General features: G+C 40.8%; 1 protein-coding gene and 1 pseudogene across 3 annotated transcripts; both read right to left on the bottom strand.

Moving 5' to 3' along the window:
• Positions 1-15,301: 15,301 nt before the first annotated feature.
• Positions 15,302-168,711, bottom strand: SMAD4 (SMAD family member 4). Of its 3 annotated transcripts, none has more exons than XM_053701113.1 (10): positions 168,516-168,711; positions 132,353-132,684; positions 104,144-104,318; positions 81,474-81,503; positions 50,429-50,641; positions 33,209-33,328; positions 32,639-32,752; positions 30,972-31,022; positions 17,332-17,515; positions 15,303-15,746 (listed from the first exon to the last, which is right to left on the bottom strand). In XM_053701113.1, the coding sequence occupies exons 2-10, from the start codon at positions 132,590-132,592 to the stop codon at positions 15,542-15,544; spliced, it is 1,332 nt and encodes a 443-aa protein (XP_053557088.1). In that variant the 5' UTR covers positions 132,593-132,684; positions 168,516-168,711; the 3' UTR covers positions 15,303-15,541. The 3 variants fall into 3 exon arrangements, with proteins under 3 accessions (XP_053557089.1, XP_053557088.1, XP_053557087.1); XM_053701112.1 differs by having other exon boundaries at positions 168,521-168,711; XM_053701114.1 differs by lacking the exon at positions 168,516-168,711 and having other exon boundaries at positions 15,302-15,746; positions 132,353-132,624.
• On the bottom strand, positions 128,899-129,017 carry LOC128651106 (uncharacterized; annotated as a pseudogene).
• Positions 168,712-213,217: the final 44,506 nt, after the last annotated feature.

Raw genomic sequence — 213,217 nt, 5'->3', positions numbered from 1 at the left:
TTCCCCCAGTGATGTCTGAAATAATCTCTTTCAAGTCAGGGCCAAACAGTGTTTTACCCTTGAAAGGGATGTTAAGCAAAAGCGCTCTGCGCGCCACGATAGCAAACCCTGAATTATTCGCCGCTAATCTAGCTAATTGCAAAGCGGCATCTAAAATAAAAGAGTTAGCCAATTTAAGAGCTTGAACTCTGTCCAAAACCTCCTCGTACGAAGATTCTTTATTGAGCGACTTTTCTAGTTCTTCGAACCAGAAACACGCAGCTGTAGTGACAGGAACAATGCATGAAATTGGTTGTAGAAGGTAACCTTGCTGAACAAACATATTTTTAAGCAAACCCTCTAACCTTTAATCCATAGGATCTTGAAAGCACAACTATCTTCTATAGGAATAGAAGTGCGTTTGTTTAGAGTAGAAACCGCCCCCTCGACCTTGGGGACTGTATGCTATAAGTCCTTTCTGGGGTCGACTATAGGAAATAATTTCTTAAATATAGGGGGAGGACAAAAGGTATGCCGGGCCTTTCCCACTCCTTATTTACTATGTCCGCCACCCGCTTGGGTATAGGAAAAACATCGGGGGGCACCGGAACCTCTAGGAACTTGTCCATCTTACCTAATTTCTCTGGAATGACCAAATTGTCACAATCATCCAGAGTAGATAATACCTCCTTAAGTAGTGCGTGGAGATGTTGTAATTTAAATTTAAAAGTTACAATATCAGGTTCTGCTTGTTGAGAAATTTTCCCTGAATCTGAAATTTCTCCCTCAGACAAAACCTCCCTCCTGGCCCCTTCAGATAGGTGTGAGGGTATGTCAGAACAGATATCATCAGCGTCCTCTTGCTCTTCAGTGTTTAAAACAGAGCAATCACGCTTTCTCTGATAAGTAGGCATTTTGGAAAAAAACAGAATTTATGTTTACCTGATAAATTACTTTCTCCAACGGTGTGTCCGGTCCACGGCGTCATCCTTACTTGTGGGATATTCTCTTCCCCAACAGGAAATGGCAAAGAGCCCAGCAAAGCTGGTCACATGATCCCTCCTAGGCTCCGCCTACCCCAGTCATTCGACCGACGTTAAGGAGGAATATTTGCATAGGAGAAACCATATGTTACCGTGGTGACTGTAGTTAAAGAAAATAAATTATCAGACCTGATTAAAAAAACCAGGGCGGGCCGTGGACCGGACACACCGTTGGAGAAAGTAATTTATCAGGTAAACATAAATTCTGTTTTCTCCAACATAGGTGTGTCCGGTCCACGGCGTCATCCTTACTTGTGGGAACCAATACCAAAGCTTTAGGACACGGATGAAGGGAGGGAGCAAATCAGGTCACCTAAATGGAAGGCACCACGGCTTGCAAAACCTTTCTCCCAAAAATAGCCTCAGAAGAAGCAAAAGTATCAAATTTGTAAAATTTAGAAAAAGTGTGCAGTGAAGACCAAGTCGCTGCCTTACATATCTGATCAACAGAAGCCTCGTTCTTGAAGGCCCATGTGGAAGCCACAGCCCTAGTGGAGTGAGCTGTGATTCTTTCAGGAGGCTGCCGTCCGGCAGTCTCATAAGCCAATCGGATAATGCTTTTAATCCAGAAGGAGAGAAAGGTAGAAGTTGCTTTTTGACCTCTCCGTTTACCAGAATAAACAACAAACAAAGACAAAGTTTGTCTGAAATCCTTAGTAGCTGCTAAGTAAAATTTGAGAGCACGAACTACATCCAAGTTGTGCAACAAACGTTCCTTCTTTGAAACTGGATTAGGACACAAAGAAGGCACAACTATCTCCTGGTTAATGTTTTTGTTAGAAACAACTTTTGGAAGAAAACCAGGTTTAGTACGCAAAACCACCTTATCTGCATGGAACACCAGATAAGGAGAAGAACACTGCAGAGCAGATAATTCTGAAACTCTTCTAGCAGAAGAAATTGCAACCAAAAACAAAACTTTCCAAGATAATAACTTAATATCAACGGAATGTAAGGGTTCAAACGGAACCCCCTGAAGAACTGAAAGAACTAGGTTGAGACTCCAAGGAGGAGTCAAAATTTTGTAAACAGGCTTGATTCTAACCAGAGCCTGAACAAAGGCTAGAACATCTGGCACAGCTGCCAGCTTTTTGTGAAGTAACACAGACAAGGCAGAAATCTGTCCCATCAAGGAACTTGCAGATAATCCTTTTTCCGATCCTTCTCGAAGGAAGGATAGACTCTTAGGAATCTAAACCTTGTCCCAAGGGAATCCTGCAGATTCACACCAACAGATATACCAAATTATGTGGTAATTTTTCTGGTTACAGGCTTTCAGGCCTGAACAAGAGTATTAATAACAGAATCTGAGAATCAAGCGTTCAATCTCCAAGCAGTCAGCTGGAGTGGGTCGAACGGACCTAGAACAAGAAGGTCTCTCAAAGGTAGCTTCCATGGTGGAGCCGATGACATATTCACCAGATCTGCATACCAAGTCCTGCGTGGCCACGCAGGAGCTATCAAAATCACCGACGCCCTCTCCTGATTGATCCTGGCTACCAGCCTGGGGATGAGAGGAAACGGCAGGAACACATAAGCTAGTTTGAAGGTCCAAGGTGCTACTAGTGCATCCACTAGAGCCGCCTTGGGATCCCTGGATCTGTACCCGTAGTAAGGAACTCTGAAGTTCTGACGAGAGGCCATCAGATCCATGTCTGGAATGCCCCACGGTTGAGTGACTTGGGCAAAGATTTCCGGATGGAGTTCCCACTCCCCCGGATGCAATGTCTGACGACTCAGAAAATCCGCTTCCCAATTTTCCACTCCTGGGATGTGGATAGCAGACAGGTGGCAGGAGTGAGACTCCGCCCATAGAATGATTTTGGTCACTTCTGCCATCGCTAGGGAACTCCTTGTTCCCCCCTGATGGTTGATGTATGAACTTGGCCCTCGCTAGCTGAGGCCAAGCTTTGAGAGCATTGAATATCGCTCTCAGTTCCAGAATATTTATCGGTAGAAGAGATTCTACCCGAGACCAAAGACCCTGAGCTTTCAGGGATCCCCAGACCGCGCCCCAGCCCATCAGACTGGCGTCGGTCGTGACAATGACCCACTCTGGTCTGCGGAAGGTCATCCCTTGTGACAGGTTGTCCAGGGACAGCCACCAACGGAATGAGTCTCTGGTCCTCTGATTTACTTGTATCTTCGGAGACAAGTCTGAATAGTCCCCATTCCACTGACTGAGCATGAACAGTTGTAATGGTCTTAGATGAATGCGCACAAAAGGAACTATGTCCATTGCCGCTACCATCAAACCTATCACTTCCATGCACTGCGCTATGGAAGGAAGAGGAACGGAATGAAGTATCCGACAAGAGTCTAGAAGTTTTGTTTTTCTGGCTTCTGTCAGAAAAATCCTCATTTCTAAGGAATCTATTATAGTTCCCAAGAAGGGAACCCTCGTTGACGGAGATAGAGAACTCTTTTCCACGTTCACTTTCCATCCGTGAGATCTGAGAAAGGCCAGGACAATGTCCGTGTGAGCCTTTACTTGAGGAAGGGACGACGCTCGAATCAGAATGTCGTCCAAGTAAGGTACTACAGCAATGCCCCTTGGTCTTAGCACCGCCAGAAGGGACCCTAGTACCTATGAGAAAATCCTAGGAGCAGTGGCTAATCCGAAAGAAAATGCCACGAACTGGAAATGCTTGTCCAGGAATGCAAACCTTAGGAACCGATGATGTTCCTTGTGGATAGGAATATGTAGATACGCATCCTTGAAATCCACCTTGGTCATGAATTGACCTTCCTGGATGGAAGGAAGAAGTGTTCGAATGGTTTCCATCTTGAACGATGGAACCTTGAGAAACTTGTTCAAGATCTTGAGATCTAAGATTGGTCTGAACGTTCCCTCTTTTTTGGGAACTATGAACAGATTGGAGTAGAACCCCATCCCTTGTTCTCCTAATGGAACAGGATGAATCACTCCCATTTTTAGCAGGTCTTCTACCCAATGTAAGAATGCCTGTCTTCTTATGTGGTCTGAAGACAACTGAGACCTGTGGAACCTCCCCCTTGGAGGAAGCCCCTTGAACTCCAGAGAATAACCTTGGGAGACTATTTCTAGCGCCCAAGGATCCAGAACATCTCTTTCCCAAGCCTGAGCGAAGAGAGAGAGTCTGCCCCCCACCAGATCCGGTCCCGGATCGGGGGCCCGCATTTCATGCTGTCTTGGTAGCAGTGGCAGGTTTCCTGGCCTGCTTTCCTTTGCTCCAGCCTTGCATAGGTCTCCAGGCTGGATTGGCTTGAGAAGTATTACCTTCCTGCTTAGAGGACGTAGCCCTTGGGGCTGATCCGTTTCTGCGAAAGGGACGAAACTTAGGTTTATTTTTGGTCTTGAAAAGACCTATCCTGAGGAAGGGCGTGGCCCTTGCCCCCAGTGATATCAGAGATAATCTCTTTCAAGTCAGGGCCAAAGAGTGTTTTCCCCTTGAAAGGAATGTCAAGCAATTTGTTCTTGGAAGACGCATCCGCTGCCCAAGATTTTAACCAAAGCGCTCTGCGCCACAATAGCAAACCCAGAATTTTTCCGCCGCTAACCTAGCCAATTGCAAGGTGGCGTCTAGGGTGAAAGAATTAGCCAATTTAAGAGTACGAATTCTGTCCATAATCTCCTCATAAGAAGAAGAATTACTAATAATCGCCTTTCCTAGCTCATCAAACTAGAAACACGCGGCTGCAGTGACAGGGACAATGCATGCAATTGGTTGTAGAAGGGAACCTTGCTGAACAAACATCTTTAGCAGACCTTCTAATTTTTTATCCATAGGATCTTGGAAAGCACAACTATCTTCTATGGGTATAGTGGCGCGCTTGTGTAGAGTAGAAACCGCCCCCTCGACCTTGGGGACTGTCTGCCATCAGTCCTTTCTGGGGTCGACTATAGGAAAACAATTTTATAAATATGGGGGGAGGTACTAAAGGTATACCGGGCCTGTCCCATTCTTTACTAACAATGTACGCCACCCGCTTGGATATAGGAAAAGCTTCGGGGGGCCCCTGGGCCTCCAAGAACTTTTCCATTTTACATAGTGGTTCTGGAATGACCAGATAATCACAATCATCCAAATTGGATAACACCTCCTTAAGCAGAGCGCGGAGATGTTCCAACTTAAATTTAAAAGTAATCACATCAGGTTCAGCTTGTTGAGAAATGTTTCCTGAATCTGAAATTTCTCCCTCAGACAAAACCTCCCTGGCCCCCTCAGACTGGTGTAGGGGCCCTTCGGAAACCATATCATCAGCGCTCTCATGCTCTACAGAATTTTCTAAAACAGAGCAGTCGCGCTTTCGCTGATAAGTGGGCATATTGGCTAAAATGTTTTTGATAGAATTATCCATTACAGCCGTTAAATGTTGCATAGTAAGGAGTATTGGCGCACTAGATGTACTAGGGGCCTCCTGTATGGGCAAGACTGGTGTAGACGAAGGAGGGGATGATGCAGTACCATGCTTACTCCCCTCACTTGAGGAATCATCTTGGGCATCATTTTTACTAAATTTTTTTATGACATAAAAAACATATAGTTAAATGAGAAGGAACCTTGGTTTCCCCACAGTCAGAACACAATCTATCTGGTAGTTCAGACATGTTAAACAGGCATAAACTTGATAACAAAGCACAAAAAACGTTTTAAAATAAAACCGTTACTGTCACTTTAAATTTTAAACTAAACACACTTTATTATTGCAATTGCGAAAAAGTATGAAGGAATTGTTCAAAATTCACCAAAATTTCACCACAGTGTCTTAAAGCCTTAAAAGTATTGCACACCAAATTTGGAAGCTTTAACCCTTAAAATAACGGAACCGGAGCCGTTTTTATATTTAACCCCTTTACAGTCCCTGGAATCTGCTTTGCTGAGACCCAACCAAGCCCAAAGGGGAATACGATACCAAATGATGCCTTCAGAAAGACTTTTCTATGTATCAGAGCTCCACACACATGCAGCTGCATGCCATGCTGTCCTCAAAAACAAGTGCGCCATACCGGCGCGAAAATGAGGCTCTGACTATGATTAGGGAAAGCCCCTAAAGAATAAGGTGTCTAAAACAGTGCCTGCCGATATAATCATATCAAAGTACCCAGAATAAATGATTCCTCAAGGCTAAATATGTGTTAATAATGAATCGATTTAGCCCAGAAAAAGTCTACAGTCTTAATAAGCCCTTGTGAAGCCCTTATTTACTATCTTAATAAACATGGCTTACCGGATCCCATAGGGAAAATGACAGCTTCCAGCATTACATCGTCTTGTTAGAATGTGTCATACCTCAAGCAGTAAGAGACTGCACACTGTTCCCCCAACTGAAGTTAATTGCTCTCAACAGTCCTGTGTGGAACAGCCATGGATTTTAGTTACGGTGCTAAAATCATTTTCCTCATACAAACAGAAATCTTCATCTCTTTTCTGTTTCTGAGTAAATAGTACATACCAGCACTATTTTAAAATAACAAACTCTTGATTGAATAATAAAAACTACAGTTAAACACTAAAAAACTCTAAGCCATCTCCGTGGAGATGTTGCCTGTACAACGGCAAAGAGAATGACTGGGGTAGGCGGAGCCTAGGAGGGATCATGTGACCAGCTTTGCTGGGCTCTTTGCCATTTCCTGTTGGGGAAGAGAATATCCCACAAGTAAGGATGACGCCGTGGACCGGACACACCTATGTTGGAGAAATGCATGCAATAGAATTATCCATTACAGCCATTAATTGTTGTATGGTAATAAGTATTGGCGCACTAGATGTACTAGGGGCCTCTTGTGTGGGCAAAACTGGTGTAGACACAGAAGGGGATGATGCAGTACCATGCTTACTCCCCTCATTAGAGGAATCATCTTGGGCAATATCATATCTATGGCATTATTATCCCTACTTTGTTTGGACATTATGACACAAATATATCACATATATTTAAATGGGGAGACACATTGGCTTTCATACATATAGAACATCGTTATCTGATGGTTCAGACATGTTAAACAGGCTTAAACTTGTCAACAAAGCACAAAAAAACGTTTTACAATAAAACCGTTACTGTCCCTTTAAATTTTAAACTGAACACACTTTATTACTGAATATGTGAAAAAGTATGAAGGAATTGTTCAAAATTCACCAAAATTTCACCACAGTAACTTAAAGCCTTAAAAGTATTGCACACCAAATTTGAAAGCTTTAACCCTTAAAATAACGAAACATTTAACCCCAATACAGTCCCAGGTATCTGCTTTGCTGAGACCCAACCAAGCCCAGAGGGGAATACGATACCAAATGATGCCTTCTATAAGCTTTTTCAGTGGTTCTTAGCTCCTCACACATGCATCTGCATGCCATGCTTTCCAAAAACAACTGCGCATTAGAGGCGCGAAAATGAGGCTCTGTCTATGACTAGAAAAGGCCCCCAGTGAAAAAGGTGTCCAATACAGTGCCTGCCGTTTTTATTAAAACAATCCCCAAGATTTAACAACTATTAAAAGTAATAATCTGCCAAATATACTTAGTAAAGTAATCGTTTTAGCCCAGAAAAATGTCTACCAGTTTTTTAAGCCCTAATGAAGCCCTTTATTCTTTTACTTAAACTAAGAAAATGGCTTACCGGTTCCCATAGGGAAAATGACAGCTTCCAGCATTACCGAGTCTTGTTAGAAATGTGTCATACCTCAAGCAGCAAAGTCTGCCCACTGTTTCCCCCAACTGAAGTTACTTCATCTCAACAGTCCTGTGTGGAAACAGCTATCGATTTTAGTAACGGTTGCTAAAATCATTTTCCTCTTACAAACAGAAATCTTCATCTCTTTTCTGTTTCAGAGTAAATAGTACATACCAGCACTATTTTAAAATAACAAACTCTTGATTGAAGAACAAAAACTACATTTAAACACCAAAAAACTCTAAGCCATCTCCGTGGAGATGTTGCCTGTGCAACGGCAAAGAGAATGACTGGGGTAGGCGGAGCCTAGGAGGGACTATATGGCCAGCTTTGCTGGGCTCTTTGCCATTTCCTGTTGGGGAGGAGAATATCCCACAAGTAAGGATGACGCCGTGGACCGGACACACCTATGTTGGAGAAAAAGACTATAACCAAGGAGAGAAATAAATTTTCCTAAAAAAATGCATTTCCCAGATATGAAACTGACAGTCTGCCAAAGGAAATATAATGAAAACCTGAATCATGGCAAATATACGTACAAAAAAATAGAGATGGGCCCAGCACTCACCATCCAATTTGGGGTGCACGCTACAGGGGTTTCTGCACTAACCCCCGAAGTAGACAAATTGTAGAAAAGAGCAGCAGCACCACACTTTATGAACTTTTAACTGCTTTTAATGATGAAACATACAGGAAAGCAACAACGTTTCGGTCATCAACTGACCTTAATCATGTTGTATACAAAAGTAACTAAACACACTACTTAAATAGCTATATAGGGAGGGGTCACAGATACCTGTGTGGGTGTGAACCCATATAGTTAACACTTTCATACATCAAACATAGTATTGTTCTCAAGCTCCCACTAGTGGATAGAGGTACTTCATTTTAAGCTTCTATAGTGACCTATAAGACAAGATATAAATATATATATATTATACAAATATCAATTCAAGATATTCTGACTTCTCAAAAATCAAATATTACAAAAACAAAATATGTACATAGTTACCACACTTATAACAATATATCCAGATAACACCTTAATGTAATATATTCACAGTGTTACTTGCCAATCTATTTCCTTATTCATTCCTAGAGGGGCAAGAGTTTGTAATGTATAAATCCAAAATGTCTCTCTGCTTTTGAGAATAGATTGCCTGTCTCCACCTCTCCTAGGCCTCTTAATCTGTTCTATGACCTGGAATCTCAGTTGAGAGATAGTGTGGCCTGCCTGTAAGAAATGGTTAGAGACTGGAGCGTCCCTATTCCCACATCTTATGTTGGATTTGTGTTCAACAATCCTATCCCTTATCCTACGTGTAGACTCACCTATATAAATCTTTGAGCATGGACATTTGATTAAATAAATCACATACTCTGAGTTACATGTAAAGTAACCAGGGATTTTATATTTCTTACCGGTCAGGGGATGTAGGAAACAGTCACCTCTAATCACATTATTGCAATTACAACACCCTAAGCATGGGAAACAACCGAATTTTGGTTTAGATATATATGTTTGTGTCTGTTTTTTACCAGAGCCTAAATCTGCTTTTACTAGTTTATCCCTTAGGTTTTTACACCTTCTATAAGCTGGCATAGGTGGTAATTCGAATTCTTTAATTTGAGGGTTAAGATCTTTAATAACAGACCAGTGTTTCCTAATAATGTTGTTAATATTTTTGCTAAGTGGGTTGTATTGTGAGACAAAGACCATACGTTTATTATCTTTTTTCTGCCTCATTGTATTGCCTCTCAGGATAGAATGTCTAGGAATTTCACTGACTTCTATCTGTTTCTGGATAAGTTGTTTAGGAAACCCTCTCTCAATAAATAGTTTACCCATTTCAAGTAATCTGGTATGTGCTATACTGTCATCTGAGACAATTTTCTTGACCCTCAGGAGTTGGCTTCTAGGAAGGCTATTAATCAAATGAGGGGGGGTGGGCACTTTCATACCTCAGAAGACTATTTCTGTCACTCTCTTTCCTATATAGGTCAATTTTTAATGTCCTCCCATCTTTGATTACCTTAGTATCTAGAAAAACCACTGACTCTTCACTGAAGGTCAACTTAAATTTGATGTGTCTAGTAGACACGTTCAAATCAGCCACAAATTCCTGTAGGGAGTCAATGTTGCCCCCCCATATATGCCAAACACATCATCGATATATCTGAACCAACATAGTCCATATTGTTGAAACAACTGTTTAGTGTATACAAATCTCTCCTCATATACATTCATAAAAATGTTGGCATATGTGGGGGCGACATTTGACCCCATAGCGGTACCTTGACATTGTAGGTAAAATTGATCCTGAAAAAGGAAAAAATTGCAGTAGAGGATGAGTTGTAATAATCCTAAAATAAATTCACAATGAATGTTAGAAAATCTATCATTACTCTGAATAGCCTGTCCAATAGCCCCTAAGCCACTTGTATGTGTAATGGATGTGTAAAGACTATTCACATCAAGGGTAAAAAGGATAAATTTCTCACTTGACACACTTAATTCCTCTAATTTCACAAGGAAGTCACCTGTGTCCTTAATATAGGACATAGATTCCATAGCTAATGGTCTAAGTAGCTTGTCAAGGTATTTGGATACATTTGTCATGATCGAGTTAGTACTGGCAACAATTGGACGGCCAGGGGGGGCCTCTCTATTCTTGTGTATTTTGGGTAATGTATAAAATACAGGTGTAACAAATTCTTCAATCAACAGAAATTTTTGTTCTTTTTCAGTTATCACCCCATTACACATTGCTTTATTAATATATTTAGCCAACTCACGTTGTACCTCAAATGTTGGGTCTCTGTCTAGTAATTTATACACAGTTTTATCTTGTAATTGGCCCCTAATCTCTTGAATATAGTATTTCTTATCAAGAATGACGGTGGCTCCGCCCTTATCTGCTGGCTTGCAAATAATCTCACTATTGTTTTTCAAACTTAATAGTGCATCGTTTTCAGATCTAGAGAAATTACTCTGTAGGGTTTTCCTGTCCAATCTATTCTCAAAAGCAGAGAGACATTTTGGATTTATACATTACAAACTCTTGCCCCTCTAGGAATGAATAAGGAAATAGATTGGCAAATAACACTGTGAATATATTACATTAAGGTGTTATCTGGATATATTGTTATAAGTGTGGTAACTATGTACATATTTTGTTTTTGTAATATTTGATTTTTGAGAAGTCAGAATATCTTGAATTGATATTTGTATAATATATATATATTTATATCTTGTCTTATAGGTCACTATAGAAGCTTAAAATGAAGTACCTCTATCCACTAGTGGGAGCTTGAGAACAATACTATGTTTGATGTATGAAAGTGTTAACTATATGGGTTCACACCCACACAGGTATCTGTGACCCCTCCCCATATAGCTATTTAAGTAGTGTGTTTAGTTACTTTTGTATACAACATGATTAAGGTCAGTTGATGACCGAAACGTCGTTGCTTTCCTGTATGTTTTATCATTAAAAGCAGTTAAAAGTTCATAAAGTGTGGTGCTGCTGCTCTTTTCTACAATTTAAATATACGTACAATACATATATTTAGAACTTTATATAAATACATAACGTGCCAAACCAAAGCTGAGAGTGTCTTAACTAATGAAAACATACTTACCAAAAGACACCCATCCACATATAGCTGATAGCCAAACCAGTACTGAAACGGTTATCAGAGGTAATGGAATATGAGAGTATATCGTCGATCTGAAAAGGGAGGTAGGCGATTAATCTCTACGACCGATAACAGAGAACCTATGAAGTAGATCTCCAGTGAGGAAATCCATTGCATTCAATAGGTGATACTCCCTTCACATCCCTCTGACATTCACTGTACTCAGAGAGGAATCTGGCTTTAAAATGCAGAGAAGCGCATATCAACGTAGAAATCTTAGCACAAACTTACTTCACCACCTCCATAGGAGGCAAAGTTTGTAAAACTGAATTGTGGGTGTGGTGAGGGGTGTATTTATAGGCATTTTGAGGTTTAGGAAACTTTACCCCTCCTGGTAGGATTGTATATCCCATACGTCACTAGCTCATGGACTCTTGCCAATTACATGAAAGTAACATCTTTTTAAATATAGGAGAGGGAGAAAAAGGTATACTCTGTCTCTCCCACCCCTTAGCAATGATCTCAGAAGCTCAGTCTGGTACAGGAAAAACCTCCATCGAGGAAGGTACCTCAAAATATTTGCATAAATAGAAAGAGAGAAGCGCTCAACCTGGAAACGAACAATAGCATAATAGCTTGTTCTATGGCTAGTTACCACCCAAGAAGCAGCCTCTTTTTGCTCAACATGTGCCTTTCGGGGCTGGACTGTACTGTGAAGTCAGGATCAGACTGATATGCTACAGGAAAGTTCTTCTCTGTGAAAGGCACATATTGAGCAAAAAGAGGCTGCTTCTAGGGTGGTAACTAGCCATAGAACAAGCTATTATGCTATTGTTCGTTCCCAGATTGAGCGCTTCTCTCTTTTTATTTATGCAAATTATGACACTTAGGGAAGTCTCCCTAAGTGTGATGCGGTAATCCAGACGTGGACCCGTTGCTCAGTGTGCCTAGAGAGATACTGCTGCACCTCACTGACGAGGCCCACAATAGGCCGAAACGTACGTCTGGGGTTTTGCTGTTTCTCTTGTTCAGAGAGGGATTGCCTGGTATTTCGGGGCTGGACTGTACTGTGAAGTCAGGATCAGACTGATATGCTACAGGAAAGTTCTTCTCTGTGAAAGGCACATATTGAGCAAAAAGAGGCTGCTTCTAGGGTGGTAACTAGCCATAGAACAAGCTATTATGCTATTGTTCGTTCCCAGGTTGAGCGCTTCTCTCTTGTTATTTATGCAAATTATGACACTTAGGGAAGTCTCCCTAAGTGTGATGCGGTAATCCAGACGTGGACCCGTTGCTCAGTGTGCCTAGAGAGATACTGCTGCACCTCACTGACGAGGCCCACAATAGGCCGAAACGTACGTCTGGGGTTTTGCTGTTTCTCTTGTTCAGAGAGGGATTGCCTGGTATTTCGGGGCTGGACTGTACTGTGAAGTCAGGATCAGACTGATATGCTACAGGAAAGTTCTTCTCTGTGAAAGGCACATATTGAGCAAAAAGAGGCTGCTTCTAGGGTGGTAACTAGCCATAGAACAAGCTATTATGCTATTGTTCGTTCCCAGGTTGAGCGCTTCTCTCTTTTTATTTACCTCAAAATATTTGTTCAGTGGATTTCTTAGGATTAACAATGACCGTGGAGTCGCTGTCGTCCAATGTAGCTAAAACCTCCTTAAAGGGACAGTATACTGTAAAATAGTTTTTCCCTTCATGTGTTTGCAATTTCTTTTTTTACCAACTGCAGAGTAAAAAAAAAATATGAAAATTAGCTTTTTAAGGTTTATTTGTGTATATTAAAGCTCTGATTTTGTGTTTTGAAGCCACAACCTAATAAAATGGGTTGAGCTTGTAGGTATAATCAGATTCATTACTTTATCACATTGTGCACATATAAATGCTTCTTTATTTTATATCTGTCCATAAAACAATCACCAGTACTTGGAGAGAACAATGGAAAATCAACATTGTATTACCTTATCTCTGCTATATCCCACTGGGAGTGTAATTTCTTCTGCTGGCTGTGTTTACAAAGCTTATCTATAGCTTGGACCTGCGGCCACAAACTTTCAGAATAGGTGGGGATACCACATGCTAAATCAACTATTTCAAATGCCAATATAAGGGTAAAGAAGCTACTTGTAAACAATTTAATACACTCCAGCAGGTCAAGTGGATCATTGGGAACAAATTAAAGGGGAGAAATATTTTGAGTAAACTGTCCCTTTAAGTAACAGACGGAGGTGCTCTAGCTTAAACCTGAAGGATACAACTTCAGTATCAGCAAGAGGAATTACACTGTCAGAATCTGAAATTTCACCTTCAGATGCTACTACGTTATCCTCCTCCTCAGGCTTCTGTGAGGAGATATCTGAAATAGCAACAACTGCGTCAGAAACCTTGCTTACTGAATGTCTGATTTTCCTCTTACGCTTTCCCTGTAACATTGGGAAAGCAGACAACACATCTGAAACTGCAGAAGACATGAGAGAATCGAAGTTTAGCGGGAACTAGAGAGGAAGCGCAGGGCACTGCATGTGAGGGCGGTAAAATTTGGGACGCTTGAGGAGAAAGCTGCAGCATATATTGAACATTGTCATTAGATTCCTTAACAGCACCCTCTTTAGAAAATGTTGGCTCAGAAAAAAGTCTATCCTTGTAGCTTAAAGGAAAAAGAGCGCTTCCTGGAGTACCCCCCATCGTGGGCGTGTCAATGAGGAATCTCCCGGTCGGTTATTAAAGTTATAGATGTGGAACCACCACTATTATTAGAACCAGCCCTGCTTCTAAGCTGCCTAAAATGTCCCCTATGCTCCTAGGAGAATCTATGATTTGTTAACAATGAGGTCTGTCCCATTTAATAATAAAGTGCCCAACCTTTTTCCGAGTCCTATTCTTATCCCCCAGAAAGAAAGCCAGCACTTACCTCATAATCTGCCTGACAGCAAGGCAGTTCAAAGGTTTTATAGGTCCTCTCCCTCACATGGACCTGTGAAATAAAAAAGTCCTGAGTAAGTATCCCTCAGTTTTTCAGGGGTAGGGCAGCATCAATATATGGGAGGCGCAGTGAGAATTATGTCCCACAAGTTCCCATTGCTCTAAAGCCACCACTACTCTACTGAAGAGACTGATATGGACTACGGCTACACCCTAGGACAAAGCAGCACAATCTTTAAAAATAATAAACTCTTGATTGAAGAATCTTTTCTAACACCACTTTACCACCTCCTTGCTCTTAACGTAGGCAAAGAGAATGACTGGGTTGGGAGGGAAGTGATATTTAACAACTTTGCTGTGGTGCTCTTTGCCGCCTCCTGCTGGGCAGGAGTGATATTCCCAATAGTAGTTAAGATGATCCGTGGACTCATTGTGTCATTAAAAAGAAACCTAATTTATGCTTACCTGATAAATTAATTTCTTTCATGGTGGTGAGAGTCCAAAAGACCCCATCCCTGTTTTGATCTTGGTGGTTGTTTTCCTTTTTTTGTGCACATCTTTTTTCCCTGCTCCTTTTATGTCTCACTATGCTTGGCTATATGTTAGACTGAGGTATGTGTGAGGGGTTTTATAGGGCACTGTGGGTTTAGGAATCTTAGCTTCCACCTAGTGGTAAGGAAGAGTAATTCCCAGAAGTAATGGATCGTGGACTCTCACCACATGTATGAAAGAAACTGCACTATTTCCTAAATACTTGCTTCCCAAGTTATTTTTTTATCACATCCTATCAGAAAATATTTTGAAAGACTATAACTATATATATTTTTCCTAAGAGTGGAGAATATCTCTCTACATGAGAAAGTTCATTCATGTATATGTTCAGGTATGATTTAAAGGGATAGAAAGGTCAAAAATGAAATGTACATAGGTGCATTTAAATTTGAAATAGAAGCATTTTTGCAATATACTTCCATTAGCAAAAATATTTCTAGTAAGAGGTATTACTGTTTTTCTGTGGCATACGCACATATCTTGTGAGGGCCCATTAATCAGTATTCAAAAACCATAGCTGCTCAGGTAGCTCATAGTGGTGTGTATTGCTTCTGAAGATGTAATTTGTGTCATACATGCCACAAAAATAAATCCTGCTCTGAAAATAGCCGCTGGCGGCCGTCATCTTCAAATACACATGAGTGACATACCCCCGAGTGATATATTTTTGGGTCAGTAATTCCTCAGCACTGATAGTATCTTGTATGTTGTAATTTGTGAATCAAGTAATTTGTAAATAAAGTGTACTAGATGAAACAAATGTGTGTGTGAGACTTAAGTACCTTGATATATGCACTTGGATAAATCTTGTGTACGGCATCTCCAGGAGCACGGCCTGCTTCTCTGTCCAAATAGTAACTCTGAACAAAGACTGCATGGTCACTGAGACAACGAACCCAAACATCTCCTTCACCTTTGCATTCCAACTGGACACCTTTTCCTATATGTAACCTGGATAACAATGGAACACAATGAATAACCAGTATTAGACCATAAATGCAGGGCAAAATAAAACAGTTGAATATAATACAACTGTTCCCAAGTCGTAAAGGGAAGATTCTAGCAAAAATATTCCACTGACACCCCAAACATACACCACGGGCAAATAATCCACCAAAACACACAAATGAAAAATAAATTTTCAAAAAAAAAAAAAAAAAAAAGGTGATAAAACTGCAATTCTAAATCAGCTTTATATTAAAGTGTCAGTAAACATTGTTTCATATGTTACATCATTCATCACTATGTTCAGAATTATGTAACAGTGTTCCACCATGGACAAAAAACAGCCGACAGCTTTACCTAGCACAGGAGCGCGCTAAATGCAGTTGAATGGCGCCATGGAGCTCGCTGTGATCATTAGAAATTGATCCGTAACAGTGTAGTTTGAAAAAACTGTTGCCCAAAAGTGGACGGCTTCGGACAGGAGGAAAGTATCGTTTCAGGTGCAAAATTAATAATTTACAAGAGCACATTATAAAAAAAGGCCATCAGTATGTTACATAATAATGCACTATGCAACATAAAAAAGGTTTATTCTCCCTTTAGCATTTTTTTTATATATTTCCTGTGGGATTATCTGTTCTTAGTTATACCAACATGGTTCTATCAGTGTACAGGGATATGCCTCTACAAGCATAAAAACAAAATAATTTTACTCAAGACAGGAAGATCCTTTTAAAAATGAATAAATACATATCAAAGTAATCTTCTATCAGATGCAATAAAGCAAAACATTACTTTAATATAAGTCTAAATGAAAAGCTGCAATCCTCTTGTCACTGCACCACATAATAAATGCCCTCACAATTGGAGTTATTTATTTAATACATTATTGTTAGCGTGCTATAATGTTATTCATTTTGAAAGATTTGCATAATAAAACTGAACTTACTAAGGTTTTGCAAACATAAAAATGTAACTTATGAGTTTGAATTGAACTGTATTGATTATAATAGTAACTTCCCTTAAATCTCCTAAAAGAAAAGATTGAAAAGGAAGTGCAAGAAAATTACGTTTCCATGGGCTTGGTCAGAGCAGTGCTTGATGTATAAGCTCCCATATAAGTGCTTTATCTAATCTGCTATGGGAATCCAGGGACCTAGAGTAAGCCGTCTTTCCTCATTGCAATGCCGACCTGCATATTAGACTTGTGTAAATACTTCATCACCTACATGCAACGCAGTATTTTCTGCAAACACTGATGTAACAGTGGATTCCAATTAAAAGGTTAATTATTCAAAGTAGCAGCATATTCACAGAACTCACTGCTACACTGAACTCCAGATAAATGATAATATTCAAGAATTTCATTTAGAAAGGAGAAAAAAAAGTAAAGTGTAGACAGTAGTTTTTTTATTCCATATTTATATTGTGAAAAAGTTTTATTTTCTGTTTAGCGCTCTGTAAAAATACAGGTACTTTAAACTTCCATTCAAAATACAAATTGTATTGGCAGCAGTTATAACACGCAGGAATTATAGCAGTAATGAAGTGAATAAAATGCAAATGACTTCCATTTACACGTTCCAAATACCTTGCTCTCTCAATTGCTTCTGTTCTGTGAACATTGGAGAGTTGGCCTAAGCAAAATCGGTCACCCCCTGATGGATCTACGTAACCATCGACTGTAACAATGGGACAGTTTGAAGGAACTTTAAATGTCTCACCCACTTGAACATCCATTTCAAAATAAGCAATTGAGCACCAATACTCAGGAGCTGTAGGTAAATTAAACATTAAGAAAAAAAGGATTATAGATTAACAATTCACAACCAACCTCTCCCAATCTTAAACAAACCCTAACACTGCCGAGTTAGTGAAATTATTAAAAAGTCAATTATTAGTATTACAGCAACTTGCAATAGTTAAAAAAAAAAAAAAAAAAAAAAAAAAAAGAAAGAAAATGTAAAGGACAACATCTGTACAAAAATTGAAAAGATTTAATTTTTTTTTTTATTTGTTAAATTTTGGAAACTTATGTGTTTTTGAAGCAGAGCTAATTTTAATATAAAAAAACATAATTTATGTAAGAACTTACCTGATAAATTCATTTCTTTCATATTAGCAAGAGTCCATGAGCTAGTGACGTATGGGATATACATTCCTACCAGGAGGAGCAAAGTTTCCCAAACCTCAAAATGCCTATAAATACACCCCTCACCACACCCACAATTCAGTTTAACGAATAGCCAAGAAGTGGGGTGATAAAAAAGTGCGAAAGCATATAAAATAAGGAATTGGAATAATTGTGCTTTATACAAAATCATAACCACCACAAAAAAAGGGCGGGCCTCATGGACTCTTGCTAATATGAAAGAAATGAATTTATCAGGTAAGTTCTTACATAAATTATGTTTTCTTTCATGTAATTAGCAAGAGTCCATGAGCTAGTGACGTATGGGATAATGATTACCCAAGATGTGGATCTTTCCACACAAGAGTCACTAGAGAGGGAGGGATAAAATAAAGACAGCCAATTCCTGCTGAAAATAATCCACACCCAAAATAAAGTTTAATGAAAAACATAAGCAGAAGATTCAAACTGAAACCGCTGCCTGAAGTACTTTTCTACCAAAAACTGCTTCAGAAGAAGAAAATACATCAAAATGGTAGAATTTAGTAAAAGTATGCAAAGAGGACCAAGTTGCTGCTTTGCAAATCTGATCAACCGAAGCTTCATTCCTAAACGCCCAGGAAGTAGAAACTGACCTAGTAGAATGAGCTGTAATCCTCTGAGGCGGAGTTTTACCCGACTCAACATAGGCAAGATGAATTAAAGATTTCAACCAAGATGCCAAAGAAATGGCAGAAGCTTTCTGGCCTTTTCTAGCACCGGAAAAAATAAATAGACTAGAAGTCTTTCGGAAAGACTTAGTAGCTTCAACATAATATTTCAAAGCTCTAACAACATCCAAAGAATGCAACGATTTCTCCTTAGAATTCTTAGGATTAGGACATAATGAAGGAACCACAATTTCTCTACTAATGTTGTTGGAATTCACAACTTTAGGTAAAAATTCAAAAGAAGTTCGCAACACCGCCTTATCCTGATGAAAAATCAGAAAAGGAGACTCACAAGAAAGAGCAGATAATTCAGAAACTCTTCTGGCAGAAGAGATGGCTAAAAGGAACAAAACTTTCCAAGAAAGTAATTTAATGTCCAATGAATGCATAGGTTCAAACGGAGGAGCTTGAAGAGCTCCCAGAACCAAATTCAAACTCCAAGGAGGAGAAATTGACTGAATGACAGGTTTTATACGAACCAAAGCTTGTACAAAACAATGAATATCAGGAAGATTAGCAATCTTTCTGTGAAAAAGAACAGAAAGAGCAGAGATTTGACCTTTCAAGGAACTTGCGGACAAAACCATCCTGAAGAAACTGTAAAATTCTCGGAATTCTAAAAGAATGCCAAGAAAAATGATGAGAAAGACACCAAGAAATATAAGTCTTCCAGACTCTATAATATATCTCTCTAGATACAGATTTACGAGCCTGTAACATAGTATTAATCACAGAGTCAGAGAAACCTCTTTGACCAAGAATCAAGCGTTCAATCTCCATACCTTTAAATTTAAGGATTTCAGATCCTGATGGAAAAAAGGACCTTGAGACAGAAGGTCTGGTCTTAACGGAAGAGTCCACGGTTGGCAAGAGGCCATCCGGACAAGATCCGCATACCAAAACCTGTGAGGCCATGCCGGAGCTACCAGCAGAACAAACGAGCATTCCTTCAGAATCTTGGAGATTACTCTTGGAAGAAGAACTAGAGGCGGAAAGATATAAGCAGGATGATACTTCCAAGGAAGTGATAATGCATCCACTGCCTCCGCCTGAGGATCCCGGGATCTGGACAGATACCTGGGAAGTTTCTTGTTTAGATGAGACGCCATCAGATCTATTTCTGGAAGTTCCCACATTTGAACAATCTGAAGAAATACCTCTGGGTGAAGAGACCATTCGCCCGGATGCAACGTTTGGCGACTGAGATAATCCGCTTCCCAATTGTCTATACCTGGGATATGAACCGCAGAGATTAGACAGGAGCTGGATTCCGCCCAAACCAAAATTCGAGATACTTCTTTCATAGCCAGAGGACTGTGAGTCCCTCCTTGATGATTGATGTATGCCACAGTTGTGACATTGTCTGTTTGAAAACAAATGAACGATTCTCTCTTCAGAAGAGGCCAAAACTGAAGAGCTCTGAAAATTGCACGGAGTTCCAAAATATTGATCGGTAATCTCACCTCCTGAGATTCCCAAACTCCTTGTGCCGTCAGAGATCCCCACACAGCTCCCCAACCTGTGAGACTTGCAACTTGTTGAAATTACAGTCCAGGTCGGAAGCACAAAAGAAGCCCCCTGAATTAAACGATGGTGATCTGTCCACCACGTTAGAGAGTGTCGAACAATCGGTTTTAAAGATATTAATTGAGATATCTTTGTGTAATCCTTGCACCATTGATTCAGCATACAGAGCTGAAGAGGTCGCATGTGAAAACGAGCAAAGGGGATCGCGTCCGATGCAGCAGTCATAAGACCTAGAATTTCCATGCATAAGGCTACCGAAGGGAATGATTGTGACTGAAGGTTTCGACAAGCTGAAATCAATTTTAGACGTCTCTTGTCTGTTAAAGACAGAGTCATGGATACTGAATCTATCTGGAAACCCAGAAAAGTTACCCTTGTCTGAGGAATCAATGAACTTTTTGGTAAATTGATCCTCCAACCATGATCTTGAAGAAACAACACAAGTCGATTCGTATGAGATTCTGCTAAACGTAAAGACTGAGCAAGTACCAAGATATCGTCCAAATAAGGAAATACCACAATACCCTGTTCTCTGATTACAGACAGAAGGGCACCGAGAACCTTTGTAAAAATTCTTGGAGCTGTAGCTAGGCCAAACGGCAGAGCCACAAACTGGTAATGCTTGTCCAAAAAAGAGAATCTCAGGAACTGATAATGATCTGGATGAATCGGAATATGCAGATATGCATCCTGTAAATCTATTGTGGACATATAATGCCCTTGCTGAACAAAAGGCAAGATAGTCCTTACAGTTACCATCTTGAACGTTGGTATCCTTACATAACGATTCAATATTTTTAGATCCAGAACTGGTCTGAAGGAATTCTCCTTCTTTGGTACAATGAAGAGATTTGAATAAAACCCCATCCCCTGTTCCGGAACTGGAACTGGCATAATTACTCCAGCCAACTCTAGATCTGAAACACAATTCAGAAATGCTTGAGCTTTCACTGGATTTACTGGGACACGGGAAAGAAAAAATCTCTTTGCAGGAGGTCTCATCTTGAAACCAATTCTGTACCCTTCTGAAACAATGTTCTGAATCCAAAGATTGTGAACAGAATTGATCCAAATTTCTTTGAAAAAACGTAACCTGCCCCCTTACCAGCTGAGCTGGAATGAGGGCCGCACCTTCATGTGGACTTAGAAGCAGGCTTTGCCTTTCTAGCAGGCTTGGATTTATTCCAGACCGGAGATGGTTTCCAAACTGAAACTGCTCCTGAGGATGAAGGATTAGGCTTTTGTTCTTTGTTGAAACGAAAGGAACGAAAACGATTATTAGCCCTGTTTTTACCCTTAGATTTTTTATCCTGTGGTAAAAAAGTTCCTTTCCCACCAGTAACAGTTGAGATAATAGAATCCAACTGAGAACCAAATAATTTGTTACCCTGGAAAGAAATGGAAAGTAGAGTTGATTTAGAAGCCATATCAGCATTCCAAGTCTTAAGCCATAAAGCTCTTCTAGCTAAAATAGCTAGAGACATAAACCTGACATCAACTCTGATAATATCAAAAATGGCATCACAGATAAAATTATTAGCATGCTGAAGAAGAATAATAATATCATGAGAATCATGATCTGTTACTTGTTGTGCTAAAGTTTCCAACCAAAAAGTTGAAGCTGCAGCAACATCAGCCAATGATATAGCAGGTCTAAGAAGATTACCTGAACACAGATAAGCTTTTCTTAGAAAGGATTCAATTTTCCTATCTAAAGGATCCTTAAACGAAGTACCATCTGACGTAGGAATAGTAGTACGTTTAGCAAGGGTAGAAATAGCCCCATCAACTTTAGGGATTTTGTCCCAAAATTCTAATCTGTCAGACGGCACAGGATATAATTGCTTAAAACGTTTAGAAGGAGTAAATGAATTACCCAATTTATCCCATTCTTTGGAAATTACTGCAGAAATAGCATTAGGAACAGGAAAAACTTCTGGAATAACCACAGGAGCTTTAAATACCTTATCTAAACGTTTAGAATTAGTATCAAGAGGACCAGAATCCTCTATTTCTAAAGCAATTAGTACTTCTTTAAGTAAAGAACGAATAAATTCCATTTTAAATAAATATGAAGATTTATCAGCATCAATCTCTGAGACAGAATCCTCTGAACCAGAAGAGTCATCAGAATCAGAATGATGATGTTCATTTAAAAATTCATCTGTAGGGAGAGAAGTTTTAAAAGATTTTTTACGTTTACTAGAAGGAGAAATAACAGACATAGCCTTCTTTATGGATTCAGAAACAAAATCTCTTATGTTATCAGGAACATTCTGCACCTTAGATGTTGAAGGAACTGCAACAGGCAATGGTACTTTACTAAAGGAAATATTATCTGCATTAACAAGTTTGTCATGACAATTAATACAAACAACAGCCGGAGGAATAGCTACCAAAAGTTTACAGCAGATACACTTAGCTTTGGTAGATCCAGCACTAGACAGCGATTTTCCTGTAGTATCTTCTGACTCAGATGCAACGTGAGACATCTTGCAATATGTAAGAGAAAAAACAACATATAAAGCAAAATTGATCAAATTCCTTAAATGACAGTTTCAGGAATGGGAAAAAATGCCAAAGAACAAGCTTCTAGCAACCAGAAGCAATGAAAAAAATGAGACTGAAATAATGTGGAGACAAAAGCGACGCCCATATTTTTTAGCGCCAAATCAGACGCCCACATTATTTGGCGCCTAAATGCTTTTGGCGGCAAAAATGACGCCACATCCGGAACGCCGACATTTTTTGGCGCAAAATAACGTCAAAAAAATGACGCAACTTCCGGCGACACGTATGACGCCGGAAACGGAAAATAATTTTTTGCGCCAAAAAAGTCCGCGCCAAGAATGACGCAATAAAATGAAGCATTTTCAGCCCCCGCGAGCCTAACAGCCCACAGGGAAAAAAGAGTCAAATTTTTGAAGGTAAGAAAAAAAATGATAAATTCAAGTGCATTATCCCAAATATGAAACTGACTGTCTGAAAAATAAGGAATGTTGAACATTCTGAGTCAAGGCAAATAAATGTTTGAATACATATATTTAGAACTTTATAAACAAAGTGCCCAACCATAGCTTAGAGTGTCACAGAAAATAAGATTTACTTACCCCAGGACACTCATCTACATGTTTGTAGAAAGCCAAACCAGTACTGAAACGAGAATCAGCAGAGGTAATGGTATATATAAGAGTATATCGTCGATCTGAAAAGGGAGGTAAGAGATGAATCTCTACGACCGATAACAGAGAACCTATGAAATAGACCCCGTAGAAGGAGATCACTGCATTCAAATAGGCAATACTCTCCTCACATCCCTCTGACATTCACTGCACGCTGAGAGGAAAACCGGGCTCCAACTTGCTGCGGAGCGCATATCAACGTAGAATCTAGCACAAACTACTTCACCACCTCCATCGGAGGCAAAGTTTGTAAAACTGAATTGTGGGTGTGGTGAGGGGTGTATTTATAGGCATTTTGAGGTTTGGGAAACTTTACCCCTCCTGGTAGGAATGTATATCCCATACGTCACTAGCTCATGGACTCTTGCTAATTACATGAAAGAAAAGAACACACTCGCAGAAACAGGAATCAACTGGTCTGATTATTCCTGTGCTCACAATGTATTACTGGTTTTGAATGGAACAGGACTGACTATGGGTATAACAATTTTGCAGGGGTGAAACATTGTCAAATTAATTTATTTAAAGGAGAGTGTGCACCAATTACTATATAACTGCATGCAATAGACACTACTATAAACAAGAATATGCACAGATAGTTACTAATCTTAAAATCCAGTATAAAACATTTTAAAAACCCTCTTAGGCTGGGACACCCAGTGAAAGGAGCTGAGAAAGCAGAACAAGCATACATTCCCCCTCCCCGGCATATGAAAAGACAGATTACACAAACAATAGCAGCAAGAATCTGTAGATCTGGGTCTACATCTGATAATTTGGGGCTTGGTTTGGAGACTGAAAATCAGCAAATGTTATTAAAAAATAAAAAACACTCCTAGATGGGCTATATAAATGGATCATCTTCAAAATATTTAGGCAAAGAAAAATCTAGTTTACAATATCCCTTTAAAGATTAAATGCTTTCATAAAATACAGCATGTTATTTTTACACGTGAACAAATTCTCTTTTAGGGATTTTCACCAATTAGGCTGCTTTTTTACTCTGACACTGTTTATCTGGTCAAGTATGGCCAAAACTTAAAATATACATTAGCTGCACATAATATATAAGCATGATAAGCGTCTGAAATAAAATCTTAATAGCTTTCTTAAATAAGAAGTTCAATAACTCACACTATAATCAACCTCTGCGTTATCACAATCTGAATACTTTTATGCTACCGAAAAATCTAACAATTTTAACAATTTGAAACGTTGTATATGTGTATCTGTATATACACATTTTTTTGCAAATAACCATAGTTGATTGTAGCAGAGTTAACCGGCTGACCACAAACCAGCAAAAAAACATAATTTATGCTTACCTGATAAATTCCTTTCTTCTGTTGTGTGATCAGTCCACGGGTCATCATTACTTCTGGGATATAACTCCTCCCCAACAGGAAATGCAAGAGGATTCACCCAGCAGAGCTGCATATAGCTCCTCCCCTCTACGTCAGTCCCAGTCATTCGACCAAGAATCAACGAGAAAGGAGTAACCAAGGGTGAAGTGGTGACTGGAGTATAATTTAAAAGATATTTACCTGCCTTAAAACAGGGCGGACCGTGGACTGATCACACAACAGAAGAAAGGAATTTATCAGGTAAGCATAAATTATGTTTTCTTCTGTTATGTGTGATCAGTCCACGGGTCATCATTACTTCTGGGATACCAATACCAAAGCAAAAGTACACGGATGACGGGAGGGATAGGCAGGATCATTATACAGAAGGAACCACTGCCTGAAGAACCTTTCTCCCAAAAATAGCCTCCGAAGAAGCAAAAGTGTCAAATTTGTAAAATTTGGAAAAAGTATGAAGCGAAGACCAAGTTGCAGCCTTGCAAATCTGTTCAACAGAGGCCTCATTCTTAAAGGCCCAAGTGGAAGCCACAGCTCTAGTGGAGTGAGCTGTAATTCTTTCAGGAGGCTGCTGTCCAGCAGTCTCATAGGCTAAACGTATTATGCTACGAAGCCAAAAAGAGAGAGAGGTAGCAGAAGCTTTTTGACCTCTCCTCTGTCCAGAATAAACGACAAACAGGGAAGAAGTTTGGCGAAAATCTTTAGTTGCCTGCAAGTAGAACTTGAGGGCACGAACTACATCCAGATTGTGTAGAAGACGTTCCCTTCTTTGAAGAAGGATTTGGGCACAAGGATGGAACAACAATCTCTTGATTGATGTTCCTGTTAGTGACTACCTTAGGTAAGAACCCAGGTTTAGTACGCAGAACTACCTTGTCTGAGTGAAAAATCAGATAAGGAGAATCACAATGTAAGGCTGATAACTCAGAGACTCTTCGAGCCGAGGAAATAGCCATTAAAAACAGAACTTTCCAAGATAACAATTTTATATCAATGGAATGAAGGGGTTCAAACGGAACACCCTGTAAAACGTTAAGAACTAAGTTTAAACTCCATGGCGGAGCAACAGCTTTAAACACAGGCTTGATCCTAGCTAAAGCCTGACAAAAGGCCTGGACGTCTGGATTTTCTGACAGACGCCTGTGTAACAAGATGGACAGAGCTGAAATCTGTCCCTTTAATGAACTAGCTGATAAACCCTTTTCTAAACCTTCTTGTAGAAAAGACAATATCCTAGCGATCCTAACCTTACTCCAGGAGTAACTTTTGGATTCGCACCAGTATAGGTATTTACGCCATATTTTATGGTAAATCCTTCTGGTAACAGGCTTCCTAGCCTGTATCAGGGTATCAATAACCGACTCAGAAAAACCACGTTTTGATAAAATCAAGCGTTCAATTTCCAAGCAGTCAGCTTCAGAGAAGTTAGATTTTGATGTTTGAATGGACCCTGTATCAGAAGGTCTTGTCTTAGAGGTAGAGACCAAGGCGGACAGGATGACATGTCCACTAGATCTGCATACCAAGTCCTGCGTGGCCATGCAGGCGCTATTAGAATCACTGATGCTCTCTCCTGTTTGATTTTGGCAATCAATCGAGGAAGCAGCGGGAAGGGTGGAAACACATAAGCCATCCCGAAGTTCCAAGGTGCTATCAAAGCATCTATCAGAACCGCTCCCGGATCCCTGGATCTGGACCCGTAGCGAGGAAGTTTGGCGTTCTGGCGAGACGCCATGAGATCTATCTCTGGTTTGCCCCAACGTCGAAGTATTTGGGCAAAGACCTCCGGATGAAGTTCCCACTCCCCCGGATGAAAAGTCTGGCGACTCAAGAAATCCGCCTCCCAGTTCTCCACTCCCGGGATGTGGATTGCTGACAGGTGGCAAGAGTGAGACTCTGCCCAGCGAATTATTCTTGATACTTCCATCATTGCTAGGGAGCTTCTTGTCCCTCCCTGATGGTTGATGTAAGCTACAGTCGTGATGTTGTCCGACTGAAACCTGATGAACCCCCGAGTTGTTAATTGGGGCCAAGCCAGAAGGGCATTGAGAACTGCTCTCAATTCCAGAATGTTTATTGGAAGGAGACTCTCCTCCTGATTCCATAGTCCCTGAGCCTTCAGAGAATTCCAGACAGCGCCCCAACCTAGTAGGCTGGCGTCTGTTGTTACAATTGTCCAGTCTGGTCTGCTGAATGGCATCCCCCTGGACAGGTGTGGCCGATAAAGCCACCGTAGAAGAGAATTTCTGGTCTCTTGATTCAGATTCAGAGTAGGGGACAAATCTGAGTAATCCCCATTCCACTGACTTAGCATGCACAATTGCAGCGGTCTGAGGTGTAGGCGTGCAAAAGGTACTATGTCCATTGCCGCTACCATTAAGCCGATCACCTCCATGCATTGAGCTACTGACGGGTGTTGAATGGAATGAAGGACACGGCATGCATTTTGAAGCTTTGTTAACCTGTCTTCTGTCAGGTAAATCTTCATTTCTACAGAATCTATAAGAGTCCCCAAGAATGGAACTCTTGTGAGAGGAAAAAGAGAACTCTTCTTTTCGTTCACTTTCCATCCATGCGACCTTAGAAATGCCAGAACTAGCTCTGTATGAGACTTGGCAGTTTGAAAGCTTGAAGCTTGAATTAGAATGTCGTCTAGGTACGGAGCTACCGAAATCCCTTGCGGTCTTAGTACCGCCAGAAGGGCACCCAGAACCTTTGTGAAGATTCTTGGAGCCGTAGCCAATCCGAATGGAAGAGCTACAAACTGGTAGTGCCTGTCTAAGAAGGCAAACCTTAGATACCGGTGATGATCTTTGTGGATCGGTATGTGAAGGTAAGCATCTTTTAAATCCACTGTGGTCATGTACTGACCCTTTTGGATCATGGGTAAGATTGTCCGAATAGTTTCCATTTTGAACGATGGAACTCTTAGGAATTTGTTTAGAATCTTTAAATCTAAGATTGGCCTGAAAGTTCCCTCTTTTTTGGGAACCACAAACAGGTTTGAGTAGAACCCTTGTCCTTGTTCCGACCGCGGAACCGGATGGATCACTCCCATTAATAACAGATCTTGTACACAGCGTAGAAACGCTTCTTTCTTTATCTGGTTTGTTGACAACCTTGACAGATGAAATCTCCCTCTTGGGGGAGATAATTTGAAGTCTAGAAGGTATCCCTGAGATATGATCTCTAGTGCCCAGGGATCCTGAACATCTCTTGCCCAGGCCTGGGCGAAGAGAGAAAGTCTGCCCCCCACTAGATCCGGTCCCGGATCGGGGGCTTTCGGTTCATGCTGTCTTTGGGGCAGCAGCAGGTTTCCTGGCCTGCTTGCTCTTGTTCCAGGACTGGTTAGGCTTCCAGCCTTGCCTGTAACGAGCAACAGCTCCTTCCTGTTTTGGTGCAGTGGAGGATGATGCTGCTCCTGTTTTGAAATTCCGAAAGGGACGAAAATTAGACTGTCTAGCCTTAGCTTTGGCTTTGTCTTGAGGTAGGGCGTGGCCCTTACCTCCTGTAATGTCAGCGATAATTTCTTTCAAACCGGGCCCAAATAAAGACTGCCCCTTGAAAGGTATATTAAGTAATTTGGACTTAGAAGTAACATCAGCTGACCAGGATTTTAGCCACAGCGCCCTACGTGCCTGTATGGCGAATCCTGAGTTCTTAGCCGTAAGTTTGGTTAAATGTACTACGGCCTCCGAAATGAAAGAATTAGCTAGTTTAAGGACTCTAAGTCTGTCCGTAATGTCGTCTAGCGTAGATGAACTAAGGTTCTCTTCCAGAGACTCAATCCAAAATGCTGCCGCAGCCGTAATCGGCGCGATACATGCAAGGGGTTGCAATATAAAACCTTGTTGAACAAACATTTTCTTAAGGTAACCCTCTAATTTTTTATCCATTGGATCTGAAAAAGCACAGCTATCCTCCACCGGGATAGTGGTACGCTTAGCTAAAGTAGAAACTGCTCCCTCCACCTTAGGGACCGTTTGCCATAAGTCCCGAGTGGTGGCGTCTATTGGAAACATCTTTCTAAATATTGGAGGGGGTGAGAACGGCACACCGGGTCTATCCCACTCCTTAGTAACAATTTCAGTTAGTCTCTTAGGTATAGGAAAAACGTCAGTACTCGCCGGTACCGCAAAGTATTTATCCAACCTACACAGTTTCTCTGGTATTGCAACGGTGTTACAATCATTGAGAGCTGCTAAGACCTCCCCTAGTAATACACGGAGGTTCTCCAATTTAAATTTAAAATTTGAAATATCTGAATCCAATCTGTTTGGATCAGAACCGTCACCCACAGAATGAAGCTCTCCGTCCTCATGCTCTGCAAGCTGTGACGCAGTATCAGACATGGCCCTAGTATTGTCAGCGCACTCTGTTCTCACCCCAGAGTGATCACGCTTGCCTCTTAGTTCTGGTAATTTAGACAAAACTTCAGTCATAACAATAGCCATATCTTGTAATGTTATCTGTAATGGCCGCCCAGATGTACTAGGCGCCATAATATCACGCACCTCCCGGGCGGGAGATGCAGGTACTGCCGCGTGAGGCGAGTTAGTCGGCATAACTCTCCCCTCGCTGTTTGGTGAAATTTGTTCACATTGTACAGATTGACTTTTATTTAAAGTAGCATCAATACAGTTAGTACATAAATTTCTATTGGGCTCCACCTTGGCATTGGAACAAATGACACAGATATCTTCCTCTGAGTCAGACATGTTTAACACACTAGCAATAAACTTGCAACTTGGTTATAATCTTTTTTAGCAAAAACGTACTGTGCCTCAAAGAGGTACTAAACGATTAAATGACAGTTGAAATAATGAACTGAAAAACAGTTATAGCATCAAACTTTAAAACAACACAACTTTTAGCAAAGGTTTGTTCCCATTAGTAAAATAACAATAATTAAATTTGATATAAAAATTACAGAGCAACGTTTTTATTCACAGTCAATATAAAATTCTCACAGCTCTGCTGAGAGAATATACCTCCCTCCAAAGAAGTTTGAAGACCCCTGAGATCTGTCAAAGATGAACAGGATCATGCAGGAAATATAAGAGTAGCTGACTGGAAATTTTTGATGCGTAGCAAAGAGCGCCAAAAACGGCCCCTCCCTCTCACACACAGCAGTGAAGAGAAACGAAACTGTCACAAATAAAAGCAAACAACTGCCAAGTGGAAAATAATGCCCAAATATTTATTCACTCAGTACCTCAGCAATGTAAACGATTCTACATTCCAGCAAAAACGTTTAACATGAACAATACTTATTAAAAGGATTAGTGACTTTTAACAGAGTAGTTCCGGTGAAATACCATCCCCAGAATACTGAAGTGTATACATACATGTCATTATAACGGTATGGCAGGATTTGTCATCAATTCCATTCAGAAAATAAAAACTGCTACATACCTCAATGCAGATTCATCTGCCCGCTGTCCCCTGATCTGAAGCTTTTACCTCCCTCAGATGGCCGAGAACAGCAATATGATCTTAACTACTCCGGTTAAAATCATAGTAAAAAACTCTGGCAGATTCTTCCTCAAACTCTGCCAGAGAAGTAATAACACGCTCCGGTGCTATTATAAAATAACAAACTTTTGATTGAAGTCATAAAAACTAAGTATAATCACCACAGTCCTCTCACACATCCTATCTAGTCGTTGGGTGCAAGAGAATGACTGGGACTGACGTAGAGGGGAGGAGCTATATGCAGCTCTGCTGGGTGAATCCTCTTGCATTTCCTGTTGGGGAGGAGTTATATCCCAGAAGTAATGATGACCCGTGGACTGATCACACATAACAGAAGAAAAATGTCATATTCTGCAGGGGGCTGAATAGTCATTTAACCAGTTGAAGTGTATTAAACTGTTTACAAATAACTCCTTTTCATTTATATTTACATTTTAAGTCGCTGTTGTTGCCTGTGGTATCCCTACGTACACTGAAAGTTTCTACATAGGCTAAAGAAAAACTGTGTAAACATAGCCAGCAGAAGAGGAGAGATAGGTAATAAAATGTTAATGTTCAATTGTTCTCTCAGAGTATTATGCTTTGGTATATACAGGGATAATAATATAAAGAAGCATATGTGTATGTACAGAAAGATAAGGAAATCTGATTTCCCTGAAAGCTCAACCCATTTAAATGGGTTATGTTTCAAAAAACAAAACCAGCTATTTCATAAACAATGCAATTTCTCTAACATTTTATATTCTACACCTGGTAAAACAAGTCACTAAAAACACAGGAAAAAAACAATTTTACTGTGCACGGTCCCTTTAAGAATATGAGAAAATATCGAAAGCAATACCTACCAGGATGATTAGAGATTGGTGGTTGGAATGCAAGTTCATTATGAACTGGCCCTACAATATAACAAAAATTTTATAACAATTCATTGGCACAATTTATAATAGATCTCACACACATACACAAATTCATGACTAGAAAAGTATTATCATAGTTATGGGACATAGTTACTAGTGTACTAGTCTAAAACAATGTTGTTAAAATAAAATAGGAAAACCCCTAATTTCTTACTAGTCTGGAAAATAGTGGCAATTTAAAGGTAAGTAATAAGTATTTATTTTTATATGCATATATGCAATGACATTTGAGTAAAAATAATTTTAGAATCCTTAATTAGTGTCTAAAATGGCCACTGGTAAAAGTCTCGAAAGTGGGACCTAGCAAGTAAACGACAGGACAAATTATTTAAAAAGACTTTAGACTATGTTACCCTCTCATTTTAGATAAGACACAGAAAGAGAAGATAGCTTAATCTCCCTTTAACATATACAAAATTACCAATATTAGGGTTGCACCGATACCGATACTAGTATCGGTATCGGTGCCGATACCAAGTATTTGCATGAGTACTTGTACTCATTCAAAAGCACCGATACTTAAACCGATACCTCCAATTCCTACCCATATGCCATCTTGGAACTGAGATTTAATGGCCCCAAAATATCTTTCTGACCCATGCAGTTGTGTGAAAGTGAAAGACTGTTCAGCTTAGCATCAAACGTCCTTACTGATAGCAGAAACAGACTTATAGCTGAACATGCAGAGATGCTTCTGTTACTTAATAAGAACTTGCCACTAACTGTTGAAAAATTATTCTAATTGCTAGATTGCCTGTTATACTGCTAGTTCTTGTCTTGCACAATTATGCTCAAAACATACTGTACTCTGAGGAAAATCCTTAGCCAGGGCTGGACTGGGAATAAAAAGCAGCCCTGGAAAAATATGAAGACCAGCCCAATTTTCTGTTGAGTCAGTAAAATGCACATGAACCATTTTTCTCAAAGGGGATTACTGGGATACTCCTTCCCCAATATTATTTTCAGAATTAAATTACTTTGTATTAAGTACAAATGTCAGATTGATGAGTTATATAGGCATCCTACAACCCAATTGCATCCAGTAATCACCCCTTTAAATTGTAGCTTTCCAGCCCCAGCTGCTGCAGCTGTTTTTTGTTGTTATTAATATATGTTATTGTAATATTTTTATTTATAAACTTGTTCTGTGAACTTTGTGACAACCAGCACATAAAACTGTTTTAGTATTTCAAAATGTCTTTTGAGATACAGTTCATAATTATAAAGAAGCGATCTTAAATCATTAGTCTGTATTGTGCTTGGTAAACTGTCATGGCATAAAAAAAAGTATCGGTAATTGGTATCGGTGAGTATTTGAAAAAAAAAGTATCGGTACTTGTACTCGGTCTTAAAAAAATGGTATCGGTGCAACCCTAACCAATATACTTAATATTCTCACTTTACAGGATTTAAACTTGTAGTCTAATCCAAAACTTACATTGCTGAAAAAATGTACAACTTAAATTTAAAAAAAATCTCAGGGAGCCTAAATAGCTAAACATGTGGGAAATTAAAAGAAAAATGCACAGAAGAATTTCAAAAATCAAGAAGTGAATGATTCTAGCCAATGTGATACATTTGAAATAAAAACTTACAGTAATGTCCAGGATGGGGCATGGGTGGATGATGCTGAAGATGTCCGTTCTGGTGGTGAGACATATTAGATGTATAAGGTGCTGCTCTATTTCCAGTCCAGGTTGTAGTACTGTCTATAACATCAGACAGAAGATAATTACTACACCGGCCTTTTTTTTTTTTTTTCTCTCTCTCTAACTTTGCTTTGTTAGCAATATGTCTCACAAACGGTGGGCTTTTCAAAACAAAAGGTGCTATGGAATTTCATGAAACACATGGCAAAAAAAGGACTATAAAATGTATGGCATATGTGAATCCACTGTCCAGCTACATGCATTGAAATGGCACATGAGCATTATAAAAATGATGATGCAAGATAAATGCAGGTGTTAAAAGGAGAGAAGAGGTTTGTAAAAATTGCTAAAACATGATATTTGAACATATTAAGGGACTGAGTAAGCGATCTTTTAAAAAAAAATAATTTAAAAAAAATATTGGTTTATATTTCCAACACCACACGCACACCATACAAAAGAAAAGTTAGAGGGGCGGACAATACGAATAATTTTAAAGGAGGGGGGGGGACTTACTATGATGATATGTTGCTGGCTGTGCGCTGAAGCCATTTTGTGGCGTCCCTTGGGGCGGTACTGAAGCAATCGCAAGCAATCCCTCACCATGACTTGCTGCCAATAAACTGGTGGGTTGGCCTAAGGAACAAAGGATAGAAATAAAGGCATACTGTATCCTCCAGAAAAGTAAATGTCAGTGTGTGCTTTCTTCAAGATTGTTCAGAAAGCAAAAACAAAAAAAATTGACAAATAATAATTTAAAAGTCTCTGTAATTGTCATCTGAAGGAGATAATTAAAGTTTGGTAACTCCTCTTTGGCAAGTACCAATGCTTTGAATTCATAGCAAACTATGGCATGTCATGTAAAAAGGCTTTTTCTTTAATACGTCATAGAAAATCCAAAATGTAAACCCAAGGCAAACATCCTTCTTTAAAGCCCTTATAATTGGAGTACTAAAAAATTAGCCTATAAACAGCCCACAGAATGGCACCAGGTTGACAACTTCAACAGCCTAGCAAGACACATGGCTGTATCAAAACCACTGGCAGCCATTAAGTGGCAAAAGATGGCTCAATTAAACTTGTTAAGACCCACGAGCCACAGCTCCACTTCTTGCCACAGAAAGCCTAAAGCCAGCCAAACTTTAGATGCAGGCAAGTTCTTTGAAAACCTAAAGACTTCTAGGCATGATTTAATTATAGTGAGTTATACTCACCATTTCTATTAGTACAAATATGTACAAAACATCACCTTGCAGTAGAATTGCATAATTAAAATGTGCATAATAAAAAGACAATGCAATAACACCTACTCTAAATTTCAAATAAGCAGTAGATTTATTTCAAGCAAATTTATTTTTTCTCCCATTGTCCGGCCCCCTGTATCATGTGACAGACATCAACCAATCACAGACTAGTATACATATACCCTTGTCTGTGAGCTTGAACAAATGCGCAGTATGAGCATGTTCCCCAGAAAGTGTGTATATAAAAACTGTGCAAATTGTGATAATGGAAGCAAATTGGAAAGTGTCTTAAAACTGCAGCTCTTTCTGAATCATAAGTTTGTTTTTATATGAGCATCCCTTTAAACTCAACGGGAAGAGAGAGAAAATGAGAAATATTAGAAACAAAAAGTGGAAAAGGACAAAATAGAGAAGAGAAAGCAAAAAGGAAAAAAGGAAAGGGAAAAAAATAAATAAATGAAGCAACAGGGTCCTTGCAGAAGGCAGTACTAGCTAATTCTCTAATTCTGGCTATTTCAAATGATTTCTTGAGCTGTAGTTTAAACTACTCTTCTGTGGCCAATTATTTAACTTGTGCACCATTGTGTAGTGAACACATCTTTGTGCTTAAAGGGACATAATACTCATATGCTAAATCACTTGAAAGTGATGCAGCTTAAATGTAAAAAGCAGACATGAAAATATCAACTGAACAACTTTCCAATTCTAAACAACTTTCCAATTTCCTTTGGTTATCAAATTTGCTTTGTTCTTTTGATATCGTTTATTGAAGGTAGGCTCATAAGAGCTCAGGAGTGTGCACGTGTCTTTAGTACTCTATGGCAGAAGTGTTTTGCAACATTAATAGCTTTGTTAGACAGAGTACTAAAGACACGTGCACACTCCGGAGCTCTTATGAGCCTACCTAGTTTAACTCTTCAATAAAAGATAGCAAAAGAATAAAGCAAATGTGATAACAGAAGTAAATTGGAAAGTTGTTTAAAATGGCATGCTCTATCTGAAACATGAGTTTAATTTTGACTTTACTGACCCTTTAATGTTATACATATTTGCATCTGTTGTACAGAAGGGCCTATAATAGGCTCATACATTTTTCTATAATATTCTTAGCTCATAGTCTGTACAGGACATCATGGGAGCCAGGACACATGCATAAAAGCTAAATTGTATATATGTAATATATATATATATATATATATATATATATATATATATATATATATATATATATATATATATATATATATATATATATATATACTTATGTATATACCATAAAATACAATTAATTATTCTAGTAAAGAACATTCTACCTGGCTGTAATGACTGAGGTTCATAGCTCATTGAATCTCTCTCATTGTCAATTTTGCTCAGAAACCTCCTTAGACATAGACCACAAAACATCACTCTTACCAATCCAGCCCATATCACCACTTAACCAAAAAAGTAAATTTATGCTTACCTGATAAATTAATTTCTTCTACGATATGACGAGTCCACGGATTTCATCCTTACTTGTTGGATTTATCCTCCTGCTAACAGGAAGTGGCAAAGAGCACCACAGCAGAGCTGTAGATATAGCTCCTCCCTTCCCTCCACCTCCAGTCATTCGACCAAAGTTAGGAAGAGAAATGAAAATTTCCTTTTCTTCTACAAGATATGACGAGTCCACGGATTTCATTCTTACTTGTGGGATACAATACCAAAGCTACAGGACACGGATGAAAGAGAGGGACAAGACAGAGACCTAAACGGAAGGCACAACTGCTTGAAGAACCTCTCTCCCAAAACCAGCCTCAGAAGAAGCAAAAGTATCAAATTTGTAAAATTGTGAAGAGACGACCAAGTTGCAGCCTTGCAAATCTGTTCAACAGAAGCATCGTTTTTAAAAGCCCATGAGGAAGCCACAGCCCTAGTAGAATGAGCCGTAATTCTTTCAGGAGGCTGCTGTCCAGCAGTCTCATATGCTAGACGGATGATACTCTTCAGCCAAAAAGAAAGGGAGGTAGCCGTAGCTTTCTGACCCCTACGCTTTCCAGAAAAAAACTATGAATAATGAAGATGATTGATGGAAATCCTTAGTCGTCTGCAAGTAAAACTTCAGGGAACGGACCACGTCCAAGTTATGCAACATACGCTCCTTCTTAGAAGAAGGGTTAGGACATAATGAAGCAACAACAATTTCCTGATTAATATTCTTATTTGAAACAACCTTAGGAAGGAAACCAGGTTTGGTACGTAAAACCACCTTATCAGAATGAAATATAAGATAAGGAGAATCACATTGTAGTGCTGAAAGCTCAGAAACTCTACGAGCAGAAAAAATAGCAACCAAAAACAAAACTTTCCAAGATAACTTAATATCTATGGAATGCATGGGTTCAAACGGAACCCCTTAATTCAAACTCCTGTGGAGCAATTGGTCTAAATACAGGCTTAATTCTAGTTAAAGCCTGACAAAAAGACTGAACGTCTGGAACATCTGCCAAACGTTTGTGTAGCAAAATTGACAAGGCAGAAATTTGTCCCTTTAAGGAACTCGCTTATAAACCTTTCTATAATCCTTCTTGAAGAAAAGACAGAATCCTGGGAATCCGAACTTTACTCCATGAGTAGCCCTTGGATTCACACCACAAAAGATATTTACGCCATATCTTATGATAAATCTTTCTGCTGACAGGCTTACGCGCCTGAATCAAAGTATCGATGACCGACTATGAGAAACCCCGCTTAGATAAAATCAAGCGTTCATTCTCCAAGCAGTCAGCTGCAGAGAAACTAGATGTGGATGTTGAAAAGGACCATGAATGAGAAGGTCCTGTCTCACTGGAAGTTTCCACGGAGGCAAAGAGGACATGTCCACTAGATCTGCATACCAAGTCCTGCGTGGCCACGCAGGCGCGATTAGAATTACTGAAGCCCTCTCCTGTTTGATCCGAGAAATCACTCGGGGAAGGAGGGGAAACACATAAGCTAGGTTGAACGACCAAGGCACTGCCAAGGCATTTATCAGTTCGGCCTGAGGATCCCTCGACCTGGATCCGTATCTTGGGAGCTTGGCATTCTGTCGAGACGCCATCAGATCCAATTCCGGTCTGCCCCATCGGAGAATCAGTGAGGCAAATACCTCCGGATGGAGCTCCCACTCCCCCGGATGAAAAACCTGTCGGCTTAAAAAGTCCGCTTCCCAGTTGTCCACTCCTGGGATGTAAATTGCTGACAGATAACAAGAATGGGCCTCCGCCCATCGAATTTTCTTGGATACTTCTGTCATCGCTAAGGAACTCCTCACTCCTCCCTGATGATTGATGTAAGCCACAGTCGTGATGTTGTCCGACAGTAATCTGATGAATTTGGCCGAAGCCAACTGAGGCCACGCCTTAAGCGCATTGAATATTGCTCTCAATTCCAGAATATTGATTGGAAGTAGACACTCCACCTGAGTCCATACACCCTGAGCCTTCAGGGAATTCCAGACTGCACCCCAGCCCAGTAGACTGGCGTTCGTTGTCACTATCACCCATGAAGGTCTGTGGAAACACGTCCCTTGGGACAGATGATCCGGCGACAACCACCAAAGAAGAGAGTCTCTGGTCTCCTGGTCCAGATTTATCTGAGGAGATAAATTTGCATAATATGCACAGTTGCAGTGGTCTGAGATGAAATTGAGCGAATGGAATGATGTCCATTGCCACCACCATCAATCCAATTACCTCCATGCACTGAGTCACTGACGGCTGAGGATTGGACTGAAGGGCTCGGCATGTATTTAGAATCTTTGACTTTCAGAAAAATCTTCATGGCTATAGAATCTATCAGAGTTCCCAAGAAGGGAACCTTTGTCTGTGGAACTAGTGAACTCTTTTCTAAATTCACCTTCCATCCGTGAGTTCTCAGAAATGACAACACTGTGTCTGTATGAGACTTTGTTAGATGATAAGTTGACGCATGAATCAGAATATCGCCCAGATAAGGCGCCACTGCTATGCCCCGCGGCCTGAGAACCGCCAGAAGGGACCCTAGAACCTTCGTGAAGATCCTGGGTGCTGTGGCCAACCCAAAGGGAAGAGCCATGAACTGAAAATGTTTGTCCAGGAAGGCATACCTTAGGTACTGATGATGATCCTTGTGGATAGGAATATGCAGGTATGCATCCTTCAAGTCCATGGTAGTCATATATTGACCCTCCTGGATCATTGGTAAAATGGTTCGAATAGTCTCCATCTTGAAAGATGGGACTCGGAGAAACTTGTTTAGACTCTTGAGATCTAAAATGGGTCTTTACGTTCCCTCTTTTTTGGGAACCACGAAAAGATTTGAGTAAAACCCCCGCCCCTGTTCTAGTCTTGGAACAGGACGAATTACTCCCATAGTAGAGAGGTCTTTTACACAACGTAAAAACGCCTCTTTATCTGGTCTACAGACAATCGTGAAAGAAGAAATCTCCCTCTTGGGAGAAAACTTTTGAATTCCAGTTGATTCCCGTGGGTCACGATTTCTAGTGCCCAAGGGTCCTGAACATCCGTCTACCCCCTACTAGATCCGGTCCCGGATCGGGGGCCGCCCCTTCATGCTGTCTTGGTAGCAGCAGCGGGCTTCTTGGGTTGTTTACCCTTGTTTCAAGCCTGGTTGGGTCTCCAGACGGACTTGGCCTGACAAAATTCCCTTCCTGTTTTGTGGAGGAAGAAGAGGGTACTCCTTTAAAGTTCCGAAAGGAGCGAAAATTATTTTGTTTACCCCTCATCTTAGCAGACTTATCCTGAGGTAGAAGATGACCTTTACCTCCAGTAATGTCGGAAATTATTTCCTTAAACTCAGGCCCGAATAGGGTCTTACCCTTGAAAGGAATAGCCAAGAGTTTTGACTTAGATGACACATCAGCAGACCACGATTTTAACCATAACGCTCTACGCGCTAAAATGGCGCCAGCTTAGCAATTTGAAAGGCAGCATCTGTGATAAAAGAATTAGCTAGCTTAAGAGCCTTAATTCTATCTAAAATATCCTCTAAAGGGGTCTCAATCTTAAGAGACTCTTCTAGAGCATCAAACCAGAAAGCCGCTGCAGTAGTAACTGGAACAATGCAGGCTGTCGGTTGTAAAAGGAACCCCTGATGAATAAATAATTTCTTTAGAAGACCCTCTAATTTCTTATCCAGAGGGTCTTTGAAAGCACAACTGTCCTCAATAGGAATAGTTGTACGCTTAGCCAGGGTAGATATAGCTCCCTCCACCTTAGGGACAGTTTGCCAAGAGTCCCGAATGGTGTCTGATATAGGATACATTTTCTTAAAATTAGGAGGAGAGAACGGTATACCCGGTCTGTCTCACTCCTTTATAATCTCCGAAATTCTCTTAGGAACCGGAAAAACATCAGTGTAAGCGGGAACTTCCAGATACTTGTCCATTTTACACAATTTCTCTGGTGGTACCATAATAGGGTCACAGTCATCCAGAGTTGCTAAAACCTCCTTAAGTAACAGGCGGAGGTGTTCCAGCTTAAATTTAAAGGACATGACGTCTGAATCTGTCTGAGGTAACACACCTCCCGATTCCGAAAGTTCTCCCTCAGACAAAAGTTCCCTGACCCCCAATTCAGATCCCTGTGAGGGTACATCGGAAATAGCCAACAAAGCATCAGAGGACTCAGTATTTACATTGATTCCTGTCCTACTGTGTTTACCCTGTAACACTGGTAACTTATATAATACCTCTGTAAGGGTAGTTGACATAACTGCAGCCATATCCTGCAGAGTAAAGGAATTAGACGCGGTTGAGGAACTCAGCGTCGCTTGGGTGGGCGTTAAAGGTTGTGACACTTGGGGAGAATTAGGCGGCATATCCTGATTCTCTTCAGACTGAGAATCATCCTTAGGCACACTTTCTTTACATAAAATATGATTTTTACATTGTAAGGCCGTTTCAGTACAAGAGGTACACAAAGTAAGAGGGGGTTCCACAATGGCCTCTAAACACATAGAACAAGGAGTTTCCTCAAGTTCAGACATGTTAACCCCTTAACGACTGAGGACGTGCAGGGTACGTCCTCAGAAAAAAGGCAGTTAATGCCTGAGAACGTACCCTGCACGTCCTCAGTGTGGAAAGCAGCTGGAAGCAATCCTGCTCGCTTCCAGCTGCTTTCCGGTTATTGCAGTGATGCCTCGATATGGAGGCATCCTGCAATAACCCTGCATGGCCATCCGATGCAGAGAGAGCCACTCTGTGGCCCTCTCTGCACCGGACATCGGTGGCCGGTAACGTTGGTGGGTGGGAGCTGACTTGGGAGGCGGGTGGGCGGCCATCGATGGGCCGTATAAGGTGGAGGGGGGGCGGGATCGGGGCCGGAGCTGACGGGGGCGCGCGCGCGTGCACAGAGGGTGGCGGGCGAGCGCGTGCACGGGGCGGGAGCGGGTGGGAACCGCTATACTACAGAAAATTAGATTGTAACTGTGGGGGAAAAGGGACAAATTAAAAAACAAATAAACTTTAGTAAAAGGGATCTTGGAGGGGTGGGGGGGTTGTTCTTGGGTGTGGGGGGAGCTACACTACAGAAAAAGGGATTTTTCTTAAAAAAAAAAGCACATTTTTGTTCTAAACTGGGTACTGGCAGACAGCTGCCAGTACCCAAGATGGCGCCCATTAAGGCAGAGGGGGAGGGTTAGAGAGCTGTTTGGTGGGGGATCTGTGAGGTTGGGGGCTAAGGGGGGATCCTACACAGCAGCATATGTAAATATGCTAAAAAAAAAAACTCAAAAAGGCCCAAATATACCTTTTATTTTAGTACTGGCAGAGTTTCTGCCAGTACTTAAGATGGCGGGGACATTTGTGGGGTGGGGGAGGGAAGAGAGCTATTTGGGAGGCATCAGGGGGTCTGATGTTTCAGGTGGGAGGCTGAGCTCTACACTAAAGCTAAAATTAACCCTGCAAGTTCCCTACAAGTTACATAATTAACCCCTTCACTGCTAGACATAATACACGCGTGATGCGCAGCAGCATTTAGCGGCCTTCTAATTACCAAAAAGCATCGCCAAAGCCATATATGTCTGCTATTTCTGAACAAAGGGGATCCCAGAGAAACATTTACAACCATTTGTGCCATAATTGCATAAGCTGTTTGTAAATGATTTCAGTGAGAAACCTAAAATTGTGAAAAAGTTAACGTTTTTTTTTTTATTTGATTGCATTTGGCGGTGAAATGGTGGCATGAAATATACCAAAATGGGCCTAGATCAATAGTTGGGGTTGTCTACTACACTAAAGCTAAAATTACCCCAAAATGCTCCCTACATGCTCCCTAATTAACCCCTTCATTGCTGGGCATAATACACGTGTGGTGCGCAGTGGCATTTAGCGGCCTTCTAATTACCAAAAAGCAATGCTAAAGCCATATATGTCTGCTATTTCTGAACAAAGGGGATCCCAGAGAAGAATTTACAACCATTTATGCCATAATTGCACAAGCGGTTTGCAAATAATTTCAGTGAGAAACCAAAAGTTTGTAAAAAATTTGTAAAAAAGTGAACGATTTTTTGTATTTGATCGCATTTGGCGGTAAAATGGTGGCATGAAATATACCAAAATGGGCCTAGATCAATACTTTGGGTTGTCTACTAAAAAAAAATATATACATGTCAATGGATATTCAGAGATTCCTGAAAGATATTAGTGTTCTAATGTAACTAGCACTAATTTTGAAAAAAAATGGTTTGGAAATAGCAAAGTGCTACTTGTATTTATGGCCCTATAAGTTACAAAAAAAGCAAAGAACATGTAAACATTTGGTATTTCTAAACTCAGGATAAAATTTTGAAACTATTTAGCATGGGTGTTTTTTGGTGGTTGTAGATATGTAACAGATTTTGGGGGTCAAAGTTAGAAAAAATGTGTTTTTTTCGATTTTTTCCTCATATTTTATATTTTTTTTATAGTAAATGATAAGATATGATGAAAATAATGGTATCTTTAGAAAGTCCATTTAATGGCGAGAAAAACGGTATATAATATGTGTGGGTACAGTAAATGAGTAAGAGGAAAATTACAGCTAAACACAAACACCGCAGAAATGTAAAAATAGCCTTGGTCCCAAACGGACAGAAAATGGAAAAGTGCTGTGGTCATTAAGGGGTTAAACAGACTAGCAATAGCCACAATATTCGTTAATAACCTTATTTACTGATTCAAAAAATTTTCTGAAAATTGTTTACTGCGCCTTTAAAAAATAAAAGCACAACAATTTTTCTGTTTTGCACCAAAAACGATTTTTATCACTAAAAATATATAGGAAACAGTTCAATTTTGCCAAAAATTATTGCACCCTTTAAGTAAAGGCTAAATCACCCTTTAAAGAGACTTTTTATTTCAAAAATACACTTTAACAACGAAAACAGCCCCTGCACCTCACCACAGCTCTGCTGTGGCACCTACCTGCCCCCGGGGTACTCAAGAGTGACGCGACAACGATCCAGTGACTGAAAATCAACTTTAGGCCCCACCGGAGCTAGTGCCTGTTGCCTTCTAGTCAGGAGAAAACTGAGCGCCTGAGTGCGCAAAAACATAATTTATGTAAGAACTTACCTGATAAATTCATTTCTTTCATATTAGCAAGAGTCCATGAGCTAGTGACGAATGGGATATACAATCCTACCAGGAGGGGCAAAGTTTCCCAAACCTCAAAATGCCTATAAATACACCCCTCACCACACCCACAATTCAGTTTAACGAATAGCCAAGAAGTGGGGTGATAAGAAAGGAGTGAAAGCATCAAAAATAAGGAATTGGAATAATTGTGCTTTATACAAAAAAATCATAACCACCACAAAAAAAGGGGTGGGCCTCATGGACTCTTGCTAATATGAAAGAAATGAATTTATCAGGTAAGTTCATGCAAGAGTCCATGAGCTAGTGACGTATGGGATAATGAATACCCAAGATGTGGAACTTCCACGCAAGAGTCACTAGAGAGGGAGGGATAAAATAAAGACAGCCAATTCCGCTGAAAAATAATAATAATCCACAACCCAAAACAAAAGTTTTTAATCTCAAAATAATGAAATTATAAGCAGAAGAATCAAACTGAAACAGCTGCCTGAAGTACTTTCCTACCAAAAACTGCTTCAGAAGAAGAAAACACATCAAAATGGTAGAATTTAGTAAAAGTATGCAAAGAAGACCAAGTTGCTGCTTTGCAAATCTGATCAACAGAAGCTTCATTCCTAAACGCCCAGGAAGTAGAAACTGACCTAGTAGAATGAGCCGTAATTCTTTGAGACGGGGAATTACCCGACTCTACATAAGCATGATGAATCAAAGACTTTAACCAAGACGCCAAAGAAATGGCAGAGGCCTTCTGACCTTTTCTGGACCCAGAAAAGATAACAAATAGACTAGAAGTCTTTCTAAAATCCTTAGTAGCTTCAACATAATATTTCAAAGCTCTTACTACATCCAAAGAATGTAAAGATCTCTCCTTTGAATTCTTAGGATTAGGACATAATGAAGGAACAACAATCTCTCTACTAATGTTGTTAGAATTCACAACCTTAGGTAAAAATTTAAATGAAGTTCGCAACACTGCCTTATCCTGATGAAAAATCAGAAAAGGAGATTTACAAGAAAGAGCAGATAATTCAGAAACTTTTCTAGCAGAAGAGATGGCCAAAAGGAACAGAACTTTCCAAGAAAGTAATTTAATGTCCAGAAAATGCATAGGTTCAAACGGAGGAGCTTGTAAAGCCCTCAGAACCAAAGACTCCAAGGAGGAGAAATTGACTTAATGACAGGTTTGATACGAACCAAAGCCTGTACAAAACAATGAATTATCAGGAAGAATAGCAATCTTTCTGTGAAAAAGAACAGAAAGAGCAGAGATTTGTCCTTTCAAGGAACTTGCAGACAAACCTTTATCCAAACCATCCTGAAGAAACTGTAAAATTCTAGGAATTCTGAACGAATGCCAGGAGAATTTATGAGAAGAACACCAAGAAATGTAAGTCTTCCAGACTCGATAATAAATCTTCCTAGACACAGATTTACGAACCTGTAACATAGTATTAATTACTGAGTCAGAGAAACCTCTATGACTAAGAATCAAGCGTTCAATTTCCATACCTTCAAATTTAATGATTTGAGATCCTGATGGAAAAAAGGGCCTTGAGATAGAAGGTCTGGTCTTAACGGAAGAGTCCAAGGTTGGCAACTGGCCATCCGAATGAGATCCGCATACCAAAACCTGTGAGGCCATGCTGGAGCCACCAGCAGCACAAACGAACGTTCCATTAGAATTTTGGAAATCACTTTTGGAAGAAGAACTAGAGGCGGAAAGATATAGGCAGGATGATAATTCCAAGGAAGCGACAACGCATCCACTGCCTCCGCCTGAGGGTCCCTGGATCTGGACAGATACCTGGGAAGTTTATTGCTTAGATGAGAGGCCATCAGATCTATTTCTGGAAGACCCCAGATTTGAACAATCTGAAGAAATACCTCTGGGTGAAGGGACCATTCGCCCGGATGTAACGTCTGGCGACTGAGATAATCCGCTTCCCAATTGACTACACCTGGGATGTGAACCGCAGAAATTAGACAGGAGCTGGATTCCGCCCAAACAAGTATCCGAGATACTTCTTTCATAGCCTGAGGACTGTGAGTCCCACCTTGATGATTGACATATGCCACGGTTGTGACATTGTCTGTCTGAAAGCAAATAAACGATTCTCTCTTCAGAAGAGGCCAGGACTGAAGAGCTCTGAAAATCGCACGGAGTTCCAAAATGTTGATTGGTAATCTCGCCTCCTGAGATTCCCAAACCCCCTGCGCTGTCAGAGATCCCCATACAGCTCCCCAACCTGACAGACTCGCATCTGTTGAGATCACAGTCCAGGTTGGGCGAACAAAGGAAGCCCCTTGAACTAAACGATGGTGATCTATCCACCACGTCAGAGAGTGTCGTACATTGGGATTTAAGGATATTAATTGTGATATCTTTGTATAATCCCTGCACCATTGGTTCAGCATACAAAGCTGAAGAGGTCGCATGTGAAAACGAGCAAAGGGGATCGCGTCCGATGCAGCAGTCATGAGACCTAGAATTTCCATGCACAAAGCTACCGAAGGGAATGATAGAGACTGAAGGTTTCGACAGGCTGAAACCAATTTCAGACGTCTCTTTTCTGTTAGAGACAAGGTCATGGACACTGAATCTATTTGAAAACCCAAAAAGGTTACCTTTGTCTGAGGAATCAACGAACTCTTTGGTAAATTGATCCTCCAACCATGTTTTTGAAGAAACTACACAAGTTGATTCGTGAGAGATTTTGCAGAATGTAAAGACTGAGCAAGTACCAAGATATCGTCCAAATAAGGAAATACCGCAATACCCTGTTCTCTGATTACAGAGAGAAGGGCACCGAGAACCTTTGAAAAGATCCTTGGAGCTGTTGCTAGGCCAAACGGAAGGGCCACAAACTGGTAATGCTTGTCTAGAAAAGAGAATCTCAGAAACTGAAAGTGATCTGGATGAATTGGAATATGAAGATATGCATCCTGTAAATCTATTGTGGACATATAATGCCCTTGCTGAACAAAAGGCAGAATAGTCCATATAGTTACCATTTTGAATGTTGGTATCCTTACATAACGATTCAATATCTTTAGATCCAGAACTGGTCTCAAGGAATTCTCCTTCTTTGGTACAATGAATAGATTTGAGCAAAACCCCAGACCCTGTTCCAGAACTGGAACAGGCACAATTACCCCGGCCGACTCTAGATCTGAAACACATTTCAGAAATGCCTGAGCTTTCACTGGGTTTACCTATTCTGTACCCTTGAGAAACAATGTTCTGAATCCAAAGACTGTGAATCGAATTGATCCAAATGTCTTTGAAAAATCGTAACCTGCCCCCGACCAGCTGAGCTGGAATGAGGGCCGCACCTACATGTGGACTTGGGAGCTGGTTTTGACTTTCTAAAAGGCTTGGATTTATTCCAGATTGGAGAAGGTTTCCAGACAGAAACCGTTCCTTTAGGGGAAGGGTCAGGCTTCTGTTCCTTATTCTGACGAAAGGAACGAAAACGATTAGCAGCCCTGTATTTACCTTTAGATTTTTTGTCCTGAGGCAAAAATGTTCCTTTCCCCCCAGTAACAGTTGAAATAATAGAATCCAACTGGGAACCAAATAATTTATTACCTTGGAAAGAAAGAGCAAGCAAAGTTGATTTGGAAGACATATCTGCATTCCAAGTTTTAAGCCATAAAGCTCTTCTAGCTAAAATAGCTAAAGACATATACCTGACATCAACTCTAATGATATCAAAGATGGCATCACAAATAAAGTTATTAGCATGTTGAAGAAGTTTAACAATGCTATGAGTATTATGGTCTGATACTTGTTGTGCTAAAGCCTCCAACCAAAAAGTAGAAGCGGCAGCAACAACAGCCAAAGAAATAGCAGGCCTAAGAAGATTACCTGAACATAAATAAGCTTTCCTCAGAAAGGATTCAATCTTCCTATCTAAAGGATCCTTAAAGGAAGTAGCCCCATCAACTTTAGGGATTTTGTCCCAAAACTCTAATCTATCAGATGGCACAGGATACAATTTCTTAAACCTTTGAGAAGGAGTAAATGAAGTACCCATATTATTCCATTCCCTAGAAATTACTTCAGAAATAGCATCAGGGACAGGAAAAACTTCTGGAATAACCATAGGAGGTTTAAAAACCGAATTTAAACGCTTAGTAGATTTAGTATCAAGAGGACTAGAATCCTCCATTTCTAAAGCGATTAAAACTTCTTTACGTAAAGAGCGAATAAATTCCATCTTAAATAAATATGAAGATTTATCAGTGTCAATATCTGAGACAGAATCCTCTGAACCAGAAAAATCCTCATCAGAAACAGACAAATCAGAATTATGACGGTCATTTAAAATTTCATCTGAAAAATGAGAAGTTTTAAAAGACTTTTTACGTTTATTGGAAGGAGGAATAACAGACATAGCCTTCCTAATAGATTTAGAAACAAATTCTCTTATATTAACCGGAACATCCTGAGTATTAGATGTTGAGGGAACAGCAACAGGTAATGGTATATTACTAATGGAAATACTATCTGCATTAGAAAGTTTATCATGACATTCATCACAAACTACAGCCGGAGGAACAGTTACCAAAAGTTTACAACAAATACACTTAACTTTGGTAGAACCAGCATCAGGCAGCGTCTTTCCAGAAGTAGATTCTGATCCAGGGTCAATCTGAGATATCTTGCAATATGTAATAGAAAAAACAACATATAAAGCAAAATTATCAAATTCCTTAAATGACAGTTTCAGGAATGGGAAAGAATGCCAATGAACAAGCCTCTAGCAACCAGAAGCAATGAAAAATGAGACTGAAATAATGTGAAAAAAAGGTGGAGACAAAAATGACGCCCACATTTTTTAGCGCCAAAAAAAGACGCCCACATTATTGGCGCCTAAAAAATTTTGGCGCCAAGAATGACGCCACATCCGGAACGCCGACATTTTTGGCGCAAAACGTCAAAAAAATGACAATCACGAACAACAGAAATTTTTTGCGCCAAAAATGACGCAATAAACAAGCATTTTCAGCCCCCGAGAGCCTAACAGCCCACAGGGAAAAAAGTCAATTTGAAAACAATTTTTTAAGGTAAGAAAAAAATTGAATATTCATATGCATTAACCCAAATAATGAAACTGACTGTCTGAAATAAGGAATATTGATCATCCTGAATCAAGGCAAATATAAGTTTAAAGACATATATTTAGAACTTTACATATAAAGTGCCCAACCATAGCTTAGAGTGTCACAAAAAATAAGACTTACTTACCCCAGGACACTCATCTACATATAGTAGATAGCCAAACCAGTACTGAAACGAGAATCAGTAGAGGTCATGGTATATAAGAGTATATAGTCGATCTGAAAAGGGAGGTAAGAGATGAATCTCTACGACCGATAACAGAGAACCTATGAAATAGATCCCGTAGAAGGAGACCATTGAATTCAAATAGGCAATACTCTCTTCACATCCCTCTGACATTCACTGCACTCTGAGAGGAAAACCGGGCTCCAGCCTGCTGCGAAGCGCATATCAACGAAGAATCTAGCACAAACTTACTTCACCACCTCCACGGGAGGCAAAGTTTGTAAAACTGAATTGTGGGTGTGGTGAGGGTGTATTTATAGGCATTTTGAGGTTTGGGAAACTTTGCCCCTCCTGGTAGGAATGTATATCCCATACGTCACTAGCTCATGGACTCTTGCTAATTACATGAAAGAAATAGGCCCCGCCCACCGTGGATGTCGCATTCACAGTCTCCATAGCGCATGGGAAGCGGTTTTAATAAGCCATGTGGCCCCCTTCACACACACATAACGTTATGCCATTTATTAAACATATATAAAGTGTCCCAGCTGCCTCTCCCAGTGTCAAGCCCCTATTAAATTACCTAAGCATAGTAATCAATATGTATATAACACAGTAAATTCAGTAACACCATAATCCATACAGGTCTACTGCTTACCCCTTCCCTTACAGGGAATAATGTCAGCCAGTTCTGATATAACAAGTCTCCTCAGAAACAAAAAAGACTGAACATACCTCAATGCTGCTTGTAGCATGACACCGTTCTCCACACTGAAGATTTCTCTTCCACTACCTTCAGAAGCTCTGTGGGAACCAGAATGGATCTTAACAACATCTGCTAAGATCATCAACCTCAGGGTAGAAAAAGGATCTCTTCAATCCTCTTAGGAATCCAGACTGATGATATCTCCCTGAGGAAAATAGTACTCACCGGTACCATGTTAAAATAAAAAAACTTCTTGATTGAAGAATCTAAAACTAACACCTCACTTTACCTCTTTCTATTACTAACACAGGCAAAGAGAATGACTGGGGGTGGAGGGAAGGGAGGAGCTATATATACAGCTCTGCTGTGGTGCTCTTTGCCACTTCCTGTTAGTAGGAGGATAAATCCCATAAGTAAGGATGAAATCCGTGGACTCGTCATATCTTGTAGAAGAAAATACATTTATTCCACAAGCAAAGTCTAGGTCCTGTATTGGCCTTTTACACTTTAAGTGATACTTAAGTGATTCAGCTACATGTTTGCATGTTGGACACACGCCTGTTCCATTTTACTTCACAAAGGCAGATAAATCTGGATCTTGCATCATTCGCCCACCACATCTATAATAATAGCTCATAACGGTTTGTATTTAAATGCATAAAAAACATTTTGTGAGCACATGGGTTGTTTGGCATCATGCCATACAGTCAGAGCTTACAATTTGCTGTCACAGCCACAGGCCTACTAGGCCTAGCCTGACAGACGCTTAATTACAGCCCATACTGATGCAATTATAATTTCCTCAAGCTGGCAATACAATATTTGTTATCTAAATGTTTTCCTTTATCATACTAATAGTAGTTGTTTCAACCCTCACAGAAGTTAACAGGACTAGTAAACACAAGTGCATTATAAAAGGCCAAAGTAATAATAATTTCAAATATATATTTTTTTAGAACAAATTTCAAAGTTTCCAGTATTTTCCTGTCCCCTATACCACATGACAGCCGTCTCAGATGTATATGGAGTTGTGAACTCATGCTTGGCTTCAGAAAGCATGATCATAAAGCCCACTCGTCCAATAATAAGCAGCTGTGCCTTTACAAGTGTTTGTTTGCATTAAAGAACCATTAAATACAGTAGAATTGCATAACTAATAAAAAAGACAATGCAATAACACTTAAATTTCAAATAAGCAGTAGATTTCAGACAGATTTATTTTGTCCCCATTTGCTGTCTCCCTGTATCATGTGAAGCGATCAGCAAATCATAGACTAGTATAGGTATATATTGTGAAGTTGTGCATGTGCTCAGTAGGAGCTGGTGACTTAGGTGTTTATATAAAAAGAGTGCAAAATTTGATAATGGGTTTGATAAATTGGAAAGTCTCTTCAAACAGCTGCTCTTTATGAATCATGAAAAGTTTATATTTTGACTTTAGTGTCCCTTACGTACAAAGGCTTCTGTCACAGTGCAACAACTAAACAACCAACTTTTTCAAGTGTATGAGGAAAGTTTGAAATGTGTTGAATAATATGATTTCACCCTTCCCTTTCTTACAGTAGATTTAGATATGCTCAATGTTTGCAACAATGTATATTATTGTTACAAACATTGTTGCAAGAACTTTGATATAATGCGATAGTAATGATAGTAATAGTAATGATAGTAAACCTGAAAGGTTAGCAAACATTTCACACTATCTGAATCACTAAAGTTTAACTTTGACCTTTGTGTAGGCTCTGTGCAAAAGCTTGATTGACATATACCAATCTGGGTTTAAAAAGAATGGGGACAAACACCGTCTTATTATCTACACATATAGTAGAGTGCATTACAATAGTATGCAGTTTCACTTTAACCTTTCTACACGATGATACTTAGAGAAGAGAGTGCTTACTTGTTGAAGGGACAGGAATGCTGGCAAAGGCATTGGGGGTGCTGGGCTCACTTGGAGCCAACAGAGAAGAATTGCTGTAGCTCTCATTTGATGACCTGTTACTTGAGGGGTGCTGTATTGTCTGGATTGAAAGTCCATCTGCAGTAGTTATAGTCTGTTGCGCTTCAACATAATCATGGCCATACTCATCCTTCACCAGCAAGCTAGAGGGAGCTGTAACACAAAGGTTTAGAAACATTTCAATAACATAATAACTATGGGTAGAATTCTAAAATTACTGGACCAAATGGCTTATAGGAGCAGTATATACTAAATATTTTCACCATGGATGTGAACAAGCATGTAACACATTTTTAAGGAAATTCTATTTTTAAAGTAAAACATGGAACTAGCAGGGAATACGATTGATAAAACATGCGCATTTAGTGGACGAGGACAAGATATACAAAGTCTGACAGCACAGGAACATATAGCAAATTAATGCAACAACTCTATAGCATCACTAACAATACAATGGACATTTTTTTTTCTTTGTTAGATAAAATCAAGTTTTAAATTATGGTAAAAAAAAAACAGTCTGTCTTTTATATGGACATAAAAGGGCAATAATAAAATAATGCTCTAATATAATAATGTGTTTTATTATTGCACGTTTAGAGGATAAACACAAGGTTAAAATCTGCTCCAGAAAATCAATTAACTACTAGTCCAGAGGTTAACACAAACAGCTGGGCCAATCAGAGGAAGCATGTGTGTGCTGACACCAATCAATATCCATGTGTAACTACCATTACAGCTCTGGCACAAAAGAACATTTTATTATTTCTCCTTTTGTCCATTTAAGAAACTAGGGCTAATATTACTTATACAATCATAATTCACCTGGGAAATTAGAATCCCTATAGAAATAGTTATGAATATAGTTGTTGCAGGGTGGACATTTAAATCTAAGAAAAAACAGCAGGCTTAGTTGCTATGAAAATACATAAAAAAGGTCACTAAATTTGTACCACTGAAATATTGTCTCCTGAAGCTACATTTCACCAATTTGATTCTTTTATGACAGTATAATATAATCTATAATTATCATTATTTACTAAATGATTAAAGTGCCTCCAAATATAATAGCACTGGGTACTTAAAGAGTACAATAATATTGTTTCATGGTACACAATACGGACAATTGAAAAGTAATTATAGCTGTCACTATGTGTTAATTATGTAGAATACAGGTATTATTCCCTGTGCTACCACCCCTTCAATTAGACTAACCCAAAAAGGAAAATAACTGAGGTTTAGTGCACAAATCCTACGTTAATTATGCAGTACTAATAAGACAGCTTTTAATATGAAAGAACAAAAGACTAAAAAGAGAGTCACTATAGTTTTTTTATGCCACTCCTGTATATTGTAAAGCAGGGGTGGACAAAAAGTAGATCGCGGTCTACCAGTGAATTTTGAGGTGACCGCCTGGAAGATTTCAAAAGTCTGCATAATAAGAGACACATTTCTCACACGTCTAGAGTGAAGAGCCTTTTCACCGTAGATATATGAGAAATGTTTGTTATGCAGACTTTCAAAATCGGCTACGAGTCTATGATGGCGGTATGTGTACTTCAGCATGTGCGACGCGGCTATAGCTGAACTCGCTGCTCCAGCTTTGGTTACTGCCTGTCCCAAACTCTCATACTTTTTGTTTTAAAAGCGGTCAGTCTCTTCATGCGCCAGGCTGAGATGCTGCTCGGTATCCCTGGTTTTGGCAGTTCCAGGTCCTGCTCTGTCTGATATTCTGCTGCTACTTTCTAGTTCTGTCCTCCGTTACTTGTCACCAGGCTCTGCTGGGTGAATGGTCTGGTGATGGGTTTTTTTTCCCCAGGGTCTGTTACTCCCCCTCAGGTTCTTTTACTTACTCTGTACTAGGGATGCACCGAAATGAAAATTCTGGACCGAAACCGATACCGAAAATTCAGGATGCCCCTGGCCGAAAACCGAAACGAAACCAAAATAGTTTTTTTCTTTTTTAACTACAGTGTGTGTGTGTAGTTGAGAGAGCTTGTAGGCAGGAAAGCTCCAACAAATGGACGTGGTCACTTGTACCGTAGAGCGTGATCTGCAGTGAAACTGGAGCTCTATAAGAGAGAGCGTGGTTATAGCCAGACAACAATACGAGGTGGACATGTTTTGGTTTTGGGTACAAGATGAGGAAAAAGAAAGCTCGCTTGGTCTTTAGAGTATATCCATCAATTTATTTGGATACAGGTATAGGTAAGCCAGGTACACTCATAATCTGACGCGCTTCGCGCATTCGCAAATGTGCTTCATCAGAGATGTCCGAAGCCCCAAATGGAGTCTGCATGTCACCTATCACCAGGACCACCGGACTTAACTACAACCTTACGTGCAAGGTGGTTATAGAAAGTTACTGTGCTTTTTTTGTATACACTGTCTGGTGGGTGCTAATTTGTACCAACTGTGTGCGAGCTTGGGACTTATGCATATATAGTGTGCACGCATATTTGCCTCAGGCGAATAGAATGTCTATGCACAAGAGGCTGATGTATGAGCACTGTATATAAGGCTTATAGATATTCACTGTGTGTGCTTAGGGCTGTGTCTGATAATATCGAGTGTTTATAAACATGTTACTTATCCTCCTTTGATTACTGTATTCACTATTCAGAACTTTGGTTTCCTTCTAAAAATAAAAAAATAAAACGGCTCTGCTGGTCTCAAATATCATCATGTCATGGTACTTATGTGTGTGCTCTGTGTACCATGCCAGTGCTGTGCTGCTCACCTTATGCTAAGGATAGGCATGTAACTCAATAGAACAGGGGAGGGCTGTACATTTTTTGGGCCGAAATTGGAATTGCACATTTTCAGCGGCCCACATTTTGGTGCATCGCTAGTATTATTCTTTATTTAGTTCTGTGTAACAGAATCAGATTTAACCGTTTTTGTTTTGTTACCAATTATCAAAATATAGTATAGTCCTGGAAAACTATTATTATGTGGAAAACAGTAAGTCAAGTAATGAACTCAAACAGCAGCTCTAGGCTGGCATCAAATTTGAAATATGCTACACAATAATTTTACCGAAAATGAAAGGCAAAAAAACCGAAAAACGAAATAACAAAAAATGCCATTTTCAGCCGAAACTTTCTGCGGCCGAAATTTCGGTGCATCCCTACTCTGTACCAGGCTTTGATGCTGCTCTCTGACACACTAATATTAGATATACTGTGCTAGTTTCTGCAGCTTTCTGTCTCCAGAATTTGTTGTCACCAAATTGTGCAGATCAGTACTGTTGCTGCTATTCCAGTCTCTGGTTGCCGTGTAAGGCAGTACAGTTCCTGCCGCTGTCACTGTCCCAACTATTTGCAGTAGTCTTCAGCTAGTAGTGGACGGATGGAGAGCAGCCAACAGGACCTGCCGCTAATCAACCTAACATGGCGTCCAGCCAATAAAATTACTTTATAGAATGAGTCTGTCTATGATTGGCTGAGAATAGTTCATTTTCATCGTTGTACCTGAGCTGTGGGTTTCCCATGTGTTCCTGGCTTGACTACTCCGCTAGCCCTAGACTCAAGCAATCTTGATTGTGAGACTACTTATTCATACGGCTGCACAGTAGACAGATATGGTTGCTTAATAGTCCCAGCGTGACGTAAAGAGAGAGCTCTCACAGTAAGTAAAGAGCGTGGCTGATTTTTAAAGCTGTATTTGTGGCAAAAAAAAATTCAGCCAGCAGGTCCTATTTGAGGCAAAAATACCATTTTCAGCCAGCAGGTCCTATTTGTGGCAAAAATACCATTTTCACCTAGCAGGTCCTATTTGTGGTAAAAATACAATTTTCCGCCAGTGACTGGTATATATATTTTTTTTAGTTAGGTGACCACGTCACTTGGAATAAAATTAGAGGTAGCCCTTGCCTTACAAAAGGCTGCCCACCCCTGTTGTGAAGGTTAAATATGTATATCAAAATGTCCAAAAATATGTGCAAACTAATGAGAAAATTCTCATAAAAAAACAAAAGCAAAATAACAGGTACATTAAAATGCATGGAGGGTAGCATGATTAACAGTGACAGGGAGAAGGCTGAGATACTAAACCATTTTTTTTCTTCAGTATACACAAGAGAGGAACCATTGGATGATACTTCGGAACAAAATAGAACATGGCAGCCGATACCATTAACTGGGTTATGTATAGAGGATATCAGGAAAAAATTGGATAATATGAAGGTAAATAAAACTCCTGGCCCCCGATGGTATACACCCAAGGGTGTTAAGGGAATTTAGCACTGTTATAGACAAACCTCTACTCTTAATTTTTCAAGACTCATTATCCTCAGGCATGGTACCCCAGGATTGGCATAAAGCTGATATGGTGCCACTCTTCAAAAAGGGAAGCAGGGATGATCCAGGAAGCTATAGACCAGTTAGTCTGACATCAATAGTGGGGAAGATATTTGAAGGGATTATGAGGGATTATATTGATGAGCATATTCATGTAAACAAGATTACGAGTTCTAATCAGCATGGTTTTATAAGAAATGGATCATGTCAAACTAATCTAATTAGATTCTATGAGGGAAAAAAGCAAAAATATAGATAAAGGGGAAGCAGTGGATGCGATATACTTACATTTTGCAAAGGTGTTTGATACAGTGCCACATGAGAGATTAATGCACAAAATTAAGGGACTGGGAATAGCTAAAAATGTTAGCTCATAGATAAATAACTGGATAAAAGATAGGGAGCAACGAGTAGTAGTAAATGGATCATACTCAGATTGGACAAAGGTAATTAGTGGAGTCCTCCAGGGATCAGTACGGGGCCCTGTTCTTTTTAATATTTTTATAAATGACTTGGAGCAAAGGTTAAATAGCGACATCTCTATTTTTGCAGATGATACTAAGTTAAGTAAGGTCATTAGGTCAGAGCAGGATGAACTTTCGTTGCAAAGGGACCTGCAAAAAACAGAAGAATGGGCAGGTAAATGGAAAATGAGATTTAATACGGGAAAATGGAAGGTTCTACATTTTGGAAGTAAAAATAAGCAGGCTACGTATTTTTTAAATGGGACAAGACTTAGCCAAACACAGGAGGAAAGGGATTTGGGAGTAGTAATAGATAACAAGCTAAAAGATGGGTGCACAATGCAGGGCAGCGGCTTCAAAGGCTAATAAGATACTAGCATGTATTAAAAAAGGCAGGAAAGCATAATTCTGTCACTATATAAAGCACTGGTAAGACCTCACCTTTAGTATGGAGTGCAGTTCTGGGGATCAATCGCAAAAAAAAGATATTGCAGAATTAGAAAAAGTTCAGAGAAGGGCCACAAAGCTAATAAGGGGATTGGAGAATTTAAGCAATGAGCAGAGGGTAGCCAAACTGGGTCTGTTTTCTTTAGAAGAGAGGCGCTTGAGAGGTGACGTGATTACTTTATATAAATATATTCAAGGCCCCTATACAGAGATGGCAGAATCTCTGTTTATTCCAAGAAAATTGTTTATGACAAGAAGTTACAATTTAAGGTTGGAGGAAAGGAGATTTAATCTCCTGCAACGGAAACTTTTTTCACTGTAAGAGCAATAAAATTGTGGAACTCATTACTAAAGGAGGTAGTGAATGCCAATACCCTAGATACATTTAAAAAATGTGGATACATTTCTGTCTATAAACAAAATTCATAGATATGGATTGCTAGTATTGAATGGGTCACCTTTTAGTGGGATTATTTTAAGTTTAACTGGAGCTTGTAAGTATTTTAGATTTGTATAGGTTGAACTTGATGGACTTCGGTCTTTTTTCAACCTCATCTACTATGTTACTAGGTAACAAGACAAAAAACAACAAAAAAACAAAAAATAAAATATATGTCCCAATTGTTATGTATGTGATGAATCCAATTCAGAAGGGAAAGAAGTCAGATCTAGGCCGCTCCACTGGAAAACCTGATGCTGGAGGTCATCTGTGCTGAATAGAAGAGAGAAAACAGGGGCGCCTCGTAATATGTTTCGTGTATAGTGTGCTTGGTAAGAAAAGAAGCGATACACTCACAAGATAGTTGGCACCTGTCCTAGAATAGGGGCGAAAAGGCAGGCTAACACTTAGCAGCGGTTTGCTCACTGGTGCCGATTGCTCCGTCTGGTGGTCCGTAGTTTGCATCCTATCCGGACAGCTCACTGTATCGGCCAATGTGGTCAGGTGTATCCAAAATCACTCCGTGTGGTACTGGTATCAGCCAAAAAAGGACTGTTCACTTCCCAAGGTGTGGGGAATAACGGAAAACTTCCGTAAAAGGTAAAAAGCTTTAATTTAAAAGATACTAGGTTAAAACACTGCAACGCGTTTCTCGACCGCTCAAGGGTCGTTTCTTCAGGCAGTCGGATAAAAAACTGATCTGCCTGAAGAAGTGTTAGCCTGCCTTTTCACACCCATTCTAGGACGGGTGCCAACTATCTTGTGAGTATCACTTCTTTTCTTACCAAGCACACTATACACGAAACATATTACGAGGCGACCCAGTTTTCTCTTTTCTGCTCTATAAGGCTCGATTGATCATCCACGGAAGGACAGGGGTGTGCATGTTCGCCAGGCTTCTCTATTGCACACAATTACACCTGCGCACTTGTGTTTATATCCCCGCCACCCTGCCCGCACACAGCAAATCACGCGCAGGCAGGAGCTGTCAATCTCCCCAATCAGAAGAGAACAAGGAGATTTACATTCTCCATCTAAGAGGTGGAAAACAGGGCAGGGAAGCAGCGGTCTGATGACCATTGCTTGATAAATCTTGACTGCAGGTTTGCTTTTGCTGAAGGAGAGAGATGGGCTTGAGAAATCGAGCCCATAATGACTCTTTTATATTAATAAAAGTTAAGTCTTATTAGTATGACATAAGTAACAGGATTTGAGCACTAAAACAGTCATTTTCTTTTTTGTGGTTACACAATACAAAAAAACTAAATTTATGCTTACCTGATAAATGTATTTATTTCTCGACACGATGAGTCCACGGATCATCATTAATTACTGTTGGGAATATCACTGCTGCCCAGCAGGAGGCGGCAAAGAGCACCACAGCAAAGCTGTTAAATATTACCTGCCTTCCCTCCCACCCCAGTCATTCGACCAAAGTAAAGGAGAGAAAGGAAGCAACAAGTTGAGTTTATAAAATACTAACAACCTGTCTAAATAACAAAGCATGCCACAAAGAAAGAGAAGAAGCCATAGCTTTCTGTCCCTTACGTTTAACTGAAGACTGACGAAAATCCTTAGTCGCCTGTAAATAGAATTTTAGTGCACGTACCACGTTCCGATTGTGTAGAAGCCGTTCCTCCTGAGAAGGAGGATTAGGACACAAGGAAGGAACAACAATCTCCTGATTAATGTTTCAATCTGCAACAACTTTAGGGAGAACCCCTAATTTAGTACATAAAGCCACCTTATCTGATTAAAAATAAGGTAAGGGAACTCAAACTGTAATGCCGAGAGCTTTGACACTCTACGAGCAGAAGAATAGCAACAAGAAACAAAATTTCCTAAGATAACAACTTAATATCTAAGGAATGCCTAGGCTCCAACGGAGCCCCTTAAAGAACTAAAATAAGACTCCAGGAAGGCGTAACTGGTTTGAACACAGGTCTGAGCCTGACCAAGGCCTGACAAAAAGATTGCACGTCTGGGATATCCCTAGACGCTTAAGTAACAAAATAGAGAAGGCAGATATTTGACCATTTAGGGAACTTGCCAATAAACCCTTCTCCAAACCTTCTTGGCGAAAAAAGGAAATTTATAATTACCTGATAAATTTGTTTCTTTTACGATACGATGAATCCACTGATTTCATCCTTACTTGTGGGATATCGCCTCCTGGTCAGCAGGAGGAGGCAAAGAGCACCACAGCAGAGCTGTATATATAGCTCCTCCCTTCCCTCCCACTCCAGTCATTTGACCGAAGTTAGGAAGAGAAAGGAAAAGCCAAGGTGCAGAGGTGACTGAAGTTTAACAAAAATAAATAAATGTCTCATAAAAACAGGGTGGGCCATGGACTCATCGTATCGTAAAAGAAACAAAATTTATCAGGCAAGAATAAATTTCCTTTTCTTTTACAAGATACGATGAGTCCACGGATTTCATCCTTACTTGTGGGATACAATACCAAAGCTATAGTACACGGATGAAACGGGAGGGACAAGACAGGGAACCTAAACGAAAGGCACCGCAGCTTGAAAAACTATCTTCCCAAAAAGAGCCTCAGAGGAGGCAAAAGAATCAAAATTGTAAAATATGGGAAAAAATGCGAAGAGACGACCAAGTCGTAGCCTTGCAAAACTGTTCAACAGAAGCAACATCTTCGAATGTCCAAAAGGAAGTCATCGCCCTAGTGGAATGAGCTGCAATCCATTCAGGAAACCGCTGTTCAACAGTCTCATATGCAAAGCGGATGATACACTGCAGCCAAAAAGAAAAAAGAGGTAGCCGTAGCCTTCTGACCCCTACGTGCTCCAGAAAAAAAAAAAAATATTGAAAATGAATGGCGAAAATCCTTAGTCGCCGAAAAGTAGAACTTCAAAACACGGACTATGTTCAAAGTATGTAATAGACACTCCTTCTCAAAAGAAGGATTGGAACACAAGAAAAGAACAACAATTTCCTAAATAATCTTCTCCACAGAAATAACCTGAAGAAGAAAACCAAGTATAGGCCATAACAACACCCTAGCCAAAGAAAAACAAGGCAAGGCGAATTTATATGGTAATGTCAAAAACTCAAACACCTTTTGAGCAGAAGAAACGACAAGAAAAAATAAAACTTTCCAAGATAACTGAATATCAATGGAATGCATAGGTTCAACAGAACCCCTTAGAGAATCTAAAAATTCAAATTCAAACTCCACGGAGGAGCAATTGGAGAAAAAAAACGGCCGGACTCTAATCCGAGCCTGCCAAAAGCAATGAACACCTGGGACAACTGCCAAACGCAGTGGTACCAAGTAGATAAAACAGAGATCTGACTCTAGAAGGAACTCTCCGAAAAAAAACCTTAAGGAAAAACAAAACCCTAAGAATCCTGTCTCCACGAGGAACCCTGGATTCACACCAGAAGAGACCTGCAAGCCTCATCTTATGGGAAACCATTCTAATGACAGGTTTACAAGCCTTAACAAGGTAACTTATGACGACGCTTGAACAGGATCAAGCATCCAATCTCCAAGCACATAGCCAGAGACCTGGGTGAGAGAAGGGACCCTGATAAAAGGTCCTCCCACAACAGTAGTATCCAAGAATGTATAGATGACATTCACCATAACTGAATACCAAATCCTACGCCTAATTGACGCAGCAAATAAGCGCAAACGGGGGAAATAGACATGCTAGACCGAAGGACTAAAGAACTGCCAAGGCAGGTACCAGCTCAGACTGGCGGCCCCGAACCTAGACCTGCATCTCAAATATCAGGCAGGCTGCCGAAATGCCATGAGAACCAGCTCCGGCCGACCCCAGAAGAAAATCCGGAGGGAGAAAAACTCCTGTATGGAGTTCACACTCGCCCTGATGAAATTCTGACTCTTCAGAAAATCCCCAAAATCCTCCCTAAGGATAAGGAAACCGACAGATAGCGAGAAAGAAACTGGGCCGAAACCAACTGAGGCCAGACCAGAAAAGCCTTGAAACTCGCTTGCAGTTGCAGGAAGTCTTATAAAAAGACCAGACTCCACCTGAGTCCATACTCTTCAAAATCACGTTCCCTGAGATAAGGGAAACTGAGAAGACAAGTTGACATAATCTCTGTTCCATTGTCGAAGTATGCTAAACTGCATAGGACTGAATGGAACTAACCAATGAAAATTTAAGTGACACAAGGCGCTGTACAGATTATGGACCATATAAAAATAAAAAGTTGAGTGGACCTCAACAGGGAATGAACCCTCAACCCTCAGGTCGCTACAGAGCTCAGGCTTAGAGCCTTAACATGCTAAGTCAACTGTCCGATCAATGTCCATTGTCAACGCCACTAGCCCGAACATCTCTACCCACTGGGCACTGAAGGCCGAGAGGTGGACCGAGTGACTAGACCAGAATTACCTTGATTACCTGACCTCAGCCCGCAAAATCCTCAGAGATATGGAATTCATCAAGATTCCCAAGGACGTGACCCATGTGCTCTGGACCAAGGAAAACTTACTTCCACCCGTGAGCTCACGGAAGGTAGAACACCACGTTCATGTATATCTGGCTTGCTGTAAAGATGAACCCTGAACTTAGCGATATTAGCTATATAAGGCACCATTGCCAAGCCCTGTAACTGAAGCACCATTAACAGCGATCCCCAAGTCTCCAAAAAAACCTGGGACCAAGGCAGGGCCGAAAGGAAGGACCACGAACGAAAGTGTTGACACAAAAAAGTAAACCCCAGAACTGGAGACGAGTCTCATGAACGGTACAGGAGAGTACTTGACCCTTGCACAGGTGATATAAAACAACCTTCCAGAGACCAAGGGAAAAAATGGAACAAATTAATAGTTTCCATCCTGAAGGACAACACTCTTCTGACAACATGGTCTGAAAAATCCCATTTTTGAGGAACAACAACCCAACTGGTAAATCCAATACCAGTAACAGGACTGGGCCAACCACTCCCAGGACTGAGAGGACTCCTACGCAGTGTAAGAACTTCCCTCCCGATGTCTGAGCCACAGACAATTATGAAAGCAGAAACTGCCCCTGAGAGAAAATTATTTGAGCTTGAAACTAAACAAGAGCAAACACAGAAAATCAACCCCTACAAGATCCATCCCAGACCAGGGCATGGTCTCCGTGCCGTCTATGATTCAACATCAGGGTTTGTGTCCAATAACATCCTAGTCTTAGAACACGTATCCGTAAAACAAGGATCTAACCATAAGGTTCCCAGAACTGGAACAGAGCCACCTATGCTTCCCGCTGGATAATTGGAAGGAAGCAATTGAAATAAAGGAATTAGTCAATTGAAAACTGTATCCAGTCCTGGAGTGTATCCAGAACATCTACTGACTAATAGGGACAACGTATCAAACCAAAACGCCGTCACACCAGTGACGGTAGAAAAGTACACCGTAGGTTGTCCTTGTACACCCTGGTGAGTGTCCAAAAGACTATCCTCTAAAAGGTATAGAAGTTCTCGTAGAGACCTACCCCTCAAACAAACAACTGTTTAGTGCACATTCAAGGAGCAGTAGTTGAATTCACACCACAAACTCTCTGCATTCCAGGTAGTTCAGCCGGCCATTATGCTACCAATGCTGGCCCTAAGGAATGACGTCCAGCCTCTTAGCAGATACGTCTATCTGGTAAATATAGGGAATGTCCAAGGTACTAATTCCATCTGAAACGGAGATCCTCAGGAATGTGGAGAAACCCTTCAGAATAGCACAGTCTCCCTAGTATGCTTTTATGATATGCAAAAATATAGAATGCATCACAACCCTTAGAGTAGGGTGACGGAAAACGCAGGGCACTGCATGTGACCATAGAATTGTTAGGAGAATTTTGTGGCCATTTTAACAGCCCAAACTTCCAGCGCCGCAGAGGAGTAGTGCAACGAGGAAAAAAAAATTTCACATAGGAACGATACCGTGTCTTAGAAAAATAACCCTAGTCCTGTGTGCGTTTGATTCATCCTTAGTCACAAAAGATGAACTAACGAGCAAACAGCTAAAATTAATTTATATATAAAGGTACACAGAAAAAAATGTTACTGTCTCTTTAAATCTAAAAGTAACTAATCTCTGTGTTGTTGTGTACCATCCTACGTCACAAAGGATGAAGTAACAAATAAACAGCCTTAAACCTGTAAACAAGGCTTACACAGTAAAACTGTTATTATCACTTTAAATTCTCTTATATCCTCCAATAGGACTAAATGAGAGCATTCAGTCTTTGACAAGTGGGGCAGCAGAGCGGCCCATTAGGTTACACCGGCTGGCTTTGCTTGAAATAGCCATTGCAATGTACATAAATCAACCATGTCTTGTGCCCACAATTCCATGCCAGGAACCGCAGAGCACCAGAAAAACATACTTTATGTGTGCACTTAAAAGTAGAAAACATTAAACAGCAAATACATTAAACAACTGAAATCAAATAAAAACGTTCCTGTCTCTTTAACAACAGAAAAAGAAACGTTATTTTGTATGTGAGAAAAGAGAAAAACAGGGCGCAACCCCTCTAAGTGTAATATGTAGGTTACAAAATTTATTAAAATACACACAAATTACACACTCACAAGATAAAACCTCAAACTATATGAGGTATGATAAGCGCACAGGGGAACAACTTGATGGGTCTCTCGGGCACAAATGTCTGCAGTTCTCACATACAGCTCACTCGGTCTGGAGGTATGGTGTATTAGTGTCACAACTTCCGTGTCAGAACAACCTCCTCTCACAGTCCCGGTTTAAATCATGTCCAGTGTATGAACTGTTTATATGGAACAACTAATATTTTGGGGACAAAGTCAAATGTTAAAACATATAAATACCACCACGCTCGATCCTTCAATCAGTCAGACCGCAAGTTTAAAAGCCGGCTCCTTGCGGTTTCTGTGTCGGATAGCTTGATGACGTAATGCGGTGGGTGTGGCCTTACGCGTTTCATAGGGATTCCCCCTACTTCATCTGAGCCTCTGACGAAGTAGGGGGAATCCCTACGAAACGCGAAAGGCCACGCCCAACGCATTACGTCATCACGCTATCCGACACAGAAACCGCAAGGAGCCGGCTTTTAAACTTGCGGTCTGAATTGAAGGATCGAGCGTGGTGGTATTTATATGTTTTAACATTTGACTTTGAACTGTTTATATGGAACTAATATTTTGGGGACATACACTGGACATGATTTAAACCGGGACTGTGAGAGGAGGTTGTTCTGACACGGAAGTTGTGACACTAATACACCATACCTCCAGACCGAGTGAGCTGTATGTGAGAACTGCAGACATTTGTGCCCGAGAGACCCATCAAGTTGTTCCCCTGTGTGCTTATCATACCTCATATAGTTTGAGGTTTTATCTTGTGCTTTTTAATAAATTTTGTAACCTACATATTACACTTAGAGGGGTTGCGCCCTGTTTTTCTCTTTTCTCATTTTTTTAGCTTATCCACTCACCAGAATGGTGTTACAATGGTGGCAGCAACCCTTTGAAGTTCATCCATATATGAATATTTCCCGTGAAAATTGGATGTTGATTCACACGCATATATCCTTTTTCTGCAATATTTGATGTATATTCTCACACTATTTGATATCTGATTTTTGTGAGATTTTTGGTGAGATTCATTGTATTGAGTGTGGGGCGCTTTTTAAATTGTTTGTTCATTCATATCGTTATTTTGTATGTGCTACTGTCTCTTTAATTTTCTTGTGTGTCAAAAGGAAATACTGCAGAACCCAAGCAACAGATCAACTACTAACATTTTATCTAGACAAATGTACACGTAGAGCTGCCTATTTATATCAACATTACAAAACAGGAGAGGTTATATACAGTGAACTGTTGCTTGCTACTAGTCATATATTGCACAGAATAACCAGAGCGTGATATAACCGAGAGAGCGCTCTACCCTCCGGTATCTAATGGAGGTAGGAAGCGCAATAATACACATAACTCAGCCCCCGTGGGCGTCAACATACCCTCCCGGTCGACATTGATACTAAACGACCGGGAGTAAAAGAAACAAGCTACAGGCTCATGGCACCTATGTCTAGAGCCCAGCCCATAGAACAGTGTCCCTTGCTGTCATGTGGCGATATGGATTCATCATTACACGACACTGACCACAGCAGCAGAAAAAGTGCGCAACAAACTAAAAATGACCACAAGGCTCCGCCCATCGTGGGCGTAATAACATGCAGTTCCCGGTCTCCAGCCTAATTGATTTAATAACTGCGCTACCGGGAACCGGCTGCTGCAAACAAAACTTGGGGCTAAACTTAGGTACTATTTCCCAACACTGATGTCAGTATTAATCTGAATAAAATACCACTCCCCACTGAAAGTAAAATATCGAGCTCCTTAGCCCCTCAAGTTGCTAAAAACAACGGAGCCGTCAGAAAACATGGGGACAAGTTTGTCTACTGTTTCTGCTTTTAACACTGCAAACGGTCTCATCACCTAACAGTGTACAGAGAATAATAACCAAAGTCGCAGCTGTCCGTATTCCTGTAGCCCCAGCGAAAAATATACTGCCGGAAAGGTCCCTCCTTTAAATGCAGGAGTTCTTACCATTAAGTACAGTGCTCCACTTCTCTGAGATCTAAGTCAGAATAAAAAGTCAGCACTTACCTCAAAAGCTGTGCGACAGCATGGCATCCATCAGGTTTCCAGAGGTCCTCTCCCTCTCATAGCCCTGTGGAATAAGATAAGCCTGAGTTAAAAGTGCTTAGGCGATCTGTATTTAGGGCAGGAACATGTATAGGAGGCGCAGTGAGAATTATGTCCCACCAGTTCCTATTGCTTTAAGCCACCAAATGCTTCTCTTTTTGTACTGAAGAGACTGATCTGGTCTAGGCTACACCCCAGCACAAAGCAGCACTCAGAGGCACTACTTTAAAAATAATAAAATCTTGATTGAAGAAACTAAACTAACACCTCACTTTGCCAGCTCCTATCTTACTAACACAGACAGAGAGAATGACTGGGGTGGGAGGGAAGGGAGGAGCTATATATACACAGCTCTGCTGTGGTGCTCTTTGCCTCCTCCTGCTGACCAGGAGGCGATATCCCACAAGGATGAAATCCGTGGACTCATAGTATCTTGTAAAAGAAAAACAGAATTCTAGAGTAGCCTTTGGATTCACACCGATATAGATATCTTATGGTAAATCTTTCTAGTCACAGGTTTACGTGAATCAAGGTCTCAATGACTGAGTCTGAAATCCATGCTTGGATAAATTTAAGCGTTCAATCTCTAATCAGTCAGGCTCTGAGAAACTAAATTTGTATGAAGGAAGGCCCCTTGAAATAGAAGGTCCTTCCCCAACTGAAGTCTCCAAGGTGGAAGAGATGACATTTCCACCAGGTCTGCATACCAAATCCTGCGAGGCCAAGCCGGTGCAATGAGCGTCACCGACGCCCTCTCCTGCTTGATTCGAGCAATGACTCGAGGAAAAAAAGCAAACGGAGACAATAGGTATGCGAGACTGAAATTCCAAGGTACCACTAGAGTGTCTCTCAGTACTGTACCTCGGGAGCTTGGCATTCTGCCAAATGCCATGAGATCCAATTCCGGTTGACCCCATTTGAGAATCATGCTGGAAAACACTTCCAGATGGAGCTCCCACTCCCCTGGGTGAAGGGTCTACCTGTTTAGGAAGTCCGCCACAGCAATTGTGGGTCTCTGCCCACTGAATGATCTTGGCTACCTCTATCATGGCCAAGGAACTCCTAGCTCCTCCTTGACGGTTGATGAAAACCACTGAGGCTAAAATGTCCAACTGGAACATGAAGAACCGGGCCGAAGTTAACCGAGACCAGGCCAGGAGAACATTGAAAATTGCTCTCAGTTCCAGAATGTTTATGGGAAGAACACACTCCGACCGAATACCTGTTCTCTGAGCCTTTAGAGAGCCTCCCAGAAGGTTGGCATCTGTTGTCACCATCACCCAAGAGGTTCTGCGAAAGCAGGTTCCCTGGGAAAGATGATCCAGAGACAACCACCAAAAATAGAGAATCCCTTGCCTCCTGCTCCAGCAGTAATCGCGGAGACAGATCCACATAATCTCCGTTCCACTGCCTGCGCCTTAACTGCAAAGGTCTGAGATGGAAACGGACGACCGGGATGATGTCCATTGCCGTTACGATCAGCCCGATTACCTCCGTACACTGAGCCACTAATGGCCGAGGAGAGGACTGAAGTGCTAGGCAAGAATCGAAAATCTTTGATTTCCTGACACTGTCAGAAAAAACATAATTTATGCTTACCTGATAAATTCCTTTCTTCTGTTGTGTGATCAGTCCACGGGTCATCATTACTTCTGGGATATTATCTGCTCCCCTACAGGAAGTGCAAGAGGATTCACCCAGCAGAGTTGCTATATAGCTCCTCCCCTCTACGTCACCTCCAGTCATTCGACCAAAGACCAACGAGAAAGGAGAAGCCAAGGGTGTAGTGGTGACTGAATTATAATTTAAAAAATATTTACCTGCCTTAAAAAAACAGGGCGGGCCGTGGACTGATCACACAACAGAAGAAAGGAATTTATCAGGTAAGCATAAATTATGTTTTCTTCTGTTATGTGTGATCAGTCCACGGGTCATCATTACTTCTGGGAACCAATACCAAAGCAAAAGTACACGGATGACGGGAGGGATAGGCAGGCTCATTATACAGAAGGAACCACTGCCTGAAGAACCTTTCTCCCAAAAATAGCCTCCGAAGAAGCAAAAGTGTCAAATTTGTAAAATTTGGAAAAAGTATGAAGCGAAGACCAAGTTGCAGCCTTGCAAATCTGTTCAACAGAGGCCTCATTCTTAAAGGCCCAAGTGGAAGCCACAGCTCTAGTGGAATGAGCTGTAATTCTTTCAGGAGGCTGCTGTCCAGCAGTCTCATAGGCTAAACGTATTATGCTACGAAGCCAAAAAGAGAGAGAGGTAGCAGAAGCTTTTTGACCTCTCCTCTGTCCAGAAAAAACGACAAACAAGGAAGAAGTTTGGCGAAAATCTTTAGTTGCCTGCAAGTAGAACTTGAGGGCACGAACTACATCCAGATTGTGTAGAAGACGTTCCTTCTTTGAAGAAGGATTTGGACACAAGGATGGAACAACAATCTCTTGATTGATATTCCTGTTAGAGACAACCTTAGGTAAGAACCCAGGTTTAGTACGCAGAACTACCTTGTCTGAGTGAAAGATCAGATAAGGAGAATCACAATGTAGGGCTGATAACTCAGAGACTCTTCGAGCCGAGGAAATAGCCATTAAAAATAGAACTTTCCAAGATAACAATTTTATATCAATGGAATGAAGGGGTTCAAACGGAACACCCTGTAAAACGTTAAGAACTAAGTTTAAACTCCATGGCGGAGCAACAGTTTTAAACACAGGCTTGATCCTAGCTAAAGCCTGACAAAAGGCCTGGATGTCTGAATTTTCTGACAGACGCCTGTGTAATAAGATGGACAGAGCTGAGATCTGTCCCTTTAATGAGCTAGCCGATAAACCCTTTTCTAAACCTTCTTGTAGAAAAGACAATATCCTAGGAATCCTAACCTTACTCCAGGAGTAATCTTTGGATTCACACCAGTATAGGTATTTACGCCATATTTTATGGTAAATCTTTCTGGTAACAGGCTTCCTAGCCTGTATCAGGGTATCAATAACCGACTCAGAAAAACCACGTTTTGATAAAATCAAGCGTTCAATTTCCAAGCAGTCAGCTTCAGAGAAGTTAGACTTTGATGTTTGAATGGACCCTGAATCAGAAGGTCCTGTCTTAGAGGTAGAGACCAAGGCGGACAGGATGACATGTCCACTAGATCTGCATACCAAATCCTGCGCGGCCATGCAGGCGCTATTAGAATCACTGATGCTCTCTCCTGTTTGATTTTGGCAATCAATCGAGGAAGCAGCGGGAAGGGTGGAAACACATAAGCCATCCTGAAGTTCCAAGGTGCTGTCAAAGCATCTATCAGAACCGCTCCCGGATCCCTGGATCTGGATCCGTAGCGAGGAAGTTTGGCGTTCTGGCGAGACGCCATGAGATCTATCTCTGGTTTGCCCCAACGTCGAAGTATTTGGGCAAAGACCTCCGGATGAAGTTCCCACTCCCCCGGATGAAGAGTCTGGCGACTCAAGAAATCCGCCTCCCAGTTCTCCACTCCCGGGATGTGGATTGCTGACAGGTGGCAAGAGTGAGACTCTGCCCAGCAAATTATCTTTGATACTTCTATCATTGCTAGGGAGCTTCTTGTCCCTCCCTGATGGTTGATGTAAGCTACAGTCGTGATGTTGTCCGACTGAAACCTGATGAACCCCCGAGTCTTTAACTGGGGCCAAGCTAGAAGGGCATTGAGAACTGCTCTCAATTCCAGAATGTTTATTGGCAGGAGACTTTCCTCCTGACTCCATTGTCCCTGAGCCTTCAGAGAATTCCAGACAGCGCCCCAACCTAGAAGGCTGGCGTCTGTTGTTACAATTGTCCAGTCCGGCCTGCTGAACGGCATCCCCCTGGACAGATGTGGCCGAGAAAGCCACCATAGAAGAGAGTTTCTGGTCTCTTGATCCAGATTCAGAGTGGGGGACAAATCTGAGTAATCCCCATTCCACTGACTCAGCATGCACAATTGCAGCGGTCTGAGATGTAGGCGTGCAAAGGGTACTATGTCCATTGCTGCTACCATTAAGCCGATCACCTCCATGCATTGAGCTACTGACGGGAGTTGAATGGAATGAAGGACACGGCATGCATTTAGAAGCTTTGTTAATCTGTCTTCTGTCAGATAAATCTTCATTTCTACAGAATCTATAAGAGTCCCCAAGAATGGAACTCTTGTGAGAGGCAAGAGAGAACTCTTCTTTTCGTTCACTTTCCATCCATGCGACCTTAGAAATGCCAGAACTAACTCTGTATGAGACTTGGCAGTTTGAAAGCTTGAAGCTTGTATCAGAATGTCGTCTAGGTACGGAGCTACCGAAATTCCTCGCGGTCTCAGAACCGCTAGAAGGGCACCCAGAACCTTTGTGAAGATTCTTGGAGCCGTAGCCAATCCGAATGGAAGGGCTACAAACTGGTAATGCCTGTCTAAGAAGGCAAACCTTAGATACCGGTAATGATCTTTGTGAATCGGTATGTGAAGGTAAGCATCCTTTAAATCCACTGTGGTCATGTACTGACCCTTTTGGATCATGGGTAAGATTGTCCGAATAGTTTCCATTTTGAACGATGGAACTCTTAGGAATTTGTTTAGGATCTTTAAATCCAAGATTGGCCTGAAAGTTCCCTCTTTTTTGGGAACCACAAACAGGTTTGAGTAAAACCCTTGTCCTTGTTCCGACCGCGGAACCGGATGGATCACTCCCATTAATAATAGATCTTGTACACAGCGTAGAAACGCGTCTTTCTTTATTTGGTTTGTTGACAACCTTGACAGATGAAATCTCCCTCTTGGGGGAGATAATTTGAAGTCTAGAAGGTATCCCTGAGATATGATCTCTAGCGCCCAGGGATCCTGGACATCTCTTGCCCAAGCCTGGGCGAAGAGAGAGAGTCTGCCCCCCACTAGATCCGGTCCCGGATCGGGGGCCCTCGGTTCATGCTGTCTTAGGGGCAGCAGCAGGTTTTCTGGCCTGCTTGCCCTTATTCCAGGACTGGTTAGGTTTCCAGCCTTGTCTGTAACGAGCAACAGCTCCTTCCTGTTTTGGTGCAGTGGAAGTTGATGCTGCACCTGCTTTGAAATTCCGAAAGGGACGAAAATTAGACTGTCTAGCCTTAGCTTTGGCTTTGTCTTGAGGTAGAGCGTGGTCCTTACCTCCTGTAATGTCAGCGATAATTTCTTTCAAACCGGGCCCAAATAAAGTTTGCCCCTTGAAAGGTATATTAAGTAATTTGGACTTAGAAGTTACATCAGCCGACCAGGATTTTAGCCACAGCGCCCTACGTGCCTGAATGGCGAATCCTGAATTCTTAGCCGTAAGTTTGGTTAAATGTACTACGGCCTCCGAAATGAATGAATTAGCTAGTTTAAGGACTCTAAGCCTGTCCGTAATGTCGTCCAGCGTAGCGGAACTAAGGTTCTCTTCCAGAGACTCAATCCAAAATGCTGCCGCAGCCGTAATCGGCGCGATGCATGCAAGGGGTTGCAATATAAAACCTTGTTGAACAAACATTTTCTTAAGGTAACCCTCTAATTTTTTATCCATAGGATCTGAAAAAGCACAGCTATCCTCCACCGGGATAGTGGTGCGCTTAGCTAAAGTAGAAACTGCTCCCTCCACCTTAGGGACCGTTTGCCATAAGTCCCGTGTGGTGGCGTCTATTGGAAACATCTTTCTAAATATTGGAGAGGGTGAGAACGGCACACCGGGTCTATCCCACTCCTTAGTAACAATTTCAGTTAATCTCTTAGGTATAGGAAAAACGTCAGTACTCGCCGGTACCGCAAAGTATTTATCCAACCTACACATTTTCTCTGGTATTGCAACCGTGTTACAATCGTTAAGAGCCGCTAAGACCTCCCCTAGTAATACACGGAGGTTTTCCAATTTAAATTTAAAATTTGAAATATCTGAATCCAATCTGCTTGGATCAGAACCGTCACCTACAGAATGAAGCTCTCCGTCCTCATGCTCTGCAAGCTGTGACGCAGTATCAGACATGGCCCTAGAATTATCAGCGCACTCTGTTCTCACCCCAGAGTGATCACGCTTGCCTCTTAGTTCTGGTAACTTAGACAAAACTTCAGTCATAACAGTAGCCATATCTTGTAATGTTATCTGTAATGGCTGCCCAGATGTACTAGGCGCCATAATATCACGCACCTCCCGGGCGGGAGATGCAGGTACTGACACGTGAGGCGAGTTAGACGGCATAACTCTCCCCTCGCAGTTTGGTGAAATTTGTTCAATTTGTACAGATTGGCTTTTATTTAAAGTAGCATCAATACAGTTAGTACATAAATTTCTATTGGGCTCCACCTTGGCATTGGAACAAATGACACAGGTATCTTCCTCTGAATCAGACATGTTTAACACACTAGCAATAAACATGCAACTTGGTTACAATCTTATTTAACAAAAACGTACTGTGCCTCAAAGAAGCACTAAACGATTAAATGACAGTTGAAATAATGAACTGAAAAACAGTTATAGCATCACTCTTTAAAAACAACACAAATTGTTAGCAAAGGTTTGTTCCCATTAGTAAAGTAACACTAATTAAATTTTAAACATAAAAATCACAGAGCAACGTTTTAAAACACAGTCACTACATAAGTCTCACAGCTCTGCTGAGAGAATCTACCTCCCTTCAAAGAAGTTTGAAGACCCCTGAGTTCTGTTAGAGATGAACCGGATCATGCAGAAAATACAAGAGTAACTGACTGGAAATTTTTGATGCGTAGCAAAGAGCGCCAAAAACGGCCCCTCCCCCTCACACACAGCAGTGAGAGAGAAACGAAACTGTCATAATCAAAACAAGCAAACTGCCAAGTGGAAAAATAATGCCCAAATATTTATTCACCCAGTACCTCAGAAATGCAAACGATTCTACATTCCAGCAAAAACGTTTAACATGAATTAAATACCTATTAAAAGGTTTAATGTACTTTTACAGAGTAATTCCGGTGAAATACCATCCCCAGAATACTGAAGTGTAGAGTATACATACATGTCATTATAACGGTATGGCAGGATTTTCTCATCAATTCCATTCAGAAAATAAAAACTGCTACATACCTCAATGCAGATTCAACTGCCCGCTGTCCCCTGATCTGAAGCTTTTACCTCCCTCAGATGGCCGAGAAACAGCAATATGATCTTAACTACTCCGGTTAAAATCATAAGAAAAACTCTGGTAGATTCTTCTTCAAACTCTGCCAGAGAAGTAATAACACGCTCCGGTGCTATTGTAAAATAACAAACTTTTGATTGAAGTTATAAAAACTAAGTATAATCACCATAGTCCTCTCACACCTCCTATCTAGTCTTTGGGTGCAAGAGAATGACTGGGGGTGACGTAGAGGGGAGGAGCTATATAGCAACTCTGCTGGGTGAATCCTCTTGCACTTCCTGTAGGGGAGCAGATAATATCCCAGAAGTAATGATGACCCGTGGACTGATCACACATAACAGAAGAAATCTTTATTAATAAGGAATCTATTATGGTTCCCAAGAAAAACACCTTTGTATTTGGAACTAAGGAACTCTCTTCCAAATGCACCTTCCATCCGTGAGACCGCAGGAAAGTTAACATTTCCGTGTGCGATCTTGCTTGTTGAAAGGAAGACGCCTGAACTAGAATGTCGTTCAGATAAGGTGCCACTGCAATGCCCCGCAATCGGAGCACTGCTAGCAGGGATCCCAGGACCTTTGAGGAAATTCTGGTAACTGTGGTAAGACCAAATGGAAGAGTCACAAACTGAAAGTGTTTGACTAGAAAAGCAAACATTAGAAACTTGACCATTGTCATAAATTGACCCTCCTGGACAAAAGGAAGAATGGAACAAATAGTTTCCATCTTGAAAGACGGCACTCCGAGGAATTTGTTTAGACTCTTGAGATCTAAAATCGGTCTGAATGTTCCCTTTTTTGGGAACCACGAACAGATTGAAATAGAACCCCAGACCTCGTTCCTGCATTGTAACAGGAACCATCACTCCCAGGTCGGAGAGGTCCCGAACACAGTGTAAGCACACCTCTCTCTGTGTCTGGTCTACAGATAATCTTGAAAGCAGAAAACTGCCCCTGGGAGGAAAGGTCTTGACTCTAGTTTGTATCCCTGGGACACAATGTCCACCGCCCAGGGATCCTGAACATCTCGTACCCAAGCCTGAACAAAAAATTAAAGTCTGCCCCCCACAAGATCCGGTCCCGGATTGTTTTCCTATGTTCCAAGAATGATTGGGAATCCAGGAAGGCTTGGACTGCTCCTGCTTGGAGGAGGAAGTGAAAGGATTTCCATTGAAATTTCGAAAGGAACGAAAATTACTCTGACATCCCTATTTATCTTATCCTGAAAGAGGAAAAGTCCCTTTCCTCCCGTGATGTCAGCAATTATTTCTGTCAACCCCTGCCCAAACAAAGTCTTCCCTTTGTAAGGACTCGCCAAAAGTTTAGACTTAGATGACCCATCCGCAGACCAAGATCTGCTAGCCAGTATGGCAAAAAACAAAATTTTAGCTCCCAGCTTAATAACCTGAAGGGAAGCATCCATGGTAAAGGAGTTGGCCAACTTAAGGGCCTTTATCCTAACCTAAATTTCTTCAAGGGAAGAGTGTTTTTAATAGATTCAGAAAAGGCATCAAACAGTATGCTACCGCACTAGTGACATTAGCCATACCAAGCGTGGGTTGTCATTGTAAACCCTGGTGTACATATCCTGTAACTTCTTATCCATAGGATCCTTAAAGAAGCAACTATCCTCTATAGGAATAGTAGTTCTCTTGGCTAGCGTGGAAATTCCACCTTGGATACCGTGCCAAAATTCCTTGATAGAATATGCTATAGGAAACCTTTTAAATACAGGGGATGGAGAAAAAGGGGTACCCAGTCTCTCCCATTCCTTAGCAATAATCTCAGTAGCTCAATCTGGTACAGGAAAAACTTCCACCATGGAAGGTACATCAAAATACTTATGTAGCTTACTGGACCTTTTAGGATTGACAACAACCATGGTGTCGCTGTCATCCAAACCTCCTTGAGTAACAGACGGAGGTGTTCTAGCTGAAACCTGAAGGATACAACTTCAGAATCAGTAGGAGGAATTACACTGAGTCTGAGATTTTACCTTCAGATGCTACCGAAGTATCCTCCTCCTCAGGCTTCTGGGAGGGGGCATTCAAAAAAGCAACAACAGCGTTAGCAACCTCACTTACTGAAAGTTTACCTTTCCTCTTGCGCTTTCCCTTCAGGATGGGAAAAGCAGACAACGGATCAGAGACCACAGAGGGCATGAGGGAAGAGATGTCTTGCAACGTGACTCCAGGTGGAGTCAGAGAGGAAGCGCAGGGCACTGCATGTGTGGGCGATACAAGTTGGGACGCTTGAGGAGAAAGCTGCAGCATATATTGAATATTGTCATTAAACTCCTGAACAGCATCCACCTTGGAAAATGTTGGCTCAGAAAAAAGTCTATCCCTATAATTTAAAGTTCTCTCAATACAGGAGGAACAGAAAGGGATTGGTGGTTCCACATTGGCAACAAAACAAAAACAGAATTTATGTTTACCTGATAAATTACTTTCTCCAACGGTGTGTCCGGTCCACGGCGTCATCCTTACTTGTGGGATATTCTCTTCCCCAACAGGAAATGGCAAAGAGCCCAGCAAAGCTGGTCACATGATCCCTCCTAGGCTCCGCCTACCCCAGTCATTCGACCGACGTTAAGGAGGAATATTTGCATAGGAGAAACCATATGTTACCGTGGTGACTGTAGTTAAAGAAAATAAATTATCAGACCTGATTAAAAAAAAAACCAGGGCGGGCCGTGGACCGGACACACCGTTGGAGAAAGTAATTTATCAGGTAAACATAAATTCTGTTTTCTCCAACATAGGTGTGTCCGGTCCACGGCGTCATCCTTACTTGTGGGAACCAATACCAAAGCTTTAGGACACGGATGAAGGGAGGGAGCAAATCAGGTCACCTAAATGGAAGGCACCACGGCTTGCAAAACCTTTCTCCCAAAAATAGCCTCAGAAGAAGCAAAAGTATCAAATTTGTAAAATTTAGAAAAAGTGTGCAGTGAAGACCAAGTCGCTGCCTTACATATCTGATCAACAGAAGCCTCGTTCTTGAAGGCCCATGTGGAAGCCACAGCCCTAGTGGAGTGAGCTGTGATTCTTTCAGGAGGCTGCCGTCCGGCAGTCTCATAAGCCAATCGGATAATGCTTTTAATCCAGAAGGAGAGAGAGGTAGAAGTTGCTTTTTGACCTCTCCGTTTACCAGAATAAACAACAAACAAAGACAAAGTTTGTCTGAAATCCTTAGTAGCTGCTAAGTAAAATTTGAGAGCACGAACTACATCCAAGTTGTGCAACAAACGTTCCTTCTTTGAAACTGGATTAGGACACAAAGAAGGCACAACTATCTCCTGGTTAATGTTTTTGTTAGAAACAACTTTTGGAAGAAAACCAGGTTTAGTACGCAAAACCACCTTATCTGCATGGAACACCAGATAAGGAGAAGAACACTGCAGAGCAGATAATTCTGAAACTCTTCTAGCAGAAGAAATTGCAACCAAAAACAAAACTTTCCAAGATAATAACTTAATATCAACGGAATGAAAGAACTAGGTTGAGACTCCAAGGAGGAGTCAAAATTTTGTAAACAGGCTTGATTCTAACCAGAGCCTGAACAAAGGCTAGAACATCTGGCACAGCTGCCAGCTTTTTGTGAAGTAACACAGACAAGGCAGAAATCTGTCCCATCAAGGAACTTGCAGATAATCCTTTTTCCAATCCTTCTCGAAGGAAGGATAGACTCTTAGGAATCTTAACCTTGTCCCAAGGGAATCCTGCAGATTCACACCAACAGATATACCAAATTATGTGGTAATTTTTCTGGTTACAGGCTTTCAGGCCTGAACAAGAGTATTAATAACAGAATCTGAGAACCCTCGCTTTGATAAGATCAAGCGTTCAATCTCCAAGCAGTCAGCTGGAGTGGGTCGAACGGACCTAGAACAAGAAGGTCTCGTCTCAAAGGTAGCTTCCATGGTGGAGCCGATGACATATTCACCAGATCTGCATACCAAGTCCTGCGTGGCCACGCAGGAGCTATCAAAATCACCGACGCCCTCTCCTGATTGATCCTGGCTACCAGCCTGGGGATGAGAGGAAACGGCGGGAACACATAAGCTAGTTTGAAGGTCCAAGGTGCTACTAGTGCATCCACTAGAGCCGCCTTGGGATCCCTGGATCTGTACCCGTAGTAAGGAACTCTGAAGTTCTGACGAGAGGCCATCAGATCCATGTCTGGAATGCCCCACGGTTGAGTGACTTGGGCAAAGATTTCCGGATGGAGTTCCCACTCCCCCGGATGCAATGTCTGACGACTCAGAAAATCCGCTTCCCAATTTTCCACTCCTGGGATGTGGATAGCAGACAGGTGGCAGGAGTGAGACTCCGCCCATAGAATGATTTTGGTCACTTCTTCCATCGCTAGGGAACTCCTTGTTCCCCCCTGATGGTTGATGTATGAACTTGGCCCTCGCTAGCTGAGGCCAAGCTTTGAGAGCATTGAATATCGCTCTCAGTTCCAGAATATTTATCGGTAGAAGAGATTCTACCCGAGACCAAAGACCCTGAGCTTTCAGGGATCCCCAGACCGCGCCCCAGCCCATCAGACTGGCGTCGGTCGTGACAATGACCCACTCTGGTCTGCGGAAGGTCATCCCTTGTGACAGGTTGTCCAGGGACAGCCACCAACGGAATGAGTCTCTGGTCCTCTGATTTACTTGTATCTTCGGAGACAAGTCTGAATAGTCCCCATTCCACTGACTGAGCATGAACAGTTGTAATGGTCTTAGATGAATGCGCACAAAAGGAACTATGTCCATTGCCGCTACCATCAAACCTATCACTTCCATGCACTGCGCTATGGAAGGAAGAGGAACGGAATGAAGTATCCGACAAGAGTCTAGAAGTTTTGTTTTTCTGGCTTCTGTCAGAAAAATCCTCATTTCTAAGGAGTCTATTATAGTTCCCAAGAAGGGAACCCTCGTTGACGGAGATAGAGAACTCTTTTCCACGTTCACTTTCCATCCGTGAGATCTGAGAAAGGCCAGGACAATGTCCGTGTGAGCCTTTACTTGAGGAAGGGACGACGCTCGAATCAGAATGTCGTCCAAGTAAGGTACTACAGCAATGCCCCTTGGTCTTAGCACCGCCAGAAGGGACCCTAGTACCTATGAGAAAATCCTAGGAGCAGTGGCTAATCCGAAAGAAAACGCCACGAACTGGAAATGCTTGTCCAGGAATGCAAACCTTAGGAACCGATGATGTTCCTTGTGGATAGGAATATGTAGATACGCATCCTTGAAATCCACCTTGGTCATGAATTGACCTTCCTGGATGGAAGGAAGAAGTGTTCGAATGGTTTCCATCTTGAACGATGGAACCTTGAGAAACTTGTTCAAGATCTTGAGATCTAAGATTGGTCTGAACGTTCCCTCTTTTTTGGGAACTATGAACAGATTGGAGTAGAACCCCATCCCTTGTTCTCCTAATGGAACAGGATGAATCACTCCCATTTTTAGCAGGTCTTCTACCCAATGTAAGAATGCCTGTCTTCTTATGTGGTCTGAAGACAACTGAGACCTGTGGAACCTCCCCCTTGGAGGAAGCCCCTTGAACTCCAGAGAATAACCTTGGGAGACTATTTCTAGCGCCCAAGGATCCAGAACATCTCTTGCCCAAGCCTGAGCGAAGAGAGAGAGTCTGCCCCCCACCAGATCCGGTCCCGGATCGGGGGCCCGCATTTCATGCTGTCTTGGTAGCAGTGGCAGGTTTCCTGGCCTGCTTTCCTTTGTTCCAGCCTTGCATAGGTCTCCAGGCTGGATTGGCTTGAGAAGTATTACCTTCCTGCTTAGAGGACGTAGCCCTTGGGGCTGATCCGTTTCTGCGAAAGGGACGAAACTTAGGTTTATTTTTGGTCTTGAAAAGACCTATCCTGAGGAAGGGCGTGGCCCTTGCCCCCAGTGATATCAGAGATAATCTCTTTCAAGTCAGGGCCAAAGAGTGTTTTCCCCTTGAAAGGAATGTCAAGCAATTTGTTCTTGGAAGACGCATCCGCTGCCCAAGATTTTAACCAAAGCGCTCTGCGCCACAATAGCAAACCCAGAATTTTTTCGCCGCTAACCTAGCCAATTGCAAGGTGGCGTCTAGGGTGAAAGAATTAGCCAATTTAAGAGCACGAATTCTGTCCATAATCTCCTCATAAGAAGAAGAATTACTAATAATCGCCTTTCCTAGCTCATCAAACTAGAAACACGCGGCTGCAGTGACAGGGACAATGCATGCAATTGGTTGTAGAAGGGAACCTTGCTGAACAAACATCTTTAGCAGACCTTCTAATTTTTTATCCATAGGATCTTGGAAAGCACAACTATCTTCTATGGGTATAGTGGCGCGCTTGTGTAGAGTAGAAACCGCCCCCTCGACCTTGGGGACTGTCTGCCATCAGTCCTTTCTGGGGTCGACTATAGGAAAACAATTTTATAAATATGGGGGGAGGTACTAAAGGTATACCGGGCCTGTCCCATTCTTTACTAACAATGTACGCCACCCGCTTGGATATAGGAAAAGCTTCGGGGGGCCCCGGGGCCTCTAAGAACTTTTCCATTTTACATAGTGGTTCTGGAATGACCAGATAATCACAATCATCCAAATTGGATAACACCTCCTTAAGCAGAGCGCGGAGATGTTCCAACTTAAATTTAAAAGTAATCACATCAGGTTCAGCTTGTTGAGAAATGTTTCCTGAATCTGAAATTTCTCCCTCAGACAAAACCTCCCTGGCCCCCTCAGACTGGTGTAGGGGCCCTTCAGAAACCATATCATCAGCGTTCTCATGCTCTACAGAATTTTCTAAAACAGAGCAGTCGCGCTTTCGCTGATAAGTGGGCATATTGGCTAAAATGTTTTTGATAGAATTATCCATTACAGCCGTTAAATGTTGCATAGTAAGGAGTATTGGCGCACTAGATGTACTAGGGGCCTCCTGTATGGGCAAGACTGGTGTAGACGAAGGAGGGGATGATGCAGTACCATGCTTACTCCCCTCACTTGAGGAATCATCTTGGGCATCATTTTTACTAAATTTTTTTATGACATAAAATACATATAGTTAAATGAGAAGGAACCTTGGTTTCCCCACAGTCAGAACACAATCTATCTGGTAGTTCAGACATGTTAAACAGGCATAAACTTGATAACAAAGCACAAAAAACGTTTTAAAATAAAACCGTTACTGTCACTTTAAATTTTAAACTAAACACACTTTATTACTGCAATTGCGAAAAAGTATGAAGGAATTGTTCAAAATTCACCAAAATTTCACCACAGTGTCTTAAAGCCTTAAAAGTATTGCACACCAAATTTGGAAGCTTTAACCCTTAAAATAACGGAACCGGAGCCGTTTTTATATTTAACCCCTTTACAGTCCCTGGAATCTGCTTTGCTGAGACCCAACCAAGCCCAAAGGGGAATACGATACCAAATGATGCCTTCAGAAAGACTTTCCTATGTATCAGAGCTCCACACACATGCAGCTGCATGCCATGCTGTCCTCAAAAACAAGTGCGCCATACCGGCGCGAAAATGAGGCTCTGACTATGATTAGGGAAAGCCCCTAAAGAATAAGGTGTCTAAAACAGTGCCTGCCGATATAATCATATCAAAATACCCAGAATAAATGATTCCTCAAGGCTAAATATGTGTTAATAATGAATCGATTTAGCCCAGAAAAAGTCTACAGTCTTAATAAGCCCTTGTGAAGCCCTTATTTACTATCTTAATAAACATGGCTTACCGGATCCCATAGGGAAAATGACAGCTTCCAGCATTACATCGTCTTGTTAGAATGTGTCATACCTCAAGCAGTAAGAGACTGCACACTGTTCCCCCAACTGAAGTTAATTGCTCTCAACAGTCCTGTGTGGAACAGCCATGGATTTTAGTTACGGTGCTAAAATCATTTTCCTCATACAAACAGAAATCTTCATCTCTTTTCTGTTTCTGAGTAAATAGTACATACCAGCACTATTTTAAAATAACAAACTCTTGATTGAATAATAAAAACTACAGTTAAACACTAAAAAACTCTAAGCCATCTCCGTGGAGATGTTGCCTGTACAACGGCAAAGAGAATGACTGGGGTAGGCGGAGCCTAGGAGGGATCATGTGACCAGCTTTGCTGGGCTCTTTGCCATTTCCTGTTGGGGAAGAGAATATCCCACAAGTAAGGATGACGCCGTGGACCGGACACACCTATGTTGGAGAAAAGATCATGTGACATTTTGCCAAGCCTATTGGTCCATTCTGACTCACAATGGATCAAATAATGAAATAAAAACCTTAACTTTTTAATAAAAATTAACAGAAAAAAAACGTTACTATACCTTTAAATTTTAAACCGTAACTTTTTTACTTTTGTCTGCAGAATCGGCAAATTTGCTAAATAACTATAACAGAACACCTCTACACCTCAGCTTCTTTGCTGAGGTGCCTACCTGCCCTGCTGCACCGGTACTTTGCAATCACTAGTCAAACGATCCGAAACTCAGCAGAAGATGAAGTGAGCCGTTCACCGGTCCTAGAAACGCATGATTTTAGCTAATCATGCGTTTCTAGACAGACCCTGTAGTCTCTCTCCCTCCGGCACTCTGAAGTGAAGAGAAGTGGCATGGAACACAGATTGCTGCCCCCCATAGCTCCGCCCATCGTGGGCGTTCCCAAAAAAAAAAAAAAAAAAAAAAAAGAATCTCCCGGTCGGCATTTTGTCTTAAAGTTAAGTTAAAACCGTCGGAAGTAGTGAAACCACCTGAGCCTAAATATCCTCAGCCCCAGTGCCTGCATCAAAGGCTGTCATATAAGTCCTCTATATGTACAGGAGAGTTTAAGTGTCCCTCTTTATAAAAAAAAGTGCCCTCACTCTGAGCCCCTTATATAAGTTTCCTCTGAAATAAAGTGCCCACTTTTTCTGATTTTCATTTTCCTTATTAGTCCCAAAAATAACAAAGTCAATACTTACCTCATCAATCTGCCCGACAGCAAGGCAGCTGACCAGGTTTGAGAGGTCCTCTCCCTCACATAGACCTGTGGAAAAGAAATAAAGACTGAGTAATTTTACTCAAGCTTTCAGAGTTAGGGCAGCATAAACTACATGGGAGGTGCAGTGAGAATTATGTCCCACACGTTCCCATTGCTCTAAATCCACCACTGCCCTACTGAAGAGACTGATGTGGACTACGGCTACACCCTAGGACAAAGCAGCACAATCTTGCACTACTTCTTGCTTGAAGAATCTTGCTTGAAGAATCTTTTACAAACACCTAACTTTACCACTTCCTTGCTCTAACATAGGCAAAGAGAATGACTGGGGTGGGAGGGAAGGGAGGTGATATTCAACAGCTTTGCTGTGGTGCTCTTTGCCGCCCCCTGCTGGGCAGGAGTGATATTCCTAACAGTAATTAATGATGATCCGTGGACTCATCGTGTCATTAGAAAGAAAACGTATAAGATACTATGCAAAACAAATTAACAATTAAGAGAACCGGGGCCTTGTGTCAAATCTTACAGATTAAGTGACACTTAGAATAAACACATTAAGATAATTACTTACCAGAGCTTTGTAAAGTCAATCCAGAAAGATCTTCATTAAAAAAAAAAAAAAAAAAAATTAAATTGATGACAGTAAAATCCAGATTAAATAAGAATTAGGTACAATACATACAGAAATACAAAAAGGCTGAAATAAAATTGATGTCAGTGGCACTTGTCTGCTTTTAACTAGCATAATGTGACTCTACAAAAGTGATAAAGGATATTCATAACTGAGGTAAAATAATTTATACATGACAATTAGTAGCACATAAATATTGTGGATAATGCAAAATTGCTTTAGCATTCACACCAGTGTGAAAATAATAATCAACAAAATTTATCAATTTGTAGAAGTGGGTGAGGATCGTTACCTATATTCATGGTGTTCTGACAATTTATTAAAGGGACAGTAAACACCAGAATTTTTGTTGCTTAAAAAGGTAGATAATCCCTTTATTACCCATTCCCCAGTTTTGCATAACCAGCACTGTTATATTAATACACATTTTACCTCTGATTACCTTGTATCTAAACCTCTGCAAACTGCCCCCTTATTTCAGTTCTTTTGACAGACTTGCATTTTTAGCTAATCAGTGCTGACCCCTAGGAGCTTCACGTTCCTGAGCTCAATGTTATCTATATGAAACACATGAACTAATACCCTCTAGTGGTGAAAAACTGTCAAAATGCTTTCAGATTAGAGGCGGCCTTCAAGGTCTAAGAAATTAGCATATGAACCTCCTAGGTTTAGCTTTCAACTAAGAATACCAAGAGAACAAAGAAAAATTGGTAATAAAAGTAAATTGGAAGGTTGTTTAAAATTACATGCCCTAGTTAAATCATGAAAGTTTTTTTTTTACTTGACTGTCCCTTTAATAGATCTCACCACAGCTCAGCATTTAAATCAGCAGCGGGTTTACTGCACATTAATAACCATGCATTAAAAGGGAATGTCTAGTCCAAAATAAACTTTCATGATTTAGATAGAGAATGTAATTTTAAACAATTTTCAAATTTACTTTTATCACCAATTTTGCTTTGTTCTTTTGGTATTCTTAGTTGAAAGCTAAACCTAGGAGGTTCATATGCTAATTTCTAAGCCCTTGAAGGCTGCCTCTTCTCTCAGGGCATTGACAGTGTTTCACAACTAGAGAGTGTTAGTTCACATGTGTTATAGATAACACTGTGCTCAAGCACATGGAGTTCAGGTGAGCCAGCTCTGATTGGCTAAAATAAATGTATGTCAAAAGAACTGAAATAAGTGGGCAGTTTGCAGAGGATTATATAAAAGGTAATCACAGAGGTAAAAACAAAATTTATGCTTACCTGATAAATTCATTTCTCCTGTAGTGTGGTCAGTCCACGGGTCATCATTACTTCTGGGATATTATCTCCTCCCCTACAGGAAGTGCAAGAGGATTCACCCAGCAGAGCTGCTATATAGCTCCTCCCCTCTACGTCACCTCCAGTCATTCGACCAAAGGACCAACGAGAAAGGAGAAGCCCAAGGGTGTAGTGGTGACTGGAGTATAATCCAAAAAATTTTTTAGCCTGCCATAAAAAACAGGGCGGGCCGTGGACTGACCACACTACAGGAGAAATGAATTTATCAGGTAAGCATAAATTTTGTTTTCTCCTGTTAAGTGTGGTCAGTCCACGGGTCATCATTACTTCTGGGATACCAATACCAAAGCAAAAGTACACGGATGACGGGAGGGACAGGCAGGCTCTTTATACGGAGGGAACCACTGCCTGAAGAACCTTTCTCCCAAAAACAGCCTCCGAAGAAGCAAAAGTGTCAAATTTGTAAAATTTGGAAAAAGTATGAAGAGAAGACCAAGTTGCAGCCTTGCAAATCTGTTCAACAGAAGCCTCATTCTTAAAGGCCCAAGTGGAAGCCACAGCTCTAGTAGAATGAGCTGTAATTCTTTCAGGAGGCTGCTGTCCAGCAGTCTCATAGGCTAATCGTATTATGCTACGAAGCCAAAAAGAGAGAGAGAGGTAGCCGAAGCTTTTTGACCTCTCCTCTGGCCAGAATAAACGACAAACAGGGAAGACGTTTGACGAAAATCCTTAGTTGCCTGTAGATAAAATTTCAGGGCACGGACTACATCTAGATTGTGTAGCAGACGTTCCTTCTTCGAGGAAGGATTAGGACACAAAGATGGAACAACAATCTCTTGATTGATATTCCTGTTAGTGACCACCTTAGGTAGGAACCCAGGTTTAGTACGCAGAACTACCTTGTCTGAATGAAAAATCAGATAAGGAGAATCACAATGTAAGGCAGATAACTCAGAGACTCTTCGAGCCGAGGAAATAGCCATTAAAAACAGAACTTTCCAAGATAACAACTTGATATCAATGGAATGAAGGGGTTCAAACGGAACACCCTGTAAAACATTAAGAACTAAGTTCAAACTCCATGGCGGAGCAACAGTTTTAAACACAGGCTTGATCCTAGCTAAAGCCTGACAAAAAGCTTGAACGTCCGGAACTTCTGACAGACGTTTGTGTAAAAGAATGGACAGAGCTGAAATCTGTCCCTTTAAGGAACTAGCGGATAAACCCTTTTCTAAACCTTCTTGTAGAAAAGACAATATCCTTGGAATCCTAACCTTACTCCATGAGTAACTCTTGGATTCGCACCAATATAAGTATTTACGCCATATTTTATGGTAAATCCTTCTGGTAACAGGCTTCCTAGCCTGTATTAAGGTATCAATAACTGGCTCAGAAAACCCACGTTTTGATAAAATCAAGCGTTCAATCTCCAAGCAGTCAGCTTCAGAGAAGTTAGATTTTGATGTTTGAATGGACCCTGGATCAGAAGGTCCTGTTTCAGAGGTAGAGACCAAGGCGGACAGGATGACATGTCCACTAGATCTGCATACCAAGTCCTGCGTGGCCATGCAGGTGCTATTAGAATCACTGATGCTCTCTCCTGTTTGATTCTGGCAATCAATCGAGGAAGCATCGGGAAGGGTGGAAACACATAAGCCATCTTGAAGGTCCAAGGTGCTATCAGAGCATCTATCAGAACCGCTCCCGGATCCCTGGATCTGGACCCGTAGCGAGGAAGCTTGGCGTTCTGACGAGATGCCATGAGATCTATCTCTGGTTTGCCCCAACGTCGAAGTATTTGGGCAAAGACCTCCGGATGAATTTCCCACTCCCCCGGATGAAAAGTCTGACGACTTAAGAAATCCGCCTCCCAGTTCTCCACTCCCGGGATGTGGATTGCAGACAGGTGGCAAGAGTGAGACTCTGCCCAGCGAATTATCTTTGATACTTCCATCATTGCTAGGGAGCTTCTTGTCCCTCCCTGATGGTTGATGTAAGCTACAGTCGTGATGTTGTCCGACTGAAACCTTATGAACCCCAGAGTTGTTAACTGGGGCCAAGCCAGAAGGGCATTGAGAACTGCTCTCAATTCCAGAATGTTTATTGGAAGGAGACTCTCCTCCTGATTCCATAGTCCCTGAGCATTCAGAGAATTCCAGACAGCGCCCCAACCTAGTAGGCTGGCGTCTGTTGTTACAATTGTCCAGTTTGGCCTGCTGAATGGCATCCCCCTGGACAGATGTGGCCGATAAAGCCACCATAGAAGAGAATTTCTGGTCTCTTGATTCAGATTCAGAGTGGGGGACAAATCTGAGTAATCCCCATTCCACTGACTTAGCATGCACAATTGCAGCGGTCTGAGATGTAGGCGTGCAAAGGGGACTATGTCCATTGCCGCTACCATTAATCCGATCACCTCCATGCATTGAGCTACTGACGGGTGTTGAATGGAATGAAGGACACGGCATGCATTTTGAAGCTTTGTTAACCTGTCTTCTGTCAGGTAAATCTTCATTTCCACAGAATCTATCAGAGTCCCCAAGAAGGGAACTCTTGTGAGTGGAAAGAGAGAACTCTTCTTTTCGTTCACCTTCCATCCATGCGACCTTAGAAATGCCAGTACTAACTCTGTATGAGACTTGGCAGTTTGAAAGCTTGAAGCTTGTATCAGAATGTCGTCTAGGTACGGAGCTACCGAAATTCCTCGCGGTCTTAGTACCGCCAGAAGAGTACCCAGAACCTTTGTGAAGATTCTTGGAGCCGTAGCCAATCCGAATGGAAGAGCTACAAACTGGTAATGCCTGTCTAGAAAGGCAAACCTTAGATACCGGTAATGATTTCTGTGAATCGGTATGTGAAGGTAAGCATCCTTTAAATCCACTGTGGTCATGTACTGACCCTCTTGGATCATGGGCAAAATTGTTCGAATAGTTTCCATCTTGAACGATGGAACTCTTAGGAATTTGTTTAGGATCTTTAAATCCAAGATTGGCCTGAAAGTTCCCTCTTTCTTGGGAACTACAAACAGATTTGAGTAAAACCCTTGTCCTTGTTCCGACCGCGGAACTGGATGGATCACTCCCATTAATAAAAGATCTTGTACGCAGCGTAGAAACGCTTCCTTCTTTGTTTGGTTTGTTGACAACCTTGACAGATGAAATCTCCCTCTTGGGGGAGAGGATTTGAAGTCCAGAAGGTATCCCTGAGATATGATCTCTAACGCCCAGGGATCCTGAACATCTCTTGCCCAAGCCTGGGCGAAGAGAGAAAGTCTGCCCCCCACTAGATCCGGTCCCGGATCGGGGGCCCTCGATTCATGCTGTCTTAGGGGCAGCAGCAGGTTTCCTGGCCTGCTTGCCCTTGTTCCAGGACTGGTTAGGTTTCCAGCCTTGTCTGTAGCGAGCAACAGCTCCTTCCTGTTTTGGTGCAGAGGAAGTTGATGCTGCTCCTGCTTTGAAATTACGAAAGGAACGAAAATTAGGCTGTCTAGCCTTAGCTTTGGCTTTGTCCTGAGGCAGGGCATGGCCTTTACCTCCTGTAATGTCAGCGATAATCTCTTTCAACCCGGGCCCGAATAAGGTCTGCCCTTTGAAAGGTATATTAAGCAATTTAGATTTAGAAGTAACATCAGCTGACCAGGATTTTAGCCACAGTGCTCTGCGTGCCTGAATGGCGAATCCGGAATTCTTAGCCGTAAGTTTAGTTAAATGTACTACGGCATCTGAAATAAATGAGTTAGCTAACTTAAGGGCTTTAAGTTTGTGTGTAATCTCATCTAGTGTAGATGATTCAAGTGTCTCTTCCAGAGACTCAAACCAAAATGCTGCTGCAGCCGTGACAGGCGCAATACATGCAAGAGGTTGCAATATAAAACCTTGTTGAACAAACATTTTCTTAAGGTAACCCTCTAATTTTTTATCCATTGGATCTGAAAAAGCACAGCTATCCTCCACCGGGATAGTGGTACGCTTAGCTAAAGTAGAAACTGCTCCCTCCACCTTAGGGACCGTTTGCCATAAGTCCCGTGTGGTGGCGTCTATTGGAAACATTTTTCTAAATATCGGAGGGGGTGAGAACGGCACACCGGGTCTATCCCACTCCTTAGTAACAATTTCAGTAAGTCTCTTAGGTATAGGAAAAACATCAGTACTCGCCGGTACCGCAAAATATCTATCCAACCTACACATCTTCTCTGGTATTGCAACTGTGTTACAATCATTCAGAGCCGCTAATACCTCCCCTAGTAATACACGGAGGTTTTCCAGTTTAAATTTAAAATTTGAAATATCTGAATCCAGTCTGTTTGGATCAGAACCGTCACCCACAGAATGAAGTTCTCCGTCCTCATGTTCTGCCACCTGTGACGCAGTGTCTGACATGGCCCTAATATTATCAGCGCACTCTGTTCTCACCCCAGAGTGATCACGCTTACCTCTTAGTTCTGGTAATTTAGCCAAAACTTCAGTCATAACAGTAGCCATATCCTGCAATGTGATTTGTAATGGCCGCCCAGATGTACTCGGCGCTACAATATCACGCACCTCCCGAGCGGGAGATGCAGGTACTGACACGTGAGGCGAGTTAGTCGGCATAACTCTCCCCTCGTTGTCTGGTGAAATATGTTCAATTTGTACAGATTGACTTTTATTTAAAGTAGCATCAATACAGTTAGTACATAAATTTCTATTGGGCTCCACTTTGGCATCAGCACATATAGCACATGTATCTTCCTCTGAATCAGACATGTTTAACACACTAGCAATTAACTAGCAACTTGGAAATGCTTTTTCAAGTAATTTACAATAATATGAAAACGAACTGTGCCTATAAGAAGCACAGAAAAAATTATGACAGTTAAAATAAATAAATTATAGCATCAAATCTTTGTAAGAAATATACAATTTTAGCAAAGGATTGTTCCCATTAGCAAAGGATAACTAACCCTGACAGCAGAAAAAATACACAAATAAACGTTTTTTATCACAGTCAACTACAATCTTCACAGCTCTGCTGTGAATGATTACCTCCCTCAAAACAAGCTTTGAAGATCCCTGAGTTCTGTAGAGATGAACCGGATCATGCAGGAAGAAAATGAACCTCTGACTGAGTTTTTTGATGCATAGTAAAAGCGCCAAAAATGGCCCCTCCCCCTCACACATAACAGTGAGAGAGATCAGTAAACTGTTTAAATTTAAACAAAACTATTGCCAAGTGGAAAAAAACAGTGCCCAAAACATTTTTTCACCCAGTACCTCAGAGAAATAAACGATTTTACATGCCAGCAAAAAACGTTTAACCTCAATAAATTAATTGTTATTTAAAAACCTATTGCAAGTCCCTGCAAATTAGGTTAAGTCTATGCATACAGTATAAATCCAGTGAAGTACCATTCCCCAGAATACTGAAGTGTAAAATATACATACATGACAGCCTGATACCAGATACCTCTACTGTATTTAAGGCTGAGTTTACATTATAACGGTATGGCAGGATTTTCTCATCAATTCCATGTCAGAAAATAATAAACTGCTACATACCTCTTTGCAGATTAATCTGCCCGCTGTCCCCTGATCTGAAGTTTACCTCTCCTCAGATGGCCGAGAAACAGCAATATGATCTTAACTACTCCGGCTAAAATCATAGGAAAAACTCAGGTAGATTCTTCTTCAAATTCTACCAGAGAATGAATAACACACTCCGGTGCTATTATAAAATAACAAACTTTTGATTGAAGGTAATAAACTAATTAAAATCACCACAGTCCTCTCACACATCCTATCTATTCGTTGGGTGCAAGAGAATGACTGGGGGTGACGTAGAGGGGAGGAGCTATATAGCAGCTCTGCTGGGTGAATCCTCTTGCACTTCCTGTAGGGGAGGAGATGATATCCCAGAAGTAATGATGACCCGTGGACTGACCACACTTAACAGGAGAAAAGTGTATTATTATAACTGTGTTGGTTGTGCAAAACTAGGGACTGGGTAATAAAGGGAGTATCTATCTTTTTAAACAATAACAATTCTGGTGTAGACTGTCCCTTTAATATTACTAATATGACAGTATATATCAAGTGAATTTGCATTGAAGAAAGGACATTCAGAGTCTATTACTGTGTTTTTAACCCCTTAACGACGAGGACGTGCAGGGTACGTCCTCAGAAAAAAGGCAGTTAACGCCTGAGAACATACCCTGCACGTCCTCGGTGTGGAAAGCAGCTGGAAGCGATCCTGCTCGCTTCCAGCTGCTTTCCGGTTATTGCAGTGATGCCTCGATATGGAGGCATCCTGCAATAACCTTTTACGGCCATCCGATGCAGAGAGAGCCACTCGAGGGGGCGGGCGCGTGCACGGGGAGGGAGCGGGTGGGAACGCTACGCTACAGAAAAAATGTGGGACATTAAATGTTAAAAAAAAAACCCTTAGGTGTGATTTAGGTGGTGGGCGGGGGGGGGGGGGGATTGAGCTACACAACAGAACAGAACAGAAAAACACAACACAACAGAAAAAAAACTAAAAAACAAAACAAAAAAAAAAAACATTTGATTGTTCAAACTGGGTACTGGCAGACAGCTGCCAGTACCCAAGATGGCCCCCAATAAGGCTGAGAGGGAGGCTTAGAGAGCTGTTTTGGGGGGGATCAGGGAGGTTGGGGGTTAAGGGGGGATCCTAAACACAGCATATGTAAATATGCTTTTTTTTCTTCTTAAAAAAAACAAAAAAACTTATTTTAGTACTGGCAGACTTTCTGCCAGTACTTAAGATGGCGGGGACAATTGTGGGGTGGGGGAGAGAAGGGAGCTGTTTGGGAGGGATCAGGGGGTGGGATGTGTCAGGTGGGAGGCTGATCTCTACACTAAAGCTAAAATTAACCCTGCAAGCTCCCTACAAACTACCTAATTAACCCCTTCACTGCTAGCCATAATACACGTGTGATGCGCAGCAGCATTTAGCGACTTTCTAATTACCAAAAAGCAACGCCAAAGTCATATATGTCTGCTATTTCTGAACAAAGGGCATCCCAGAGAAGCATTTACAACCATTTGTGCCATAATTGCACAAGCTGTTTGTAAATAATTTCAGTGAGAAACCTAAAATTGTGAAAAAATTTACGTTTTTTTTTTACTTTGATCGCATTTGGCGGTGAAATGGTGGCATGAAATATACCAAAATGGGCCTAGATCAATACTTGGGGTTGTCTACTACACTAAAATAAAGCTAAAATTAACCCTAGAAGCTCCCTACATGCTCCCTAATTAACCCCTTCACTGCTGGGCATAATACACGTATTGTGCGCAGTGGCATTTAGCAGCCTTCTAATTACCAAAAAGCAAAGCCAAAGCCATATATGTCTGCTATTTCTGAACAAAGGGGATCCCAGAGAAGCATTTACAACCATTTATGCTATAATTACATAAGTTGTTTGTAAATAATTTCAGTGAGAAACCTAAAGTTTGTGAAAAAATTTGTGAAAAAGTGAACAATTTTTTTTATTTGATCGCATTTGGCGGTGAAATAGTGTTATGAAATATACCAAAATGGGCCTAGATCAATACTTTGGGATGTCTTTGAAAAAAATATATATACATGTCAATGGATATTCAGGGATTCCTGAAAGATATTAGTGTCCCAATGTAACTAGCGCTAATTTTGAAAAAAAGTGGTTTGGAAATAGCAAAGTGCTACTTGTATTTATGGCCCTATAACTTGCAAAAAAAGCAAAGAAGATGTAAACATTGGGTATTTCTAAACTCAGGACAAAATGTAGAAACTATTTAGCATGGGTGTTTTTTGGTAGTTGTAGATGTGTAACAGATTTTGGGGGTCAAAGTTAGAAAAAGTGTGGTTTTTTCCATTTTTTCCTCATATTTTATAATGTTTTTTATAGTAAATTATAAGATATGATGAAAATAATGGTATCTTTTGAAAGTCCATTTAATGGCGAGAAAAACGGTATATGTGTGGGTACAGTAAATGAGTAAGAGGAAAATTACAGCTAAACACAAACACCGCAAAAATGTCAAAATAGCCTTGGTCCCAAACGGACAGAAAATGGAAAAGTGCTGCGGTCATTAAGGGGTTAATTATTAAACATGTTATCAGTATTTTAATAAAAAGTACAGTATTGTCCTCATATACAGTCAAAATATATGTTAAATAACACGGTGAGTGCTGTTTCGTGTATTCTTTCCTGTTCTTTACTTGTATCATCTTTTTTATTATTTTCAAACTTTGGTAACATAAATAAGGGTTTTTTGAAGGTGGTGCCATAGGACTACTCAGCATATTTCATAAATAGGAGGGGTACCCATACCCTCAGATTATTGTACGTTGTTTCTACTTACTCCAATAGTCAGGGCTACATACTCAACACAGATTTAGTATTACAAGTATGTGAAATAAAAATATATAGATTTGCCTTAAATCTTAATATTGGCAGACTGTCTGCCAGTACCTAAAAACAGAATTTATGTTTACCTGATAAATTACTTTCTCCAACGGTGTGTCCGGTCCACGGCGTCATCCTTACTTGTGGGATATTCTCCTCCCCAACAGGAAATGGCAAAGAGCCCAGCAAAGCTGGTCACATGATCCCTCCTAGGCTCCGCCTACCCCAGTCATTCGACCGACGTTAAGGAGGAATATTTGCATAGGAGAAACCATATGTTACCGTGGTGACTGTAGGTAAAGAAAATAAATTATCAGACCTGATTAAAAAAACCAGGGCGGGCCGTGGACCGGACACACCGTTGGAGAAAGTAATTTATCAGGTAAACATAAATTCTGTTTTCTCCAACATAGGTGTGTCCGGTCCACGGCGTCATCCTTACTTGTGGGAACCAATACCAAAGCTTTAGGACACGGATGAAGGGAGGGAGCAAATCAGGTCACCTAAATGGAAGGCACCACGGCTTGCAAAACCTTTCTCCCAAAAATAGCCTCAGAAGAAGCAAAAGTATCAAATTTGTAAAATTTAGAAAAAGTGTGCAGTGAAGACCAAGTCGCTGCCTTACATATCTGATCAACAGAAGCCTCGTTCTGAAGGCCCATGTGGAAGCCACAGCCCTAGTGGAGTGAGCTGTGATTCTTTCGGGAGGCTGCCGTCCGGCAGTCTCATAAGCCAATCGGATAATGCTTTTAATCCAGAAGGAGAGAGAGGTAGAAGTTGCTTTTTGACCTCTCCGTTTACCAGAATAAACAACAAACAAAGACAAAGTTTGTCTGAAATCCTTAGTAGCTGCTAAGTAAAATTTGAGAGCACGAACTACATCCAAGTTGTGCAACAAACGTTCCTTCTTTGAAACTGGATTAGGACACAAAGAAGGCACAACTATCTCCTGGTTAATGTTTTTGTTAGAAACAACTTTTGGAAGAAAACCAGGTTTAGTACGCAAAACCACCTTATCTGCATGGAACTCCAGATAAGGAGAAGAACACTGCAGAGCAGATAATTCTGAAACTCTTCTAGCAGAAGAAATTGCAACCAAAAACAAAACTTTCCAAGATAATAACTTAATATCAACCGAATGTAAGGGTTCAAACGGAACCCCCTGAAGAACTGAAAGAACTAGGTTGAGACTCCAAGGAGGAGTCAAAATTTTGTAAACAGGCTTGATTCTAACCAGAGCCTGAACAAAGGCTAGAACATCTGGCACAGTTGCCAGCTTTTTGTGAAGTAACACAGACAAGGCAGAAATCTGTCCCATCAAGGAACTTGCAGATAATCCTTTTTCCAATCCTTCTCGAAGGAAGGATAGACTCTTAGGAATCTTAACCTTGTCCCAAGGGAATCCTGCAGATTCACACCAACAGATATACCAAATTATGTGGTAATTTTTCTGGTTACAGGCTTTCAGGCCTGAACAAGAGTATTAATAACAGAATCTGAGAACCCTCGCTTTGATAAGATCAAGCGTTCAATCTCCAAGCAGTCAGCTGGAGTGGGTCGAACGGACCTAGAACAAGAAGGTCTCGTCTCAAAGGTAGCTTCCATGGTGGAGCCGATGACATATTCACCAGATCTGCATACCAAGTCCTGCGTGGCCACGCAGGAGCTATCAAAATCACCGACGCCCTCTCCTGATTGATCCTGGCTACCAGCCTGGGGATGAGAGGAAACGGCGGGAACACATAAGCTAGTTTGAAGGTCCAAGGTGCTACTAGTGCATCCACTAGAGCCGCCTTGGGATCCCTGGATCTGTACCCGTAGTAAGGAACTCTGAAGTTCTGACGAGAGGCCATCAGATCCATGTCTGGAATGCCCCACGGTTGAGTGACTTGGGCAAAGATTTCCGGATGGAGTTCCCACTCCCCCGGATGCAATGTCTGACGACTCAGAAAATCCGCTTCCCAATTTTCCACTCCTGGGATGTGGATAGCAGACAGGTGGCAGGAGTGAGACTCCGCCCATAGAATGATTTTGGTCACTTCTTCCATCGCTAGGGAACTCCTTGTTCCCCCCTGATGGTTGATGAATGAACTTGGCCCTCGCTAGCTGAGGCCAAGCTTTGAGAGCATTGAATATCGCTCTCAGTTCCAGAATATTTATCGGTAGAAGAGATTCTACCCGAGACCAAAGACCCTGAGCTTTCAGGGATCCCCAGACCGCGCCCCAGCCCATCAGACTGGCGTCGGTCGTGACAATGACCCACTCTGGTCTGCGGAAGGTCATCCCTTGTGACAGGTTGTCCAGGGACAGCCACCAACGGAATGAGTCTCTGGTCCTCTGATTTACTTGTATCTTCGGAGACAAGTCTGAATAGTCCCCATTCCACTGACTGAGCATGAACAGTTGTAATGGTCTTAGATGAATGCGCACAAAAGGAACTATGTCCATTGCCGCTACCATCAAACCTATCACTTCCATGCACTGCGCTATGGAAGGAAGAGGAACGGAATGAAGTATCCGACAAGAGTCTAGAAGTTTTGTTTTTCTGGCTTCTGTCAGAAAAATCCTCATTTCTAAGGAGTCTATTATAGTTCCCAAGAAGGGAACCCTCGTTGACGGAGATAGAGAACTCTTTTCCACGTTCACTTTCCATCCGTGAGATCTGAGAAAGGCCAGGACAATGTCCGTGTGAGCCTTTACTTGAGGAAGGGACGACGCTCGAATCAGAATGTCGTCCAAGTAAGGTACTACAGCAATGCCCCTTGGTCTTAGCACCGCCAGAAGGGACCCTAGTACCTATGAGAAAATCCTAGGAGCAGTGGCTAATCCGAAAGAAAACGCCACGAACTGGAAATGCTTGTCCAGGAATGCAAACCTTAGGAACCGATGATGTTCCTTGTGGATAGGACTATGTAGATACGCATCCTTGAAATCCACCTTGGTCATGAATTGACCTTTCTAGCGCCCAAGGATCCAGAACATCTCTTGCCCCAGCCTGAGCGAAGAGAGAGAGTCTGCCCCCCACCAGATCCGGTCCCGGATCGGGGGCCCGCATTTCATGCTGTCTTGGTAGCAGTGGCAGGTTTCCTGGCCTGCTTTCCTCTCCAGGCTGGATTGGCTTGAGAAGTATTACCTTCCTGCTCAGAGGACGTAGTCCTTGGGGCTGATCCGTTTCTGCGAAAGGGACGAAACTAGGTTTATTTTTGGTCTTGAAAAGACCTATCCTGAGGAAGGGCGTGGCCCTTGCCCCCAGTGATATCAGAGATAATCTCTTTCAAGTCAGGGCCAAAGAGTGTTTACCCCTTGAAAGGAATGTCAAGCAATTTGTTCTTGGAAGACGCATCCGCTGCCCAAGATTTTAACCAAAGCGCTCTGCGCCACAATAGCAAACCCAGAATTTTTTCGCCGCTAACCTAGCCAATTGCAAGGTGGCGTCTAGGGTGAAAGAATTAGCCAATTTAAGAGCACGAATTCTGTCCATAATCTCCTCATAAGAAGAAGAATTACTAATAATCGCCTTTCCTAGCTCATCAAACTAGAAACACGCGGCTGCAGTGACAGGGACAATGCATGCAAATGGTTGTAGAAGGGAACCTTGCTGAACAAACATCTTTAGCAGACCTTCTAATTTTTTATCCATAGGATCTTGGAAAGCACAACTATCTTCTATGGGTATAGTGGCGCGCTTGTGTAGAGTAGAAACCGCCCCCTCGACCTTGGGGACTGTCTGCCATCAGTCCTTTCTGGGGTCGACTATAGGAAAACAATTTTATAAATATGGGGGGAGGTACTAAAGGTATACCGGGCCTGTCCCATTCTTTACTAACAATGTACGCCACCCGCTTGGATATAGGAAAAGCTTCGGGGGGCCCCGGGGCCTCTAAGAACTTTTCCATTTTACATAGTGGTTCTGGAATGACCAGATAATCACAATCATCCAAATTGGATAACACCTCCTTAAGCAGAGCGCGGAGATGTTCCAACTTAAATTTAAAATTAATCACATCAGGTTCAGCTTGTTGAGAAATGTTTCCTGAATCTGAAATTTCTCCCTCAGACAAAACCTCCCTGGCCCCCTCAGACTGGTGTAGGGGCCCTTCAGAAACCATATCATCAGCGTTCTCATGCTCTACAGAATTTTCTAAAACAGAGCAGTCGCGCTTTCGCTGATAAGTGGGCATATTGGCTAAAATGTTTTTGATAGAATTATCCATTACAGCCGTTAAATGTTGCATAGTAAGGAGTATTGGCGCACTAGATGTACTAGGGGCCTCCTGTATGGGCAAGACTGGTGTAGACGAAGTAGGGGATGATGCAGTACCATGCTTACTCCCCTCACTTGAGGAATCATCTTGGGCATCATTTTTACTAAATTTTTTTATGACATAAAATACATATAGTTAAATGAGAAGGAACCTTGGTTTCCCCACAGTCAGAACACAATCTATCTGGTAGTTCAGACATGTTAAACAGGCATAAACTTGATAACAAAGCACAAAAAACGTTTTAAAATAAAACCGTTACTGTCACTTTAAATTTTAAACTAAACACACTTTATTACTGCAATTGCTAAAAAGTATGAAGGAATTGTTCAAAATTCACCAAAATTTCACCACAGTGTCTTAAAGCCTTAAAAGTATTGCACACCAAATTTGGAAGCTTTAACCCTTAAAATAACGGAACCGGAGCCGTTTTTATATTTAACCCCTTTACAGTCCCTGGAATCTGCTTTGCTGAGACCCAACCAAGCCCAAAGGGGAATACGATACCAAATGATGCCTTCAGAAAGACTTTTCTATGTATCAGAGCTCCACACACATGCAGCTGCATGCCATGCTGTCCTCAAAAACAAGTGCGCCATACCGGCGCGAAAATGAGGCTCTGACTATGATTAGGGAAAGCCCCTAAAGAATAAGGTGTCAAAAACAGTGCCTGCCGATATAATCATATCAAAATACCCAGAATAAATGATTCCTCAAGGCTAAATATGTGTTAATAATGAATCGATTTAGCCCAGAAAAAGTCTACAGTCTTAATAAGCCCTTGTGAAGCCCTTATTTACTATCTTAATAAAAATGGCTTACCGGATCCCATAGGGAAAATGACAGCTTCCAGCATTACATCGTCTTGTTAGAATGTGTCATACCTCAAGCAGTAAGAGACTGCACACTGTTCCCCCAACTGAAGTTAATTGCTCTCAACAGTCCTGTGTGGAACAGCCATGGATTTTAGTTACGGTGCTAAAATCATTTTCCTCATACAAACAGAAATCTTCATCTCTTTTCTGTTTCTGAGTAAATAGTACATACCAGCACTATTTTAAAATAACAAACTCTTGATTGAATAATAAAAACTACAGTTAAACACTAAAAAACTCTAAGCCATCTCCGTGGAGATGTTGCCTGTACAACGGCAAAGAGAATGACTGGGGTAGGCGGAGCCTAGGAGGGATCATGTGACCAGCTTTGCTGGGCTCTTTGCCATTTCCTGTTGGGGAGGAGAATATCCCACAAGTAAGGATGACGCCGTGGACCGGACACACCTATGTTGGAGAAATAGTAGTTACCAGTGGGGGGTGAGGGAGGGATCATGGGGTGGGAAGTGTCAGATGGGAGGGTAATCTCTACACTAAAGCTAAAATTAAGCTTACAAGCTATCTGATTAACCCCTTCACTGCCAGGAATTTTAGATATGTGGTGCAAAAGCTGCAATTAGCAGCCTCCTAAATTACCAAACACAATGGCAAAAACATGTTTGTCAGCTATTTCTAAACAAAGGGGATCCCAGAGAAGCTTTTACAACCATTTGTGCCATGATTACACAAGCAGCATGCAAATAATTGAGAAACCCAAAGTTTGTGAAAAAAGTTAAAAAAAAAAAAAAAAAAATATAAACTTTTTTGGCGGTGAAATGGTGGTATGAAATATCCCAAAATGGGCATAGATCAATACTTTGAGTTATATAAAAAACAAAGTTCTATTTATATTTAAATGGAGTGATGGCAAACATTTAAAATATTCTCTGGTATTTAGGGCAAGTTCTCTGAAAGTACCTTTAGTGAAGGGGTTAAGCCAGTGCTTTCCAAACGGTGTGTCGGGACACACTAGTGTGTCGGCAGCAGTGTGTAGGTGTGTCCCTGCCTCAGCACAATTTTTTTTAAATTTTAAAAAAAAATTTGTTTCTGACTTTCCGCCTGCCTGCTACGCATATCACATGGTTGACACGTTATTGATACCTAGGGGGTCACAGATCATCTTAACCTTTTGGCGCAGCTCAGTGGGAACTGAAACTATTCCCATTGGCGGCTTTGGTGGCACATTGGCTCCTGACTGCACGTGTAGTCTCCTTAATTGGCTCGTGACTGCATGTGCAGTCTCCTTAATTGGCTCCTGACTGCATGTGTAGTCAGTGTGTGGGACAGCAGTGTGTTTGCAGCGCGGGCAGTAGTCAATCGCACTCACCGAGCTCTGAGGGCTGCAGCTTAAACGCTGAGCTGAAGTCAGTGGGGTTTTTTTGCAGCTAGCTCCCAGTAGTGCATTGCTGTTCCTGCTCTTGATATATGGATAGGAAGGGGAAGCTTAAAAATGCGAGTGTCTAATATTCCACCAAATATTCATAAACTGTGTTCATGCCATCAACCTCATACATCCCATTAAAATAGTAAGTAGTTATTGGTGTTGTTAAACTTTGTTTTAATTCTTGCACATACATACATACTGTTACTTGTAAATACATTTCGTTATTATATAATTTATGTATGTGTCCGTAACTCTTAAAACAAGTTAGGTTAACCTCCTGTTTGCCAGTACAACTGAATTACTGTGTCGCGAAATTATGTAGGTCTAAAAAGTGTGTCACCGACATGAAAAGTTTGGAAAGCTCTGGGTTAAGCAATATTCAAAAATAATCTGGACAGTACACAAAACAGACATGTATAAACATACTTCGACAATTACAAACAAATAATGAAGTTGCTTTAAAAATATAACATTTGTGTTCAAAACCTGTACCCATATATTCAAAGTTTTGTTAACTTAACAAATTAAAGTGACATTTTCACAAATATAATGGTAACATAGGTTTAAAGTCCTTGTTCAGATTCAGGCACACACAGAAGCAACTTTATATATGTATATAATATAGTTTTAATATATACTAAAGGGAAATAGAGTGCCTTTAGTTGCAGCAATGACATAAAACACTGATTCCCTATCAGAAAACTAACTATCCAAATTAGTTGGAGCTACAGCAATATCACACCAGCTTGTTTTAGTTTACACTTAATGACATAATTTCACCCTAAATAGTTAATTCAAACTAAATGATTTACGATCTGGAGAAAAAACATAAAATTAAGCTTACCCGATAATTTCATTTCCATCATGGGGAGGAGAGTCCACGGCTTCATTCATTACTCATGGGAAGAACCTGGCCACCAGGAGGAAGCAAAGTCACCCCAGCCAAAGACTTAAATACCTTCCCCACTCCCCTCATCCCCCAGTCATTTTGCAGAGGTAACAAGGAACAGTAGGAGAAATATCAGGGTATAAATGGTGCCAGAAAAAAATATTAAATTTAGCGCCGCCCACCAGAGATACGGACAGCAGCCGTGGACTCTCCTCCCCATGATGGAAATGAAATGATCAGGTAAGCATAATTTATGTTTTCCATCTAAAGGGGAGGAGAGTCCACGGCTTCATTCATTACTTATGGGAAACATATACCCAAGCTCTAGGGAGGGTAAAGGCGGACCCTTAAACTGAGGGCACCACAGTCTGTAGAACTTTTCTCTCAAAAACAGCTTCCGCAGAAGGAAAGCCATCAAATTTGTAAAACTTTGTGAAAGTATGCAAGGAGAACCAGGTAGACGCCTTACAAATCTGCTCCATAGAAGCCTCATTTTTGAAGGACCAAGATGAAGCCACTGCTCTAGTGGAATGAGCCGTAATCCTCTGAGGGGGCTTGTGCCTGCCGTCTCATAGGCGAGGCGGATCAAGCTACTCAGCCAAAAAGACAAAGAAGTAGCAGAGGCCCGCTGACCCCTGTGATTCCCTGAATAGACTACAAAAAGAGTTAGATTGTCTGAAATCTTTAGTCGCCTGAAGCTAGAACTTCAAGGTACGAAGCAGATCCAGATTATGAAGTAGCCTCTCCTTAGAAGAAGAGGGGCTAGGACACAAAGGAGGAACAACTATTTCCTGATTGATGTTACGGTCAGACACCACCATGGGAAGAAATCCCAAGCCAGTGCGAAGAACATCCTTATCCACGTGAAACACCAGATAAGGGGGCTCAAGTTGAAAGGCCTGCCAGTTCGGAAACTCTGCGGGCCGATGCAATGGCTGACAGGAAAAGAACCTTCCAAGACACGATCTTTATGTCAAGAGAATGCATAGCCTCAAACGGAGCTCTCTGTAAAACTTTAAGAACCAAATTCAAGCACCACGGGGGAGCAGACTGCCTAAAGACAGGCCTGATTCTAGACAGGACCTGAACAAAGGATTGAATGTCAGGGAGCTCAGCGAGATTCCTATGCAACAACACTGATAGAGCCAAGAACAGTCCCTTCAATGAACTAGCGGCAAGACCCTTCTCCAAACCCTCTTTTAGAAAGGACAAAATCCTGGATACCTTCACCTTGTGCCAAGGATATCCATATCCCTCACACCAGGACAAGTAAACTCTCCACACCTTATGGTAGATGCGTCGGGTGACTGGCTTCCTCGCCTGAACTAGAGTATCAATCACGGTTTCAGAAAAACCTCTCTTGGCTAGGACTAAGCGTTCAATCTCCACGCAGTCAGCCTCAGAGAATCTAGATTCTGATGTTGAAAAGGACCCTGTTCCAGCAGATCCCTGCGACAGGGTAACCTCCACGGCGGAGAGGATGACATCTCCACCAGATCCCCAAACCACGTCCTCCGCGGCCACTAAGGAGCAATGAGAATGGACGACGCTCTCTTCTGCTTTAAGCGTGCCACTATACGAGGTAGAATTAGTAACGGAGGAAAAATGTACACTAGACTGAACCCCCAAGGTACTGCTAACGCATCTATCAGCTCCGCTTGGGGGTCCCTCGACCTCGATCCGTATCGGGAAAGTTTGCGATTTAAATCGGGACACCATGAGATCGATCTCTGCCGTCCCCCATCTGAGACAAATCTCCGCAAACATCTTGGGGTGAAGAGACCATTCCCCCGGATGAAATGTTTGTCTGCTGAGAAAATCCGCTTCCCAGTTGTCCACTCCAGGGATGTGGATCGCTGAGAGCGAACAGCTGTGGGCCTCTGCCCACTCCAGAATCCGAGACACCTCCCTCATTGCTAGGGAGCTCCTCATACCCCCCTGGTGGTTGATGTATGCCACTTAGGTAATGTTGTCTGTCTGGAACCTGATGAAGTTGCACTCCCCCAGACGGGGCCCCACGCCAGAATATTTAGCGGAAGAAGAGACTCCAGTCAAGACCATTTTCCTTGTGCCCTTCCTGGCACCCCAAACAGCTCCCCATCCCGTCAGACTCCCGTCCGTGGTCACAATTTCCCAAAATGGTCTCAAGAAGAATGTCCCCATGGATAACTGGACCGGACGGATGCACCAAGAGAGGGAAGACCGAGTCCGCACATCCATGGATATCAGCTGTGACAGATCGGAATGATCGCTGTTCCACTGCCTCAACATGCACAGTTGAAGAGGTCTGAGATGAAATCTTGCTAATGGAATGACGTCTATGCTGGAGACCATGAGCCCAATCCCCTCCATACACTGAGCCAATTAGGGACTCCCTGAGGACCAAAGGGCAAGACAGGCGGAACCTCATCCGGCGTGGCTGATCTGTGAGAAATAGCTTCATGGACACCGAGTCTAGTATGGTGCCCAGAAACTCAACCCTGGTGCTGGGAACAAGGGAACTCTTTCCGGAGTTGATCTTCCAACCGTGAGACTGAAGTAACAGAAGCAGAGGCCTTGAGTTGACTGCCAGATGAAAGGACGGCGGCGGAACCAGAATGTCATCCAGGTAGGGCGCCGCTGCAATACCCCTAGATCTGGCCACTGCAAGCAAAATTGAAAATGTTGGTCCAAAAATGCAAATCTAAGAAACCTGAAGTGGTCCTTGTGAATTAGAACATGCAGGTATGCATCCTTCAAGTCTATTGTGGTCATGAACTGCCCCTCTTGAACTAGAGGCAAAATGAACTTGATTGTTTCACTTTTGAACGATGGAACGGACAGGAACTTGTTTAAACACTTTAAATGCAGAATCGGGGGGGGAAGTGCCCTTCCTTCTTTGGAACCACAAACAGATTTGAATAGTACCCTAGACCCCTTTCTGCATGGGGTACTGATACGATAACGCCTAGAGATGAAAGATCCCTCACACACTCTAGAAAGGCCTCTCTCTTTTCCGGCCTATCCTGTAACCCTGGGCGACAACCTCCAGAACCCAAGGATCCTGAACATCCTACAACCAGGCGTCGGAGAAGAGAGACAATCTGCCCCCTACTCGGTGCGTAGACCTGTCGGGGGCCGCCCCTTCATGCCAATTTTGTCTCGGCTGGCTTCTTGTTCTGCTTAGACTTGTTCCAAGCCTAAGCAGGCTTCCAGGCTCCCTTCGGTTGGTCAGCCTTCGCGGCGGGCTGCTGGCGTTGGGCCTTGATTGTGCGAAAAGGACTAAAGTTGGAACCCTTAGGTTTAGCATTTTTATCCTGGGCAGGAAGGCGGCCCTTGCCTCCCGTAACCGTGGATATAATAGAGTCCAGGCCTGGACCAAACAAAATCTTACCTTGAAAAGGCAGGGACAGTAACCTTAGTTTAGAAGTCATGCTAAAATGGAAAACCCGACACCTTAGCGTTCAGGCGAATAATCTGCATATTGGCATCGCAAATGAAAGAATTGGCAACCTTGAGCAGCTTAATCTTTTCCTGTACCTCTTCGAAAGAGGGCTCTCGCCCACAATCATCTTCCACAGAGAATCACACCAATATGACACAGCTCCGGCAACTGCGGCGACGGCCGCTGCTGGTTGAAAAAAAAAGGAAAATATTTCAGCACATGGGATTTAACATGTTTTTCAACTTTTTATCCATGGGCTCCTTGAACGACGAGCTATCCGATAGTTGTATGCTTAGCTCCATCCACCTTGGGAACGGTTCCCCACCTTGGGAACGGTTCCCCACCTTGGGAACGTTCCCCTTGGGAACGGTCTCAAGCTGGGCCTCCAAAACGGGGAAAAGCTTCTTAAAAGTTAGAAAAAAGGGAAAAGTTAGAACCTAAATCGCTCCCATTCATTCTGTATAATATTTGCCATCTTTACAGGAACCGGGAAGGTCTGGGGCACCACCCTGACCTCATACACCTTGTCAAGCTTAGGAATGGAAGGTTCCTCCGGAAGCTTTGGCTCTGGAACCTCCAGAGTAGCAAGCACTTGCTTCAGCAAAAAGCGCAAATTCTCCATTTTAAACCTATAACCAGGCTCCTCCGCCGCCGAAGGTTTAGCTGACACGGACTCCGAACCGGAAGGGACCCCCCTCTGAAGCGTCGGAGTGGGCCTCATCGTCGTACCACTCAGCAGGAGTTTCCGACATAGAGGAATCCTGAGTCGGACCGCTCTGAAAGGCTCTATGCTTGCGCTTAGCAGAATGCGGTAAAGCAAGGATCACTTTATAGAATGCCGTTTGAAGTAGGCCCGCAAAATCTGGTGGCCAGAAAATCTCTCCCGAAGGGCTAACAGTTGGACCCTGGGGCACTGCATGTGGAATAGGGGACGCAATTAGGGAACGCACCTCAAGGGACGGTAGAGGTGGACGGCTCACTAGTACCAGACATTCTTTTATTTTTAGATGCCGTAGCTTTATCAAGGCATGTGGAACATAGTTGCGCAGGGTGGTCTACAGGAACCTCACAAACACAGGAAAAAGACAGATAAAGAGGGAGTACCCTCCAACGCGTCAGAATCCTACATAGCTTATCTTAATTAGCAAAATTAAAAACAGGTACCTTTATAACCGCCAATGGGCGGGGCACTCACCACCTCTTATGACCCGGACTAGAGAAATCGCTTTGTCTCCTCCGCCGCAGATCAGACCGGAAGTGAAGAGCCCTAACAGGAACGCCCCTGCCTAAAGGAGAAAACGCGCCAAAAAAAGGCGCACAAAACTCCCAGAAATGAACCTGTCAGTTCCACAGCATTGCCAGAGCCTCATCCCGCACATAACGCAGCAATGACACAATAAACAATATCATGTATAACCCTCCCTCTGTTCAAAAATCCCCTTAGCGGGAATATTTACCCTCGATTCTATAAAGATAAAAGGCACGACACTGTGGCCCTGTCTTCTGTGTTATCATATAATAAAAAATTCAACGATCTTACCAGAATCCACGCCATGGAACAGGAACACGGCCCTTCAAGTGCGACAGGTCGTAGCATCGCTCCTGACATGTACTTGAGAGAAGAAAGCAGTCTCTGAAACTCGTCAACGCCGATTGCTGTAGGAGCAGTTAATATGAGTCGGGATGGTGTCGCAGAGGAGAACTCTCCCTGCATCTCTGGACTCTAACTTTCACCCAGGCCCAACTGAAAGGCTCGTTAGGGCTACTTAAACTCCCGTCCCATAGAGAAGAGTAGTACTCTCCATAAGAGACCTCCGAAACTTCTGCACCTCTCTGCCATCCTCCTGTGACGAAAGGCAAAGAATGACTGGGGGATGAGGGGAGTGGGGGACGTATTTAACCCTTTGGCTGGGGTGTTTTTGCCTCCTCCTGGTGGCCAGGTTCTTAATTCCCATAAGTAATGAATGAAGCCGTGGACTCTCATCCCCTTTAGATGGAAATAATTATGCTAGGATAATTAAAACCAAATTTTATTATTTTTTTTAATTAAAAAAGAAAAGGACCAATCAATCTTGAATTGTACATTTGTTATTCTCTGTTCATATACAGTTGTCTTTGAGTAGCTTACCTATTCCAGGTGAAACAACACGTTCATAGTGATAAGGATTCACACAAACACTGTCACACTTTAAATCAAAGGCATACTGACAGTATTTTACATGCTTAAGTTCATTCTTATGAAGGTCTGGCCATCTCCAGAGGCGAGCATATATGACATGAGGGAATCCCTTTCTGCCAGCCACCTACAAACAAGAGTTACAATTACCCAAAGCTGAATTTTAAAGGGACAGTAAAGTAAAAATGAAACATTCATGATTTAGATTCAGCATGCATTTTTAAACAACTTTCCAATTTAATTATATTATCTAATAGATTTGTTCTCTGGAAATCCTTAGTTGAAGAGTAAACCTGTGTAGGCTGATAGGAGCTTCAGAGCATGCATGTGTCTTTAGCAGTCTATGGGCTCCCTTTAGCAAAGTGTAAATTTGGTAAATTTGTGCGATCTAAGTATGTCCGCCTGTACCTGTGGCAAGCAACTATTTGTGCGACGGCCAAAAGTTATTTAAAAAAAAAAAAATCAACCTTTTTAACATTCACGCCAATGCCAACGTGAGTTACAGCAGACTGTTGATAATTTAGGTAACATTGTTGGGGTGAAGCAGCTAATGTATCTATCTTGCATTCTACATTAAAACTATGCCATAGCAACCAATCTTCATGTCTTCAATGCAGACTTCATTTAAGCTAATTATTGTTTTTTGTAACAATATTTTAAATAATATATTTTAAATAGTATATGTAATATGTATTATTGTACGACATCAATCTTTAAAAACTGCACCAATTAAGAAGTATATGCATTAAAATAAAAAAGTATTCTTACCTGATAATTTTCTCTTTCTTGTTGGTGAAAGTCCACCAGGAGGAAGCAAAGACAACCCGATCAGAACATTCAAATACCCAATCTACTTCCTCTTCCCTCCCAGTAGTTCATATCAGAGGATAGGGAAAAGCAAGCGAGATAAAAGGGGTAAGAGGTGCAAACGGGAAATGCTGCCAACTGAAAAAGGAGGGGGAAAAAAAAACATAATTTATGCTTACCAGATAAATTCCTTTCCTTCCGGATAGGGAGAGTTCACGGCTTCATTCCTTACTGTTGGGAAATACAACACTTGGCCACCAGGAGGAGGCAAAGACACCCCAGCCAAAGGCTTAAAATATCCCTCCCACCTCCTCATTATCCCAGTCATTCTGCCGAGGGAACAAGAAAAAAGTAGGAGTAACATTAGGGTATAAATGGTGGCAGAAAAATAAAATAAATAGGGGACCGGCCATAGACAAGAAAAAATGGGCGGAGGCCATGGACTCTCCCTATACGGAAGGAAAGGAATTTATCTGGTAAGCATACATTATGTTTTCTTTCCTAAGATAGGGAGAGTCCACAGCTTCATTCCTTACTGTTGGGAAAACTATATCCAAGCTCCAGAGGACACTGAATGAATAACGGAAGGAAAAAAAAAGGAAGAGGCGGACCCTATTCTGAGAGCACCACAAACTGCAAAACTTTTCTCCCGAAAGCTGCTTCAGCTGAAGCAAAAACATCAAACTTGTAAAGTTTTGAAAAAGTATATAAGGAGGACCAGGTAGCCGCCTTACAAATCCGATCCATAGAGGCCTCGTTCTGAAAGGCCCAAGAGGAAGCCACTGCTCTAGTGGAATGAGCTGTTATCCTCTCAGGAGGATGATGTCCTGCTGTCTCGTAAGCTAAGCGAATAACCAAAAAGATAGGGAAGTCGAAGTTGCCTTCTGCCCCTTACGCCTCCCCAAATAGACAACAAAGAGGAAGATTGTCTAAACTCCTTAGTAGCCTGAAGATAGAACTTCAAGGCGAGAACCACATCCAAATTGTGAAGTAAGCGTTCCTTCGATAAAGAAGGGATTAGGACATAAGGAAGGAACCACAATCTCCTGATTGATCATCTGACACAACCTTAGGAAGAAAACCTAATTTAGTACGTAAAACAGCCTTATCTGCATGAAATCAGATAAGGGGGCTCACTATTGAAAACAGAGATCTATGAAACTCTGCGCACAGAGGCAATAGCCAATAAAAAGAGAACCTTCCAAGATAACAATTTAATGTCAACGGAATGCAGAGGCTCAAACGGAACCTGTTGCAAAATCCGAAGAACAAGATTTAGGCTCCAAGGAGGAGCCCCAGATCTAAACACAGGTCTGATCCTAATAAGAGCCTTAAAGGGCTGCACGTCTGGAAGCTCAGCCAGTCTCTTGTGCAATAAAACCGCAGCAGAAAGGCCCTTCTACAGCCTATCCTGGAGAAAAGATAAGATCCTGGCAACCTTAACTCTGTGCCAGGAAAAATCACACCAGAATAAGTAGGTCCTCCACACCTTGTAGTAGATACACAGAGTAACTGGTTTACGAGCTTGAATAAGAATATCAATGACACTCTGAGAACCTCTCTTGGCTAAGATTAAGCGTTCAATCTCCATGCAGTTAGCCTCAGAGAATTTAGATTTTGATGAACAAATGGACCTTGTATCAGCAGGTCTCTGCGACAAGGTAACTTCCACTAGATCCGTGAACCACATCCTTTGCGGCCACGATGGAGCAATCAGGATTACCAATACCCGCTCCTGCTTGATGCGGGCCACCACTCGAAGAAGAAGCGGTAATGAAGGGAAAAGATAGGAGTTTGAACATCTATTAGATGTGCATGGGGATCCCTCGACCCGTACCTGGGTAGCTTGGTATTGAGACGGGACGCCATGAGATTTATCTCCGGCGTCCCTCACTTGCTGCATATCTCTGCAAACACCTCGGGATGAAGAGACCATTCCCCTGGATGGAAGGATTGCCTGCTGAGAAAATCCGCCTCCTAGTTGTCCACACCCAGAACGTGGATCGCTGTCAGCGAACAGCTGTGGGCCTCCGCCTACTCCAGAATCTGGGACACTTCCTTCATCGCCAAGGAACTTCTCGTTCCCCCCCTGATAGTTGATGTAAGCCACCGAGGTTATATTGTGTGATTGGAATCTGATAAACTGGGACGAACCCAGAAGTGGAAAAGCCTTCAAGGCCTTGAAGATTGCCCGTAGTTCCAAAATATTGATCAGGAGGGAGGACTCCTCCTGAGTCCACAACCCCTGTGCCTTCCTGGCACCCCAAACAGCTCCCAATCGGATAGGCTTGAGTCCGTAGTCACAATCTCCCAGGATGATCTTAAGAAGTATGCCCCTCGGGACAGATTATCTGGACAGAGCCACCAAGAGTGATTCTCTCGACCGGCTGTCTAATACAATCTGTTGAGACAGATCTGAATGATCAGGCAACTAGTATAACTAATTGTAAAAGGATACAATTAAGTATTAAGAAACAAGCTCCACAAATTTGAGATCATCATATACTCTGCATATAATATGGTAAATTATGTATAGAAATGTTCATTAAAAGTTCCATCACATTCATACATTCTATATTGTAATACTTGGACTAGGAACACACATGCATACAATAGCTTAAGCAAAGAAAGTTTAAAAACACTTAAACCAGGTGGATTATAAATCTCACAGCTGCTGAAAAAAATATATATCCGTTTATATTTAACTAACAGCCATCAAACTAAATATTAAGCAAAGCTATACTAAGCCCTTACAATCCGAGGGCTATATTACTTTTAATTATAACAGCTAAGTTTAAGGGCTGCAAAATAGAATAAGTATGGATAAATCAGCAATTCATTAGGTAAACCTGGTAAGCAGTTAAAAATTGACAACAAGGAGAGATCTGAATGATCGCCGTTCCACTGCCTCAGCATGCACAGTTGTAAAGGTCTGAGATGGAACCTGGCAAAATTAATGATGTCCATGTAGGACACCATGAGACCAATCACCTCCATACACTGAGCCATAGAGGGACTCAAGGAGGGCAAGACATGCCGAAGTTAGCATGCAACGTCTCTGGTCTGTTAGAAATAGTCTCATGGATATGGAGTCTATTATAGTACCCAGGAATTCCACCCTGGTACTTAGGATAAGAGAACTCTTTTCCAAGTTTATCTTCTATCCATGTGATCGAAGAAGACTGAGAAGGAATTTAGAGAATTCTTCCACAAGACGAAAGGATGGTGCTTGCACCAGAATATCATCCAAGTATGGGGATGCTGCAATACCCAGAGTTCTGGCAACGGCTACCTTCGTAAAGAAAGTGCTCGTCCAGGAATGAAAATCTCATTAACTGAAAAAAAGTGTTCCCTGTGGATTGAAACATGAAGGTAAGCGTCCTTCAGATCTATAGTGGTCAAACTGATCTTCCTGAACTAAAGGAATGATGGACCTTATCGCCTCCATCTTGAAGGAAGGGACACTGAGAAATTTGTTTAAGCACTTTAGGTCCAGAATTGGGCGGAAAGTTCCCTCCTTCTTTGGGACCACGAAAAGGTTTGAACAAAACCCCAAACCTCTTTCTTCGATAGGCACCGGGACAACAACTCCTAAGGAGGATAGATCCCAAATGCACCCTAGAAAGGCATCCCTCTTTTCTGGTCTGGTAGATTTGAGAGAAGGAATCTGCTTCTTGGCGGATGAGATTTGAAGCTCATCTTATATCCCTTAGATACCACCTACAGGACCCACGGATCCTGTACGTCCTTGAACCAGGCGTCTGAAAAAAGAGGAAGGCACTCTTGCCTCCGGTAACCGTAGAAATAATGGAGTCCAGGCCTGGACCAAATAAAATCTTTCCCTTGAAGGGAAGAGAAAGGAGTCTGCACTTAGAAGTCATATCCGCAGACCAAGACTTCAACCAGAGCGCCCGGCAGGCTAGGACCGCAAAGCCAGAGGCCTTTGCCTTTAGGGGAATAATTTGCATGTTGACATCACAGATAAAAGAATTATCAATTATCAGAGCTTTAATTCTGTCTTGAATATCCTCAAGGAGAGACTCCACCTCCATGAGTTCCGACAAAGAGTAGCACCAGTAGGTAGCCGCTCCGGCAACCGCGACAACTGAAGCCGCTGGTTGAAACAAAAATCCTGTATATTGAAACATCTTTCGCAGAGAGGTTTACATTATCTTATCTATCGGCTCTCTGAACGAAGAACTATCCTCAAGAGGTAAAGTAGTACGTTTAGCAAGCGTAGAGATAGCACCATCCACCTTAGGAATGGAGCCCCACAAATCCTGTTGAGAGTCCGGAAGCGGGAACAACTTTTTAAAAGTAGACGAGGGGGAAAAGGAAGAACCAATTCTTTCCCATTTGTTCTTAATAATGTTTGCCATCTTAACCGGCATAGGAAAAGTCAAAGGAACTTTCCTGTCATCATATACTCTAATTTAGGTATCATAGGTTCTTCAGGAAGCGCGGCCTCTGGAACCTCTAACGTAGACCGAACCTCACACAAAGTAGCATAAAGATAATTAATACACTGATTAATTAACCCCAACTGTTTAATAAACCCCCTTCAGAGGATATTAACACTGATTACCATCAAGGTATATATAAAGGAGCCACACTGTGACCCTGTTATAGCTTTTTAAGTGTAAAAATGTAAACAATCTTACCTACAGGATCCATGCTGTGGAACACAGCCTCTCAAGTGTGACAGTCTTATAGCAGTGCTCCTGACATGGACTTGAGTGAGAGAAAGCAGGCAGTGAAACTCGTCAACACTGATTGCTTAGGAGCTGTTAGCAGTAGTCTGGATGGTTTCACAGAAAAACTTTCATCAATACTCTCAATGAGAGATTGACATGACTACTTAAAACTCCAGTCCTATCTCGAAGGGCATATACCCTTTTTCAGGACTATCTAAATCTTCTGACACTTCTCTGCCACCTCCTAACGTGACAAAAGGCAAAGAATGACTGAGGTAATGAGGAAGTGGGAGAGATATTTAAGCCTTTGGCTGGGTTGTATTTGCCTCCTCCTGTTGGCCAGGTGTTGTATTTCCCCAACAGTAAGGAATGAAGCCTTGGACTCTCCCTATCTTAGGAAGGAAAAGTCCACAAAATTAATTCTTACAAGTGGGAAACTATACCCAAGCTGTGGAGTCCACAAATAAAGAAGGGATGGGACTAATAGGCAAGGCAGTTACTTTGTAACCAGACACCACCACCTGAAGAGCTTTTCTGCCAAATGATGCTTCAGCAGAGGCAAAAACATAAAATCTGTAAAATTTGGTGAAAGTATGAAGAGAAGACCACGTAGCAGCCTTGCAAATCAGGTCTATAGAATCCTCATTCCTAAAGGTCCAAGAAAACAGAATTTATGTTTACCTGATAAATTACTTTCTCCAACGGTGTGTCCGGTCCACGGCGTCATCCTTACTTGTGGGATATTCTCTTCCCCAACAGGAAATGGCAAAGAGCCCAGCAAAGCTGGTCACATGATCCCTCCTAGGCTCCGCCTACCCCAGTCATTCGACCGACGAATAGGAGAAACCATATGGTACCGTGGTGACTGTAGTTAAAGAAAATAAATTATCAGACCTGATTAAAAAAACCAGGGCAGGCCGTGGACCGGACACACCGTTGGAGAAAGTAATTTATCAGGTAAACATAAATTCTGTTTTCTCCAACATAGGTGTGTCCGGTCCACGGCGTCATCCTTACTTGTGGGAACCAATACCAAAGCTTTAGGACACGGATGAAGGGAGGGAGCAAATCAGGTCACCTAAATGGAAGGCACCACGGCTTGCAAAACCTTTCTCCCAAAAATAGCCTCAGAAGAAGCAAAAGTATCAAACTTGTAAAATTTGGTAAAAGTGTGCAGTGAAGACCAAGTCGCTGCCCTACATATCTGATCAACAGAAGCCTCGTTCTTGAAGGCCCATGTGGAAGCCACAGCCCTAGTGGAATGAGCTGTGATTCTTTCGGGAGGCTGCCGTCCGGCAGTCTCGTAAGCCAATCTGATGATGCTTTTAATCCAAAAAGAGAGAGAGGTAGAAGTTGCTTTTTGACCTCTCCTTTTACCGGAATAAACAACAAACAAGGAAGATGTTTGTCTAAAATCCTTTGTAGCATCTAAATAGAATTTTAGAGCGCGAACAACATCCAAATTGTGCAACAAACGTTCCTTCTTTGAAACTAGTTTCGGACACAGAGAAGGTACGATAATCTCCTGGTTAATGTTTTTGTTAGAAACAACTTTTGGAAGAAAACCAGGTTTAGTACGTAAAACCACCTTATCTGCATGGAACACCAGATAAGGAGGAGAACACTGCAGAGCAGATAATTCTGAAACTCTTCTAGCAGAAGAAATTGCAACTAAAAACAAAACTTTCCAAGATAATAACTTAATATCAACGGAATGTAAGGGTTCAAACGGAACCCCCTGAAGAACTGAAAGAACTAAATTGAGACTCCAAGGAGGAGTCAAAGGTTTGTAAACAGGCTTAATTCTAACCAGAGCCTGAACAAAGGCTTGAACATCTGGCACAGCTGCCAGCTTTTTGTGAAGTAACACAGACAAGGCAGAAATCTGTCCCTTCAGGGAACTTGCAGATAATCCTTTTTCCAATCCTTCTTGAAGGAAGGATAGAATCTTAGGAATCTTAACCTTGTCCCAAGGGAATCCTTTAGATTCACACCAACAGATATATTTTTTCCAAATTTTGTGGTAAATCTTTCTAGTTACAGGCTTTCTGGCCTGAACAAGAGTATCGATAACAGAATCTGAGAACCCTCGCTTCGATAAGATCAAGCGTTCAATCTCCAAGCAGTCAGCTGGAGTGAAACCAGATTCGGATGTTCGAACGGACCCTGAACAAGAAGGTCTCGTCTCAAAGGTAGCTTCCAAGGTGGAGCCGATGACATATTCACCAGATCTGCATACCAAGTCCTGCGTGGCCACGCAGGAGCTATCAAGATCACCGACGCCCTCTCCTGATTGATCCTGGCTACCAGCCTGGGGATGAGAGGAAACGGCGGGAACACATAAGCTAGTTTGAAGGTCCAAGTTGCTACTAGTGCATCCACTAGAGCCGCCTTGGGATCCCTGGATCTGGACCCGTAGCAAGGAACTTTGAAGTTCTGACGAGAGGCCATCAGATCCATGTCTGGAATGCCCCACAGCTGAGTGACTTGGGCAAAGATTTCCGGATGGAGTTCCCACTCCCCCGGATGCAATGTCTGACGACTCAGAAAATCCGCTTCCCAATTTTCCACTCCTGGGATGTGGATAGCAGACAGGTGGCAGGAGTGAGACTCCGCCCATAGAATGATTTTGGTCACTTCTTCCATCGCTAGGGAACTCCTTGTTCCCCCCTGATGGTTGATGTACGCAACAGTTGTCATGTTGTCTGATTGAAACCGTATGAACTTGGCCCTCGCTAGCTGAGGCCAAGCTTTGAGAGCATTGAATATCGCTCTCAGTTCCAGAATATTTATCGGTAGAAGAGATTCTTCCCGAGACCAAAGACCCTGAGCTTTCAGGGATCCCCAGACCGCGCCCCAGCCCATCAGACTGGCGTCGGTCGTGACAATGACCCACTCTGGTCTGCGGAATGTCATCCCTTGTGACAGGTTGTCCAGGGACAGCCACCAACGGAGTGAGTCTCTGGTCCTCTGATTTACTTGTATCTTCGGAGACAAGTCTGTATAGTCCCCATTCCACTGACTGAGCATGCACAGTTGTAATGGTCTTAGATGAATGCGCGCAAAAGGAACTATGTCCATTGCCGCTACCATCAACCCGATCACTTCCATGCACTGAGCTATGGAAGGAAGAGGAACGGAATGAAGTATCCGACAAGAGTCTAGAAGTTTTGTTTTTCTGGCCTCTGTCAGAAAAATCCTCATTTCTAAGGAGTCTATTATTGTTCCCAAGAAGGGAACCCTTGTTGACGGAGATAGAGAACTCTTTTCCACGTTCACTTTCCATCCGTGAGATCTGAGAAAGGCCAGGACAATGTCCGTGTGAGCCTTTGCTTGAGGAAGGGACGACGCTTGAATCAGAATGTCGTCCAAGTAAGGTACTACAGCAATGCCCCTTGGTCTTAGCACAGCTAGAAGGGACCCTAGTACCTTTGTGAAAATCCTTGGAGCAGTGGCTAATCCGAAAGGAAGCGCCACGAACTGGTAATGCTTGTCCAGGAATGCGAACCTTAGGAACCGATGATGTTCCTTGTGGATAGGAATATGTAGATACGCATCCTTTAAATCCACCGTGGTCATGAATTGACCTTCCTGGATGGAAGGAAGAATAGTTCGAATGGTTTCCATCTTGAACGATGGAACCTTGAGAAACTTGTTTAAGATCTTGAGATCTAAGATTGGTCTGAACGTTCCCTCTTTTTTGGGAACTATGAACAGATTGGAGTAGAACCCCATCCCTTGTTCTCTTAATGGAACAGGATGAATCACTCCCATTTTTAACAGGTCTTCTACACAATGTAAGAATGCCTGTCTTTTTATGTGGTCTGAAGACAACTGAGACCTGTGGAACCTCCCCCTTGGGGGAAGCCCCTTGAATTCCAGAAGATAACCTTGGGAGACTATTTCTAGCGCCCAAGGATCCAGAACATCTCTTGCCCAAGCCTGAGCGAAGAGAGAGAGTCTGCCCCCCACCAGATCCGGTCCCGGATCGGGGGCCAACATTTCATGCTGTCTTGGTAGCAGTGGCAGGTTTCTTGGCCTGCTTTCCCTTGTTCCAGCCTTGCATTGGTCTCCAAGCTGGCTTGGCTTGAGAAGTATTACCCTCTTGCTTAGAGGACGTAGCACTTTGGGCTGGTCCGTTTCTACGAAAGGGACGAAAATTAGGTTTATTTTTTGCCTTGAAAGGCCGATCCTGAGGAAGGGCGTGGCCCTTACCCCCAGTGATATCAGAGATAATCTCTTTCAAGTCAGGGCCAAACAGCGTTTTCCCCTTGAAAGGAATGTTAAGTAGCTTGTTCTTGGAAGACGCATCAGCCGACCAAGATTTCAACCAAAGCGCTCTGCGCGCCACAATAGCAAACCCAGAATTCTTAGCCGCTAACCTAGCCAATTGCAAAGTGGCGTCTAGGGTGAAAGAATTAGCCAATTTGAGAGCATTGATTCTGTCCATAATCTCCTCATAAGGAGGAGAATCACTATCGACCGCCTTTATCAGTTCATCGAACCAGAAACATGCGGCTGTAGCGACAGGGATAATGCATGAAATTGGTTGTAGAAGGTAACCCTGCTGAACAAACATCTTTTTAAGCAAACCTTCTAATTTTTTATCCATAGGATCTTTGAAAGCACAACTATCCTCTATGGGTATAGTGGTGCGTTTGTTTAAAGTGGAAACCGCTCCCTCGACCTTGGGGACTGTCTGCCATAAGTCCTTTCTGGGGTCGACCATAGGAAACAATTTTTTAAATATGGGGGGAGGGACGAAAGGAATACCGGGCCTTTCCCATTCTTTATTAACAATGTCCGCCACCCGCTTGGGTATAGGAAAAGCTTCTGGGAGCCCCGGGACCTCTAGGAACTTGTCCATTTTACATAGTTTCTCTGGGATGACCAACTTGTCACAATCATCCAGAGTGGATAATACCTCCTTAAGCAGAATGCAGAGATGTTCCAACTTAAATTTAAACGTAATCACATCAGGTTCAGCTTGTTGAGAAATGTTCCCTGAATCAGTAATTTCTCCCTCAGACAAAACCTCCCTGGCCCCATCAGACTGGGTTAGGGGCCCTTCAGAAACATTATCAGCGTCGTCATGCTCTTCAGTATCTAAAACAGAGCAGTCGCGCTTACGCTGATAAGTGTTCATTTTGGCTAAAATGTTTTTGACAGAATTATCCATTACAGCCGTTAATTGTTGCATAGTAAGGAGTATTGGCGCGCTAGATGTACTAGGGGCCTCCTGAGTGGGCAAGACTCGTGTAGACGAAGGAGGGAATGATGCAGTACCATGCTTACTCCCCTCACTTGAGGAATCATCTTGGGCATCATTGTCATTGTCACATAAATCACATTTATTTAAATGAATAGGAATTCTGGCTTCCCCACATTCAGAACACAGTCTATCTGGTAGTTCAGACATGTTAAACAGGCATAAACTTGATAACAAAGTACAAAAAACGTTTTAAAATAAAACCGTTACTGTCACTTTAAATTTTAAACTGAACACACTTTATTACTGCAATTGCGAAAAAACATGAAGGAATTGTTCAAAATTCACCAAATTTTCACCACAGTGTCTTAAAGCCTAAAAAGTATTGCACACCAAATTTGGAAGCTTTAACCCTTAAAATAACGGAACCGGAGCCGTTTTGAACTTTAACCCCTTTACAGTCCCTGGTATCTGCTTTGCTGAGACCCAACCAAGCCCAAAGGGGAATACGATACCAAATGACGCCTTCAGAAAGTCTTTTCTAAGTATCAGAGCTCCTCTCACATGCGACTGCATGCCATGCCTCTCAAAAACAAGTGCGCAACACCGGCGCGAAAATGAGGCTCTGCCTATGATTTGGGAAAGCCCCTAAAGAATAAGGTGTCTAAAACAGTGCCTGCCGATATTATTATATCAAAATACCCAGATTAAATGATTCCTCAAGGCTAAATATGTGTTAATAATGAATCGATTTAGCCCAGAAAAAGTCTACAGTCTTAATAAGCCCTTGTGAAGCCCTTATTTACGATCTTAATAAACATGGCTTACCGGATCCCATAGGGAAAATGACAGCTTCCAGCATTACATCGTCTTGTTAGAATGTGTCATACCTCAAGCAGCAAGAGACTGCTCACTGTTCCCCCAACTGAAGTTAATTGCTCTCAACAGTCCTGTGTGGAACAGCCATGGATTTTAGTGACGGTTGCTAAAATCATTTTCCTCATACAAACAGAAATCTTCATCTCTTTTCTGTTTCTGAGTAAATAGTACATACCAGCACTATTTCAAAATAACAAACTCTTGATTGAATAATAAAAACTACAGTTAAACACTAAAAAACTCTAAGCCATCTCCGTGGAGATGTTGCCTGTACAACGGCAAAGAGAATGACTGGGGTAGGCGGAGCCTAGGAGGGATCATGTGACCAGCTTTGCTGGGCTCTTTGCCATTTCCTGTTGGGGAAGAGAATATCCCACAAGTAAGGATGACGCCGTGGACCGGACACACCTATGTTGGAGAAATAGCTAACAAATGAACGGAATGAGCAGTGATACGTGCAGGAGGCTGATGACCCACCTCCACGTAGGCCACCTGAATAAGATTCCTCAATCAAGAAGACCCTAACCACATATATATTATGCAACAATCTCTCCTTAGAAGAACAGGGATTAGGACATAAGGACGGCACTACAATGTCCTAATTTATGTTGTCAGACAAGACCACCTTAGGCAGGAAACCAAGTTTAGTTTGCAAAACCTCCTTAGCCTGGTGAAAGACCAAGCAAGGAGGATCACACCCGCGAGACAATAACTCAGACTCTACGGGCCGAGGAAATCACAAATAAGAATACTACTTTCCAGGAAAGTAACTTTGTTTAAAGAATGCAAAGGTTCAAATGGAATATGTTGCAAATCTTTGAGAACAAGATTAAGACTCCAAGGAAGAGCAATATTCTTGAAAACTGGCCTAATTCTAACCAAAGCCTGAACAAAGGATTGAACCTTAGGCCAACTTTTTATGCAATAGAACAGAAAGGGCTGAAATCTGGCCTTTTATAAAACTAGACAAATGATCTTTGTCAAGTCCTTCCTGAAGGAACTGAAGAATACATACAATTCTTATCTTGTGCCAAGAAAACTCACGATCAGCACACCAGGACAGGTAAACCTTCCAGACCATTTTATGATAAATATGCCTGGTAACAGGTTTACGTGCCTGGACAAGAAAGTGTCAAAGATTTAGAGAAACCCCTCTGATCCAGAATTAACCCTTCAATCTCCATGCAGTCAGCCTCAGAGAATCTACGTTTTGATAAAAGAACGGACCTTGAGCTAAAGGTCCGCTCTCTGAGAAGGACAATGAGGAGCAGACAGCATTGGCATAAGATCTGTACGCAGGAGTAATCAAAATTGTGTGGCCATGCAGGAGCTATCAAGATTGCCGACTCTCTTGCTTGATCCTCGCTACAACCCGAGAAAAAACTATTGAAGTGAAAATATAAACCAGACGGTAATCCCAAGGAACTGCAAAAGTATCTACCACCTCCGTGAGTGGATCAATTGATAGCTTGAAATTTAGGCAAGATGCCATGAGATCCATCTCCAGACAACCCCATAGAGACAATCTGATTGAATATCGCCTGATTGAGAGACAATTCATCTGAGTGGAGAACTTGTCGACTTAGAAAGTCTGCTTCCCAGTTCTCCACTCCCAGAATGTGAATTGCAGAGATGAGACATTGGTGACTTTCCGCCCAAGTCAAAATACGGGATACCTCCTTCATTGCTAGAGAACTGCGTGTCCCCCACCAAATCTATAATCACTCCCAGGAAGCTTACTTTTGTCTGCGGAACAAGAATTCTATTACAGATTCACTTTCCAACCATGACTCTGAAGATACCATAGTAACTTTGCAGTGTAAGAGGCCGCTAATGGAGAAGATGGAGCTTGAACCAAGATAGTGTCCAAGTAACGGGCCACAGCAATGCCTTTAAGTCTGACCACTGCCAAAAGAGATCTCAACACCTTTGTGAAAGCCCTCTGAGCCGTAGCCAGGCCAAAAGGAAGAGTCGTGAACTGGAAATGTTTGTCCATAAATACAAATCTGAGCTACTGATGATCTCGAGGGACTGGAATGTGAAGGTACGCATCCATCAAATCCACCGCAGTCATAAATTAACCCCGGAGCACAAGCAAGAGAATAGATTTGATTGTTTCCATCTTGAAGGAGGGTACCCTCAAACTTATTTAGATTTTAAAATCTAGAATAAGAAAAGTTCCCTCCTTCTTTTGGACAATAAAGAAGTTTGAATAAAACTATTTGCCCCTTTCTCCTGGAGGAACTGGGACGATTTCCCCCATCTTTTGAAGGTCTGAAACACATTGAAGAAAGGCCACCTTCTTTTCTGGCTTTCCTAAGAACAAATTTCCTGCACCCAAGGATCCTGGATAGACTGAGCCCAGACCCTCTGAAACAGGTGTATAATGCCCCGAACCGAAAAAGACACCGGTGTAGGGGTAGGGGTATGCGGATTTAAGAGTCTGTAGTGGACTTTTTGGTTTGTTTGTTCTTATACCATATTGGGTTCAGCAGCCAAGTACTTCTGGGGGGTTCTGGTTTACTTGAGGGAAGAATTTCTCTCCTGTTTATTCTGTCAAAAGGAATGAAAACAACCCATTGACCGTCCCCTTCGACCTGGCTTTCCTACCCTAAGGAAGGAAAGTTCCCTTACCTCCAGTAACGGTTGAAATAAAGACTTTCCTTTAAAGGCCAAGGACAACAATCTGTACTTTGATATCACATCCGCTGACCAGGATTTCAACTAAAATGGCCCTTATGGCTAATACCGCCAAACCTGTATTTTTGGCATTAATGCAGAGAATCGGAATAATAGCATCACAGATGAAAGAATTAGCCCTCTTAAGGACCTGTATGCGATCTTCAATCTCTTCCAAGGGCGATTCAACAGAAACCAAATCAGCTAAAGAATTACACCAAAAAGCTGTAGTACCTGCCACGGTGGCAATGCTAACAACCGGTTGAAAAAGAAGACCCCCTTGAAGGAAAGCCTTCTGCAGATAACCTTCAATCTTTCTATCCATCGGGCCTTTAAAGTTAGTACAATCCTCTATACCAGTGTTTCCCAACCGCGGTTCTCAAGTACCCCCCAACAGTCCTGGCTTTCATTATAGCTGAACTAGAGCAAAGGTCAAATAATTATCTGATAGATAAGAGCAGGTTAGATTACTGATCAGATGATTACTTGACCTATGCACTGGTTCAGCTATAATAAAATTCCAAAGATGGATGGCAACAATAAAGTGGAATATAAGATTTATTCAGCACAAACATAGCACCGTTTCGGGAATTGCTTCCCTTAATCATGCAATAAAAATGCTGATACAAAGTACCCTTATATACCCAATCACCACAAGGGGGCAGTATAGGATATTCACAAAATTAACTCTCTTTCACAACCAATATTGTGTGTGTGTATATATATATATATATATATATATATATATATACACACACACACACATACATATACACATACACACACACACCTAGCATACCCGGATCACACTGCAACAAACAAGGTCGTATGATTGGTGATATCTGGCTAACTGATGTTTGAGGACGCTTTTACCTCGGTACTGTCAGTTCCGACCAGTTGTGTTTAATGCCTTATTAGTGACTTAGAGACTCTAAGGAATCATACAACATCAAGTCTTTTCATCAGGACTTTCAAATAAGACGTTACAAATCATCGGTGTTCTCAGTCACAATTTGTTGGCATTATCCTTATACTGTTGAATATTAATGTATCTTAGGAATTTCATAGCTCATGTAATATCTATCAGTATTTGTACTAATATACATACTGTAGTTAGTCTATCCACTGCAGTGGGGCTCTATATGTGTTGTGGCAATTGCATGCATGCTTTGTTTTATTGTAAGGAATAAATATCATGGCTTTTTGAGTTAACCGAGGTGTGTCAGTTGTTTTTGTCTCTGGATTCAAATGTTTCAGCCTTTAATCTGCATATCAGATCAATCAGGAGTATATTCGTGCTGAGTGCTGTATTCTGCTACTTTATACATAGTATACTCATATAGCTCTGCTATGTAAAATATTTTTCTCTTTAAAAATATACTGAATATATATATATATATATATATATATATATATATATATATATATATATATATATATATATATATATATATATATATATATATATATATATATATATATATATATATATATATGTAGATAGAGAGCACTCTCACTTTCCAAACTTAATGCCAGGGTGCCAGCAGATGAATATGCACAGTAAAGGAAGGCACTCACTGGTCTTTTTCTTCAAATTAACTTTAATAATCGTGACGTTTCGGGGGGACACTCCCCTTCCTCAGACAAAGACAAACTAAAAGTGACTGGACTTATAAAGCCAAACAAACCCCTCCCAGTGAAAATTGCGCCAAAACGGTTACCATGGTGATCCTCAAAAACATTATAGTCATGTGATGAGTGTTACTCCTGTGAATTAGTGCTGTTCAACAAACTGTACAATGTTCACACATATGTATATTGCAACATATATAAATATTCAAAAATTACATTAAGATGTGTGAAAAACAAACTGATATAAAAAGCATACTGTACCAATAACCACATAAAGTGAACATATATTATGGTAAAAAGTATCGTGGGAATAAACTATACATTTTCCTGCTCTCAAAGTGAATGAAATGAATGAATATCTAAGTGTCCCTTAACATATCTTGTGTCCCTGAATCAGTGTAACAGTGTCTATATCAAAGTGTATGTGAACTATGTTATATACATAATACCAGCCTTCTGGATGTTCTAAATAAAAATTCTGATTGCCAAACCTAATCAGAAAATCTGAGTAAATATCTAAACATTAATTTAAGAAAATGTTAATTTAAGAAAATGTTGTAAGCAGCGTTAGAGGATCAAAAGTACTGGTCATTTCAAAAATAATAGAATAGCCAGTTACAGCAGATAATACATCCTATATCGTATCACACAAACCTGATATGGCAATGCGGTTATGAGACCAACTATCGGCTCGTTTGTTCAATGCATTCTAACGTAGCCCTTACTTCTTATTAGCTCTAGGGAATCTTACCAGTTCCTTCTCTGTCTTGTATACCCACAGAATCACCGTAAATACAACGGATCTGAGAGAACAGCGTGACCCCGCGATGAATATCTGCGACGCACACAGCCGGCTGGTGTACTGACGTCATGCAGCTGCGCGCTGTGTTGTGTATCAGGTAGTCATGGTGATGGTACACGCTGTAGGGAAGATCTCGTAGTGGGAATGCTCTTCCTTGAATTACTCACATACTGTGTGGTCCAGCATTATCAAATATATAATTTGAATTAAGTCTACAGGACTCAGAGTAACCAATTGACTACGTGTGGTTGTATGTGTGGTACTGGACTCTAATCATTGTGTCTATAAACTATAGAGTGATTCAACAGCCCTACATATTCAACATATCTAATCAATCGGAGTGTGCCAAACATCAATGTTGCCAGTGATACACAATAAGCCAGACCTATATGATAAAATATATAATAAAGAAAGAAAGAAAGAAAAAATAATAAATAAAGAAAGAAAGAAAAAATATTAACGATAAAATACAAAAATGAAATAAAATAAGATAGGATAAATACAAATGAAAAAATGAAAAAATAGAAAAAATGAAAATAAATGAAATTAAATGAAAATAAATGGACATATATGTGTGAATAAACATAAATGTAGATAGAAGTGCACCGAATCCCAAAAGATATAAAGAGAGTGAGAGAACCAAACAAAGAAGTGCATAGAAAACCCAGAACATCCCATAAGGATATAGATAAGGAAACCCCAAAGACATACAATAAAATAAACATAAGGAAGAAGAAAAAATAATAAACCCCATAGTGGAAAAACAAAATAGAGGGTTGAGAGTGAAGATGAATGGATCGTCAACTCTCATAAGAAGAATTCAAAAGATTAAGTCATACAGTCCGTCTTCTACTCTAACATCTTCATAGATGTCCACTGCAAATCCATAGGAGTCCCCAATAGTTCAAAGGAAACAGTGCCAGTCCAGGTTCACGTTCAGCCCCTTCGGGTGTATGGTATTGAGACGGAAGGTCCACTTGGATTCGATTTGTAGTAATTTGTTGTCCCGGTCCCCACCCCTAGAGGGCACAGGGACATGGTCTATGAGCTTGAATCTGAGATCCTGTACACTGTGTCCACTGATAGCAAAGTGGTGTGCCACCGGTTGTTCACTGCCATGATTTTTAATGGCTGTTCTAATGGCCGATCGATGGTTCGCCATGCGGGTGCGGATGTCATCCACTGTTTTCCCTACATAGAATAAACCGCATGGGCAGTTAATTAAGTAAACCACATATGTCGTGGTACAGGTCAAGTAGTGTTGTATCTTGAAAGTTACATTTGTGTACGGATGATGGAAGGTCGCCCCCGGAATCATCGCATGGCAGGTAGTGCAACCACTGCAACGATAGGATAAATACAAGAAAGGATGCTATCTTATTTTATTTCATTTTTGTATTTTATCGTTAATATTTTTTCTTTCTTTCTTTATTTATTATTTTTTCTTTCTTTCTTTCTTATATATTTTATCATATAGGTCTGGCTTATTGTGTATCACTGGCAACATTGATGTTTGGCACACTCCGATTGATTAGATATGTTGAATATGTAGGGCTGTTGAATCACTCTATAGTTTATAGACACAATGATTAGAGTCCAGTACCACACATACAACCACACGTAGTCAATTGGTTACTCTGAGTCCTGTAGACTTAATTCAAATTATATATTTGATAATGCTGGACCACACAGTATGTGAGTAATTCAAGGAAGAGCATTCCCACTACGAGATCTTCCCTACAGCGTGTACCGTCGCCATGACTACCTGATACACAACACAGCGCGCAGCTGCATGACGTCAGTACACCAGCCGGCTGTGTGCGTCGCAGATATTCATCGCGGGGTCACGCTGTTCTCTCAGATCCGTTGTATTTACGGTGATTCTGTGGGTATACAAGACAGAGAAGGAACTGGTAAGATTCCCTAGAGCTAATAAGAAGTAAGGGCTACGTTAGAATGCATTGAACAAACGAGCCGATAGTTGGTCTCATAACCGCATTGCCATATCAGGTTTGTGTGATACGATATAGGATGTATTATCTGCTGTAACTGGCTAGTCTATTATTTTTGAAATGACCAGTACTTTTGATCCTCTAACGCTGCTTACAACATTTTCTTAAATTAACATTTTCTTAAATTAATGTTTAGATATTTACTCAGATTTTCTGATTAGGTTTGGCAATCAGAATTTTTATTTAGAACATCCAGAAGGCTGGTATTATGTATATAACATAGTTCACATACACTTTGATATAGACACTGTTACACTGATTCAGGGACACAAGATATGTTAAGGGACACTTAGATATTCATTCATTTCATTCACTTTGAGAGCAGGAAAATGTATAGTTTATTCCCACGATACTTTTTACCATAATATATGTTCACTTTATGTGGTTATTGGTACAGTATGCTTTTTATATCAGTTTGTTTTTCACACATCTTAATGTAATTTTTGAATATTTATATATGTTGCAATATACATATGTGTGAACATTGTACAGTTTGTTGAACAGCACTAATTCACAGGAGTAACACTCATCACATGACTATAATGTTTTTGAGGATCACCATGGTAACCGTTTTGGCGCAATTTTCACTGGGAGGGGTTTGTTTGGCTTTATAAGTCCAGTCACTTTTAGTTTGTCTTTGTCTGAGGAAGGGGAGTGTGTCCCCGAAACGTCACGATTATTAAAGTTAATTTGAAGAAAAAGACCAGTGAGTGCCTTCCTTTACTGTGTATATATATATATATATATATATATATATATATATATATATATATATATATATATATATATATATATATACACACACACACACACACACACACATACGTACATACATATACACACACACACACGTGAAGGGGCATAGTGTGCTAAAAGAACGAGCACCCTGAGTTGCAATAAAAATGAACAGGCATGGAAGTTATTCTAGCTTTTGTTCTATCTCAGGAGTGCTGTTCTCTCTCTTTTGACATACATATATATACATATATAAAAATATACATATATACATACACACACACACACACACACACACACATTACACATACATAGAAATACAGAAAGATCCCAATTCATGCCAGCAGGTTCCATGGTGCCTAGTTCATATATCCAGAAACACCTCCTCGTCTAGGGATATATTCAATCATTTGAAACTGAAGCAGATTAAAAGCATGGCTCCTTTTGGAAAAATTACAGGATACAGGCGCAAGTGTATTATTTGTTCTAACCGTACTTTTTGTGCTGAATAAATCTTATATTCAACTTTATTGCTGCCTTCCTTCTTTAGAATCTTGTGGATATCTTGGGGTCTTTGTGGTGACCTTGGTTGGCGTGCAGTGGCCTGTAGTGCTGGACTTTGTTAAGAAGGACCCTAAGGTGTTCCATCTTGAACCTAAAGGTGACATCCTCATCCTCCATGTCCACATCCATAGAGGAGTCTAAAGAGGATAGTTTGCTTTCCGAAATAGAGGATGATGCTGGAGAGCCCAGCAAGGCCCCCAGATCTGAAATTCAGGAGAGACGTGTTTAACCTTCCTTTTGCGTTTCCCAGAAGATGTCAGTGCACCAAGAGCCGCCCACACAACTGACTGAAGCTGGGAAGTGAAATCTGGTGGAAAGGGGAAAAACTACCCTCAGACACTGGAACATTTTTCTTTGAACCATCCCCTTGAGAAATTTGAGTAGGGGGCATACCATAGTAGGCCGACTGCTAGATCCTGTAAACTCTGAGGAACTGAACTAGGGCCTGTGGAGTGAGACTGGAGGATAGTAAGCAAGAATTACATATATGTACTGGTTTGCACACTCAATTAGCTTTACAAAGAAGGCATTTATTATTGTTATTATAAACCTCAGACAACTCCTCTCCATGAGCCATTCAGCAGTCCCAGGTTGATCCAGGTTACCCCTCACTCAAAATGTCAGGGGAAATGTATGACCAACAGAGAGAATAAAAGGATATTGAACAGAGGCAATATAAAGTAACCTCTGAAAGTTGGAGAAAGGGTATTAAGTAAAACTTTTACTTAAAGGTAGAGTATAACCCCAAAACCAGTACACCTGATCGTTAGAAGAATCTCTATAGCTAAATACAGACCCCTAATCTGAATGCTCTGGTTTGCTTACCCCCTCCTGGAAGCCACCACACGGTAGAGTATTTGATCAAATTGCACCTCACGGATTGAACAAGGAAAAGGAGGAAGGGGCGGAGTATGCAGCAAAACTGTCCTGCGGCGAGAAACGTTTTTAACCTGCGCACTGCCGAAGGACTGATAGAAATGCCGTTACAGTAAAGCTACGCAAACCCACAACAGAAAGAGAACTGTATCCCAATAGATGTTGCGCTCCAGTCTATCACCAACAATGACAAACAAAGACCGGAGCAGTACAGAGACGTCATATACAGACAGATGCAGGGGCCAGGATCCATATGCCTACTTACTCCGGTTCAATAATAAAGGCACAAGCCATAAGAGCCGGAGCGTTATCACCTATACACCCAGAGTAATAAGGTAACTAACCCCAGTAAAGCAAGAGAGGGTCCACCACACAAATGATCACCATGTCAAAAGGCAATTTACTTCTTTTATCAAATTTGCTTTGCTTGGTATCCTTTGTTGAAAAGTATACCTAGGTAGGCTCAGGAGCTGGGAAGTAGATGCTGATTGGGGGCCGCACATATATGCCTCTTGTGATTGGCTTACAGATGTGTTCAGTTAGCTCCCAGTAGTACAATGTTGCTCCAATAAAGGATACCAAGAGAATGAAGCAAAATTGACAAAAAGATAAAGTATCTTGGAAAGTTGTTAAGTTTTAATTTAAACATGGAAACAGAATCTTGAAATCTTGTCAGTTTGGGGAAAGTAATTTTACTATGAATGCTATAGAAAAGGATGTTAGGATGTTCCATGCCTTCCTAAATGCGCTGGGCTTTAGCATAGAACGTCCTAGCCGTTTGGCTGTACTGAAGCCAACGGCACTTCCTGAATGGGATCGCGGTCTAGAGGGCGTGCCTAGCATCATAGGGATGCCCCCTAACCCAATCGTATCATTTAAATATTGCGATTGTATGCTCAATTGCATAATTTTAATTTGTTTACATTGTAACGTTGTTCCGATGTAGACAAATTAGACCGGTCATGAAAGGGTAAAAAAACTAATCCCTTTTATGAATTCCATGCAGTTGGTACATAGCCGTGTGTTGCAGAGATAACACCTACCACAAAATGATGTGAGATAAAAGAACTACAGTAATACCAGTGGAAAAACTTTAAAGGGACAAAATAAATAAATAGTTATACCCATGCAGTGATGAAGCATCATCCTTTGATCTGGCTCCAGCATGTGAGAGGATGTAATACACCTTTACCTGTGTATCAGCAGTACTAAAGGAAATTTTGCTTTTGGGCATGTCCCTTTTAACAAAAACATTGGGATTTTACTTCTTTAGGATTCCACCTATTTGGGACAAACATACAGCATTAAAGTGATTGTAAACTTGAGCTATCTGGAAACAGCATGTAATAAAGCTTTTTTAAATAAAATAGGACTTTCATTCATCATTGTTTTTTTTTTCTTCCTAATAATAACGTTATGACCGATGTTTTGTGTAAATCCTAGTGTCCGGTAATCTGCCTGGCTCCGTATTAGTTTTTTTAATATGAAAACCTATTTAAAAACAGGCTGTCAGGTGAGTGGAGCTAATATGCCCCCTCGATCAATAGTGCATGCGCTAGTTAAATCCAAGCCTGGCTGAGTACTTGGATGCCTAAGTAGAGAGAGGGTGGGACCGCTCTCTACGTCACAGAAAGTGGAAACCTGGAACTGGAAGGGGGCGGGGGGAAGTAACAATAAATTGTGAGATATAAAATATAGGTTTTAAAAAGTTGGGGACAATTAAAAATAAAAACCAACAACTTTAATATACATTCTAAATGTAATGAGCTATTACAGAAAGCTCAAATTTACAGTCACTTTAAAGAGCAAAGCTGTTCAGCATCAGATCCATTGCTTGTGGTCCCATCAGCACAACTATACCCAAGTACAACCTCAATGGTAAAAAAAGAAAAAAAAAATATGTGCTTAGTGGGGAAATAAAGTGCTCAGCATTTATATGAAGCGGTCATTTTATTTATTTTGAGGTCAAAATAAATAAAATTATTTTTAAGAAAAACACTCTGCGTAGTATATAGCAAGATCAGTCAAACTGCAGTGTAAGTATACACTCCAACTAGGGTTGCCACCTCAGCCATGTTTTCCTGGACACTTATGAGTTACACATGCTGCAGGGTGTGCAGGGAGAAACATGTATTGTGTTTCTGGACAGCACTTTTCATATTCCTCCCTGCACACCCTGCAGCATGTGTAACGTATAAGTGTTCTGTATTTTAAGGGACAGGTGGCAACCCTAACTCCAACACTAAAGGGAAATTGAAAGGGTCAAAGAGGTAAATTACAGGAAAAAGACAAAATAACATAATTTATGCTTACCTGATAAATGTATTTATTTCCGGATATGGTGAGTCCACGGAATCATCAATTACTAGTGAGAATATCACTCCTGGCCAGCATGAGGAGGCAAAGAGCACCACAGCAAAGCTGCTATATATGTCACTTCCAATACCCATAACCTCCAGTCATTCAGCCGAAGGGAAAATAGAAAAAGAAGATAACACAAAGGTGTAGAGGTGCCTGAGGTTTTAGTTAAAAATAACGGTCTTAAATTAAAGGGTGGGCCGTGGACTCACCATATCCGGAAATAAATTTATCAGGTAAGCATAAATTATGTTTTTTTTCCTAAGATATGGTGAGTCCAAACGGAATCATCAGTTACTAGTGGGAACCAATACCCAAGCTAGAGGAGACGGATGATTAGGGAGCGACAAGACAGGTAACCTAAACAGAAGGCACCACTGCATGAAGAACCTTTCTCCCAAAAGAAACCTCAGCTGAGACAAAAATATTAAAATTTGGAAAAAGTATGCAGAGAGGACCAAGTTGCAGCCTCGCAAATCTGTTCTACAAAAACTTCCTTCTTGAAAGCCCAAGAAGAAGGGACAGCCCTAGTGAAATGAGCTGAAATTCTCTCAGGAGGCTGCTGTCCAGCAGTCTCATAAACCAAACGCATTATACTACCCAACCGAAGAGAAAGAGAAGTAGCTGACGCTCTCTGACCTTTATGTTTCCCAGAGAAACAAACAGCAAACTGGCGACATTACTTAGTCGCCTGTAGATAGAAAATAAAAGCACGCATAACATCAAAGTTGTGCAACAAATGTTCCTTATGAGAAGAAAGATAAGGACACAGAGAAGGAACAACAATTTTCTGAAAATACGAGTAATGACTCGTGGAAAGAGAACAAAGAGGAAAAAGGTATGCAAGACTGAAATCCAAGAAAAATGTCAGAACATCTATCAGGACGGTCTGCGGATCACATGACCATAAACCGTACCTTCAAAACTTTTGCTCAATTGTCATAAAACAATTGAGCAAACTGAAAGCTGTGTCCTTAAAGGGTTAAAGAGGAGAGCAGACACTTCCGAGTCCATAATCCTTAAACAAGACCCAGACAGCTTACCAGCCCAGCAGGTTGGCATCCGTGTTCACATCACCCAGGAATATCTCCCGAAGCACGCGCCCGGAGATAGATACTCCTGAAAAAAAATACAACGGAAGAAAGTCTCTTGTCATCTGATCTAAATCTATCCTTTAAGACAGATCCGAAAGTTCTCCATGTCATGGAAAATAACAAAAGGAATGATGTCCATGGAATACCATCAGACCAAATCCCTCCATACACAGGGTCACAGAAAAGTGAAGAAATATCAACTGCAGCTAAATCCAAACTCCCAACCACCTGGTTGCAAGAGGGTTATAAGCCACTAAAACTTACTGTTGGCCGGACAGAAGACTGCAGAGTGGGGAAAAGGAATAAATCCTCGATTTTCTGACCTCTGAAAGACATCTCCTAGATAAAGAATCAAATAAAGGACCAAGCATACCACACCTGGTGTTCCCAGGCAGTCTCCCATCCAGGTACTGACCAAACCTGACCCTGCATAACTTCCGAGATCAAACTAAATCGGGTGCATTCAGGGTATTGTGGCGGTAGTCCCAAATAAATTACCCTTGTGGATAGAACAAGGGAACACTTCTCCAGATTCATTTCCCATCCCCGGAAAAGAAGATTGGACAAGATCTCTTCAAAGAGTGTTAGCTCGAAGTCAGGATGATACCTGAACTATATATTGTCCAGAAAAACACACTTGCAATATCCCAAGACCTAAAAGGTCTGACTGGTATGGTGCAAACTAAGAAAACTAGAGAAGATTCTGATTAAGGAAACAATAAATCTCTCAAATCTAACTTCGTTATGAACAGGCCCACTAGAACCAAAAGGATAAATGATACTACTGAAGGACAGAATCTGAAATATATGAGGTAAATACCTTTATCCTGTTCCCAAACTGGGACTGAAACTGTCACTCCCAGAGATGAAGACCCTGAATTCAGTTAAAGGAGTGCCTCTCATCCCACTTGGATTGCAGATACTCTAGAAAGAGAAATCTGCCCCTGGGAGGAAAACTTAGATTGACCCAAACAAAGTCTCATCCTTAAAAGGAGACCCTAGAAGCATGTATTTGGAGGAAACAGAAATAATTTAATCTGAACTGCAGAACTATAAAGCCTAGGCTGTACCACTAAACCACAGGTAGGCTTCTCAGCTGACCATAGATTTCAGCCACAATGCCCAGCGTCTAGTACAGCAAGTCTAATAAGACAAGACATTGCTCTAAATGAACAATTTAAACCTCCAGCTTCCTACCTATGTCAGAAAGAACTAGATTATCTCCACAGATATCCAAGTTCTCTGATTAAAAGTAGAAAGTTCCCTTCTACTAAAGACACACTGCATTTCAAGAGAGATAGCAACAGGAAATCCTAAAAAGGACGTGATACAGGGAGAAATATTCCCAGATTCTCTATAACAATCCTGTGAACATCTCACAGCACGTCTAGAACCCTTACAGAGAGGAAAGAAAAATATAGAACTGATAAAGTTCACAAAACTCCAAAGGAAAGACAATGATAGGGATCGGTGTCATCCAGTCAGCCACGACCTCCTGACAATATAAGAGGCTTTGAAGCAAACAACTGAAGGATACCACTTCAGTAACAGATGAAGGAATTATACTGTCCAGATCTGAGATTTCAGCCTCAGAAACTACAGGCGAATCCTCCTCACTAGCTTGGAAGAAGACAAATCTGCGTAGCAGCATGTGGAGCAGAAACCCTCTTACCTGAGACTTAAAATGTCCTCTTGCCTTTTCCCTGAAGTAAAGGAAAACAGACCAAGCCACAGATACCGCAGAAGATACCTGAGCTTGCACTTCTGTGAGCAAATACACTCCTCCAGTAGATTGAGAGGAACCACAGGGCACTGCATGTGACGCCATATAGGCTTGGGACATAAAAGGAGAAAGCTGTGGCAGTGCCTTTACAGCAACATCCTTGGAGACATGAAGTTCAAACCAATCTGTACATTTAATAGCATTTGCGAAATCAGAGGTACAGAAAATATAAATGTTTAAACCAATTCTTAGTTGAGCAAGCCTTCCACACAACTTCAACATCAGTAGAAGGAATTTTACTGCCTGAATTCGTAATTTCACCCTCAGATGCACCCGAAGAATCTTCATCCTCAGACTTCTGAGAGGAAATACTTTGATTAGCCACTTCCGGATCAGAAACCTTACTTACCGTTTCTTTAAATTTCCTTTTGCGTTTTCCCTGCAGCAAATACCGCAGAAGATACCTGGGCAGCAATATCTTGCAAAATAACTCCAGACGGAGCATGAGAGGAAACGCAGGGAACTGCATTTGCAGATGAATAGGATTGGGATGCTTGAGGAGAAAGCTGCGGCACATCTGAAACAGGAGGCTCCTGAACAGCATCCGCCTTAGCTAATGATGGCTCAGGGTCAAAAAGTCTATTTCTATAAGCTAAAGTTCTTTCAATACATGAAGAACAAAAAGGTACTGGGGGTTCCACCTGGGCATCAAAATATAAGCTACAGGTAACATCCTGCACAGCCTCCTGATCCATAATACAAAAAGAAGCAAATTAAAAAACAAACCAAAAAAAAAACATTTTATATCTTTTAACAAAGGATATAATACAGAACCAAAAAAAAAAAAAAAAAATGTTCCCTTTAAAATTTACCAAATCAAGAAAACATACCCCAGGCAACACTCTACACCACAGCAGAATTACTGAGGTGCCCTACCTGTCCTGCAACCCACAGCAAACTGAGGGGGGAAAAAACGATCCCGTTTACAATCCGGAAGAGAAGCAAAAACAGCAAGAAGCCTTTTAAACAGCAGAGCCATCTGAAATATGGCCATCTCACTCTTACAGGAAGTAAAAAAAAAAAAAGAGCCAAAAAAAAACTGACATCACAGAATCAGTACCTCCCTAAAAAGGGCGGTCCTACAGCTGACAAAAGCGCCATTTTAAAAAACAAAATTTAAAACAACTTTCTTGAAAAACAGGATTAAAAACAAACAATAAAACCCCCCAAAAAAGTACATAATCCGTTACTAAAAACGGATCCTCACTGAGCCATCAATAAAATAAATAACTCCTCACACTAATAATGCCTGCAAAAACTGCCATAAAAACCTGCACCCTGACAGGAATAATAAAAAAAAGTGTCCCCCTGCAGCGTTTCAGCTGAATAAGTGCCAAATTTTCCCCTGCTTCATAGAAAAATAAAACTGGCACTTACCTTAAAATGTATCTGTCCAGCAGCAGGACAGCTCACCTAGTTTGAGAGGATGCCATCCCTCACATGGACCTGTGGAAATACAGAAAGACTGAATAAACTTACTAAGGCTATCTAAATAAGGCAGAAAAAATGTTTTGGGAAAACGCAGTGAGGATTGTACCCCACAAGTTCCCAATTGCTTAAAAGCCACCATTGTCCTACTGAAGAGACTGACATGTGCTAAGGCTAGACCCTTTAGAAAGTTTATAGCAAACCTACTCTGTATTAAAATTAAAAAATCTTGATTGTAGATTAGACACCAAAACTTCACCTCCTCCTTGCACCGCAGGCAAAGAGAATGACTGGAGATTATGGGTAAAGAAAGTGACATACAGTATATAGCAGCTTTGCTGTGGTGCTCTTTGCCTCCTCCTGCTGGCCAGGAGTGATATTCCCACTAGTAATTGATGATTCCGTGGACTCACCATATCTTAGGAAAGAAAATGGCTGTACACTTCATTTTTAAATTTTCTGCTACAACATCTTACTGAAGATAAAGCAGTTAAAGCAATATGGACCCCATATTCTCTAAAATGGAAGCCATTATAATCTCTAATTCTTCAACTACAACTCTCAGCAGAACACACTACATAGAATATATAAATTATTCAATGTACTTGCCTGAAGTCTGCCATCCAAAGTTCTCTGAATAGTAACACATTTGCTCGGATGAGCTCCATTTGTAGTTATTGCTGTAATCAACGAATCCAACTCATCCTTCTTTTCCTTCAACTTTTTTACCAAACTTTCTATTGCTCTTTTTGCAAATGTCTCACTCTCGCCACCCTGTCGATGACACATCAAGCTGTGAACTATACTCAGACATGCGTCGTTGCTTGTAGGCGTGTTTGTAATGGACATATTGTCAATGGAATCCAGTTTTCTAAATCTTTCTCAAATGTATCCGTAAATATAAAATGCCAGTAATATGGTCTTTCTCACGAAGTCTAAACCTTAGGAAATTAATGGGGGAAAACAAAATGAATAAAATAACCAATTCTTTCTAGAAACAATTATATATACACAATAACTTTTCTATGTTTTACACACGGTCCCTTAGTAATCTCAAAATGTATCAATGCTATATTTGAAAGAGAGAGAAGGGGCTACTGAAAAATAAAATTTATCCCCCCCCCCAGATTAATTTCTTTCATGGTGGTGATAGTCCACAAGCCATTACTCCTAGGATTACATCTCCTAACCACAAGGAGGTGGCAAAGATTTTCAAAACTCCAAGAGCACTTAATCTCTCCCACCTCTCTGATATGCGAAAAAAACACTGGTCTCTTGGACTCTCACGACTATGAAAGAAATTAAATCATCATCAAATTAGAGGATTTTCTGGAATCCTTTGTAACTGGCAAGTACAATATTGATGCTCTCACTAATCTAAATAATGTAGAAGCCTTTTTTCTAGAATTCCATAGATTAGGAAAAGGAGAAGGAACTACAGTCTTCAAATTGATATGATCATGAGAAACCACCTTTGAAAAAGTCAGATGTAAAACAGCCACCTTATCCTAGAGAAAAAACTGAAAAGGAGACTTAAGAAAGAAAAAAAAAATTATCAGAAAATCTTCTGTCAGAAGATATCCAAGACAGAAACTGGATGTCCAAACTATGCATAGAACCAAAGTAATGTTCCTTAAAGTTATTGTAAAGTTGAATGACTTAAAGGGACATGAAACCCAATTATTTTCTTTCATGATTCAGATAGAGAATACAATTTTAAACAACTTTCTAGTTTACTTCTATTATCTAATTTGTTTCATTCTCTTGGTATCATTTGTTTAAGTAGCAGCACTAATGGTTTCTAACTGAACTCATGGGTGAGCCAATCACAATCGATATATATATGCAGCTACCAATCGACAGCTAGAACCTAAGTTCTCTGCTGCTCATGAGCTTTCCTAGATAAACAAAGGATAACAAGAGAAATAAGCAAATTAAATAATAGAAGTAAATTGGAAAGTTGTTTAAAATTGTATTCTCTATCTGAATCATGACAGAAAATTTTTGGGTTTCATGTCTCTTTAAAGCCCAGTATTTCGAAATACTCTTTAAAAACATGGGCACTAAGTCATTAAACTTTATAATTACGCTTTTTTTAAAAACTTACCTTTTTGTTACTGTAAGCTTACCACAGATCCTACGCCCGCATCTCCTTCAGTATTTAGTAGATCGATGATGAATCCGGCTTCCTCCAATCGTGGGGTGTGCTCCCTTTGGCGTCCAACTTGTGAGGCACACATCGATTGGTGGAAGCTGGATTGTCATCGATATGCTAAATACTAAAGGAGATTTGGTTGTATCCCAGTGGTACCACAGAACTCACACATTTTTAAGCAGCCACATGTGCCTTCATTGATCAAGCCTTGGGTTATCGATGGCATTCTGTAAGAGTTGAGACAAATTGGGCCTAGAAGAGATGTAGTACAGGCCAGAAGGGATGGTGGAGACCGATGATCATATAAGCATGATTACGTGCATTGCCAGTTGTTTAGGGTGCATCATTTTTAACCTTCTTTGTGACTTGGGCTGAAAGATCAGTTAAGTGCAGCAGCAAGTACCAATGTATTTATTTTTATAAAGCAGTCTCATTGTTTAATTCTTTCACTGCCAAACCACAACAAAGTGTAGAAAACATGTTTAATCCACTTTACAATTAAAAGGGACTGGAAACCCCAATATTTTTTTTTTTTTCATGATTTGGATAGAACATACAATTTTAAACAACTTTCCAATTTACTTCCATTATCAAATTTGCTTTGTACCTTTGTTATCCTTTGCTGAAGGAACAGCATTGCACTACAGGCAGCAAGATGAACACATCTAGTCAGCCAATCACAAAAGACAAATGTGTGCAGGCACCAATTAGCGGCAGCAGCTCCCACTAGTGAAGGATATGTGCACATTTTTTTTCAACAAGGGATACCAAGAGAACAAAGCACATTTGAAAATAGAAGTGAATTTAAAAGGTTTTTAAAATTAAATGCTCTATCTGAATCGTGCAAGTTTAAATATTGACTTTCCTATCCCTTTAACGACACACGTCGTACAAACTGGTCGGTAAAGACCAACGACGTACCCTGTACTTAGGGGTTTAAAGTGGCTGGAAGCAATCCTGATCACTTCCAGCCGCTTTCAAGGTATTGCCATGATGCCGCGATATTGAGGCATCACTGTAATACCTTTTTTGGCACACTCTGGGGCCCTCTGTGCATTGGCAAGCAATGGTGCCGATAGATGGTGGGTGGGAGCAGCTGCAGGGAGGAGGGTGGGCGGACGATCGCTGGACTAGTTCCGGTGACGACACCGGCCACTGTTCTGGGAAGGTGAGTGAGAGCGTGCGTGTGCACACGCACGCAACCGTCCGATCGGTGGGAGAGAGGGAGCGTGGGAGAGGGGAAATGTTGTTGGGAATGGGATCTGGGAGGGGGAGGAAGGATATTGAGGAAGCAGCTACACTACGGAAAAATGGGGTTATAATAAATAAAAGAAAATTGAACAAATTTGATCAGAAACTGGGTTAAAAAAAAAAAAAAAAAAAGGCTTTTATTTTAGTACTGGAAGAATTTCGGCCAGTACTTAAGATGGCGGTGACAATTGTGGGAGAGGGGAGGAGGGAATAGAGGTGTTTGTGAGGGGTCAGGGAGGGATCAGGGGGTGGGATGTGGGAGACTAATCTCTACGCTAAAGCTAAAATTAACCCTACAAGCTCATAATACAAGTGTGGTCGCAGCAGCATTTAGCTGCCGTCTAGTTACCAAAAAGCAACGCCAAAGCCATATATGGCTGGTGTTTCTGAAGAAAAGGGATCCCAGAGAAGCAGTGAGAAACCTAAAGTTTGTGAAAAAGTTTGTGAAAAAGTTAGTGATTTTTTTATTTGATCGCATTTGGCGGTGAAATGGTGACCTGAAATATACCAAAATGGGCCTAGATCAATACTTTGGGTTGTCTACTAAAAAAAAATATATACATGTAAAGGGATATTCAGGGATTCATGACAGATACAGGTGAAACTCGAAAAATTAGAATATCATGCAAAAGTTAATTTATTTCACTAATGCAACCTAAAAGGTGAAACTAATATATGAGATAGACTCATTACATGCAAAGCAAGATAGTTCAAGCCGTGATTTGTCATAATTGTGATGATTATGGCTTACAGCTCATGAAAACCCCAAATCCACAATCTCAGAAAATTAGAATATTGTGAAAAGGTGCAATATTCTAGGCTCAAAGTGTCCCACTCTAATCAGCTAATTAAGCCATAACACCAGCAAAGGGTTCCTGAGCCTTTAAATGGTCTCTCAGTCTGGTTCAGTAGCAATCACAATCATGGGAAAGACTGCTCACCTGACAGTTGTGCAGAAAACCATCATTGACACCCTCCATAAGGAGGGAAAGCCTCAAAAGGTAACTGCAAAAGAAGTTGGATGTTCCCAAAGTGCTGTATCAAAGCACATTAATAGGAAGTTATACTGTAAAAACAAACTTGTCGCCTAGCAATTCACTTTATAACATAAAAACAGAGAAATAAAAACAGCTAAATAAAAACAGCTGTCTAAATAACCGCTAAATTTGAAAACTACATCTAACACTGAACTTTTTACCTGCTTGTTTGAGAGCAACCTGATGCTGTCCTGATTGAAAGGAACTTTCAGCGTGCATTATAGTTATAAACTGGTTGCCTGCAGCTCAACCTTTTTTACCTAACTTTAAGGATTACCTAACTCTAAGGATTGATTTGGTTATTGTTATTGATCTAGTCAATTGTACTTTTTATTGATCTGGTCAACTGTACATTCCAATGCATTTTATTAATGAAGTTTTATATTTAGACACCGGTGTCCTTATAAAGTGACAGATTGAAGTTTTATTTTATTATTTTTTTATTTTTTTTATATTTTTTTATTTTTTTTTATTTCTTGTATGATTGCGATTTTCCATTATATCAAATTGTATTTTATATTGTGTTAACTTTCAGCTGTAGCAATTTGCTTTATTTATATACCGAAGTCTTCATTTATATACCAAAGTCTTAGTAAGCTACATTTTTTATATTCCCAATAGTCAGAGAGCCTTGATTGGCGCCACTTCCAAAACTTTGTTACTTTTTAGATACCCTAATCGATTGCTCAGGTGGTGAACGAAGCAATCAGGAGGTTGGCAAATCTGACATACACTTATTTACAGCTTGCACACTCTTTGCTTGTGATTGTCAGAAAAAGGCCATTCAAAAGTGTTGGGGACTTTCACAAGGAGTAGACTGAGGCTGGAGTCAGTGCATCAAGAGCCACCCCACACAGACGGATCCTGGACATGGGCTTCAAATGTCGTATTCCTCTTGTCAAGCCACTCCAGAACAACAAACAACGTCAGAAGCGTCTTACCTGGGATAAAGAAAAACAGACCTGTTCTGTTGCTAAGTGAGCAAATTTTGCATCTCATTTGGAAACCAAGGACCCAGAGTATGGAGGAAGAATGGAGAGGCACATACTGCAAGATGCTTGTGAAGTCCAGTGTGAAGTTTCCACAGTCTGTGTTGATTTGGGGAGCCATATGATCCTCCTCTGACAACCACCAAAGAAGAGAGTCTCTGGTCTCTTGATCCAGATTTATCTGAGGAAATAAATCTGCATAATCCCCATTCCACTGATTGAGCATGCATAGTTGCAGTGGTCTGAGACGCAAGCGAGCAAACGGAACTATGTCCATTGCCGCTACCATTAGTCCGATGAGCCACTGACGGCCGAGGAATGGAATGAAGAGCTCGGCAGGTGGACAAAATCTTTGATTTCCTGACCTCCGTCAGAAATATTTTCATGTCCACCGAGTCTATCAGAGTCCCTAGAAAATGAAACTCTTGTGAGGGGGTAAAGAGAACTCTTTTTTTACATTCACTTTCCACCCTTGAGACCTTAGAAAGGCCAATACTAAGTGCGTGTGAGACTTGGCTAGTTGGAAGGACGACGCTTGAATTAGAATGTCGTCTAGATAAGGCGCCACTGCTATGCCCCGTGGCCTTAGAACCGCCAGAAGGGACCCTAGCACCTTCATGAAGATTCGCGGCGCAGTGGCCAACCCGAAAGGAAGAGCCACAAACTGATAATGCTTGTCCAGAAAGGCGAACCTGAGGAACTGGTGATGATCTTTGTGAATAGGAATGTGTAGATACGCATCCTTTAAGTCCACGGTGGTCATATATTGACCTTCCTGGATCAATGGTAAGATAGTCCGAATGGTCTCCATCTTGAAAGATGGAACTCTTAGGAACTGGTTTAGGATCTTGAGATCCAGAATTGGTCTGAAGGTTCCCTCCTTTTTGGGAACTATAAACAGATTGGAGTAGAACCCCTGCCCTGCTTTTGGAACTGGGCAGATCACTCCCATGGTAAAAAGGTCTTCTACACAGCGTAAGAACGCCTCTCTTTTTGTCGGGTTTACAGACAATTGAGAAAGATGGAACCTCCCCCTTGGAGGGGAATCCTTGAAAACTAGAAGGTATCCCTGGGTTACAATTTCTACTGCCCAGGAATCCTGAACGTCTCTTGCCCAGGCCTGAGCAAAGAGAGAGAGTCTGCCACCTACTAGATCCGGTCCCGGATCGGGGGCTACCCCTTCATGCTGACTTAGTGGCAGCATCAGGCTTTTTGGCCTGTTTACTCTTGTTCCAAGCCTGATTAGGTCTCCAGGTTAACTTGGATTGAGCAAAGTTCCCCTCTTGCTTTGCAGCAGGGGAAGAGGTAGAGGGACCACTCTTGAAGTTTCGAAAGGAACGAAAATTATTTTGTTTGGTCCTTGTCTTATTTGACTTATACTGACGGAGGGTATGACCCTTCCCTCCAGTAATGTCTGCCATGAATCCTTTATGGTGTCAGAAATGGGAAACATTTTCTTAAAAACAGGAGGAGGAGAGAACGGAATACCTGGTTTATCCCACTCCTTAGTAACAATGTCCGAAACCCTCTTAGGGACCGGAAACACATCAGTGTAAACAGGAACCTCTAAATATTTGTCCATTTTACACAATTTCTCTGGAACTACAATAGGGTCACAATCATCCAGAGTAGCTAAAACCTCCCTGAGCAATAAGCGGAGGTGCTCAAGCTTAAATTTAAATGCTGTCATGTCTGAATCTGTCTGAGGGAACATCTTTCCTGAATCAGAAATCTCTCCCTCAGACAGCAAACCCTCATCCCCACTTCAGAACATTGTGAGGGAATATCGGATACGGCTACTAAAGCGTCAGAAGGCTCAGCATTTGTTCTTAACCCAGAGCTACTGCGCTTCCCTTGCAACCCTGGCAGTTTAGATAAAACCTCTGAGGGTAGTATTCATAACTGAAGCCATATCTTGCAAGGTGAAAGAATTAGATGCACTAGAAGTACCTGGCGTCGCTTGTGCGGGCGTTACTGGTTGTGACACTTGGGGAGAACTAGTTGGCAAAACCTGATTTCCTTCTGTCTGAGAATCATCTAGTGCAAAACTTTTATAAGTCAAAATATGCTGTTTGCAATTTATAGACATATCAGTACAAGTGGGACACATTCTAAGAGGGGGTTCCACAATGGCTTCTAAACAAATTGAGCAATGAGTTTCCTCAGTGTCAGACATGTTTAGCAGACTAGTAATAAAGCAAGCAAGCTTGGAAAACACTTTATTTAATGAAAAAAACACAATTTGCAAAAACGGTACTGTGCCTTTAAGAGAAAAAAAACATAATTTATGCTTACCTGATAAATTCCTTTCTTCTGTTGTGTGATCAGTCCACGGGTCATCATTACTTCTGGGATATTATCTGCTCCCCTACAGGAAGTGCAAGAGGATTCACCCAGCAGAGTTGCTATATAGCTCCTCCCCTCTACGTCACCTCCAGTCATTCGACCAAAGACCAACGAGAAAGGAGAAGCCAAGGGTGTAGTGGTGACTGAATTATAATTTAAAAAATATTTACCTGCCTTAAAAAACAGGGCGGGCCGTGGACTGATCACACAACAGAAGAAAGGAATTTATCAGGTAAGCATAAATTATGTTTTCTTCTGTTATGTGTGATCAGTCCACGGGTCATCATTACTTCTGGGATACCAATACCAAAGCAAAAGTACACGGATGACGGGAGGGATAGGCAGGCTCATAATACAGAAGGAACCACTGCCTGAAGAACCTTTCTCCCAAAAATAGCCTCCGAAGAAGCAAAAGTGTCAAATTTGTAAAATTTGGAAAAAGTATGAAGCGAAGACCAAGTTGCAGCCTTGCAAATCTGTTCAACAGAGGCCTCATTCTTAAAGGCCCAAGTGGAAGCCACAGCTCTAGTGGAATGAGCTGTAATTCTTTCAGGAGGCTGCTGTCCAGCAGTCTCGTAGGCTAAACGTATTATGCTACGAAGCCAAAAAGAGAGAGAGGTAGCAGAAGCTTTTTGACCTCTCCTCTGTCCAGAATAAACGACAAACAGGGAAGAAGTTTGGCGAAAATCTTTAGTTGCCTGCAAGTAGAACTTGAGGGCACGAACTACATCCAGATTGTGTAGAAGACGTTCCTTCTTTGAAGAAGGATTTGGACACAAGGATGGAACAACAATCTCTTGATTGATATTCCTGTTAGTGACTACCTTAGGTAAGAACCCAGGTTTAGTACGCAGAACTACCTTGTCTGAGTGAAAGATCAGATAAGGAGAATCACAATGTAGGGCTGATAACTCAGAGACTCTTCGAGCCGAGGAAATAGCCATTAAAAATAGAACTTTCCAAGATAACAATTTTATATCAATGGAATGAAGGGGTTCAAACGGAACACCCTGTAAAACGTTAAGAACTAAGTTTAAACTCCATGGCGGAGCAACAGTTTTAAACACAGGCTTGATCCTAGTTAAAGCCTGACAAAAGGCTTGGATGTCTGAATTTTCTGACAGACGCCTGTGAAACAAGATGGACAGAGCTGAAATCTGTCCCTTTAATGAGCTAGCCGATAAACCCTTTTCTAAACCTTCTTGTAGAAAAGACAATATCCTAGGAATCCTAACCTTACTCCAGGAGTAATCTTTGGATTCACACCAGTATAGGTATTTACGCCATATTTTATGGTAAATCTTTCTGGTAACAGGCTTCCTAGCCTGTATCAGGGTATCAATAACCGACTCAGAAAAACCACGTTTTGATAAAATCAAGCGTTCAATTTCCAAGCAGTCAGCTTCAGAGAAGTTAGACTTTGATGTTTGAATGGACCCTGAATCAGAAGGTCCTGTCTTAGAGGTAGAGACCAAGGCGGACAGGATGACATGTCCACTAGATCTGCATACCAAGTCCTGCGCGGCCATGCAGGCGCTATTAGAATCACTGATGCTTTCTCCTGTTTGATCTTGGCAATCAATCGAGGAAGCAGCGGGAAGGGTGGAAACACATAAGCCATCCTGAAGTTCCAAGGTGCTGTCAAAGCATCTATCAGAACCGCTCCCGGATCCCTGGATCTGGATCCGTAGCGAGGAAGTTTGGCGTTCTGGCGAGACGCCATGAGATCTATCTCTGGTTTGCCCCAACGTTGAAGTATTTGGGCAAAGACCTCCGGATGAAGTTCCCACTCCCCCGGATGAAGAGTCTGGCGACTCAAGAAATCCGCCTCCCAGTTCTCCACTCCCGGGATGTGGATTGCTGACAGATGGCAAGAGTGAGACTCTGCCCAGCGAATTATCTTTGATACTTCTACCATTGCTAGGGAGCTTCTTGTCCCTCCTTGATGGTTGATGTAAGCTACAGTCGTGATGTTGTCCGACTGAAACCTGATGAACCCCCGAGTCTTTAACTGGGGCCAAGCTAGAAGGGCATTGAGAACTGCTCTCAATTCCAGAATGTTTATTGGCAGGAGACTCTCCTCCTGACTCCATTGTCCCTGAGCCTTCAGAGAATTCCAGACAGCGCCCCAACCTAGAAGGCTGGCGTCTGTTGTTACAATTGTCCAGTCCGGCCTGCTGAACGGTATCCCCCTGGACAGATGTGGCCGAGAAAGCCACCATAGAAGAGAGTTTCTGGTCTCTTGATCCAGATTCAGAGTGGGGGACAAATCTGAGTAATCCCCATTCCACTGACTCAGCATGCACAATTGCAGCGGTCTGAGATGTAGGCGTGCAAAGGGAACTATGTCCATTGCTGCTACCATTAAGCCGATCACCTCCATGCATTGAGCTACTGACGGGAGTTGAATGGAATGAAGGACACGGCATGCATTTAGAAGCTTTGTTAATCTGTCTTCTGTCAGATAAATCTTCATTTCTACAGAATCTATAAGAGTCCCCAAGAATGGAACTCTTGTGAGAGGAAAGAGAGAACTCTTCTTTTCGTTCACTTTCCATCCGTGCGACCTTAGAAATGCCAGAACTAACTCTGTATGAGACTTGGCAGTTTGAAAGCTTGAAGCTTGTATCAGAATGTCGTCTAGGTACGGAGCTACCGAAATTCCTCGCGGTCTTAGTACCGCCAGAAGGGCACCCAGAACCTTTGTAAAAATTCTTGGAGCCGTAGCCAATCCGAATGGAAGGGCTACAAACTGGTAATGCCTGTTTAAGAAGGCAAACCTTAGATACCGATAATGATCTTTGTGAATCGGTATGTGAAGGTAAGCATCCTTTAAATCCACTGTGGTCATGTACTGACCCTCTTGGATCATGGGTAAGATTGTCCGAATAGTTTCCATTTTGAACGATGGAACTCTTAGGAATTTGTTTAGGATCTTTAAATCCAAGATTGGCCTGAAAGTTCCCTCTTTTTTGGGAACCACAAACAGGTTTGAGTAAAACCCTTGTCCTTGTTCCGACCGCGGAACCGGATGGATCACTCCCATTAATAATAGATCTTGTACACAGCGTAGAAACGCGTCTTTCTTTATTTGGTTTGTTGACAACCTTGACAGATGAAATCTCCCTCTTGGGGGAGAGGATTTGAAGTCTAGAAGGTATCCCTGAGATATGATCTCTAGCGCCCAGGGATCCTGGACATCTCTTGCCCAAGCCTGGGCGAAGAGAGAGAGTCTGCCCCCCACTAGATCCGGTCCCGGATCGGGGGCCCTCGGTTCATGCTGTCTTTGGGACAGCAGCAGGTTTACTGGCCTGCTTGCCCTTGTTCCAGGACTGGTTAGGCTTCCAGCCTTGTCTGTAACGAGCAACAGCTCCTCCCTGTTTTGGTGCAGTGGAAGTTGGCGCTGCTCCTGCTTTGAAATTCCGAAAGGGACGAAAATTAGACTGTCTAGCCTTAGCTTTGGCTTTGTCTTGAGGTAGAGCGTGGCCCTTACCTCCTGTAATGTCAGCAATAATTTCTTTCAAACCGGGCCCAAATAAAGTTTGCCCCTTGAAAGGTATACTAAGTAATTTGGACTTAGAAGTTACATCAGCCGACCAGGATTTTAGCCACAGCGCCCTGCGTGCCTGAATGGCGAATCCTGAATTCTTAGCCGTAAGTTTGGTTAAATGTACTACGGCCTCCGAAATGAATGAATTAGCTAGTTTAAGGACTCTAAGCCTGTCCGTAATGTCGTCCAGCGTAGCTGAACTAAGGTTCTCTTCCAGAGACTCAATCCAAAATGCTGCCGCAGCCGTGATCGGCGCGATGCATGCAAGGGGTTGTAATATAAAACCTTGTTGAATAAACATTTTCTTAAGGTAACCCTCTAATTTTTTATCCATAGGATCTGAAAAAGCACAGCTATCCTCCACCGGGATAGTGGTACGCTTAGCTAAAGTAGAAACTGCTCCCTCCACCTTAGGGACCGTTTGCCATAAGTCCCGTGTGGTGGCGTCTATTGGAAACATCTTTCTAAATATTGGAGGGGGTGAGAACGGCACACCGGGTCTATCCCACTCCTTAGTAACAATTTCAGTTAATCTCTTAGGTATAGGAAAAACGTCAGTACTCGCCGGTACCGCAAAGTATTTATCCAACCTACACATTTTCTCTGGTATTGCAACAGCGTTACAATCGTTGAGAGCTGCTAAGACCTCCCCTAGTAATACACGGAGGTTTTCCAATTTAAATTTAAAATTTGAAATATCTGAATCCAATCTGTTTGGATCAGAACCGTCACCTACAGAATGAAGCTCTCCGTCCTCATGCTCTGCAAGCTGTGACGCAGTATCAGACATGGCCCTAGAATTATCAGCGCACTCTGTTCTCACCCCAGAGTGATCACGCTTGCCTCTTAGTTCTGGTAATTTAGCCAAAACTTCAGTCATAACAGTAGCCATATCTTGTAATGTTATCTGTAATGGCTGCCCAGATGTACTAGGCGCCATAATATCACGCACCTCCCGGGCGGGAGATGCAGGTACTGACACGTGAGGCGAGTTAGTCGGCATAACTCTCCCCTCGCTGTTTGGTGAAATTTGTTCAATTTGTACAGATTGGCTTTTATTTAAGGTAGCATCAATACAGTTAGTACATAAATTTCTATTGGGCTCCACCTTGGCATTGGAACAAATGACACAGGTATCTTCCTCTGAATCAGACATGTTTAACACACTAGCAATAAACATGCAACTCGGTTACAATTTTATTTAATAAAAACGTACTGTGCCTCAAGAAGCACTAAACGATTAAATGACAGTTGAAATAATGAACTGAAAAACAGTTATAGCATCACTCTTAACAAACAACACAACTTTTTAGCAAAGGTTTGTTCCCATTAGTAAAATAACACTAATTAAATTTTAAACAACGTTTTAAATCACAGTCACTATATAAGTCTCACAGCTCTGCTGAGAGAATCTACCTCCCTTCAAAGAAGTTTAAAGACCCCTGAGTTCTGTTAGAGATGAACCGGATCATGCAGAAAAACTGACTGGAAATTTTTGATGCGTAGCAAAGAGCGCCAAAAACGGCCCCTCCCTCTCACACACAGCAGTGAGAGAGAAACGAAACTGTCATAATTAACACAAGCAAACTGCCAAGTGGAAAATAATGCCCAAATACTTATTCACTCAGTACCTCATTAATGCAAACGATTCTACATTCCAGCAAAAACGTTTAACATGAAAAATACCTAATAAAAGGTTTAATGTACTTTTACAGAGTAATTCCGGTGAAATACCATCCCCAGAATACTAAAGTGTAGAGTATACATACATGTTCATTATAACGGTATGGCAGGATTTTTTCATCAATTCCATTCAGAAAATAACAACTGCGACATACCTCAATGCAGATTCAACTGCCCGCTGTCCCCTGATCTGAAGCTTTTACCTCCCTCAGATGGCCGAGAAACAGCAATATGATCTTAACTACTCCGGTTAAAATCATAAGAAAAACTCTGGTAGATTCTTCTTCAAACTCTGCCAGAGAGGTAATAACACGCTCCGGTGCTATTGTAAAATAACAAACTTTTGATTGAAGTTCTAAAAACTAAGTATAATCACCATAGTCCTCTCACACCTCCTATCTAGTCTTTGGGTGCAAGAGAATGACTGGGGGTGACGTAGAGGGGAGGAGCTATATAGCAACTCTGCTGGGTGAATCCTCTTGCACTTCCTGTAGGGGAGCAGATAATATCCCAGAAGTAATGATGACCCGTGGACTGATCACACATAACAGAAGAAAAGGCATACACAAACTGCAAAACAGGTTAAAATTGCTTCAAAAATTCCGAAATTTTAACAGTGTACCCACTAAGCTTTAGAAGGATTGCACCACAAGTTAATAAGCAATAAACCCCCAAATGAAAAAAACATATTGAAATATGTCTAAAACCGGTTAAACACCCCTATAAGCACCTTGCCACAGCTCTGCTGTGGCCCTACCTGCCCTTAGGAAGCGATAAAATGGGGTTTAAAGCTTCAATTAGTCCCTCAGAAGACTATCAGGACCTCAGGAGAAGTTGCTTGCTGCTTGTAAATGTAGGCCCCGCCCACCTCACTCGATGTTGCTGGAGCCTAAACAAAACTAACAAACCCTGCCTGAAAGCCATGTGGGTTATAAACAACCCCAAAGAACCCTCAAGCAAATGTCCCATAAAACAGAAAACATTACTCCCAGACACAAAAACGTTTGTCCCAAATTCACATAAACAGAGTGCACACAAAAAATTAACCCTTTATGCAAGCTAGTAAAAACCTCTGATAACACTAGGATTACTGCTTACCCTTCCCCTAATGGGGACACTGTCAGCCTTTCTGAGTTAACACAGTCTCTGCAGAAAAATGACTGAACATACCTCATTACTGTATAGCAAGAACCGTTCCACACACTGAAGTTTTCCTGTACTCCTCAGCTCATGTGGGAACAGCAGTGGACCTTAGTTACAAATGCTAAGATCATCATCCTCCAGGCAGAAATCTTCATCTATGTCCTGCCTGAGAGTAAATAGTACAACACCGGTACCATTTAAAAATAACAAACACTTGATTGAAGATAAAATAAAACTAACAGTTTAACGCCTCTTCTCTTTACTCTTCCTGCTTAGAGCCAGCAAAGAGAATGCCTGGGGGGTGGAGTTAAGGGGGGAGCTATATAGACAGCTCTGCTGTGGTGCTCTCTTTGCTACTTCCTGTCAGGAAGGACAATATCCCACAAATTAGGATGATTCCGTGGACTCGGTACATCATGCAAAAGAAATAATGGTATCTTTAAAAATTCAATTTAATGGCGAGAAACCCGGTATGTAATATGAGTAAAATGAGTAAGAGGAACATTACAGCTAAACGCAAACACCGCAGAAATGTAAAAATAGCCCTGGTCCTTAAAGTGATGGTAAACTCTCCCCTTTATAAAATCAGATCTGGAATGTAAGCGCTATTTTAGATGGAGTTTAATTCATTAGCTGTAATGAAGATGCAGTATAACTTAGTTATTAATATAGATATGAAATTCAAATACTGCATGCTCCTCCGCCCACTTCAAAAGTAAAATTTTCTGTGAGCTAACAGATTGAATTGTTGTCCAATCAGCGCTCTCCCCATATGGCACTTTTGTTGTAGCTAGAGCATTGATTGGAGAGTAATTCAATCTTTTAGCTGACAGGAAAATTGACTTTTGAAGTGGGTGGTGTAACGTGGGGTATTTGAATTTCATATCTATATTAATAACTAAGTTATAGCGCATCTTCATTGCACATGATGAATAAAACTCCATCTAAAATAGCGCTTACATTCCAGATCTGATTTTAAGAAGGGGAGAGTTTACCATCACTTTAAGGGTAAGAAATTGAAAAATGTCCTTGTCCTTAAGGGGTTAAACAATTTTCTCATACCAAAGATTAACTAATTAATTTATAGTAAAACACATGAATATGTGTATTCAAAGATATACATTAAACTGAGTACACAATCTTTATGCTATACAATATCCATAAGCCTAAGACAATTCATAACAAACTCATCACACGTTATCTATACATTTTTGACATGCTAGGTTGCACAGAAACCCTTGTTTACAGGCTCTAATATAAAATAATGCACCTTACATTTTATACAACTGTTAAACTGCATGCAAGTCTGTAATGTAAAATCACCACCGAAAGATAAATTTGAACATAAATGAACTGAGGATTAGTTGTCACAATATGTTTTACTGTATCTCCTTTGCTGTAGCCAATTAGGCACACATACAAATGAGATTCTGTACTGATCCAGCAGACACTGTAGCATATTGCACGGGTAGATTTCGGAATTCTGTAAAACTCTATCTTTAATCTTTGGGCAGTGATAAAAACTATTTTACAAGACAAATTACAGGAAAAGCATGCAAAATAAAAAAGTACAATGCATAGAAAATTAGATTTTAAGTTTAAAAAAAACAAAAAAAACACCCCAGTCACCACAAGAAAACCAGAGAAAGGTGGCAGTAGTAGTGACATTAACCTGTCAGAAGACTGCAGCGGTATAATAACCCATATACTCTGAGGTAACAAAATCTAGATGCTAACCTCTTGTTAATGACTGACCTTATGAGCTGCCGTTTGCCTGATCTGATCTACAATATCAAGGGATTGACTAACACTTATGTCTACAGGCTTAGGCAGTTAGGTAATTTATAGCTGGTGGATTAATGCAGCCAAAAGACTATGGGGGAGGGCATATTATTGCAAGGGACATTAAGCTCAACATTTAATTCCTCATAAATAAAACCAAAATAAAGTAATATGCATTTATTTTGCATTCCTTTGCTGTAAACACCTTGATTGTGTGTACAAATTGAGTTTGCTGCCTACAAGTGTAATACAAAATGTGACAAATTGCCTGACCTTGCTGCATACTAAACCGTGATTCCTTAGCGCAGGGAACAAATTAATAGTGATTACTGGCCACAACTAAGAAAGAAAATAAACACCCATGAATTAGTCCGTAAGCACATTGCGTGTGGGTTTTTATAAAATTAATTTATTCTATATGTGTAGGGCATTTTGCTATTCAGCATTTAAAGGGCCATTATAGTAAAAAAAAATTGCATGCCCTAACTTGATGAGAGCATGTCGTAAATTAGCCACAAGTGTACGGTAATGCTGTGTGTTTAACCAATGCAAAGGGTTTAAACACACAGTTAAAGTAACACTCGAAAGCTGCAGGTACTGCTGGCCTGAGTGGAAAGACACTGGCACAATCAACAGGTCACATGACTTAGCAGCGCAAATAGCACTTCTGGTCCTGTGTGGTATTTTAACCCATTCAACACATACTGTTACAGGGTTGCTTGTTTTAAAATTACATGCAAATTAGGGCATATCATTTTTCGACTAAACTCCCCTTCAGATACCTGCAGTGAAATCTAGATTTCAAAATGGAAGTTCAGTTGCTTGCAAGCGGAAAGGGGTTTATTGCACCGGTTTGTGCACATCAGAAGAAGTGCACATCTAAGTTGAAAGTAAACGTGTTTGCTTGAGCGCAATTCTATTTAAAGTCAAAATAGAGCAACCTCAAAGCTCTGCTTAACTGTTATGTGAGACAAAAAAGTTGCACAAAACACATCAAAAATACATTTAAAAAAGTACAGTTACACTTAACACTGTCTAATAAAAACAATTTAAAAAAATGCATATAAATGTTAAGGGCTCAAAGATATGAGGTCTAAGGTGTTCGAAAAAAATGCATGCAAACGGCTTTAACATGATACACACACACACACACATGTATGTATGTATGTATGTATGTATGTATGTATGTATGTATGTATGTATATATATATATATATATACACACACACACACATTGGAGCACTTTGCAGTCAAGTAGCTGAAAACATAAAAAATCACATTTATGCAATATTGATATATATTTAATAAACTGTGTGTACTGTAACTTTAAAGAGATAGTCAAGTCCAAATTAAAATTGCAAGAATCAGATAGAGCATGTAATTTTCAGACACTTTTAAAGATCACTTCTATTTTCAAATCTGTTTTGTTCTCTTGGTATCCATTGTTGAAAATGAATATGCACATATCCTACACTGGTTGGAGCTAGCTGGTGATTGGTGTCTGCATACATTTATCTCTTGTGATAGGCTAACAAGATGAGTTCAGCTAGCTGCCAGTAGTGCAATTCTGTTCCTTCAGCAAAGGATAACAAGATAATGAAGCAAATTTAATAGTAAAAGTACATTTGAAAGTTAAAAATAGTATGTTCTATCCATATTATGAAAGAAGATTTGGGGGTTTCCTTACCCTTTAACATTTATTGTTCTTCACAATGGAGAATATGCTCTAAGTATTTTAAAATAGATATTCCTATATTATCCCCTTAAAGGGACACTGAACCCAATTTTTTTCTTTCATGATTCAGATAGAGCATGCAAATTTAAGCAACTTTCTAATTTACTCCTATTATCAATTTTTCTTCGTTCTCTTGCTATCTTTATTTGAAAAAGGAATCTAAGCTTTTTTTTATTTTGGTTCAGACTCTGGACAGCAACTTTTTAATTGGTGGATGAATTTATCCACCAATCAGCAAGAATAACCCAGGTTATTCACCAAAAATGGGCCGGCATCTAAACTTACATTCTAAAATAGTGTGGTCTTGCAGGGTACAGTATATATACACACACACACATCTCTCTCTATATATTTATATATCTATATCAACACACACGTATAGATATATAATGTACCAAAAAAGCATCAGATATATTTAAACATAACATGCTGCTATGTGAAGAACACTGGAATGTGAAATATTAATATTTCATGTCTGGTTAGCGCACTTGAGAAAAATGTGATCGTGTTTGGCTCGACTTGATAGATAATGCGATATTCGAAGTTTGGCTTTCTGCGAGTATTGGGTTAGCATGCAATCGGAAAAACTTTTTACTTTCAACTTGTAATACGCTAAAAAAAAAAAAAAAGGGTTTACTTATAGTGGAGTTAACACAAGAGCGGAGCATGAACTACCACTCTACTAGCAATCTAGCCCTTAATGTTTAATGTCCCTTTAACATAGGCTTACATTTTAGCCATGTAGTCAGTAAAATCAGTCAGGTGGTGTGCCCATTAGATGAGTCATGAGGACACTGATCACCAATAAATACTTTGCATATAAATTAAAGGAACATAAAACATCATAACAGTTAAATAATAGTATATAAAACTCGTACATAAATAGTTGTAGATTGAATATAACTTACATTTGCAATCATATTGTGTGTTTTGAATTCGACCGTAGTATTTCAAAGTATCCTTCAGCCCATCTAAATACAGCAAATCCCCTTATGTAAAATGTAACCAAGCTTCACACATAATCTCTGCATACATAATCAAGTAAATAGCACTCCCGAGCAAATGCACAATACCGTTAACCAATATACGCTTGCTTAACATAAGAAAGGATCATCACTTTCTTATGCGACACTGCCGAGCACTAAAACTAAGCATGGCTGACGTTCACTATTACATCACTGATACAGAGGTGCACATTTACAAAAGTTTGGGACTGAGGTCCTATCCGGATAGCCCTATCGATAGGGTATGAATAATGACTGCAACGGATGGCTTGGAAATGATAAAATATTGAAATGCTAATTTTGAAGGCAAGCAAAATACAAAATTAAACCTATTTGAAAATATACTGATCAGTACTCACACACACACGATATAAAAAAAAAAAAGTAAGGTTTTTTTGTCCCTTTAAGAGTAACCTATGAATACTGAATGCAAATTCAAAGAGATTCCCAGTAAAGTAATATCTGATTATCAGGTCTTAAATTCTAGCAGCCTTATTCTTCAAAATACAAAACATGCATTTATACTGGTTATAATTCAAACCAAATCATACAATGATGTAACAAAGTTATAATAGGGGATGACAAATTTATATAAAACATGTGAGAATCCTACTCACGTATTGATTTTATTTTCTGTGAACCGCGCCTTTTAGATTCCATACAAACAGCACAAATGCCGAACTGCACTTGGTCAGACCACTCTCCTGTACAAGTGACAATGGACTCCCCCATTGCCTCGGCCCCTAGACCCCCATGGAGGCTGCCCAAGTTTCTCTTTACCGATTCAAATAATGTTACTATGGTGCGGGAGGAAAGTAAACAATTCCTCATCATCAATGATAATAATTTGGTAGATGACTATTGCCTTTGGGGCTCAATTAAAGCCTACATTCGAGGCATATTTATTAAACTCCAATCCAAAAATAGGAAAACCCAGGGAGAGACCCTAGCACAGCTCCATATCCAGCTTCGCAACCTCGTCTCCCAACAAAAGTCTACATTTGACCCTGGCATACTGGCTCAAATCGCGAATCTAGATAACGTTAGAATGCAGTGGCAACTGCAGAAAGTTAAGCAAATGTACTACTCTAAAGGGAACAAAGGCTGATTGTCTCCTAGCCAATATAGAGACAACGAGTAGCAGATGCTTGTATAGCTTACATTAAGACCCCTGATGGAGTAGTCAGACTCCCAATTGACATTGGTAAAGCATTTGCCAAATATTATTATGACTTATACAACTTCGAAAGCTCCCAAGACTTCCCTGCCCCTTCCTCTTAAATAATCAAAAATTTTCTGGACCCGCTCTCTCTCCCGACCTTGACTGACGACCAGAAAGACTTCTTAGATTCACCATTTAACCCACGAGAAATAGCCCTAGCTATTAAATGGGGGGGGGTAACAATTGCTGGAGTTCCTCAAACAACTGCGCTGTTTGCAGACAACCTCACCATCTTTCTGGGCGACCCTACCCATTCCCTCCTCACTCTTTTTGACATCCTACATACCTTTGGAACAATCAGCTATTACAAACTAAATGTAAATAAGACGGACGCCTTTCCTGACACAGAATACGCCGAGCTTAAAAGACAATATTCGTTTAACTGGTCACGGCAGAGAATTAAGCACCTGGGAGTATTCCTCTCCTGGAATATCTCTACCATGGTCGAATCTAACTTCTATCCTCTTCTCCACTCTTTCCAAAAATGTGTGGAGCACTGGAATGTCCCGAGTATATCCTGGTTAGGTAGAGTTGCAGCCTTTAAAATGACTCTCTTACCCAAGCTGACATATCTTTTACGAACTCTGCCAATAGCCATACCCAAATCTCTCATTGGAAAGTTCCAGTTGCTCTGCAACAAATTCATTTGGAAATACAAACACCCATGAGTGGCTACAAAAATCTTACAGCTGCCATTGCTGAGTGGGGGTGCTGGCACCCCCAACTTGGTGTGCTATCATGAAGCATCCAGGATAGCACATATTCTTCCGTGGAATGCAGATACCTCGGATTGTAAGTGGTGGAGGCTAGAGCAGGCAACTCTCCTCGCTCTTTCAGACTTACTATGGATTCCTAAACACACCCGAACCTCTTAACATCCAAAACTATATAGTCCTATCAGCATTATGCTTCTGGGATAAAATCCGATCCCTCCCCCAAATTGCCCCCACCCCTCACCGATTCATTGTCGGGCCTACTTCGAGCCCTTAAAGACTCACACCCTTTGCTGTGGCACTCACACAGCATCACCAACATAAATTACCTTTTCCCAGATGGACAGTTAATGTCGCCTGCCAATTTCTGCTCCACATATCAGCCTTCCCAGCTACAATTCGAGTTTTGGAGATTGAGGAGTCTCCTCCAGTCGTGGGGGTTCACTGTTTTCCCCCTACGTGCCCCCACTAGTTGGGAGCAGCGATGGATCACGGCCCGGAGAACTCCTAGGCCACTGTCACTCTTATCGTGATGTGCTTAATCCTCCGATTTACTACAAATCACCCTATATTGTATCATGGGAAAGAGCCTTGCATTTTCACGCCACCCAGGAAGAGTGGTCTAAGGCCACTCTAATTACAAAACAAGCTGTACATTGCATCACCTTGCTAGAGCTATACCTTAAAGTGTGCACTCAATGGCACCGGATTACCCTGAGGCTCTTTAAAATATCTCCTTTAAAATTCCCTGCTGTGCTGGAGAGGATGCGGTGAGGTGGGATCGCCGTCCCATGTGTGGTGGGGATGCCCTATATTGCAGTCCCTCTGGAGTATGCTCTCTCGTAAATGCTTTGACCTTGATCCCACTTTGTGGACTAAACCACAAACCATACTTTTTCATCTATCCATTGGGTCTCCCTTCACCCCTAAGGTTTTGCTTAGCATCTACCTACTGATGGCAACCAAACTATCTATTGCTCGACTATGGAAACAGTCCATACTCCCCACTTGGAGTGTATGGAGAGTCCTATCTTTACCGTTAATAATAAGATAAATTTGCACTGTCAGACATGAGAAATCTGGAGACAAATCAGATAGTCTCGAAAATTGGAAAGTCTTGAAGTTTTGCTAGACGGGCATGATGAGCCTATGTCCTCTTCATTAACCCGCCCCCCTTTTCTTTTTTTTTCCCTCCTCTTTCCCCCTCTTTTTTTTTTTTTTTTTTTTTTTTTTTTCTTTCCCTTCATTCTCCGGCATCCAGCCATACACACATGTCCTTACTGCAGTCTTGTACTTATTAACGTATCCTTGTTCGTTGGATACTACTTCCTTGGTTGTAATACACAGCGTGCTGTACAATGGTTGTTATTATCTGCTTATGTTTCCACCATGTATCACAATTGTTGTTGTTTTTGTTGATCATTGTTACTCTACTATACTGCCATAGACTTTGTAATTTTGGATTTGTATTGCTGTAACTTTGACATGCTCTAATAAAGATTTGACATTTTTAATAAAAATAAAAAAAAGTATCAAGCAAAACAAATATATATATAACATAAACAAGCATTAAAAAAAAAAAAAACACCATGTGAGAAAATCAGATATATGCCGAAAAAAAATAAGTGATAGGGTTTAAACAGGGCAATAATACTGTATATTGTTCTAACACAAAGCCTTTTCTTTTTTCACTTATGTCAATTTAAAGTCTACAAATAGTGGTTTGACTGATCTACTGTAAAGAATTTACACTGAAGACAAATGGAATAAAAGAAAGGAAATCAGTTTAAAAAAAAAACAAAAAAAAAAACAGAATTTATGCTTACCTGATAAATTACTTTCTCCAACGGTGTGTCCGGTCCACGGCGTCATCCTTACTTGTGGGATATTCTCTTCCCCAACAGGAAATGGCAAAGAGTCCCAGCAAAGCTGGCCATATAGTCCCTCCTAGGCTCCGCCCACCCCAGTCATTCGACCGACGGACAGGAGGAAATATATATAGGAGAAACCATATGGTACCGTGGTGACTGTAGTTAGAGAAAATAATTCATCAGACCTGATTAAAAAACCAGGGAGGGCCGTGGACCGGACACACCGTTGGAGAAAGTAATTTATCAGGTAAGCATAAATTCTGTTTTCTCCAACATTGGTGTGTCCGGTCCACGGCGTCATCCTTACTTGTGGGAACCAATACCAAAGCTTTAGGACACGGATGGAGGGAGAAAATCAGGTTACCTAAACGGAAGGCACCACAGCTTGCAAAACCTCTCTCCCAAAAATAGCCTCCGAAGAAGCAAAAGTATAAAATTTGTAAAATTTGGCAAAAGTGTGCAGTGAAGACCAAGTCGCTGCCTTACATATCTGGTCAACAGAAGCCTCGTTCTTGAAGGCCCATGTGGAAGCCACAGCCCTAGTGGAGTGAGCTGTGATTCTTTCAGGAGGCTGCCGTCCGGCAGTCTCATAAGCCAATCTGATGATGCTTTTAAGCCAAAAGGAAAGAGAGGTAGAAGTCGCTTTTTGACCTCTCCTTTTACCAGAATAAACAACAAACAAGGAAGATGTTTGTCTGAAATCTTTTGTAGCCTCTAAATAAAATTTTAGAGCACGGACTACGTCCAAATTGTGTAACAAACATTCCTTCTTTGAAACTGGATTCGGACACAAAGAAGGTACAACTATCTCCTGGTTAATATTTTTGTTAGAAACAACCTTTGGAAGAAAACCAGGCTTAGTACGCAAAACCACCTTATCTGCATGGAACACCAGATAGGGCGGAGAACACTGCAGAGCAGATAACTCTGAAACTCTTCTAGCAGAAGAAATTGCAACCAAAAACAAAACTTTCCAAGATAGTAACTTAATATCTATGGAATGTAAAGGTTCAAACGGAACCCCTTGAAGAACTGAAAGAACTAGATTTAGACTCCAGGGGGGAGTCAAAGGTCTGTAAACAGGCTTGATCCTAACCAGAGCCTGAACAAATGCTTGAACATCTGGCACAGCTGCCAGTCTTGTGTAGTAAGACAGATAAAGCAGAGATCTGTCCCTTTAGAGAACTTGCAGATAATCCTTTCTCCAAACCTTCTTGTAGAAAGGAGAGAATCTTAGGAATTTTTATCTTATTCCATGGGAATCCTTTGGATTCACACTAACAGATATATCTTTTCCATATTTTATGGTAAATCTTTCTAGTTACCGGTTTTCTGGCCTGAACCAGAGTATCTATCACAGAATCTGAAAACCCACGCTTCGATAGAATCAAGCGTTCAATCTCCAAGCCATCAGCTGGAGGGAGACCAGATTTGGATATTCGAATGGACCCTGAACAAGAAGGTCCTGTCTCAAAGGTAGCTTCCATGGTGGAGCCGATGACATATTCACCAGGTCTGCATACCAAGTCCTGCGTGGCCACGCAGGAGCTATCAAGATCACCGAGGCCCTCTCCTGATTGATCCTGGCTACCAGCCTGGGAATGAGAGGAAACGGTGGAAATACATAAGCTAGGTTGAAGGTCCAAGGTGCTACTAGTGCATCTACTAGAGTCGCCTTGGGATCCCTGGATCTGGACCCGTAGCAAGGAACCTTGAAGTTCTGACGAGACGCCATCAGATCCATGTCTGGAATGCCCCATAATTGAGTTATTTGGGCAAAGATCTCCGGATGGAGTTCCCACTCCCCCGGATGGAATGTCTGACGACTCAGAAAATCCGCCTCCCAGTTTTCCACACCTGGGATGTGGATCGCAGACAGGTGGCAGGAGTGATCCTCCGCCTATTGAATTATTTTGGTCACTTCTTTCATCGCCAGGGAACTCCTTGTTCCCCCCTGATGATTGATATACGCAACGGTCGTCATGTTGTCTGATTGGAACCTTATGAATCTGGCCTTTGCTAGCTGAGGCCAAGCCCTGAGAGCATTGAATATCGCTCTCAGTTCCAGAATGTTTATCGGGAGAAGAGACTCTTCCCGAGACCATAGACCCTGAGCTTTTAGGGATTCCCAGACCGCGCCCCAGCCCACTAGACTGGCGTCGGTCGTGACAATGACCCACTCTGGTCTGCGGAAGCTCATTCCCTGGGACAGATGGTCCAGGGTCAGCCACCAATGGAGTGAATCTCTGGTCTTCTGATCTACTTGAATCATTGGAGACAAGTCTGTATAGTCCCCATTCCACTGTTTGAGCATGCACAGTTGTAATGGTCTTAGATGAATTCGTGCAAAAGGAACTATGTCCATTGCTGCAACCATCAACCCTACTACTTCCATGCACTGCGCTATGGAAGGACGAGGAACAGAATGAAGCACTTGACAAGAGCTTAGAAGTTTTGATTTTCTGACCTCTGTCAGAAAAATCCTCATTTCTAAGGAATCTATTATTGTTCCCAAGAAGGGAACTCTTGTCGACGGAGACAGAACTTTTTTCTATGTTCACCTTCCATCCGTGTGATCTGAGAAAGGCTAGAACGATGTCTGTATGAGCCTTTGCTTTTGACAGGGACAACGCTTGTATTAGAATGTCGTCCAGGTAAGGTACTACTGAAATGCCCCTCGGTCTTAGAACCGCTAGAAGGGACCCTAGCACCTTTGTGAAAATCCTTGGAGCAGTGGCTAACCCGAATGGGAGGGCCACAAACTGGTAATGCTTGTCCAGAAAAGCGAACCTTAGGAACTGATGATGTTCTTTGTGGATAGGAATATGTAGGTACGCATCCTTTAGATCCACGGTAGTCATAAATTGACTTTCCTGGATAGTGGGTAGAATCGTTCGAATGGTTTCCATCTTGAACGATGGTACCCTGAGAAATTTGTTTAGGATCTTCAAATCCAAAATTGGTCTGAAAGCTCCCTCTTTTTTGGGAACTACGAACAGATTGGAATAAAAACCCATTCCTTGTTCCTTTATTGGAACTGGGTGTATCACTCCCATCTTTAACAGGTCTTCTACACAATGTAAGAATGCCTGTCTCTTTATTTGGTTTGAGGATAAGTGAGACATGTGGAACCTTCCCCTTGGGGGTAGTTCCTTGAATTCCAGGAGATAACCTTGAAAAACTATTTCTAGCGCCCAGGGATCCTGAACATCTCTTGCCCAAGCCTGAGCAAAGAGAGAGAGTCTGCCCCCCACTAGATCTGGTCCTACTCCTTCATGCTATTTTGTTAGCAGCGGCAGGCTTCTTGGCCTGCTTACCCTTGTTCCAGCCTTGCATCGGTTTCCAGGCTGGTTTGGGTTGTGAGGCATTACCCTCTTGCTTAGAGGATGCAGAATTAGAGGCCGGTCCGTTCCTGAAATTGCGAAAGGAACGAAAATTAGACTTATTTTTAGCCTTGAAAGACCTATCTTGTGGAAGGGCGTGGCCCTTACCCCCAGTGATGTCTGAAATAATCTCTTTCAATTCTGGTCCAAATAGAGTTTTACCTTTGAAAGGGATGTTAAGCAATTTTGTCTTGGATGACACATCCGCTGACCAAGACTTTAGCCAAAGCGCTCTGCGCGTCACGATAGCAAACCCTGAATTTTTCGCCGCTAATCTAGCTAATTGCAAAGCGGCATCTAAAATAAAAGAGTTAGCCAACTTAAGTGCGTCAACTCTGTCCATAACCTCCTCATATGGAGTCTCTCTACTAAGCGAGTTTTCTAGTTCCTCGAACCAGAACCACGCTGCTGTAGTGACAGGAACAATGCACGAAATGGGTTGTAGAAGGTAACCTTGCTGTACAAAAATCTTTTTAAGCAAACCTTCCAATTTTTTATCCATAGGATCTTTGAAAGCACAACTATCTTCGATAGGAATAGTAGTGCGTTTGTTTAGAGTAGAAACTGCCCCCTCGACCTTAGGGACTGTCTGCCATAAGTCCTTTCTGGGGTCGACCATAGGAAATAATTTCTTAAATATAGGGGGGGGGAACAAAAAGGTATGCCGGGCTTTTCCCACTCCTTATTTACTATGTCCGCCACCCGCTTGGGTATAGGAAAAGCGTCGGGGTGCACCGGAACCTCTAGGAACTTGTCCATCTTGCATAATTTCTCTGGAATGACCAAGTTGTCACAATCATCCAGAGTAGATAACACCTCCTTAAGCAGTGCGCGGAGATGTTCTAATTTAAATGTCACAACATCAGGTTCAGCTTGTTGAGAAATTTTTCCTGAATCTGAAATTTCTCCATCTGAAAAAACCTCCCTCATGGCCCCTTCAGATTGGTGTGAGGGTATGACAGAACAATTATCATCAGCGCCCTCCTGCTCTTCAGTGTTTAAAACAGAGCAATCGCGCTTTCTCTGATAAGTAGGTATTTTGGATAAAATATTTGCTATGGAGTTATCCATTACAGCCGTTAATTGTTGCATGGTAATAAGCATTGGCGCACTAGATGTACTAGGGGCCTCCTGCGTGGGCAAAACTGGTGAAGACACAGTAGGAGATGATGTAGTATCATGTTTACTCCCCTCATCTGAGGAATCATCTTGGGCAATTTCATTATCTGTGGCAGTACTGTCCTTACTTTGTTTGGACGCTATGGCACAATTATCACATAAATTTAAATGGGGAGACACATTGGCTTTCATACATATAGAACATAGCTTATCTGAAGGTACAGACATGTTAAACAGGCTTAAACTTGTCAACAAAGCACAAAAAACGTTTTAAAACAAAACCGTTACTGTCTCTTTAAATTTTAAACAGAAAACACTTTATTACTGAATATGTGAAAAAGTATGAAGGAATTGTTCAAAAATTACCAAAATTTCACCACAGTGTCTTAAAGCATTAATAGTATTGCACACCAAATTTCAGAGCTTTAACCCTTAAAATAACCGGAGCCGTTTATAAATTTAACCCCTATACAGTCCCAGGTATAGTCTTTGCTGAGACCCAACCAAGCCCTGAGGGGAATACGATACCAATTGACGCCTTCTAGAAGCTTTTCCAGCAATTTTTAGATCCTCACACATGCATCTGCATTTCCTGCTCTCAAAAAACAACTGCGCAGTAATTGCGCGAAAATGAGGCTCAGTCTATAACTAGGAAGGCCCCCTGACTGGAAAAGGTGTCTAACACAGTGCCTGCCGTTTAATAAACGTTCCCCAAGTTTATAAATGCAAATTGTCAGCATAAATATGAATAAAAAGCCCAAATAAAGCAATCGATTTAGCCCATAAAAATGTCTACCAGTTTTTTAGCCCATAATAAGCCCTTTATTCTGTTTGCTTGACTAAGAAAATGGCTTACCGGTCCCCATGAGGGGAAATGACAGCCTTCCAGCATTACATCGTCTTGTTAGAAATATGGCTAGTCATACCTTAAGCAGAAAAGTCTGCTAACTGTTTCCCCCAACTGAAGTTACTTCATCTCAACAGTCCTATGTGGAAACAGCAATCGATTTTAGTTACTGTCTGCTAAAATCATCTTCCTCTCAGAAACAGAAATCTTCATCCTTTTCTGTTTCAGAGTAAATAGTACATACCAGCACTATTTTAAAATAACAAACACTTGATAGAAGAATAAAAACTACATTTAAACATCAAAAAACTCTTAACCATCTCCGTGGAGATGTTGCCTGTGCAACGGCAAAGAGAATGACTGGGGTGGGCGGAGCCTAGGAGGGACTATATGGCCAGCTTTGCTGGGACTCTTTGCCATTTCCTGTTGGGGAAGAGAATATCCCACAAGTAAGGATGACGCCGTGGACCGGACACACCAATGTTGGAGAAAAAAGGTTTTAGCTTTTTTTTAGGATTTAGTCCATATGTTTTTTCCCTTTATAGAATGGTTTAATAAAATTTGGAACATGCTAGCATGTGTGTGTGTGTGTGGGGGGGGGGGGTAATGTTCCTGTCCAAAACCGCTAAATATAATTTGAATTACCATAACTAAAATATGGTATCAGGCTATTGTGTTGCTCATTAAAAAGAACAAATATTAGGCAGTTAAAAAGCAATTGGTATGCACTGCACTTATAGCTTTTGTGTTACCATAATGTTCTATTCTCTATGGTCACTTAAAAACCTGCAATGCATGCCTTAAACAGACAGTAAACATTGCTCAAAACAGGGGTCGACAAATCTATTTAAAATTTAGGAGCCAGTAAGAATATTTAGGATCCAGAATAACATAAGGATGGCTTTTTGTTTTCATTTTACCTAATTTGGCTCGTAAAACTATACTTACCTTGTGTGTGAAGCCATGCTCCTCTTCGCTGCAGTTTTTTCCAACTAGGACATTGTTGGCTCACTGTCTAATCACAGTGAGCCTAATCGTGCCATTAAACTATATGTATTCCACGCTAGGTAAAGCTGATTCAGATAGAACGTGCACTTTTATAAAAAAAAAAAAAAAGAATTCCAATTTACTTTTATAATCAAAATTGCTTTGATCTTGTTATCCTTTGTTGAAACATAAACCTAGGGAGGCTGATAAGAGCATTCAAGTGTCTTTATCAGTCTATGGCAGCAGTATTTTCAGAATTGTATAACACTGCAATAAACAATGTTGCAAACACTGCTACTAAATGGCTATAGACATGCACTATCCTGAGCTCACCTAGGATTACTCTTTAACAAAAGGATACCACAAAAACTAAGCAAAATTGATAATAGAAGTAAATTGTAAAGTTGTTTAAAATGTCATACTCTATCCAATCAACTTGTTTTATTTTGACTTTACTGTCCCTTTAATAACGCACACATGCGTATTTTTTAGGTTAGTAGATTAAATATTGGAAGAAAAAAAAAAAAGTGTACAGTTTTAGTACCCATAAAGCAATAGGCCCCTCCATGTTGTAACTTAGGTTTCCTTTTCTTCAGAGGCCAATGAGGGACAGTTATAAATTAGTCACTAGAGTGTGAAACAAATGATGACTGTGTGAAATTCAGCAGTGTTAAAAGGGAAACTAAACCCAATTTTTTTTTATTTCAGGATTCAGATAGAGCATACAATTTTAAGCAACTTTCTATAATTTACTCCTATTATCAAGTTTTCTTTGTTCTCTTGCTATCTTTATTTAAGAAGCAGGAATGTGATGCATAGGAGCCAGACCATTTTTGGATGAGAACCTGGGTTATTCTTGCTTATTGGTGGGTAAATGTCAGCCTGGAATAAGCAAGCACTATCCATGGTGCTTAACCTAAAACTAGTTGGCTACTAAGATTTACATTCCTGCTTTTAAAATAAAGATAGCTAGAGAACGAAGAAAATGTGATTATAGGAGTAAATTAGAAAGTTGCTTAAAATTTCATGTTTTATCTGAAATCATGAAAGAACATTTTTTGGTTCAGTGTCCCTTTAAGTCTGGAGTCTGAACTTCCATAATTAACAGGAACACCCACATTTATAAAAGTTATATTACAAGAAAAGAGGGAAAATAAATAATGGAAATATAGACTACACATAAGATGCTATTAAGAGTTGTACTCCAACTTGATATAGATATATCGCGCGCACACTTGCAGTAGTCAATGATTATTGTGGGGTCAGACATCTCCAACATTACTCCTCTGTTGCACTATCATAAAGATCCGAAATATAAGGTTTAAACCTATTCTGTCGCTACTGATTTACTATTTCAATTTTCTTTTATATTCCAAGGCCCAGAGAAATAAATATTTTAATTTGATTGGTCCTAAAAAGACCATTTGGAGGTGAAAAATTTCTAATATTGTGTTTTGAACCTTTTTAATCCTAATTATGTGTTTCAGTAGTGCTGGTGCCCTTAGGTATTTATTTCCAATTATTTATTTATTTCCAATAAGTGCAGGAAGGGTCAAATTCTCTGTAAAGAGAAGATCCAAGAAAGTATGCCATTAAATCCTAAGGAAATAACCAACAAGAAGTTTGCATCTCTTACCTCGTGCAATGTAAAAGCAAAGTTTTTCCATCTTCAAGTTGATTTTAGCTGAAGACAGAAGAGGGTTTACTCCTGAAAATGTATCTACGTATTTCATTGTTCAGTGTCATGCCAAACAAAATACTGCCATAGAGTTTTACACGTGTTGTGAGATCATCTTTGTAGTTCATTGTTGCTTGCCATGCAAAGGATTTGTTGAACAGTGTAATCAGCCCAATGTTTTAAACACTTATTTTGCAAGTTTGAGTTTTTCTCTTGTTCCTAAAACAAGCATAAAAATTCCTACATACATTTTTTTTTTTTTTTTTTTTTAAACCTATAAAATTCCTAAAACACAGGCTGAACCTAAATAAAATCCCAAAAATATGGGGCTTAATCATCTAAAAGTGAACAGCACCCAAGACCAACTGAATAATTACACGGTTTACCCTTTTTAAAAACAGTGAACACCTAATTACAAGACATTTCTGCTGTGTTGCTAAAGAACAAATTATTTTTTACTACAATTATTTTTCAATGGGCAAACTCCAGCCACCATTTGCAAAAACAGTAAATTGTATTGCCGTTATCAGTTAAATCTAATTAGGGACAGCTATGAAGCAGAGTTAGCCTTGAGAAGTCATCAGGGGGGGATTTCAAGGTCAGAGTTAGAAACTGCTCTGTATTCAAAGCTAAATTAGATTTTAAAGGAAGCAAAATAAATAATGAAAATACATTGCAAAGTTGCTTCATTGTGCATAACATTTTATATTAAAAAAAAAAAAAAAAATCAAGATGTTTACTGTCCCTTTTAACAAAGTGACCAAACATACTACCCATATCTAATATATCAAAACACTAAACTGTCACTTGTTTTAAATTGCAAAAGTTGACAAGTGATCATAACACCTATATGAGCTAGTTGGACATTCTATTCCAAAACCATGGGCTTAACTATAAAGTTGCCCTGCCTCTTTGTGACAACATCAGCCGCCATTCTACTAGGAAAGCTTTGCACTAGACTTTGGAGTCTCTGGACATTTGTGCCCATATTGCCAAGAGCATGTTTTGAGGTCAAAGCACTGATGTTGGACTACAAGGCCTGGCTCGCAATCAGTGTTCCAATTCATCCCAAACAAATCCACTAGGGTTGAGGTCACGTCTCTGTATACTCCAGTAGAGTTTCTCTACACCACACTTGTCAATGTTGTCACAGACCTCCCTTTATGAACAGGGGGACAGTAATGGAACAGGAAAGTCTTCCTCTGACAGTTGCCACAAAGATGAACGCAGCCATTTCCTTAAATGTCTTTGTATCCTGTAGCATTATGATGACCCTTCACCGGAACTAAGGGGCCTAACCCAAACCCTAAAATCATCCCCAGGCCATTAGAGAACTGCTGGTCTAGAGAGGATAGGGACAGTGAGCCAATCAGCAACATCAACACCGGTGGGTCATTCAAGTACTGCTGTAGATTGGCTCACCATCCGTATCTTCTCTGGACCAGCAATTCTCTGAAGCTCCTGAGTGGTACTTTATGTGTTTAACCCCTTTCAAGGGGTTAAACAATGATTTGCAGTGCTTGTAATGCTAAAATTAAATGTTCCTTTAATTATACAAGACTGGAATGTGTCCAAGTTAGGGGATGACATCGAAATGAAAATAAAGGGACATGAAACATTTTCATGATTCAGATAGAGCATACAACTTTCCATTTTACTTCTATTTTAATATTTGCTTCATGCTCTTGGCATCCTTTGTTGAAGGAGAAGCTAAGGCCTAAAAACGAGCTAGTTTAGCACACTGAGTGAGCCAATCACAATGTGCATATATGTGCAGCCACCAATAAGCAGCTGGCTCCTAGTAGTACATTGCTGAGCCTACCTACGTATACTTTTTAACAAAGGATACCAAGAGAACTAGGAAAATATAATTAAATAATGACAGTTTCATTTCTGATGTTACTGTACCTTTAAACTGAAAGCATTTTTGATGGAATAAAAAGCGGTTTTCTATACAAAATAAAACCGGGGCAAACAGAATAGACCATTAAATGCAGCTGTACAAAAGCACACAACACCACTGATAACATGATTACAAAAAATCAATTGTTTAATATAATACTATTGTGCATGAAATTGGAAACGCTGTTTAAATAACCATCTCAACATAAATCAATGGGAGGAAAGTAATAGGTTAATGAAAGTTTAAAATAAAACACGATCATACTTTCAAAATAAATAACATGATGTGAAGTGTGAGCGTAAACTATCTAATAAAAATGACACAAAGGATAGGGAGTGAAAGAAATTAATTTGCACATAAACTGTCTGACCAAATAAACGTGGGAAAGACAATGTGTTATGCCTTACTGTATTTAAACTGAAATATTAATGAGCCCTATAGGATTTCAAATAAAATGTTAAAGCACGTGACATAAAAGCGCAAAAAATAATTGCACTAATAAGTTATGTGCTAGCAATAGTTCAATAACATAAGGCTCTATGTGTTTAACCCTTGCATAGTTAAAGGGATATGAAACCCAATTTTTTTCTTTCATGATTCAGATAGAGCACGCAATTTTAAGCAACTTTCTAATTTACTCCTATTAACTATTTTTCTTTGTTCTCTTGGTATGTTTGTTGAATGAGCAGCAATGCACTACTGGTTGCTTACTAAACACGTGTGAGCCAATGACAATTGGTATATATATGCATCCACCAATCAGCAGCTAGAACCTAGGTTCTTTGCTGCTCCTGAGCTTTCATAGATAAACCTTTCAGCAAAGGATAACAAGAGAAGGAAGCAAATTAAATAATAGAAGTAAATTTGAAAGTTGTTTAAAATTGTATTCTCTATCAGAATCATAAAAGAAAAAATTTGGGTTTCATATCCCTTTAATGTCCGTTCCAGAGTGGCTATCCACTAGTGGGATCCAGCTGAAAACATCTGGTGAGCTCATGATAAGAGAGATGTGCTTGTAGCCTCCAATCACCAATTAGCTAAGTGCACCCGAGATTACCTGGGTGTGCTTTTCAACAAAGGACAACAAAAGATCAAAATTTGATAGACGTAGTACATTGAAGTCTCTAAAAAGTTGCATGCTCTTTTCTAAACCATGAAAGTTTAAAGATAGAGCATACAATTTTAAATAATTTTCTAATTTTCTTCTATTATCAAATTGTATTAGTTCTCCTGGTATCTTGTTGAAAAGTAGGGACAGAAGCTCAGGAGTGTGCATGTGTCTGGACCACTATACAGCAGCAGTTTTGCAAAAATGTTACCCCACTATATCCTCCTATGTAGTGCTCCAGACACCTACCTAGGCATCTCTTAAACAAAGATTTCCATGTGAATGAAATAAATAGGAAACATTTTTAAATATGGTTGTTCTGTCTGAATCACAAAGGAAATGTTTGTTTCCTATCCCTTTAAAAGGTCTATAAAAAAAAAAAAAAAGTCATAAAATTAAATGTTCTTATTCATTAGCAACTTGAAATTTTAAGACTAGCGACCCTGCACTACCATGCACAAAAGGGTTAAACACACAGTAAAAATATTGCTTGGAACCCGCAGGGCACTGCTAGTCCCAAGCAGAGACCGACGCTGATCCTATCAGCAGTGTTAGCTGCATGGCACAGCTGTGAATCTAGCCCTTTTGACTGGACCAGCTGCAGTTTCCACTTGGGACCAGCAGTACTTCTACCGTGTGTTTAACAGCCCTTTTACACACAGTAGCACAGGGTCACTAGTCTAACAATTACATGCGCTAACGCAGTGCTTGACAAATATGTTCAAAAATTAGGAGCCAGTAAGAATATTTAGGAGCCAGGCATATTTTTAGGAGCCAGACAGTTGGATTTGTATATAGATATATGGAGAATAGCCCAAAAAGTTAGGAGCTAGGGGTAAAATTCTAGGAGCCAGTGGCTCCCAGGCTCCTGGGTTTGTCGAGCCCTGCGCTAACTAATTAGAGCACTTCATTTTAATACTATTATGGCCATTTAATTTTGCCTTTGATGTCCCTTAAACATTTAAGGACCTCGAAGGTTTTCCAAGGCCGCTGACAAATATCAAATTATGGTTGCTGATTTTTATACACTTGATTTGTAAATAATAAATTCACCTAGTTATCCTCGTAAGTCTTGTAGATGTCTACTAAAGAAAAATGTGCTCATCTCTAGAATGATCTTCTGTAAATGGCAAAATAACGTCACAAACTGGAAATGATGTACGACTGATTGCACTTAAAAGCTCTCTCACATACTGAGACGGACACATTTTAAGCATTCAATATTATTTAGGTATATGGGTTTTAAAAACTGTTACAGTAACTATAGAGAGTAAAAGTGTCATTACACAACAAATATGAATGGTAAATGAGCTAAAGAGAGACAAAAATGAAAGAGTTTATTGCAAATAACTATAAACATACTTTAAATTATCTGCCAAAGGAATAATGGCCATACAGCTGAATACAGTGACAGGAAGAATATTTTAGTTTACTTTATTGGACAGCAACACACCAGGATTTAAAAGCCCCTGTCACCTGCACATGGTTGTCAAATGCATCTGGTGTAGAAGTTTGTAGGCATCAAAATATTGCCCACAATGCTTGTAACTATGGTTTAAAGAGTATACCAGTAGCCAACATCATATGCACAGCCATCATGTTTTTAATAAATATTATATAGCGCAAGATCATATAAAAATGATAAATCACATCTTACTTGACTAACCACTGTGGCTAAGTCCTTTTTTTCTTAAAGAGATATTAAAGAACAGCACGAGCAAGGTTTATTGGGTTATACAGAACTTGCTCTTGTTTATCCAGCACACAAAAACCCAATCCAGAATATGTATTCATTAAAATGGTAAAGAAACAGCAGTCACATACCTGTACCTAAGTATACTTTTTTTCATAGCTGATGTCATTTATGATGTTGTGGACCCCACTGTGCATGTGCATTAGTTTTTACAGCCAGTGAACAGACAGCACAACAAAGCCATAAATGCCATCAGTCTATTGATTGCCCATCTGTGCTTGGGCACCAGCAATAAGATATTCATGGCAGTTCCTTTTTTTTGCTTAAACATTAGCTTTTAAAAAAACCTTATTACGTGTTCTCTCCTTGAACTATGTGTAATGGGCACACCACCTGGTTGATTTTACTGACCACCTGGATAAAACTTCAAGGGACACTGTACCCAAATTTGTTCTTGTGTGATTCAGATAGAGCATGCAATTTTAAGCAACTTTCTAATGTACTCCTATTATCAAATTTTCTTCATTCTCTTGGTATGTTTATTTGAAAAGCAAGAATTTAAGTTTAGATGCCGGCCCATTTTTGGTGAACAACCTGGGTTGTCCTTGCTGATTGGACAGCACCAATAAACAAATGCTGTCCATGGTTCTGAACCACAAATTTGCTGGCTCCTTAGCTTAGATGCCTTCTTTTTCAAATAAAGATATCAGGAGAACGAAGAAAAATTGATAACAGAAGTAAATTACAAAGTTGCTTAAAATTGCATGCTCTGTCTGAATCATGAAAGAGAAAATTGGGTTCAGTGTCCCTTTAAGCCAATATTAAGATAAATCTTCTTTGTTGCAGAAATTATGCAGCTTATTTAAGATTTTGATTTAATCATTTAATTTGGGCTTTTAGGTAAATAATATAAAATGTTATAATATTATAAAGTATTAGTTTGCTCTATCAGACTACTTCATAGTGCCACCTGGTTGGCTAAACGTCCTGTGGATAAAGCTTAGTATTAATAAACTGAATAGAATTTTATCTCTGGATCTTTCTACCCAACAATAGCAAAAGCAATATCAATGTGCTATGTGCTGTATTTCTTGGTGTACCAATAAAAAGTATCCTTCATAGACATAAGAGAACAAATAAAAATGCAAACCAAAATGAAAAACTTTCAGATTCCCACACGATTATATCTAAACTGCTCTCTAAAACCACATAGAACAATGAATAAATAAAGGAGATTCTTGCAGGGTAAGACTGAGCACAAGCACCTCACAGCATGTCAGGCACTAAATGTCGGCGGATGTAAACAATAATATTGCAGCTTCTAGCTGGGTGCTGCACTCGCTAGGGTGCGAGACAAATATTTAGCTAAATGTGTGATTTTTGGATACAAATCATCTTTCAAGCGGTTTAATCACTCGGTTATTATAGAATGCAATAATGCATTTCTATCTTTCTGGCAAATAACGGGTTAAAGGGTTGTGAATGCCTAGAAAAATCAGTGTTTTACAGGCCTCCGCCAGTGCACGGGACAATAAACTAAAGCAATTTATGTGTATGGAGAACAGCGAGATACCTTACTTGTAGGATATGAGGTACCAGAATCACGGAGAGGCCTTGAATGCGATGTAGTAAAGGCCGTATCGATTTTACAGGAAGCCCGGAGCTGGGGAGTAAAGAGCGGATAATAGCTGTGCCCTCTCTCCACCCTCCCTGCCTTCCTTCCCCGAATGTCCACAGCGCCCAGTCCGCGGACAACAAACCTCTCTAGAATGCGCATGCGCCGTAGGCGACAGAAGGCACATCCGGGACATTAGGGAAGATGGGAGGAGTGCTACAAGCGGTGAAGGTCTGGGGCTGCAACTACAGTAGGCGTGGCCAGTATGACTGATGGGTTGTGAGCTGATGCTCAGGCGGCCGCAAGACGGTGGCCAGTGGCCACTACTTGCCAGTGCTGTGATAGCAGAAGCTTGTGCATTTTATGCTACTCCCTTTCGTCAAATTTCCACTATGTGCTGAAGCGATGTACAGCATTTTCCATTTCTGATTTATCCGTTTTACTGTTTTGTTTTTTATTGATTATGTTGTTTTTCACTAAATAGATATAATTCAAAATACAACTACCTAACGTGGAAATGTTGAAAAAGGAGTCTTGTATGCTTACAAGCTGGCCCATTTTGTTCAGAACCCTGGGTAGCGTTTGCTGATTGGTGGCTACTTTTAGCCACCATTCAGCAAGCGTTACCCAGATGCTGAACCAAAGATAGGCCAGCTCATAAGCTTTACATTCCTGCTTTTTCAAATAAAGATACCAAGAGATTACAACAAAGACAAAATGATAAAAGGAGTAAATTAGATAGTTGCTTAAAATTGCATGCTCTATCTGAATCATGAAAGAAAAAATTGGGGTTCAGTATTCCTTTAAAGGCACATGACTTTTCTTTCATGATTTAGCTAGAAAAGGAAATTTTAATTAACTTTCCAACGTATTCCTATTACCTAATTTGTTTTGTTCTCTTATTATCCCTTGTTGAAAAGTATACCTAAGTATGCTCACAAGCTGCTGATTGGTTGCTGCACATATATGCCTCTTGCTATTGGCTTTCAGCTAGCTCCCAGTAGTTTCTAGAGACAAGGTCTGAGATGTAGGGGGGAGCAGTGCAGTTGAGGGCATTATAAGTCAGAGTGAGAATTTTGTGTTTAAGCCTGGAGGCAAGAGGAAGCCAAAGAAGGGATTGGCAGAGAGGTGCGACAGATGAAGAGCGACGTGCAAGGAAGATGAGCCTGGATGAGGCATTCATTATGGATTGTAAAGGAGCTAGGCGGCAGCTAGGTAAAATAGAGATGATGGAGTTGCAGTAGTCGAGGTGGGAAAGGATGAGCGAGTGGATTAAATTCTTAGTTGTGTCTTGTGTAAGGAAATGGCTAATTTTAGAAAAAAATTTAAGGTGGAAAAGGCAGGCTTTAGCCAAGGACTGAATGTGACGAATGAAAGAAAGATCTTAGTCAAGTGTGACCCCAAGACATCGAGCATGTGGGGTAGGGGTAATGATGGAGTTATCGACAGTTATAGAGAAGTTGAAGGTGGAGATTTTTTAAGAAGGGGGAGGTGGAATAAGGAGCTCAGTTTTGGAGAGATTTAGCTTAAGGTAGTGAGAGGAGATATGAGAAAGACAGTTAGTGACACGGGTTAGCAAGGAAGAAGATTGTTCTGGTGCAGAGAGGTAGATTTGGGTGTCATAGGCATACAAATGATATTGAAACCTGTGTGACTTTATTAAGGAACCTAATGATGATGTGTAGATTAAGAAGAGAAGGTGACCGAGGACAGAGCCTTGGGGTACCCCAACAGAAAGTGGTAACGGGGCAGAGGATGCCCCAGAGAAGGCTACACTAAAGGTACGGTTAGACAGGAAGAGAACCATGAGAGAGCTGTGACGCAAATGCCGAAGGATTGGAGGGTTTGGAGCAAAAAAGGGTGGTCAACAGTATCAAAGGCTGCATAGTTAATGTAGTGGAGAGGCGAGCGCCACAAAGGCTGAGGTGACGAAGTGATAGATTAAAACAGTATTAGTGTGAAGTATACATAAATTAAAAGTTTAATACATAACAAAGATAAATACAATATATATCATGGATCCATGTAACAATAGATATATAAATTCAGATAAAAACAAATAATGACTTGAAGTGGTTGCTGTCCTGTTGTGAAAACAACAAGAACGTTCAAAAGAGTCCAAATTAACAGTCCTATAAAGTCATATCCTAAATATCCGTGGTTGTTGAGACAAAAAATTGAATAGCAATTGATGAATCACAAGTGAAAAAACTGTGAAAAAATTGGAAAAAACTTTAAAAATTCCACTAAAGTAACAAAATATCAGTGAAAACAATAAAAAAAACATCCAATAAAGTGATAGCAAAGTTACAAAGCCATTGTGGAAAAAAACTGGTGAATGAATGTGGTGGTAAGTGCTTTAATCCATTAGAGAACGTGAGGATCTCCAAAATTGTGTTCAAATATATACAAAAAAGAACCTGTGAAAAAAATATAAACAATGCTGTAGAATATATTCCCAAAATAGAATCAGATATAGGTAGTGAACTTACTTTGGTTAAGTCGACGCGTTTCGGCCTCTGTATAGGCCTTTATCAAGACTAAATAACCAAAGTAAGTCTGTGTCAATATAAAGGGTGTCCTGTCCAATCGGTGTGTGTCAATTTTGGCGCCGTTAATTGGGTCTGCCCACATCCTGTAAGGTGTCTTGTGGGTATGGGCATACTTGCTAATAGCCCTTCTTTTAGATCGTCCTAAAATTCTGGTATTCTAACTTAATCTAGTTTGGTGATTTAGATAACATATGTAGTGTGCTTGGAATTCATCTTATAGGTTACATCATACTAATGAGTTTTAAATGGGTTATACAAATAAGTGGAGATACCTCCGGAATCGGACTTCCGGTTTCGGCTAAAAGAGTGATGTCACTTCCGGAATATATATTATCGGTTCCGGTTAGTTTAGTGACTTCAATAACTTATATGAAGTGTATTTGGAATTATTCTATAAGTTACATCATACTATTGAGTATTAGATGGGTTATACAAATAAGTGGCGTTACCTCCGGAATACGACTTCCAGGTTCGGCTAAGTAAATGACGTTCCGGTATATGTATTTCCGATTCCGGTTGTTATGGTGTTTAGAAATGGTAGATAAAAAAGTGAGAGGGGCAATTCTTTCTATATCAATTATAAGGCACTATATTGTTTTATGTTTATGGATTCAAGTATGATGATAAAATATATTTAGTTAACTTTGGGCATAATAGTTACGGATATAGTTATAAATAACATCACTTCCGGGATGTTACTTCCGGTTTCAAGGGAATAGGTAACGTTATATTTGGATTACTCCAAAGTGCAGAAACTTCATCCTCTGTAACAGGGGTAAAAGAGATACATTTATGGCTGTGTGGGTTTTGGATGATTGTGAGCTTTTGAGGGGGTTGGAGATTGGTAGTAAGTTGAGAGCTGATTTCATTTCTGATGAAGTCTATTTTGTTATTGAAGAAGAAGTTGTAGTAGGAGATGGGAGTGGGCGGAGAAGAGTATTGAATGTGGAGAACAGACGTTTTGGGTTTGAAGAAAGAGTAGAGATAAGAGTGGAGAAGTAATGTTGCTTATATAGATTAAGGGCAGAATAGTAAGAGTTCAAGATGAACTTGTAGTGAAGAAAGTTAGCTGAACTCGAAGATTTTCTTCAGTGTCGCTCAGCAGTACAGGAACATCTGCGTAGGTACCGTGTTAGAGGAGTATGCCAGGGCTGAGGATGAGTGTATGATTTCCGAGCTATGATAGGTGGGGCCAGTTTGCCAAGGACCAATGTAAGGGTGGAGTTATAGTGGCAGATAGATTAATCAGTGCAGGAAAAGGAGGGGGTGGGAGAGAGGAGAGGTTCGAAAGAGCTAGCGAGTTGTTTCTGATCTAATGACGATGCTTCTGTGAAGTTTGGTGTGAGCGGTAGAAGGAGGGAGAGTTGTAGGGAGGGATGTGATGTGATGTAGGGAGATGATGGTGAGAAAGAGGAAAAGGGGAGTTTGTGAAGTTTGAGTTAGTGCATCAATAGCTGAAAATCAGATCAAGAGAGTGACCATCTTTGTGAGTGGGAGAGTCAGTCCATTGAGACAGGTCAAAAGAGGAAGTGAGTTGCAGAAATTGTTTGACAGAGGACGCAGTGGGGTTGTCAACAGGGAGGTTGAAGTTGCCAAGAATGAGGGAAGGGGTGTCTGAGGAAAGGAAATAAGGTAGCCATGCAGAAAAGGGATCTAGAAAAAAAGTTGATGAGCCAGGGGGGCGGTATATGACTGCAACGCGTATAGAGAGGGGAGAAAATAAGCGAATCATGTGTGATTCGAATTAAGAAAATTTGAGGGAATAGAAGGGCTGTATTTGTTGAAAGGTGCAACAAGAGGAAAGTAAAATACCAACACCACCTCCTTGTCTATTATCAGACCTAGGAGTGTGGCTGAAGTGAAGACCTCTGTGTGACAGTGCAGCAGTGGAAGCTGTGTCTGAAGGAGATAGGTTTCTGTGAGAGCCAGAAGATTGAGAGAGTTGGAGATAAAGAGGTCATGGATAGAAGTGACCAGAGTGCACAAGTGAAGGGGGTGGTGGCTTTAGATGCAAGAGGAATGAGATTAAGGTTACCAGAGTTTTGTTTTCAAAGTCTATTGAAAGGCACACATGGGTGTGGAAGGCTAGGAAGTTGTGGGGGAGAGATGTCACCAGCAGCTAGTATGAGCAAGAGGGAAAGTGACATGAGATGAGATGCAGATTTGCAGTAATGAGACTGTTTTAGGAATGAGGTGCAAAGGGGGAGAGAGAGTGTTTAGGAGTGTGTGAAGTTCATAAATACAAAAGTAAGGTGAGGTCAAGAGAGATGGGTTAATGAGCAGTGCAGGTGGCGAGGGGGAAGGAGTAATTGAGTAAAGTAGTTTGTTATAGAGACAAAAGGTGGCAAAAAGGAATATAAAGATATTGATCATTTTTACAAAGTAGCCAAACAGTGGATAAAACACAGAATTACAACAGAACTTGCCTTGTCCCTTGTCCACTCCTTGTTCAATTTTTGTATAATTATTTTTCTCCAATTTTTAGTGCCTCACTTATAGATGTTCATTTAATTCTTGTATAATTCTTTTGCCCAATTCTTAGTGCCTCACTGATAGATGTTCACTTAAGGGATGTGAACAAATTATGTTACAATACGCTATCTAAACCTGCAATGCTAACACCCAGCAATGTTATCGAATAGCAGTGTTAAATTTATGAACTGTAAATGTATCTTCCCTTTAATAATTTGTCCCAAGTGACCCATTCACCTGCCGGAAATAAAATAATTACAAATAACTCCTTTGGGGCCTATCTATCAAGCTCCGAATGGAGCTTGATGCCCCGTGTTTCTAGCGAGCCTGCAGGCTCTCCAGAAACAGCAGTTATGAAGCAGCGGTCACAAAGACCGCTGCTCCATTACCTGTCCGCCTCCTCTGAGCAGGCGGACAGACATCGCCGGAAATCGAGTACGATCGGGTTGATTGACACCCCCTGCTGGCGGCCCATTGGCCGAGAGTCTGCAGGGGGCGGCGTTGCACCAGCAGCTCTTGTGAGCTGCTGGTGCAATGCTCAATACGGCGAGCGTATTGCCGTATTCAGCAAGGTCTGGCGGACCTGATCTGCATTGTCGGATCAGGTCCGTCAGACCTTCTTAAATAGGGACCTTTGCCTCTATTTTGACACTGAAATTGCTGTTTTACATGTTAAAAACTCCACCTATACTGAAAATGTCAGAACTACAGTATTAGCTTTAGAAAAAATATATTAGCAATAGGCAGCAGCAGAAATCAACCTCTTAGTATCGGTGGGAGAAGGGTTTTCTTTATCTTCTCTGAATACAATGAACTCGGCTGCTTGCCTGCGTACATTGTCAATTTAACCACAAATCATCCAACCCCTGATATTTATAAACCTAACAGTGACCTCCCAGACCTTAAAATACTCTAACAGTACTGGGAAAAAAACTATAAAAGCAAAAACATAATTTATGCTTACCTGATAAATTCATTTCTTTCATGGTGGTGAGAGTCCACAATCCAATACTCCTGGGAATTACTCTGCCACCAGGAGTGAAATATTGTCAAACCCCAAGAGTGCTATAAAACCCCTCCCACCTCACTGTCACCTCAGTCTAAGGTATTGCCAAGCAAAAAGAGGTAGGAAAATAAATTAGCAAAAAATAGGAGCAGAAAAATAGATGTGCACAACAAAAAAACACCACCAGAAAAAAACAAAGGGTGGGGTCATATGGACCCTCACCACCATTTTCTTTCATGCAGGTGGTGGGAGACCACGACCCATTACTCCTGGGAACTAATACCCAAGCTGTGGAGTCCATGAGTAATGAAACATAAAGGGTGGGATTTTTACTGATAAACTAAAACTACAACCCCAAAAGAACCCAAAAAATGGCAAAACCATGCAATGAAAAAATAACCAATAGGCAAAGAATCATGCTGAGACATCTGTCTGAAGGACTTTCCTACAAAAGCCGGTTCCTAAAGATAGGAAAGAAAAGAGGCGCCTAATGGTGTGATATCGTAGATATAGAACACGTCCTCAAAAGGATATCGCTTGATCTAAAGTGGATAACCGAAGTGTGCTGGTGGGGATCGACTATAGATAAGGTTCAGGGGAATAACATAGATACCAAATCCAATGTCCCAAACTGAATCCAATGTCCTAAACTGAAGCAAGGTGTGGATAAAAAAAATATGGACTTTATTTAAAATCAATAAAATACAAGAAACACAGCAACGCGTTTCTCAGCAAATATGCTGTTTCATCAGGCTGTAATGCTCCTTCACAACCTTGCTCTAGTTATACCTACAGAGAACCATTTGCAAATGTGAGTTGTGGCACCCCCCCCCCCCCCCGATCCAACACACCTTATTGGGCCATTGATCGGCGCCCAAGTAAAAAATACACATATGTGTTCGTTAGCGTGTACGTAAGACCAATCAAAGGTCAGGATGATGATACACCCACTGATGCACTACATGCAATTGGACACGGAGGCCGGTGAATGGCCCAATCACAGAAGGGTGTGTGTTAGTAATAATAATAAGGTCCAAACATAAAGGCACAAGTTGGGGCCTAGTTAAAAAGTTTATGACCTTAAAGAGAACCCAATTTTTTTCTTTCATGGTTCAGATAGAGCATGCAATTTTAAGCAACTTTCTAATTTACTCCTATTATCAAATTTTCTTCATACATACAAGTGCTGTCCATGGTCTGAACCAACAATTTGCAGGCTCCTTAGCATAGATGCCTTCTTTTTCAAATAAAGATAGCCAAAGAACGAAGAAAAATTGATAGTAGAAGTAAATTAGAAAGTTGCTTAAAATTGCATGCTCTAGCTGAATCATGAAAGAAAAAAATTGGGTTCAGTGTCCCTTTAAGCTAAGATATTCGATCATTTGAATTCGCTAAGACAGCTTGGTAAATCAGATCAGGGTCAAAACATAATTTCGTCTCTAGAGTGACATGCATATGCTATCATACAACTAATAAGCATTCTAGAAAAATACACACCCACAAAAACGAATGTGTCTGATAGGATCAGGATGCTAATTGATTAAGCCAATAGGGTAATAATATATACTTATGCCGTTATATTCAAACCAAAAAATAATAAATAATATTATGACATATGGTAAAATATAACATATAACTTTCCTAGTATTAGGCTACCATTAGCGATCCCCACTAGGATAAATTATGTTTAATAGAGCCTCATATATTGCAATATTATGCTGCACAGTCATAGGGTTTAACACACATATGTGTAGACCATAGTAATGCTTACATCAAGATTTTAATATTGAGGTATATATGGATGATTCAAGAATATGATATTGTTGTTCACATACTAGATTTGTATTTATTGTATTTTTTATATACTGAGATGGTATTTACATATTATTAATTTAGAATTTCTATTTAGTTTACCAAACAACATTTATATTTATAGTTGGTTATTGTTATCCATCGATTCGCATTATGTACATATATATAAATAGTTCATTTTTTAGATGAACCTTTAACATTCATTTGGGTTAAACATAATTGATCCTAGTGGGGATCGCTAATGGTACCCTAATACTGGTAAAGTTATATGTTATATTTTACCATATGTCATAATATTATTTATTACTTTTTGGTTTGAATATAACGGCATGAGTATATATTATTACCCTATTGGCTTAATCAATTAGCGTCCTGATCCTATCAGACGCATTCGTTTTTGTGGGTGTGTATTTTTCTTGAACTCTTATTGGTTGTATGATAGCATATGCACATCACTCTAGAGACTAAATTATGTTTTGATCCCGATCTGATTTACCAAGCTGTCTTAGCGAATTCAAATGATCGAATATCTTAAGATCATAAACTTTTTAACTAGGCCCCAACTTGTGCCTTTATGTTCGGACCTTATTATTATTACTAACACACACCCTTGTGTGATTGGCCCATTCACCGGCCTCCGTGTCCAATTGCATGTAGTGCATCAGTGGGTGTATCATCATCCTGACCTTTGATTGGTCTTACGTACACGCTAACGAACACAGATGTGTATTTTTTACTTGGGCACCGATCAATGACCCAATAAGGTGTGTTGGTTCTGGGGGTGTGCCACGATTCACATTTGCAATTGGTTCTCTGTAGGTATAACTAGAGCAAGATTGTGAAGGAGCATTACAGCCTGATGAAACAGCATATTTAAATAAAGTCCATATTTTTTTATCCACATCTTGCTTCAGTTTGGGACATTGGATTTGGTATCTATGTTATTCCACTGAACCTTATCTATAGTTGATCCCCACCAGCACACTTCGGTTATCCACTTTGGATCAGGCGATATCCTTTCGAGGACGTGTTCCTGTGCAGGTTTATACCAGTGGATTGAGTCAGCCGAGCGGCTCCGAAGCCTCAGTCCGTTGATTATTGCACTAGATGTGCACCTGGGCTTGTGAGTATATCTGACATCTGCATTTGCCTCTATATGCCTGCATCTACAATATCACACCATTAGGCGCCTCTTTTCTTTCCGATCTTTAGGAACCGGCTTCTGTTTCTCCTATCTTGCAAGAGAGCTGCCTCCATATTTGTCTTTTGGCCCTGATACTTTCTGACATCATCGATTTCAAGTTACCAATTAAAAACACTACGACTACTACAGAGATATCACTGAGACACTTTTCGTTTGGAATTGATATTGGACGATTGTGGTCTGTTATCACACATATATGTGCATATATTTTTTGTATTCACATAGAGACTTTTATTACACATTGTTATTTATTTTATTCTTGCAACATATTGTGCAATATTTTGCAACTTTTGCAATAAACATTATAACTCACTTGTGAGTCACTAATCATTTGCTGATTTTATCTAACCACATTTAGTTGATATATGTTTATTATTTTATTATTCTACTAATTTTTTTTTTAGAATATAGCTTTGAACACTTTTTAGAACGTTTATTGATTTTTCTATCACTATCACTAATTTTAGATGTGCTTTTGATCACCTGCTATTTATTGGCGCACCCTTATTGGTTACAGTTCACTTGCTTACTGTAGTTGTTTTCCTACAAAAGGCTGCTTCAGAAGAAGCAAAAACATCAAAGTATACAAAAAATACCAAGTAGCTACCTTGCAAAGTTGGGCAACTGAAGGCTCATTCCTAAAAAGGCCAAGAAATGACAACTGATCTAGTAGAATGAGCACTATTTAGTTAATGTGGAGGATAATCTGTTCCCCAAAAAAGCCTTATGGACCAGAAGTATTGTCTAAAAACTATAGTAGCGTCAAGACCAAGCCTGAGCAATTAGAATCACTGACACTCCCACTAGTCTAATTTAGGCAACCACCTTGGGAAGAAGAACTAGAAGAAGAAAAATCATAAGCTAGTCGAAATGACCATGGAACTACGAGAGCATCCACAAACACTACTTGAGGGTCTATGGACCTCGCACAGTACCTGGTAAGTTAGAAATCCAACTCGAGAGACCATCAGATATATCTTTAACAGACCCCAAAGATCCACTATCTGATTGGACATCCAGATAAATAGACTACTCTCCTGAATGCAAGCAATGACGACTAATCAAATCTGTTTCATAGTTGTTTAGATGAAGGATCCTGTAGGAGACAGAAACAGAGAGGCACCAAATAGGACAGTACCGTCTAGAACAACTGCAGCACAACACACCACAGATACAATCCCTGCAGAAATCTACTCACAAGTGAGGCGGCACCACTGGAGTGCCTAACACAGCAGGTCGGGTCTGTTAAGAGTCGCCCGACAGACACACCACAGGATATGAAGGCCCAGGTAATCCAACGGTCCGCACGATCCACTCCGATAGTGGCAATCAGCCAGCCAAGGAGGTGTGGTGGAACAACGGTTCCGGATAGGTAGCCAAGGAGGTGTGGTGGAACAACAGTTTCCGGATATGTAGTGGGAACAAATCCCCCGTATAAAGTACAGGATAAAGACAGTGAGAGGAGTCGGCAAGTAATAAAAAGACTGTTTATTAGTCAGTAAAAACAGCAACGCGTTTCTCAGCTAAAAACTAGCCGTTTCATCAGGCTGTATAAAATACCTAACTCCTCTTGCTCAATATAACAAATATAGGAACCAATCAAAATGCAGACCACCAAACACCCCCCCCCTGAAGGTGCGGTTATGAGTAAAAGTTGCTTATCCAATCGTATGTAAAAAATGAGAACATACCCTAAAAAGGGGGCGTGTGATGGTCCCGCCCATTGATGTCAACCTGTTACATATCCGAAAGCACTTTTAACCATACAACAGGTGATAAATGTAAATACACAGTACTTCCAGATAACATAACATATTGCAGACTATGTACTAATAATAAATAACATACAAATATTAATAAAATAATTTTATACAAAGAAAAATAATAACAATATAAAGTATATAATAACATTGAATTGATATTAGCTCCAATAATACCAATGATCCTAAAATGATGAAAACACACAAAATTAACAATAATAATAATGTGATAATATAATAACATATAAATATACTTGATACATAATAACATCAAATAAGTGGTGATCTGATACAAAGAATCATCTAAACCAAACATATCATAACATTAACCTCATTTCATATATCAACCACATACTGAAGTGGCCGATCATAAGATACCCATTGGGGATGATATTATAATTATTATTATTAAAGACCCCAAATGGGTCAGCCCTAAATAATAACTAATGCAAATCTATAGATGGATATATATATATATATATATATATATATATATATATATATATATATATATATATATATATATATATATATATAAAATGTATATATATATATATATATATATAAAAGAAAGCATCCAAAGGGTCTACCGTACATCTGTGTCTATATTATTGAAAAGCCGCTAAATCTATATTAAGATTGAGGCCCGCAGGATGTAAACTATTGAGTGTATGAATCCAGTAGGTCTCTCTCTGCCTAAGTCTAGACAATCTATTATACAGATGGGACTTAGGAACAAACTCAATAGGAATGTTTTTTCCAGATGTTTTTCTATCATTCCTATTGAGTTTGTTCCTAAGTCCCATACATTCTCTTTAGATCTGTCAAAAAGAGACTCATGGAAACTGAATCTATGTGAACCCCCATAAACAACATTACTCTGAGGAACCAGCAAACTCTTTGGAAAAAAATATTTTCCAACCATGTTGTTAGAAAAACAACAACAGTCTGCTGGTGTGAGAATCTGCTAAATGAAAAGATGAAGCTTGAACCAAAACATCATTCAAAAAAGGAAACACTGCACTTACCCTACATTCTTATTGCAGACAAAAGGGTACCCAGGACCTTAAAAAAAATTCAGGGAGAGCAAGAAACTGAAAATGCTAGGTTAGAGAGGCAAACTCTACTACTGGAAGAAACCAGTAAAAGCCAAAACCAGTGCTAAAACTTAAAGTGATGCTAAAGTTAATCAATATAGAACATCTATGTCAGGTATGAGGGACTGATACCTATAGAAATAGAGCGTAGACTACTCAGCTGCTGAACTGTGGCCCAATGGTACCCGAGTATAGTTATCCAAATGTTACAGATACCTTAACCCTGTGATTTAAAATTGAATCACAGGTATGTTGATCTCTGTGTTATTTTATTAAACAGATAACTTAGTGTGTTATGAGCAAAACTGAATTTATAAACACTTAGTTAAATTTGATGTTTAAAATTAAAATAATAAACATGGCACCAAACAAGTTGTTAGAATATAAATAGCGTATAAGTTTCAGTTGAAATCACAATTGATATTACATTTAGTTAATCGTTACCTGCAGGTAGATTTTGTTAGACTGCTGACTGATCAGAATATTGAGAGTGATATCCTTACGGATCAAGTTGGTAGGAAATCCGTTAGCAAGCAGCATGGAACAGCTTCAGCGTTCTGTGAGAGCTGAGAGGGAGAGCAGGTCCATAGCTGATGACGTCACGTCCGTACTGCACTGAAACAAACTGACAAGCAAATCTGCAGGAAAACGAGCTAACGGAGACACAAGCTGATAGACTCAGGAGAAGGATTCCTTGAATTAACAAGTAGTATATTGGGAAAGAGGAGTGAACGGTTAGAATAAATACATTTCGAAAAAAGCAATAGAATTGGCAAGTAAGTTGCTCTAGATTCTGGGAACAAATTATCAAGCAATGATATTAAGGTAGTGAGTAGTATATATTGGGCTAACAATTGAATCCGCCCACAAGGGGGTGGTCTTATGACATATCCTCCCTCAAAGAACAACCAAAGGTTGTTAAGGTCTCGGGCGATTTGGGTGTCTGCGATAAAAGATTGAGACCAGCCTGGGTGCATGAAGGTTGGTAGCAGGCTCCCAGGAGTCATCATCAGATGTGTCACCCTTCCATCTAATGAGATACTGTAAAACTCCCCTATGTCGTCTTGAGTCTAAAACATGAAGAACCTCATATTCAGGATTAGGTTGAACAATTTGAGGCTGAAGTGAGGATGTAGAGGGTAATTGCGCAGCAGACGCAGGTTTGACCAAGGAGACGTGAAATGTGGGATGTATTTTGAGATGAGTGGGTAAATCTAACGTGACTGTGTTTGGATTTTTGATAGCTGTGAACAAATATGGTCAAATGAATAATGGACTTAATTTCCTTGAAGGTGTTGAGAGACGTACGTTTTTTGTTGCCAACCAGACCATTTGTCCCACCTTATAAGATGGAGAGGGTCTTTTTACGTAAATGATAATAAAACCTGTGAGTCTCCTGAGCTTTCAGTATGTTATCTTTTATGACAGAGAAATTTTGTGCTATGGAATTTATTGTATCATTGACCTCTGGACAAGTACTGTTTGTGTCAGAAAATGCATGAAAAGAAGGATGGTAACCATAGTTGAAGAATGGAGTTTGGTGAGTGGTTGCGTTTACAGTATTGTTATAGGCAAACAGCCAAAGGTAAGTATGATGTCCAATCATCTTGTTGGAAGGAACAGTAGCAGCGAAGATACTGTTGCAACCACTGGTTAGTACGTTCCGTCTGGCCATTCGTTTGTGGATGGTATGAGGTACTAAGTCGTTGAATCTTTAATGAGGAACATAATTCTTTCCAGAACCTAGACGTGAACTGGGATCCCCTGTCTGAAGTCAGAGAGCTACGCAGACCATGTAATTTAATACACATAATACAGGATGCAGGCACTACTATGACAGTCCAAAATTTAAAAAAATCCTTTATTGATACAAGTATAAAAATGTACAGACAGACACGGCAGGACAGTGGCGCTTACTCATAGACTTTTTTTTTTAAAATACTACAAAAAATACATAATAATCTGACAAATGACTAAGATGTATTATTATTATTATCATGCCCTCACCAACTGTGTTTAAAATCCTAAACAACTTAACTTTTAATGAGAAAAATAACAGCAACAATAATGTAATAAAAGGGAATAACAGTGATAGTGTACACATTTCACAAAGATCAAAAGTTAACATATATCATTGTTAGAAAAAAATCTATGCAAATGTATTTTTAAAGGGACAGTCTACACCAAAATTTTTCTTATTTAAAAAGATAGTTAATCCCTTTATTACCCATTCCCCGTTTTTGCATAACCAACACAGTTATATCAATATACTTGTTACCTCTGTGATTACCTTGTATCTAAGCCTTTGAAGACAGCCTCCTTATCTAAGTGCCTTTGACAGACATGCAGTGTAGTCAATCAGTGAAGACTCCTAAATAACTTCACGGGAGTGAGCACAATGCTATCTATATGACACATGTGAACTAGCACAGTCTAACTGTGAAAAACTTTCAAAATGCTCTGAGCTAGGAGGCGGTTTTCAACTGTTTAGAAACCAGTTTGAGCCTAGCTAGGTTTAGCTTTTCAAAAATACCACCAAGGGAACAAAGCAAATTTGATGATAAAAGTAAATAGGAAAGTTGTTTAAAACTGCATGCCCTATCTGAATCATGAAAGTTTAGTTTTGACTTTACTGTCCCTTTAACGCTTGAAAATAATGACTGATATCAGTATCAATATGCCATACCCAGAATCAGAATGCGATATCAATTATCTATAAAGAAACTAATATTGCATTCTTTGTTCATGCCAGATGGATGGCGTGTATGTAATTTCAAGATCCAATATAGCTCTTTCTTTTCCAAAATTTTGGATTTATTGCCACCTCTAAGAGGGACTGTGGCAACATCGATTATTTGTAATTAGAGATTAGCTATATTAGTAAAATGAAAACTATTAAAATGATTGGCTACTGTAGAGTCTGGATCATAATTCTTGACATCCCTAACGTGTTCATTGAATCTTGTTCTGATATGACGGGTAGTCTTACTAACATACTGGCAGAGGCAAAGTTTACAAGTAAGGAGATATACTGCATATTGTGTACCACAATTTGCAAAAAAATCAATTTGGTGTATACTCATATCAGCAGTACAAGTAAATGTGTTACCTTGAAATACACTGAAACATGCGTGGCATATTCTTACACCACATCTAAAAGTACCTTTTTTGGATAACCAATTCCTAGCTGTACTATGTGATTTATTTCTCTTGCAAGGTGTATCCAGTCCACGGATTCATCCTTTACTTGTGGGATATTCTCATTCCCTACAGGAAGTGGCAAAGAGAGCACACAGCAAAGCTGTCCATATAGCTCCCCCTCTAGCTCCACCCCCCAGTCATTCTCTTTGCCGGCTCTAAGCACTAGGGTCTCTCTCGGGAGTGTAAAGTGAATGTGGTGTTAGAATTGTAGTTTTATTATCTTCAATCAAAAGTTTGTTATTTTAAATGGTACCGGCTTGTACTATTTACTCTCTAGCAGAAAAGTGATGAAGATTTCTGCTGAGAGGAAAATGATTTTAGCATGTTGTAACTAAAATCCACTGCTGTTCCCACACAGGACTGAGGAGTACCAGAAAACTTCAGTTGGGGGGAACAGTTTGCAGGGTGATCTGCAATAAGGTATGTTCAGTCATTTATTTCTAGACAAGACTGAGATAATTCTAGAAGAGACTGACAATATCCCCATGAGGGGAGGGTAAGCTATGTTCACAGGCTTAGTAAGGAATTGAATGCTTACATAATAGGGCTAATATACTGGTTGACACTTATTCAGGGCAAAAATCGATTGTTTGGCTAAGGAAAAATCATTTTGCAAGACACTTTGAAAGCCCTTTTGAGTTCTTTCTGGGGTTATTACCACATGGCTGTTTTTTAGTCACTTAGGAGTGATTTACTAGGCCTCACAGCTCCGGAGTAGAGTGGGAGGGGCCTTAGAATTGCAGAGAAGTTCATGCTGTTTCACATGGAGGGTCCTGCTGATGTTTGAGGGCCTAAAAGAAGCTATATTCCCCCAAATCTGATCCCTAAGGGCAGGTAGGGCCACAGCAAGGCTGTGGCAAGGTGCTGTAGTAATTTAACTGGGTGTTGGCTTTAGGCTGCTCCGGTTTAGGCATTAAGGGGTTAATCGTTTTGAAACTTGTGGTGCAATCTTATTAAGGCTTTAGCTACATACTGTGAAAATTTCAGAAAGATTGCTGCATTTTTCACTGTTTTGTAAAATTGTGTGCTCTTTTTATCTCTTAAAGGCACAGTAACGTTTTTTTCAAATTGTGTTTTTTATTTGATTAAAGTGATTTCCAAGCCTGCTTGTGTATATTACTAGTCTGTTAAACATGTCTGACACTAAGGAAAATCCTTGTTCAATGTGTTTAGAAGCCATGGTGGAACCCCCTCTCAGAATGTGTCCCACTTGTACTGATATGTCTATACACTTTAAAGATCATATTGTTGCACTTAAGAATGTGGCCCAAGATGATTCTCAGACTGAAGGTAACGAGGGTAGCCCGTCTGCCTCTCCCCAAGTGTCACAACCAGTTGCGCCCGCGCAAGCGACGCCTAGTACCTCTAGTGTGTCTAACCCTTTTACATTACAAGACTTAGCGGCAGTCATGGATAATTCTCTTACAGCTTTCTTATCTAAACTGCCCGTGTTACCTGCAAAGTGTGATAGCTCCGTTTTAAGAACAGATTATGAGCATTCTGACGCTTTGGTAGCCGTATCCGATATACCCTCACAACGCTCTGAAGTGGGAGCGAGGGATTTGATGTCTGAGGGAGAAGTCTCTGATTCAGGAAGGGTTCCTCCTCAGACAGATTCAGATACATTGGCTTTTAAATTTAAACTAGAACACCTCCGCGTTTTGCTTAGGGAGGTATTAGCTACTCTGGATGACTGCAACCCTTTGGTGATCCCAGAGAAATTGTGTAAAATGGACAAGTACCTAGAGGTCCCTGTTTACACGGATACGTTTCCGGTCCCTAAGAGGATTGCGGATATCGTTACTAGGGAGTGGGACCAGGTATTCCCTTTGTTCCCCCTCCTGTTTTTAAGAAAATGTTCCCCATACCTGACCCTGTGTGGGACTCGTGGCAGACGGTCCCTAAGGTGGAGGGGGCTGTTTCTACACTTGCTAAACGCACAACCATACCAATTGAAGACAGTTGTGCTTTTAAAGACCCTATGGATAAAAAGTTAGAGGGTTTACTTAAGAAAAAAATTTTCAACAAGGTTTTCTTCTCCAACCTATTGCCTGCATTATTCTTGTAACCACTGCAGCGGCTTTCTGGTTTGAGGCGCTGGAAGACTCGCTCCAGACGGAGACCTCATATGAGGAAGTTATGGATAGAATTAAGGCTCTAAAGCTAGCTAATTCTTTTATCACTGACACCGCTTTCCAAATAGCTAAGTTAGCGGCGAAAAATTCAGGTTTCACCATTTTGGCGCGCAGGGCGCTATGGCTAAAGTCCTGGTCGGCCGATGCGTCGTCTAAATCCAAGCTTTTGAACATTCCTTTCAAAGGAAAGACCCTCTTCGGGCCTGAATTGAAAGAGATTATTTCAGATATCACCGGGGTAAAAGGCCATGCTCTCCCTCAGGACAAGCCCTTTAAGACAAAGAATAAAGCTAATTTTCGTTCCTTTCGAAATTTCAGGAACGGCCCAGATTCATCCTCTCCCACTGCAAAGCAAGAGGGTAACGCTTCACAGCCCAGGGCAACCTGGAAACCTTACCAGGGCTGGAATAAGGGTAAACAGGCCAAAAAGCCTGCAGCTGCCACCAAGACAGCATGAAGGGGTAGCCCCCGATCCGGGACCGGATCTAGTAGGGGGCAGACTCTCTCTCTTCGCTCAGGCCTGGGCAAGAGATGTACACGATCCTTGGGCATTAGAGATTGTAGCCCAGGGATACCTTCTAGAATTCAAGGACTCTCCTCCAAGGGGAAGGTTCCACATTTCTCGTCTGTCTACAGATCAGACAAAGAAAGAGGCGTTTTTATGCTGTGTAGAAGATCTACATACAATGGGAGTGATCCACCCAGTTCCAATTGCAGAACAAGGACAGGGGTTTTACTCAAACCTGTTTGTGGTTCCCAAAAAAGAAGGAACTTTCAGACCAATCCTGGATCTCAAAATTCTAAACAAATTCCTCAGAGTCCCATCATTCAAGATGGAGACCATTCGGACAATCTTACCAATGATCCAGGAGGGTCAATATATGACTACCGTGGATCTAAAGGATGCGTATCTGCACATTCCTATCCACAAAGATCATCACCAGTTTCTCAGGTTTGCCTTTCTGGACAAGCATTATCAGTTTGTGGCTCTTCCTTTCGGGTTGGCCACTGCTCCCAGAATTTTCACAAAGGTGCTAGGGTCCCTCCTGGCGGTTCTAAGACCGCAGGGCATAGCAGTGGCGCCTTACCTAGAATTTCTGACGGAGGTCAGAAAGTTAAGACTGTTAACTACTTGCCGATCTCTTCATTCCATTCCTCGGCCATCTGTAGCTCAGTGCATGGAGACAATCGGACTAATGGTAGCGGCAATGGACATAGTCCCTTTTGCTCGGATACACCTCAGACCACTGCAACTATACATGCTCAAACAGTGGAATGGGGATTATGCAGATTTGTCTCCTCAAATTCAGTTGGACCAGGAGACCAGAGATTCTCTTCTCTGGTGGTTGTCTCAGGATCACCTGTCTCAGGGAATATGTTTCTGCAGGCCGGAGTGGATCATTGTAACGACCGACGCCAGTCTGTCAGGCTGGGGTGCGGTCTGGGACTCCCTGAAAGCTCAGGGCTTATGGTCTCAGGAAGAAACTCTTCTCCCGATAAACATTCTGGAACTGAGGGCGATATTCAACGCTCTTCAGGCATGGCCTCAACTAGCGGCGGCCAAATTCATCAGATTTCAGTTGGACAACATCACGACTGTAGCTTACGTCAATCATCAGGGGGGAACAAAGAGTTCCCTAGCGATGACGGAAGTAACCAAAATAATCAGGTGGGCGGAGGATCACTCCTGCCATCTCTCAGCAATTCACATACCAGGAGTAGACAACTGGGAGGCGGATTTTCTAAGTCGTCAGACTTTTCTCCCGGGGGAGTGGGAACTCCACCCGGAGGTATTTGCCCAGTTGACTCAGCTATGGGGCACCCCAGAGTTGGATCTGATGGCGTCCCGTCAGAACACCAAACTTCCTCTCTACGGGTCCAGGTCCCGGGATCCCAAGGCGGTATTGATAGATGCTCTAGCAGAGCCTTGGTCCTTCAATCTGGCTTATGTTTTTCCACAGTTTCCTCTCCTCCCGCGTCTGGTTGCCAGAATCAAGCAGGAGAAGGCTTCAGTGATTCTGATAGCGCCTGCGTGGCCACGCAGGACTTAATATGCAGACCTAGTGGACATGTCATCTGTCCCACCACGGACACTGCCAATGAGGCAGGATCTTCTAATACAGGGTCCGTTCAAGCATCCAAATTTAGTTTCTCTACGTCTGCTTGGAGATTGAACGCTTAATTCTATCAAAGCGTGGGTTCTCTGAGTCAGTTATAGATACTCTGATTCAGGCTAGAAAGCCTGTCACCAGGAAAATCTACCATAAGATATGGCGGAAATATCTTTGTTGGTGTGAATCCAAGGGTTACTCATGGAGTAAGGTTAGGATTCCCAGGATATTGTCCTTTCTCCAAGAAGGATTGGAGAAAGGATTGTCAGCTAGTTCCTTAAAAGGACAAATATCTGCTTTGTCTATCCTGTTACACAAGCGTCTGGCAGAGGTACCAGACGTTCAAGCGTTTGCTCAGGCTTTAGTCAGAATCAAGCCTGTCTATAAACCTGTGGCTCCGCCATGGAGTTTGAATCTAGTTCTTTCAGTTCTTCAAGGGGTTCCGTTTGAACCTTTACATTCCATAGACATTAAGTTGTTATCTTGGAAAGTTTTGTTTTTGATAGCTATCTCTTCTGCTCGAAGAGTTTCAGAATTATCTGCCTTACAGTGTGATTCACCTTACCTGGTGTTCCACGCAGATAAGGTAGTTTTGCGTACCAAGCCTGGTTTTCTTCCTAAAGTTGTTTCTAACAAGAATATTAACCAGGAAATAGTTGTTCCTTCTCTGTGTCCTAATCCATCTTCGAAGAAGGAACGTCTATTACACAATCTTTATGTAGTTCGTGCTTTAAAGTTCTATTTACAAGCAACTAAGGATTTCAGACAAACATCTTCCTTGTTTGTTATCTATTCTGGTAGGAGGAGAGGTCAGAAAGCGACTGCTACCTTTCCTTTTGGCTGACAAGCATTATCCGTTTGGCCTATGAGACTGCTGGCCAGCAGCCTCCTGAAAGAATTACTGCTCATTCTACCAGAGCAGTGGCTTCCACATGGGCTTTCTGTTGAACAGATTTGTAAGGCAGCGACTTGGTCTTCACTGCATACTTTTGCCAAATTTTACAAATTCGATACTTTTGCTTCTTCTGAGGCTATTTTTGGGAGAAAGGTTTTGCAAGCAGTGGTGCCTTCCGTTTAAGGTACCTGTCTTGTTCCCTCCCTTCATCCGTGTCCTAAAGCTTTGGTATTGGTATCCCACAAGTAAAGGATGAATCCGTGGACTGGATACACCTTGCAAGAGAAAACAGAATTTATGCTTACCTGATAAATTACTTTCTCTTGCGGTGTATCCAGTCCACGGCCCGCCCTGGCATTTAAGTCAGGTAAAAAATTTTTGTTTAAACTACAGTCACCACTGCATCCTATGGTTTCTCCTTTTTCTTCCTAACCTTTGGTCGAATGACTGGGGGGGTGGAGCTAGAGGGGGAGCTATATGGATAGCTTTGCTGTGTGCTCTCTTTGCCACTTCCTGTAGGGAATGAGAATATCCCACAAGTAAAGGATGAATCCGTGGACTGGATACACCGCAAGAGAAAGTAATTTATCAGGTAAGCATAAATTCTGTTTTTTAACCAAACTGGGTGATAGCATTTGGGCTAAGGTTCTAGATTTTTTGGGACAAATTTGCATTTGTGAACATAGTTACATAGAACATCATCAGTGGCTAAAATTGACAAATGTTTTTTTAAAATATTAACAATCTCTTGGTATTGTTGGCTGAACTCCGTGGTAAAGACAATAGCATCCTCAAAGTTATCATCTCTAGGCTTAATATAGTTACTGTGTTGACTATAAGTTCTAACCATGTTTCTACACCTTTCTAACTTTTGAAAATTATATCCTCTTCTAACCAATCTATTCCTGAGTTCTATAGATTGCTGTTCATAAATACTATTAGACTTATTGTTTCGTCTTAGTCTAAGAAACTGCGATTTAGGTATTGATTCTACCAAGTGCCGTGGGTGCTGGGAAGTGGCATGGAGTATCGTATTTCCTGCCGTCTGTTTTCTAAATGTCTTGGTGACAATAACATTATAATTTAATAACCTCCTTAAAGGGACAGTCTAGGCCAAAATAAACTTTCATGATTCAGATAGAGCATGTAATTTTAAACAATTTTCCAATTTACTTTTATCACCAATTTTGCTTTGTTCTCTTGGTATTCTTAGTTGAAAGCTTAACATAGGAGGTTCATATGCTAATTTCTTAGACCTTGAAGCCCACCTCTTTCAGATTGCATTTTAACAGTTTTTCACCACTAGAGGGTGTTAGTTCACGTATTTCATATAGATAACACTGTGCTCGTGCACGAGAAGTTATCTGGGAGCAGGCACTGATTGGCTAGACTGCAAGTCTGCCAAAAGAACTGAAAAAAGGGGCAGTTTGCAGAGGCTTAGATACAAGATAATCACAGAGGTTAAAAGTATATTATTATAAATTTGTTAGTTATGCAAAACTGGGAAATGGGTAATAAAGGGATTATCTATCTTTTAAAACAATAAAAATTCTGGTGTAGACTGTCCCTTTAATTAAAAAGTCACTGATTTGTTTTGCTGTGGGTAGGGAATGATAGGGTATAAAATTATCTTGCTAAACTGATCGACCACTACCAGAATGGTTATGTAATCTAATGACATGTCAGACCAAATTTTACTCGGTACTGGTAGGGAGAGAAGTAACCCATAGGGTTTGTTTCTAGAATGTTTTGAAGTGGAACAGATTTTACAATCAGCGATGTATGTTTTAACATCATTTGTCATACTTAGCCACCAGAATGTTCTTTTAAGTAAAGATGTTGTTTTGTTTACTCCTAAATGTCCTGCTAAAGGGGAGTCATGCACTGTCTGTAGAATAGAAGATCTACATTTGGGAATGTAAAATAGGTTGTTGTAAGTATATAAATCGTCATTGTTCTTATGTAAAAGATGCTTAGGTAATTCTTTGTCTTTTATCTGATATTGTTTCAAAGATGAAGGTGTTATATGAAGTAACCCTAGGAAACAACTTTTAGGTAACAATGATGAGGGAGCTTCCGGAATAGATGGTTTTAATGGAAACCTAGATAAGGCATCCGCCTTGCCGTTTCTTTTCCCAGGTCTATAGGTAATCACAAAATTAAATTGTGAAAAGAATATTCTCCATATGAACTGACGGGCTGAAAGGGTTTTACAAGACTGCAAATACTGCAAGTTTTTATGATCAGAATAAATCAAAATAGGCTCAAGTGTTCCTTCTAGTAAATGCCTCCAATGAACAAAGGAGGATTTAATAGACAGGAGTTCCTTCTCTCCCACTGAATAATTTAATTCTGCAGAAGTTAAAACTCTTGAATAGTATGCCACTGGATAAAGAGTGTCAGTAGAGGTTTTATTTTGTGACAGAACTGCGCCTATGGTGTATTCTGAAGCATCAACCTCCAATATAAATTGCAAAGATGGGTCTGGGTATTGTAGTATCGGAGCTGAGGTAAAACTTGTCTTTAGGTAATCAAATGCTTGTTGTGCGTCTTTATCCCACTTAAAAGTGTGTTGTGTCTTAGTGAGATTAGTTAAGGGTTTAGAGATCGCTGCAAAATTTTTGATGAATTTGCGATAGAAATGTGCAAATCCAAGAAAACGTTGCATCTGTTTTCTGCTTTTGGGTTGAGGCCTATTTTGTATGGCTTGGGTCTTAGTTTGATCCATTTCTATACCAGATGGTGAAATATGATATCCCAGAAAAGTAATATCTGTGGAGTTAAATATGCATTTTTCTAATTTGGCAAATAAATGATGTGCTCGTAGACGGGATAAAACTGTTCGGACATGTTTGATGTGTTCCTCTCTAGATTTAGAGAATATTAAAATATCATCTAAATAAATTACGATATATATATTAAGGATGTCTCTGAATATATTGTTTATAAAATTTTGAAATGTAGCTGGAGCGTTGCATAAACCAAATGCATGACCTGATATTCAAACAAGCCATACCTGGTTCTAAATGCGGTCAGCCATTCATCTCCAGATCTGATACGAATCAAGTCTAAGGTCTAGCTTAGTGTAGATGGTTGCTCCATGTAACCTTTCTATAAGTTTGGGTATCAGAGGTAGTGGGTAGCGATTTTTTTTTAGTCCATTTATTTAATTGTAGATAATCTATTATCGGACGTAAGGAATTATCCTTATTACAGACAAAAAATATCCCTGCCCCTGCTGGAGAGGTAGAAGGTCTTTTAAAACCCTTCTTTAAGTTTTATTCAATATACTCTTTTAGATTACATAATTCAGGTTTTGCAAGATGGTATATTAAACCAAAAGGTACAGTACTACCAGGTATTAAATCAATTGGACAATCATAATGTCTATGTGGAGGTAAGACTTGTGACTCCTTGGGATCAAACACATCACTAAAATCTGAGTATACCAGTGACGTGCAGTGACGTCAGAGGTTGGTGAGGCAGTGGCTAGGATACGCCTTCATTCTTTAGATATCCTTTGTTGAAGAAATAGCAATGCACATGGGTGAGCCAATCACATGAGGTATCTATGTGCAGCCACCAATCAGCAGCTACTGAGCATATTTAGATATGATTTTCAACAAAGGACATCAAAAGAATGAAGAAAATTAGATATTAGATGTAAATTGGAAAGTTATTTAAATTTGCATATGGGTTTCATATGGGTTTCATGTCCCTTTAAATGGTGTCTTGGAAAACTGGTCAACTTAGTAAACATCTGATTTTAGTCTAAAAGGATTGTAACAGAAATTCTTGCCAGATAACACAATGCTTGCTCTGATTATGAGATCTAGAAATCCATGCCCATTAAAATATGTTTAAAACATACTTTTTACTTTAATGCTGCAAATTATGCTTATAGATTCTTTCATTACATAAGGGATGAGAGTCAGAGGGGGAGGAAGAGAGACAGAGAGAGAAAGAGACCATGGGAGATAACAACACATAAGGAGAGAGATGGATAGAGAGAGACACACACACACACACACACACAAGGGGGGGGGGGACCACTGCATTTTAAAGTAATAAAACAGCAGAGCTACAGAGAGTTCAGAAAATTAGTCTATAATTTAGTGTGAAGTACAGAGGCAAGCTGCTAAGTTAGTGGGTGTAAAGTTTGAGTAAACAAAATACAAAAACGACCCTGCTATAAAAGAGTAAACAAACACTAAACCACATTCATTAAATTATCATTTTCACTAACAGAATCCTTTTCAGTAAAATCTTACTTTAATAAGATGGGGCTGAAACAGTGCTCTCTCTGCCTCTTTTCCTGCTCTGTAAGGATTCAGGAAGTGACAGTGGCACATTCCACTGCACTTAGAGGGGAAGAACAGAACTCTCTTTTTCACTTTAGCAAAGCTAGCAGGTTCACAGGACAGCAACAAAATATATGAAAGTTGTTTTTTTCCGTTTTTGTTTTGTTTTATATGATTTAACATCCAGCCCCAACCCTATGTTCCACTTACTAATGCCTCTCGCTGGATTGGTTCAGCCCAAATAGGACTGCCTCAAATAAAGCACTTATGGGCCATGCAATGATCTTAACCACTGTCATCCAGTAGATGGCGCAGCATGTTGTGTAATGGTGGGCAGACCTGCTTGTGCCTCTCCATTGCACAACATCTAGCTGTGAAAAAAAATGCTGGGGAAAAAAAATTACAATTTTCTTTTTAAAGCCAATAAAAAAATATATATTTTTGCCCATATGAAAGGTGAAGCACTGCCTCACCTGCCTCTAGTGACTGCACATCACTGGAGTATACCTCTGGTAGTATAGGTTCAGTTACATGTAGAATGTTGTGAATGTGGTGGCAAGTATTTTTACAGTATTCTGAGTCAAGCTGTAGCGATACATTTTTCCAATCTATGTCAGGTTTATGTTTAAGTAACCAGTTCATACCTATTACGACTAGAAATAATGGGGAAGGAATAATATCAAAGGACATATATTCAATGTGTGATTGAAGTGTACTTACAAGTAATGGTATGGTTTCTTGTGACAGGTCCAGTACTAATAGGGTTACCGTCAATAACTCGAATGGACATTGAATTTTCTTTTTCTGTGAAAGGAATTTTATTAGTGACAACAAGGTTTAAATCAATGTAACATCCAGTAGCTCCAGTATCAACGATTGTGTAAACTTTCAGTTGTCTTTGGTCCCACTGTAGAGATAAAGGAAGACATATGAATGTGCTATCTGAATAGGAAGTACATAAGGTGGTGTTAAAGTGTAATGTCTTACCTAACTTCTGTTTTTGAAGTATAGGACAGTCTTTTAATATGTGGTCCTTTGATCCGCAATACATAAAGAGTCTATGGAGTCTCCTCCTATTTTTCTCCTCTTGGGAGAGGGGTCCACGTAGAATACCTAACTCCATGGTGATTTCAACAGTTGATGGAGATGTATACACTGGGTTACTAATATTTTTTTTATGGTAGTATCTGACAAATAGTTTTCTTGTCTTCTTTCTCTATATCGCCTATCTAATTTGATAGACAAATCATATAAGGCTTCTAATGATTCAGGGGTATCTAGCCTGGCCAGCTCATCTTTTAAATTTTCGTTAAACCCTAAGTGATATTGATTACGCAAGGAGACATTATTCCATTGAGAATCTCTTGCACATCTTTTAAATTCCGCTATATAGTCCTCGACTGTTCTTTTTGCTTGTTTTAGATGTCTTAAAGTGTTTTCTGCTGTAACCTGTCTATAAGGATCCTCATATAATGATGATAAGGCATCTAAGAACGCCTGAGTCTTGGTATTGGGTCTTGAGTTTCGAAATAAACATCTGCCCATGCCCGAGGTTCACCCCTGAAGTATGAGATTATTGTTAAAACCTTTTGTTTTTCATTGGAGTAAGTTTTAGGCCATAAGGAAAAAAGTAGCAGAGAGGCATTTTTAAAATCTCTGTATTTAGTTCTATCACCAGAAAATATTTCAGGATACAATACCTGGGGTTCTATGGCTGTAACAGGTGTAGTTAATGTATTTGCAATTTCCTCCGTTAGAAAAGAACGCAAATTCTGAAGTTCAAGTTGAGTTTCTCTGAGACCCTGACATAATGTATCTACTCTTTGTGTGAGTGTTACAACTGCTTGAGCTAGTTCAGCTGGGTCCACTTGCATGATGACTTGATAATATGTCAGGTATGAGTGACTGATACCTATAGAAATAGAGTGTAGACTGCTCAGCTGCTGAACTGTGGCCTTATGGTACCAGAGTATAGTTATCCAAATGTTACAGATACCTTAACCCTGTGATTTATAATTGAATCACAGGTTTGTTGATCTCTGTGTTATTCTATTAAACAGATAACTTAGTGTGTTATGAGCAAAACTGAATTCATAAACACTTAGTTAAATTTGATGTTTAAAATTAAAATAATAAACATGGCACCAAACAAGTTGTTAGAATATAAATAGCATAGTTACTAGATATGAACAAAGTTTCAGTTAAGATCACAATTGATATTACATTTAGTTAATCGTTACCTGCAGGTAGATTTTGCTAGACTGTTGACTGATCAGAATATTGAGAGTGATATCCTTACGGATCAAGTTGGTAGGAAATCCGTTAGCAAGCAGCGTGGAACAGCTTTAGCATTCTGTGAGAGCTGAGAGGGAGAGCAGGTCCGTAGCTGATGACGTCACATCAGTACTGCACTGAAACAAACTGACAAGCAAATCTGCAGGAAAACGAGCTAACGGAGACACAAGCTGATAGACTGAGGAGAAGGATTCCTTGAATTAACAAGTAATATATTGGGAAGAGGAGTGAACGGTTAGAATAAATACAACATGCGAAAAGCAATAGAATTGGCAAGTAAGTTGCTATAGATTCTGGGAACAAATTATCAAGCAATGATATTAAGGTAGTGAGTAGTATATATAGGCTAACAACTGAATCCGCCCACAAGGGGGTGGTCTTATGACAATCTACTTGTAACTACAATTAAAAATGAACATGACTTTCATTCATCAAATTTTTCATTCATCAAATTTTTTATTCGATCAATATAAAAGACTTATTTTTGGTAATCACACTGTATTTCTACTTCTCCTCCTCCTGGCACCAATGTGCTTTTTTTTTTTTTCTTGTGACGTTTCTTCCAACTTCCAATTGATTTTTCCTGCGGCCAGCTCAGAAGATCTAACAAGGCAGACAGGGGTTTTCCAGATGTGCTTTCCAAGCTCTTCTTATGAAGCACAAAGAAATGGGCAATGCTGAGGATTGTAGACGCAGTGGTCAGCCAAGTAAACAGTGCAGGAGATGAATGACACATCATGCTTACTTCCCTTCACAATTGTAAGATATCCAGCAGTGCCATCAGCTCAAAATTGTCACAAACCAGTGGGACCCTGGTACAGTCATCTACTGTCCAATGAAGTCTGGTCAGAAGTGGTCTTCATGAAAAAGTTTATTATAAATGAAACAAGATTAGTGGGAATAATTATCTATAATACCCCATAAGCATAATTAATTTCCAATGTAATCGAGAGAAAAACTCAAAGTAATTGAGAGAAATCGAGTGTAATCGAGTGACGTCCTCTAGCCTACCACTCGACTTTAAAAACCGGCAAGATCAACGTTTGAGAGATATTGATAAAATCTTTGCATCTTTCTGTGACAATGATTCTGTATCAGCGTCAGAAATAGATCATTGGGAATAAGGCCTAAATCACTTGGTTACCTCATAAAGAAACATTCAAGGTCGTTTTGGAACAAAAGTTCCTACGACAAATATCTAGCTAAACATATCATACCCAGAGGTCTACGAGTAAGATTGTTCCCTACCTTTGCCTTCCATATAAATTCCTATAAAGACAGATGGGAACAGGCATTAATTAACTGTTCAGAGATTCTGGTGGCGATACTATCAGATTATGAAACGGAAGTCATGACAGAACTTGACAAAGAGATAGCGGAATAAATTAAAAAAATTTGAGAGCCTAGATAAATTTAAACAAGCGTGTAAAGAACTGAGAGATGAATTAGATAACAGAGAGAAAGAAACGTGATCTTAAGGATTTTGAGAAAGGCAGAATTTTTACATGGGATGATAAACAGCCCAGACGCAGACCAGTGAATAGCCTTCCCCCATCTAAAACTATGTCACAGTCTGATTGTGAGTTATCAGCTGTGGAAGACAGTGACTGATAATAATAGCAACAAACCAAGGTAGTAGTTTTTTAGGCAGGGACCCAGATCAACTCGACAAAGATACCAGAGACCAACATGAAGGGGCAAAGGGGGGAGACCGGACTCTGCGAGAAAGGTCCAGGTGGGGATACAGGACGGACAATCGATACAGGAGGAGGGAGGATTGGGGCAAACGACCCAAGTGGTAAAAGAGAATAACATTAAATTACAAGTAATTAATCTTTCTAAGAGAACCCTAACCCCCAATACTTACATATTTTATCGAAAGGTTTGTCTTTTTCCCCTACACCTTATTTGGACAAACTTGAGCTGATTAAAGATCTACACCTATTCTGTAGAAAATTAGCCCTTAAGAAGATTTACAGCACACATGGGGATAGTGCTACTGATGAATTAAAAACTCTTGATACCTTAATAGAACTTTGGAATGAAAGTGAGGAATGTAGCTTGCCTAAGCCTGAAATCTTTCTTGACAAGAAACTCAAACCAAAATCCAAATTCATCCCCCCACTGAACAAAATCCCTCAAATTGAAGTATTTCTTAAAATGGTAATGGAGGATTTTATAACAAGGAAACCAAAACTTCCAAAGCAAAGATGAAATTAAGGCTTAAATTAAATTAATTCATGGGATGATATTCTAGTCAAACCTTCAGACATTGTCATTTGGGGAAAAGAGCATTATATTATGGAAGCAAAAAGACAACTTATGGATAATAAATGTTATAAACACTTATTCTCAAATCCCACTGCCCAATTTCTGACTGAATATAACGTCATGATCGATAATGCCAAATTGGAAGATCTAATCAGCCAAAAAGAATGGCTTTTTTTACAAGTAAAAAATCCAAAAGTGTCCACATTATATCTCTTACCTAAAGTTCACAAGAATAAAAATAAACCTCCTGGGAGACCAATTGTCTCGAGTATTGGCAGTTTATGTGAACAGGCGAGTAGATTTTAGGACTTATATTTACGCAATATAGTTTGGTCCCTTCCATCATTTATTAGAGATACTATGGATATCTTCAGCAAGATCAATGAGTTATCAGTAGAAACTGACGCAATGCTGATTACATGTGATGTAGAATCCATTTATACGTCAATCAGCAGTACACTATTTTCTCAACATGGAGTCTACTGAAAAACAGAAACGCAATGAGTTTATATTAACCTTACTCAACTTTGTTCTGAAACACAATTATTTTGTGTTCAATTACAATTTCTATCTACAGATTCAGGGCACCGCAATGAGCTCGTCATGCGCTCCCACATATGCCAATATTTATTTAGGGTGGTGGGAGAGGGAAATTGTCTTTGATGAAGACCTGTTCCGTTATACTAAACATATAAGTCTTTGGTGTAGATACATAGACGATCTGTTTATAATTTGGACAGGTAAAGTTTTAAATAACAATGATTTAGTCTTTATTTTTATATTGGAACACAGTTGCAGCAGAACAGCACTTCCTTACAATCACGACCCTCAGGAATACCTGGATTTGGGAACAGGATCCTGAAAGGTCAGTGGTGGCATGGAGGCCTTTAATAATAAAAGGACAAAGACAGAGACGAAATCAAAACAATCCGAAGTCAGGGCAGGCAGCAGGCAAATGAGGTAACAAAGGCAATCCGAAGTCAGGTACCAGGAAATCTGTATAACAAAATCAGAGTTAACACAGACGAAATACAAGGGAACTCCAGAACCAGGAAGCAAGTAAAATAACCAAGCACTGATGGGGGCGTGCTGAGAATTTATAGGGAAACTAAGTCACGCGACCGGTCACCCCCAGTAGGTGGAGCAAGCAGAGTCAATAAGAAGAGGTCAGGGACTCAGTGCCATCTTGGTTTTTCTCAGAGTCCCTAGCCTGCTCTCCTCCATCAGAACCAGACCCCTTTTCCCCTCCTATGCTCAAACGCTGAGTTTGCGTGGCAGCCGCCATTTTACCGCCACGGCACACTCGCAGCAAAACTCGGCGGCTAGGAGAGGGGAAAAGAGTTGTAGGCTGGCGATAGGAGGCCCGGGAGGCAGAGACCGTCACCGCACCACCTCTAGGATGACACTGGAAGCCAGGAGCGGGTAAGTGGCCAGCCGTTCCGTGACAGATTTGAATTTAAAACTCACATACAGTTTGAGCAAAGAAAAAGTTGAATTTCTGGATGTGATAATCCACAAAGATGAGTGCAACAAATTGAAGACTGATCGTTACAGGAAAGACACAGCAACCAATTCAATATTACAGTTTGACAGTTGCCATACCTGGCAATCAAATAAAAACAATCCTGACAGGAGAATCCCTCAGAATAAGGAGGAATTGCATTGATGACGCCGTCTTTTATGAAAGATCGATATAACTCAAACCACGTCTTAAGGAAAGAGGCTATACACAACAAATAATTCGGAAGGCTTTTCAACGAGCAAAGAGAACTCCTAGGGATCAATTATTGATTCCCAAAAAGAGAACCATTACCACTAACGATAAATTAAGATTTGTTACTACATTTAATGCAGACCATCAAATTATAAGTAATATACTAAATCACACTGTCACACTGGAAATCGGATAAAGACATATCCCAATTCGTGGGTGATAAAATCAGTACTAGTTGGAGGAGAGCTCCCACGATTGGGAACAAACTAGTCAGGAGTCACTTTATCAAGAAGAAATCAAGTAATAAAAATATTTGTGGGACATATACGTGTGGCTCTTGTAGTTTCTGCAGATAGATCCACAATGAGAGAGAATACGTTACACTCACAGGTGGAACCAAAAGAATTTTTGGCTTTGCAAACTGCAAGACCAGAAATGTTGTGTATTGTCTCCTATGTATATGTGGGAAAAGATACATAGGGATCACTACACGTAAAATCAGAATAAGATTGGGAGAGCACATAAACAGTATCAAAGTGTGAAAATGACAAGAAAAAGGACAAAAATTTAACTACTGTTGCCCGACACTACCTCAAAAAACATGGAACCAAATCAAACTTAAAAGTCTCAGTCCTTCAGGTAAAATTAAACCAGGTGGAAATGTTGAGGCTATGCTATTGCAAGCAGAATGTAGATGGATATTCTGGCTAAATACTCTCACACCTGAAGGCTTGAATGAACAAGATGGATATGGTTATTTTTTATTATATAATATACAAACATTGCTAAATATAATTATGCCATATAAGTGTATTTTCCATCAATAGTTATTACATCGACATAGCATATACTATAGGTTTGATAAATATAATTATGCCATATAGGTTTAAATTGTTCTTGTATTTTATTGATAATTCAGTGATGGGTCTTTACTCTTACTTCTTAATACACATACATTATTTATGGTGCCACTTGGTTGGTGGTCTTTTCCACTATTACCATGCATGTGTTTCTTTATTGTATCTTTTTCCAATCAGGTTACTAAGATGACCACTGTGATGAGAGCAGGATGTGATGTCACTAGTTTGGGGGCGGGGCTTAGGTCCGGTAGTCTGTGTCGCAGTTAGTTAGTACAATCAACCTGAATAGATGTATGTTTCCATGCTCTGTAATAAAATAGAGTTGTACCATCATTGCTGTGTCCTGCATGTGTCCTGCATCTCATGACATGGTGTCAGAAGTTCTGGCCTGCGCTTCTGTTCCTAATCGATGACGATGTCAAAGTTTACCCCACCTGAGCCTTTTGACTTCTCTCAGCCTGCAACTTGGCCCACATGGCGTCAGCGGTTTCAGTGCTTCAGGATTGCTTCCAAGCTGGACAAGGAGAGTTGTGAAGTACAAGTTAATTCTCTTTTATAATCTATGGGGAAAGATGTGGAGCCTGTGTTCAATGCTTTTACTTTCCAAGAAGGGGAAGAATTTAACTTTGATATAGTTATGGATAAACTCAGTGCGCACTTTGTGCCCAAAAGAAATGTGATTCATGAGAGAGCTTGTTTTCACAAACGTAATCAGCGTGTGGGAGAAACTGTGGAGTAATTTGTGTGCAGCCTGTATGAACTAGCTGAATTCTGTGAGTTTGGTGTTGCTAAAGAAGAGCAAATCAGAGACAGAATAGTTATTGGAATTGCAGATTCTGAAGTCTCACTGAAGCTGCAGTTAGAGCCTGATTTAACATTAGATGGGGTTATTAGGATGGCCCGCCAGAGTGAACTGGTGAAAAAGCAAAGTGCTGATCTGAGGTCAGAGTATTGTGGATGAAGTGCAACAATCCAGGAAAACTACTAGTGAAAGGCACAGTGTGAGCGGTAGATCTAAAATAATGGATAGACCTAGAAGTGGATGGGCGCAGCATGCCCGATGCACACGGTGCTACCGTGCCCATGATCAGAGTGTTATATGCCCGGCCAGAGATAAAAGATGCAGAAAATGTAACAGAATGGGCCATTTTGAAGTGGTGTGTAAAACTGAATACATTAAGGAGATACAGGTGGACAGTGACCAAGAGGGTCAGGAAGTGTCTTTTGTGGGGTCTGTTGTGGAACAGCCAAGCTCAGAGGAAGATTGGAAGGTTACTTTTACTGTAATGGGAGACAAAGTTGATTTTAAGATTGACACAGGAGCAGATATCACTGTAATGTCTTTTGCTGCATTTATGAAACTGCCTCGACAGCCCCAGCTGGCGAGGGTTACAACAAATGTCCATAGTCCCGGTGGCCGCATTGATTGTGCGGGGAAATTTCTTGCCAGCTGTGAGTACAAGCAAAGAAAATTCACCATGTGGGTGCATGTGATTCGAGGCCAGTGTGTTAGCAATTTATTGAGCAGAAAAGCAGCCTGTGATTTGGGCCTCGTGGCCAGAGTAAATGAGATCTCCGAAGATATGTTTGGCGAATTGGGCCTACTGAATTTCAAGCCAGTTCGTATAGCATTTAAAAGTGACGCAGGACCATAAAGTATTTCTACTCCCCGTAGAATTCCGTTCCCGCTCATGCCTCAAGTGGAGAAGGAGCTTATGCGCATGAAGTCTATGGGGGTTATTGAAGAGGTTGTTGAAGCAACTGACTGGTGTGCCCCCATTGTTCCGGTTGCAAAGAAAAATGGAAAGGTGCGCATCTGTGTGGACCTGAAAAGGTTAAATGAGGCGGTGAAGAGAGAGAGATTCGTGCTGCCGACATTAGAAGACATAGCTCCAAAGTTGGCTGGGGCGAAGTTCTTTTCTACATTAGACGCTTCTAGCGGCTTTTGGCAGATCCCCTGGATCCAAAGTGCCGCAAACTGACTACCTTTATCACACCGGTAGGTCGGTTTTGCTTCTGCAGACTCCCCTTCGGGATATCCTCTGCCCCAGAAATTTTTCAAAGGGAAATGAGTTCTCTCCTAAGTGACCACGTGGGCACGGCAGTTGTCATGGACGACATTCTGGTGTATGGGTCTACAGCGGAGGACCATGATCAGCGTTTAAGTTGTGTGCTGCAGGCTATCAAAGAGTCTGGGCTGAAGTTAAATAAAGAGAAATGCCATTTTAGGAAAACTGAATTATGTTACTTTGGGCATATCATCAATGGGGATGGCATCAAACCAGACCCCGAGAAAATTTGTGCTATTGAACAGATGAAAAGTCCTTCTGATGTACATAAGCTGAGACAGATATTGGGCCTTGTAAATTATGTAGGCAAGTTTCTTCCAGATTTATCAACAGTTCTACACCCTATCACAGAGTTGCTAAAGAAAGACGTTGCCTGGGTCTGGGGACCTTCACAAGAAAAATCTTTTATGCAGGCCAAGTCCCTGCTGGGGTCTGCCCCAGTGCTGGGGTTCTACGACCCTTCCAAAAAGACTGTGGTTAGTGCTGATGCAAGCAGTTATGGGTTGGGGGCTGCTCTCCTGCAGTTAAATGAAAATAAACTACAGCCCATCGCCTACTGTTCCTGCACACTGACGGCTGCGGAGTCAAAATACGCTCAAATTGAGAAAGAGTGCCTGGCTGCAGTTTGGGCCTGTGAGCGCTTTCAGCGTTATCTAGTGGGTTTGGAGAAATTTAGTCTGGAGACTGACCACAAACCGCTAGTCCCTCTAATCAACTCTTATGATATCGACAAAACACCCTTAAGATGCCAGAGACTTTTAATGAGACTGATCAGGTTCAATGTTCAGGCAGTGCATGTGCAGGGGAAACAACTGGTTGTGGCGGATACACTATCCAGGCTCCCGCTGGCTGCTGCTGAAGAATCCTCCACTGAATCTCATGTGAAAGTGTATGTTGATTCAGTTCTGGCCTCTAAGTCCATTTCTTCAAGGAAACTGGAGGAGATAAAGAAAGAGACATATTTGGACACAGATCTGCAAGAGGTTATAAAGTACATAAAAGAAGGCTGGCCCAAGAGCCAGGCAGCCTGGATGTCTTTAAGTTCTTACCAGCCAGAGAGGTCGCAGCTCACGGAGCTGGAGGGGTTGGTGCTGTTCCAAGACTGCATTGTAATTCCTGTCAGCATGAGGAAGGAGATGTTAAACAGGATTCACGATGGCCACTTAGGCATTACAAAGTGCAGAGAGAGGGCAGCTACAGCTGTGTGGTGGCCTGGGATCAGCTCCGACATTGCAAATCACGTGTCTAAATGTGCCTTTTGCCGGGAAAGCCGGCCTACTCAGAGAAGGGAGCCCTTGATTTCTACTCCGCTACCTGCGGGGCCGTGGCAGAAAATAGCTGCTGATTTGTGTGAACTGCACGGGAAAAAGTTCCTTGTTGTGATCGACTACTATTCCAGGTATTTGGAAATTGCACCTCTGAATGATATCACAAGTCAAGCCGTTATCATTCGTCTGAAGAGCTTGTTCGCCCGGTGGGGCATTCCAATGGAGCTGGTGAGTGATAATGGTATGCAGTTCGCTTCTACAGAGTTCAGTGCTTTCAGCAGGGAATATGACTTTGTACATTCCACGTCAAGTCCACATTATCCGCAGGCCAACGGAATGGCTGAAAGGGCAATTCAAACAACAAAATTCATTCTAAAGCAATCTAAGCCGTACCTAGCCCTCTTGTCATACAGGGCGATGCCCATTCAAGCCACCGGGTTTAGCCCAGCACAGCTGATGCTGGGACGCCAGATTCGCACCACTTTACCCTCAGTGGGTGTCTTCAAGCCGCCTGGCCCTGTTCCTCGGGACGAAGTCCTTAGTTTGGATGAAGAGGCCAAAAAGGGTTATCATTTCTTCTACGACAGGAGATATTCTGTCAGGCCCTTACAGGAACTGAATGCGGGGCAAAGTGTCAGAATTAAACTGGATGATGAGAAGAAATGGAAGACGCCTGCTACGGTAATTGGACGCTCTCCAGAACCAAGGTCTTATACAGTCCTTACTGATGGAGGGACGTTACACGCCGTAACCGAAGACATCTTAAGCCTGTACCTGAGAGTCTGGAACTGGATGCCTAAGTACCACCGCTGGTGGGATCCCCTGTTCTAAGAGAGGTGCCTTCCCCTCAGCAAGATCACAGTGGGGATATATATTTGCCTCCAGCGGACTCTTATTCACCATCTTCTGTATCAGAGGACAGTTCATGCAAAGTTACATCAAGCGGAAGAGTGGTGCAACTTCCGGCCCGATATAGGGACTGACTTTAGCTAGAACAGTGACCAGAAGTATGGGCAGAATAATCCCATGGTCACTGTGGACTAGGGTAGTCTACCCCGATGTCCAAGTCAGGATGTAATTTATGTGTTTATATTTTCTGAACCTATTTGTTTATATATTGTTCTAAAAAATTTTTTGTTGTATACTCTGTTCGTATACCTTGTTATTTGTTATATTCAAATGTATGCTTCACCTTTGAAAAAGGGGAAGATGTGATGAGAGCAGGATGTGATGTCACTAGTTTGGGGGCGGGGCTTAGGTCCGGTAGCCTGTGTTACAGTTAGTTAGTACAATCAACCTGAATAGATGTATGTTTCCATGCTCTGTAATAAAATAGAGTTGTACCATCATTGCTGTGTCCTGCATCTCATGACAACCACTAATATAGGGACATAGATGTGATCCACTCTATATCCTTCAGATGGATTCCTAATTTTCAAACATACAGGGCCATTATATTATATTACATATTGCTCCATGCTGTGTATTTATATCCTGACTCAATACTATACACCATTTTGAGTCCGTTTGTGTAGTTTTCCCTCCTTCCAATATGTGGTTATAAACATATCCTGTAACTGAGGGACCATTAGATATACCTATCTATATATTATTATTTTGGAACAAAAGCTGAATATAATGTATGGTGCCTTCATCTCTTTTTTCTCTTATTGTGAATAAGATTTATTACAGACTTTTAACTGATCTGTCTAGTATTTAACATACATAACAGAGTAATGCATGCCCTTTTGAACCACCAGCATTTACATGTCTCCTGCTACTTTTTATCAGTATGACTTAATAAATGAAAACTTTTTTTTCGCTAATAACTGTCTGTGGAATTAGTGACAACAATCATGCCTACTGACAGACATGTTCTTATATTATTACTTCGATATTCTGGATTTTTGGTTCCTTTCTTGTGAAATATCATTTCATCATTGGATAAATACTGACGTAATAATGAACGTTACAGCCTTAATCTGCAGGTATAATTAGACCAATACTGCATGAAAAGTACAGTATATGTGCTTATAACCAGGAGTTATTAATATGCTTAACTACAATTACATCATTATGGCTCATTAAGTTTGCATAATAAAGAACATTAGTTATGCCTATTTACATATATATTTCCTCACATAACTACATCGACATTCTAGGGTATATTTGACATGACCCTGTGATGACTTTGTGATAGATCATTTCATCAATGTTTAAATCCTGAGATAATATCAAGTGTTGCAGCCTGAATCTGCAGGTATTATCATAATAATACTATTTGTGAAATGTATGTGTGCTCATAATCAGGAGCTTCTAATGTGCTGCTTAAATGCAATTACTTTGTTATCAATAACGCTGTCCATTTAAATAGTCGCTTTCTTCACTCTCCAGATCTCGCATAATCAAAATGTCTTTCATTTGAGATCTAATCGCTAATGAACATGTACCTATGGAAATTTTGTTTTCTTTGTATCTACCGCTTTTCATAGAATTCTGATGCCGATTATGGGTTTTACTGTAATCATGTAAACAATATCTCTTATACTGATCGAGATGTTGATTTTTGGAAATTGGCTCAATAAATTTGTGAACTTTTGACAATACAGTGGTGTGACTATTTTTCACTGTTATCTTATACTGATCGAGATACAGATCCTCCCACTATACTATTTTATTGGTCACGGCTTAGCCACGTGATAGGCGCATATCCAATCATAGGAGGACGATAGTGATAGGTCCGTATCAGGGGTGTGTCATTTTACTCACCCCTGATTGGCTAATGAATAGCTTTTAGGCAGGAGGGCTTCCCCAAGTCGAGTTAGCCTTTGAGAAAGCCGAGTAACGGCGAAATGCGCATCAGGCGCTCTTTGAGTTATCCCATTATTTTGCTCCTGATAACAGACTATTTAGCTTAATAATACATAGCTTATTTGATTTGTCCTTGGCTACATGGTTCTTATACTCAGACCAGTACTTACTGCTCCAAGACTGCACTTAGATAGAGTACTTGTTGTGAGGTCAATCCTCTTTTTTCAGATAATCATTTTCTATGCAGTATGTGAGCCCTGTTTGTTTGTACTGAGCTGAGTGGAGACCATTGCTCAATCTGTGTTATAATTTAGTATTTCCTTGGGATACTGGTACTCAATAACCCTATTTTTTATCTTAATCTAAGTTTTAATACACCTACACTGTTAGTGCTTATTTTAACTAGCTCTATATTAAATGTTAAGTTTTAATTTATTCTGTTTCCCCTCCTGGTGGGTTTCTCCTGCCTCATACTTGCATATAAATTATACACTTCCCTTGAGTGCTCTTAAACAGTCCACTTGTTTTCTTCTCTTTATATTAATTGCAGCCAAAAATCCCTACCTCCAGCATAGACACAAGGCCAATTGACTCAACTATGCACAGAAACACAAGAACTGGGGTGCAGAAAAATGGCAGTAGGTGCTCTGGACTGACGAGTCAAAATTGAAATATTTGGCTGTAGAAGGCAGTTTGTTCACTGAAGGGGGTGCATGCAGTCAAAAGTGAAGCATGGTGAAGGTTCCTTGCAAGATTGGGGCTGCATTTCTGCAAATAGAGTTAGGTTTAAGCCACAATTATTGGTCTCTTCAATGGTGAGAAGTACTTATCTACTATACAATACGATCGGGGAGGCATCTGATTAACCCCAAATTTATTCTGCAGCATGACAACGACCCCAAACCAACAGCCAATGTCATTAAGAACTGTCTTCAATGTAAAGAAGAACATGGAGTCCTGGAAGTGATGCCCCCCACAGAGCCCTGATCTCAACATCTTTGAATCTGTCTGGGATTACATAAAGAGACAGAAGCAACTCGGGTTGCCTAAATCCACAAAAGAACTGTGGTTAGTTCTCCAAGATTTTTGGAACAACCTACCTGTCACGTTCCTTAGAAAACTGTCTGCAAATGTACCTAGAAGAACTGATGCTGTTTTGAAAGCAAAGGGTGGTTGCACAAAATATTAATTTGATTTAATGTTTCTTCTGTTCATTCACTTTGCATTTTGTTAACTGATAAAAATAAACGATTAATATTTTTATTTTTAAAAGCATTACTGCCTAAAACTTTTGCACAGTACTGTGTATGTATATATGTATATATATATATATATATATATATATATAAACTGTATATTTATTAATATATACTACTTTTTTTTTTATTAAAACACGCAGATTTTAAAATACCCTATTTTAAATACAATGAAAAACATAACATTTCATGTTCCTTTTATATTTTTTTGCAATACTAGCTTCCTTTATAAGGACGCCTCTGATAAATGCTTTATGAGCAGCCCAAACTGATAAAGGTTTGTCTGTAGAATTAATATTGATGGCCATGAAAGAATTAATTTGTTCTATAACTTTTTGGGAGATCAAGCCATCCTTTATAAGTAATGGGTCATATGTTCATGATCTATTTCTATTGGGGTTAACCAGCTCTCTAAGGGTCATTTTTACTAATAAGTGATCAGACCATGTGCATATATGTATGTAGATAGACTGTAAGAGGGGCCTCAAAATCTGTCTTATTAGTATATAGTAAATCCTGGAAAATGAATTATGTACAGGTACAGGTGTAGTCCCATTCTTGTCTGTTGAGTGTTCTCCAACTATCTATCAAATTATGGTCAAGTAGGAAGTCACTAAGGATATTATTATGCCTTATCTCCTTTTACTACTCCAGATCTATCAATCATGCTATCTAGTACAAGATTAATTCCCCCCCCCCCATAATAGATCTGTTTTGCTTCCAGAGAGATAATTAGATATCTGCGACGTGGATCCTTGACTACCTTCTCCTCTTGGAAGTTGAGGGAGGTACGTATTAAGATTGAAACCCCACAATGCTTTTTTTTTTATCAGTTGCGTAAAATTGTTGTGAAAACTTTCTACCCCATGATTTTGGTGAAGTGAGTTTCTTGTAAAAATATGATGTGTGCTTTAAGTGATTTGTATTTAGTAAGGGCTGATAGGTCATCTACTTTGGTTTCTAGTTTGGCCACCTATTTCTAGGGTAAGGACAGATTTAAATTCTTCCTGAAACATTTAATTTGTTTAAGTAGTCCTGCATTAGGTGTACATTCAGTGTCATTAGACATAGAATCTTGTGAGTTTTCCTCTGAAGGATCAGGTAGTTCTGTAGGTTCCAATAACATAGCTTTCTTTTTAAGCTGTGATTTAGTAAGATAGTCTTTTACCATTTAGTTGCAGCTTTTTCTGGCAGGTAAGGGAGTCTCCATTCTCCACCTCAGTGGGTGTTATATAGTAGATTCCTAATCTACCGTGAGGGCAGAATTGACGTTAGCTTAAAATGGAGGGAGTTGCCTCTTGATGTCTAGCAAAAGGGCAACCAAAAAAAAAACCTATGAGTGTAAGAGAGGGTTATAGCTTGTTAATGGTCATGAAAAAAGGTACTCCAGCCTTGGCAGATATTATAAACTGACCTTTATTGTACCATGGTCCACAAAAAAAACAAAATTTCAGACCCACATAAAGGTCGGTAGTCATGTCTACCTGAGTATACAGAGACTACCTTTATACATGTATACAGGTGCAAATCAATCACCCATTAATTATACTACTGCGCCATCTAGTGTGAATAATTTTTATATCACTTGCATATCACTCCCCTCACTGCCATATCCAGTCATTTGACCGAAACAAGCCGAGAAAGGAGAAACCATAGGGTGCAGTGGTGACTGTAGTTTAATTAAAATTTAGACCTGCCTGAAAAGGACAGGGCGGGCCGTGGACTGGATACACTACAAGAGAAATAAATTTATCAGGTAAGCATAAATTATGTTTTCTCTTGTTAAGTGTATCCAGTCCACGGATCATCCATTACTTGTGGGATACCAATACCAAAGCTAAAGTACACGGATGATGGGAGGGACAAGGCAGGAACTTAAACGGAAGGAACCACTGCCTGTAGAACCTTTCTCCCAAAAACAGCCTCCGAAGAAGCAAAAGTATCAAATTTGTAAAATTTGGAAAAAGTATGAAGGGAAGACCAAGTTGCAGCCTTGCAAATCTGTTCAACAGAGGCCTCATTTTTAAAGGCCCAGGTGGAAGCCACAGCTCTAGTAGAATGAGCTGTAATCCTTTCAGGAGGCTGCTGTCCAGCAGTCTCATAGGCTAAACGGATTATACTCCGAAGCCAAAAAGAAAGAGAGGTTGCCGAGGCCTTCTGACCTCTCCTCTGTCCAGAGTAAACAACAAACAGGTTAGATGTTTGGCGAAAATCTATAGTAGCCTGTAAGTAAAACTTCAAGGCACGGACTACATCTAGATTATGCAAAAGACATTCCTTCTTTGAAGAAGGATTAGGACATAATTATGGAACAACAATCTCTTGATTGATATTCTTGTTAGAAACCACCTTAGGTAAAAACCCAGGTTTTGTACACAGAACAACTTTATCTGAATGAAAGATCAGATAAGGAGAATCACAATGTAAGGCAGATAACTCCGAGACTCTTCGAGCCGAGGAAATAGCCATCAGAAAAAGAACTTTCCATGAAAGAAGTTTGATATCAATAGAATGAAGGGGTTCAAACGGAACCCTTTGAGAACTTTAAGAACCAAGTTTAAGCTCCATGGAGGAGCAACAGGTTTAAACACAGGCTTAATTCTAACTAAAGCCTGACAAAATGCCTGAACGTCTGGAACTTCTGCCAGACGCTTGTGTAAAAGAATAGACAGAGCAGAAATCTGTCCCTTTAAAGAACTAGCTGATAATCCTTTGTCCAAACCCTCTTGGAGGAAGGACAATATCCTAGGAATCCTAACCCTACTCCATGAGTAATTCTTGGATTCACACCAATGAAGATATTTACGCCATATCTTGTGGTAAATTTTCCTGGTGACAGGCTTTCGTGCCTGTATTAAGGTATCAGTTACTGACTCGGAGAAGCCACGCTTTGATAGGATCAAGCGTTCAATCTCCATGCAGTCAGTCTCAGAGAAAGTAGATTCGGATGATTGAAAGGACCTTGTATTAGAAGGTCTTGTCTCAGAGGCAGAGTCCATGGTGGAAAGGATGACATGTCCACTAGGTCTGCATACCAGGTCCTGCGTGGCCACGCAGGCGCTATCAATATCACTGATGCTCTTTCCTGTTTGATTTTGGCAATCAGACGAGGGAGCAGAAGAAACGGTGGAAACACATAAGCCAGGTTGAAGAACCAAGGCGCTGCTAGAGCATCTATCAGTGCCGCTTCTGGGTCCCTGGACCTGGATCCGTAACAAGGAAGCTTGGCGTTCTGGCGAGACGCCATGAGATCCAATTCTGGTTTGCCCCAACGGAGAACCAATTGAGCAAACACCTCCGGATGGAATTCCCATTCCCCCGGATGAAAAGTCTGACGACTTAGAAAATCCGCCTCCCAGTTCTCTACACCTGGGATATGGATCGCTGACAGGTGGCAAGAGTGAGTCTCTGCCCAGCGAATTATCTTGGAGACTTCTGACATCGCTAGGGAACTCCTGGTTCCCCCTTGATGGTTGATGTAAGCCACAGTCGTGATGTTGTCCGACTGAAATCTGATGAACCTCAGTGTTGCTAGCTGAGGCCAAGCCAGAAGAGCATTGAATATTGCTCTTAACTCCAGAATATTTATTGGGAGGAGTTTCTCCTCCTGAGTCCATGAACCCTGAGCCTTCAGGGAGTTCTAGACTGCACCCCAACCTAGAAGGCTGGCATCTGTTGTTACAATTGTCCAATCTGGTCTGCGAAAGGTCATACCCTTGGACAGATGGGCCCGAGATAACCACCAGAGAAGAGAATCTCTGGTTTCCTTATCCAGATTTAGTGGAGGGGACAAATCTGTGTAATCCCCATTCCACTGACTGAGCATGCATAATTGCAGCGGTCTGAGATGCAGACGCGCGAATGGCACTATGTCCATCGCCGCTACCATTAAGCCGATTACTTCCATGCACTGAGCCACCGTGGGACGCGGAATGGAGTGAAGAACACGGCAAGCATTTAGAAGTTTTGATAACCTGGACTCCGTCAGGTAAATTTTCATTTCTACAGAATCTATTAGAGTCCCTAGGAAGGAAACCCTCGTGAGAGGAGATAGAGAACTCTTTTCTTCGTTCACTTTCCACCCATGCGACCTCAGGAATGCCAGAACTATCTCTGTATGAGATTTGGCAATTTGGAAGCTTGACGCCTGTATCAGGATATCATCCAGGTAAGGAGCCACCGCTATGCCTCGCGATCTTAGGACAGCCAGAAGTGAGCCCAGAACCTTTGTAAAAATTCTTGGGGCTGTAGCCAACCCGAATGGAAGAGCTACAAATTGGTAATGCCTGTCTAGAAAGGCAAACCTCAGGAACTGATGATGATTCTTGTGAATCGGAATGTGAAGGTAGGCATCCTTTAAGTCCACTGTGGTCATGTACTGACCCTCTTGGATCATGGGTAAAATGGTTCGAATAGTTTCCATCTTGAATGACGAAACTCTGAGGAATTTGTTTAGGATCTTTAAATCCAAAATTGGTCTGAAGGTTCCCTCTTTTTTGGGAACCACAAACAGATTTGAATAAAACCCCTGTCCTTGTTCCGTCCGCGGAACTGGATGGATCACTCCCATTACAAGGAAATCTTGTACGCAGCTTAGGAATGCCTCTTTCTTTATCTGGTTTGCAGATAATCTTGAAAGGTGAAATCTCCCTTGTGGAGGAGAAGCTTTGAAGTCCAGAAGATATCCCTGAGATATGATCTCCAAAGCCCAGGGATCCTGAACATCTCTTGCCCACGCCTGGGCGAAGAGAGAGAGTCTGCCCCCTACTAGATCCGTTGTCGGATAGGGGGCCGCTCCTTCATGCTGTCTTAGAGGCAGCAGCAGGCTTTTTGGCCTGCTTGCCCTTGTTCCAGGACTGGTTAGGTTTACAGGCCTGCTTGGATTGAGCAAAAGTTCCCTCTTGTTTTGAAGCAGAGAAGTTGATGCTGCACCTGCCTTGAAATTTCGAAAAAGTGAGTGATTGGGGGTGATAGGTGCGCTACTGATAGCTGAAGGTATACTAAAATTTTAAATGATATATATCAAAAAGGATATGTGAATAATGTAAAATAAATGTTGTGAATTACAAGGTGAAATGTGTTACCGAAAATAAAAATTATAAATAATAACTAAATAGTGTTCAATACTATATTACCACTTTGGAGGAATAAGAAAGAATTTATGTAGTCACTGTGAGTGAAAAATATATTTTATAAAAATTGCATATAACAATATACTAAAAACATCAAAATTAAGGGACGTCTCCCTTATTAAGTAAAATATACAGGATATAAAAACAAGGATTATTATTGACACTTTAAATAGTGTTTACATATGCTGCCCCATACATAAAAAATATATGCAAGTGTCCGTCTCTTTGAACGTTAAGCAAGTTAAATGGTATTTGTATACCCTGCTGTACTCAGACGGATAATAGCAGTTCAGACGTGCAGTTCAAATATGCATGAGCATTTTAGCCGATATTAATATAGAAAGTTATTTCTAGATTGGTATTCTCTCCGGTTGAAGCAGGTTATTATACAATATTTTCTCAATAGAATCGAGTACCTCTTGGTCTCCAGACCCGTCT

The sequence above is a fragment of the Bombina bombina genome, chromosome 2 (assembly GCF_027579735.1).
Source record: "Bombina bombina isolate aBomBom1 chromosome 2, aBomBom1.pri, whole genome shotgun sequence".
In the NCBI taxonomy this organism is placed as follows: domain Eukaryota; kingdom Metazoa; phylum Chordata; class Amphibia; order Anura; family Bombinatoridae; genus Bombina; species Bombina bombina.
This window is presented reverse-complemented; position numbering and strand designations above follow the sequence as displayed.

What these genes read in the sequence shown, in the direction of transcription:
- SMAD4 (XM_053701113.1), bottom strand. Translation starts at nt 132,592, where the DNA reads ATGTCCATTACAAACACGCCTACAAGCAACGACGCATGTCTGAGTATA. An exon ending in CATTCCTGTCCCTTCAACAA is followed by an intron (nt 33,329 to 50,428) that starts GTAAGCACTCTC and finishes TTTGTTCCTTAG; the next exon opens with GCCAACCCACCAGTTTATTG. An exon ending in GCCAGCAACATATCATCATA is followed by an intron (nt 32,753 to 33,208) that starts GTAAGTCCCCCC and finishes CTGATGTTATAG; the next exon opens with ACAGTACTACAACCTGGACT.